The 219,787-nt window shown below is 47.6% G+C and overlaps 4 protein-coding genes across 5 annotated transcripts; 2 read left to right on the plus strand and 2 right to left on the minus strand.

Annotated features, from left to right (window-relative positions):
* Window positions 1-4,977: 4,977 nt before the first annotated feature.
* Window positions 4,978-31,907, minus strand: Srsf4 (serine and arginine rich splicing factor 4). The gene is made up of 6 exons (XM_048350694.1): window positions 31,570-31,907; window positions 12,943-13,085; window positions 11,945-12,057; window positions 10,206-10,420; window positions 6,885-6,974; window positions 4,978-6,441 (listed from the first exon to the last, which is right to left on the minus strand). The coding sequence occupies exons 1-6, from the start codon at window positions 31,674-31,676 to the stop codon at window positions 5,622-5,624; spliced, it is 1,488 nt and encodes a 495-aa protein (XP_048206651.1). The 5' UTR covers window positions 31,677-31,907; the 3' UTR covers window positions 4,978-5,621.
* Window positions 31,908-36,519: 4,612 nt separating this feature from the next.
* Mecr (mitochondrial trans-2-enoyl-CoA reductase) lies at window positions 36,520-64,485 on the minus strand. Its single transcript, XM_048350695.1, has 10 exons — window positions 64,284-64,485; window positions 52,918-53,015; window positions 52,338-52,469; window positions 46,664-46,807; window positions 45,685-45,787; window positions 42,108-42,210; window positions 40,876-40,949; window positions 38,077-38,137; window positions 37,863-37,935; window positions 36,520-36,910 (listed from the first exon to the last, which is right to left on the minus strand). The coding sequence occupies exons 1-10, from the start codon at window positions 64,457-64,459 to the stop codon at window positions 36,753-36,755; spliced, it is 1,122 nt and encodes a 373-aa protein (XP_048206652.1). The 5' UTR covers window positions 64,460-64,485; the 3' UTR covers window positions 36,520-36,752.
* Window positions 64,486-70,444: 5,959 nt separating this feature from the next.
* Ptpru (protein tyrosine phosphatase receptor type U) lies at window positions 70,445-138,110 on the plus strand. 2 transcript variants are annotated; one of them, XM_048350698.1, is made up of 30 exons: window positions 70,445-70,653; window positions 85,652-85,783; window positions 87,759-88,030; window positions 88,456-88,537; window positions 88,635-88,750; window positions 88,952-89,126; window positions 89,426-89,719; window positions 100,502-100,810; window positions 103,436-103,545; window positions 103,819-104,020; window positions 104,376-104,478; window positions 106,990-107,263; window positions 107,939-107,975; window positions 108,608-108,746; window positions 112,396-112,553; window positions 117,371-117,561; window positions 118,758-118,833; window positions 119,318-119,394; window positions 125,854-125,890; window positions 126,580-126,677; window positions 126,767-126,883; window positions 128,162-128,316; window positions 130,005-130,140; window positions 130,576-130,725; window positions 131,709-131,882; window positions 134,455-134,595; window positions 135,234-135,359; window positions 135,494-135,651; window positions 136,620-136,755; window positions 136,983-138,110. In XM_048350698.1, the coding sequence occupies exons 1-30, from the start codon at window positions 70,581-70,583 to the stop codon at window positions 137,043-137,045; spliced, it is 4,311 nt and encodes a 1,436-aa protein (XP_048206655.1). In that variant the 5' UTR covers window positions 70,445-70,580; the 3' UTR covers window positions 137,046-138,110. The 2 variants fall into 2 exon arrangements, with proteins under 2 accessions (XP_048206655.1, XP_048206656.1); XM_048350699.1 differs by having other exon boundaries at window positions 126,580-126,668.
* A 13,706-nt stretch (window positions 138,111-151,816) lies between these two features.
* On the plus strand, window positions 151,817-154,634 carry LOC125354829 (zinc finger protein 362). The gene has a single exon (XM_048350700.1). It carries the CDS (start codon window positions 151,898-151,900, stop codon window positions 153,182-153,184), a length of 1,287 nt encoding a protein of 428 aa, XP_048206657.1. The 5' UTR covers window positions 151,817-151,897; the 3' UTR covers window positions 153,185-154,634.
* Window positions 154,635-219,787: the final 65,153 nt, after the last annotated feature.

The following is a 219,787-nucleotide window of genomic DNA, read 5'->3' on the forward strand; positions in this document are numbered from 1 at the left end:
CCCGAGATAAGGCCAGAGACAGTAATCATGATATTTGGAAAGGAGTTCCGATTCTTAATTGATACGGGAGCAGATCAGACCATATTAAAGAAGGAGTTAGTGCCTCCATGGTGGGACCTAATCCCTGGCCCCCAGATCTCAGGGGTGGGAGGCACAGCTGAGAGTGAAACAACCAGAGACTGGCTCCCCTGGGATGATATGAATGGTGGCAAGGGAGTAGTGCGTCCCTTAATAATGACCAACTCACCAGATAACTTGTTGGGACGAGATATCTTGGGAAAGATTAAGGCCGCGGTCATCACAGGCCAGAACCTGCCAATCAGCCCTAGCGACTGCCAAAAGGCGCCTCCCTCTGAGGCCTCAGGGCAAGAGGCCCCTAACTCTTCTACAGGGCCTCACCCCCAATCCTAAGGGCCACTGTTCCTACTGTCCCTGCCATTCAATGGCACCCGGGCGCCCCGATTTGGGTGGAACAGTGGCCTATTCCCTCAAACAAATTAGAAAAGTTAAAGGGAATAGTTTTAGAACAACTGTCCCTTGGGCATATTAGACCCTCGCTGAGCCCTTGGAATAGCCCTGTATTTGTTGCACAAAAGGCCTCAGGTAAATGGAGGATGGTACAGGACCTAAGAAAAATCAATGAGCGGATAGTCCCCGCAGGCACCCCCTTAAGGGGGCTGCCATGGATCCCCTCTATTCCTCGGGATCTTAATCTTATTATACTTGACATCAAGGACTGTTTCTTTTCCATTCCCCTTGACCCCCAGGATTGCGAGAAGTTTGCTTTCTCTGTGCCCTCGGTTAACTACCAGGGGCCTGATCAGAGGTATGAGTGGGTAGTATTACCTCAGGGCATGGTTAATAGTCCTGCCTTCTGCCAACATTATGTGTCACAAGTTCTCCAACCCCTTCAGAACCAGTCAGATATTGTTTTGTTCGTTTACATGGACGATATTATTATTGGATCAGCAGATGTTCAAGTGCTAGACTTGGCCTATAGCAAGGTACAAACACTCCTACAAAGAGGAGGGCTGCGTATAGCCAGTGACAAGGTTCAGAAAGTATACCCCTTTAAGATCTTGGGGGCAGAGCTTAAACTAGACTCTGTGTGCCCCCTTAAGCCCCAGCTATCCTTCCAGCCATCTTATACTCTGGTGGAGATGCAAAGACTGTTAGGGGAAATTAATTGGCTAAGACCCTGGCTTCACCTGCCTACAGAGGAGCTGCTTCCGCTCCATGACTCTTTGAAGGGCAAAGCGCCCACTCATGTTATTACAATAACTCCATCACTTCAAACAGCCTTCCAGAAAATCCAATTGGCCCTAAACAAGGCACAGCTGGCACGCTACAATCCTGAGTGCCCACTTTGCCTTTGGATCCTCCCTGGGTCTGAACTCCTCAGCTGCAATTACCCAATCAGGCGAGCCCCTTCAATGGGTGCATGCATCAGTGGGAGGAGCTCCCAGAGTTTATTCCCAGCTAGACCAGCTAGCTGACTTGGTAATTTGCTACCCAACCTGGTATGTTCATACATTAAATTAGATGAAAACCCAATCACTCCTCTGATGATCCAAGTCAGGTCTCTGTTAAAAGAGCGGAGTGAGGGGCTGGGGATATAGCCTAGTGGCAAGAGTGCCTGCCTCGGATACACGAGGCCCTAGGTTCAATTCCCCAGCACCACATATACAGAAAACGGCCAGAAGCGGCGCTGTGGCTCAAGTGGCAGAGTGCTAGCCTTGAGCAAAAAGAAGCCAGGGACAGTGCTCAGGCCCTGAGTCCAAGGCCCAGGACTGGCCAAAAAAAAAAAAAAAAAAGAGCGGAGTGAGCCTATATTTTTACAGCACCTTTGTGGACACCAAGGACTGCCTGGGGACCTGGCACAAGGTAATCGTATGGCTGACCAGCTGGCCACTAATGGAACCATTATAGCTCTGGCCATTGTACAACCTCAAAACCTTCAAATGGCCAAAGGACTCCATGAGCGTACTCACTTAAATTGGAGAGGGTTACATCAGAGATTTCCTTCAATTCCTATAAAAGACTTAAAAAAGATTATAAGGACTTGTAAATCATGTATGCCTTTTGTGCAAGTCCCTCCTCTGCAATCTCCAGGGGTGAACCCAAGAGGTCTCAAACCTAACCTAATTTGGCAGACTGATGTTACCCACTACGCTCCTTTTGGAAGGCTAAAATATATATTTATGTCTATTGACACATGCTCTGGCACGTGTTGGGCCTCTCTGCATACCGGGGAAAGAGCACGGCATGCTGAAAGCCACTTCTTACAATGTTTTGCTATCCTAGGGCTGCCTTTACAGGTGGAAACAGATAATGGACCTTGCTTCACCAGTAAGCCTTTACAGGCATTTTTCCAAATGTGGAATATTAAACATACCACTGGAATACCATATAACCCAAAGGGTCAAGCCATAATTGAGAGGCATAATAAGACCCTGAAGGATCAATTATTAAAACAAAGGGGGGGGGAAGCCCCCATGACCAGCTGAGGACAGCGATGTTTACATTGAATATTTTAAATTTCTCAAAGGACCAACCTCTGTTGGCTTTCCAGAGACACTGGTCAAGCCAAACACCCTACTTAAAGGTGGAAGTCTGTTGGAAGGATCCCCTTACAGGGGCATGGCGAGGTCCAGACCCACTTATCAGTGCCGGAAGGGGCTTCGCCTGCATTTTCCCAACTGGGGAACCAAATCCAATCTGGATACCAGCTAGAGACGTAAAATATTGTTCATCAGAATAGCCACCCAAGGGCACCTGCCCTTGAGGGATGTCCCCCCTTGTTTCCTCTCAGGAAAGCAAAGACCGTGGTGGAATTTTCTATGGAGAAACGGGAAAGCCTGCCTGTACCAGCGATGGACCCAGTGTCGGCCCTGTTTCTTCCCTGGACCTTGCCTGGCGCCCTTTGGAGTAATGTTTGCTGTGGCAGTGTGGCCCACAGCCTTGCACAAGGACCAAAGGGAAATTTTGCACACTGTTGTTCCTCCCTTTGCTGCTTATCTTAGGGGTCCCCATTGGAGGGAAATAGGAGCTAAAGGACTTGGACACCTTAATGTTTTATGATAAATGTTTACAATAAGCAAGGGATTGGCACCTTGCTGCAATGTTTACTATAAAGTGTTTACTAACCTCAGTTGTTAAGTTACCAGCACCCTGGCTGCCACATCACCAGGACCTGAACCTGCCTCTACCTCACCATCGAGGGAAGGAAGACCCATCTGCGCTACCTTGAGTGACACCAGAATGGACCAGGATTCCTCTATTTCCTGTGGACTGAACCAGATAAGAGACCCTCCATTGCTTTGTGCCTGTGTTGTAATTGCTCATGTGTTACAGTTGCTCATGTTTGCATTTGCCTTGTATTACGATTGCTTATGCTCATGTCTGCTTTATGCTCCCATTTACATTATGTTTACACTGCCCTGTGCTAGACACATGGGTCTCTTATATTGTAAGCGATAGGCCAGAGCTGTCTAGGTACCAAGTGGCCTTTGGCCTTTTAGCCATATAGGAACCCCATGAGGCTCGTCACTCGACCCCTAGGACCTACTGCTCACTGAGGTCCGCTGGTATGAGAAAATTATCAGGGCTTCCTTTCAAGTGCCAATCCCACTCTCCCCGAGTCCTCTCATGGGGCCCGCCAGCCCGGCAGGAAGGTCAGCCTGAAGAGCTAGGGCGTTAGCCCAAGACGGGTACGACTCCCCATGGGGGGGGGCAACCTAAGACACAGCGAGCTCTCAAGTAGGGCGCCTCCTGCTGATCAAAAATAAATAAATAAAAAAAAATAAAAGGCAGATGTTGGGATCCAGTCCTTAGACTTGACAGGGGGGGGGGGCAGGGGCTTGACGCCCTTCCCCCAAGCCCTAGGGGAATGAGGAAGCAGGCTACGTTCTCTGGGTCCGGAACCAGAACTGGCTTTGCACCCAGCCCCCAACTCTCTAGCCAGCCCAGGCGCCTCCCAGTCTCGCCCTGGCTCGGCGCTTTTGAGTGACGTTAGCTCAAGGGGATCATGTGACAGCTTTCAGCCTATCGGCATCCTGGCCGATCGCCCTCTCTTGCTATCATCTCCCTTTACCCCCGCCTTAATAAATCAGTTGGCTCTGGAAGCCTCCTCCGAGACTCGCGTTCGCCTGACTTTATTTACCGGTAAGGAGGTGGGCACGCTTTCTTGTTAGGCCGCGCGCACGCGTGAGGTCGGCTCTGACCTCTCTGTCCCATCCTGGCTATCTGCTGGCCGGGTGTCCAGGAGAGAGGACGAGAAAAGGGGGTGGCAAGAAACTTAGCTGAGCCTTGATCCCCACGCCGGGAGAGGCGACTGAGCCCGACAAGGCTCCTGAGCACTGCTGTATGCTGCCCAAAGCCACACTTTTGCTCACACTTCCTGCAACAGGCACTGCCTGGACAGACAACCACATCCTAAGGAAGCTTTGGTGTCTTGAGTACCAAGCAGCTCTGGCTCCCTCCCCTGGATGCCCACTTTGCTACAGGACAGCAAGAACAGTGCTTCTCTTGGCCCCAAGCACCCCACAGGCTTGCTTAGGGAAGGTGGCAGAGTGAGAGTGGAGCTTCCAAGCCTGCTGCCGCGCTTTGCCGCCACACTTCAGGTGTGATGAGGCTCCTCAGCTTTCTTCCTGCTCATTCCAAGTCAAGAATGAGGGGGACGGGTGCAGCCCTCTCCTCCGACTCTCAGGTGATGAGAGGATTGAGAAGGGGCAGATCCACAGCAACTCCACTAAGCAGCACAGAAGAACTCTGGCAGGGAGTTCCCAAATGGTCTCAAACCCCAGGGTCATCAGTTCTGGCAAACTTGCCTTTACTATGCTGGGCAAAAGTCCTTTTGGATTTCTTTGGTTCCAGGGAACCAAGCTGCATGACAAGGCGAGCTTTCCATGCTGAGGACTTAAGGCACATCAAGAAATGCAACTCAGACCAAGCACATAAAATTTTGTCAAGCAAAAATAGTCTTTATTCAAATTTAATGGAAACAGGGGCCACTATACTTTGCAAGACGGGGAAAAATAAAATTAAAAAAAATTCTTTTCTTTTCTTTTCAATATAAAACAATATAATCACAATACCAGAATATGGAACTCTACAGTTTATTTCCTATGGTTACTGCAGGTGTCAATTTTCCTCAACTGTGCTATTCACAACTTCGTTAAGTCCAAAAGTATGAAACCAAAGTGGTAGGAAACTGAAGACTTAGCACTTTCACTAATGGCATACATCACAGGGCGTCAATCCAAGGGCAAAATGGTTGAACTCACCATACCTACCTATGCCATTGCCAGACCAGCCTGAAAGCCACCCAGGTTCCAAGCGCCCGGAGGCCAGTCCAGGCTTGGGAGCCAAGGCATTCTGGATACTCTACTGTGGGCCATGAGTAAAGGGGGTTGTTCATAGATTTTTTTCAGTCAAGCAGGAAGGCCTGGTGCCAGGAGGCTTTACTGAGAGGAAGCACTTAGATTTAACAATTATAGACACACCATTGGGGGGGGTTAAAAATGTACAGCAGTGACGTTGGTTCTACTTCAATCACCTGTGCTACAGCTACCAAACATGTACAAAAGACTCCTCGGGTAGTTCCAGCTGGTTGTAGCCAGTTAGGATCTCGAGTGGGACCTAGACCTAGACCTGGATGCTGATCTCGAAGCAGACCTGGATTGGGACTTGGATCGAGACCGGGTTTTTGATGCTGACTTTGATCTGGAGCGCGATTCTGACGGGAGGTTTGGTTTTGATTTGGAATTAGACCTTGACCGGGACCGGGCCTCAGGCTTAGGCCCAGCATTCTCACTCTCCCCACGGCCTTCCCTCTGACCAGATTCGGACTTGCTGTGTTCTCGCTCTTTAGACACAGAGCGGGAAGGCGACCTGGACTGTGAGCGGTCAGTGTCTTCCTTCTTCTTCTTCTTGCTGCTGCTCCCTTTGCTGTCTCGCTTGCTGCTGCGCTTCCTGCTCCGCTCACTCTTGCTGCGGGAGCGGGAGCGGCTGCGGCTCTCCTCCCGGCTCCTCTTCCTGCCCTTCCTCTTGTCCTTGCTCTTGCTGCGGGAGCGGCTGCGGCTGCCGCCTTTGCTCCGACTGCGGCTGCGGCTCTTGAGAAGGCTCTTTTCCTGACTGCGGCTTTTCTCCTTGCTTCCGCTCCTGCTCATATGCTTCCCTTCCTCTCCTCTCCTCTCCTGACTCCGGCTCCTGCTTTTACTCTTACTTTTGTGCCGGCTGGGACTGCGGCTCTTGGGTTTGCCAGTGCTGTCGTTGTTCTGGATCTTGTCTTCAGCGTGGTCTTTACTTTTGCTGCGCCTCTTGTTCACACTGCGGCTGCGGCTACGACTCTTGTCTTTGCTGACGCTCCTGCTTTTTTCCTTCTTGCGACTACGGCTCTGGCTGCGGCTGCGGCTCTTGCTCCGGGAGTGGGAGCCCGACCTGAGGAGACACGGGGTGGGGGTGGGGGGTGCTTTGTGAGTCACAGGGGTCTTGACTTCATGCTAATCAGAAGATAAAAGACTAGAGGGGGCTGGACACCAGTGGCTCATGCCTGTAATCCTAACTACTCATGATGCTGAGATCTGAGGATTGCAGTTCTAAGCCAGCCCAGCCAGGAAAGTCCTTGAGATTCTTATCTCTAATAAACTACTCAGAAAAAGCTGGAAGTGGCTCAAGTGCTAGCCTTGGGAAAAGAAGATTAGGAACAGATCCTCAGCCTAGAGTTTGAGCCCCAGGAAGGGGGTGGGGGTGGAGGAAGAAGATGGGAGTGGAAGTGTGAAGCTCGAAAGGCTGGGACTAAGAGGGTGGGGTCACTGGGCTAAAGTAGAAGAGAACTGAGGTACAAGTGCTCCTGGTGACCTCCTGTTGCAGGACAGACCCACCTGGATCGGGACCGGCTCTTAGAATGACTGCTTTTGCTGCTGCCACTTCGGCTTCTGCTCTTCCGGGAATGTCTACTTCGAGAGCGGGACCTGGTGGAGAAAAATATTTTACTTAAATAATATTTTTGTGTGTGTGGGTCCTAGGCAGTGTTCTACTAGCTACAGCTGCACTTCTGGGTTTTTGATGGTTAACTAGAGGTAGGAGTCTCACGGACTTTCCTGCCTAAACTGCAAACCTTAGATCTGACTCCTGACTAGCTGGAAAAACAGGTGTGAACCACGGGTACCAGGTGAGGGGCTAGCTGACGAGAGCCAACCATTCCTCCAATCAAAACTAGGCCCACTGCGGGGTCCAGGCCCCCAGAAGGTCTTCTACACACATAGATGGCTCCCCAGAAACTTTTCAACTCAAATCCCAAGCTCTGACTTGCCCCCTAGACTGGACACCTTTTTTCACTGGGTTCCTAATTGTCATCTACCTATGCCACTGTGATTTACTCAGTTTCTCATACAAGAAACCACAGCTGCCCTGCACTCCATCCCTCTATACATTGGTGGTCCTGCCTCTGTTTTCTAGTCTACCCACTTCCCTTTCCTGGCACCTTAAGAGAGCCTTCCAATTCACTTTCTGCAAACACTCCTGCCCTTTACCTCTCCTTTCCTCTCTTAAAGTTTTCCCTCCCTCCCTCTGGTACTGGGGCTTCATGCTCTCGCGCTTGGCATTTTCGCTCAAGGCTGGCACTCTTCCACTTGAGTCACATCTCTAGTTTTCCTTCTTATTGGGTTAAAAAGCCAGATTCTCCAACCTTTCAAAAACCCTCGACAAGCTAAAACTACAGACTGTTTTGGCCACTTCCTACTCAGGAATGACTTATTTCAAGTGGAGAGTAGGAAGTATACATAATGGGTGAATAAGATTTCACTGTGAAGAGATGGAAATGCTCACAGCTTCTTGGCGCTGTTACCTATGAAGGACTCTTTACAGAAAGTCTAATTTGAATCTTAACCAGAGCTAAGTTCCAGCTTACAGAAAGTTAAGGGAGTAAGATCTCACACTTCAGCAATACCAAGAAGAAACAAACAAAAAGAATCAATCCAGAATGTGGGGAAGTATTAAAAAAGCTAAGAAAATAAATGCCATGGGGAAGAAAGGTGGTGGGACTGCTCCAGATTAAAGAGACTTTGTAAATATGACCAGATTACACAGAGTCAATCAAATCAGGGAAATATTAGTTCAGCTGGAACAGTAGGTGATTGATAGGATCTTGTTCTCAGGTGAGAACTTATCATTCTTTTTAAAAATTTGTACCACTATTAGGATTTGAACTTAGGGCCTCACACTCGGTTTTCTTGCTCTACCACTTGAGCCATACCTCCAGTCCAGCATTTTGCTGTTTAACTGGAGAGTGTTGAGGATTTTTCTACCTGTGCTGGCTTCTAACTATGACCCTCAGATCTCAGCCTCCTGAGCAGTTAGGATCAAGGACATGGGCCACCAGCATACAGCCTTATCATTCTTGGACACACATGCTCAAGTGGTTCAAGAGGAGAGCATATAGAGCTCAAGCCAGTAGTCCTAGCTACTCAGGAGGCTGAGATCTGAGAATCACAGTTCAAAGCCAGCCTGGGCAAGAAAGTCTGAGACACTCATTTCCAGTTAACTATAAAAAAGCCAGAAGTGGTACTGTGGCTCAAGTGACACCAGCTTTGAGGGGAGAGAGGGAGGAGAGGGAGAAAGGGAGAGAGAGCAAGAGAAGTAAGGAAGAGGAGAGAGTGAGGAGAGAGGAGAAGTGAGGCGAGGGAGACAGAAGAGGAAGAGGGAAAGGAGAGGGAGAGAGGAAGAAAGAGGGAGGGATAGACAGAGTGAGAGCGAGAGAATGAATAACTCAGGGCCCAAGCACTGTTCCTGGCTTCTTTTTGCTCAAGGCTATCTAGCACTCTGCCACTTCAGCCACAGCGCCACTTCTGGCTGTTTTCTGTATATGTGGTGATGGGGCGTTGAACCCAGGGCTTCATGTATATGAGGCAAGCACTCTTGCCACTAGGCCATATTCCCAGCCCCCAAACATTGTAATTTATAACTCTCTTTCAAATAGCAGACAGACACAGAGAAAAGAAAGGAAAAGTACTATTAAAGCCTGAAGGTGGGGCATACAGGTATTCATGAACTGGTATTTCAACTTCTATGTTTCAAAGTGACCACAAGAACAAGTATGGGGAAGTAGTAAAGTACAGTCTCACACACACACACCAAACCCAAATACAGACAAGACTGAAGACAGGAGCCGATTTGAAGGGCTTCCAAAGACCCCAGTCAACACCGTCCAAGCACTGACAGAATATATATACTAGGCAGGGTGCCTGTGGCTCATGCCTACAATACAAACTATTTAGGAGGACCCTGAGAGACTTGAACCAGTAAAATGCTGGCTGAAGGCATGACTTCAGTGGTTCATTGATAGATCAAAGGAGTCTGAGTTCAAGTTCCATGGCAAAAGAAGAAAAAGTTACAATTAATATGCATGCATATATCACCTAGTTATGAAAACAGGAGCATGTGTTACGTACTATCAATGAAGCAGCCTTTCTAAAGTATGCCCCTTTTCTAATGTCTTCAGAACATATGGGGGATAGGATAAAAGAACGAGTTAAATGTTAGGATAATGATGCGGTCAGCAGAATCTAAAATGGAAAGTCTTTACAATCAATGACCTTGCTTCTTCAACATTAATCCATAAGAGCCTCCTACTCATTCCTATCTCCAGCCTTCAGTCTCTGTTAGAAAGGCACCTACTTTCTTTAATCACAGTCTCCAGCTTAGCTTTCTGGGATCAGTGTCTATGACATGTCATTGTCTTCAGTTTAGGTGCGTGGAGTGTATTTCCTTCAAGGAACTTGTGATAGTGGAAAGCATTTGCTTATGGCCTGCCTTTCTCCAGTGAAGGAGGGGTCAGATCTGTCTTCCCTGGTGCTTTCTTTGGGTGTACTGGCAGAGCAGCTACCAAATATCTGGTAGCATCACCAATACTCTCCATGGGTCCTCACCACCTGTCAGTGGCCATGTGTGCTCATGCCAGCTTATGATCAGAGTCCCTAGAAAACGTGAAAGGTCACTGATTTGTCTCAGAGAAAGAAAGGACTTTACTTCTATCGATATTTGTGACATAGAGACCAGGAGTTTTACAAACAAAGGTTTAGTCCAAAGTTCTGAGTTATTGAACCAGATGGAATTGTCCTATTGAGAACCTGATAGGGGAACATGAGTGAGGATCTGTGCTCAGTAACAAGCAGATAGCAACAACACACAGACACCCACAGTACCTTGAATGACTCCGACTCCTGGAGTAAGACCGGCGCCGTCTAGAGCCTGGCTTGTCTTCAACTAATCTGATTTTTCTGCCATTAACTTCAGTTCCATCCAACTTTTCCAAAGCTCTTTTCATATCAGAGTAAGATACAAACTCAATCACCCCTTCATTTTTGCGTTCCTTGTGAGCATCTGCATATGTTACTTCTCCTGCCTGACGCATATAATCCTAAGGGAGAAAAAAAATCCTTAAATATATTAGGATACATTTTGTTAAAATATCTAAGGCAATTATGGGGGTGAAATTTTCTTTTCCTTTAAGAGATGTCCGTTTTCCTCCCACCAACCACCTATTCAGGTTCTTTATAGCACTGGGCATAAGGTAAGTGGCAAAGACTATAAACAAATCGATAAATATTAGACTGAGGCCAGTCCTGACCTCAAGATCTTCCTCATGGCAGGGACTGCAGATGTGCACCATCATTCTAGCAAGGTGAGTCTTTTTACATGTCACACTCTATGCCCATATTAGAAGACATGTAGATATTGACAAAATGTAAGCAAATTCATAAAGAGATTATGAAATTAGCCTCCAAATTGTCTTTAGAACGGTTATCTTTTTTTTTTTTCTTTTGTGCTGGTCCCGAGCCTAAAATCAGGGCCCGGGCTATCTTTTACTCGAGGTTAGTGCTCTAACACTTGTGCTACAGCTCCACTTCTGGCTTTTTCTGAGTAGTTTATTGGGGATAAAAGTCTCACAGACTTTCCTGCTGGGGCTGAATCTGTTTCCTGAGTAAGATTATAGTGTGAGGCACCAACACCCGGCTATATTTTATAGTCTCATCAGCAGACAATCTATAAAGGGCTGCTAGAATGTTGGCGGCTGACACAAGACTAGAAAAACTCCACAGTGGGTGTCAGAAGCCCAGTCCTTTTGCCAAGACAAGCTGCATAATTTAACCTTTTCTGGAACTTATCTTTTTACCTGCAAGTTATTGGGAACAAATTTTTAAAAAACTGTTTTTACGATGACACGAATATGAAGGATCTCTACTCTTTCCTGAATTGACTAAGGACAACTTATTTATTGGTGGACAAGGTGAGATGTGAGACAGGTTTGCCTAAGCTATCCAGTTTAGGATACTAGTCAGTAAGTATTCCTCTTCATCATGGTTAACCAACACTGTACTCAGAAAATGAGCTGCAGGGTACCAGATGGTCAAAGTAAACGCCACATCCATCAATCCACCCACCCACCCATCTACACACCCACGGGACTGAAACTAGACCCTCACGAATGCTAGGCTCTAACAATGAACTACAACCCCAACTGTGGACGTTAACTTTAACACTAAAATTCTTTCAGGATAAATATTTCCTGAATAACAAATCCTACAAAAGAATATGGGCTAGACAATCAATATTATCTATGAGGGCCTACTCTAGAAGCTGTAACATAGTGGTACCCCTACCTTTCTTGACTGGTGAAAAAACCACCCCAGCATCTTTTTATAACACTGTCTACAGAGGAAAGCTTCATGTAATGAAACTTCAAGATGGGCAGTCCTGCCAGGGTAGAGGCTGATGTCTCTGTACCAGCTGTCTTTCCCTGGACGATTTCTCCGCTGCTCTAGTGAGGCTTTCAACATACAGTACCATTACATTCTGCCAATTCCTGAGCCTGCGTGAATTTACCTGTTTCCCAATCTTACTCCTGCCCAACCTTACCCCAGAAAGTTAATGAGGCTCAAACCTTTAGGTCTTGCCAGCTGCACCGACTTGACAAATTCTCCACAATAAGTCTATACTCTGTGCGGGTAGGAGGGCCATATTTATCTCGGCCACTTCTTCTATAACCATATCCACCTTTAGAAGGTTCAAATACATACAATTACTTTAGTGGAGGCAAAGGAAAAGAGGACACAGCACATATTCCCCTTAATATATATTACTTACTCCCCCCACCCCAAATTTATTTTTAACTCTAGTCCCACCCTTGATTCTAAACTAGATTTAAAAAAATCTATGAGTTAAACATGAAAATTTAATTTACAAACATGAATTTAATTTATAAAGTTGTAATTATATATATGTACTCATTAATAGTTACATTTAAAGTTAACATGCATAAAAGTATCAGTAATTTAACAATTTAGAAGTAAACAAATTACTGAGTTACTGTTGTTACGTTACTCACAGTGATTAAAGTTTTTGTCAATATTTTAAATGAAAAAAGAGTGTCAGGCACCTATTTCAGTTTAATCTCATCTGTGTCTAACCCCTGGGATCCTCACCACCCAGGTCTAATGGGAAAAGGTTGCGGTCGTCACATGGCTTCCTGTTTTTGGTCAGCCAAGGGCCACAAAGGTTCAAAGAGCCACGCATGGAAAGGTAACCCAAGGTCAGCAAATGGAACAGGCAGTCATCTTAGCCTCAAAGGATTCTTTTAATTAAAACATTGAGGTCTTTGTTAAATCTATGTTAAACAATTGCATTACAGAGAAAAAAAACAACACAAACACATCATTAAACATATTTATAAAGTATTAAAACAAGTAATTTGTCATTTAGTAAAAATTAAACATTATCAAAGACGTTTATTTGCAATTCTACATTTAAAAGATACAAAATTTATCAAAGCAATGGTTTATAAACATTAGCATATTTAAATATAACATTAATTACTTTGAAAATTAGCATGTAATAACAAAGGCACATCATTGACACAAATATTGCCCTTTAAATGCTTACTGCGTCCAGAACCGTAACTGCCATCTCGCCTTGGGCCACGGGCATGCTCAACAATTACTCTTTCACCACAAAGGTCTTTGCCATTGAGTTCATAAACAGCATCATCTGCATCACGCAGATCATCAAACTCCACAAAACCATACCTATAAGAGAGCAAACAAAATCCCAATTGGCACCCTTTCGAGATTTAGGTTCTCTAACATTTAAGAGAAATCAATGAGGTTCATGCTTAGCACAGATTAGCTAGGGTATGCAAACTAAGGGCCAGCTTTCTGGAACTGCTTTACTTCATGCCAAGAGGCGTTATAAGACTTCTGTGAGAAGACCCTTGCTTTCTAGCAGGGTGCAGGCTATCTAAATTTTGATCCCTAAGTGGTTGGAAGCATCTGAAACCACTTCTGCAGATGCGTGGTTTAAGATACACTATTAGAAAGCCCCACAAGACCAAGTATTTGCAGTTGCTCTTTCAACATATTATATAAAAGCTATTTTTTAGCTCTGAAAGTGGTTATCTTAAGACAATAATCAGTCCTACATTCAGTCACGATTGTACTACTAAAATCATACTTGGAGTAACACCAAAGGTAAAAATCAGTCTGTTAAAGCTCTTCTGTAAGAGAAAAAAAGCTCCTGTTTTTCTACTCAAATTACTCTCTGGTGGCTCACGTCTATAATCCTAGATACTCAGGAGGCTGAGATCTGAGCATTGTGGTTTGAAGCCAGCCTGGGCAGGAAAGACTGTGAGACTCATCTCCCAACTAGTGACCAGAAAACCAGAAGTGGAGCTGTGGCTCAAAGTGGCAAGCCTTGAGCAAAAAGAGCTGAGACAGCACCCAGGCTCTGAGTTCAAGCCCCATGACAGACAAAAACCAAAAACCAAAACTAAATCTGGAGCTATGGAATTTCAAACTCAATTCCTTGAAGTTTTGAATAGGCTGAACCTACATACAACTATACAAACTTCTTTACAAAGCATTGCCAGGAATTTTCTAGCAGAGGTGATGGTTTACCACATATGGGGAAAACCCCCTCAAATCCTACTAACTCCTACTAAAGAGAGTATAAGCAAAGCACAAAGTTTACAAGATACTGGAGTCTCTTAACTCCCATTCCCTGCATGAGAAATATTTTTTTTTTTTTTTCCTGACTTCAACCCTGTTATATACCCTGGCGGGGGTGGGAGAGTTACAGGTTAAATAATCACCTTGTAAATTATGTTACCAACAAATACTTGGTTTGGTCTAACAGCTATTTTAAAAAGCCTATCATTGTGATTATATATGATTATTACTTCTGGTAGTACTGGGGTTTTAAACTCAGGTCTCCAGCTTGATTGGCTTTCTTGCTCAGGTCAGCTCTATGCCACTTGAGCCATACCTTCAGCCTAGCTTTTTGCTGGTCATTTTAGAAATGGAGTGTCACACTTTTTTTGGCCTGGGCTGACTTTGGATCACAGTCCTCTAGATCTTAGCCTCCTGAGTAAGAAGGATTACAGTTGACCAACTAGTGTCTGTAATCAAAATCATTTACTGATCCTACCTAATCGTAAAAGGAAGGTACAAGCAATTTCTTTACTCTGACAAGTGTGCAGAGGTAAGAAGTGTTCCTCTTCATGTAAACATATTGACACTAGATACAGTACTTGCCAGTGGTTCATTCTGCCTGCTACTGACAACATGACTTTAGTCTTTTTTTTCCCTTTTGAAACAAGGATTAACTGCAGACTGCAATCTCATGTCAGTAAGCTACCTGAGTGCTCAGATTACAGATGTGCACCACCATGCTTGACTAGTGAAGTTTCTTGAGCATGCAATATTTATACTCAGTACATGTTGACAGAACTCAGATCACTGTCTCCTTTACTAGAGTTCTTTTCCTATAAGAGTCTCTCAAGGTGACAAGGTTATAGTCCTAGAGGGTTCTTTGTGCTAAAATGACTGAGTGGCCTGTAGACTTTTTAGTCACTGAATCTCAAACTCTACACACACTTGATTATCTAATAGAAGTCCTTTGCAGAAACAGTTCAGAAGTCCCTTGGCCCAATTTATGAGCTGTGAAGTATCTTTAAAACAGTTTCATGATTCCATAGGCCAGAACTGTGGAAAACTTTGAGAATGATTTTGAACATGGACAAGGTATCTGGAAAAGGTAAGTAAAATGTCTCCAAACCACTCTTGCTCTGTTATTTCCAGAGATAAAAAAAAAAAAATTAAGGGGGAGGAATGTGGCTTAGTGGTAGAATGCTCGCCTAGCATGCATGAAGTCCCGGGTTCGATTCCTCAGCACCACATAAACAGAAAGAGCCAGAAGTGGCACTGTGGCTCATGTGCTTGCCTTGAGCAAAAAAGAAGCCAAGAACAGTGCTTAGGCCCTGAGTTCAAGCCCCAAGACTGGCAAAAAAAAAAAAAAAAAAATTAGCCAGGAGCTGGTGGCTCACGCCTGTAATCCTAGCTACTCAGGAGGCTGAGATCTGAGGATCACGGTTCACAGCGAGCCTACGCAGGAAAGTTCGTGAAAGTCTTATCTCCAATTAGCCATCAGAAAACTGGAAGTGGTGCTGTGGCTCAAGTAGGAGAGTGCTAGGCTTGACCTGAAGAGCTCAGGGACAGTGCTCAGGCCCAGAGTTCAAGCCCCATGACCGACAAAACAAACAAACAAAACAACCCCCCCAAACAAACAAAAAAAACCCTAAAATTTAAGAAGCAAAATCTAACTACTTTACTTTGGCTTATTTTTGGTCTGCTATGTGATCTATTTAGGTAGATCATAAATACCAAAAAGAAAAAGAAGAAAAAAATGTAAGTGGCAAGACTACAGTTGGGTAGTTCTGTCCATAGTATCACTGCGCTCAGCACCATGTGACACCAAGTTGAGTGAAACACTGAACATGGAATGGACACGATGAAATGGCCTTTCTCCCTAACGGAACCCAGAACTCATGTAGTATGGGGTCAGAACAGCACAGTTGAAGGTTGTAAGAAGCAGGGATGCCAGAATGCAAGACCACTAAGCTCTGAGGGGCAACTGCGGGGAAAGCTAGTTTTTGCAGATGCTTCTGCCAGACTCAGATCTTTCTGTTCCAGGCTGAAAGGCAGAATTCACCCTGATTTTCAGGAAAAGTACTAATACACAGACATATCAATCTCTATAAGCTGAGGCTAAAGTAGGGCATAACTTGTGGCTAACACTTTCCTGAATTGTAGGGACAAAGGTGATGCCAGAGGAAAATGGTCCCTACTACCTTTCTCTAATACTTGTTTCTGAGAAGTTCCAACAAATGGGACACAGTAGCTAAGGTAGGGATAATCCAAGTTGCTTTATTGAAATAGCTGACTTAAAGGCCAAACTTATTTCATAGAAAAAAATTTGGGTACTCCTCTGTGAAAAGCTGTAAAACCTACAGAATTTTAATGTCAAAGTCCAATTCAAGGATCAAATCAGGTATCTGATGATTATCACTTCTCTCTGTCACTGGCATGCCGAATAGGTATAGAGGAAGGAAATAGCAACTCTAGTACAAGAAACTATACCTGAGAAGAGACTCTTATTTTCAGAATAAAGCTAACAGCAGGTAAGTGTGTTGTTGCTTCTAACAAATTACTATTTACTTAGGTCTGCTTTCCTTGAATAATTCTAACGAACAGGTCATCCAAGTAAGGCAGGAAGACCAGATTGATAATAACAAATATCAGCTAGTATTACTAAGTAACTTCTTATTTCAGACAATGTTATTACCTTATTTAATATTTGTAGTACACAAGAGCCAGGAACTATTGTCCCCATCTCATAGATGAGAAACTGAGATATAAAGAACTTGCATAAGAAACCCAGCAGAGCTGGCATTCAAAGTCTGTCTGAAATCAGAATTCATAACCCTTAAGACAAGAGCCACAAGCACAGCCTGGGCTCTCATCCTGGTTCTGTGAGAAACTAATGTTAAGAACAGTGTATTTAATGTTAAGAATCATTTTACTTCTTTGGGTAGTTTACTTGCAAATGAAAGAGCTATAACACATATCTCAAAGGTTTCTTCTAACACCCAAAGCATGGCAGATAAACAATACAATTTATACTACTTTGGCTTAAGAAGAGATTTGTGTGGGGGTGGGGTGGGGTGGGTATTGGGCTTGAATTTAAGGCCTGGGTGCCGACCCTTAGTTTTTTCACTCAGGGCTGGCAGTCTGAGTGCAGTTTAGTATCTAGCATTTTGGTGGTTAGAGATCAGAGTCATATGGACTTTTCTGCCCTGGCTGGTTTCAAACTGTGATTCTTGGATCTCAGCCTTCTGACTGGGTGGCTAAGATTATAAGAATGAACCACTAGCACACATTAAGGATGGATAAACTCCAAAATTTGGCTGGCCGGGCAAAAAGGTACTGGGATGAACTTATTTTTATCATGTACTATGGCCTCAGTATTTGATTTAAGCATTTTAATAGTCCTCGAATTGAATTTTAGTTCCTTCAGGAATTAAAGCTCTTTCTGGTAACTAATACCAGAGTCCTGTAGAAAAATCAACTTAAACACCCCTTTAATGCTTTATAGCAAACTAAGATGCAACTAGCCTTTTTTCTCAAGAACTAGTCTCTTTTGAAACTTTTGTCAAAGCACGGGAGCAGTGGGACAAAATGCATACATGGATGTATATACATGATTAGATGCATGAATACAGATCTCTGGAGGGACCTGTGAGCTAGACTCCCAAAATACAACCCGAGAGCTAAACATCTCTAACGTTAAGACACCTTTCCTTTCTCTACTCTATTAAAAACAATGCCTTTTAAAAAAATAATACTAGTATTAGAAGAGAATGAAGGAATTAAAGAATGAATCTAAGAAAAATTTGTAAAGCCCCTATACAGTTGGATTGATCAAACCAAACCAAACCAAACTTCAAAACAAAAGCCCCCCAAGCATGCCTCAAGCTTATTCTCAGATGACAGTCTTCCCAGCTTTCTCCATATGACAGAAAGCAGGACACACTTTTGTTTCAACAGCAACAACAACCCCCCACCCGGTTATTGTTATTGCCTCTCCCCAAAGTGTTTTATCTGGTCCTGCTGTCCTGCTCTCAGGACAAATTTAAGAGAGAGGGGAAAAGTAAGTTGCTGCCACTTTCCTCATTAAAAAAAGAAAGAAAGCATCATGATTCTGACCAAGTCAAGACAGGTACCTGGACATTACAAAGTGAAAACCATGTTGAATTCTGTGGGTTATCCTTGCTCCTTCTTTTTTGGGGGTGTTACTGGGGTTTAACTCAGGGTGCCTTGTGTTTGCTAGATAGCTCTACTGCCGGGCCACCTCCAGCCCCCTTTTGAGCTGGTCTTTTGTGTATGCTGGTATTGGAACTTGAACTCAGGCTCTGTGCTTTTGCTTTACTTGAGCCACAACTACACTTCTGGCAAAATTTTTGCTGGTTAAGTAGAGATAAAAGAGTCTCACAATCTTTCTTGCTGAGGATGGCTTTGAACTGCAATTCTCAGATCTTAGCCTCCTGAAAGTTAGGATTATAGTTGTGAGGTACCAGTACCAGGCTTGAGCTGGTTATTTTTAAAATATGGTCCGTCTGCCCAGGGGCCTGTGCCATGATCCATCGATGTCAGGCTTCCTGTAATAGCTAGAATAACAGACACACGCTACCACGTCTAGCTTACTTGAGGATCTTTCTACTGATACCCTCCCAGTCTCAGCACTGAGAGTTTAGAGTTTATGGTACATGGCACCAGAGTTTAATTTTTTGAAACAGGGTCTCACAATATAGCCCAGGTTGGCCTCTAATTCTTGATTCTCCTGCCTCTGACTTTTGGGAACTAGGATTACAGATGTGTGCCACTAAGCCTGGCTTTAGTCAGCTCTTATACTCCATGCAATGCTCTATTTTAGTCTTCCTCATGATGCCGCACTTGATACACTGTTCAGGCTATCTTATCAGTCAGAACTCTGGCAAGGTACAAATGGAATGACATGTTTTCAAATCAAAGTACTCTAATACTTTAAGAAATGTTGTCACACTTCTTCATCCAAGAATTATCAGTCAAGCTCATATTGCTGCCAAACAGGTTCTCTGATACCCAACACAAATGGTCCCAACCACTAGGCCTGCACTCTCTTATGTTCTCCAGAAGAGGGTGCAGGGTTTACTCCACCCTCATCAGAATGGCTTTAAGGCACCAAAAGCCATTCTTTTAAACATCCTCACTGATCAAAGAAGAGGACAGGGCCACCTGAGCAGTGAGGGGAACGGCGTACTCTGGAAATGGGTTGATTGGTGGCTGACTGGGTATGGTGCGACTGAGGGGGTGTGTGTGTATAGGGAGTAGATATGAGGAGCAGGGAAAGCAAGCCTCCATGCGTGTGGCTGCGGTCACCCATCAACTGCTTACCGAGGGGCATGCCTTGGATGTTCTCTATAAGAAAAATGTGCCCCTTTCCACGGTGGATCTCTGCTCACCTTTGTCCTACAACTGTGCCACATGCTTTTCTTTGTATATGGACATGACAGTCCTCAGTCAACCATCAGCAGGATGTGAGTTTTGTTTTCCCAATGTGGTGAGCCATTCCCACATTCACTCATTTTTCTTGTAAGAACCGAACCTCTCCATGGCTGGTCAGGATTAGGGATGTTGCTGTAGCCAAGGAAAAATTTTCATCTGTTGAAGTTAACCCACGGGGTGGCTTGGACCCTCAATCTAGAGCCAGTAGCACTGTATTTTAAGGGCAGAGCCCTTAAATCTGCCCTGAAAGAAATGGCATTCAGTGAACAAGAATCAAAACAGCTTTCTTTCAAAGCACTCAAGTGTCAGTCCTATGTTTCAGCCAATTTGGTCATACAAGGTGAAAAAGGACACATTGGCAGGACAGTAATAAAAACAAACAGCAAGTGTTGCTGTATGCATAAAGTGCTCGGAAGCGTGCAGGACAAAGACAGTTCTGCATCTACTTTGCAGGTGAGGCCAACTCAGAGATATGCTTGTGAATGATAACAGCGTGTCTGCCCCAATTTCACAAGGCTATGACATCCAGGGCACTAGTGGTCAGGCCCTCACAGTAGTATTAACCAGTGTCACGTTGACTGCTTGGGTTCAGTGATCAAGGTTGCAATCTGACTTGCCCAGTAACGGAATGGTGCTTGCAACCATAGATGGAAGCTGCTAACACACGAGGAGGCTCCTGAGATCCTTTCCTATGCTGAGACAGGAAGGAGATTGCTCTGGGCTTTCTGCCCTCCCTCGCTGTAGTCTCAGAGGTGGGAGGGCCCTCAAGGCCACCCGGAGAAGGTGGATGACTTACCCGTGCTCACTGAGTGGCAGAGCTGGGGTGCGACTTCAGGGCTCACCATTACCCAGCCTGGGGCTCTTTCACGTCGGCAAACTGGCAGTTCCCGCACACCATGAGCTCTCTGATTAGAGCTAGTGTGGATTCCTGGTCTGCAAACGGTTGGCCACAGCTCAGTCTGCACTTGATCTTTCCCCACCTTCAAAGAAGAAAACCTACCTCATGATTTCTCTTTTAGATCCTCTGACGATCTAATTTACTCCCAATGATCTTGAAAACACATCTGATTACTCCTCACTAGTTACCCACTGGATCTATTGCCAAGTTCTAAACTGCTTTTTGCTGGGTCTATCTGTTTGACAATTTACATCATTCTAGACTAAAGCTATTTTTAGTCAACTGGTCTCTACACTGTGGCAGGGAAAGCCAGCTGCTAAATCATTCTTTTAAAACTTAAGGTCTATAATTCTTAAATTACTCTTCTCTATACAAGTTGAATCATTTCAATTTTTCTCCTTCCTTAGGCTTGAGAATTATCTGACAGGAAGCCTCAGAAACTTGGCCTAACTCTAATAATTTTTAGTCCATTTTGTTTTACATGGCAACAATTTTGTGGCCCTTCAAGCCTAGCTATCCCTCCCCCCGAAGTTGTGGGGCATGAACTCAGTGCCTGGGTGATGTCCCTGAGTTTTGCACTCAAGGCTAGTGCTCTACTACTTTGAGCCACAGCTCCATTTCTGTTTTTCTGGTAATTAATTAGTGGTAAGAGTCTTACTGACTTTCCTGCCTTTGCTGGCTTCAAACTGTGATCCTCAGATCTCAGCCTCCCAAGTAGCTAGGATTACAGGTGTGAGCCAGTAGTGCCTGGCTCATTTTTCTTCTATCTTCCCATTTAATTATGAGGTCTGCTGGGTATTTAAAAAGTGCCTGGCACATAGTAAATGATTTATCCAGAGTATTTCACTCACTTCTCATAACAAGTGTGATGTATTATTATTTCCACTCACAATGACTGAGGCTCTTAAAGGCTAAGCAATTTGTTCAGTCAAGAAGTTCACCAGTGGTGGAGCTGGATTTGATTCTAGCTCTAAACCGTAAGTCCCAATGCCATTTAAAGGTTCTCCTCATGCACAGTCCTGAATATATATTTTTTTCACTTAATAAACACTGCTGCTTGATTTAATGATAATCTAACCTCAGATAAGACAGGTTGTAGTACAGTTTTTGACACAGCAGGGTGAAGTCTCCAGAGAAAAAAGAAATTGATCTTGGGGCAGGTGAAGCACCTCTAAGCTGGGGGTATGTGACAACCAGGTTACTTTCACTCTTGTCTTTTGGTTCCCATTAGCCAGTGTCAGCCATCTGGTCCTTCCGAAAACATGTGTGGGTTCAGAACATAACAGACTAGAAGAATAGAGGAAAAATAAGATTATTCTATGCAATCCCCATTCTAGAGGTCCCACATAAACCCCTGAAGCCTGTCTGTGGTTCTAAGGATTGGCAAAAATCAGACCAGCACAAAATTAGATGGGCCTAGCTGACATGATGTTCATTCCTAGATATAAACGGACACTAACAATATAATGTATTGAAAGATAAATTTACTTCTGTAACTAATGGTGACTGGGACCAAAATGTAAACATGAATAGTGGGAGAAAAAAAATGTGCCAGAAGTATTGGAACATTTTACAGAATTTCAACTAGGTGATCATAGCAGCAATTGGATGATACACATCTAAGATCTCATTTAACTTTTTTTTTTTGGTGCCAGTACTGGGGCTTAAACTCAGGACCCTGTGCTCCTGCTTGGCTTTTTCACTCACAGCTGACACTCTTCTACTTGAGAAACATCTCCAATCTCATGGACTTTTCTGCCTTGGCTGGCTTTGAACCTCAGTGTTCAGATTTCAGCATTCTGAGTAGCTAGATTACAGGTGTGGGCCAATGGCACCTGGCCTAATTTAACTTTGAAAAATTCCAAACCATGAACATGATTACTCCATGCCACTTTCCTTCTTCAAGTTCCTTTGTAATAACTACCCCTATTTTTTAATGTCTTACTACATATCAAGCATTACGCTAAGAGACTTACATATTACATCATACAACTTTCACAACTCTGCGATTTCCTGATACCTCAATACATGAAGAACTAAGACTTGGAGCAGCTGGTTAACTTAGTAATACTAGGATTCTTCAAACTCACACACTAAGTCCTACACTCCATTGTCATGTTGCTATGTTCTATACACCAACTCGAAGTAGTCTGTAACACTAGTTTGAGAAACATGAACTCTAGGGGCACAGAAAATTAGTTTCATCAGGATGTTTACATTTATTCTCTACTAATCTACTAGTGGAACTAAACCTATAAATGAACTATCAAAATTTTAACAATAGTCCATGCAAAGGTAACACCATTAAGAAACTTGTATTCCAAGTGGACATAACTGCTGCAACATTCCACTTTATATGTAAAGAAATGTGGAACTGTGATTTTTAAAATGGTATAGCAAGTAGTTATTTTATTAGCATTTTCTTTGTTAAAAAGAGACCTAAGGGGCTGGGAATATGGCCTAGTGATAAGAGTGCTTGCCTCCTATACATGAAACCCTGGGTTTGATTCTTCAGCACCACATATACAGAAAAGGCCAGAAGTGGTGCTGTCGCTCAAGTTGAAGAGTGCTAGCCTTGAGCAAAAAGAAGCCAGGGACAGTGCTCAGGCCTCAGGCCCTGAGTTCAAGCACCAGGACTGGCCAAAAAAAAAAAAAAAAAAGCCTAAAATATACACTAGTTGGTGTATAATAAAGAGCAATGAAATTCTGGGGAAAAAACCATGTATCCTATATTAATAAGAACATAAACATACACAACATGTTGGCTGGAAAATTACACCCAAAACCCTTCTTTCTCAAACCAACTTATACTTTAGGCATGACGTGCCCTTCAAAGGCCATATGTTGAAGACTTGGTCCCCAGCTGGCAGGGGTCATTGAGATGTGATTGGTTCATGAGGGTCCTGATCCACTCCTGGATCCATTTACTGACAGAGCCATAATTTGACAGCATTATGTAGTAGTAGTGGAAACTTTCAGAGGTGTTGCTGAGTTGGAGGAAGTAGGTCCCTGGAGGCGTGGATCTTGTCCCTGGCCCCCTTTTCCTATCCATAGGTCCACAGCAATGGAGTAAGCAAGCCATGGACCGAAACCTTTATCTACTATGAGCCAGTATAAATCTTTTCTCCTCTTAACTGATCTGCTTAGGTCAATGAAAATCGACCAATACATGGAGTAAAACATTTGTTGAAAAAAAAATCCAAACGAGGAAGAAATAACCAAAATCAAGCCCATGGTATTGAGTCCACATTGTACTATATAGCTCATCTCGAAAGGAATATTCAAATACTGGTGGAAAAACCCCCCAGAAACAATTATCCTAAAAACTAAGTCCCCCCCCCAAAAAAAGGTAGGTAGAGGACAATCTATTATCAGATTTACACTTAGTACTACCCTGTAACTGCTCTAAAAGCCTTTGTACAACTTGCTTAAATCATCCAAAACATTTCAAAAATTAACTAAGAGGACTCTGAGTTTGGTCCCCAGATCTACTCCTCCAGGATCCCAAAAAGACTGTCTGCTAAACAATTTCACTTTTACTAGTTTGCCACCATATTTGTATCATATAAAATGGAATCACCTTGAAAGCAATATACTTGTAAATAGTTTGTGGATCCAAGAAGCATAATTGGAACTGCCATAACAAAATACAGTTACTATGTTTTAAACTCAACATGGCTACATTCTTTAAAGGGGAAAGGACACATAATCTCTCATGTACATTTCAATTTTCTGACTCTTACTAACACAAAGGGTAAGTGAAATGAAAAAGTCTCACCCTGAAAAGGAGTTAAAAGTGTACCACAGCTGATACCACACTAAATCTCATGAAGACTGAAGTACAAACCAAGAACAACCTTAAAGAACTTAAGATATGAAAGCCACACTGATTCAGAATACAATTTTGGGATAAAAAAGAACTATAGTTGCCAGGTGCCAGTGGCTCATGTATGCATGAGCCACTATAATCCTAGTGACCCAGGAGGCTGAGATCTGAGGAATGTGATTCAAATACAGCCTGGGCAGGAAAGTGTGTTAAGACTCTTATCTTCAGTTAACCACCAGAAAACTGGAAGTGGTACTGATACTCCTACTAACCGATATCAAGACTAATACTCAGCAAACAGCATAACCCAATTCCACACCAAAGCTACAAAGGCAGTTCACACTCACATCTAAAACAAGAGCAGGTTGCCAGGTGTTAAAGTCACATAAAGATTATGCCTCTGGGACCATCCTGGCTGTTCACACATCCTCTTAAACTGCTTCTGAGCAGCAGTGTTTTCTTCTTTAAGTTTGGCTAAAGACACCACTCCCCATGTTACTTATTGGCGATGAATTTTCCCTGAAATTGGCCAGTTCACCATTTTAATGACCTTTTCTAATCGCCATTTATTCCTGCAGGTTGATTTCGAAGCTCCAACCTTTGTTCTTCTTCCTTTCTAAGACTTGGAAGTCCTCTGATCATGAAGGTCCTATGTGGCATATAGACACCTAAAGACATGGTTGGGGACTGGAAGAATGATAGCAACCGTCTTAAGTGTTTCTTCAAATATCACCTGTAGTTCAGACCTCTAACATGGATGTCCTGCAGCGCCTTTCCTCAAAATATGGACATGCAAATTTGGAGCACAATCTGACCATGTACCTTAGGATGCTCTAGGACAAGAAACCCTAGGAATTCAGAGAATGTGTGCTGGGGCACATTCTAACCCCAGTTAACCCCAAGGCCACCACCACCTTACAAAGGTGGAAGAGAATCACTCCAGCAGTCACAATGCATTCCAAGGCCAACAATAAAGAAGGGACCATGTTGTGTCACTTCTAGCAGTAACTTGTCAGCTTGATGGAAGGAAGCCTTGGGAGGCACTATCTGCTGAACAGGCTAAGTGGCCCAAACTACTCTCTCACACAGGTGCTGAAAGGGTAGAACTCATCCATCTGGAAGGGATCAAAACCATCACAATCATAGCATAAGTGAAGTTCTGACTGCCAATGTCAATGCTATTGGTGGGATATGAATAAAAATATTCTACAGTTTCCATAGCTGTCAACAATGCATTTTGTAACCTTGAGCCCATTACTTAATCACTCAAGCCTGTTTCCCCATATGCACAAACTGGGGCCACTTGTCTGTAAAGTGATTTGATATAGCCAGTTGAAAAATGAAGTATACAAATGCATGTTATTAATATAGTTTCTGCATTTTAGGATTTCAGTGGTAGCTTACACTTTTTTTTTTTTTTGCCAGTCCTGGGGCTTGGACTCAGGACCTGAGTGCTGTCCCTGGCTTTTTTTTTTTCTTTGCTCAAGATTAGCATTCTGCCAGTTGAGCCACAGCACCACTTCTGGCCTTTTCTGTTTATGTGGTGCTGAGGAATTGAACCTAGGGCTTCCTGCATGCTAGGCAAGCACTCTGCCGCTAAGCCACACTCCCAGCCACACATTTATAATTACCAATGCCAATAGTATTCTCAGATGCATGCAGCACCTTTTTTCCGAGTAGCTCCAAGTACAATTTTTCTGTTCAGATTACCTAGATAAAGCCAAACCCTATCAACCAGTCTATATTTTGTTCTCTGTGTTTGTATTCTTTCCCTCTTCCACTTCTGTCTCCCTTCCTTTTTCTTTGTGCCTATACCAGGGCTTGAACTCAGGACTTTGTGCTTTTGCTTGTCTTCCTAACTCAAGGCTGATGCTGTACCACTTGAGCCATACCTCCACTACTGGCTTTTTGTTGGCTAACTGGAGATGAGAGTCTCACACACTTTCTTGCTGAACTGGTTTCAAATCTAGATTCTAAGATCTCAGCCTCCTGAGTAGTTAACACTACATGTGTGATCCATCAGTATTGGCTCACATATTCTTTTAAATAAACAAAACCAAACCAAAAATAATCTCAAAACTTATAATCCTAGTTGAAAATTCTGAAAAATAGAATTTCTAAATATGGCAAGTGAAAAAAAATTGCTAGGAAATAATGGAAACCAAGAGCTAGAAAAACACATTGAGAATGTATATAATGTGCTTCTATTCTGAAAGGCCACTTTCAGGAATCTGCCCAAAGGAAAAGTGCACAGAGTGCACAAAGATTTACATAAAAAATTCATCACTGTTCTATAGGCATAAGATAATGAAAACTCAAAAATAATCTAAATGTCTTTCAACAGGGTTTTAAAAATGTACCTTAAATAGCATTTATATGAGAACTCTTACATATCCATTAAAAAGCAGATTATAGATGCTGCAGATATAGGTCAATAGAGCACTTGCATGAGGCCTTGGGTTTGATCCTCAGCACCACAAGAAAAAAAAAAAAAGACAAAAGATAGAAATCTTGGGAGATGGAAGACATCTTTCTTTCTGCCAGTGCTGGGGCTTGGGACTCAGGCCTGAGCACTGTCCTTGGCTTCTTTTTGCTCAAGGCTAGCACTCTACCACTTGAGCCACAGTACCACTTCTGGCTTTTCCTATATACGTGGTGCTGAGGAATCGAACTCAGGGCAAGCATTCTACCACTAGGTCATATTCCCAGCCCTGGAAGATATCTTTCTGACAAATAAATAAATAAATAAATAAATAAATAAATAAATAAATAAAGCTTTAGGCAAATCAAGCAGGTTACCCCAAATCTGTTTAAAGAAAAAAAACGGGCAAGGGTTATGTACATGCCCAAGTTTATGTGTGAAGAAAAGTCAAACCAACTGATCAAAGTGGAGATAATGTCATCTTTGAAAGGCTTTTGTCCTCTATGTTAAAAAAGTTGTAATACAGTTATTCCAATTGTGAATATATGCTGTTTTGACATTAGAATAAAAATGAAGTGTTTTAAATCTTAACTATGTATAAACAGTTGTTCAAACTTGGTATAAAAAAAAGAAAACTGGTTTAATTTGCTTCTAGATAATCGTAAAATTATGCAAAGCCAAATACTTTATTCTTCTTAACATGGACTCCAGTGCTTGGTACATGCAGGTTTGAATGGGACATTATTTTTAAGGCTAGTAGAATGACATTTGAATATAAAGGTGGTTGACAGATTTTCTAATTGTAGTGTTTGCTTTTATAACATTGTCATAAAAATGATAAAACATTTATCTGCCATTTGATGGTGGCCCATAACCAGAAACCAACTAGATACCGTAACATGGGACATCAATTCAACTTCCTTTACAGGAAAAATAAAAAGAACAAGCTCTTGTTGGGCACCAGTGGTTCATGTCTGTAATCCTATGTACTCAGGAGGCTGAGATCTAAGGATTACAGTTTGAAGCCACGTCTGAGATTCATATCTCCAATCAATCACCAAAAAGCTGGAAAGTTGAGCTGTAGCTCAAGTGGTAGAGTGCTAGCCCTGAATAAAAAAAAGCTCAAGTATAATACCTAGGCCCTGAGTTCAAGCCCATGGACCGGCAGAAAAAAAAAAAAAAAAGAAAACAACAACTGTGAACAAGTGCCTATCAAATTCCCGTGTAAGTTATGGGATTGGTAGAGATTCTTCTCAGCATATAAGGGCCACCAATACCTGGCAACAATCAGGGACACACAAAACAATGACCTGATTCATTCAAACAATAAAATTATATATATATATGCCAAGGTGCATACCTTTTTTCTTTTTGAGGTCAGTACTGGAGCTTGCTCCTCAAGGTTAGTGTTCTACCACTTGAGTCACAACTCCACTTCTGGCATTTGAAGTTAGGTCTTGAGGACTTTCCTGCCCAGGCTGACGTCACACAGCAATCATCAGATCTCAGCCTCCTGAATAGCTAGGATTACTAGCTAGGCCTATGGAGCCATCAGTGTCTGGATCAAGGTATGTACTTTTTGAAAGAATTCTTCATAATACTTAGATTAAAAACCCAATTAAACCAGAGTGTCACTTGAGAATCTAGCTATCCACAATTTCACTGTAGTATGAAATTTAGGCTTTGAAATTTTACACCATTTCCCTTTAGTCTTAAAAATTTTTTTAAAAAAACTTTTTTGTTGGTCACAGAGCTTGAATTTGGGGCCTGGGCACTGTCCCTGAGTTCTTTTGCTGAAGGCTAGCACTCTACCACTTTGAGCCACAGCACTACATTTGGTTTTTTGGAGATGAGAGCCTCATGGACTTTACTACCAGGGTTTGGAACCATGATCCTCAGTTCTCAGCCTCCTCAGACATGAGTAGCAAGGATTACAGGTGTGAGCCACCAGTGCTTGGTTTTTCCCTTCAATCCATGGCATTAGCCCACTTAAAACATACCCCCTCCCCCCTTAACAATTTGGGGGTTTACTCCCTTTCTTAAGCAGGCAAAATGATCTTTGTATGCTATAAATTTTATTAATTGAAATGTGGGAAAATAAAGGTATAAAGATCTATGATTGAAACCATAAAGTATTGTAACAAAAGAGTACTCCAGTGGGGGAAAAAACTCACACAATTTAAGATGAAAATAATCTATTAATGAAAAAGAAATCCAAGTAATCAAAGCCAGTGAAAGCTACCACAAAGCTGAAAAGCTATAGAGATACAAATAGTGTTGCTTCCTTGACACACTTCTAGGATTCCCTTTGGTCTTTCCCTCTTCCCTCCATTGTGGCTTCTACTGTTGTATGTTTAAAAGAGGTAGGAATGCAGAAGACCCTAGTAGAGGACCTGAAGTGTCTATACAGCTCTGGAAGACCCATATGTTTGTGGTCCCCAAGAGAATCATCTATCTATATAGCACCTGTCTAGAAGTACTCTAAAACAAAGCAAGTAAGGTTAGTTGTCTGCTGAAAAAAATGTACCTCTTCTCCAAATCCCAAAAAAACTAGTCTATAGAATCTTTTCTGGAACACTAAATCTTCTTTGGAAAGTTTATCTACTTCTTCATGTTCGTTTTCTACACCTTTTCTAGTTAATTCTAAAATCTACCAACCATCAGTCCATCTAATATCAAACTCTTCAGCAATTCTTCAATTCATCTAGAATATGCTCTGAGTTTACTATAATCACAATCCAGGTATGTTCTAAGATGCTTCTCTGTAAGAAGATCCACTATTCTCAGATTTGGAACTATAAACTTAGGTACATAGCTGAATTGTGCCATCTTTTGCTTTTATTCTTATTTCTTCCTTTCTGACTTCCTTGCATCTAGTTCAGGCAATCTCCCCTTGAACTACATTTTTCTTTGCAATGTTCCCCGGTCACACTGTGTGCCATTTGGTGACTATAATATGTCTTGAATCTCTGAAATATTTCCCTCCCTCATTTTACCTTTTACTTACAATGATGGATTTCACACATCTCATGATTTTGCAGTGTAAATGTAAAAATGAAGAGTTTCTAAAAATGAGACTCAATATTTAGGGTTCTCACAGCTCACCATGTCCTGGGTAGCTCAGTCTTACCCTATAGAGACTCTTAATTCTTAATCATGATTTTGAATTTATAGTGTAAAGTCCTAGTTACTTCTGGTTTACTGTCAATTTTCTAGATCCTTCACAAGGCTCAATCCAAGCTAAATTATTTCTCCCAATTATCCCTTATTGGACCATGTTATCATTAATTAAAACATACAAGTATTTCCAGACACTTTACTCAAGAGCAGAACTGCTCTGCCTCCTTCAATGCATCATCTGGTTGATTAACCAGTTACCCACTGTTACACTAGTCCTTAGAAAACATCTCACCAAACCGACTTTGCCATCAAACACTAACAAGCTAAGATCCCTCCTTAATGATTACAACCAAATCTCCATCATACAAAGTTCTTTACATCTTCCTTTTTCATGTGAATGAGAAATTTGGGCTAGAGAAACTAAAAAAAAAGACACTTAAATACTGGAGCTGGGATCTGACTCGGGCCTACCTGATTTCAAAGCACATGCTTTTTCCGTGCAAGTAATTCTACCAACTTAGTTGGACTCTTGACAAAAAAAAAAAAAAAAAAAAAAAAAACAAGAACACAAAAAACCAACAAAAACCGAGGAAATATAAACTCTCAAATATATGCTATGCATCACAGTAACAAATTCCTTCACTTTCATATAGTCTTTAATAAGTGGAAATCCTATCGTAAAACACTGAGTGATTTTCTAGGCCTTTTATACGATATCAGTTTTCACAGTAAACATTTTCTTAAACTCACTTCAGTAAGGCAATTCTTCCTAATCATCCATTTCAAAAGTCTTTTAAAACAGAGCACAATTTGAGAATGTTAGCCACCAACTTTTCTCCGTTGTGCAACTTACACTAAGGTCTTTCTTCTCAAGTGACAGGTACTAATGGAGGAGTAAACTCTGGTCATATCAGACCTGTTGCAAAATATTCTCTCTACTTAGTAAACATTCCATTAACACACAAAGCTTAATATCCTGAATGTTCTTCCTAGGTTTCTAAGATTTTCTATCCATGCCTTCCAAGCCCTAACATTCCCCGATGAGTATTTTCTCCAGGCCCGAAACCAGTAGCCCCTGCTGGCCCTATTTTGCTGAGGCAGAAAATAATACTTGTTCTAGGGAGGCACAAAGTTTGCATTTCGAGATGTGATCCACCTTCACTAATGAACATATTAGCTAGGTGGCCACTATTCTCTAACAAAACTCTACAACAGCAAGTTGGAGAACAGAAATTGCAACATGGAAACTCAGCCTGGACACTACCACAATAACAAGCTAAGAGTTTAATTTACTCTAGCCCGGGGAACGGGTGACGGCTTTCAACACGGCAAGACGATACTTTGAAAACTCACTACTCTAGTCCAACAGCAATCTCCCGCCCAAAAAAGTGTGGCACATGGCAAGCCTAAAAAAGGGCCTTCCCCTTCCCTCAGAGATTCTGTACTCCGGGAAAGACTCGTGGAGACCGTCTGATCCGCCAGGCTGGGAAGAGGTGGAAGTAGCAGGAAATCCTGTCGGTTTATTTCCAGTAGCCTTCTGAGCGGGAAATGTCGGTCTCGAGCATGAGGCAAACCAGGTTTCAGCCCCAGGACCTAGGCCTTCCGGACGCCGGGAGCCCCAGTCCTAGCGGGACTTCCCAGTTCGGGTCCCATTCGGTCTCCGCCACCTTTCCTATTATTCCTCCACCCGCCCGCGCAGGCGCAGTGGGAGCGGGCCTACCCGCGCCCCAGAGGCGCGACCATGGCGGAGCTGAGCAGGCCCGCTGCGACTCCGCGTGGGGCGCCCTCTCCTCCCACGGTCTCCGTGGCCTCCCCGCCAAAGCCAAGGCTCCGTCCCCTCAGCCGGCCCCTCTCCCGCTCTCCTCACCCGTTCTTCAGATCCACCTCCAGGATCTTCCCGTAGCCCTTAAAGAAGCGCTCCACATCGCGCTCCCGGGCCTGGTAGCTCAGGCGGCCGATGTACACCCGCGGCATCCCGGCAAAGGCAGTGGTGACTGGCCCCGGCCCCGACCCCCCTTAGGTGGCGGCCGGAGAAGCGAGAACGCGGCGGCGGCGGCGGCGACGGCGGCAACGGGCGGGCGGCGGGACGGACGCAGCTGAACCCTGGCGACGTACGCGAGCACGCAGCTCGAGAGCGCGCGCCTCGGCTTTCCCCCGCCCTACCCGCAGGCGAGGGTAACGGGAGAAAGCGCGCGTTCGCTTCCCGCCCGGCCAGGTCTGGGGGCGGGCTCTTCCCGGGGGCGCGCCGGCGTGGGGCGGGGCCCAGGCAATCGACGGTGTCGCCCGCGCTCCTGCACGTCTTCTCGCGAGCTCTGGCGCCGGCAACGCCTTACGGCTTTGCCCTGCTCCCGGAAGTGTCTGCGCGCGCGCAGAGTGCGTTCCCGCTTCTGTCCTTTGAACCGGGAGTTGTTCCCGACCCGAAGCCGTGTGGGATTGAGCCTGCTTTCCAGGCGTGTGTGCAGTGCAGCCATGACCCTGAGCTGGACTCGCACGATCTCTCCAAGCTTCTTTATCTTGTCTGCCAAAGTACTTCTTACCTTTCAGTTGTCTCTGAGAATTATATGAGAATAGGTACGTAAAGCACTTCGTACTATCTGGCACACCCTAAGTGCTCATTTGTGGTCCTGGGCTTCGAGTCCAGGGACTCTCGCGTGAAGAGCTAGCGTTCTGCCACTGTGCTACACACACAGCCCCAATATTTATTTATTTGCCATTCCTGGGGCTTGAACCCCGGTCCGGGCACCGTTCCTGAGCTGCTTTTGCTCCCGGCTAGCACTCTACCCCCTGAGCCACAGGGCCATTTCCGGCTCTTTGTGTGTTTGTGGTGCTGAGGAACCGAGCCCAGGGCTTCGTGCATGCAAGGCAAGCACTCAACCGCTTAGCCACATTCCCAGCCCCAATATTTATTAAACAAACAAACAAATAAATAGGACACTGCTTAGATAAAAGCAGAGTTTGCAGTGAAGAATTCTACAATTTCGGAGCCAGAGAAGGCGTGACACTGAGTTAAATTACTTGGCCAATCGAATCTATTTTCTAACGTGGAATTGGAATTTGTATGCATTCCAGTGAACTACCAGGATCACTAAAGGAAGTGGAAGTAATTGTTTTGAGGTGTGTAGGAGCCCAGTTATTGGGCCCAATAATTTGCCTAGGGTCACCAGGGGTTTTGCTTCTTTGTATTTATTTTTTTATAGTTTGAAATGATGACTCAATTCAAAATGATATACAATGGGACAATTTCCCCCTTCTGCTGGCCACCCTTTTAGTTTACTTTCGCAGAGACAGCTTCTTAAATATCCTTCCAGAGGTTATTTTACCCAACTCCAAGGCCCAGTGTGAGGCCAAAAGATGTCTGGTCTGGTGCCTAGCAGAGTCAGAGACCTGGCTTTGGGAGGCAGCGCTCTGCCTGTTGTGTGACCTGGAAGAACTCCCTTCTATCGTCAATGGCCTCCTCTCCAGCCAACTGTTGCTGGTGATATTAAAACTAAAGTGATACTAGAAAGTTGTAAACAGGGGCTGGGGATATGGCCTAGTGGCAAGGGTGCTCACCTCGTATACATTAGGTCCTAGGTTCAATTCCCCAGCACCACATTCACAGAAAATGGCCAGAAGTGGCGCTGTGGCTCAAGTGGCAGAGTGCTAGCCTTGGGCAAAAAGAAGCCAGGGACAGTGCTCAGGCCCTGAGTCAAAGGCCCAGGACTGGCAAAAAAAAAAAAAAAAAGTTGTAAACAAAAAAATCAAAGGAAGATGCATGTGAAATTTATGCACTGCTAAAGGTTGGGATTGTAAGCAAGGCCTCTTTCTCCCCCTTTCAGAAGATGCTATTATCTGCTTTGGGTTAGCTTGAAGTCTACTCAGGAATTTTCCTGCTTACATCTGCAGGCTGTTCTGGAGGAACCATTGCTCTATCTAAGGCATGGTGCCTGTCAATAGGCATTGTGGGTGTTGGCTGTTACTAGCACTTCCAGGCATGAGAACAGTGATACCTGTAACACCTGTGCTCATGCAAGAACTTTTCTTCTGAGACTGTCTTCCCCTGAGGAAAGCAGACTTAGCTCATCTCCCAAGGCTCAGGCACTTATCAATATTGTGGCAGTGGCTGTAGGAGTTAGTTGCAGGGTGGTTGGTCCCAGAAGAGGACAGGTAGAGGCAATCAAGCTACTGCAGGGCTTCTGGTGCACTCCAGTTTTGCCTTAGGAGACAATGGCTTGTTTGTCTTCTAGTTTTGGAGCCCAGGGCCTATATACCAAAGGTGTTTAGTGGGCCTGAAGAGCTATTCTAACTACACAGATTATTCAGTCTGAAAATGAGAAAGTCTCCTGCACTTGTCAGAAGATCTGATGATCCATCTGAAGTTATATTCCTTCACACATTGCTTTGTTTCCTTTCCTCTACTACCCCTTTTAATGTTGGCAAATAGTAGTTGGTTTTCAAAATTTTGCTGTGGAGGGGCCAGGGAAAGGGAGAAGTTAGTAGCCTGAGAATTTTAAACTTTTTCTTTAGATCATCCTTCCTCCAAATTGTCTCTCAATATACTGCCAGAGATTTTTCCAAAGCAGGTTCTTCTGGCTTAGAAATCTTTTGTCCCTTATACCAATGAGTAGAATAAATTCCTTTATAGGTAATCATAACCTGCCACAGTTAACTTTTTGTGCTTCCAATGGGCTGACTTGATTTTGATACGTTAAGACAGTAATATCATTTAGGAATAGTTCAGTGAAACATCACATACTAGGGGCTTAAGTGAGGTATAAGTTTATTGCTCACATGTAACAGGGCCTGAAGTAAGCAACTGGGGTCTCTGTCCCATTCTTGCCCAGGTCAAACATGGTAGTGCACACCCCATGAATCATATTTGTACTCCTGCTGAGAGGAGTGGGAGGGGAGAGAGATACAGGGGGCACAGTACACACATTTTAAAGAGCTTCCTAAGAAACCCATACCTAACATTTCTGCTGACACCACAGGCCAACCTTATTACTTGGGAGGGAGATGGAGAAGTCCAGTAGAGTCCATCCTACCAAGTTCCCACCTAAAAGCTGTTAGTTTTAACTTTTAAGGGGATGAGTATTTGGAGAAAATGAGAAGGTTCTGACAGGAATGCCCTGCCTCTGAAATTTTGCTTACCTGGTCTCTTGAGTATGAAATTGCTCATCTTCCTTCCTTGGGTAAACTGCAGTTATCCTTTCAAGACCAGCCCAAATGTCATACCTCCAGACCCCCAAAGGTAGGGCCAAATTCCCTTCACTGTTCTCAGGAACTTTCCAACACTAAGCTTGGTGTCAGGAATCCTCCTTCTTGCTTCCAGCCTCTTCTTATTGGCCTCAGACTTGTCAATCCCCTATCCCCTAGGACCCTTACCTTACTTTCACTCCTGTAGCTTCTGAGCCTCTCCTCCCCAGCAAGCCATCTCACTTGCCCCATTTGACAATCTGTCCAAATCACTTGTTCCAGAACATATAGGACAGATTAGGGAATGGAAAAAGGGGTAGAGGAGCTGATCCTGAGCCCAGGTGTACAAAGGGTCCCTGAAGACCTTTCCCAGTAGCAGGCTCAAGCTGAGTCTTTTCTCCAGAGGTCACAAGAAGCTCCCAGCAGCAAGATAAGTACCCCTGGGGCCTGTGTACACACTCGTATGAAATTAAACCCTCCCAGCCAGTTTTTCCATCACTACCCTGCTGCTCAAAATCCCTCAGGGCTTCAGCTTCAGACCTGACTACAAGGCCCTTTGGCATCCTCCTGCCACTGCTCCCACCTCAGTTCTTACCCCATTCCAGGCAGAGCCTATACAACACGTTTTGTGATTCTCCAAGGGCCAGAATCTTTTCAGCCTCCAAAGTCTCCCACAAGATGTGGGCTTTGCTTGGTATATATTTGCCTGTGTAGACAAGATTGCCTCCAGGAATTGCCTAATTTCCTCAGGCAGAATGGGGGGGTGTGCTCAGGTCCTTCTGTGGCTTCATGTTTAATACTGTCTCTTGTACTAGGTTATACAACATGAACATCCCTAGCTTTAGGGGCACAGTAGTCACTCTGAACGTTCATGACTGAAACGTAGGGGTGTAAGGGGCCAGGTGACAAGGAAGACATCACCAGTTCTCTACTCTGCTTTGATCAAGCGGATCATGAAGCAAGTATCAATGTCATCTAAGGCAACTCTTATATGAATGATGCTTATTTCTCAGGGTCTATCTGCCTACTCCACTGGGATTGTTTACTTCAGGCCTCAGCAGCAGCAGCAGTAGCACTATGAATGCTTTGGACTCAATGACGGTTGTGAGAACTGGCCTAGGCACTGTAGGCTTGGTTTTTGGCACAGCCCAGGGCCTTACACAGGCTAGGCAAATGCTCTACACTGAGCTGCACCTGTAGTCTCCTCTGCAAGATGTTTACAAGCACCATTGGCCTCTTACAGGCCATTCCAAAGCTGGGACAGCCAAAAGTGTCCCTAGGGGAAAAACTGCCTCTGGCTGAGCACCATTGACTCTGGTTACTCTGGGTGAGTAATGCCTATTTCCTCAGTTAGAATGGAAGTGCCCCAGGGGTGGGCCAGTCACCTGTGACCATGGTCCTCAGTTCCTTGGGCCTTGCTGACTTCACTCTGGCACTTCTTCTTCCTTGCGGGTGGTCCCCCTGACCCTTGGCCTGAGCAGAGCCACATGCTACCACAAGTCCAACCTTTTTACATAACTCTCCTCTGCAGGTTTGCACAGCTGAGGAGCAGACATTGCAACTCACTGGCTTTTGCACTTGCCAGCATCTACCCAGACTCTGCTTTCAGGGAGGTGAGGAAATGTCCACTGGGGAGCAGGTGAGAGAGGAGCAGTGCAGGGGCTTCTTAGAGCTGTGAGGTGGCAGGTGCACAGTGCTACCCTTGCAGAGATGACTTACAGTCTGTTCTTTATTTAAAGTTTAGACTTTATTAACTACAGTGAGGCTGGTTACCCTATCCTCCTGGCTGGGAAGGCTGGGCCCTGAGGGAGGAACCCAAAGCTAGCCCCACTGGTCTGCTTCCACTCCCATCTCCCTCCAGCTCCTCTAAGATGATCACATGATGAGAATCTGCTTTGAAGACACGAAAGGCTCCATTGAGGCTCCCAGAGCCTGCTGGTAGTCCTGTAGAGGGACTTCAGAGCAGGCTGGAGCTGTGAGCTGACCTCTGTGGATGAGGTCACATAGAGTGAGGATCAACTTCTTGAACTCATCTGTGGGAGATGGGAGGAAGTGAGACAGGGAGGCGACAGTTAGTGCTGCAGGCAGGAGCAGGTGCTGAATGCCAGTAAAGTCTCAAGAGCTGGGCATGGTGGTACAAGTTTATAATCTCAGCTACTTAAGAGGCAAAGGCAAGAAGATTTCAAGTCCAAAGCCAGCCTGGGAAAAACTAATGAGACCCCGGCTCAAAAACAATAAAAAGAGCTTGTTGGCTAAAATAGGGGTCTTGCTAACTTTTTGCCTTGGCTGGCCTCAAACCACAATTCTCCAAATTTTTGCCTCCCAAGTAGCGGGGGTTAATGGTGTGAACCACTGTGCCCAGCCCTTTTTGGGAAGTGGCATTTCCCTGGGTAAGCCTGTAGCTGAAAGTTGGCCTGAAACTTCAATTCTCTTGACTTAGCCTCCTGAATGCTGGGATTCCAGGTTTGTGTCACTATGTCCAGCCTGCTTTCTTGGTAGTCTTTCCTACTGTCTGTTAGCTCCTTAGGATAAGGGCAGTAGTTTGTGTGTGTGCTGGTACTGGGGCCTGAATTCAGGGTCTTGGGCTCTTGATTGGCTTTTATTTTTATTTTTTTTGCTATTGATTGATACTCTATCACTTAAGGCATACCTCCACTTCTGGCTTTTTTGCTGATTAACTACAGATAAGGGTCTTGTGGATTTGTGTGGTTGGGGTGGCTTTGAACCATGATCTCAGATCTCAGCTTCCTGAGTAGTTAGAATGATAGGTATGAGCCACCCATGCCATGCTGCTTATTTGATACTTAGGACTAGTCCAGTTTAATCTAGCTGCTGACTATAGCTATGGCTGGAGGCTATTTTCCTTTATCCTATTTTAGGGCTGGCAGCAGATCACACTGTGGGGCTCAGAGCAGCCGTTCGCTTTTGAAGTAATGCTAGGCACTGCTCTCTCCTGTGATCCTTGGCATAAGACCATCATCTTACCTGGACCATGGTTCTTCTTCCATTGGGACAACCAGAACCCTCGAAGTCTGAGGTCCTTAAAAATGAGCATGCTCTGTGGACACAGGGGAGACATGCTGGGATTCTGAGGTAAGAACTCTGGAGTAAAGCCTGAGCTTAGACAACTGCAGAGGCAGGGAAGAGGCTGTGGAGGCCTCTGGACCCTGGTCTGCAGGCATATTTCCCCCCAGCTTACCACAGAGGCTGTGACAGGCTGCTTGGCCATCCCCCCATAGGTCACCATAGTTCCTCCAGGCCTGCAAAATCCAGAGGGAACAGAGTGAGTGCAGGCAGAAAGAGACACTGAAAGAGACAGCTTGTATTCCAGCCCCGATTCTTAAACTTCGCTCCTAGAATCCCTAGGAAGGGTCAAAATGCAGATTCCTAGGCCTGACCTTTGACCTAAGGAATTATGAGGCAAGAAGTTATTTTAAAGAAAACAATACAGGAATGGGAATGTAACTAAGAGTTAGAGCTCTTGCCTAGTCTGTGTAAGGTCCTGGATTTGACCTCCAGCAACATAAAAACCACACACACACACACACACACACACACACACACACACACACACACCATTTATGATGATACACACTTGTAATCCCTGCACTCAGGAGGCTGAGGTAGGAGAGTCATGAGTTTGAAGCTAGTCTGGGCTACCTATGCAGTTTCAGGCTAGCTTAGGTATATTGAGAGACCCTGTCTCAAAACAGAGCAAAGAAAAACAAAACAACTAAAAAGTACCATACTCTCCAGAAGACCTGGAAGCTTAGCCAGGGCTAAGGACTAAGTGCTGGAGATGAGGGAGCCCCACAGAGACGAAAGCTAGGTTCAGCTTGCTCCATAATGCTTACAGGAATGTGACTTTGGCCAATGTAATGAAAATGGCTCAGGCCTTGTCTCCTCATCTGTAAATGCCCATTCTTTTTTTTTTTTCTTTTTTTTTTTTGCCAGTCCTGGGCCTTGGACTCAGGGCCTGAGCACTGTCCCTGGCTTCTTCCTGCTCAAGGCTAGCACTCTGCCACTTGAGCCACAGCGCCGCTTCTGGCCGTTTTCTGTATATGTGGTGCTGGGGAATCGAACCTAGGGCCTCGTGTATCCGAGGCAGGCACTCTTGCCACTAGGCCATATCCCCAGCCCTGTAAATGCCCATTCTAAATGTCAGTACCATGAAATAGTTCTACAGCCATGATGGGACAATGTAAGGGACAATGATTGTCCTTATACTGCAGAATATGTCCCTTTAGTACTCGCTGTCTCAAATAGGAGTGAGGATAATGTAATTTTAAAAGCTAATGAAAGTAATGGTGCTGTGGCTCAGAGTGGTAGAGTGCTAGCCTTGAGCAAAAGTGGTCAGGGACAGCTCCCAGGCCCTGAGTTCAAGGTCTACAACCGACAAAAAAAAAAAAGCTAAAAAAAAAAACAAAAAAAAGCTGGTGGCTCATGCCTATATGTAATCCTAGCTACCCAGGAAATTGAGATCTGAGGATTGTGGCTCAAAGCCAGACCAGGTGGCAGGAAGGTCTGTGACACTGTTATCTCCAAGTAACCACCACAAAGCCAGAAGTGGAGGTATGGCTCAAGTTAGGTAGAGCACCAACCTTGAGTGAAAAAAGTGCATGTATGTGTGTGTGCGCGTGCACATGTGCATGTACACATGTACACACACACAGTGCTAATAAGTGAGGAGCCCAGGTACTAGACTTAACCTTTGTTCCCTCTCCGAAGTTTGTTGCTCAAGATGACTTGAGGCACATACACACACACACACGACTAGTAAGTGAGGAGTCTGGGTACTAGACTTAACCCTTGTTCCCTCCCTGGAGTTTGTTGCTCAAGATACTTGAGGCACATTTGGGACAACAGATATAAGACTATAAACTATATAATGGGAGTTCAGACGCTGCTTGAGATGAAAACTTGGGGTCAAACCTAGCTGACCTTCCTACTAAGCCTTCCACAAGATGATTACCGACTCTGAGCCTCCTATTCTTTAAGTGTAAAATGGAGATGGGGGTTGAGTATAGCACAATGGTGGAACATATGCTTAGCATGCTGGGTTCTACCCTCAACACAAAATGGGGGGAAAAAAGAAATAGAAGGAGTGTGGATTAGTAGCCCTGGCCTAGGGGCTATGGGACAGTATGGCACTGTGAGTCAACTGCAACCCAGTTCTTTGGCTGGGTGGTTTCTCTGCCTGCCCTCAAGGCAGCAATATCTGCACTTGAGGGCTAATGAGTGCTCTCAATATCCTTTGCCTGAGTCATGGGGGAGGATCTGTACTAGTTGGGCAGAGTCTTTTCAGGCACTTTGCTCTTTAGCTGGAGAAATCTACATTAGAGGGAAGAACAGAATGTGCACAGCTAACCTCAGCAGCAGTGCTTCTTCCCCTCAGGTATGGGCGAGGGGCAAGAACTTTTATGTTCACCTTTCCCCTTGTACTTATATATGCTTCCCAAATGTTTGTAATAGGCACAACATATGTTTTAAAAGCCAATTTAAAAAACAACTGGTAAGGCTACCAAGTTCAGGCTCAGTTACTTTTTTTTTTTTTTCCAGTCCTGGGGCTTGAACTCAGGGCCTGAGCACTGTCCCTGGCTTCTTTTTGCTCAAGGCTAGCACTCTACCACTTGAGCCATGGTGTCACTTCTGGCTTTTTTTATATATGCGATGCTGAGGAAATGAACCCAGGGTTTCATGTATACGAGGCAAACACTTTACCACTAGGCCATATTCCCAGCCCCCTCAATGACTTTTAAAAGGGCCCTAGGTTGTAAGTCCTTGGCCATTTCTCTATGACAGACAGCGAAGTTATCTACTTCTGGGGTTCCTGGTAAAACTGAAGCTGGTCAGACCTTTCGGTCATTTACAGAGGACTTCATTTCCTTCTCCATGATGGCTCAAATTGACAGTTGGACCTTGTTACTTGAGCGTGGTACTCCTTGGTAAGAGATCTAGAGGGAGAGTGAAAATTGGACTTGCAGCCCAAGGAACTTACGCTAGGTGGCGCAGCAGCTCTGTGGAGCTTTTTCCACCAACACAGTTGAGAGCAAGCCGTGGAGGGGACATGTCCTGGAAAATAAGGAGCCTGTGGTGAGGGAGTTGCCACACTATGTGTGTGTGTGTGGGGGGGGGGAAGGAGGGGGGAGAGGGGTTGCCAACTGCTACAAACAGTATTTCCCTGAAGGATAGAGTGAAGGAAGTGGGGTGTGTCATGCCTTTGAATTTGCTTTTTGCTCTGCTCAGGGCCTTTAGCAATTTTGTCCTGTTAACCATTTTTAGAATCGGCTCAAAACTCATTTCTTCTGGGAAAGAACAGACAAGAAGCATCTACATTCAGTTTCGAGGAACTTGAGCTTCCTGAGTGCTCCTCTGTTCGATGTCTAACCTCTATCTTTATGAATGTTCTCCAAACACTCTTCATAGGCGTGTTTGGTCTCTCCAGATGTTCTAATTCAAGGACACTTAGGGTTTGCTTACTCACTGGGCCTGCTGTGGGTGAATGTTCTGGAAGAGAGATCTGTCTGAGGCCAGTCCTAATGCACCATTTATAACTCTTTGGTCCTAAGTCTGGATTCCTTATCTATAAAACTGATGGCAAAACTGGGCACCAGTGACTCATGCCTATAATTCTAGCTACTCAGGAGACTGGGACCTGGAGGATTATGGTTTGAAACCAGCCTAAGCAGAAAAGTCTGTGAGATGCTATTTCCAGTTAACCAACAAAATGTGGGACTGAAGGCATAGATGAAGTAAGTGGTTGTGTACCAGCTATAAGGAAGAAAGTCAAGCAAGAGTGCAAGGCCCTAAGATCAAGCTCTGATTCTAGCACAAATAAAAAACAAAACTGCTCACAACTACTTTGTAGAATGTTTCTAGGGGTTGGGAGGGAATGTGCTTCTTTCTTTTCTTCCTTCTCTGTGCCTCAGTTTCCTCAGGTCCTCTCTGAGTTCTAAGACACACCCCTTGTAGGGGTTAAAACTACAGATGTTAAGCAGTTGTTAACAATGCAGATCATACAGTGTTTCCTGAGCTTTGCTTCTCCTGCCTCCCTCACAGTACCTGGGCAGTTCGTGCACACTGTCCCCTGGCTAGGGGAATGGGCTTTATTCTAAGAATAGGCAAAGGAGGTGTTCACACAGGAGCAAGGGACTAGTCCCTAGCTTTTCTAAGTCAGCTATTTTTTGGGAAAAGGGCCTGCCACAAGGGGAACGCCCTCTTCCTAGGTACCTTGAAGAAGTTTTTTGTTTCAGGCTTCCTTAGCTCCTCCTCTGTGATGATGTGCTCGGCCCCCAGGTCTTTTAGTCTGTCCATCAGCTTCTGGATGTCAGGTCTGGAAACCAAACACAGTCGAAGGTACCTGGTCATACCTACTGGCTTTCTCTCCCCAAAGGCTTCTTCCACAGCTGGCAGAACCCATACTTATGTTTTGGGAAACTAGGATTGGGGTCCAGCCAGATCTGGAGCAGGGGCCAGCTATATAAATTACTCATGTCCCAACAGCTCTTGGCTTCATTACCTCACTGGCCATTCCAATTAGACAGAGCCAGGCTGAGAGATGTGTACATGTCTGCATATGTACTGGGACTTGAAGGCATGGCTTAGGTACTGTCCCCTAGGTTTTTGCTTAAGGCTGGCATTCTACCACTTGGGCTACAGCTCCATTTCCAGCTTTTTGATGGTTAGTTGGAGACAATCTTACAGACTTTCCTTCCCTGGCTGGCTTCTTACCACGATCCTCAGGTCTCAGCCTCATGAACAGCTAGGATTATAGGCATGAGCCACTGGCACCCAGCTAGTTTAGGTGAATCTTTAGCTCCTGACAGCTCATGGATGCTAGAAACCATTTGTGCCCAGGGAAAGTTAACCCAATTCCTGGTTTCTTCTGAAATGTCAAACTCAGTTTCACTCCTCTTTTCAAGGGGCTCTTCAGTGTATTGTGCAAACATACCTTTAGCCTAGGAGTGGGTACTGCCCTGTTTCTCTATCCAAGACAAATGATCATTTTTGCTAGTGTCATTGAGAAGACAGGAGCTGAAGTATTAATTCTAACACTGGACTTCCATGACAAGGCACAGCCACATTGTTAGGACAGAGAGGCTTAAATGAATTAGGTAAACAATGGAAAAAGTCTGTTACTAACTTGCACGTCTTCCTGAGCATGCTGCTTCCTCTCTGAAACTTCAGCTTCCTCATCTGTAAGAGAGATGACAAACCTGCCCCACCTCCTTCATAGCTGAGTTTAGTGCAAAAACCTAAGGGGACAGGGAACTCTGGCTAGAAAGTTAACAGGAAGAATAGCACACAGCTCAAAACCTTTCTTTCTTTCTTTTTTTGTGTCTTAAAATTTACTTATTATACACTTATTTGGGTTTTACAACAATTCTGTGAGGTTAGAATTGTACTTTATCCAATGAGTAGATGGAACCTCACAGATATTGATAGATTATAATTAGAAAAATTAAAAAGGAACAGAGAATTATATTAAAATCTCCTAGATTCTAATTTTGCAGCACAAGTACAATGGAAGGTATTAAAGTTTCCACAACTTCTAAAGCAATAGCTAAGTTTAATTAAGCATCCCATCATAAATAAGATGTTTCATAAACAATCTGACAATAAGTTGTCTTCTAAACAATGTATAAGAAATGCAATGCCATTCCTAGTATAAGGTCATCTGGGTTGCCCATCGGGCTATGGATCCTTTATTAAAAGAAGAAAATGGCCAGGGGTAGAGGCTCACACCTGTAATCTTACTTCCTCAGGGGGCAGAGGCTGGAAGCAAACACTTTCAGAAGGGTTTGAGAGAGTCTATGCCCAACTGAACACAAGAAAGAGCTGAACTGGAGGTATGGCTCAAGTTGTAGAGCTCCAGTTATGATGGGAAAATCCCTGTCCTAGCACACAGGTATGAGGATATGGTGGGAAAAGAGGAGGAGGAGAAAGAAAGGAGGAAGAAGAAGAGAGGAGGAGGAAGAGGAGAGGAGGAGCAGGGGAGAGGAAGAGCAGGGGAGAGGAGAGGAGTGGGAGGAGGCATATGCAATAGACTGCAGGGGATTATACTCAGCTCAAGTCTGTCCTAATGAGTCTTCCACATGTATTTCACAGTAAGAAAAGCACCATAAATGCACTTAATGTTTAGACCTCAACACATGCAAAACAAAACAGCTTAATGCTTGGATATAATGAATAAGTAATCCAAATAGTAGTTATTATTATTAAACTAATTAATGAGGGAAGATCTCCTCTCTCCATTGTAGGTTAGCAACTTCAGAAGCAACAAAATCTCACACTGAAGGCATGATTCAAGTGTGAGGCAGAGCTCAGGGCCCTGGGTAGTGGTAGATATACACACACACACAATCAAGTTTTTTAAATGCTAAAAAATATTTAAGTTGTTTCTAGGTGCTGGTGGCTCACGCCTATAATTCTAGCTACTCAGGAGGTTGAGATCTGAGAGTCAGGTTCAAAGCCAGCCCCTGCAGGAAAGCCCATGAGACTCTTATCGCTACTTAACCACCACAAATCAGAAGTGATGCTATGGCTCAAAGTGGTAGAGCACTAGCCTTGAGCAGAAGAGCCTAGGGACAGCATCCAGGCCCAGGTTCAAGCCTCACAACCGATTTGAGCTGTTACTTTAGGGAGGTTAGGCTGTTTGTTCCACATCTTAGCGAGTCCAGCAGTTACTCCTGGAGCACACACCCGGAGCTCCTGCGAAGTCCTGAACCAGGGGCCAGTGCTCTGACGTCTGTGTAAACTCGATTCAGCCATGTTTGAGTAGATTGGAATCCCCGCCTTGTCTTCCCTCCACGATGCTCTGTCTGTGGGGATGTGGGGTGGTCAGTCAGTGCTGTCACAGGTCCCGGGTTAAGTGATCATTTGCTGCTGCTCTGTGCTCTGAACCCGGCCGTCTCAGCTGTGGACGCCACCTCTGCTCCTCCGCGCTGACCCTTGGAGGCATGCTTCTGGCTGCCACCATCTTACACTGAAGAGCATCGGCCCCCTTGTCCCCATCGCAGGCAGCACTGAAGAGCAGGCTCTGCCAGCCCTCGGCTGGCCACAGGCGACTTCTGAGCTCACCACTGTCGGGGTCTTTAGCCCCCTGTGCTCCCCCGACCCACGGGAGAGACAGGGAAGGCACGCCCCGGCCCGACAAGCCAAGCAAGGAAAGGGTCGGCAGACTGCCCGCACCCAGCCCTCCCTCACTGGAGGACAATCATACGGCCTGGGAGCCAAGTCGGCGCAAGATCTCCAACTTTCTTTCTTTTTCTTTCTGTGCCATCCTGGGGCTTGAACTCGAGGTCTGGGTGCTGTCTCTGAGATTTTTGTTCATGGCTAGCACTCTACTGCTTGAGCCACAACTTCATTTCCAGCTTTTTTGGGGGTGATTAATTGAAGAAAAGAGTCTCAAGGATTTTCTTGCCCAGGCTAGCTTTGAATCATGATTGTCAGATCTCAGTCTCCTGAGTATATAGGATTACTGTACCCATCAGCTCAAACCCTTCCTGAATGTGAATTGTGGTTTTGAAAATAAAGAGCTATCCTCAATCAGATCTCCACCACTCTTGGCTATTTAGTAAGGGCAGCCTCCAACTCCTTCCTGCTGTCTATCCATCTTAGAGATCCAGGCAAAGACCACTTGGGCTTCATTTCTGGGGACTCATCTGCTTCAGCATCCAACTTAACTATCTGTAAAGTAGGCCGTTAGTTTACACAAAAGCACCATCTGGTGGAGATGTGGGCACCTACAGGATCATGAGGTGGAAAGGCACAAGTCCTGGCCTTGGAATTAGACCTCCCCACACACCTGTCTCGGACCACGTTGATAGTCCTTAGGCCCAAGGCTGCGGCGATCTGGATGACTGCTTGCCCCACTCCACTGTTGGATGCATTCTGGATGACAGAGTCCCCTGTGGAGCCAGGAAGAGACCGAAGTCATGCCCTCTAGACCTGACTTCGAGACAGGATTCCTAGCTTGGGCATGATGGAGACCTCAGGAGCCTGGGACCTGGTAGTAGAGCTTTTCAGTGGAGCACCAATAACACATCTAGCTTTGTTGTTTACTTATGGCATAATTTTATACAAACAGCTCAACTTTTGGGGCCTCTTTCTCATTGATTAAAAACAATCATACAACATCAACAACTAAAAGCATAGCCTACTAAAAGCAGTTGATTGTCACTGCACTACAGCACTGTAGGCCAGGCCCTGTACTAAGTGCTACACTGCAATGATCCAACAGTCCTCTAAGCCCTTTTTCATCTTTCAGGTGAGGGAAAGTGAAGCCTGGGTCTAGCCTTAGTTTGCCTGGCTAGTGCTGGACCTCAACCTTAGTGCTTTGAAGATGTGTCACATTTCATGGGGATAATGCCTGTAAAGCACTATGTGAACAGAAACTGCTGTATAAATGCTGGGCAGAATCCCTAAAACAAAGTTCAGCATTTTAGTGACAACACAGGGATGGTGTCTATCTTGTCTGGCTTTGTATCCCCAAAGCTTAGCATAGCTCAGTGCATTTTTGCTGGGTGACAGCATTCTATCCCAAGCTCTAGGGAATGTGACCTCTTAGCACTTTCCCAGATCCTACTCCTCGGGAGACTTCAGCACATTTTCTAGGAACCCAGACATTTTTCTCAGTAAAAGCAACACACTCACCTAGGTTAGGGCCTGCTGTTCTCCTAGAGCCTTCCCCAGAAAGTTCCCATGACTGCAGAACCAGAATCTAGTCACATCTGGTGGGAAATCCCTCGCCTGCTACCCATGTCCCCCTCCCCCCAACTCCCTACCTGGCTGTAGTTGCTCGAAGTCCATCAACATCCTGTAGGCTGTACAGGGGTTGACACCTAGGGTTGCAGCACTCTGAAGAGGGATGTCATTGGGAACTTGGATCAGCGCTTCCTCGCTGAATATGGCCTCTGTCCTCCAGGTTCCTGAGTCAGAGGAAGGGCAGAGCAGTGAGGAGGGACCTGCACACCCAACCTAGGCCTCCTTCCCAGCTACATGAGCAGCTAGGGCAGCCAACTTCAAGTAATGTTCAAAGGTGGGAAAGTCCTCAAGTCTCTTTAGATGCCTTTGAGGGCTATGATAATATTATAAGGTTGTTTGTGTTATTTCCACTTTAAAAATGTTGTAAGAGGTTTGGAGAATTTGCTTCTCTAAGTTAGCATTAGAGTTAGCTCATGTCATAGTGCAGGGGGCTGAGGACCTCAAACTCTGGCCTCTGAGAAGCCCCCTCTCCTCCACCTTCCTTAGATTCCTCATGGGCTGACTCAGGAGATTACAGAAGACAGTGTCAAGGTGGAAGCCAACAGGTTTGACACTGGCAAAACTGACCTCCCCTGTAGCTGGCATACAAATCATTAGAGGAGATTAGAGGATATGAACAAATCCTGTACCAGTGGAAAGAAATGACTGTTACCCCAGTGCACATTCTAGTTTCAAACCAAAGCAATGCAGAATTTCAGTACCAAGAAAACACTTGAGTTTTAACACCCCCCAGATGTAACCCCGTTATCTGACATGGACGAGACTGATGGAGAGACGTGCCTATGCCCACCTGGCCATGTGAGTAGGGCTGGAGTGCGTGCTGCCTGCACGAGGCTCTGGACACACACCTTCACTTTTCTGTGCTTCTTTTTCTTCCTCGCTTTTATTTTTAAATAAGATAAATCTTATCTAACTTTATTTTTGCCAGTCCTAGGGCTTGAACTCTGGGTCTGGACACTGTCACTGAGGTTTTGTGTTCAAAGCTAGCCCTCTACCACTTGAACCACAGCTCTACTTTTTACTTTTTCAGGTTAACTGGAGATAAAAGTCTCAGACTTTCCTACCTGAGCTGGATTTGAACTGTGATCCTCAGGTCTCTGCCTCCTTAGTAGCTAGGATTATAGGTGTGTGCCACTGACACCCAAATTTGTTTTTACTTTTTGGCTGTGGTTTGACCCCAAGATCTGGTACATTGTGGACAAACATTCTATCACTGAGCTATACTATACCCATTTTGCTTTAACAGCTATAGTCTCACTATATTGCCTCCTTCTCCCAAGTAACAAGCTCTGTGCTGTTATATCTCTTACTTCCACATTAGTGTGATAAAACAGGTCAGAAACAAACAAGTACATCTAAGAATTATTGAGACAGTAGCAGTGGAGTTACTTTAGGTGGGAGTCAAGGGTGTCTTTTCTGAGGAGGTGACAGGTTAGGAGGTACAGGATGGAGATGCTATAACAACTTGAATATGAACATGGAACTGGAGAGTCTATACTGGAGGAGTGATGGAGGGACAAGGCTGATGGGACTGTCCATGTGGCACAGGCTGGAGGAATGTCATGTGGATGTTCCTGATCATGAGTCAGGATAATCATGAGTCCTATTCAGAATTGGGACATCCACAAATATATATATAAACAGATGTACATAAAAGAAGCCTAAGTGCTGTGGAGCCATATTTATGTGCTAAAGTTTGGATCTTAAATGTTCCCCAAGGGTGCATGTGTTGAAGGGGTATTTCTGAAGGTGGTATTGGGACCCAGGCCCTCTTCTTATTCTTCACTTCCCAGCTACCATAAGCCAGCAGGCCCCCTCTGACACGTGCTCTTACCTTGATGTCCTGGGTTGCTATAGGCCCAAAGTAATATGCCTAGGCCAACAAGTCATGGACTGAAGCCTTAAGGACTGTGAGCTACAACAAATCTCCCCTTTCTGAGTTGATTTTGTTACAGCCATAGAAAGTGATTAATATACTGCTATTTCTTTTTATTCCATCCCTCTCAATTTTAGTAAAAAAAAAAAAAGCTATTTTCTAGTTCTAGATTGATGCTGCTTATGGGTAGCAAACAGCCTACTGTCTGAGAACACAGGGCTCAGGACCCCAGGTGTGGAGAGTAGATTTATTTAGAATGAGAAATCTCTGACAAGCTTTGAGGGGGATGGAGCTCTGACATCTTTTAAGATCACTAGGTTGGGGACTGGGAATATGGCCTAGTGGCAAAAGTGCTTGACTCATATACATGAAGCCCTGGTTCAATTCCCCAGCACCACATATATAGAAAATGGCCAGAAGTGGCTCTGTGGCTCAAGTGGTAGAGTGCTAGCCTTGAGCACAAAGAAGCCAGGGACAGTGCTCAGGCCCTGAGTCCAAGCCCCAGGACTGGCAACAAAGAAAAAAAAATAAGATCACTAGGTTGCTGGGGGGGTGGGGTGGGAAAGACTAGGTGAGAAGGTAATATGGGAGACTGGGCAGTGAGGAGGCTTGTGCAGGGGATGAGTTCTAAGGCGACAGCCACTTAGAGAAGACTACTGGTGGTGGGGATGAAGCAGAATCAACAGGATCTGGTGAAGATGGGTGACAGGGGAGGCGCCTCTCACAGGCAGGAGGCTGTTTGAGGAAGATGTAGAGAGGATGGGCCTTGGAGCCAGACATCCTTGTCTCTGCTGTGTTCTCTCTACATCACCTTAGAGAAACTGCTTGGAGTCTTGTTGGCCCAGTGCGTGGTATCTGGGATGTCTCAGGGACCTGTGGACCAGGTTCCAAAGCTCTAGGTTGCCCACAAACTAGCCAGTTGCTGAGATCGTAACAGCATCTAGAATCCTGTCACCCAGCTGTGGAAAACAGAGGGTGGCCCAGGAATGAAAAACTGTGCTACATGAGGAGGGAGAGAATGGGGGCCCCAGGGACCAGGATTGGGTAGGGACACAGAAACACTATCAAAGGTCTTGCTAATCCTAGAGTAGTTTTGTGGCTGAGAAAGTCAGAGATGGTAAAGGATTCTTCTGGAATCCAGGGGGTACTTAAGCATTTTTTAGGCTTCAATTAGCCCAGCTGTCAAATCTTCATACATTTTATGCCCTTTTATCTCAGAGACATTTATTGTACTCAGTGGGAAACACCTAGTGTAGGACTCTCCACGTATGAAATAAGGGTGCTTTCTGTGTCACCTTCTGGCACAGCAGTGGAAATTCAGCCATTGACATGATTTCTAGGGCTTAGCAGTACCTCAGGAGTCCTACACCTCTCTAAGTGCTCAGATGGCTGGGCTCTCAGTGCCAGGTGGGTTTGGGAGAAGGTGAAGCTATTCTTGGCATCTTCCCTGAACTAAGAGAAGGAGCTTGTTGTAAACATCTGTCACAGCTGTTTCCCTGTTTAGTACTTTTCTCTGTCCAGAGGTGTTCTTTCCTATTCTCTGAGCTGTCCACCACAAAGCCCACCCTTACAGAAGTGAACAATGACTCAACCAGGGAAACTGGGGGGGCCCAGCCAGTGCCTCAGGCGACTACTTCATGGCTGGGCAAGGGGTGAGATGGCAGATGTGGTTGTGTAGAGTGTGCTTATTTCTTTGTTCTCAAGGTGATGCAAATCTCAAACTGCAGGTGGTACATATCAGACTGGATTTCAATCTTGGTACTGCTCTTTCATGTTGGGTGATTTCAAGCACATTATTTAATCCTTGACATTCATCTCACCTGTGAAATGTGGAGTATTTACCTCATGTTGTAGGAATAACTGAGTTCATTTGTGTAAAGTGCTTATAACAGTGCCAGTTGCTCTTTCATGTTGGGTGATTTCAAGCACATTATTTAATCCTTGACATTCATCTCACCTGTGAAATGTGGAGTATTTACCTCATGTTGTAGGAATAACTGAGTTCATATGTGTAAAGTGCTTGTAACAGTGCCAGGTCAAAGTAGTCAACAGACAGTTGTTACTGAATTGTATCCTTATGTGGGAGACCCCATGAAAATTGGTGACAGGTTTGAACTCAGGGCCTGTGTACTTCTTGGCTTTTTTTTTCTTTGTCACAGCTGGTGCTCTACCACTTGTTGAGCCACACTTCCAGTCTAGCAATTTGTTGGTTAATTGGAGATGGAGACAGAGCATGAGCTGGTTTTGAACCATGATCTTTGAATCTCAGCCATCTAAGTAGCTAGGATTATAGCCACCAGTACCTGAACCTAAACTTTACTTCTTAACCTTTAGTTCCTTAAGTGTCTGTTGTAAGGACTAATTTGTATCACAGACTTTTCCTCAGAAACTATCAGGTGTTGAAAAGAAATACATACCAATGACTGTCCCTATACTCTTCAGCTCAAGGCTGCTCTACCACTTGAGCCACATCGCCACTTCTAGTTTTCTGGTGGTTAGAGATAAGAGTCTCATGGACTTTCTTGCCCAGGCTAGCTTTGAACCATGATCCTCAGATCTTAGCCTTCTGAGTAGCTAGGATTACAGGTGTGAGCCATTGGCACTGGGCACTAAAGACTTTTTATACCTGAAAAAAAAAATCAAGCTAGGCTCTGGTGGCTCAGGCTTGTAATCCTAGCTACTCAGGAGGCTGAGATCTGAGGATTGTGATTCAAAGCCAGCCCAGGCAGAAAACTGGAAGTGGAGCTGTGGCTCAAAGTGGTACAAAGCCAGGTCTGGAGCAAAAGAGCTCAAGGACAATGTTCAAGCTCTGAGTTCAAGCCCCATGGACCGGAAACAACAACAACAACAACAATACTCCTTAGCCCTGTAAGGTCCTGCCTACTATGTGGCCTACTTTTACTTTTTGGAGCTTTTTTTATTTGTTTTGTTTTATTTGGTGTTATTAGAGTTTGAACTCAGGGCGTGTACTTGCTTGTCTTGCTTGCTCAGCTAGTGGTTTACCAATTGAACCATACCTTCAACCTGACTTTTTGCTTAGTTTTTGAGATGGAGTCTTGTGGACTTTTTTCTGTTTAGGAAAGCTAGCATCAAATAAACAAGCGTTGAATCGCAATCCTCTGGACTTTAGCTTCCTGCATAGCTAGGATTACAGGCGTGAGCCACTGGCACCCAGCCCCTCTTCATCTTTTTAACTTTCTTCTCTTTCTTGCAACCTTCTCCAAGTGCAAATCCTCTGCTGGAGCCACACTGGTTTTCCACCATTTCCCAAACTCACCTCTGTATGGGCTCATTTCACATTCTCTTTATTAGATGATTTTTGGCTCATCTCCACCTAGTAAAACCCCATCCATCAAAGTCCTGTTCTAATGAAGCCTCCTCCACGATGTTTTTTCTGACCCCTCTCTAGGTCTCTTTGCCTCTCCCTTGTTCTAGTACTCTCTTATACACACATACACATAGAGGCACACCTCTACTTCCTGTGTACTTGGAGCACTCCCTTTATGGGTTTACAGACTTCTTTATGCATTTACAGAATTCTTCAATTAGAGTGGAAGCTCCTAGGGGGTGGGGCCTATTTGATTTGTATTCTTCAGGAACTTTGGAACAAGGGCTTAGGGATGCAGAAATTCAGAGAATCACTCCCATGAGTAGGAGCCAGGCAGATGAGAACACAGGGTTGGCCCCTCCCAGCCCTATGAACTTACTAATGCATCCCACATTACTTAGTTACACTAAGCCAATGGACAGGAGTCTCCAGAATGGGCAAAATACCACCTGGATGAATGAAAAGGCTGTTCACACCTGGGAAAACTCACCCAAACCGGCATTTGCTGGGATAACCCAGTCTCCTGGCTGCAACCCAGTAACACTGCTGCCCACAGCTACCACCTGCCCGATGCCTTCGTTCCCTCCAACAGCAGGTAGCTTAGGAAGGAAGCCGTAGTTCCCTGAGGGAGAAGAGCACACATGGTCACCCATTCAGGCCTGGGTAGTGAGAGGACATGGACTTTGGAGTTAATCAGACCTGAGCCCACCTAGGTTTTGACAAGGTATCTACCTAACCAAGCCTGAGCCTCAGTTTCCTGTCTAGGAACCAGACAGTTTCCTGTCAATCCTCTTTCACACTGTTCAGACTTAGGAGGAAAAATAAATCCCAGGGAGGAGTCTGGCATATCCCAGCAGTTTCTCAGGGCTCAGTTTACTCCCCACTGCACTCTTCCTGCCTGTCACAAAGCCTAGGGTCCTAAGAAGGGAGGTCAGAAGGGGAACACTGTGTAGCCAATACCTCTGGTGAATAGCGACTGCTAGTCACAGGAATGTCACACCCACCACACCTAAGAAGGGACGGAAATGAGGTGGCAGCAAATTAATATAAGCTCCGGAAACCAAGGTTACCTTGGATCATATTTATGTCAGATGGATTGATAGGGGCTGCCAGCATCCTCACGTGGACGTCTGATCCTCTCACTGCAGCCAGCTCCAGGTTCTTCAGTCTAAGCACAAAGCCAGAGAGAGACAGACGTTAATGTCATCCAGGCGAGGCTGAGTGTCTTTCGCTCAAATCATTTCCCAAAGTAGGTCAACATGTCTGAGATGCCATGTGTGCCCAGAATTTGGTTCTGCTGGGAGAGTTCTGTGCTGTTCTGTACTGTAAGAACAGCACAGGGTAGCAGGGTATGGGCTGACATGAACTGTAAATGGGTCATCCTTATGATACTGTCCCACTTGGGGACAGAAACAGCAAAAGCCTTTGGTAGTCTCGCCTGACTATGGCTTTTTTCAAAATTTCTTGGCTCTAAGAATCATGTGAAGGAAATCACCAATACAGATTCCTAGGACCTAGCTCTGGTGCATAGAACCAGCTTCTCCAGCTGAGTGTGCTGTAAGCCGTTCTAAACAGGCACACTAGGGAAGCCATGGCCAGCACTTGTCTTCCATCTGTTTGTCTTATCAGGACTAACACACACCTATGATAGAGGATACTGTCCTTGCAGTAGAAGGTGGGGGGACGGAGGATGGTTTCTGCACCTAGGAAGAACTTCCTGGTGACTGCCACTAATACTGCAGAATGATGTCCTTTCTGGATAGGGATCCTGGTCTGTCTGAAAGTATGCTAGAGTGAGGAAACTTAGGAGAAAAGTTCCACCATGGGATGGCTGGGGCATTGGCGGCAAATTTCTTTTCTACTCTAGGCCTCTACTTCCCCACTGTTCAATGTGGTGGGAATGGGGATTTGGACTTGATAGCTTCCATCAGCCTCTCTCACTTTAAGTTGTTTGTTCATGATGGGCCCTTGACACTATGAGACAAGCATTGCTTGCTGTGCTTTATGTGTACTTGCAGCAAAAGCTTCTGAGGGAGGCCTAGTCACAAGGTCCATGTTACTTTTTTTTTTTTTTTCCAGTCCTGGGGTTTGAACTCAGGGCCTGAGCACTGTCCCTGGCTTCTTTTTGCTCAAGGCTAGTGCTTTGTCAGCTTCAGCCACAGCACCACTTCTGGCCATTTTCTATATATGTGGTGCTGAGGAATCGAACCTAGGGCTTCATGTATATGAGGCAAGCACTCTTGCCACTAGGCCATATTCCCAGCCCCCATGTTACTTTCATTATTTTTTAAAAAAGCATTTTTTCTTTTTTTCTCTCTTTTTCTGGCCAGGTATGGGGGCATACATTCCAATCCCAGTACTCAGGAGGCTGAGGCAAGAGGATGGAAAATTTGAAGCCAGCCCAGGCTACACAGTGAGACTTGTCTAAAAAAATAGAGCCAAGGGAAATTTGCTAGTCAGACTGCATAGTTACTAGATAGTGTGGCCCTGTGACTCTTTTTTTTCTCTCCTGTACTCCAGACTTTAGGCTGGTAATGCTTCTCTCTGCCCATATGTATTTACTAAGTAATGCTGCTCTCATTTTTTACTTACCAAAGCCATATAAAACTCCCAATTAGAGTTTCTGTGCATGGGAATCACAGCATCATCACACCAAATTAAGGCAATCTACTCTCTTCCTGAAGAGATCCCACCTCTTAATTAGACCTAAGGCTTGATCATGGGGTACAGTGTGATTCTCCAGAAATGTTTTGTACTGATAGTGATAATGGAGGCAGGTACTTAGGTGTTTCTTACACACTGGGTCCTGTGCTAAGGGCTTTAAGTCCATGATGTAATTTATGAGGTAACCTTTCTCCTTGTGTGAGGTTGGAAGGAGGCTGTTCAGGTGGCCCGTAAGTGGTAGGTTTATATAATTACAAAGCCAGTGCTATGATTGACACTGCTCAACATCAGAATCCTGAAATGAGTCTGGGAAACAGACTCCAACATGGAGTAGCGATGGGGAATCTCACAGAAAAGACAGGCCATGTCTCACCATGAACTGAGAAACAGCAAGAAACAAAACCAGAAAATGCTCTACTAGGAAGTAGAGTATTGCCAAGGACAGAAAGAAAGGGCTTTTGAAAACAAGGGAAGATTGGAGGCATGTTCCCGTAGCTAAGGAAGGGAGTCCTCACGTAGAACTGGAGCTTATAGAGTGCTCAGGCACCCTGCTAAGTGCTTTCCTAGCCAGCCTCCACACCAGCCAAAACAGTTTTCATTCTGTTCTGCTCTTACAGGGGAGGAACAAAGACACAAAAGAGGTAAATAACTTGCTCCTGGCCACTCACAGCAGGAGGTGCTGATCTGAAGTGATCCAAGCAGTCTGATGTTAGAAAGTCACCTGCTAAGGGGTCAACCCTAGACCAAACAGAAGGCAGTGAAAGGAGCCCCATGGGGAGGAATGGTGTTGACCCTGACTGGCAGAGGTAAGGGTGATCAGCAGGTGCCATGGCCTCCCTAACATAGGAAAGGAGGCCCTCAGTGAGGTGTCTCTGGGAAAGTGTGTATTAAGTCTGCATTCCTAACAAAAATCCTGCCCAGAGCAAATAGATTTTGGAGTGGCTGCCCCTTTGAATGAATTGTACTGCTTTTCTCCTGCATTTTGACAGATAATCAGACTTTTTCTGTAAGCTGACAAAGTCTATGAGCTCAAGTTGCTTAAAGATATTTTTTTCCCCTGCACATTTTCTACAGGCACCTGCCCCAGCCAAGATTTTCATTTGCGCAGCTTCTCCAGGAAATGAGAAATTCAATTCACCCTCAAGACTGGCTCAGACTTTTACCTCCCCTATGATATCTCTGACCCTCTTCCTGGCTCTGGTTTTGTAGTCTGAGTATGTGCACATGTGTGTGCACGTGCATGTCAACATCTGTACCCACTCTTTCCTTGTTAAGTCTCTGAGCTCATAGAGGGCAAGGAATCTTTAGTTTTACCTTAGTGTAACAAAACTTTTCTTTCTTTCTTTCTTTTTTTTTTTGCTAGTAATGGGGCTTGAACTCAGGGCCTGAGCACTGTCCCTGGCTTCTTTTTGCTCAAGGCTAGCACTCTACCACTTGAGCCACAGCACCACCTCTGCCTTTTTCTGTATATGTGGTACTGAGGAATTGAACCCAGGGCTTCATGTATATGAGACAAGCACTTTTACCACTAGGACATATTCCCAGCCAACAAAACTTTTCTCTCCACCAAAGTGCCAGTCACTTGGAAGTCAGGGGAGGGGGGCCTCTAGTCACAGGCCATCACCTATTTTCACTTGCTTTTCCTGGTTCTAGGCTGCTCAGAAAAGCACTCCCAAAGGGCAGGCTCACATAAAAATGGAGATTATCTTTTAACAGTGTTTTGTTTGGGCATACAAATAAAATGTTCAGTAAGATTACACTTCTTAAAAATCTAGACTACCGGGACTGGGAATATGGCTTAGCAGTAGAGTGCTCACCTTGCATGCATGACGCCCTGGGTTCGATTCCTCTGAACCACATAAACAGAAAAAGCTGGAAGTGGTGCTGTGGCTCAAGAGGTAGAGTACTAGCCCTGAGCAGAGAAGCCAGGGACAGAGCTCAGGCCCTGAGACCAAGCCCCAGGACTGGCAAAAAAAAAAAAAAAATCTAGACTACCCGGCTCCATGGGAATGCAGGCTGACCTCAGCACACAGGTGTGTGGTGCAGCATGGATGTAAAGGGATACCAGTGGCCAGCAGATAAGCCTCAGACCCTTGCTGGGTTAAAGGAGCCAATTTACATAAAGATTTTGCCACAGCACCCAACACACAGGAGAGGTTGAAGAAATGACAGCTCTTATCAGTGGGAGAAAGGTCCAAGGAAATGGTGGGAGCAGTTAGCTAGTTGTGAAAAGAACCCGTCACTGAAATGAAGACTGCATCTTTTCAGACAGTTTAAGAACATTGAACTCAATGAATGTTTAGTGACAGACCCAGTGCTAGGTTCTGGGCCAAGAGGTCTGCTGATGAACACTTTAAGATCATCTGCCCAGGAGCTTGTTGGTATGAGGACCCACATAGAGAAATACTAGAGTTCTGACAAGCTTTAGCTTGCAGTACTCACTGAACAGCTAAAGGAGGAAGAAACATAGAAAGGCTCTTTGTAAGAAGAGATAGCTGGGGCCTGAAGGATATAGAGAAGTTTGCTCAGTAGACTGAAAGAAAGACCTTAATGGACTGGGAATGTAGAAGGGATCAATAACCTGGAAGCTGGCTCTGAACTTGGGATCCTTCTGCTTTAGTCTCTCCAGTGCAAGGAAAAATATTTGTGCAGCAGGATGTCCAGAATCATTTGGATATGTGATATTAATGTTACAAGGTGACCAATTATGTGTGAGGATGGAGAATAGACAATGCTCTGGGCTAGATATAAATGTGTTTATATATGTGTGTAAGATAGACAGGAAGAGTCAATTTGGAGAGGGTGTTATCTTTTTTTCTGGAGGGGGAACTCCTGGAGTTTGAACTCAAGGCCTTATGTCTCATCAACAGGCACCCTATCATATGAGCCATGCCTCTAGCCCTGCCTTTTGTTGGTTGTTTCGGAGATGGAGTCTAATGGACTTTTCTGCCTGGGCTGGACTGCTATCCTCTGGAACTCAGCTTTCTGAGTAACTAAGATCACCGGAGTGAGATACTGGGACATGGCCAAAGAGGATGTTTTATCAGAAGTTTAAGGCAGGAAACATGAAGGATGGACACATAGCAGATGATGCTCTGGGCTAGACATGAAGAGCAGCAAGCTAGCTGTGTGTAGGTGGAGACTATAAAAAGTAAAAAAAATTCTGGATCATTTTGCTGGACAATAAAATGATAACTAACACTGATGGTGTTCTAAGTTTTAGCTGTGATAGTTATCATTTTACAAACAAGATGTTTCATAGTCCTCTAAATGCTTGTTATAGTCTGTGATCACACAAATTAAAAAAAAAAAAGAAGAAACTGAGGCTCAGAAAAGGAACATAAGAGAAAGTGACAATTCTTCCTGCTGAGCTACACTCTGAAGCTCAGATTGCTGAATGCTGCCAGCATCTACTAAGCTGTTTGAGAAATTCTTCAGGGAGACATGGTCAGGTATTCCCTGGGATCCAATTTGGGAAAAGTGTGCCCGCACAAGGTCCCTTCTTCAGTGCCAGATTGCACACCAGGCTGAGAAGTCTTTGCGTCAAGGAACCCACATGGCTTGACAGAAGCCAGAGCTTCCCAGGCTTAGCCTGTGAACACAATCTTCACAGATCAACTTGCCCCAAACATCAGGGAAACGGTGCACTGAGCTACAAATTGTTCCTGGTTTTGGTCTGCCTTCTGTGGAACTCAGCTCTCCCTGCCAGCTGAGATTCACAAGTGGGCGGAAGGTGTGTAGGGAGGGGCCAACTAGAACTGAGGGCATGGAAATGGCAAGAAGCTGCAAACACAGCAAGTGGTGGCAGGGGCAGGCCTGACATGCTGCATGCCTGGGGTGAGGTATGTTGGTCCAGCTGCATCTCACCAGGGAGACCAACCCCAGCCTGTCATCAATACCAGACACTGCTGTTCCTGTACACAGTTCTACAGCATCAAGGACACCGCTCTGCTGAGACAGGCAGAAATATGGGGGTTTTCCATTCCAGGAGCAGGACCTCTCATGCAATAACAGCAATTTCTTTCCTGTTATTCTTTTTTTAAGAACTTAATTTAACAAAGGAAGTAGTGGAGTGCAAATGAGGCAGCAACCACAGCATGACTGTAAGTCACCTCCCCAGTATGGCTTATGTCCTTTCCCTGTGTGTAACCAGGAGGGATGCCTTTGTCTTCAATCAATAGATCCCAGCCCAGATAAGGTCACAATGGCTCCTTTGAGGCCGAGGCTGTACACCTGTGATGCCATATGAAGTACAAGGGAGACAAAAGCAGGCAAAAGAAAGAGGCTTTTGAGAAGGGGAAAAAGAGGCCAGTGCCTTGGGGACCAGCTCCTTTCTAGCTGCCATGTAAGGTGGGCTCTGCTGCACTCTTTCTGCCTTCCACATTTAATTAGCAGTCACTTATACTTTTCCTTATCTTCCAATATCCTGTCAATATCACTGGCAAGAACAGCCAGAGCATTTCACTGACCAGAGACTTTCTCATCTTCCTAATAAGGAGAGCCAGGAATGTGTCCCATTGTAGGGTACTAAAGAAGGTAACTGACACCCAAGTGGCTCTCCCGAGTCTGTTTTCAGTCCCCACAGTCACCAAGTTGCCCCTTGTGACTCTAAAGTGCCCTGTGTGCTGAGCAGCTTGTTCTAAGCTTTTACAAATTATAAGCAGGGAAAAACTGGGTGGTGGTGAGGGAACTCACAGCTCACCACTTCTTGCTCTTGAGTGGGGAATGCTGGTGGCCCCAGCTGGTGGGGATGTGAAGAAATCCTTGACTCTGAGGAAGGGCTTCTTTCCCTGAGCACAGCTCTTTGTGTAAGGACACAGGTCTGTGTGCCAGCACAGGTACCTGGGCCTCTTCTGGCTTCTCTGCTCTCCTTCCATTCAGGGCTCATCTTTTGGCATAATTGCTTCCCTGTCCCCTTCTTTCTTTTTTAAAGACACGGTCTCAGTATGCTGCCAAGGCTGTGCTTGAATTCCTGGACTCAAGTGATCTTTCTGCCTCAGCCTCCCAAATAGTCGGAACAACCACTGGTGAGTGGGTAGTCCAGCATCTAATTCACTTTCATAGAATTGTCAGAGCTGAACCATCAGAGAGGAGGAAACATTTTTCAGTTTCTTGGATGCAGTACTATGTTGGAATGATAAAGCCTGCTATGCTATGGGTATTAAGTGTTCTCCAAAAAGTCTGACATGTGTTAAAGTAGCAACACTGGGGGGGGGGGGGTGATAGAACCTTTAAGAGGTGGAGCCTAGTGGAAGGTTTTTAGGTCAATGAGGGCTGTGGCCTGGTCTTTTCCTCTCTCTCTTTTGTAGACTCTTGATGGAGTGAGTAGTTGTGCTAAATGCCCATGCCCATGTGTTACATCATTACAGGCCAAAAATCAATGGTGCTACTTGGGTCATGAACTAGACCCTCCAAAACCCAGAGTTACAGTGACAGTAAGCTGATTAATAAATGGCACCTTGTCTTGGCAGAAGTGTTGTTTGAAGAGAATGGGGTAAAAAGGTTCCTGAGGTATAGAGAAAAGGGGCTATGAAGGTCTGTTATTGGCATAGAAGTTGCAGGGGATACTGCACATATGCCCACATTTACCACTGCTGACACAGTGACCAACCCATTTACTTCACTGAAGAGAGTGCAGACTGGAGTGATTTCCTTGTTCTAATAACTAGTGGCCAGGGTAGGATGAAATATCCAGAGCCACAGTGTGACCTCGTATCCTCTTTATGTGCCTCTAAAATGAGCATCTCTCTTACCTCACCCAGGGAGAGAAGGGCTAGGAAGCATGCCAGACAGTGCAGGAGTTGCTAGGAAAGGGCAGACAGGAATAATGACTTGGAATTGCACAGTGGCAACATTCCTTTCAGAGGCTCTGAACAGAGAGGAAAAATCCCAGCCCGTTGTGCATTTCCTTGGAGGAATGCAGGCAAAAATGAGGAAACTGGAGGAGGATGTGTCCCTGAACTCCTCAGTCTAGGGTAAAGCACAAGCTCAGATTGGAAGATAACACTGGAGTGTTCCAGCTGCTATGTAGTGGCTGGAGTGTGAATCCTGAAACCTCTGGCTAGTTACTGCCAAACAATCCTGTAGGCACATTCCACACAGGTCTATGTATTGAGTACACAGTAGGTGCTCAATAGTGTTGAATGGAAATGTCACATTTCATCTTCCCTCTGAGCATGCAGCTTCTGCTCAGAACATTTCTATATTTTCTCTCCTCAGGTACTGGCTAATCAGATCCCCTGTGGGATTCAGATTCCTTGTCATCAGCAGAAATATTCTTTCAGGTGCCTACTGTACACTGAACACATCCTACAACAGTACCTAAACACACTGGGCTGTGATGACTTTTCTATGGGATCTGACTGGGATTTCCTGAGGGTAAAGACCATGAATTATGTCTGTACTCTCAGTGCTTGGTGTAGGCCCTCAATGATCATTTATGATCATGAATAAACACTGAAGCCAAATGTTAATTTTTTCAATATACTATAATTTGTGGTTTCAAAGCCAAGTTAAGCTTGGCTCTAGTGGCTCATGCCTCTCAGGAGGCTGAGATCTGAGGACTAGATCTAGGACAGGCAGGAAAGTCCATAACACTCATCTCTAATTAACAACCAAAAACTGGAAGTAGAGCTGTGGCTCAAGTAGTAGAACACCACCCTTGAGTGATGAAGCTAAGGATAGTGCCCAGGCCTTGAGTTCAAGCCCCAGTACCAAACAAACAAGTTATATGTGCAGTTAACTGTTTTAGACACAGATATCAAATGTAGAAAGAATTCCTGAGACTAGAATGCCCTACAGTAGTAATTCACTATCTACATGTCGTGGGCCCCTCACCTGCTCCCCTCAAATTTTATTTGGCTTAAGGCAGAATGGAGATATGTCCAAGGGTTTTCCAGCTTAGTTTCACCTGTAACTGCAGCAGGCAGTGGAGACAATGATCTGGATGCTATTTTATGATGGCTTCAGGATGTGAAAAGGGCAGGGGACAGTGGCTAGTACTTCTGTCCATCCTACACTGGGGCGATCCTTCCTATAAAGTGAAGTGCTCAATCATTTGAATGATTTGTAACTTTACTTTCTCTTACCTATTCTCCTAATTTTATACTCCATCTCATTCTTTTTTTTTTGTCAGTCCCAGGGCTAGGACTCAGGGCCTGAGCACTGTCCCTGGCTTCTTTTTCTAGTACTCTACCTCTTGAGCCATAGCATCACTTCCACCTTTTTCTGTTTATGTGGTGCTGAGGAATCGAACTCAGGGCTTTGTGCATGCTAGGCAAGCACTCTACCACTAAGCCATTCCCAGCTCATCCATCTCATTCTTAAAATGATGAGATGATTATTTCTTGCTTCTTTATGATTGAGGTGTTAATTAGGTCATTGCCAAGAACTTTTAATGAAGGACCATTCCAGCTGCATGATCCTGGGCAAGTGCCTTTCAATCCTTTTGAGCCTTGGTTTCCTTACCTGTAAAATTGGGACAAAAATGTCAAAAGTGGATTCTTTTCCCCGTTTGGTTGTAGGGCTTCAACTTAGGGCCTGAGTGCTATCCCTGAGCCTCTTTGTGCTCAAGGCTACTGCTCTACCACTTGAGCCACAGTACCACTTCTAGTTTTTGAGTGGTTAATTGGAGATAAGAGTCCCATGGAGATTTTTCAGCCCTGGCTGGTTTGAACTGCGATCCTCAGATCTCAGCCTCCTGAGTAGCCAGGATTATAGGTGTGAGCCACCAGCGCCTGGCTAGATTATTTTTGCCTGTCCTGGGGGTTGAACCCAGGGCCTAAGATTCTTTTGCTTAAGGCTAGCACTCTACCACTTGAGCCACAGCGCCTCTTCTGGCTTTTCCTGTTTATTAAACCACATTCCCAGTCCTGGATTGTTCTTGTTTGGGCGGGGATGCCAAAGATTATTCAGGACCTTGTGCATACAAGGCAAGTATTCTACCTTGGGGCTATTACACTCATTAGAGTAGAGGTTATAGCTATAACACGTGGAGAACTAAGTCTAATGCTTATTATATAGTGGGTAGATAATGAACAAGTACGCTCACACTTCTCTCTGTAACACGCTGAGAAGAATAAAATTCTGAAGAGATTGTCAGAAAAATAAAAGAGAAAGGCAGTGAGAGCTCTCAGAGAATCTAGAACTCTGCACAAAGGACCATGGCTATGGGCACATCTGAAACTTCTAGGATGTTTGTAATTTCTAAAATTGGCAGTCCAACTTCCTGTAGACCAGCAGTTCAATCCTCTTTCCTTCCCCTTTTGTTCCCAGAATGCAAGCATTATCTGTTGGACTCTGGGTAGTTCCACGGCCCTCCAGATATAACCTGATCTGGATATCTAGTCACTGGGATGGATGATGAACACCTGATTCTTTCTGTGACATTGTGGTTACCCTAAACCTCATGAGATATGACCACAATGAGAATCCAACAAAGTTGTTTGAATCTGAGTTAGAAGGGAAATGTGTCCATTTGGGACACAGGAAGAATTATTGTTTGCTAAGCATCTATCCACAAGGCATGGGTTCTCCACTGTGGCTGGGCAGGATCAGCGTGCACACATACACAAACACAGCAGAGCCTGAAAATTGTTTTTAAAAATACCACAGCTAACTGACTTGGGAAGTCAAAATTGATAACTACGTTTTGTGGCAGTGTCAGGTATGGAACTTGAAGGAGAACATAAAGTCACACACAGGAGACGAGAAACTGCTTCCCCCATTCCTCCCAAGTGGTATCTGCAGACTTACCAGTCTCCTCCAGCTTCCCTAATTCTCTGTGAGGAAGAAACCAGTTGAGAGGGCAGCTGCATTCAGCTGTAACTCCACAAAAGGTGCTTACCCCCCTCCCTTTTTGAGACAGGTTGAGACTGTTTCCCAATCCTTCTGCCTCAGCCTCCAGAAGGCTGTGATTTAAAAATAGTTCTTTTTTTTTTTTTTTTGGCCAGTCCTGGGCCTTGGACTCAGGGCCTGAGCACGGTCCCTGGCTTCTTCCCGGTCAAGGCTAGCACTCTGCCGCTTGAGCCACAGCGCCGCTTCTGGCCGTTTTCTGTATATGTGGTGCTGGGGAATCGAACCTAGGGCCTCCTGTATCCGAGGCAGGCACTCTTGCCACTAGGCTATATTCCCCAGCCCCTAAAAATAGTTCTTTAAACTAGGCCAAGGTGCAGACATAGTGTCATGGGTTGGAACTCACACGAGAGGAGTAAAAAGTCATGGATTTCAGCCCCTTGTCTAATTATTTATTAGCTGTATCACTTTGAATAAGTTTGCCTTACGTAAAATGGGAACAAGCTAGTACTTATTTTACAGTAGTACTTATTTTACCCAAAATGAATGTTAAAGTATTCTGAAAACTCCTTCTTGGGGGTAAAAACAAAACAAAACAGAAAACGAGGATAAAAAGTTAGGCCAGTCTGTTAGACTATGTTCAGATTCCGACTCCACCATTTTTTGGCTGTGTGCGAATCTGAGCAAATGATTTTACCTTGGGGCCCAGTCTACTGATTTGCAGAAGGCTTATAAATCTGGCAATTAAACCGGCGCAACCATTTAGACAATAGTATATTGACACAATAGTAGATCACCAAGTACTAGACTGCTTTTCGGGTCTTCAGCTACTCGGAAACAGGGCCCTTGAGAGCTACCTCACACAGGTCCCTGGCTCCCCGTGTCTTCCTGGGCCCCGGTGCCTCCCTTCCCGCACCACAGCCCGTATTAAACCTCTCCACACACGCAGCCCCGTCCCGGTTTCGGCGCCGGCTCTTACTCGACGACCTTGGCTGGATCCCCGTGTTTCCCATAGACAAGCGCCCGGACCCGGGAAGGCTCGGTGGAAGCGGAGTAGGAGGAGGCCGCACGACCGTGGCGGAGCCAAGCCGTGAACAGCCCCCGCGGCAGCCGCGCCCGGGCTCCCGACCCTTGCCAGGCGCAGTAAACCCACATGCCGCCAGCTGTACACACACGCAGAACCTGGCGCTCCTGGAGGACGTCATCCTCCCGCGACGGAGGCGCAGCGCGGCCCCGCCCCGCTCCGCGGCCACGCCCCCAGGGCCATCCAGCGCCTTTTTCTGCCACGTGGTGGCGCTTGGGGATGCCACTTTGCTACGTGGAGAAACTTGGGGGGCCAGGAGTGATAAATGTGGGGGTCTGGAGAGCTTTCAAGGTCCCCAAGTCAGCTTTCCCAATTAAGGGAGTCTGAGACTGGCCTAATGCAGTGTCTACAGCCTGCACTTTTTTTTTTTTTTTTTTTTTTTTTTTTTTTTTTGGCCAGTCCTGGGCCTTGGACTCAGGGCCTGAGCACTGTCCCTGGCTTCTTCCCGCTCAAGGCTAGCACTCTGCCACTTGAGCCACAGCGCCGCTTCTGGCCGTTTTCTGTATATGTGGTGCTGGGGAATCGAACCTAGGGCCTCGTGTATCCGAGGCAGGCACTCTTGCCACTAGGCTATATCCCCAGCCCTACAGCCTGCACTTTATCGTTTGATTTTTTTTTTTGGGGGGGGGAGGTCATTTACCTATCCTTGACCTCAGTTTTCTCTTTCCACCATTTATTGAGTGAAATGCTGAGTTATTTTCTCATTTTTAAAACAGAGATAATAGGCCTCCTTGTTGAGAGGATTGGCTGAAACAACAAGAATGTTACAGTGGACAGGAGAACATATTGTGAAACATTAAGTGTGTTCAGATAGGAGAGGGCTTTTTTTAGTAGTCTACAGAGGGATTAAGTGGGAAACTGGAAATTCTCTCTCTCTCTCTCCTTTCTTCTGTCTCCCTTCTCTCGTCTCTCTCTTTCTCCTTTCTTCTGTTCTCTCTCTCTCTCTCTCTCTCTCTCTCTCTCTCTCTCTCTCTCTCTCTCTCTCTCTCTCTCTCTCTCTCTCTCCCTTGCCAGTCCTGGGGCTTGAACTCAGAGCCCAAGTACTGTCCCTGGCTTGTTTTTGCTCAAGGTTAGCACCCTACCACTTGAGCCACAGCCCCACTTCTGGCTTTTTCTATATATGTGGTGCATCTATGTGTCTGTACTTTAGTTGTTGGGTATCTTGATAGGTTTTACCATCTGGCTGTTGTGAACAGAGCTGTAATAAAAATGAGTGTGCAAGTACCTTTTTGTATATTAATTTACTTTCCTTGGCTATATGCTCAATAGTGGTATGGCAGGATCATAAAGTAGGTCTATTTTTAGTTTTTACTGATTTTCATAGTGGTTGTGCTAGTTTACATGCCCATCAACAGTATATGAGGATTTCTTTTGAAAATGGAGGGTTTTGTGAAAAATTTTAAAAGGTGTATCCTAATAAAGACACTAACCCCAGTTACTGTCTGTGAGTATGGTACTGTAAGCAGAACAAGAGAGGAGTCCTGGTGCATGGAGGAGGTGCTGTTGAAACCAGCCCTCTGTCTCCAAACCTTCTGTGCATATAAAAATGACATGAGGACCCACCTCAGACCAATGTTTAGAATACAGGAGTATCCATCCTTACAAGCTTCTGAGAATATGATGTTGCTGGTGGCCCGGGAAGTGGGCTTTGAGAAAGCCAGGGTGTTGAAGGGTAAGCAAGAGTTCCTTTCTCTGGATTTTACTGACTTTGGGGCCATCTAGAGCTTTTTCTCTGAGGATGAGAGCACAGCACTGTGCCATGATGAATGGCGTGGGAGCTGGGCTTGAGCAGATCTGGCTTTGAGTTCAAGCTCTGCCATTTTCTAGCTGTTTCATTTTGAAATAGGCATTTAGCTTCTTTATATCTCTATTCCCTTCAGGTTAAAACCTAAGGAATGGAGCTGAAGATGGAGCTTTGTGGTAGAGCTTGTCTCATGGGTGTGAAGTCCTGGGTTCAATCTGCAGGAGTACAAGGAAAAAGCCAAACCAAAGGTTTCAAGGTTGTCATAAGGATCAAAAGAGAGATTATTACATTCAGCACATGGAAGCATTGATAACTATTGCCAGGGGGTTATTGTGAATATGAATGATGAGATGAGGATGTGGCTCATATATGTTCAGTAAATGTTGTTCTTTTTGGGTAGTCCTGGGGTCTGAACTCAAGGCCTTGCACTTGCTTGGCTGGTGCTCTACTACTTGAGCCATGGCCCCAGCCATGCTTTTTAGTTAATTGGTGAGATACTCGCATGGACTTTTCTAAGCCTGAGCTGAGTTCAAACAGTGATCCTCCATATCTCAGCCTCCTGAGTAGCTAGGATTACAGGCATGAGCCACCAGTGTCTGGCTGTTTGGACTTAGTGAGGAAGAAAGGCCTAGTCCCCACAGTTGTCTATGAGCACCTCCCACCTCAGTCTTACTCATCTATGTTCACAGTGAAACACATTACTAATTGTGCCAGGTGATACAAAATAATCCTCTGTTGTAAGACTCCTTGGGTGACATTGAGTTGGTGACATTATCTTCTTCGCCACATAGCTCCTCTGAATCATAGGCAGCCCAGCCAAGAAGCCTGAGAATCACCCAACAAATCTTCCTTCTTGGACTGGACTTTTGTCTCATGGTTCATCCCTACAGCTCTCTCACTTTTAGTCTAGGCTGCTTAGGTTGCCCCCACGGGTACAGTTTGAAAATCACTGACTGAGAGATTCAAGTCCAATTGTCCTGGCCTTGCTCATGGAAGCCCACAGTATCTTCTAGTGTTACCTCCTACTGTTGCACTGGGCCTTGTAGGCCATGATCCATTCTGCACCTGATACCCACCTTACCCAGCCCTTCCATTCTTATTCAGGTTCCTCCTTCTTCACAAAATACTCTTCCCTGCTTTTCCTACTTAGGAAACTCAAGATCTTGTTTTATTGAGTGAGTTCCTGCTGCCTTTGAGTTTTCCCTGGACTGGTCATTTTTTATGTGCCTACTTCCCCTCCAGGCAAGAGGACGGCCTTGTTTGTCTCATCTCTATCGTGCCAGTACTCAGTGTGGGGCCTGGCATGGGAGAGGCATTGTAAATATTCCATGAGTTGCAGGTCATTGAGTTTCCTCATGACCTGGCACTGCTCATGCTGTCATCTCTTTCTTAGATTTAGGCCGGTCACTCTGGGTCAGGATGCTGCTTCTTCCTTTCTTCATCTCTCAAGGATTATAGAAGTCTGTAAACACCAGGATGTTGTCTTTTCCTCATCCATCTATTGCTTGCACTCTCCCACTTCATCCTAGTCTCTGTAGTCTTCCCCCTGCATAAGGAGCAAGGGGATATGGAATCAGTCAGATGTGGGTTCAAGTCCTGCGCTCGCCATGCATGTACTTGCTGAGTGACTGGGCAAATGCCTTATGTTTCCTGTGCTTCACCCACAGAATGAGGTCACTCACAAATTCTTGTTCCGAGGCTCCCTAAAGAGACCTCTGCAAAACGCAGAGGTTGTTTCCCCCGTGTGTCTGCTTTTCTGTGTGTTTCTGTCTCTACTCCAGTATCTATCTCTCTTTTTTTTTTTTTTTTTTTTTTTTTGGCCAGTCCTGGGCCTTGGACTCAGGGCCTGAGCACTGTCCCTGGCTTCTTCCTGCTCAAGGCTAGCACTCTGCCACTTGAGCCACAGCGCCACTTCTGGCCATTTTCTGTATATGTGGTGCTGGGGAATCGAACCTAGGGCCTCGTGTATCCGAGGCAGGCACTCTTGCCACTAGGCTATATCCCCAGCCCTATCTCTCTTTTTTGTTCATTACTTTTTCTTTGTTTCTGCTTCTGTCTCCCTGTGATTCTGCTATCATTCTTTGCCTCTGGTTCTTGCCTATTCTGTGTCTTTGGGTCCTTCCTCATCTCAGCCTGGAGCTCAGTAGTGCTCACAGGGAGGAAACCAAGAACCAGGAATGTTCAACTCTGCTCCCTCCATCCCAGGCCAGCTTCTCAGTGTCCCAATTTTAGTGTGTCAGCTGGGAGAGGAGGCAGGGAACAGAGAGGGTCTATAGACTATCAGAATTCCTAGATTTTATCTAGTATCGCTGCTTATTTGCTGCTTGGTGAACTTAAAAATATTATACGCTAACCACATGCCATGCTTCATGCCAGGCATGAAGCTCATGCCTGTAATCTTAGCTACCAGGAGGCTGAAATCTCAAAATCACAATTAGAAGCCAGCCAGGAAAATTAGTTAGCAAGAAGCCAGACTGGAGAGGTGTGGCTCAAGTTATAGAGTGCCAACTACAAGTGAAAAAGCTGAGCAAGAACACAAGGCCCAGAGTTCAAGTCCCAGTACTGGAACACACACACACACACACACACTCCACAGATCAGAACTCATTATTAGAGTTAGAGCTTCAGTGGATTCCTATTGCTCTTCTAGCTTAACCAAAAGCCCATAGTAACTTGCCCATAGTAACTTGCATGGACTGCAGGTCATGCTGCCCTCTCTTCTCTACCCACTTCTTCCCTAGCCCTGGCTGGTTTCCCACTCAAGCCTACTAGCTTGTCCCTCCGGCTGCATGCAGCTGGCTCCTTCTCCTTCAGGTCTCAGTTCACCTAGCACCATGTCACTTCCTTTGCAAAGCCCTCTTGGTCCACCTTTTATCTAGAGTGGGAACACCTTCTCCAGGTTCTTTATCACACTTCATCCATCTCCCTGAGTGTATCTATCTCAGATTGCTACTGTATGCTTTCTTTACATTTGGTCTTCTTGCTGTGCAAGCTTCATGCAGGTCAGGGACATGTTTGTATTTCTTCATCTGTCATTTATTCATTTAGTATTGATTGAGCACCAACTACATGCCAGACATCACACACTGAGGGAGCACATGTTCCAAAGCTGGGAATAAATAATGAATCTACCAAATAGTGTCTAGTCTGTTTAGATCTATAACAATCCTCTTCTCTATCAGCATTATTCTTTTTCCAGAAAATTCTCTGGTGTTTTAGACCATGATTAGGGATAGGTGCCAGAGAATTTGCTTTAATTGTTCTTGGAATTTTTGGTCTGTTTTGAATCTGTGCCGTGGTATTATGTCTGTCTTTCCTCCATTCCTTCCCTCTCCCGCTCTCCTGCCTTACTTCCTTACTCCTCCTCCCCCCAACCTCTTTCCTTCTTTCTTTCATACAGGACCTCAAAACTTGAGATCCTCTTGTTTCAGGTCCCAGTGCTGGGATAACAGGTGTGTGCCACCATGACTAGCTTATAATTATTCAACTGATGAATCGGTAGCCAGTAAGTATTTGTGAAACAAATGGATTTCAGGTGGGAGGCAGGTCTCAGGCTCTTATTCAATCCAAACTAGAACCTTGATTCACAATTTGGTGCTGCCTCATACCCATGGACAATCTTGGATGAGTTACAGTCTGTCTCTGCATCTTGGTCTCCTCACCTGTGTAGAGGGCTTATGGTGGAGAGTAATAGAACCCAAGTAGGAAAGCACACTGAAGGAGCCTGGCTTTCCCTAGCTGAGGGCAATTAGTTTTCTGATCCCTGTGTAATACCTTGGCACTGGGCAGAGACTTAACTTGGGGAGTTAGAAGGTAGAGTAGGACCAGTGAAGGAGATGGATGGATTACCACTCACAGTAAAGAATTATAAGCCAGCATTTCCAAAGGCCTCGCTTGGTGGCTGGGGCGTGGGGTGTGTGTGGGGGTTACCATGTCCGCGGAGATAACTTACAATATGTGTTCCTAGGGGCCAAGGAAGAAAATGCCAGGATTCCGTAAGACAACACAGGCCGGGTGACCCTAGGTCACTGACTCTGCCAGCGCCCACGCGGGCGTGGGCAGTGCGGAAATGTGTGTGCCCAGTGCGCGCCGAGGCCAGCGGGCGTCCAGGCCCGGCCCCTGTCTGCAGGCCGGGGCGCGGGCGCGGGGGAGGGGCGCGCCGGGGTGGCGGGCCGCGGGCCCCGGCGGCAGCACGCGCCACCGCCGGCAGGAGGCGCCTCGAGACCGCGGAACGCACGGCCGGGCCTGACGTCAGCGCCCCGCTAGCTCGGGCTCCCGCTCTGGACTCGGCGCCAGTCCGGCTCCGCGCCGCGCCGCTCCGCTCCGCTCCGGCTACAGCTCGCCTCGGGCTCGGCTGGGGCTCCGGCGGCGGCGCCCTCCCCTGCTCTCCCCCCCCCGCCCCCCCGCCCAGCGCCGGGGCCCCAAGGAAGGCCGGCGGTACCCTAGTCATGGCCCGCGCCCAGGCTCTGGTCCTGGCGCTCACCTTCCAGCTCTGCGCTCCGGAGACGGAGACTCCGGCAGGTAAGCGCGCGAGTCCCAGCCGGCTCTGCCCCGCGAGGCCGTGTCGTAGCTCGGAAGAAAGTGTGGCGCGAGCGTGCTCCCCGTGGGCGCCGGGGGCCAGCATGTGCGGCCGGGAGTGCCGGGTGCCTGCGAAGGTTGCGTGTCTGTAGTAGTTCAGGGTGCGAGATGAGGGGTGTGTGTGTGTGTGTGTGTGCGCGTGAGTGTGCGCGCGCGTGGTGCCCGTGTATTGGGGGTGTTGGTGGTGTTGCCGTCGGGTGTGCGTGCGGCCGGGTGGGCTGCGTGTCCGCCGTGTGTGTCCCCGAGTTTGGTTGTGTGGCAGGAGTTGGATCTGCTAAAAAAAAAAACAAAAAACGTCGAATGTGTTCGCGTTTTGTGTGCCGGAGCCGGGAGTGCTGTGAAGTGTGTGTGTGTGTGTGTGAATGATGTGTGTGTGTGTGCTGGGGGTGCCATGCGGACCCAGGGACGCGTGCGTAGTGTGTGTGCTTGTGGGATCCACGTACGTGTGCCGGCGTGGGAATGGGTCCGGAACGTGTGTCTGCCCAGGCGCGCGGTGTGTACGTGTGGAAGTGTCTGGGGAGTGTGGTGTGCACTGTGTGTGTGTGTCCGAGTGAATACCAAGTGTGCCAGGGGACGCGGGTAGGGAGCGGGTGTGAGTGTGCGAGGGTGGTGTGCACTCGGGCCAGGGTCGAGTGTGTCCGGGGCCTGAGGGGGGCGGCGGGCCGTGTGTACACGCGCCTGTGTCTGCGTGTGCACGCGCGCGTGTGCACGCCGGGCTGGAACAAGTGGTCGCGGCGGCGCCCCCGGGGTGGCTCGGGCCTGTGGGAGCGAGCGGCCCGCGGCCGCGGACTCCGACATGTCGGGGCTGTTTGTTGTTTCTCAAGTTCGCCGCGGCGCTGGCGGGAGGCTGATCCGAGGCGGCGCCGGGCGCGCGGGGCGGGCAGGAGGGGAGGCGGGCGGAGGGGAGGGGAGGGGAAGGGAGGGCAGCGGGCCGGGGGCGCGGGCCCGGGGGCCGGCCTGGCTCGGGGCTCTGGGACCGCAGCCCCACCCCCACCCCGCCGCGGCGCGCGGCTCCCCCGGGACGCTAGCTCCGTCAGCTCCGCAACTTTGTGCGGCCTCCGGGCCGCGGCCGTGCGCCTCGGTGTGGGGTGTGTGTGTGTGTGTGTGTGTGTGTGTGTGTGCGTGTGTGCGAACTTGTGTGCCTCCACGCTGCATCCGCGGGGTGATCGCGCACTCTGGGTGTGTGTTTCGAAGTCTGACATTTTTTGGGGTGTGTGCGATCGCGGTTATCCACAACCCGTGTCCGGGAATCCGTGCGGCCGTCGGAGTGTGTGTGCTGCGGGCCGTATGTCCCGGGTGTGTTTGTGTGTGTGGGGCTCCTAGGCCCCCACAGAGGCCTGGGCCTCAGGCCACGGCCGCCTCTGGCCGCGCTGTGCGGGCCTCGGTGCCGGCTTCGCCCGGTGCCTCCCCCCTCTCCCAGCGCCGGGAAACCGGGAGACGCCCCCACCACCCGGGGGATCGAAGCCCAGATCCGGGAGGGCCTCCGGGAGAGACAGACACCGTCAAGTCGCCGTCCACCGGCCTCCCGCCCCCCGGTGGACGTCGCAGGCCTGGTTCTCCGAGCTTCAGCTCTTCCTAGCTGCTCGGTGGGTGCTCGCCCTGTAGCTGGGGGCCATGGTGCACTGCTTCAGCTTTGCCCTCCTGGTTCCGAGAGGCCTCATCTCCCTCCCCCCTTTCCAGGACTGTGCCGCCCCTCCCCACTCTGAGATCAACCCATGGCACTCCGCTCCCTCACTCCTATCACTACCACAGTCACCTTGATTCTGGAACATGCATGGGCCCAAATTCTGGCGGCATGGGGACTGTCTAGAAACCAGGTTTCCATTTCCTCATCTGTGCCAGAGCCTTGATGATGTTAGTGTGTATAATATTAAAGTAAGGCTCCATTTGGGAGGGGTCCTGGAACAAAGATGTGTTTGTGGATTGTTATAGAATAGACTCAGAGGCTGTGGTTTGAATCCAGGAGGACCTGGATTCAAATTCTGCTGCTGTAAACTTGCTGCCAGTGTGACCTTGGGTAGTATTTGGCTTCTGATGTTTCTGGTGTTCTATTAGAGTTTCATTCCGAAGCCCTGGGTGGAAAAGAGGTGGTAAGTCCCTGCCCCCAGGCCTAGGAGGTCAGTTCAGCTCCCTGGTGGAGGGCCATGTGTGATATCTCCAAACCTGGCAGTGATTTATTTCACTGTACTGGGCTCATTATGTTCTTTTCGTCTCTGGAGTTGTGGACAACAGGAATGAGGGAGAGGTGCCCAGTGGTTTCAGGTTGGGCAATAAGGGCTTGTCAGGGCAGCCTGCCCTTCTCCTTGGGACTGGTGGAGGGGGCTTGGCAGGAAGTGGGAGAGTGGCCAAAGTGGGGTGCTGAGCTCCTGGCTCACCTTTTGTCCAGTTTTGGTGGCAAGGGCAGTCTGGGGTGGTACCTGACTTGCTGGAGGCATGTTAACATCCTCCCATGCATGCTTTCCCCAGCTAACTGTGCTTGTGGGCTGGGTGAGCAGTGTTGCAGGGTTACTCTCCTCCTCCACCGGTTCCTTAACCTCCACTAGTCACCAGTCTTATATCCTGACGTGTCCTATCTTAACGTTTACCCACAAAAAAAGGTGTTCTTTCCGTGTGTGTGTGTGTGTGTGTGTGTGTGTGTGTGCGCTGGTGTCTGTGCAGTCTGGGTATTGGACTCAGCCATGCACTCTTGCTTAACTTTGTTCACAGCTGTTCCTCTATCACTTGAGCCACACCCCCATTCTGGCTTCTTACTGGTTAATTGGAGATGGAATCTTGAAGACTCTTCTGCCTGAGTTGTCTTTGAATCATGATCCCTCTTGTCTCAATCTCGAGTAGTTAGGATTACAGGCATGAGCCACCAGGGCTGGGCTAAAATCCATGTTTGAAACCTTGGATTCAAACCCTTTGCAAATTCCTTGTTGGCTTCAGGGTTCTTTCCCTGTCACATGCTCTACCCTCTGCCTGTCTGTTCCGCCCTGTCTTGTTTTGTGATCCTGTGATCTGGCCATCCTGACTCATTCACCAGTAGCTCTCAGACATTTACAACCACCATCTTCTCTCTGTCTTTGCTCAAGCTGGCCTTCCTTCCCAGGACTCTACATCTCCAACTCTTCACAGTTGCTGCCACTTGTTTATTCCTCCCTGAAACCTTCCTTGGTTGTTCTCTGCTATAACCCACAAGAAGGGGAGCGGAGCATTGGTTGGATTTATACATCATTGTAATGACAGTTTATTAGTCTCTCTTACTGGGGTATGGGTTCTGTGAGGACAGAGACTAGCACCTCTGAATTCTTAGTGCTAGACAAACACAAGGCCTCAAATATCTAGTCTAAGCAAAGGAAAATGGCTTGAAAGAACCTAATAGGGTCACATTTAGAGCTGGAGATGCCAGGTGGGGGCGCACTGACTCCACTGAAGGTAGAGATAAAAGGAATAGCTTTTCCCTCCAAGAATCTGGAAAATTCTGCTGGGGGATGGTGTTGGGTTGAGGAAGTGTTTTGTGGACGCTAGGAGTTGAGGAGTTTCACTCTTGGGCAGACAGGAGGGGGCATGTCTTCTGCAGGCTGCCCCCCCACCCCCTTTCCTCCCAGGCTCCTGCACTGCCTTTCCCCTGTCCTGTCCCCTGCACCACCCCCCCCAGCAGCAGCTGGTTGATCCCCGCCCCTGGGCAGCCCTTTGTCATGAGGCTTGGGCCGTTATTAGTCCCAACGGTCAGTCTGAGCCTCTGGGGAGGAGGAGAAGGGAGGAGAGAGGGGTAGGGAGGAGAGAAGAGGGGGATAGCGAGGGTCTTGTGTTAGACAGACCCTCCCTCAGTTTTCAGGCCTTCATCTGGGGAAGAGCAGGGAGGCCACAGCTGGAGGGAGGAGGAGAGCTTGAGTCCTGAGGTGGCCTTTGCAGGTGGGGTTGGGGGAGGCTAGGTGAGGTGTGTGTGTTTGTGTGTGTGCACGCCTGTGCGCGCACATGTGTGCCAGTGTAACAAAGGGCTCTGGTCTGTCTCCAGTGGAATTTTCTAGGGTGATTGAAAATCTCTACCTGTACTCTTCAGGACAGGGTCCCCTCAGTCCCATACGCTGACTCTCATGAGGCGATTATGTTGCAACAAGGAGGATGGGGCCTAGGGGAGAGGGGCAGATGAATGAAGGGGTGAGGGGAGAATGCAGTCAAGGATTCATTGTATACACCTCAGAATTGAGAAAAATAAGTGGAGGGGTGGGCTGAGAGTGAAAATGTTGAAGGGATGACACAGGTCAAAATGCATTGTAGACATAAACTGATTTGATAAATGGCAAAAAAGTCAATACACATCCTAAAAATTAAGAAAAGTGAGGGCAGGGGTGGGTTGAGAAGGGTGGGTAACAATGTTGAAAGGGATGACATTGATCAAGAAGCACCGTGTTCATAAACTTCTTTTTTGAATGGTAACTGCTTTGTGTAACAGCTGAATGATAATAAAAATATTCCAAAAAAAGAGGAAAAAAGTGATCTCTCAGTTACACAAGCCAAGTGGTGTGTGTGTGTGTGTGTGTGTGTGTGTGTGTATGCGCACGCGTGCAGTACCAGAACTGGGGCTTGGAGTCAGGGCCTCCTACTCTTACTTGGGTTTTATCTCTCAAAGCTGGTGTTCTGCCAGTTGAGCCACACTCCAGGATTTTTGCTGGTTAATTGGAGATAAGAGCCACATAGATTTATTTTCTGCCCTAGCTGTCTTCCATCCTCTATCCTCAGATCTCAGCCTCCCGAGTATTTCAGGATTACAGGTGAGAGCCACTAGCACCTGGCTCACAAGCCAAGTTTGACGTCCTCAAGAGTCATGCGTTGCTCTTGGCTGTCTGTCGTCATGCTGGTCAGTGCAGGTAGAGGCCATTCCTGCCCTCACAGCAAGTCCTTAGGGACCGTATTTGTGTCAAGGGGTGGGGACCCCAGCAGCTGTAATGTGGCCTGGACTCCCCAGGAAGTAGAACTGGTGGAAGGCCATCACCCAGTGGCTCCTGGAAAAGGTTTTGTTGACCGTGTCCCCCCCCCCCCCCCCCCCCAGGCCTTCCTATTTCTTGCCTGGACTATTGCAGTAACCCATCACTCTGTAATCAGAGTGCCTGGCGTAAGGCAGACACCAGCTGCTGCTGCTCTTTGCCCTCCAGGGCTCCCCAGCAGCTAGGGTCCAGCTGAAGTCCCTTCGTGGCAGATCATCCACCCCTACATAGGGCTGTCTTCTTCAGCCTCTGCTCCTGCCTATCAGCCTTAGGAAGCGGAACTCTGGAGCCTGCCATGGTGCCCATTGACACCCCATGCTCTGCCTTTGGCTGAGACCCTTCCCCCAGATCTAGCTCTACTGTCACTTGCTCAGTTTCCCAGCCCTGCTTGGGCAGCTGTTCCTGTTGGGACAGTGAGTTGGAGCGCCCTTGTGCTCCATATATTCCTCTTCTTGAACAGCTCCTTATCCATGGGCTGGGGTCCCACTGAAGGCTGAGTGGGATCTCTTTTCTTGGTGCTGGTATTGGGGCTTGCCCTCAGAGCCTCATGCTCCCACTTGGCTTTTTCTGCTCAAGGCAGGCATTCTTCCACTTGGGCCACAACTCCACTTCCTGATGGGGTCTTTGTCATCTCTGGTCCCCTTAGTGGATGCATGGCAGGTTGCCGTTGAGGGCTGCCATGGGGAGAGCCCCCGAGTACACAGGGAAGCCTCACAGGGGGTAGGAGATGTCTGGGGACCTTGAGCAGTCCCCAGGGGCTGCCACTGCCTGCACAGTGTCAGAGGGAGAACCCCCAGGAGGTCAGCTCAGGAGATGCTGTCATTGAGTGACTCAGGGGGTCCTGAGCACATTGCCAGGGTGCAGACCCCAACACTTAGCGTGGAACAAACCCATGTGAAGAAAGGCTGCTTGGAGCCAGGTGATGGTGACTCATGCCTTAAATCCTAGCTACTCAGGAAGCTGAGATCCGAGGATCACTGTTCAAAGCCAATCTGGGCAGGGAAGTCCTTGAGATTCTTTTTTTTTTTTTTAATAATTTTATTTATTTATTGTGTTTATGTGGTACCAAGGAATTGAATCCAGGGCCTCATGCAGGCTAACTAAGCAAGTACTCTACCACTAATCCACATTCCTTGCCCAGTCCTTGAGATTCTTATCTGCAGTTACACACACACACACACACACACACACACACACACACACATACACACACACACACACATTCGATGCTTGGGAATTAGGAGTTGCTGAGGTTTGAAAGCTTGAGGAAGAAGCTGAGAGGATGGAGCTGGGGTAGTGGGACAGTGTGTCAGGGAGGGTATCAGGTAAGCTTTCAGCTGAGGCTAGGGTGACAGCTGGGGGCTGGGAGGTAGCTCTTGGCAATCTGTCTGAGGAACGGGACAGCTGGTGGTAAGGAGACAGCTGGTGGTGGGGGAACAACAGGGGTCAGGACAGCTGACAGGATAGGTGACCCTTGGCTGAGAGTTGAAAGTGTGTTGTCCAGAACATATGTGTGTGTTTATGTGTATGAATGAGGGGCTGTGTGTGTAAGTGTGTGTCTGTGCCTAGAGTGTGGTGTTTTATCAAGTATGGGCTCAGGGACACATCACTGGTCTTCAGTTCCCCATTCCATCCCTCCTGGCTATGTGACACTTGACAAGCACTAACCTCCCTAGGCCTGATATTGTTCCCATTTGGGAAAGGTGGGTGGAGGTAGAGCATCCTGCATGGAGCTGTTGTGAGGACTGATTTATGTATATTTAGTCTCCAACAGGTCCCAGCCCATTGTAAGTAACACGTAAATGATAACTCTTCTCAAGTGTGTATGTGTGTATGCGCGCGTGCGCATGTGCAGGCCTGCCTCCTGGGTACTGAAAAGGTTTGTTCACATTTTCTGATGAAGTCCAGGCCCAGGAAGAGGTGATGCTGGTGGGAGGTGGGAAAGGGAGTGACAAGCCAGGTTTGTTAGGCCTGGTTCTCTTCTCATTTCTCTATCTCCCTCCCCCTACCCCCACCCCCGGCCCATTATCTAGTCTCCTGTGCCAGGCTCTAATCCAATAGATCTCCCTCTATGTCTCCCCTCTCCTGCCTTAAACTTCTCTGCCCTGCCCTGGGCCAGGGGCCAGGAGCATGCTTCAGTTGTCCAAATTCAGATTTCCAGCAGACTCTGAATTCATTGTTTGCCTGCCAGCACGCTGGGGGCCATGGTCACATATAAATACCTGGACAGCACATTTAGTTCTTCCCTGCCTGCCCTGCCAGTGGCTGTTGCTTTGACTGGATGGGTGGAAGGGTGGAAGCCCACAGCCGAGGGGGCGTGGTCCACGTCCCACATATACCTGTGTATCATGACTCTGGCCTACTCAGGATATGTGCCCTGTGGGGCTCCTGAACCCCACTTCCCTGCCCCAGATGCCTATGGGGATTCTACCTGGATTTGGGTGTATGTCTCACCTGTGCATTCCATCTCTGCACTGTTCTATTGCTTTGGGCCCCTGTCCTGCAGTTGTCCTGCCATTACCTTTTGGAGCTCTTTTTTTTGTGTGTGTATGTGTTTGTATGTGCCTGTCATGGAGCTTGAGTTCAGTGCCAGGGCTCTGTTCCTGAGCTTTTGTGATCAGGGCTAGTGCTCTACCACTTGAGCCACAGCTCCACTTCTAGCTTTTTTGGGTAGCTAATTGGAGATGAAAGTCTCATGGACTTTCTTGCCCAGGCTGGCTTTGAATGGTGATCCTTGAATATCAGCCTCCTGAGTAGCTAGTATTACAGGTGTGGGTCAGCAGCACCTGGCTTGAGCAGTTCTCTTCTGTACCTGCATGGGTGGATTTTCCTGGGTTTCTAGACAGAACCCCCTTACACTGCACGGCACCTGAGACTGGCACATGGATTTCTCCGGCCACCTTGCTTGGGTGTAACACAGGGCATTTCTGCTCACCTTGCACCACCTTGCTGGGTGGTAGGGATTTCACTGCATCTTGTCATCGTGTGCCATCTTTGTATTGCACTCCCCTGGCATGTGGACTCTTCTGTTTCTAGGCACAGCTCCTCTGCATTTCCCCGTTGCCTTTTTATGAACCTGGGCACCTTTGCCTGAGGAGCTGCTCTGCCTGACTGTAGTACCAGCACACACTGCATCTCACTTCACTGTGTGCTGCCTGGTTCAGCCTCACTGCACCTCAGCTGATGTCCTCTATGGCAGGTGGTGACCCCTGGATCACGCCATTTCCCTGGGTTCTGTTGAGAGCAGGGGTGGGCCACAGTTTTGTATGGAACACCCTCACCGCAGAGCCTCTCTGTTTCACATAGCACCCGACTCAGGGAATCCCTACCTCCTCTGTAGCTTGGGATTACCAGCTACACTTTGGGACAGGCATGGGTTTTTCTGGGCAGCACCACAGCAAGGTACCCAGCACTGCATCTGTGCACTTCTCAGGGCCTCTGCCTTGTTTGCTGTTGGGATGTGTGTGCTCTACTGGATTTCCAGACCCAGACAGAGCTCCTGAACTAAATCTGCCGTTCCACAGCCCTTCTTCTCTGCATGGTTACACTTCCTCCTTCTCCTTCGAGTTCACACCTACTTCTCCTCATAACTGCACTCAGTGTCTGCTCAGGACTAGGTTGTTACACCCCAGCAGCCATTTGACTCTAGGCCCTTCTGTGTGCCTGAATCAGGCACACCCTTTGTGTGAGAATGCACGCTGTTCCTGCTCTGTGCTGGGCCTGGTGCCAGTGTCTAGAGAGGGAGAAAGTCTAGGGGAGCTTGGGCTTACCACCTGCCTTCCCTTCGTGGGACGTGTGCTGTGCCCCTGCCTCACTGGATGACAGCCACAGTGGATGTGGCTCTTCCACACTGTGTCAGGCCCTGATCAGCTCTATCAAGCTGTCCCAGACCTCTGGGCTGGGGGCTGTGTGCTGGGTGTGCTGTGCGTTCTATTCCCTCTCCCTTCATATAGCTGGATTTGGGGTCTGTACAGTGTATCCACCATATCCTGGCCCTCTCCAACAGCGCCTGTAAAAGTGGAGCTCTTCCCACTGTACTGGCTTGCATACGCTGCGTGCTCCTCTGCTCTGTACTGTGGCCGTCTGTGACACAGCATTGGCCCTGCAGGGCATCCACAAGCTCTGTGCCCACTGTACTTTCCCACTGCCAGACTCCAATCATCCCTGAACCTCTGGATTGCATCCAGTTTGGTTCTGTGCCTTCCCTGATATCACCAATAAAGCAGCTTTCCTGCTAAGGCCAGGCTTCGTGGTGTATACTGGTCAAGGAAATGGTTGAATGGCCAGCTACAGTTGGCTTTCTTTCATCCTCATTGGAGACGGAAGGATGTTGGCATGCCATGCTCTGGCTTGGCTCCTTGGGTGGTGCCAGCTCAATTGTCTTTGCCTGTGGCCTTGTGTTGGGAGATGAGGATCTTGCTGCCAGTCCTGCCTGGACTTAGTTGCCCATTGGCCACTCAAGGCTCTGGTGGGCAGCTCAGGGAGCTCAGGCCTTCCTCTGACTGTGCCCTTATTGGGGTTGCATATGGGTTTTCCAGGCCAGGGTTGGGACTGGTTGTGGGAGATCCCAGTTCCTGAATTTGCAATCTGTTGGGAGAAGTTTTGTTTCTCCTGGGGCCACTCTTGGGAACCAGATGTTTTATTGACAAAGCAAAGGGAGTGAAAAAAAATCTTGTTGCAAATAGGCTCTGTTTACCCAGGCTTTTTAGAAAACACAGGTGGAAGCTGCTGGAGCCCTGGAGTAGGGGGCTGGTCCCTGTTTGGAGTGAGGAAGGCTTGGTGCATGATACTTGTGGTGGACGTACATGTGGGTGAGAGGGTGCAGACACCCCCCCCCCCAATACAGATACATGTATGCATGTACAGACAGTTCCTCCCCGTTCCCTGCATACACCCACCTCCTACTTAGGCCCATGCTCTTCACAGAGTATACCTAAGTTTAATCCACTCCCCTCCTGGAGACCCACTCCATGCCCACCTCTCCCCCAGCACCTCTGCCACCTCCAGCTATTCCCCTCCTTCTCCCCAGTTATTCTTATTTTATTGCTAAGGAGATAACAGCTCTGAGATGGCAAGTCACTGGTCCCAGGTCCCATAGGGACTTAGTGGGCAGCAGGAATAAAATCTGGGTCTCCTGCCTCCAGGACAGTGTCTTATCACTCTTAGGCCGCCATGCCAATGTGTACATGTACCCCTCCCTTATGAAAATATGGAGACCCTCATCCCAGGAGATCCCCTCTGGCACTCCTCCAGAGATTGCTGTCCTCAGCATCACCCCTCACCCTGTCCTGAGCTCAGCGGATATGGAAAAGCTATCCCCCCACCCTTTACCAAATTGTGGCTGACGGTTGCTGGGGCAACCGCCTAGGCCAGATTGGGCAGATTAGCTGAGGAATGTGGCCGGGCCAGTTTGAGCTGGGGCTGGGGGAGCATTGGGGTCCTGGGTTGATTCAGCCCACCCTCCTAGAGAGGCCTCTACAGAGATGGGGGTCCAAGGAGAGACCCCATCTTTCCCTTCTTCCCAGTTTAATTTAGACTGTGTCCTCAGGACTTAGATTAGGCTGGGGACAGGGAGTACATGTGTGTGCTCGTGTGTGTGTGTGTGTGTGTGTGTGTGTGTGTGTGTGTGTGTATTGTATATTTCTCTGAGTGTGAGAGAAATACAGTCTGTTTCCAGGATGGGGACTTGAGGTCCCTTTCCTTATTTCCTTGCCAATCCTGACATTTGACTCCAGACTCCTTGGTGGCATGGTCCCCAGCTCCCTTCTGATTCTCTTGCACTTATGCTCTAACTATGGCTTATAGGATGTATCACTCATCAGAATCCTGCCACTCCCCGGCTCAGACACTTACTGTGGCCCCCAATTCAAAATGGGGCATTAAAATTCCTCCATGATTGGGCCTCAGCCTCTGCCCCTCCATTTCCCCAGTGTGTCAGCCATTCTGGGCTCTTCACTGCCTTCTTTTGCTCTGGCTGCCCTCTGCTCTTGATGCCTTCTCACTCATCTCTACTGGAGGGAGCCCTGAAGGCTTAGTTCAAATGCAGCCTCCTGCAGGAACTCTGTTCATTCCACCCCCACTCCCCTACTTTTCCCTTCTCCTTGTCTTTATTTCTTTGCCTCCTCCATCCCTACTATGTTTCATTTTCTCTCGTTCTCTCAGATTGGGAGGTCCCTGAGGGAAAGGTGGAGTCTTAATTATCTCTGTGCCTCTAACAATGTCAGTCTGGAAGGAAAGGGCATGCATAAAATGGAATTAACACACAAGGCCAATAGTATATCAAGGCCTTATTTTGTTAGTGCCTAGTTTACCAGGATAAAGACAAATGGCCTAAATCTAAGATTCAGCATGCTGAAGCTGTGTGGCCTTGGGCAAGCAGCTGCATGTATCTGAGTTGGAGTTTCCAAATGTAAAATAGAAATAATAGTCTCTAATGTGCTGAAGTTAGCTACACACAGAACATTGTGGAGGTAGTTGGCGCCCCCTTGTGGTGGTGTTGGTGCGTGCTTGTCATTGCCCATGGAGTTCAGGGGGATTCCAGGATGCTACTCTGGCTCTGAACCCTAAATCAGATTTAGTTCTTCCCAAGCTTGAAGCCAGCCCCCAGCAAAATTTGGATTGAGACCTGGCTTTGGGGCTCCTAGCCCCTGAAGCATCCAGGCTCTTTCCCAAATGTTGGGAGAGCAGACTATTCCCATCCCTGTGGGAGCTGGGGAGCAGGTGGGAGCGGAGCTCTCCTTTTGGGGGTTGAGCGGAGCCTCATACCCAGGGCTAGGATGGTCATAGGTCAGGAAGAAGGTGCTGTTTTGGCTAGTGGTCACTGTGGATGGGTCAATTAGCCTGAGTGGTCACCTGGGTTGTGGTCAGATATAGGGATCATTTAGTAGAGGTCAAAGTGTCTCTCTCTAGTTAAGGTCAGCTGGTGGCCATTTTGTGTTAAGTCATTTTAGGGACCTCTGGGTGAGACTGAGATCATGGTAGCCAGGCTAATCAACTGGGAGTCACTTTGGCTGAGGTCAGTCTGCCTGGGGGTCAATTTGGGGGTTATTCTGATTGAGATGGTCTAAAGTTGTTCCGAGCAGGGCCATCAGTCTGAGAAAGTCTGGTAGTTGTAACAGGCCAGATACCTGGCTCAGGATGGACAAGAGGAAGGTAAGGAGCTGACATCTCCTGGCCTACCAGGGCCCTGGCAAGAGTTCCTGGGGTAGTAGCTTTGTTAGTTTATTTATTTATTTATCTATTTATTTATCTATCTATCTATCTATCTATCTATCTATCTATTTATTTATTTATTTATTTATTTATTTATTTATTTTTGTGCTGGTCCTGGGGCTTGAACTCAGAGCCTGGGTGCTGTCCTTAAGCTTTTGAGTTCATGGATAGCAGTCTACCACTTGAGCCATAGTTACATTTCTGGCTTTTTGTGTTTAATTGGAGATGAGTTTTACAGAATTTTCTACTTCAAACCACAGTCCTCAGATCTCAGCCTCCTCAGTAGTTAGGATTATAAGTAAGAGCTATGGGTTTGTGGCTGGGGCTTTGTTGCCCTTGAAGGAACAGAAAAGACTTGAGCCCCATCCAGGACTCTAGATCCTAGGCTTTCCTTTCCAGTTGTCTCTCTGCCTTAGTGATTGTTGAGAAACTGAAGTGAGCTAGTCCCCTCTCTCAATACCCATTCTTGACATACCTCTTTAGGAGGTGCATTGTGGATCTTTTTTCTATCATAGAACCTACCTCCCCCAAGCCATAGGTCCAGTGCTGACTGGAACTTTTAGAATAAAGAGCCAACGAAAGAGCCCATGAGCCAAAGAACAACCCTACCCCCTTGGTGCAGCCTCGTGCTTACATCTCAGTTTTTCACACTTGGGTAGGGCTCAAGGATAGGAAAAGGAGACTCCCAACAATGTCTAGGCCAGCCCCTTTGTGTCTGGCTCTGCAGGCTGTGTTTCTAGGTGTCCCTTCATGTAGCCACAGGCCACATGAAGACAGGCCACTGAACAGACACAGAGCTTCCTCAGAGGGACATCACTCACTACATGCCTGCAGGAGACACTCACTTCCTGGTTACTGTCTCCTCCCCTTCTCTCTCTTCTAGAAGCTGAGAAGCAGCTCAGTTTGCTCCCTTTCTTCTTTCTGGCAGGAAGCGTGGACCTTTAAAAATCATCTGTCCTATATTTATTCAAATCTGGCCTCTGTTCCTTACATAGGTGCAAGTGGCACACTGTCAGAACTGTTGAGCCTAGCTGTGCTTAGCACTGTGCTAATGAACCACCACACTGAGTCCTGACACCTCTACTCCCAGATAGGAAAGCTGAGGCTTGGAAAGAGAGGTGGTTTGCCAGGTGCTGGTGGCTCATATCTGTAATACTAGCTACTTAGGAGGCTAAGATCTGAGGATTGTGGTTTGAAGCCAGCCAGGACAGGAAATTCTAAGAGATTCTCTCTCCATCTAACCAGTGAATAGTCAGACTGGAGGTATAGTTCAAGTGGTACAGCACTAGCTGTGAGCAAACGAGTTGAACAAGCATGAAGCCCTGAGTTAAAACCTCAGAACCATCAAACAACAAATGGTAGGGAGGAGACTTGTCCATGGTCATCTGAGTTGGCAAATGGCAGAGTCCAGATTAAATTTCAAGTCCATTCCATGTCACAATCAACTGCTTTCATCATACTGAGTCTTTTTCATATCATCTATCAAATGGAGGAAGCACTAGAGGCTGGCAGGCACCCAGGACAGGACTTGGCATGATTGTGCCTGTTCCCTAGCCACTTGCCCAGGCATTTGCTTGGTTCTCAGTGCCTGGTGGCACTCCTGGTGGGGCCCACCCTATGGTTGGGGAGTGAGTGCAGGGCCGGCTTGCAGCTTCCTTCTGAACCAGTGGCTCTCAGGTTTATTAAGGGACAACTAATAACATCAATGTTTAGGCATTGATGAGCTAGTGCTAATCAATAATCAACAGATGGGGGAGGATGATGGGAGGGGTGACATTGACCAAGATACATTGTATTTATAAACTGATTTGTTAGACTGAAACCTCTTTGGATAACTAGAGATCATTTTTTAAAATACTGCAATTCAAAGCCAACCTCCCTTGTCTCCTCCCCTACCCCCGCAAGACCCTCCCACAAACCTCAGCAGGACTCCCATCTATTCCAGTCCCCCCTCCTTCCCCTTCTAATTGAAGCTGTTACTAGTGGCTCCAAATCGTGTTGTTTGTGTACACAGTCCACACAACTGTACTTGGTGTACTGCATTCTTGCAAGCAGAGGGCTAACTTGGTTGGTTATGGGCTCCCCTGGACATCTGTCTATCTGGTAGGAATTATAGGAGCACCTGACTCAGGGGGTGAGGCCTAAATGGAACTGCACTGAGCACTTAGCAACACACCAGCATGAGATGGTTGGTGGCCCCTTGTCACTTTGAAAGAGATGTCAGGTTGAATTAGGATGCTCATGACCCTTGCCAGGCACAAGGCCCACTGTGCCTGGCACAGTAGAGAGGGGAACACATTGAGGAGCAGGGAGGAGATCTTGGTTCAGATCCCACATCTGCCACTCAAACTATGTGACCCTGAGAGTCATTCCTCTTTGTGCCTCAAAGTGAAATGGGGATAATTCTAAATCTGATCTCAGGTATGGTTGTGAGGGTCTGATGATTATATGATTATAGTTTTGTGGTGTGTGTGTGTGTGTGTGTGTGTGTGTGTGTGTGTGTATGTGTTTCTGTCCTACTGGGGCAGGGGGCATGTGGAAAGGTCTTATCTTGGGAGGAGACAGAAGATACCTTAGGAGAGGAGAAGGTAAAGGAGGAAGACATTTGTTCATGGAGAAAGCATAGTGGAGAGGAGAGAAAAGGCAAGGAGAGGATGGGTTGGGTAAGAGGGACAGTGGGGGAACCTAGAGGCTCCTAGTGGAATTTGCCTGGTTGTCGCCCTGCCTCAGCCTGGGCTAACCAGACCTTGTACTTACAGCTGGCTGCACCTTTGAGGAGGCGAGTGACCCAGCGGTGCCCTGTGAGTACAGCCAGGCCCAGTATGATGACTTCCAGTGGGAGCAAGTGAGGATCCATCCTGGCACCCGCGCCCCTGCGGACCTGCCCCATGGTGAGTCTACTGTCATCAGCATTCCCCTTCCCTCTCCCTCTAGGGGTTCTACTCACTTGCTGTGTGACCTTGGACATAGTACATAAACCCTCTGCGCCTCATTGGTTTCTACCTCTGTAAAGTCATGCATGGCCCTGAATGTGAGCTCTCTAGGCTCTTCATTGTACTTGTCAGGTTCATTTTACTTTGAAAGTGGTGTAGATGGAGACTAGATGATCTACTTCATTCCTGACAAAGTCTGCATCTCTGGACACAGTGTGAGAACCAAACGGGGCTTTCTGAGTGGACTCCAGGATGCACAGCCCAAAGGCCTTTCCCTTCTGCCCTATCACAGTGGTGGATTGGGACCTTCATGGCTCTGCTCACAGATGGCATCTACTGGTGAGAGTCAGAGGTTTTCAGTCACAGGCAGGACTTACAGCTAGTAGGAAACAGGTCCCTCAGGGCTGCCTGGCTAGGTGGCCTCTGCAGCAGCCCTCAACCTTCATCTGCCTCCTTCTGCCCTCATAGCTGGTATCTGATGTGAGAATGATCTGTGAAGGTACCCACCAGGCAGGGGCCCTGCAGACTCCCAGGACCAAGCTGTAGCTTCATACGTAGTTGACATTCCGATATAAGAGAGCTGACTTGGATTTATTTCCTGGAATCCTGCCCCTTGTGATTTCCCCCTCCTTTTAGTCAGGCAGAGATCTACCTACCCAGTGGGAAAGGGAGAGAGAAGCTGTTTTGAATGGTTGTGTGTGTGTGTGTGTGTGTGTGTGTGTGTGTGTGTGTGTGTGTGCTAGATCTGGGAGGCAGAGGTGAGCATAGACCCCTCACCTTGTGCTCAGTATAGGGAAGGAAGGAGGGAGATTTGTACTCACCATAGAGACAAAGGGAGTACATGAACGCAGAAGAGAGATGAAGACTGGGACTCTGGAAGAGAGAGGCAGAGGTATCAGGAGGAAGAGGCAGGAACACAGCATCAGGTTGGAGATGTTAGTTACAAGGAGAGGAGAGAGAGGCAGCAGGAATATGCCAAGTGAGTGTCCATGTCCCTCGTGGGTCTGGAGATCCTGGCTACCTGGAATTCCCTTGTCCTCCCTGCCTGGATCTACCCATGAGACAACTTCACAGGGCTCCTGGCTCAGAGATGAATGAGTGGCTGCAGCTGGGTCCCTGGGGAGCCGTCCTGGAGCAGGGATCTGGATATGCCTGGGTTGGCTGGCAGCCAAGTCTGGGAAGAGGTGCTGGGGATCTGTGAGCATCCTCTCCGCTGCTGCTGGGCCTTCTCCCCAGGCGAGGGCGTGTTGGGGAGCCACAATCCTCAGCCATATCCTGAGGAATCAGGCCCCATCCCTTCCCTTCTCCTTCCCCCTAGCACACAGTTTGGATTTCCAGGAAGGAGATTGGGCTGCCTTTTACAGGTTGGAAATCAGGCATTTTTGTGTCCCTGGAATCTATCGACTGGGGTGGAGGCTGAAAGGGAAGCTAGTCCTTTCATTCCACTTGTCCTACATTCATTGAGCTTGCATTCTGTGCCTGTGAGGGAGACGCAACCGAGCTCACACTACTCTATGAATGATCTGAGGCCAGGAGTGAAGCCCACAGGATCAGTAGAGGGAGGGCTTGCCATGTGTCAGGCTCTTGACTCCCGTGATGAATGACCTAGTTAGTCTCAGCCTCCAAGGACAGCACAGATACTGAGAAAACTGTCTTAGGCAGGGCATAGGCTCCAGCTGAGGCCTGTGGATGGTTGAGGGACCCTAGCAGGGTTTGGAAAAGCTGCGTTTAGGTGTTTTCTGCTGCTCCAGCAGACATTGGGAAGGGAAGAAGAGACTTGCTCTGTCAGTCATACATAGCTTGGATCAGAGTCGCAAATTCTGGATTCTTGGTGGGTTCAAAAGCTTGGGATGTTTTATCTCTACCTCTCCGTGTGAACCTGACCCTCCCCTAAGGTCTCCTGGGTTCCTGCCTCTTCCTTCTCTCATTCCAGGTGCCTATTTGATGGTTAATGCCTCCCAGCATGCCCCAGGCCAGCGGGCCCATGTCATCTTCCAGAGCCTGAGTGAGAATGACACCCACTGTGTACAGTTCAGCTACTTCCTCTACAGCCGGGATGGGCACAGCCCGGGCACCCTGGGTGTCTATGTGCGTGTTAACGGGGGTCCCCTGGGCAGTGCCGTCTGGAATATGACTGGATCCCATGGCCATCAGTGGCACCAGGCTGAGTTGGCTGTCAGTACCTTCTGGCCCAATGAATACCAGGTGGGCTGTAGTCGGTTTGAGGTTGGGGGTGAGGGCAGAGGGATGGTTCTTTGATGTTAAACTAGATTGGAATTAGTCTGTACTGGGCATCAGGAATCGATCTGTGGTCAAGATGTGAGTTATACTGGGGCAAGTCCAGGTTCTGCAGCAGAGGTCTTTGTTAATAGCTTATGGCTGAGATCAGGGATGAACTAGGAAGGGTTTTGCTGTTTAAAAGTAATTATCCAGGGATAGAACATTTGGCTTTGATATTGATCTTGTTGCCTGTTGACATCTCACCCATGAAGCAGCTGGTTGGTGGGAGGGTCAGTGTGAGTTGGGCTAACCTCTGTTGTCTGAGGAATTTGGGAATCTTGTGGACACATGCCCAGTGGGACTGCAGGGAGATTGGTGTGACAGGACCTTTCCCCATCTGCCTTCTTCAGGTGCTGTTTGAGGCTCTCATCTCTACAGACCACAGGGGCTACATGGGCCTAGATGACATTCTGCTTCTCAGCTATCCCTGTGGTGAGAGTCAACCCACGGGGTGGGTAGCGGGGTGAGGGGTGAGCATGGAGGGCTCACGGATCAGGCCCAGTTCATGCTACAAGGTCTCTTCCCACAGCAAAGGCCCCCCACTTCTCCCGCTTGGGTGATGTGGAGGTCAACGCAGGCCAGAATGCATCGTTTCAGTGCATGGCGGCAGGCCGAGCAGCTGAGGCAGAGCACTTCTTCCTGCAGGTGAGCAGGACTGCAGACCTTGGCCAAGGTTGGAGACGTGTCTGTAGCTTCTCTGAGGCACTGGCTTCCTTCCAGGCCTCTGAGTCTTATGAGCACCTCTAGACTGTGTTCTGACTTTGTGAGGCCCCCAATCAGACCAGGCTCTTATTTGGGGGTTCCAGCTTCTCCGGCCCTGACCCTGCCACCTCTCTTCTCCCGCAGAGGCAGAGCGGGGTGCTGGTGCCTGCAGCCAGTGTGCGGCACATCAGCCACCGGCGCTTCCTGGCCACTTTCCCGCTGGCCGACGTGGGCCGCGCCGAGCAGGACCTGTACCGTTGCGTGTCCCAGGCCCCGCGCGGGGCAGGTGTCTCCAACTTCGCTGAGCTCATCGTCAAGGGTCGGCGCTCCGGCACTGGCGGAGGGGCGTGACAGGAGGCGGGGCCTGGCAGGGACGGGGCGGAGTCTGAGCTGGATGGGGCGTGGCCGGAGGAGTGGGTGGGACCAGCTGCATGTAGCTCTGGGTATTTATCAGAATTGGTGGGTCTGCTCAGAGTTCTGGAGCAGGTCTAGTCGAGGGTGTGGGAGCAGCGTGAGGGTCTTGAGGGTGGAGATACGGTGCGATGCAGTTAGAGGCCTGGGATCTCATGGAGGCACTGGCGTCTATCGACTTCACCTCTCCCCTTCATCTCCTGGCAGAGCCCCCGACTCCCATCGCGCCCCCACAGCTGCTGCGAGCAGGCCCCACCTACCTCATCATCCAGCTTAACACTAATTCCATCATCGGCGATGGGCCCATTGTTCGCAAGGAGATCGAGTACCGCATGACGCGCGGCCCGTGGGCTGAGGTGCACGCGGTCAACCTGCAGACCTACAAGCTGTGGCACCTGGACCCCGACACCGAGTATGAGATCAGTGTGCTGCTCACACGCCCAGGGGATGGTGGCACCGGCCGCCCAGGGCCACCGCTCCTTAGCCGCACCAAGTGTGCAGGTGAGTGCAGCTGCTACCTGCTGGTGGAGTCCTGGTTTGGACACTTGGTATGGGTTCAGGGCAGTGGCGGGGAGGAAGGGTATGTTCTGAGTTGTAGTGGGGTCCATGCTTATAACATTTTCCCTCTAGGTCTATATTACAGTAAAGCTTTAGGTTGTGTCAAATGCTTAAACATGTATTTGCATATACATTTATTGATTTAAAGGTAAGGCACTGTTGTTATACTCATTCTACTGATGAGCTGTTTGAGAAGCAGAGATGTTAAGTGACTGGGCAAAGAACACACAGCTATTAAGTACAGGGATCAAATTAGAACTCTGAGCTGGAAGTCTTCAGAATTTGTGTTCTTAATACTTTATATAATAATCTTGATAAAGTAAACAACTCTAGACCCTTCTTGGCTTGACATTAAACCTGAGGTCTGCTCTTTCTTAAGAAGAGTGAAGTAGGGCTGGGGATATGGCTTAGTGGCAAGAGTGCTTGCCTCGTATACAGGAGGTCCTAGGTTCAATTCCCCAGCACCACATATACAGAAAATGGCCAGAAGTGGCGCTGTGGCTCAAGTGGCAGAATGCTAGCCTTGAGCAAAAACAAGCCAGGGACAGTGCTCAGGCCCTGAGTCCAAAGCCCAGGACTGGCCAAAAAAAAAAAAAAAAAAAAAAAAAAAAGAAAAGAAGGGTGAAGTAATAATAGCTGTTAGGATTTGTGGTTCACCTGTACCAGAGGAGACTTTTTAACAAGAAGAAAAATTGAGAGTAGAGCATTGTTCTTTGTGATCTCTGTTTGTTGTTGTTTTCATGGGAATGCTCCACAAGCGGAGATCTATATGGAGTTGTAAGAAAAGTGCAGAGATTACTTATACTCTTTTCTTTTGGTGGGCTGGGGGGCTTACACTCACGAGGCAGGTGTTTTACTGCTGAGCTACCCCTCCTACCCCATTCCTTACACTCTTTATCCTGCTTTCTGAAAAGGCATCATTTTGAAAATCCATATAATATAGTATGCAGAATATACTGACATTAACAAAACAGATTTTACTTAGACTGACCCACTTTTGCTTGTACACTTGTGCACATTTTGTATCTCTGTGTGTTATGTTTACTTCTATACAATTTATCATATTTTCTAGGCAGGCCATTTCCTCTTTCTTTCTTTCTTTTTTTTTTTTTTTTTTGGTCGGTGTGGGACTTGAACTCAGGGTCTAGGCACTAGGCACTTTCCCTGAGCTTTTTTTTTTTGCTAAGCCATATTCCTAGCCCTGTCCCTGAGCTCTTTTGCTAAAGTCTGGCACTCTACCACTTTGAGCCACAGCTTCACTTCTGGTTTTTGAGTGGTTAATTGGAGATAAGAATCTCATGGGGACTTTTTTTTTTGCCCAAGCTGGCTTCGAATGGTGATCCTCAGTTCTCACCCTCCTGAGTCACTAGAATTAAAGGTGTGAGCCACTGGAGTTGGGCCTGCTTTAATTCTTTTTAGAGTTAGTCCTGAGGTTTTCTTTTTAAACCAGAGGCTGACTTCAGGCCAGTAATATCCTTGTAACTATGCCTCCCCATAGTTAAGATCACAGACCTGCTTTATCATGTCTAAATTATTTGTTGAAATGAAGGTCTCACTAACCTTTTGCCCAAGCTGGCCTCGAGCCATGATTTTTCTGATCTCTGCCTCCTAAATAGCAAGGATTACAAGTGTGAGCTATTGAGGCAGGCCTCATTGTGTTTATGACATGCAATTCTCTGATACCTAATAATATAGAACAGTTTTTCATATGCTTACTGGTCATTTACATATTTTCTCATTCCTTTGTGATTGCTAAGTAATATTACATGGTATGCAGACACCACAGTTGATTTAACCGTTCATCTGTTGAAGGACATCTGGACAGGTTGTTTTTTGGCCAATTAGGTAAAGCCTATGTGTATTCATGTATAGTTTTTTTTTTTTTTTTTTTTTTTTTTTTTGCCAGTCCTGGGCCTTGGACTCAGGGCCTGAGCACTGTCCCTGGCTTCTTCCTGCTCAAGGCTAGCACTCTGCCACTTGAGCCACAGTGCCACTTCTGGCCGTTTTCTGTATATGTGGTGCTGGGGAATCGAACCTAGGGCCTCGTGTATCCGAGGCAGGCACTCTTGCCACTAGGCCATATCCCCAGCCCCATGTATAGTTTTTTTGTATGAATGTTAATTTTTCATTTTTCTGGGGGAAATAGCTAAGTGTGCCATTGAAGAATTGTATGATCATTTCACGTTTCATTTCTTTTTAATAAGAAACTGTAGAGTGGTTGTATAGTTTTACATGTTTACCTCAGTGTATGAATCATCTAGTTTTCTTTATCCCTGTCACCATCTAACGTTGTCATTATTTTTTATTTTGAGCATTCTGAGGGGTCTGGATTTTTGAACTGTCTAAAATCCTGTTCTATGCCAGGCTTTGGGAGACCTTTGGGAGGTGGGTCAGTCCCTATGGGGATTGCCTTCTGGCAGAAGGGTCTACATCTTATTACTGAACCTCTCTGAACTTCACTTTATAAAATGGGAGTAATGAGAATCTTATTATAACCAACAGAGTGTTAGTTGGGAGATTCCTGCAGCTCAGTGTACTGAGCATCTGTCATGTGTTGGGTACTGTTGCAGCTGCTAGGGATGTTGGGAGTGAGATGAAGACAAAGTCCACCAGTAAATGAGGGCCTCATGACACTGCCAGGAGTGCATGTGCTGTCAGAGGAGACAGATGATAGATAAGTAAACAAGTGGCATGGATTGTTTGTCAGATGGCTGTAGTGCTGGGAGGAATAACTCCAGGAAGGGTACAGTGGGGTATGGATGGGGATGAGGGTTGTTGTTTGAAAAAGGATCAAGGGATTGGCTTTCTAAGAAGTTGACATTTGAGCAGAGAAAGAGGTGAAGGACAGAGCCAGGTCATGCGTGTGCGTGTGTGTGTGTGTATACACATGCATGTATGAGTATGTAGTTAGTGCTGAGGGAGGGAATATTATAGGCAGACAGGCCAGAAGGAGTGCAAAGACTTGGGAGGCTAGAGCATCAAGTTATAGACAGAATTGTAGGTAATTGGCTTTCATGGCTGAGGGGAGATTGCAGAAAGGGAACTGGAAGTGAAACTGGGGCTGTAGCACTCAGGCAAGTGAGCTGGGAGCCGTGGTAGGGCCTGGAGAGCAGGAGTGGACATGGACTACTTGTGTTCAGAAGGTCTACCCGGGGCTGGGGATGTGGCTTAGTGGTAGAGTGCTTGCCTAGCATGCATGAAGCCCTGGGTTCGATTCTTCAGCACCACATAAACAGGAAAGGCCAGAAGTGGTGTTATGGCTCAAGTGGTAGAATGCTAGCCTTGAGCAAAAAGAAGCCAGGGACAGTGCTCAGGCCCCGAGTCCAAGCCCCAGGACTGGCAAAAACCAAACAAACAAACAGAAGGTCCATCTGGGCCTTTTTGTGGACAGAGGTACCAGAGGGAGACCAGGGAGGAGTCCCCTGCAGTGATCCATCCTGGAGATGATGGCAGTTGAGAGCAGAGTGCAACTGACAGTCAGCAGTGGTGAAAAGTTGGTTGCATTCTGGTTTGTTTTGAAGCTAGAGCCTCCAGCATTAGCTGATGAATTGACTGTGGAAAAGGAAGTGAGAAATAACGACAAGTCCAGGATGCTCCAAGGTGTTTTGCTTGAGCAGCTGGTGGGACGGAGCTGTCACTTACTGCCAAGGAGCAGACTGTGCAGGAGGTGGTGTGACGGGTGTCATAGATCAGAAGCACTGTGCTGGAGATGTTGGCTTTGAGATACCATTAGACAGTCGGGTGGCACTATCCATCAGACAGTTGGATATATGAGAGTGGGCTTCTGGGAAGAGTTCAGGCTGCAGGTATAAATCTCAGAGGCTTCATTGTGGAGATGGGTGGATGGCATTTAAAGCCGGGAGATTGGGGGAGATCTTTCACGCTAGTGATTCTTCACAGGGTGCTTTTATCTCCTAAGATACTTTTTTGCAGTGTCTGGAGACATGGTGGTTGTTACAACTGGGCCTTGGTGGAATCCAGGGGACTGATAAACATCCTCATGGCACAGTCAATCCCTCATTCACAAAGAATTATTCAGTCCAAAATGTCAATAGTCCTCAAGTTGAAGACCCCTGATTTGGTCTGTAGGATTTTTAGGGAGTGGGTTTATGTGTAGAGAGGTGTGGAGCCTCAACCTCAGGCCCTTCCCATGTCTTGGGTTAATCATGGGCAATCACATGCATTTAAAGCACATAAATACAGTGTAGAGCCCATGGCAAGCACTCTGTAAATGCCAGCAGTCATGATTACTTTCCAAGGTGCCTCTGGTCTGCCACTTAGAATAAAAGAAATCACCTGGGTTTTGGTGTCTCATACCTGTTATCCCAGCTCCACAGAGGCTGAGATCTGAGAGCCACAATTAGAAGTCAGCTCAGGCAGAAAAAAGTCTGTGAGATTCTTACCTCCAATTAACCAGCAAAAAAGCCAGAAGTAGGGAATGTGGCTCAAGTGGTAGAGCACCAGCCTTGAGAGAAAAAGTCAAGTGGGAGCACAGGCTCTGATGAGTTAAATCTCAGTATCAGCATTAAAAAAAACAACAACCAAAAAACCCCCAGAGCTTTGGGGCTTTGTAGAAAATCTCCAGGGCATTCCTATTAGTGTGCGTCTGGTGATACAGACCCAGAGAGGGGCCTTGTCTGTGATCAAGTGGTAGATCAAGAATCTAGGTTTCATGGTGACAGATTTTGATTATTCCCTCTTTACGGATGAGTAACCTGAGATTTAGAGGTTTAGTTGCTTGCCCATATCAACACAGGGAATCCACAAGCAGAGCCAGAAGTAAAGCTGGAAATTCTTGATTTACAATTGAGTGCTTTTAACAGCAGCAACAGCAGCAGCCAATGTCATGGACTGAGCCCCTACTTTATGCTAGGAACCAATAAATACTACCTCGGCTGGCCAGGGGAGGGCTGGCCCAAGGGCCAGGCAGGTAGACACACTTCATCCTGGCCGCCTTAATTATGTTCTCCTCTTTGTGGACACAGCCGCCTGCTCCTTGCTCAGTTGCCTCGGCCAGCTGTGTTGTCATCTCCTCCACAACTCCCCACAACTCCCCTCCCACTCTGTTATTTACTGTGAAAACAATAATACGACATCAGTAAAAGGCTTATAGAAACACTCTAAATCTCGCCATCCCAGTCCAACAGCTGTTTTAATTTTTCTGCCTTGTTCAACTCTGCCTATATGTGTGCAGTGCACATTTTTACACACATAGAAAGCACTCAGATTTCTGCCTCATTTCCTGGTGCTGTGGCATGTGCTGGGCTGTCTTAATTATGGCATTTATTGCCTGTGAAGTCGATTGAGTGTCCCTGGCTTGCAGGACTGATTGTTTCCAGATTTCTGTTATTATAAAGCATACCACAATGAAAAATATTAGTGCTCATAGTTCTCATTTTTCTCTCTTGAATTAATGTGTGTGTCTCCTGAGTAGCTAGGTGTGAGCTACTGGTGCCCAGCTTATTTTTTTCTCTTGAATTATGTTATTTAGCATGGATAATCAGAAGAAAGACCTTTGACTGACATACTGTTGCTTTAAAACATAGGTTTGCTAATTTATACTGCTAGTATCTTGTGTTATTGCACATGTGTTTATTAAGCACTAGAAGATGGATAGTTTGGCTCATATTGTCTCATCTGAATCTCATATTTGCTCTTTAAAAGTACATGTTACTATTTCCATCTAGCAGTCCAGGAAGCAAATGTCAAAGCATTCTTTGTTTATGTGTGTGTGTGTGTGTGTGTGTGTGTGTGTGTGTGTGTGTGTGTGTGTTTACGCACACACTGGTACTGGGTCTTAAACTCAGAGTATAATATTCTTGTTTGACTTTTTTTGTTCAAAGCTTATGCTCTGCTACTTGAGCCACAGTTCTACTTATGTCTTTTGACTGGTTATTTGGACATAAGAGTCATACAGACCTTTCTGTCTGGGCTGGTTTTGAGCCATGATCTCCATAGCCTTTTTTTTTTTTGCCAGTCCTGGGGCTTGAACTCAGGGCCTGAGCACTGTCCTTGGCTTCTTTTTGCTCAAGGCTAGCACTCTGCCACTTGAGCCACAGCGCCACTTCTGGCTGTTTTCTATATATGTGGTGCTGAGGAATTGAACCCAGGGCTTCACGTATACGAGGCAAGCACTCTTGCCACTAGGCCATATTCCCAGCCCTCCATAGCCTCTTGAGTTAGCTAGGTTTATAACCATGAGCCACCAACTCATAGCTTGATGTCAGTGTTCTAGAGACATTGTAATCTGCTTCAGGTTACAGCCCTGTGAGGGGTGGAGAGTGATGTGAACTCCAAGGCACTTCACCCCAGCCCACAGCTCCTCCCACAACCCACAGTACAATGTTCCAGAGCTTTTGCGTCCTCATTAACATTATTAAAATCAACTTGGTTTGGGCTGATATAACAGATGTTAACCATTGCCCTCCTTACTTTAATGTGTGATCTGACCTCTGATCTCTCAGTGGCCCATGACTCTGTGGAATTCAGAGGGAAGGCTCTTTGCTGTTCCCAAGCTTTGCTTTGCCAGTGTGTGTTGGCAGCTGTAGAGAGCGCCTGGGTACCAGATGGCTTTTGGAAGCAGAGAGTCTCATGGATTCACACCCTTCAATCAACATATCAGTCTGTAGTCAATACCGTGTTTGAGCCATGAATCTGTTCAGATCTAGGGATTCGCTCAGGGAGGGCGGGAGAGGGAAGTCAGCCTTCTTCTCCAAGACCCCCCGAACTAGCTGGTAGGTGCTGCATAACACAGCTATGGACAGTGAGATGCCCATACAAGGCAACTGGGCCCTTCAAGTCAGGAGTTGCTATCTTGGATCCTCCGGGGCACTTTGAAGAAAAGCCAGCAGGTTGCCAGTGTTTAGAAATCTAAAGCTTTCCCATAAAAATCTGAATTTCTGGCTCTTTTGAAAACTGAGAGGTTCTGGCACCATAAGCCTGGAGTTCTACACAGTGGTGGCTGCCAGGAGCTGAGGGATAGCTGTCTCCATGAAATGAGGCACATGCATGCTCATTTATCAGGGACTCCCCCTAACCTGCCATACCAGTGTGCCTTCAGCCTCCATTCTCTTCCCTAAATCCTACAGGAGGATGAGGAAACTGATGCTTCCACCAAGGTCAAGGGTGGGAAAGACTATGCTGACATTCCCAGGGCAGAGATACTGTAAAAGCGGTATGGGACTGAGATCCATTCTCAATAATACAAACAAAGCAGGCACCTAGCTGGGTTTGGTGGTACATGCCTTTGATCCCAACATTCAGGAGCTGAGGCAGGAGGATGGAGAGTCTGGCTGCATGGCGAAGCCCTGCCTCAGAAAACAAAGCAAAACAAGTGATGGTTAGCTTCTGTAGACACTCTAGGGTGGGGCACATGAGCTGGCCTAGACCAGAACCTGAGAGCAGTAAACTAAGCAAGACATTTGAGCAGGATGTCAAGTGAGCACACACAAAACCTGCCCCTCCACTCCAAACACATAAGAATGGTGTCTTTAACCGGCTACCAGTGGCCCACACCTATAATCCTAGCTACTCAGGAGGATGAGATCTGAGGGATAAACTTCGAAGCCAGCCAGGGCAGGAAAGTTTGTGAGACTCTTTTTTTTTTTTTTTTTTTTGGCCAGTCCTGGGCCTTGGACTCAGGGCCTGAGCACTGTCCCTGGCTTCTTCCAGCTCAAGGCTAGCACTCTGCCACTTGAGCCACAGCACCGCTTCTGGCCGTTTTCTGTATATGTGGTGCTGGGGAATCGAACCTAGGGCCTCGTGTATCCGAGGCAGGCACTCTTGCCACTAGGCTATATCCCCAGCCCAATGTGAGACTCTTATCTCCAATTAAACACCCCAAAGCCAGAAGTAGAGCTGTGGTGCAGGTGGAAGAGCACTAAACTTGAGCAAAAAATGCTCAGGGACAGTGCCAAGACCTTGAGTTCAAGTCCCAGTGCCAGCACAGAAACAAAACAAAGAACAGGGAAACTTTCAGGCCCCCTGGAGTCATGAGGGACTGTGGCATAGCTTGCTTGCCCCTTGTAGCTATCTTCCTCCTGATGCATGAGTATGATGTTTTTTGACAATAAATTTCTCATGAAGTTGGAAGAGAAGAACAGTGATTAGAGTATGAGTTCTGGAACCAGCCTGCTCAAATTGGCACTCAGTTTCACCACTTACTGTCTGTATGACTTTATTCAAGTTACTTAATCTCTGTTTTGCTAGTCTCACATCTGTACTACAGATAGGACTATTAATAATACCTGTCTCATTAGATTACAGTGAGAATTTTTTAAAGGCGACAAAGAATTTTAAAGCTTCTAGAAAAATGCTTGATCCATCCCAAGCCCTTCGAATAGTAACAGCCATTTTTATCACCTTGTTTCCCCTTTTGTTTTAGCAGCTAGGAAACTCACCACTGAATGTGAATCTTGTCTTTAGACTCCCACCTAGAACATAATAGTATACATTTCTGGTTCTGTTTCCTAATCATTCTCTGGCATAATTAACTTTGGGCATTATTTCTCCTGGTTTCTATATGTATAATTGTATGTAACTGGCTATTATTTGCTCTAGTTTCTGTATGTATAACTATAAGATTTTTTTTTTTTACAGTAAGTTTCTTTCTTTCTTTCTTTCTTTCTTTCTTTTTTTTTTTTTGTCAGTCCTAGGGCTTGAACTGTGGGCCTGGGCACTGTCTCTAAGCTCTTCAGCTCAAGGCTAGTGCTTTGCCACTTGAGCCACAGTGCCACTTTGGTTTTCTGGTGGTTAATTGGATAAGAGTCTCATGGACTTTTCCTGCCCAGGCTGGCTTTGAACTGTGATCCTCAGATCTCAGCCTCCTGAGTAGCTAGAATTACAAGTGTGAGCCACTGGTACTCAGCAGTTTAAGTCTTTAATAAGAACCAATGCTATCCATCAGCCCAAAAGATAGTTGTGTATTTGGGATTCAGGTGACAAGTTATGGAACAGATCGGGTTTCTAAATCTTTGTTGAGAAAATTTGGTATATGTAGCTTATAAAGCCTTATACTACAAGAATTTGTTCTCTCTTCTACTGTGTTGTAAAGTTTCCCTTGGGATTTGTAATTTTATGGAAATACATTAAAATAATTACATATATTAAAAAAATAAAGAACCAATGCTAAGAAAAATACAGCAACAGGTTGATTTGGACCAGCTCAATGTAGTTTAGGATGATCTTCAATTAGGAGGTAAATGGTGCTTTAAAAATAATTATTTTATTTTTGAATTAGCATATGTTTATAATACAAGACAGTTTTACTGTAGTTCCACAGACGAGAAGAGTACATTCTGAAAAAGTTTACCCCCTCCACTATATTTCTATACCTGCCTCTAGAAAAATGCTGGACAAATGCTTCTTCCCTCCTTTTCAAACAGTGTTTCCTGGGTTCATTACATTGTCTTCATGATCATATTTTATATATTATCATTGTCATCATCATCATTTCAGGTCTGTATTCCACAAATGAGTGCAAACATACAGTATTTGGCTTTCTGAACTTGGCTTCTCTAGCTCAATATGACAGTCACCAGTTACATCTATTTTCCTGAAAATGTCATAATCTTCTTTTTCTTTATGGCTGAGTAATATTTCATGATATGTATATATACCATATTCTCTTTATCCACTCATCATTTGTTGGCAACCTGGGCTGATTTCACCATTAGGCAATTGTGAATAGTTCTATAGTAAACATGAATGTCCAAGTTTCTCTTCTGTATATTGATGTAATCTCCTTCAGACATATGCCCAATGTATGTATGTTAGGGTCATAAGGGTGTTCTATTTTTAGTTAAGGTATTTTTTTTTCAGGAATCTTCATACTGATTTCTATAGTGGTTGTATAAGTTTACATTTCCACCAACAGTGTATAAGGTGTCCTTTCCCCTCAGAACCCTCATCAGTATTGTTTGTGTTCTGACTGGGGTGAGGTGGAATCTTAGTGTAGCTTTGAGTTACCTTTTCTTTATGACTGAAGGATGTTGAATATTTGTTCATGTATCTGTTAGCTAGTTGTACTTCTGAGAATTGTCTGTTCAGTTCATTTGCCCATTTATTCTTTTGAATATTCTGAATCCAGAATGTTCAAAGTGTTCAAAAAATTAAATAGCAGTATTGATTAGCTGGCAAAGATTTTTCTCCCATTCTGTACATTGTGTTGTTAAAAATGATTTACCCTGGCACATTAGTGATTAGTGTATGCCTGTAATTCTAGCACTTGGCGTATGCATGTGTGTGTATGTGTTTGTGTGTTTGGGGTGGGGCTATGGCAGGAGGATTAGGAGATGAAGTCTAGCTGAGGCTATATGGAAAGACGTTGTCTCCAAAAAGCCAATTGCATATCGTTTTGTTGCTGTTGTGTTTTACCATGAGTCTTCTGAGTGGTGAGATTGCAGCTATGTGCCATCATGTCTGGCAATAGCTAACATTTTTGAGGGCTTATTGTGCATTAGATATATTGCCTTAAACATCACAATGATTCCATGAGGTAGAGCCTATCAATTTTTCCACTTTGCCTTCAAGGAAACTAGGTTCAGAGTGGGTAAAGTAACATGGTGATTGCCAGTTACAGTTGGTAGAGCAGGATTCACATGTGGTCACTTCCAGGAGAGTCCTGTGAACTCCTGGGAGCAGCAGGAGGAGTTCTGGCAACTGATTGATTCTCTCTCCCTCTCCCTTCTCTTTTCCTTCATTCCCATTTTCTCTCTGCTTCCTCAGAGCCCATGAGGGCCCCCAAAGGCCTGGCTTTTGCTGAGATCCAGGCTCGTCAGCTGACCCTGCAGTGGGAACCACTAGGTTACAATGTGACACGGTGCCACACCTACACTGTGTCCCTTTGCTATCACTATATCCCGGGCAGCAGCCACAACCAGACCATCCGAGAGTGCGTGAAGATGGAGCGGGGTGCTAGCCGTTATACCATCAAGAACCTGCAGCCCTACCGCAGTGTTCATGTGCGCCTGGTCCTCACAAACCCTGAGGGGCGAAAGGAGGGGAAGGAGGTCACCTTTCAGACTGACGAAGATGGTAAGAGTGCTAGCCTCATTCCCAGGCACCTACTGCCAATTCTGAGACTAAAAGTTACATGGGGGATTTTCGTTTAGGATCAAACCAACTACCCAACAACAAAGCAATGATAGTTAATCTTCATTTCCTGCAAGACTAGACTAATATTTGTTGGGTTGGGCTGGTATAGTTTCTTCTGCATGTGTTTAGAAGAATTCAGCAGTGAGGCTTTTTAGGTCTGAAGTTTTCTGTGGAGCAAGGATTTTTAATAACAGTTAGACACAGGAATATTCAGATTCTCTATTCCTGTGTCAAGTTTGGTGTGTTTTGTTTTGTGTCTAAAAAGATAAAACAGGAATTTTCATTCTACTTAACTTTATCCACATAAGCCTGTTGATAATATTCTCATATTCATCTTGTGTCTGTAGGATCTAAAATGATTTCCTATTTTCATTCCTGATATTGAGAATTTGTATTTTTTCTGTTTGTTCTTGCTGAAGATATATATGTTTTATTAGTTTTTCCAATGAGCCTAACTTTTGGTTTCATTAATTTTTAAAATTGTTTATTTGTTTTCTGATAATCATTTCATTTTAAAAAATTAATTTCTTGTCAAAGTGATGTACAGAAGGGTTACTGTTTCATACGCAAGGCAATGAGTACATTTCTTATCAAACTTGCTACCACCTCTCTCATTTTTTTTTTTTTTTTTTTTGGCCAGTCCTGGGCCTTGGACTCAGGGCCTGAGCACTGTCCCTGGCTTCTTCCCGCTCAAGGCTAGCACTCTGCCACTTGAGCCACAGCGCTGCTTCTGGCCGTTTTCTGTATATGTGGTGCTGGGGAACCGAACCTAGGGCCTCGTGTATTCGAGGCAGGCACTCTTGCCACTAGGCTATATCCCCAGCCCATCACCTCTCTCATTTTTCTCCCACCTTCTCTCCTCCCCAATTCCCTCCCTTCCCCCATTTCATTTTTTATACTTTCTTTGAATTTGGTTTTGCTGTCCTTTTCAGAATGGAATCCTAGACCATTAATTTGGATCCTTTCTCCATCACTTCCTCCCTTCCCTCTCTTTCTCCTCCCTCCCTTCCTCCCCCTTTCCCCCCTCTTTCTTTCTTTCTTTCTTTCTTTCTTTCTTTCTTTCTTTCTTTCTTTCTTTCTCCCCCAGCTCTCTGTTTTTCAGGACAGGGTTTTATGCAGCCCAGGCTGGCCTGGTATTTGATCTTCTGAAGTTTCAGATGTTCTGGGACTACATGTGTACACCACCACATCCTGGCTTTTAAAACTTGTATTTAAAGTTACTAGTATACATTTAAGCCCTACTTTAGCTGTGTCCCATAAATGTTTGTGTAGTTCAGTGTTAGGGGTTAAACTTAATGTCTTGTGCATGCTCAGCAGAAGTTCTACCACTGAGCTATATCCCCAGTCTTCTTATCTTCAGTATCATTCAATTAAGAATTTTTTCTAATTTGTTATAATTTTTCTTTGACTAGAGTTATTTAGAATTGTTTTCCTCCCCCTCCCTCTCTTTCTCTTCCTCCCCCTCCTTTCTACTCCCTCTCCCACTTCCTCTCCCTTTCCCCCTCCTCCTTTCACCTCCTCCTCCTCTTCCTTCTCCTCTACTTCCTCCTCCTTTTTCTTCTTTCTTCTTCTTGCCTTGCACATGCTGTCCTTGTAGAGGACTTCCATTTCCCCAAAGTGATTTGTCAAGGTATTTTTCTATCAGAGACTGTTTTCTTCTTAAGTGAAATCCTTGCTAAGCCTGTTGTAAAGAGTATGCATTAAGTTGACACCAGTGGCTCACACCTGTAATCCTAGTTACTCAGGAAATTGAGATCTGAGGATCAAGTTTCAGAGCCCACCTAGGCAGGAATATCCATGAGACTCTTACTTCCAATTAACCATCAAAAAGCCAGAAGTGGAGCTATGGCTCAAGTGGTAGAGCACCAGTCTTGAGTGAAAAAGCCAAAAGACAGTGCTCAGGCCCTGAATTTAAGCCTCAACACTGGTGGGTAGGTGTGTGTAGGTCTGTGTGTGGCCCCACTCACACCTACACACACAAGAGTATGCATTAAAATCAAACCCAAGCCATCCTCAAAGCATTCACGCTAAAATGTTAACAGTATTTATATTTGGATTGTGCAGTTGTAGGAGCCATTAATTTTCTTTTATGCTTGTTTAGATTTTATCACTGAGCATATTGTTTATGTAATTAGACACTTTCAGACAGGAAAACATCTCTACCCACAATCCCAGTACCCTAATGTAATGGTTTTCACTTCTCTAGAAAATCTCTCTATTTTTTTTTTTTATAACAATCAACTGGATCCAAATAGGAGACTTCAAACATTGTCCTTGGATGAATGCCACCTGCACAGCAGTGCAAATTTAGTTGCCCTTTTGGAGGATTCAGGAACAAGCAGACTATGAGACATTGCAGATGGGTGCCTTGAGGCTTTATGCACACCATCATTTAGGCAGCGAGGGAGGGGCTACGTCATCCTCAATTCACAGCTGAGGGAACTGAGTCTCAGACAGGTTGAGTAGTACAAGTGATCCAGCTAGGAAGTGGCAAGGCTGGGATGAGAACCATGGTATTTGGAGCCAAAGCCCACTTTCCTCTGCCTTGGCCTCTTCCCCTCACAGTACCTGGTGGGATTGCAGCCGAGTCCTTGACTTTCACTCCCCTGGAGGACATGATCTTCCTCAAGTGGGAGGAGCCCCAGGAACCCAACGGCCTTATAACTCAGTATGAGGTGAAAAGGGGCCCCAGGTGGGAGGTGTAGGTGGGAGGATGAGGTGGGCATCTTGGTTCCTTCTACTATGACTAGGGTCTGTGACCTGTGGGTTTTGGACAGGAAGAAGTGGTAAAATGCCTAGAAGCCTGGCTGGAAGGGAGCCCACAGTCCTGCTGGGTCTCTCTACCCAGTGCATCCCTAGCTTCCCTGGAACATGGCAGATGTCAGGCTGTTGGATCAAGGCTGCCCATCTCTGTTCTTGTTCCACTTCACTGTCCATCCTACCCTCAGATCAGCTATCAGAGCATTGAGTCCTCAGACCCAGCAGTGAATGTGCCAGGCCCACGACGCACCATTTCCAAGCTTCGCAATGAGACCTACCACGTGTTCTCCAACCTACACCCTGGTACCACCTACCTGTTCTCTGTGCGAGCTCGCACTGGCAAGGGATTTGGCCAGGCAGCCCTCACTGAGATCACCACCAACATTTCAGGTGAGCTTGTCTGGCTCTGGCCCAGCCTCTGTAGAGGAGATCAATCCCAAGGTACCTGGAGCACTAGGGGAGGGGAGTGGGGGCATCCTGAGGGTTGTTACATAGGACCTTTGCTGAGGTAAAGGTCAGTTTGGGGGTTGATGTCAGGGATTAGGGAGGATTGCACCCGAGGGGTCAGGAGACTATGGTTGTTGGAATCTAGGGTTGAGGTCAGAGGTCAGTGCCCAAGGTCCAGAGTCAGGGAAGTTTGGGTCAGAGGGAACAAGGATGCTATGGCCCCAGAGAGGACTGAGGATGGAGATGGATGGGGCGGGAATGGCTAGGCTCCAAGCTGTGTTCCTGTGTCCTTCCCTAGCTCCCAGCTTTGATTATGCCGACATGCCGTCACCCCTGGGCGAGTCAGAGAACACCATCACCGTGCTTCTGAGGCCGGCCCAGGGCCGAGGTGCACCCATCAGGTGGGAAGGCCTGCATGGAGAGGCCCCTTCTCTGACCCAGAGCCCCACCCCAGACCAGCTTCCTTGCTGCCCTCAGCCTTTTCGGGGGCTGAGTAGAAGAGGTCATCCTGGGATCAGGGGCAGATAGAAGTTGATGGTCAAGCCCCCACCCCTCACCCCAAGCCATGGGTGGCTGTTATGCTTCCTGGACAGTGTCTAGCCTAGAGAAGGGACTGTACAGGACTTTCTGGGAAGACTTCCCTCAGACACCTGGGAGAAGTGAAACTCTGGGAGCCCTGTATCTTCTAGCTCCGTTCCTTGAGACACAGGGATGGGCTTTTCAGAAGGCTAGTACAGCCGTCCAGACAGTGCTGTCTTTAGAGTGGCTTTCTCTCTTCTCTCAAGAGGAAGGGGCTGCTCATGCATGCTGGCTGCCTCTGCTGGGGGTCTTTTATGATAAAGATGTGGTGTAAGCCAGGTACTGGTGGCTCCCAACTGTAATCCTACCTACTCAGGATGCTGAGATCTGAAGACTGTAGTTTGAAGCCAGCCCAGGCAGACAAATCTGAGAGATCCTTACCTTCAGTTAACTAGCAAAAAAATAGGAGTGTGACTCAAGTGGTAGAGCACCAGCTTTGGATGAAAAAAGCCAAGTAAGGCTAGGCTTTTGTGGGGTACTGAGTTCAAGCTCCAGTACAGGCACAAAAGCAAACAAACAACATCGAAACCATGTGATGTGTGGCAGGGAGGGGTGAGTGTGTGAGAGGCATGTACAGGGGAGATAGGATTGTGTACGTGTGTGAGAGCTTGAAGAGTGTGTGGGTACTCACTGTTGGCTAGATACTGTGCTAGGGACTTGGTGTGCACGGTCATTTTAGCCTCATGCAGCCCCATGCCCTCACTGTGTATGTCAGGAAACTAGTATAGACAAGCCCCTAAGGTCCCATGGCTATGAGTGGTAAGGCTGGGATTCAGACAACAGGACTGTCTGCAAAGCCCATTTCTCCTCTGGAAGCCACAGAGTCTCTCCATCCTTTGGGCCTCTCCCTTTCCTCTGCAAAGGTGCATGCATGGGGAGCGAGTCATGGCCTTTGGTGGGGGACATGAGGGTCTCAGTCAGTCTCTAAAAATGTCCTAGTAGATCTTTGCTTCCTTCTTACTCTCTTCTCCTCATCTGCTGGGTCTCCTCCATATTTATTTACCATAGCAGATCTTGTCCTGGGCTGATTCTCAGACCCACAGGGACACTCAGGAAAAAGGGAGCACAATTTGCTTTTGCTAGGACCCTAGACCCTTCTGCGGCTGAATTGAGGAGGTCTTGGAAACTGTCCTTTTTCCTTGTCCTCTTGATGGATCTGTGAACTCGACTAGTCAGAGTCCCTCAGGGGTTGTGATGACCAGCGTGGGCAGGGGCAGAGAGGAGGGACATGGACGAGGACAAGGCTGGATGGCAGCATGACCCAACATATCCCTTGCCCTCCTGGGCCTCAGTTTTCTTATTCCATAAAGACAGTCCTTGAGAAACAGTTAAGGTCAGCTGTCATCATTTCTGAGTGACTTGGGACACTGAGAAGTCTGACTCCAGCCTTGGGAAGCAGAGGCAGATAAAAGCCTAGGCTGGTATTTACAATGGACTAGAAATGGAGAACAATCCCATGTGGTGGCTTAAGCCCGGAATCACTGGATACTGCAGAGAAAAAGCTGGAAAAGTCCCCCCACTCCCTCATTGCTGTCATAGAGAATGTTACAGGCTGAGATGTGCTGGTGCTGCCATGGGAAATATTTAAATGTCTCACTGCTCACATAATCACCCTCAGCTTTGTCCCACAGTGGAGTTGGAGGAGCTCACAGCAAAAACCCATTCAGCAGAGAGCTGAGATAAACAGGCCCACAGCTTTCAGGAGAAGGGACAAGTCAGAGTGGGTAGGTGAGCAGGATGGGAGAGAAGGCCTCAGATTTGCAGAGGAGAGGCTCATAAAGACTGATAGGGCACTTGAAATGTAGCTTCAAGGATGTCCTTGTTTGCTTAGTGACCATCCCTTCTACTAGAAGTCAGTTTAGGGAAGACCAGATCCCCCGGCACCCAGCACAGGCTCACTTTCTGCATGAATGAATAAGTGAATGAGTGTCTGGTATAATCCAGTTCCTAATTTACCAAGGCCCAGAAAGGAACCATTGGTAGCTTTGGATCAGATACCAGAGGACTCACTGAGAAGAGAGGCAGGGGTAGGGCTTAAAACATGGTACCATGGGCAGGACCATGATTCCCTGGGCCGTGGAGAGTGGCAGCAGCAACTGTGGATACACACTAGCTAAACTGTCTGATCTTTGTCTCTGTACCCTGAATTACTCCTGTTTTACAGAGGAATTAACAGAGGTCCTAGGGAGGTAAGGTGACTTACTCAGCTAGGAAAAAGGGACAACCATATAGGTAGTCCTCAGGGGGCCCTGATCCTGAAGCCCTAGCCACCAGATGGTTCTGCAGTTCACCTGGCCTGCTGTGGCCACTTGCACTGTCCCTTCCCTGTCCAGTGTGTACCAGGTGATTGTGGAGGAGGAGCGGCCCAGGCGGCTGCGGCGGGAGCCAGGTGGCCAGGACTGCTTCCCGGTGCCTCTGACCTTTGAGACAGCGCTGGCTCGGGGCCTGGTGCACTACTTTGGGGCCGAACTGGCAGCCAGCAGTCTTCCTGAGGCCACACCATTCACCGTGGGTGATAATCAGACCTACCGGGGCTTCTGGAACCCACCGCTTGAGCCCAGGAAGTCCTACCTCATCTACTTTCAGGCAGCCAGCCACCTGAAGGGGGTGAGGGGCCAGCTGGGCCATGGTGAGGGAGGTTGGGGTGGTGGATGGAAGGCTGAGGATGCCTTGGAGCAGCATGCCACAGACCCTCAGATTCCATTCTTGCCCTTTCCATAGCCCTACTTTCTTCCCTTGAGCTCTACCTTCCTGATTCTAGGCTCTTCCCCACAGAGCTCTACCTCTGTTCCTGAACCTTCTTCCCCTCACTGCCTCATGTCCGGGCCCCAGCTTAGTCCTTGCCTTTCCTGAGGCCCTGCTTTCTATCCAGGCACCTCTTCCCAAGGAGATCATCTCATCATCCTGCTTTTACATCTTTAGGTAGAAGCCTGGCTTCCTTCCAAGGCCACACCCTACTCTCCAGGCTCCTCCTACCTCAGATTGCTCCTTCCTGGGCTTCTTTAGTTGCGTCAGACTCCTAGGCCTAGGCTCCACCCTCATGTATGAAGTCCCACCACCCCTTCAAGCTGTTTCTCTGCTTCTGATTTTAATCCCTCTTTCTCAAGTCACTGCTGTATTAATAGAGCAATCCTTTCTAGGATCCATCCCCTAGTCCTGCTCAGTGTAGTGTCATGATCATTTGACAAAGCCCTTGCCAGGCCCAAGAAACCCAGACTGAGGTTCCTATCTGGGAGGTTCCTGTTCTTAGTGGTACTGAGATGGCCCTGTCTGTGCTTCCAGGAAACCCGGCTGAATTGCATCCGAATTGCCAGGAAAGGTAAGTCTGTTGGGTTCCTTCAGTTTCTCATGGTGGAGCACTCTCTTTCCTGCACAGCTCTGGGGAGGTGGGTCCTCAGGACCCACCCCTTCAGCAGGAAAGAGTCACCATGCTTGGACCTTGAAGGTGGGGGTACCAGTTCTGGTTTCTGTACCTAGTCCTTTCCCTGTAGTGATAGAGACACTGGATGAGATAGCCTGGTGCTGGTGGTGTAGGGATTGTCCTCTTCTAGACGTGGAATGGGGTTGGTTATGTCTTGACATGCCCTGACCATGCCATAGATACGTATATGTTTCCTCCATCATCTCACAGGAGGTCAAGAGGGGCAGGTCTGCAGGCCCCAAGTATGCTTTCCTGCCTTCTGCTGGAAGCTCAGGGGTCTGGAGCAGTGGAGAGGCAGGGGCCCACTCCTGATGGGGGAACAGTTTTCACCTAACACAGAATACAGAAGGCATGAGGGGTGTGGGGAAGAGATGGATCTGCTTGAAAGGCAAGGCAGTGCCTAGGAGCTGAGCTGGCCTTTGTGCATGTGTTTGAGCAGCCAGGTCTGTTCTTTGGGGCTCAGACCTCTTTAGGCAGGACTTTATGATTCCTGTGTTCCCTCTGATCCTGTCTTGCTTTGCCCTCTCCAGCTGCCTGCAAGGAGAGCAAGCGACCCCTGGAGGTGTCACAGAGGTCGGAGGAAATGGGCCTCATCCTGGGCATCTGCGCAGGTGGCCTTGCTGTCCTTATCCTCCTCCTGGGGGCCATCATTGTTATCATCCGCAAGGGGTGAGTGAGGCTGGTACCCTGGTTGACCTGTGGCTCCTGCCCCTAGAAGGCCTGGTGGGCACAGAGGAGCTCGGCTGGGGTTTGGCAGTACAGCTATGTGGCATGTGTATGGATGGACCTGAGCTGGGTACTGGGAAGCCAGAATATTGAGCAAATGAGGTTTCTGCAGAGCACTATGGCTGGTGCAGGTCTGGCAGGTGTCACCATCCTGGGCAGGGTGCTCTGCCTAGTACCAAGAGCTGTGCTGGAAGCATGCACTGCCCTCCTGTGCCTGCATGGGCTGTGCTAATAGAAAGGTGTGAAGGTGACCTGACTTCGAATCCTTAGCCCGTTGCATCTCCAGCCAACTTGTTTGTCCTGACCAAAGTGCCTGTTGTGGTGGACCCCATTCAGGGAGGTGATGCTCACTTTCCTTCCAAACAATGTGCGGAGCCATGTGTGTCTCCCAAGACCTCTTCCTTACTTGTTCTCCAGCTTGACCTGGACTCTGCTACTGTGGACCCCACCACAGTCCTCCTGGGCTTGTAGCGAAGCAAGCCTCATGTTGGGGTGGGATTGTTTTCTGGTGCACTTTATACAGCTTCACTTAGGATCCACAGAACTTAGGACTAGAGATGCAGGGCGTGGGATTCTAAGACTCTCAGAACTTGGAATTGTACAGGCCTAGAGCCTCTGAGGGAGAGCTGCCAGGTAGTGTAGGGACATCTAGTCTAGTGGTTTTGAACCTTTTTAAAACAACAGAACCTGTCTGCAAAACACCAACATAAAACAAAACAAAACAAAACAAAAAACCCCCAACAAACACAACTCCATAAAACTGCCCAAACTTTCTCTAGGGGTCTGGTACACAGAGAGGAGCTAGAGGCAGGCGTGAACTCCAGAGACCTTTCTGGTCTGCCACCCCTATGCCACCTCATTCCTAATCAGGAAGCCCCAAGGCAGTGTGGCCCCAGCATCTTAGCTTCTGAGTCCCAAAGGGGATGACAGTGGTCACTCCAGGGATCAGAGGCAGAGCCAGCCTGGTCTCACCCCACCTGAGCCCTGGTTCCTATAGTTGCTGCTGCTGCCAGGCTGGGCACACACGCGTAGGTTGGCACTGCATTTTTGGGGTTCCCAGGGACAGACAAGTAAGGTCTAGAGAGATGATAGAGAACTGGCCAGGGCCAGCTTTGCCTGAGGCTGGGCATCAGCAGGGGAGTCAGGCTATGCCAACAGAGAGGGCAGGGTGGGAGTAGCCTACCCAAAGCTTCAGACTCTGAGTTCCTTCCTGAGTCCCTGCACACCCTCATGAGACACAACAATTTAAATTATCACATAATGAGTAATTACTGTGTTCCAGGAGCTCTGTACACACCGTCCATTAGTGCCTTCTTGGTTACTGCCACCCATTGTGTGCCAAGTATCATCTGGCACTCAGGATCCAACAGAGAACATTTTTTTCCTGGGTCCTGGCAGATCAAGCAAGTCTGATTCCCTTTTTACTGATGAAGAACCTGTAATTAAAGCAAGTTGCTATAGCTGGGTGCTTGTAGTTCACGCCTAGCTTCTCAGGAGGCTGAGATCTGAGGATCATGGTTCGAAGTCTGCCAAGGCAGAAAACCTGAGAGACTTATTTATAATTAATCAGAAAAACAAAAAGCCAGCCTTGATGAGAAAAGCTAAGGGAGAACATCCTGACCCTGAGCTCAATCCCCAATATTGGCGTACACACACACACACACACACACACACACACACACACGCACACTCGTCTATGTTTCTCAGTTGAGGGGATGGGTTTCATTTAAATCCAGGCCTAAATATGAATGAGGAGGGCTCTACTGTAGGTACACTGCAACAAATAGCAAGTCCCTGAACTTCTCCCCAGCAGGAGGTCTAGAGAGACAGGAAGTGGCTTGGGGTGGGGAGGAATGGATAGAGGGATATTTGAGATCCTAGAAATCTCTCTTTAAGCTGAGGCCATATGGGGGTATCACCTCTCTGCCCTGAAAATAGAACATCTGGCTAGGATCTGGCTAAGAGAAGTGGGGTCAGAGCTGTTGCCTGGGCATCAATCACCTAGAGACCCCATTCCTCTCTTGCTATCTCAAACTCCTCTCAAGGCTACTCTAGAAGTACCCAGGACTCCCTCCTCCTACCTGTACCTGTTTTTCTTCTAAAAGTACTAGAAGTCCCACTTCTAGTACCCTGTTGTATCTTCTCTGAGACACTGAGTTCCCCAGGACTCATCCAGTTTGCATTGTGGGATGTTGTGGCACAGAGATCAGTTTGGGGTGCAAATGTAATTGGCAGAGTAGGCCTGAAGGGGCCTTGGGAGAGGTTCTGGGGTCAGGGTCCTAGGCTTGGAGTCTGCTTTGGATTCTGCCATTACTCCTTGTGACTCGATGTTCCCATCTGTTCTGGCTTCTCATTGTGGGTTGGTGCAGTGATGTAGGGATTTTTTTGCTGTGTCACTGGGGTTGGAACCCAGGGCCTTGTGCAGGTATGCTAGGCAAGTGCTTGGCCTTAGAGCCACATTTCCAGCTCAATGTGAGGCTTTTGGTTCATGCTGGGTTTCAGGTGCCTTGTGAGGGGGCAGCCTGTCTCTGGTGGACTCCTCACCTAGGGGCAGTTGTGGGGAGGCAGGCTCTAGGTTCGCATGGAGAGCCTGTTGGATCCCCTTCCTCCATTCTCAGCTACTTTCCTTCCTAGGCTGAAACAAAGGGTGTCTCCTCCACTCCAGGCTCTCAGGGTCTGCAGGTGTGAGCCTGAGGGTGGGGGCTGTTTACAGGCAGGAGAATAGTCCTGGGTGAGTTTGTGTGTGTGGAGGGTACTGACACTATTTGTGAATACAAGTCAGTGTGTGACCCTTCATTTAAAAATGTATGAGTGTGTTTCTGTGTGTGAGCATGCATGCATCTGTGAGCGTGCATTTTTGTGCATGGTGTGCATGTGTGTCCTGCTTTCTGTATGTGTGTTTGTGTGACCATGAGTACTATGGATCCCCCAGGCCCTTAATTCCAGTAGTGGGTTTGGGGAAGGTTCTGGATGGGCTTCTGCTCCTGGCCTCTGATGTGTTAGCCCGGCTGGCCCTCAGGATGGGGAAGTCCTGGCCAGCCCCTTCCCTACCTCGGGAATCCCTGGCTCCCTCCTGGCTGGTGTCACTCAGCCCAGCCTTGGTGGAAGCACCCCCTCCCCCCAACTATTGTTCTCTTTGCATGCTGCCAGGAGGGACCGCTACGCCTATTCCTACTACCCGTGAGTAGCTCTGCTGGCCCAGGTGCACCGTGGCCATGCCTCCCACCCCACCCTCTCTATCTGGGCCTAGCCTAGTATCAGCCCCACTCCTCAGCCATCTCTGCCTTGGGGTGCCCATCCTTGCTCTGTCTCCGGGCTTCATCTTCAGTCTTGAGTCCCGGTCCTGAGCATTGGTTTTGTAGCCAGTCAGTTGCTTTGCTGCTTTTGCCCATTCCCCAAGGAGGGATTAGAATAAGGTCCCAGGACTGCAACTGCCTCTGTATCTGTATGGGGAAGGGCTGCTGCTGATTGCATTTGGTGAGCTGAAGGGTGGAGGCTGAGCCGCTCTCCTTCTCAGCCCAAGATCTCTGACTGCTGGGTCTTTACTCTGCCTTGGAGTGTCCAGCCCCACATATCCATCACCCTTCTGCAGGAAGCCAGTGACCATGACCAAGGCCACCGTCAACTACCGCCAGGAGAAGACACACATGATGAGCGCTGTGGACCGAAGCTTCACCGACCAGAGTACCCTGCAAGAGGATGAGCGGCTGGGCCTGTCCTTCATGGATACCCCTGGCTACAGCCCCCGAGGTGAGTGCCCCCCTTCTGCCTCCCTCTCCTCCCACCTCCCTCTTCCCTCATCCAACCAAGGCACCCTCCGAGTGCCTGCTGCATACCGGCACTGGCCAGGAAACCCAGAGAAGGAGCTGGGGTGTGTTTGCATGACTAGGGAAACCTCAAGGAACTCAGCCAGCATCACAGGGACACAGGATCCAGTGACAGTTGTCACAATGGAGCAGGTACTGCTGTGGGATTGCATGGGCCAGAGCGGCCTCACAATTCATTGAGTGCTTGCTGTGTGAAGGAAGGGGATCTAGGTATAGAGGGGGATTGGAGTCACACAGACCTGGGCTGGCCTCTAGACCTCCTGCTTAGCTGTGTGGGGGAAGTCACTTGATCTCTCTGGATATCTGTTTCTGTGTGTGGACCATCTCTGATAGTTAACAAACTTCCCTTTAAGGTTGGTGTGAGAACTAATAAGATAATGTATAAATTATGTCCAGCTGTGTCTGACGATCTTGATGGAGTGAGTCGCCATTAAGTGCTAGGAGTGTGCTAAAAAGTCACCAAAGTGTAGCATACCCTAGTGATGCCCAGTGGTGAATTAGAACATTAGCCAGGTGTTCCTCCCACTAATCCCTCTATCTCCCTCATGGACCCTGAAATTGGTATTGGAGGTAGTTTTACTATGTGTGCATATATCCTCAGAAAATGCATTGTGTAGTTTTATTCACTTTTCAATCTTTATTAAAATGAAGACATACTCTTTCAGTCCAACATCTCATTTCTGATATGTATCCATGTGTATGTTTTTGTTACAGTGCCCTTATCTTTCTCTGATGTGTAGTTTTCCATTGTATGACACAGTTTAGTTCTTCATTCTGCCACCTGTAGCTATTCATTTGGTTTCTAGCTTTTTTTTTTATTTTTTTATTTCACAAATGAAGCTGCTGTGAGCATTCTTATGTGAGTCTCTAGGTGCCCCTGGATATGGGATTCTTGAAGTTGATTCTTTGGATTACAGAGTTTGTGCTTGTTAGATGGTGCTAAGTTGTTTCCTAAAGTGGCTTTGCCTGTTTTCATTTCTAGCAGTTATGCAAGACATTTTGTTACTCTATATCAGGATCAAAATATGCCAGTCCTTTTCCTTTTGCCAAACTAGTTTGTATAAGATGATAATTCTCTATGGTCCCAATTTGCATTTCTCTGATTACTAATGAGGTTGAACATATTTTCAAGTCATTATTGGCTATTCAGGTCTCTTCTTCCGTGAAATGTCTGTTCATGCCTTTCACCTAATTTTCTATTGGATTTTTTTCTTTTATTGGTTGCTTTCTTAGTGTTTTTTAGGAGTTCTTTATATATTTAGGATAATAATCATTTGTCACATATGAATTGCAAATATCTTCTCCCAATTTGTGGTACATCTTTCTAGGTTATTTATAGTGTCTGTGGATGAGCAGAATGTTTTTATTCTAATGCAGTCAAATTCATTGGTCTTTTGTGATTTCTACCTTTTGTGTTCCCTTAAAGAATTCCCTATGAAGTGAGGCCACAAAGTATTTTGTTTTTACTTTTTTCTCAAACTCTTAAATGTTATATTTCTCATATAGATATTTATTCACCTGGAATTGATCTTTTTTTTACCCCCCACCTAAGATTAATCAGCTGTATGGTATCATTTCTTACAGCTCAACCTTCCCCTTCTGATTTATAGGCACTCCCCTGCCTATCATGTATTCTTTTTTCGTGCATTTGTGGACTGGGTTCTGCTTCCTTAATCTCTTGCTCAGTCAGTTTGGTGATTCCTGTGCCCAAAGCACACTGCTATTTATCATGGATCTGCCTACTCTCTGTTCCTGAACAGCTAAGAATACAGCTGTGAGCTACTGGCCCAGGCTCAGGCTGCTTCTTAAGGGATGTTATTTGCTCATTGTAGTCAGTGGAAGGAAAATCTTGGGGTGCTACCAGAGTGTAAAAGAGAGTATCTTTTGTACCTGAGGATGTTGGGAGATGGGGAAAATGCCCATCTCTGAAGAAGCCCTGGGAATCCTCTGATGAGGATACAGACCCAGAGAAGTTGAGGGACTTGAGTTAGAGTTGAAATTCAGGTCTTCCATTCCAAAACCCAGTTTTTTATTTTCCCCTGGCCTTGACCCTCCCTGGAAGACCTCAGCTGTATCCATTGGTTACTCACAGATGCTCCACACTTATGATGAATCAGGGAAGAGCCTGGGGGAATCCTTGGCTAGTGACTTTGAAGCTATAGGCTGGTTCTAAACCTTCTTCCTTCTCAGGGGCTGCTACCTATGGGTGAGCTGATGCTTGTATATGGGAACATGGGGTGGGGCAGGAAGTGAGTCTCAAATCCCACAGGGGGATTCATGGACCAAGGGAGCAAGAAAGTGTTTTCTGGGGGGCCCAGGAAAGGAAGAGTCCTTTTGGGAACCTCATTATATGCAATCCTCCCTTTCTTTTCCTGATAGCTTCATTATAGAACATCTGTACCGGTCTTGGTCTCCAGCTCAGACCGTGGATTCAGCTCTCAGGATCTCAACCAGTTGGGGCCTTCTGTTGTTCCTTACCATTGTGAGCTAGACGTGGGCCTGCCAGCCCTTCAGGATCTCTGAGATCAACTGTTCCAGTCCCTGCAGCCCTCATTTGGCCCTTTTTCCAACTGGAGAACACTCTGGAGCTGGTAACTCAGGTCCATTAGGAGCACCAGGTCTCTTTGGTTCACTAAGTTCTCTTATTCAGCAGAAATCCATGAAATTTTTGCACACATCTTATGTGTTTGCCATGAAAGCTCCTTTGTATCCAAGATTTGTGATGGAGAAGGACCAGAACTCTAGTCAGCCAGCCACCCTGACTTTCTGGGACTCGTGGACTTTCTCTGTTTCCTGGAAATGACTAATGACAAATAACTAATAATGCCAACTGCTGCTATGAGCAGGTGCTTTCCATGTGCTGGTTGCTTTAGGCATTATTTTAGTATTTGTATTGGATATTGGGTAGAAGCCTTTCTAAAATCTTCATTGGACATGTGAAAATAGAAGTTTAGAGAGTAAGTGAAGTCCACAAGGACATGCAGAAGTAGGGTTTGATCGGAGATCTGTCTGTCTCTAGAGCCTTCTCTCATTCTCTCTCATCCTCTTATCGCCTGAGGATGTTTCATGAGACAAACAGAAAGTGTCCTCTGCAGAAGGTGTTTGTGAATGGTCTACATTCATTCAGATGTAAAATGCATCAAACCAACCATGTCGGAATTCCTACCAGTTCTTACGTGGTGGGGGGTGGGGGAAGCCTGTTTGTTTTCATTTATATCAGAATTTCACTCTCTTTTCAATCAAAGAGCCCCCCTCCTTCTCTTCTTCCTCTTTCTCCTCTTCTTTCTCCTTTTACTTCTCTACTCCCTCTCTTCCCTTTCCCCCTCCTCCCCCCTTCTCTTTATCCTCTTCCTCTTCCTCTTCCTTCTCCTCCTCCTTTTCTATTCATGGAATACCTCAAAGTCATCTCGCAGCCTCTTTTCTTTGACAACACTTCATTTTCCCCATTTGTGAGAGTAAGGCTGCGGGGGCATCTGGCCACCACAGTTTAACTGGCATTTGAGCTGCTTCCAGCTTTAAGCAACCAAGACATTCAGATAAAACATAGGAAACAATAGTTTCCAAATGTAGAACTCAGGCAGTTCAGGACTGACTCTTGATAGGTGATAGAAAAATGGAGGGAGGTCCTATCCTAGCCTTGACTTTCTTCCTGGAGAGGGATACAAACCAGAGAGGGATACAAACAGAGAGGGCAGTCTTCCGGATTTGGCTGGGGTTTGGGGAAGCTGAGCTCTTCAGGGATGTCTGCTCTGGGGATTCTGTGTTTATTCTGTCAGTTTGTCACTGAATAGAGTTGTAAGCTGGATGCTGAGGAAGACTCCCCTGAGAGGGGGTCATTTTGGCTGAGATCTGAGGGATGAGTATGGGGCTTACAAGGCACAAAAAGTAGGGGGCAGACAGATGGGTATGGAGGCAGGGAGAACAGCCTGTGTGAGACTCAGGGAAGGGAGGGGCAGGCACCTAGGACCCCAGAGTGTCCCATGGCCCCCACCAGCTCAGGCCTCGCAGAGAATGGCTGTGAGAAGTGCTAAGGGCACTGTGAATCCTTGGCCTCACTAGGATGGGAGGAGGGAAATGAGTGGGAGGAAGTGTCCAAGGAACAATAGAGGCTTTCTCAGCCTCATACCCAATCTCTAGAACCAGGGTGCAAGGCTGAGTCAGAGAGCCAGGAAGGGGTTATACCTGGGGGCCCAGGGCTATGAGTGGCACTCTGAACCCCACTACCCTGGCCCCTTTGGCCAGGCCCAGCCCGTGCTGACAATAGAAATGCTGGCATAGGGGAAACACTGCTATTCAGGTGCCCGACATTTGTCTGTGGAACAGGCGGCGGCAGCTAATTTTGATTGGCTCCTCTTTGAATGTGGGACTTTCTGGGAGTTGCCAGTGTTGCAGATTGTTCCCTGGAAAGGGAGAAGGAGGGGAGGTGGGGGGGGGGCTCTGAGGCCTCATGGGGTGAGGCTTCATGGGGTAGAGCGGGGACGTCACAGGATGAATGGGTGGCAGGGCCACGAGACCCTCCAGAGGTCACCTGATGTGACCTGCCCATTTCACAGATGGGAAACCTGAGTTGTGGAAGGGAAGGTGCTTCTCCAGGGTCATATAGGAGCTCCAGGGACCTGTCTAGCTACTCTCTATGTTGGCTGTGTGTCCCCTGTTCCTTGTTCTGTCCTCCAAGGTCATCTGGGACTCCCAGGCTAGAACATGTGTGTCAGAAGTCCCTATCCCTTCTTCTAACTACAGGAGACCAGCGCAGCAGTGGGGTCACTGAGGCCAGCAGCCTCCTGGGGGGCTCACCACGGCGCCCATGTGGCCGGAAGAGCTCCCCATACCACACAGGGCAGCTGCACCCTGCAGTGCGTGTGGCCGATCTTCTGCAACACATCAACCAGATGAAGACAGCAGAGGGCTACGGCTTCAAGCAGGAATATGAGGTGCACGTGCAGCCTGACCTCCCTGGCCTTGCCTGGCTCTCTTTACTTTGGATCTTGACCCTGGAGATTCTCAGCCTAACTCCAGTTGAACCCCTACTCTAACAGCAGCTAAAGCAATCTTTTTTTTTTTTTTTGGTGCCAGTCTTGGGGCTTGAACTCAGGGACTGGGTGGTGTCCCTGAGCTTTTATGCTCAAGGCTGGCATTCTACTTCCAGCTTTTAATTGGAGATAAGAATTACACAGACTTTTCTGCTGGGTCTGGCTTCAAATCATGATCCTCAGATCCCAGTCTCCCGAGTAGCTAGGCTTATAAGTATAAGCCATTGGCATCGAGCAACCTTTTTTGACCTTGACCTTGTTCCTGCTCCTAATATCAACTGACCTGGTTTCTCTCTGACATTCTAATTCTGGTTTGGTTTGTGAACTTAAACCTCATTTCATTCTCCATGTTTGGCCTGGTTATGATCCTATCAAAGTTGTCTCTACTTTGAATTGGGTCAAGTTCATCCACACTGACCTTGATCTAAAGTCAGGCTGATCTTGACCCTGACTTGAATCCTAAACTGTGTGTGAATTGTGACTTGGATCCCATCTTCCTTCCCTTTGGACCATAACCCCATCCTTATCCTAATTGTGTGTGTGTGTGTGTGTGTGTGTGTGTGTGTGTGTGCGCGCGCGCGCCAATAGTGGGATTTGAACTCAGGGTCTAGGTACTATCCCTTAGCTTTTTCACTCAAGTGGTGCATTACCACTTGAGCTACCATTTCTTACCTTTTGGTAGTTAATTTGAGATAAGAATCTTACAGACTTTCCTGCCCAGGCTGGCTTTGAACTGTGATCCTCAGATCTCAGCCTCCAGAATAGCTAGAATTTGCAGATGTGTACCACCAGTATCTGGCTTCTATGTCCTAATCTTAATCTGACTCTCATTTTTACCTTCTCCTCAACTGAAAAATTGAATTTGAACTATATTGTAAACTGTATTGCTCCTTCTTCTAAATTGTCTGAGTTCTGACCTTCTATTTCCCTATCCCTGATAAGTCTTGCTCATAAAAGGCTTCAAGTTTGACCTTGAATCTGGGCCCTTATCATGGCCACACCCCCATCCCACCTGTGACATTCCACATGAGGGGAAGGGGTCCTGTGAGTGTTGGGGATCCCCATCTCCCACTGACTACCTCTTTTCCTTTTGGCAGAGCTTCTTTGAAGGCTGGGATGCCACAAAGAAGAAAGACAAGTTCAAGGGGAACCGGCAGGAGCCAATGCCTGCCTGTGAGTGCTGGGGAAGGGGCTGAGTCTGGACAGAAGCTGGGAAGGAGTGAGGAAGGGGGAACATTCCCAGAGTGAACTTTGGGGTACCCACAAAAATTACAGTGGCTGCCGAATTGAGGCTATCCTACAAGTAGTACAGAGCATTGCACTATCTCTTACTCTCCTTTGTCCTGTGATGTGGGAAATTGTATCATTCTATTTTACAGAGATGGAAATTGAGACTTGGGAGGTAAAGACTTCCCAGCTCAGGTGATTACCTGAGCAGCACATGCCTTGGTTCTTCTCATCCTTGATTCCACAGCCCAGACTCTAACCTCTGGCCTGGTCTGCCTCCCATGGTGCCCAGAGCCTGCTGGTCAGCCCTGAGCCTTTATGTTATCTGCCTGCCCTGAAAAGCCCCACACCCAGCCTCAGAAAGCCTTTCCTAACAGCCCCAGCTCTGGGTTCCCTGGTACAGCCTTGTTCACCTGCTCTTTGTCCACAGATGATCGGCACCGAGTGAAACTCCATCCAATGCTGGGAGACCCCAATGCTGACTATATTAACGCCAACTACATAGACGTGAGTGCCTTGCCCTGTCGTTTTTGCTCACCTGGCCCAGCTTGCTCCAGGCTCACTTTCCAGGGAGGACAGAAATACTTCAGGAAGGGTTCAGATGGCTGAGTTGTGATACCTCTGGCTTCGTCATTCAGTGTCAGGATGCTGAGAGGAAGGGGGGACAGAGTGGTCAGTAGCCTTCAGGAAGTCTGGGGTTGGCTGAGAGATGGGGAGGTAGACAGCAAGGCCTACAGTCCGGGGAGGAGCCCACCTCAATAAACAGCCAGGGACTTGGAGAGAGGACTCTCATGATACTTAGTGAAGCTGGAGAGGTTAGGAAGGGCTGGATGGTGAGACCTGGAGTAGCAGGTTAAGTAAGGAGCTAGAGCTTTTTCCCAGAAGCACCCGAGAGTTTTTCTGGTGTTTCAACTGTGATCAGAATATCAGTGCATGTTTATTGAGTGTGTACTATGTGCCAAGCCCTTTATATCCAACCATGCACATCCTGACCTTCCTTTATAAATGAGGAAATGAAGCCGGGCTCCCGTGGCTGATGCCTGTAATTCCTAGCTACTCAGTAGGCTGGGATCTGAGGATCATGGTTTAAAGCCAGCCCTGACAGGAAAATCGGTGAGATTCTTATCCCCAACTAACCACCAGAAAGCTACAAGTGGCACTGTGGCTCGAGTGGTAGAATGTTAGCTTTGAGCTGAAGAGCTCAGGGACAGCACCCAGGCCCAGAGTTCAAGCCCCAGAACCAACAAAAAACAAAAACAAAAACAAAAACACAAGTGAGGAAACGGGCTTAGAGAGGTGCGGCTACTGGGCCTAGGTTATACCAATAATAGTAGAAGAGCCAAAAACTGAGCATGGTGGTACATACCTGTAATCCCAGCACTTGGGAGACAGAAGCAGGAGGATTGCAAGCTTGAGGTCAGCTTGAGTCACATAGTAATCCAAAGCCAACCTGAGCTACCTATGGAGACCTTCATTTCCAAAAGAGAAAGAAAAGAAAAAATTCAAACCTCAGCCTTCTTGTGTCTGGTCTTTGCTGCTAACCACCGAGGCTATCCTGCCACCTACTGTAGCTGTTAGATCTGGCTCCACTGGAAGGAGGGAGAGACAGGGCAGGCAGCCAGGAGCTTGGGCTTGGGTGTAAAGGATCGATGGGAGAGAGGCCAGGGCTGAGAGACTGCTCAGACTCCCTTACTCCCAGTAGCAAGCTGAGTTTGGGAGAACATTGCATTGTTTATGACATATATATATATATATATATATATATATATATATATATATATAATATATGAGCACCTGGCATCAGGGATAGGAATGTGAACAAGATCGGCCAGTCCTTGTTTTTCTAGTAGGGGAGATAAATATATGGAAAGTAATTTCAGACTAGGTCGGGTGGAGAGCTAGGGTTGTAGCTAGTGGGAGAGTGCTTGTCTAGCATGTCTAGGCTCTGGGTTTTATCCCCAGCACTGCAGAAAACAAAAGAGCCATTGCTTTATACAGATTAGCTGGGAAAACACAGACCAGTGCCCAACCATCAGCTCAGAGCCAGTGCTGGCTGTGCAAAGCAGGTAGCATGGAAGAGGCAGGGATGGAACTCCTCTGGGTGGCTACAGAGGAGAGGGAGCCTGGGCAAAGGCCATGGAGGAAGGCAAGAGCACTGAGGACAAGGTCATGAGGGCCTTTGGAGACCATCTCTCTCCCTCTTCCATTTCCCTCCTGAAGCCGGATGTGCCACTCCATGCTTCCCAGAATCCCTTGCTTCCTCCCCACCTTCCATCCTGTCCCATAGTTGGGGTGAGGGCCAGGCCTAGCCTTGCAGACTTGGGCAGTTCTGGTGACAATAGGCCTCTCCTTGGTTTTGTGAAGGTCCCAGATGCTTCTCTTGGGCCCTGGTAGGGACACTCCATTCCCTCTCCCTACCCTGAGCCTGGGCTATTCATCTCTGCTCTACCTCCCAGCTCGCATCAGTCACCCTTTCTGGCTGATTCTGTGGCCCATCCACCTCCATCTGCCTCTGGCCTAACATCTGTCTCTTTTGCTTTGTTCTGTACCCTCACTGGAAATTTTAAGATTCGGATAAACCGCCAAGTAAGTATCTCTCTCCCTCCTCCACCACCTCCTATCTGTGTATACACTCAGATTCTCCCACGGTCTCTGCCTGTCTTTTTTCCCCCCTCTCTCTCTCTGTCCCTGCTGTCCTTCCCCTGTCCCGAATGCCTGACACCAAACTGTCCATTTCAGCAGCCTGGCCAGGGGCTGCCCAGGGCTGACACTGCACAGTGCCCCTACCCCAGTCAGGTCACCCTCATCCTTCACCGTGGCAGGAGCAGTTGTGCCTGGGTGCTTTCCCAGCCAGTTCTGCACCAGCCACCACTCTCTGTTACCACTGCCCTCCAGCACCCCCATTCCTGATGGAACTCACCGCCTCTACCTTCTGCAGAGTCCTTGGGGAGGGAGGCGGTGGGAAGGTGCCCTGGGTGGCTGTGTCTTTGCTGCTTAGGGTCGAGGTCTTCCCAGCTACAGGTTAGTCCTAAAACTACTTTCCCTAGTGTTCAAGTCTGTTACCCAACAGTTTGTTTAAAGCTCAGCCCCAGCTAATTTGCCAATTTGGGTCTTTATTTTTTTTAATTGTATGATCTTTAATTTTTCACCCTTTAAGAATTAAACAAAACAAAAACAAACCCCTAATTCAACTGGCAATCTGATTTTTAGTATGCATGTTACTTTCATACTGTTTAATGACTAGGATTCTCTGCTCTTTTATGGGTACCTTTTCTACTTGATCTCCTCCCTCCCCCCCTCTTTTAATTATTGCTAAAATTCTGTTCATTATCAGACTTTCAAGCAGCGTGGAGAGACTAATGCATTAAGCAAAAGGTTCCCCTGTCACATTTGGCAGAGACAGCCAATTATCTTCTGTGTGCCCTTTGTTTTGAGTGCAATGACACAGTTGGTTTGTAAAGTTCTCAAATTTAAAAGGACCATTAGGCTCTGAATGTAGCTGCTGTGCTCAGCCCTAGCACCCTCTATGGGTCATGATGAACACAGATAATCATACTTTTTTTTTTTTTTTTTAATCTCAGTTTCTGGGCAGCAATCCACTCACTTGATCTTGAATCCCACCCTTGGTTTCATGTTCAGATTCATAAGGAATGTCTTGGAAGTCTTGGCTTAACACCCCTTCAAACACTCATGAACAGTTGTGCTGCATGTCAGGAGACGTCTGTATTGACATGAGAAAAACGGAACCTTAGAAAGAAAAGTTCAGTGACTTGTGTAAGACCATAAGCCAGCTTTAGCTCTTGACCCTCTTTTCAGATTGTAGCTCTTGTCCCTTGGGAGAATATCAGAATTCTTGCCTACAATGCAGGTACCAACTACCCCAGCACTACTCATTCAGCTTCCAGGGAGGCTTCAGGTGTGTGTCAGGAACAAGCTTGTTGGACCTGTGCCCTGGAGCCTGGGGCCCAGTGCAGTATCACGCTGCTCTCTAAAGGGTGTGTGTGTGTGTGTGTGTGTGTGTGTGTGTGTGTGTGTGTGTGCAAGGCAATTTACTCATCCTCCCCCAAGGCCAAATTATTTAAAGCTTCTATTTGTGTTTTCTGTATAATGTAATAGTACAGTATTGTAGATACTTAAAAAGTGAGAAAGTGGAGGTATGGCTCAAGTGGTAGAGCATGAGCCTTGAGTAGAAAAAGCCAATTAAGAGCTCAAGGTCTGAGTTCACCTTCTAGTACTGGATATGAACACATGGGCACACACACACACACACACACACACACACACACACTATGCAGGTATTGGAGGTTACCTGCTCAAACATTTGCTTTAAATAGGATCATGTGACAAAGTAGGAAGGATGAATTCAAGCAATGAAAGAAGACGCTGGAACAAAGCAGAAACATCTGCAGTATAGACGAATTTTTAGACCAGCTGCTCATCAGGCAAATTGCTCAGTTGTTTTTTTCCTTGCAGTGCTGGGGATTGAGTCCCCAGCCTTGCATATTTTAAGTGCTCAACTTCCGAGCTATATCCCCAGCCCAAATGACCAGTTTTTATTAAGTTCTTTTGCTCCATTATTTACTGACGAATGCCGTTTGTTTACCGACTGTGCAAGGGCCTGGGCAGGGGTGGGCAAGATGGAAGTGACTGAATCTAATGAGGTACCTTCTCTTAGCTGCCATCTTACACAAACTGGTTTTAGGGCTTGTGCTGAGGCTGACAGGGTAGACTTTAGAAGCATCCATAATGGTTTCTCCCCATCCTCCACCTCCACCATTCCCTCTGACCTGCTATCCAGTAGTTCTGCTGAGAACTTGCCACACAGACAGTGTCTTGGAACAATAGCAGGAGGGAATTAGGTCAGACCTGCAGCGGTCCTTCTTAGTGAGGACTTAGGGAGGCTTTTCATGATCAGTCACTGACTGTGTTTGGTCCTGTCCATGGGAAGGATATCTTGCTGTGGTCTTCCTACTGGAGAGGAAATCTGAGGCTTAGAAAGGCTGAGAGATTGGCTGGCTCCTCAGTGTTTTTGAGACCCAGCAGTGTCAGCCCACCCAGGAGTTGGATGGAAATGCACAGTCCTAGGACACACTAGAGCTGCTAAACCTGGATCTACCTTTACCGAGACCCAGGGCTTCCCTTGCCCAGTGAGGGCTGAGAAGCACCACTGAGCACCGAGTCCCACAACTGCTACTTGGCAGAGCTGCCTAAGGGACCTGGGTCCATTAGACGCCAAGATTCAGCTTCTTCATCTCTGTAGGGAATCCCCTGTCTCACCTGAAGTTTTGACATCAGCACTCTATGGATCTCCAGATACACCACTAAAATTTCAAAACAGTTGAAATAGCTGGGTGGGGTGGTGTACATCCATAATCCCAGCACTTGGGTGGCTGTGGCAGGAGGATCATTGAGTTCCAGACCAGTCTGGCCTAGATAGTGTGATCTTGTCTCAAGAAAACCAAAAGGACTTCAGCCTCCTGCCTCTAAAGTTAGAAAAGTCCACAAGACCCTTTCTTAACACATAGCTGGGTATAGTGGCATGTACCTGTCACCCCAAGCTACATGGGAGGTTGAAACTGGGAGGATCAGGGTCCCAGACCAGTCTGGAGGGCAACTGGACCCAGTGGCACATGCTGTGATCCTAGCAACTATGGAAGGCCTGAAGTAGGCAGATTGCAGCTCAGGTGCATTCAGGTAGGAAGCAAGACCCTATCTCAAAAATAGCCCGTGAGAAACAGGGCTGGATGCATGGCTCAAGTGGTAGAGCACCTGTGAAACAGATGTAAAGTCTTAAGTTCAAACCCTAGTCCTGCCAGCTCCCCACGTCCCCCAAAGAGTGATGATAATGTTTGCTGTTAAGTACTGAGTAACTTTGTGTTTGGCATAGTGATTGAACATTCAGTACTTTATTTACTGTCACAACAACCCCACGTGGTAAATACATATGGATTCCACTTTTTAGACTGCAAAAATGTAGGCATAGAGGAATTAGGGGCTGTTTGTCAAAGGGAAAGAAGACAGCAGGAGGTAGAGCTGGGATTTGAGACCTGGCCGTTCGGCTCCAGGACTCCTTGGGCTCAGGAAGCACAAAGGGGCCAGAAGAGTTGAAAGGAGCTGACCTTGATACCAGGGCAGAGCTTGATGGTTTTTTCTCGTACTTGCCTTGCAGTACTTCCTGTTTCTGTGCTGCCTGAGTTGATGCCCTGGATATTTTTTTTAGTTTTTTTTTTTTTGGTCCCAGAAAAAATGGGTTCTTGTGAGAGTAGTGGTGGTCCTGGTATGGGGCAGATTCCTTTTTTCTGTTTGAGGGCTCTGGGGATGGAGGATGAAATAGCTCTTGGGTTTTTTTAGTGCAATATAATTCAGCTTAGCACAATATGTGACAAGGTCTCAAGAGATTTCCTCATCATCATGATGAGTGATTTATAAAGATTTAAAATTTTTATCAGAGCACTACTTGCTTCCACCCTGAAACTTTCACCTAGCCATGCCTAAACGCTAGGTAATGGAGTTTGTAGGAAAAGATAGTGTTCATTGCAATTGACCAAATTTATGGCTTGGAGAGCTCATGAGTTCTGGTTACCCCACATGTGGAGACTGGGTTAGGTTAGGGAACCTGGAATTCTGGGAGCAGGGAAGGGTCATTCTGAATGTTGGTTCTACACAATAGCCTTGTTGCAAGCAGAGCTAACTCTCCCTGCTTTGTGGATGGGAGACCCTCTCGGTCCACAAGGAAGTTGCATCCTCCTCTGGGTCACATGACAAGATCCTGGTGCCCAGCTGTACTTCCCTCTGTCTTGGGCACTTGGAGGACAGGGCCACTCTGGTCAGGAAGCCCAGGCATGGGGGTGGGCAGTTCCCTGGTGAGTTCGGAAGAGTATTGCTTCAAGGCAGGTGGGCCAGCAAGGTCTGAGGGAGTGAGGGTCTGCCTCCAGGCTCTCACCACACCCTTTTCTCCTGTTCCAGGGTTACCACAGGTCAAACCACTTCATAGCCACTCAAGGTACCTGGCCCCTCTGCCCATGGGCACCCTTCTGTGCTGGAGTGCCTGCCGCCTGCCTGACTACCTTCCCTGGTGACCTGTTTGCCCCCTGTCTGCTGCTGCATCTGTCTGTCTGTGTCTGTTTATCTGATCCTTTCTCCCTATCGGGGTCTCTTGGCATCTGACTGTCAGCTTTGTTCCCTCTATGTGCTCCCAAATGTGTCCCCCAAATGTGTCTTCCAAATGTGACCAGCTCCTCCCCAGCTCCCTGGTTCGTCTGTCTGTCTCCCCCATGGTATGTGCAGAAGGGCCAGTGAAGCCTAGTCCTCATGGGTGGGGGTGGGGTGGGTTGCGTCTTTTGGCCCAGTGACTACCTGAGTCCCCTCTGGCCATGTCCTTTTGCCCCCAACTGTCTGCCTGTCCACTCCTCCTAGAGACTTGCCCTGTGGACTGAGGATCTCACTCCTCCAGTTCTACTTCCTGGGGCCCTCAAAGCCTATTGGCTCTCCAGCCCTGATACATACCCACCCCTCCCACCACACACACTTGGGGCCCTGCAGATGAGTTGGCATTTGGGGGGGTGTATATGAGGTGAGCAAGAAGCCCCCACTGGGGCCCAGAGAGCTCCTGGCCTGGGGTACTCCTGGGCAGCAGGTGTTCCGGCCCCGGCAGAGACCTTGCTGAGCGACAGGCATCCTCTGCGCCCCCAGGGCCGAAGCCCGAGATGATCTACGACTTCTGGCGCATGGTGTGGCAGGAGCACAGTTCAAGCATCGTGATGATCACCAAGCTGGTAGAGGTGGGCAGGGTAAGCGGGCCTGGGGGCTCAGCTGGGGGCGAGGTGGGCCATGGAGGTCAGCATCAAGTCCTCTGAGCCCTGTGCTGTGCGGACTACAGGTAAAGTGCTCACGGTATTGGCCAGAGGACTCAGACATGTATGGGGACATCAAAATCACGCTGATGAAGACAGAGACGCTAGCTGACTATGTGGTGCGAACCTTTGCACTGGAGCGGGTGAGTCTCCCCTATATCTATTCCCCATAGGGCCTTTCCTGGACCCACCAGGGTCTTTGACACCAAGAGGAGTTGGAGATGATGAGGAGATCAAGATGGCTGAGCCCATTCCATGCCTGGTTGCAACCTGAGTTGGCTGTGGGATGGGTGTCTACCATAGTTTCATTTTACAGATAAGAAAAATGAGGCTCAGGATGGTTACATCATGCATGGAAAGCCACATGGCTATGGACTGGCAGGTCCTGTCCACAGTCACATCTGATCACTGTGAAATCCATAGAGGAGGCAGGGTGCCCATGCTCATGCATATAATCCTGGTTACTCAAGAATCTGGGACTTGAGGATCAAAGTTTGAAGCCAATGCAGTAGAACACAAACTGTTAGCCAAAAAGCTGAATAAGAGGGACCCCTGAATTCAAGCCCCCGTACCGGCACGTGCGTGTTCATATATACATATGCTTACCGCTTCCACAGTAGCTGACTTAATTACTTGCTTGGCCCGACTTCTGCTCACACATCCTCACCGAGAGATAGTTTCCCCCCTGGACACTAAAACCAGAGTCAAGGGGCTGGGGATATAGCCTAGTGGCAAGAGTGCCTGCCTCGGATACACGAGGCCCTAGGTTCGATTCCCCAGCACCACATATACAGAAAACGGCCAGAAGCGGCGCTGTAGCTCATGTGGCAGAGTGCTCTAGCCTTGAGCAAAAGGAAGCCAGGGACAGTGCTCAGGCCCTGAGTCCAAGCCCCAGGACTGGCCAAAAAAAAAAAAAAAAACCAGAGTCAAAATAATCTCCTGCTGGGTACTGGTGACTCATACTTATAATCCTAGCTATTCAGGAGGCTGAGATCTGAGGATTGAGGTTTGAAGCCTGCCCAAGCAGGAAAGTCTTATCTCCAGTACCACCAAAAAGCCAGAAGTGGAGCTGTGGCTCAAGCACTAGAGCACTAACCTTGAGCAGAAAAGCTCAGAGACAGCGCCCAAGTCCTGTGTTCAAGCTCCAGGACTGGCACAGGAAAAAAAAAATTTCAGTATTCAAGCAGACTTGTGCCTAAGTTTGGCATTGTGTCTGTTTGGCCAGCATAGACAAAGAATGTTTATTTTTTCCTCAGAAAAATGGGTTCTCCTTTTTGGGCCTTGGCATTTTCATCTGTACCATGGACATCTATACCTGTCTCACCAGTAAATGCACAGTGAGGTGCTCCCCATAGTTCTTGGCCCACAGCAAGTATCTGACAGATGCTTGCCAGAGACTGTTATTACTGCTTTCTCCACAGAGAGGCTATTCTGCCCGGCATGAGGTTCGCCAGTTCCACTTCACTGCATGGCCCGAGCACGGCGTCCCCTACCATGCCACCGGGCTCCTGGCCTTCATCCGGCGTGTGAAAGCCTCCACTCCGCCTGATGCTGGGCCCATTGTCATCCACTGCAGGTGGGACCCCCCAGGAGAAAAGGGAGTGGGGAAGCATCAAGGTTCCTAAGGGCAGTAACGAGGCCTAGGTTCAGCCTGCAGGGACACAGGGGACAGGAGGAAATGGCCCTCCCCAAAGCCCTTTGCCCTTTGAGTCCTCTGAGGTTGGCACCCACATGTGCCTCCTGTGCCCTGTCTGTGGAGCCCCTTTCCCAGAGGCGCTACTGGAGTCCACAGTGGACCTAGGTGTTGGTGAGGTACCAGACACAATCAAGCCCAACCTGTTTTCATTGACCAAAGGCTGGTGGCGCACCTGCCATGTGCTTCTCAGCAGGGGCTGAGAAGGACTTCCCTTTCTCCTCCCCACACTCACCAAGCCTGGCTGGTCCCTTTGCCTTCACCTCTGCCACCTCTGACTTACTTTACCCCCCCCTTCCATTCCCACTCTTGCCTGGATTAGCTTTTGTGACCCCAACTGTCTCTCTGCTGTGTGCCTGCTCTAAGTCTTCCTCCTGCCTTTTCCCCTGGAGAAGTTAACCCTCTAACCTTGGGCTTCTGCAACCTCAGAACCCACAAGACCATGGCCTCTCTGCTTGGAATGTTAAGAGGGCCCCAGATTCTGAGAGGTAGCATCATTCTTCTCAATTCCCTGCCAGCTTCTTTGTAAGATATCATCATTTTAAAAAGACAGGTTTATTGATAATACTTACTGTAATATGTACTTATATCACAACTTATAAGTGCACAGATAAATGAATTTTCACATACCTGAATTTGAACACAGCTGTAGCTCAAAGCAAAAAACATCAATAGACCCCTTTACCTAGTTCCAGAAGGTTCTCTCCTCCCAGAAATAATCACTGTCCTGGCTTCTAAAGCACAGATGGTCTTACGTGGGTTTTGAACATCGCATAAACAGAACCAACCATACAGTTGTGCTCTTTGCTATCTGACTTCTTTCCCTCCATCTTATGTTTATAAGGGTCATCCACCTTATATCCCATTCTAGTCCCTGAACGGATGGCAGTGGATCGGTCCATTCAAATGCTTGTGTGGTATCAGCCCTTGCCAGCCATGTCTAAGATACTTAGTTGCTATAAGTCCTTACCAACACTTTCAAACCTGAAATATTGGTGTCTTTGCTGTTCTACTCCCTTACTTCTGTCCAACCTGGTGTTGAGTATGTATGTCCCAGTGATGAATCTAACACAGTGTCATGCCGGACAGGCTCCCTGTGGGGAGAGACAGCCACATATACAGAACCATGTAGCAGGAAGTGTTTGAATAAAAATGCCAGATTGCTCTAGGAGCTCAAGTGGAGGACAGCCACCTGGAAGTTCCTGGGGCTCCACTGAGTGTGTGAGTAGGTGTGAGTGTGCAGGTTTGGGGACATCCAAGAGGAGAGATGGAGCTCCAGCCATCACCTTGTCATTTGCTCCCAGTCTAAGCTGCCGAGGAGGACCAGCTTCACCTCTGCGCTCTCTCCTCTTCTCCCTCTCACCTCCCTCAGGGCCTCCCTTGCTCTGTCCTCTATCATTTTTCTCCTGAATCCTTCCAGCCACCTGCTTCCTGGCTCTTCCTGGCTGCATCCTCTCTCTATCCCTGTGCCCTTTGTCATGTAAATATGGCAGGCATCCTTCCTCTCTTCTTCTCCCTGGTCCTGGCTCCCTTCCCAAGGCTCTGATGTGGCCCGGGGCCTCTCTCCCCAGCGCGGGCACTGGCCGCACAGGTTGCTACATCGTCCTGGATGTGATGCTGGACATGGCTGAGTGTGAGGGTGTGGTGGACATTTACAACTGTGTGAAGACCCTCTGCTCCCGGCGTGTCAACATGATCCAGACCGAGGTCAGTGACCCAGTGCTGTCTCACCTCTGCATCAAAGTCTTGGGTCTGCAGTGAGTTGCTCAGGGCTGCAGTGTGTCTGAAGGGTGTCCTTGTGTTCTGTCCTGTCCCAGAATCCTTTGTAACAGCCTCTTAGAGCCTTCCTAACTTAGCCCCGCTGTGTTGTCTTGGATAGGTCAAATGATAATATGCTCTGTAGTCAAGACGTTTTATCCTCACCAGATTTGGGCCCTTGGGTTATCTCCTCACCTCCCAGAGCATCTTCTGGGTGTGCATGAAGTAGGGGATGAGCTAACATGGCTGGGAAATTGCCTCAAGTGGTGTTGAAAGCCTTAGCATACCCTGGCCCAGCTTTGAGCTTGCTTATCATCCACTACCTTGGAACTCCAGCTCCTGGTCCCTCATCATCTACCCCCACTGTCTCATCTTCTGTTCTAGGAACAGTATATCTTCATTCATGATGCAATCCTGGAGGCCTGCCTGTGTGGGGAGACCACCATCCCTGTCAATGAGTTCAAGGCTACCTACAGGGAGATGATCCGCATTGATCCTCAGAGTAATTCTTCCCAGCTTCGGGAAGAGTTCCAGGTGGGGACTGAGTGTGTGAGTCTCTCTCTCTCTCTCTCTCTTTCTCTCTCTCTCTCTCTCTCTGTGTGACGTCTTCAGTTTTGTTGTTATCAAAGGTCAAACAAGAGGGAGAAGCCTGTGGCACAGCTGGAGGGACAGAGTTGGATTGCAAGGAAAGACTGAGACAGTGGAGGAGGTGGTACATCAAAGCAGTTCATTCAGACCTCTGAATGGCTTATCTAGTTATAAGATGTGGGTTCAAATTCTGGCTTTTCTCATTGTAAGTTGTGAATAGCCTTGAACAAATCATTTACAGAGATAAATGAGCCTCATTTTTGTTAACCCAGGAAAAAAAGATAGTTAATATTGCCTTACATTGTTTGTATTTATCAAGATCCTCCTGGTCATAAGTAAACAAATCTAGCTCAATGGCTGCAGTAGCTACAAAATTTGAGAGTGGTGAAGCTTCAGTTGTGGCTTGATCCAGAGCCCCAGCTTGAATCAGGACATACATTCTGTCCAGATAGAGCCATGAACAGGGCAGGCCAGCACCTCTGCCTGGTGCCTGGAGCCAGCTCTGGAAGAAGTGGGGTTCTAGAGCTTGTTCCTATCAAAGCACTGATACACTAGTAACAGTCTTCACTGGTCTTGCTGTGGATTGAGCCCCAGGTGTACTGAGCTCTGCCCAGAGTTGGCATTGTCTTGCGTTATCCTTCCAGCAGCCTCATGAAGTAGGTGTGTTGCTTTCCCTTCTTACAGTTGAAGACAACTGAGGTAGAGAGATACTGTAGCTTGTCTAAAGTTACCAGGGTGGTAGGGAGGCAGAGCCTAGGCTTCAGAGCTCGCCCAGGCCCTGCATGGGCTGGGGATAGGGAGCTTAGGTTCCTCAGTTTCTCCATCTACACATGAAGTTAATAACCCAGCCCAGTGTGCTGGTGGGGCTGGCTGTGAGTTGGTCCAGTAAGCCTTGGATGTGCCTCCCTGACCCACCCCACTCCTTGTAGACGCTGAACTCTGTCACACCACCGCTGGATGTGGAGGAATGTAGCATTGCCTTGCTGCCCCGGAACCGCGACAAGAACCGCAGCATGGATGTTCTGCCACCAGACCGCTGCCTGCCCTTCCTTATCTCCACCGATGGGGACCCCAACAATTACATCAATGCAGCTCTGACTGATGTGAGAACTGGTGTGGGGGAGTGGGGCTGTGTAACTCCCCCTCCCAGCAGCACCTAGAAGACTCTATGAGTCAAGAGAGCAGAGCCCAGAGTTCTGGTGGGGGATACTCTTCATTCATTTTGGGGACCAAGCCCATGGGGTGAGCCTTCCGTTCCCACTGATACCCTACTTGAGTGTTCCCACTCTGATGTTGTTCTCAGCTTCAATGGGGTCTCAGTTGTGGAGTTTGGACAGAGTTGTCTTCAGCATCTGGCTGAGTATGAAGAATGATTCAGGGGGCTCTGGCTGGGGAGGCTTTGAGGGTTGGGGGTAGGGTGTGAGACCTGGTGTTTAGAGCCTGTGGAGGTCAAGCTAGACCCTGGTTTGGAATGGTCACTTGTCCCTGGTCCTCCCTGACTGTGGCTAAGGGCTCAGGAGCCATTTACTACCCTTGGTCTCATCTTGGGGGCTTCAGCTCCTTTACTGGATAGTGGAAGCTTGACAGGAGATGGTGCTGGAGTTTTAGGGCCCAGGACACTGTGGTCGGAGGGTGAAGAGCCTGTGAGTTTCATCCCCATTCCTCTCCCCAGTTAGAGCCCATCAGGAGAGATAGGTAGAAGAGACAGAGAACTAGAGATCCAGCTGTGACATAACATGTAAGCTAATGTGGCTACAGATATATGACCAAGGGAGCTGGCCACTGGTGGCTCATGCTTGTATTCCTAGCTACTCAGGAAGCTGAGATCAGGAGAGTTGTGGTTCAAAGCCAGCCTGTGCAGGAAAGTCCAATAGTTATCAGCAATTAACCAACAAAAGCCAGATTGGAGATGTTGGTAGAACATTAACCATGTGCAAGCAAGCCAAGAAAATATGAGGCCCTATCCCAGGGAAATAAAAAGAGATGTGGCTAAGGGGACTGGCTCTGCCTTCTTCCCTCAGCCAGATGACTTTCCCTTCCCAGATGCGGCTGGACCCTCACACTTTTGGGCTACCCACCCCATCTGGGACGGGCATCGTGTGTGGATAGGGCAGGGATGGTGACAATGCTTCTAAGGGGAAGGAGTGGAGCCAAGCAGCTCACCCAGGGGAGGAGAGAATGAAATGGGGGCCACAGCTAGCAGCAGTACCACAGTACAACCCCCATGGAGATGAACGATGGGGAGGAGGGAGAAGGGCCTTCTGTTTCCTGGTTTTTATCCAACAGCCCCTCAGCAGGAGAGTACTGAGCAGATGTGTGCTTACTGGCTTGCCTGGGGGTATCAGGCCTATTGAGGGGCTCTGGAGTATTAGAATATGGCCTCACTTCTGCTCCCTTTGTGGCCTCGGTGTGTGCTTATGCTCCCTGGGGACTGGAGAGGTGGCTCTGTGAGCCTCCTGAGCCTCTAGCTGGGAGTTGGGAGGGTCATGTTGGGCTCCCTGGCCTGAGTAGGTATGGCCTTCGATCTGGAGAAGCTACTGGCACAGTCCTGCCCCTCCTGTGTCCTTCAGGCACCTGAGCCCAGCCATGTAAGGTCAGCCCAGGAGTCATGAGATCTGCTTCTTGGACTGCAGTGGGACCAGCCAGATTCTGCTTGGATGGCCCAGTCTCTCTCTGGCTGTCTCAGTGGAGTTCAGAAGTTGGCTGGGCCTGGCTTTGAGCACTGCTGGTCCAGGCACCTTCAGCTGGGAACAACTGGGAAGATCTCATGTCTCTGCTTATCACATGCAGGATTGTGAAGTTCAGGGCAATGTTCGCTGAGGCCCCAGGTCAGGACCAAGAGTAGAGGAAGCCAGACAAGGGCCAGGGTCCCAGAAGCTGAGGCAGCCCCCAGGTCAGGGGAATGGAGTTGTAAGAGAAGAGCTCAGAGAGGGAGAGACAAGGCATAGTGGGGACAGGCAGGACCCCAGAGGAGATTTGGGGCCAGAGCTCTGAGAGTAGTGTGGTTGGCAGGACAAAGTGAGGAATCAGGGAGCAGAGTCAATGCACATTACTGCCTAGAGTGCTGGAGTGGGTCTCACTTCCATCCATGGAGTTGCAAGTGGTTAAGACATTTGTTTATTCAGAAATACTTATTGAACTACTATAAGGTGTTGGGCAGAGGCCACATCTTGAGACGTTTACTCTCCTGAACTTTGCATTTGGGGTGGCTGGGAGGATAGAAATGTTATGCAATGCAAATTTCTATAGTAAGCAACCAATCAGGAGGTTTAATGAGTCTGGGGCTACTTTTGATGAGATGGTAAAGGAGGGCCTGTTTCAGGAGTTTAAGCAAAGACTAGAATGAAGTGAGGGACCAGAGCCATGCTGACATTTGGAAACTTGGGTCTGAGCAGCAGAGATGGTAGGTGCAAAGGTCTGGAGGCAGGGAGCAAGTTTGGCTTCATTTTTGAGGATCTTTTGCTGTTTGCAGAGGTCATGGGCTGGAGCTAGAGGCCTGGGGGCCCAGCTCATCAGCTCAGGCCTCTGTGGAATGGGCTATATTGATGGTAATCTGGTCCTGAGGACACAGCTGTCCAGCTCTGGGTGGGCTGAGTGGGAAGAAAGCCTGCAACAGAGCCTCCACCATAGAAGGGTTTGTACACAGGGCTGTGCTGAGTACCGGTTTCTCTGCAGAGCTACACGCGGAGTGCGGCCTTCATCGTGACCCTGCACCCGCTGCAGAGTACCACCCCTGACTTCTGGCGGCTGGTCTACGACTACGGGTGCACCTCCATCGTCATGCTCAACCAGCTGAACCAGTCCAACTCTGCCTGGGTAAGGCTCCACTGCCAGGGCCTCGGTGTGTTCCAGGGTCCTGGGCCCTGTCAGGTGGTGGACCCCTGCCCTGTCACCTATCCATTGTGTGCCCTTGGATGAGCCATACTCCTTTCCCAGAGACTTGGTTTCCTCATCTGTAAAACAAGGATATCGAAACAGACTCCTGCAATTCATTCAGTGGCCAAGGGCAGCTTTATACTTTGTACTTCGAGTCTTATTTACAATCTGCAATGACTTTGGGGTGGAGGCTTTGAGAAAATTATGGAAACTAGGACCCATACAGGAAAAAGAGCCTTCTCTAAGGTCCCGTGGCTAGGAAACTAGCTTGGGGTGAGCGGGATGACCTAGGCCTGTCCCTGGAAAGTGTGTGTGTGTGTGTGTGTGTGTGTGTGCACACTGCACATGTGAGCACGAATATGTTGTGATGGAAGAATCTAGCTACGAGGGCTGGGCATCACTGTGCTGTCTGTGAAGGGTGATATGAAAGCATCTGTGTTGAGCACTCCAGGCAGGTGTGCCCTGCAGACAGCTGGATGGGTGGTGGGTAGCCCTGGTGGCATCCTAGTGGAGGGGGCAGCAGTGAGGGTGAGCCCCACCCAGCTCTCCCCAGCTCTCCTCTCTGCCTGTTCCACCAGCCCTGCCTGCAGTACTGGCCAGAGCCAGGTCGGCAGCAGTACGGCCTCATGGAGGTGGAGTTTGTGTCGGGCACTGCGGATGAAGACTTGGTGGCCCGAGTTTTCCGGGTACAGAACATCTCTCGGGTAAGCGGTCTGAATTTCCCAAGGGCGAGGACCTGGCTGACAGCTGGGTTGCTATTAGTGGTCCGCTTGAGGTTATCAAGGGCCCCTGTGGCCCCAGTGCTCATGTTCCCTTGGCTGGCTGCCCATGCCCCCAGCTGCAGGAGGGCCACCTGCTGGTGCGGCACTTCCAGTTCCTGCGCTGGTCTGCCTACCGGGACACACCGGACTCCAGGAAGGCTTTTCTGCACCTGCTGGCTGAGGTGGACAAGTGGCAGGCGGAGAGCGGGGACGGGCGCACCGTGGTCCACTGTCTGTGAGTGCTTGCCTGCCTTTCCTGGAGGAACCCTTGGAATCCTGGGTACAGATCCCACCTGAGGCAACTGCACAGCTCTGCCATGTGGTGCCTGACTTCATCTGCTTGATTAGAGATTTTTACCTGATAAGATCATAGCATGCTTTTTATGCCAGTGGAATTGCAGGTTGTTCATGCAGTGCAAGTGCAAGTACCATTCATCCATCCACTCATTCATTCGTCCATCTCATTCATCCCTTACTCATTCATCCACTCATATATTCAACTCATTCATTTATTCATTCACTCACATATCCATCTATCCATTCATCCACTCACTCATCTATTCATTGATTCATTCATATGCTTGTCTCGGTGTTAAATCCATGTATCCACTCATGTCTGGATACAGTTATCCTTTGATCCCCACCTTTTCACATTTCTGGTATTCACTGAGCCTCCCAGTGCCAGGCAGGGCACATTAGGGAGCTGAGTCAGTGCTGGCCTGGCCAGTTCTAGTTTGAGGGAGAAGGGGACTGAAAGCTGGTTGGTTTCCCATCCTGTGAGGTGAGTGGAGTCCCAAGAGTAGGGAGGAGGCTTGTTGTGGAGGGAGAGCCTTGGGTGGGAAGCCCTGAATTTGCTTCTGGTGTGGTACACCTGGGTGTCTACACTGCCAGGCTGCGTGTTTGCTGCATGGCTGCCCTTCTGTCACAGCCCTTGTTTAGCTGTCTTTCTCTGGAGTGTTTAGATACGTTCTCTAGGAATTTACAGGCCTTACTTCCATAAGGTTATGTCTTCCGAGATGACTTGAGGCTTCCATGCCTGTTTCAGCCTCTGAGCTGTGTCTAACCTTCTGGTTGGTTGCTGTCCTCTGGGCCCCACCCTCCCTCACCTTTGGCCTCTAGGACTCTGCTCATGTCTTTTGGTTTGGGGCTCAGTCCTTCACCTTTTGGATTCTCCTTCCCCCAAACCTTTCCTGTGTCTCCTAGAAATGGGGGTGGCCGTAGTGGCACCTTCTGCGCTTGTGCGACAGTCCTGGAGATGATTCGCTGCCACAGCCTGGTGGATGTTTTCTTTGCTGCCAAAACGCTTCGGAACTACAAACCCAATATGGTGGAGACCATGGTAAGGGCATTTCCTGGGACCCTGTCACTTCTGTCTCCCACCCTGGCCAGGTTCCTGGGTACCTGTTCCCCCCAACCCCCCTTGATCCCACCTTAGGCCTTGGCCCTAGTCCTGTGGTATCAGACATTGCTCTCATTCCCTCAGGGCAGCTCAGGGCTCACCTGTGCCTTTTCTCTCCAGTCCCAGGAAGTAGCCAGGCTCATGATCCCTTCTTTTCCTTTTCCCAGGATCAGTACCACTTTTGCTACGATGTGGCCCTGGAGTACCTGGAAGGGCTGGAGTCAAGATAGCGGCCCCTGGTCTAAAACACCTGCTGTGCACTCAGGGCCAGGCCTGACATCCCAGACTAGCCAGGAGAACCTGTGCTCCCAACTCTGCTTAGCCATAGCACGATGGGGAAAGTGCTGGAGTTGACTGCTGGGTCATCCTGGTGTCCCTATGTTCAGGCTGTGGGCCCAGGCAAGACTGCAGCCCAGCCCCACCTGCAGGCCTGTACTGAGAGGCTTGGCACTGCCTGCCACAGTGATGGGAGGAGAATAGCCAGCTGTTCCACTTGGTTCCATCCCAGGCCTTGGCAGAGATGAGTCAGGTCCTGCAGAGAGTATCCCAGGCCGAAGTGTCTACCCTGCAGGGCCTGGGGCTTGACATCCCGAATCCCTTCTGGTTGAGCCCCTGCGGGTGCTGGGCAGGCTGGGCTCACCTTGATTTCCCAGTGGACACACTGATCATCCTCTTCAGGGGAATTGCAGTTTCTGCCTCCATCTCACTGCCCTGTAGCCCCTGGGGTATTGGCCCACCACCCTTCCCACTTCTGCTTTCCTGCCATGTGCTCTGAGCTTCCTAGGACAGGATCTGTCCATCCCTGCCATACCCTGTGTGGCTCCTTCCTGGCCTGGCCCAGAGTCTGCAGATGAAGCCACCTCAGCCCTTCCTTTCCTTAGCTGTCAGGACTCTTATCACTTGTTCTCCCAGTGTGGGCCAGCGACAGTCTGCAGGGGTGAACTACAGTTTCTGGGGTTGAAGTCCCTATGGCTCATGGTCAGGCTGCCCACTGGGGAGAAGGCAGTGCAGGAGCAGAGCTGGTCACAACCTCTGGAGTTCAGAGGAAGAAGGGGTACTGGGGGATGGAGGATCAGTGCTTTTCTTTCTTTTTTGGTTGTTAATTTTGTTATTTTTTGATGGGTGGGTGGGAAGGTCTCTTTAAAATGAGGCAGGCCACACCCCCATTCCGTGCCTCAATTTCCCCATCTGTAAACTGTAGATATGACTACTGACCTACCTCTCAGGGGGCTGTGGGGAGGCATAAGGTAATGTTTGTAAAGCGCTTTGTAAATAAACATGCTCTCTGAATGCCACCCTGTGGCCCTGTGTGTTTCTGACCAGTTTGATGGAGACCTGCTTGCCCATGCCAGCCTCCCAGTGCACTCTGGGTCAGAGGCATGGGTTCTAGACTAGCCTTGGTTTTTCTTTCTGTAGAATAGTGCAAGTGTGGACTAGGGTTTCTTCTACTTGTGAAGGTCATTCCAAGGAGTTGTGGACATTGTTGCTTCCACCCAAGCCTCTGAAATGGTTCCTTAGGCAGTGACCTTCATTTAGATATTCCCAAGGTCTGAAGTTGCCTCTCACTGCCCTGGGGTGGGTTGGGTTAGGGGCAGCATGAAAGGCTCAGGCTTTGGTGTTAGGCAGACAAATGCCAGGTTAGTCATCTGAAGACCCTAGTTGAGTCAGCTGCTATCTCTGGTCTCAGTGTCTTACCTGTAAAATGGACCATATTAGGATCAGATGAGGCAGTGATTAAGAGTCTCATACGATGCAAGGCCTGCTGGAAGGGAGCTCAGTTTACACACAAAGCAGAGATGGGGTAGAGGAGACAAACCCCTAAGGAGAGTCATCATCCAGTTGGAATAGGAGGAGTGAGCTGGTTGTAAGGGACCTGAGTCTCTCTTGCTCTGCCACAAGCTTGCTGTGTGACCGTGGGCAAGACAATTCCTGTTTATGATCCTGTTTCTTCAGGTGAAAACTAGTTCTATGGCAAATTGATTCTATTCCTATAATTGGCTTTATTTGGGACAAGGGGTATGACCCCTTCTAATGACCTCATGGTTCAACCTCCTTTAATCTGAGTTAAAATGTATGGGCCATTCTGGTTCCATTTGACTAGGGCACACACCCCCCTCCCCCTCATTCTGAGCGGACAGCTGAGCCTTACTGTAAGGGCCTAAATGCACAGCTCAGATCCTGACTGAGCAATAGAGTGTGACTTGCTTTGGCTAGCAGAATGACAGAAGTGACAGCCTGTGGATTCTGGGTCCCAGATCCCCAGCAGTCTCGCAGACTTTGCTTTTGTCCTCCTGGAACTCCGCCCTGTAAGGAAGCCCATGTTGACTTCTTGACATTTTGAGGGTACCTGGAAGATATTTGCACATCCCACCATCAGTCAGAATCAACTGTCAGACTGGTGAATGAGAGCATATTGGACCTTCCAGCTGAATGCACCTGTCAGGTGAGTAGAGCCACATGACTGACTACTAGAAACTGACTAACCTCTAGAGGTGAGAGAGATAATAACCAGTTCTTTCTTAACATATTAAGTTTTGGGATTCTTTGTTATGCACCCAAAGCTAACTGATACATACATGTTCTGGGTGGTATTGATATAGTTTCTCACTTTGTTCCATGAGGGGTTGAGCTCCTTAGGTAGAGTGTTCTGTGTTTATCTTGTTGCACTCACTGCCCAACAAAGGGCTTGTCTTGGATCTGGTGCTAGGAAACGTTGGCATTTGGAGGGAAGGAAGGAAAGTGTAGGTCTACCTTCTTGACTTCACATGCCTCTGGGAGCAGTGGGGCTGGGCTGGGTGTCAGGAGCAGTGACAGCTCCATAATCATCAGGTCAGGGCCCACCCCAGCTACATAGTGCCAGAAGATGACCTTGCACAGTCCTCCAAACACCTCACAATGAACATCAATGTGCTTAGATTCATTGTGAGATTTTTTAGATAAACCAGTCAAAAGAGTAAGTATACTTCCTAGTGAGATAATTGGCCTTCATTAAAGGATGTCAGTCAACATTTATGGTGATTTCCAATTTTTTGGAGGTACTGGGGATTGAATTCTAGGCCTTGTGCTTGCTAGGCAAGTGTTCTTCCTCCTGAGCTGCACCTCAGCCCTTTTTGCTTTTAGTTGATCAGGTAGGGTCTTGTGTTCTTGCCTAACCTTGACGTGGACCGGACTGTGATCTTCCTACTTCTGCCTCTTGAGTACCTGGGACCACAGCTTTTTGCCACTAGGTGTGACGTGTTCATTAAGATAGAATCTATCTTTCACCTAGATAAGCTTTGAGCCACAGTCCTAATCTCTACCTTCTGACTAGCTGGGATAGTAGGCATGTGCTTAACTTGATGGTACAAAAACCAACCACATTTGTTAGAAACTACTACTCAAATTTTGAATCTTAGTCTTTTTCCAGACTTGCAGTATATGGTGAAATCATCTCTCTTGATGCTGGACAGTAAGTATAGCTCCAGGTTCAGCCATGTGACTAGGAAGAGAAAGAGCCCATCCTCTTCAGGGCAATATGTTGCTTAACAACAGTATTTGGTAGGTAAAGTGGACTGGATGCACTTTGACTTAGGACATTTTCAGTATATGATAGGCTCATCAAGGCTTGACACCCTTGTACATTGAAGGAATATTAGTGAGAAGTCTCCATATAACAGACTGGTGACCATTATCTTTCATTTAATGTCCATTGCTGTTTTCCCTGCCTAAAACCTTTTATCTTTTACCTAATCTACACAGTAACTGTAAAACAAGGATTTCAGGCCATTCTTAGAGATGAGCAATTGGAGGAATACAATTTTACTCAACTAAGGTTACCTGGAAGATTCCAAATCCTGGGCATTAACTACTCATTTTGTGGCCAGCCTGGGTGGTGTCAAGGTCTTTGGTGTGAGATCACAGAGGAACTTGGAGGGTTTTCAGATTCTGGTATGGGTGGTGATTTCTAGGGCAGAAAAGCCTGGAGCACAGGAAGAGTAATGATCTGCAGCTCTGTCCAGGGCCCTGGGCTATGCAGATGTGGGCAGAAACCCCCAGTTCGCCCCTGGCACACAGGCTTTGTATAGGGACAGATGGGTGGAAGAAGAGATTGCCTGTCACTGCTGGGAACTAAATTGTTTCTTTATGCCATAATAAATCAGGCTGCAGGGTGGCCTAGGCAAGCATTGCTTCTCATCACCTCTCTGCCGGCCCCTGATGGTAACATGCTATGTATCTCAGGCACCTAAGCCACCTCTGAGCTATCTCTGCCACTGAGTTCCACTCACTTCCTCCTGCTGATGTGTGATGGGAGCTGAGGGCAGTGGTTCATGGCAGGCTTGGGTTAAGGTTAGGTTGTGTACTGAGGCTGGAGAATCAACACTGTGTGATCATAGGACAGTGCATGGGGCACGGGGCTCTTTGTGGATAGTCATCTATCAGTCTCCAATGGAGTCTAAGAGGTAGATACTATTTCACCCTCTTTTAATAGATGACGAGGCTGGGCTCAGAGAACTTGAGCCTGAGGCCAGAAACATGGATCATCACACAGGAACAGAAATAGCCAAAGTGATTGTGTATGTGTGTGTGTGTGTGTGTGGTGGTGGGGGGCAGTATCGGAGTTTGAACTGGGGACCTTACATTTGCAAGGGAGTCACTCAACCACTGAGCCCAAGTGAATCTTTCATAAAAATAGGCCGTACCTCCATTGTTTGCTGCTGGGATGCTCCAGAGGCCTTCTCTCTGACTGTGTCCCTCCCCTGTACCTTTGCTCACTCTTCTCCTTTCCTTTCTCCCCAGCTCTGCCTTTGTTAGTCTGATACCCTTTGTCAAGTTCTGACATCATGTCTTTGTGACTTATGTCATGAACACACTGAGTATCCCTTCCACACTTCCCCTCCCCCATCCCCGGCTGTTGCTTCCTCTGTTTCCTGGGGCCCTCCCTGCTTTCTCACAGGGGTGATTGGTTGATTGATTCCTCCTTTGTGAGACTGAGTAGTAGTTATGCTGGGGTTATTTGGATCTCATTCCCCAGTGTCTCCATGCACAGAGCATGGGGCTTGGCACACATCAGTGAGTGTTTGTCAAATGACTGAGAGTTGCAGAGTTGGGACTCCCATGAAGATCTGGCAGGATCCAGTTCCCATCCTCTTTAGTGCATGGCATTCAGTCATCTGGACAAACAGTGGATGAATAATGACTCGTGCCATGAGCCTGGGTTCCAGTACTAGTCATGCCATTGCTATGCTGAGCAGCCTTAAGCAACAGCCATTCTCTCTGGGCCTGTGACTTGATTTGTCTAATAAGGAGGTAGACGAAGTTCTTTCCAGGGCCCTAGTAGGGTGGCATTGGGTTCAATGTCCTCATGACAGTGGGGCTAGCTAACATTGTCCAGGATACTGTACTGGTCTATGCATCTGCTTTCTAAGCCTGGTAAAGTCTTGGGCTCCATGATCCTGTAGCTTGGTGACCTGAGTTTGGTCTGATGGGCTTGTTCTGTGGCAAGTCCTTGATTATACCTAATGCAGATGTTATTCCTAATATTCCCAGGAATCCTGAGAAATAGATGTTACCCAAACCATTCAACAGATGAGAAAGCAGGTGGTGTGAAGTCAGGGGAATCACTCTGCCCACATGGGCAGAAAAAAACCAAATGATTAGCTACTTGACTCCAAAGTTATTATTCTTATACTTATCAGAGAAATCCTGGAAGATCCAAGCCTGAACCACATTGCCTGATGGGAATATCTCTTGTCTAGGAGTCAGTAGGTCCCATAGACACTTCCTAGAGCCAGGCTCAGCCACAAATACTGTGTGCAGGCTAAGCTGAGACCCACAACCAAGCAGCCTCTTGGATTCATTGCTTGGCACCTCATTGGCCTACAGAAAACGTTGCTGGATGAATGACTAAAGGTCTTGATTTTGCAGATCGTGGGGTAGCCTGACTCAGCAGGAGCCAAGGAGCTAAGAAAGCTTTTTCAAGAAAAATGAAATGTGTCTCAACTCACTTCCCACTTATTCCCAGGGGTGGGAAGGAGGAATCTATCCAGGAATTTTATTTTCTGTTCATTTGAAAGTGGAACAATGTGACTTTTCTTGAACTGTGTTTAGAATGTAACTGCATTGTCTTTTGTAGGAAAGCTGAGGCTAGTGTACACTCTCCGGGGCTCTGTGTTTCTTCAGAAGGCATAGAAACTCTTCTTTTGGCCTTCTCGACCCCCAGACTCTTTGCTCCCTTCCATATCTGCTAAGCTAAGCTTCTTAAACACCCTTCTTTGCTCTGCTGTGTGATAATGGAACCTGAACCTTGTGAAGTTTGTCAGCTGAAGCAATGCTAGGTTTGGTTAGTTGTGGGTGCTAGAGGGACACAGAGGTGATAACAATAGGAAGACCCTTCCCTTTCGGGTTCTGGTCTTCCTTCTTTTGTTTCCTCAGTTAGTTCAGGAGCTGAGGCCCAGTGCCCAGTAGACTATGTAGACCAGCTTTAGATGTACCTCCAGTCCCAGGTGGAAGTCATTTCTCACATCAGTCTTACTCGTACTCTTGGATCATTCTACCATCCTGAGGGTTATAGGTACTCAAAGCTGTGGTTGCTGTATCCTCCTAGGAAAGATCTGTAGCAGGGAGGACTGTCTCTTGAGTCCTTGCTTCCTTTGTTATTCACTTTGCTGCAGCAAAGACATAGGTACTTTTTTGTATTTGCTACCTCTGAGACTCTTGGGTCAGTTTTCTGCTGCTTTGGTAATCAACTGCCCTTTGCTAGATGTAACTCTTTATCTTAATATTTCCATGTTCTCATTATAAGTGTAAACTCTGTGTCCTGATTGGGTCCCTATTACCCTAGACTGGAGTACAGGTAGGCCAGGCAACAGACTCTCACAGATGGGATATTGATTGGTTTTATTGTCTCCTTGGAGTTGAGTGCAGGGCCTTGCTTCTTGTCAATGGAAAATGGGATGCTCATAATTTACTGCACAGTAGCACCATAATTATGCCATTGTCTCAGATGGATTTTGATTTAATAGCAACTGAAGCCAGTGTCTTGATGGTCCAGTAACCCTGCACTTGACCACTGCCTTTGTAATGGGATTGTAGTGTGGGATGGACACTTGGGTTCACTGGAACGCTTACTAGAAAGGAAACGATTAAGTCAGGTCATTTAATTCTCAGCTCAAATCATAGTTTGAGAACTTCCATGTCACCTATAAAAGAATCTTCCTCTTATTTTATGTACCATAGGGCTGATAACGCTGAAAATGAAACATAAAATTTAATTGTGTGGGCTGCACAATTTAAATGTCAGGGAAATTTATAGCACCACTAACTTTCTCATGTGAAAGTTTGGGCATAAATTAGGGGAGAATGGGATCCTGCAACTTGGAAAAGGGACATCCTGTTGGATTCAGGTGAAAAAGAGATTCTTGAATCCCCAAGTCACCTGAGCCTCTTTTGCTAATAGAAGGAAGTTTCTTGTGTCTGAGGAGGTTGGATTTCTTTTGTTTGAAAACTCTGTGATGACTTCGTATGGGGCAGAAGTCTTGAAAGAGAATGACCTGTTTTCTTAAGATATGCCAAAAGGATATCTTATTGCTACCAGATCTGTAATTATGGTCAATCTCTGTGCTTTTATGGGACAGGTATATACTAGGGCCCATAAAGAAATAGTTTACTAATGGGAAGATTTGACATAATCCTGAAGAATGTATATGGGAGTTGGTTCCAAGAGTAGCAGACAATCTACAATCATTTTGAATTCCTGAAAGTGGACTTTTTTGTGTGTGTGCTGATCTTGGGGCTTGAACTCAGGAACTGGGTACTGTCCCTGAGCATTTTTGCTCAAGGCTATCACTCTACCATCTGTGCCACAGTTCCAATTTGGGTTTTTTGGTGTTTACTTAGAGATAAGAGTTTCACAGATTTTCCTGCCTACTCTGGCTTTGAACCATTATTCTGAGATCTCAGCATCTGGAGTAGCTAGAATGTCAGGTGTGAGCTACCAATGCCCAGCTGTCTGCGGATAAAAGTGCTAACAACTTGCTTTGTTGCCTAGGTGAAAACTTGGATTTGGAGGTGGCTTTGTTTAGTGAAGTTGAGATGCCAGGCCTTCCATGGAATATTGTAGAAGAGGGAATCTAAAGGCTGAAGGATATAGTTATTGGAGTGGTTTTTATTGTATGTCCTGCACAGCAACCCCTAAATTGTTTCATGAAATTTCCCAGAAGATCGTTGTAACTAAGGCATCAAAAAATACGTGCCCAAAGGTAGAACCTGTATCCCTAGTCCAGATACTACCCTAGAGCATGCTTCCATTTATATGGGCATCTTGATTTCAAGGAAATGATAGAATCCTGGAGAAGTGTAGTCTAAACCATGCTGCTTAATAGCCAAAGATGGACACATTAACCTTAAAGGGAAGAAGGGAGCACAGGACTTAGAGTGCCTTGGCTCACTGGCATCCTTGGTAGTGACAAACTGGTCACTATGATCCTAGAAAGTCAGTAGAACAGCATACTAGACTACTGCTTGATTTATATGCAGAAAAACCAACCAACTCACCAACCAATCTTTCAACCTCTAGTACTGGTGACCCAAACCTGGCTTGAATTGCCATTTTGGAGAAATGAAGCCGTTCACCTGGTCTCCAGACCTAGTTCCTAGAGACCCCAGGCCCTTGGGGAAAAAAATTCCTGCAGTTGTATTGTAGGTATGGTCATGCATCTCCTGCCAAACCTTTTCCACAGAGTTCTGCAGCCCCTCAATAGAATGACTGCCCTTGAAAAAAAGAAGGTACCTATATCTTTGGAGGTTACTAGACATTGTCTCTGAATTTATGGGGATGCAAAAAATGCCACTGTGGCCCATCAGTCACAGTGGTGACTTAGGTAGCTAGCTGGTCATGTCTGCAGTTTCTGAATGTGTAATTGAAACAGACAACTTGGTAACCAGAAGAATAATTCCACTTTGAGTATCTGATTTACAAAGTAAAGTCTATTATGAAAGGAAAGGCCTAAGGAGAAGTTCTTGGTCTTCCTCTCTCTGCCAGGCTAGTGAACTGGGGGCATTTCTCTATCCTTGAGAGAACCACAGAAATGAATGAAGACTTGGATGTGCAGAAGTGATGAAGCCTATTCCACTTCACTTGTCTGTTTTTCATGGGCAGAGCTTATGTAGATTTTGGAGATTGACTGGGTTATTGTACACGTCATCAAATGATGACACCATTTATCCTGCTAACTCACACTTAGTGTCTTTGCTGGAGCAACACAGTATATCAATTGGTTTGGAGCCATTGATCTAACTACTGCATTTTCCTCTGCACCACTTTGAGAAGACTGCCAAAACTAGAGGGCCAGCAATGCTTGTTCACAGTCCTGCCTCAGAGTAAGCCAGAGACTACAGCTTGGCCTTCCACAATGCATCATACCTGGGCACAAAATTGCAGACATACTTATTGACCCTGGGGAACACAAAATAGCAAGTACAACATAAGTGAACAAGAAGATGGGAAATAAACTCCATCAGATTTCAGAAATCTGCCATCTCAGTGCAGTCTGATGGCTCAGTGGTCTGGAACATGTTGTGATATCCCCTTCAAGGTGAAAGTCCAGTTGCCGCATGTTGTATTACCTACCATGAAGAGAGACAAAAGACTTGGTAAGCTTTGGAGGATTTTAGAGGCAACATGTGTCACATTTCTGTGTATTACTTATTGATAAGACCTCTATATGGCTTCCAGTTTTGAGTAGAGGCCATAGCAGAAGAAGACTCTACACCAAGTTAAGGCTTCAGTACAAGTGCTTCTACCACTTGGTCTTCATGATCCAAGAGATCCAGTGACTCTCTAAGTGCTCATAGCTAGTAATGTTGTTTCACAGATTCTCAGGCCCCAAAGGTAAATCACAGTGTAGAACTCTAGGTTTTTAAAGTAAACATTCCCTTCTATGTAGATAGTACTTTTTCTTCTGAGCAATATTTTCTAGCTTGTTACTGGGTGTGGCAGATACTTGGAATGAGCATAGGCTCTGAATACTGCCCACTAATTGGCATCTACTACATAGGAGGCTTTCAGTAATCAGGTGACCAATATGCTTTATGGGGATCAGTTAACCTCCTTCCCCAGCTACCCCTGGGATTATCCAGCAAGCCCATGACTCTGGCGGTAGGGATGTTGAATATGCATTGGCTCAAAAACATAGACTTCCCTTTATTAAGGGCTACCCTGGATACTGTCACTGCTGGATGCTCAATCTCACAACAGAAAAGACTGACACGAGCCCACAATTATTGTGCCATTTGTAAACTAGTCATCTCCTGCGTAGTAGGTGGATTTCATCATGTAGAGAGCAGAGCATCTTCTTTACTTGGATAAGCTATTCTCTGAATATTGATTTGCTGGCCCTGCCTGCATGCCTTTGTCCACACAATTTTCCATGTACTCAGAGTTGTCTCACACACTGTGTCATATTCAGCGCAGAATTGCCGCTTCTCAAGGAGCTTGTTTTCACAACAGAGGAAATGCCAAAGTGGACTTACTATCACATAAGTCATCACCTCAAAGTGGATGGCCTAATTACGGGGTGGAAAGGCTTACTGACAATTCAGGCATGATGCCAGTTGGGAGATTTGCTTTGAATCAGACACCAAGGCAGTGCCTCCTCCCTCGTTGTTAGAATACTTGGGTCCACTACTCAAGCAATGGAAGGGGGGAGGATTCCAGGCCAGTCAGGCTTCAATCAGAGACAGAGACCACATTGAATTAACTAAAAGGGAATAAAGGAGAGATGTAAAGAGGGCCATTAAGAGTAGAGGAGAAGCCAGGCACTGGTGGCTTACATCTATCATCCTAGCTACTCAGGAGGCTGAGATCTGAGGATCGAGGTTTGTAGCTAGCCTGGGAAGGAAAGTCTGTGAGACTTTTATCTCCAGTGAACCACCAGAAAACAGGAAGTGGCACTGTGGCCCAAAGTGGTAGAGTGCTAGCCTTGAGCAAAAACAAAACAAAACAAAACAAAACCCCAAACAACCTTAGAGACAGCACCCAGGCCCTGAGTTCAAGCACCATGACTGTCACAAACAAAGAAAAAGAAAGAATGGAGGAGTCTCTGCAAGGACAACAATTGGAAGGGAGGTCAGATCCTCCTCACAGTGGGGATTTAGTCAATTGGAGAACATGTAGTGGCAGCCCACTGAGTGGTAGAGAAACTCACTAGGTTGTCCAGGCAAGAGATGGCCTAGTAGTTGGCCAAGGTTAGTGGCAGAGAATTGTCTGAAGAAATGCTGATAGAAACTGCTTGTGGGTGTTGTAGTTGAACTTGCTGGGGCCTGCGTTGGGACACTAGCTGTCAAGAAGGTTTCCAGCATGCTCAGGGAAGATAGATTGGAAATCATTATTGGGAATTTGAATGGAAGAGAAAAAAAATGGTGATCCTATAGATCTTGCTTTGTGAAGTCAGATGTGGGGGTGCTACTGCTGTTGAGGGAGGGGGGCTCCATAGAGTGTCATGCTGATCACTAATATTGTAGGCGCAGGAAGAAACAAAGCACTCTAGAATCAGAGCTACTCAGTATCCTCTAGGAGTCACCTATCGACAAGGACTAACATCATGTCAGTTTTCAAGAGAAAAATGCCCTGGTATTCTAAGTATGCCTTTGAAGGGTGCCTTTAATGCCAAGAAGCAAGAAATGTCAGCTGGCACAAGCTTCCTCATTGTTTTTCATCATCGTCTTGTTCTAAGATAGCAAGTTTGAGCTGGGCTGGTTTGGATGTCTTTGTTCCCAGAGATGGAGTGCTATACTTGGTGACACAGCACAGGCTTCTCTGAATGGGAGGATGAGCATGCTATGCAGCCATTTAGAGTTCTTAGGTGCCTGAGCAAATGGACAGAAAGTGATGCTTTTGAATTGAGTGGGCAATCCTGATTACCCAGGAGTGATTGGGTTGTTTCTCCACAGTGGGAGCAAGGACTATGTCTTGGACCCAGAGGATTCTCTGCAGGTGCCTCTGAGTAATTTACACCCAATTGTAAAGGTCAACCATATCAATCCAAGAAAGACAGGCTAATTTAGGACCCTCACTGCTCAGGAATGAAGTTGAAGCCCCCTCTTAGCCAGTGAAAGAAAAATCCAAGTAAGCTGAGTTTCTGGTTGAGGGTGAGGGAAAAGTGGAATGGTAATGGAGGAAGGAAATCAGAGATAGTAATTATACCCTTATGGCCAATTATGGCAATGAGAGTTATGGTAGCTTTGCCTACTTTTTCTTTGCTTGTTATGTGTATGGATTTATATCTATATGTTAATCATTTTCTTCTCTCTCCTTCCTATTCCTATTTATATACATCACATGTTATTGGAGGTTAACTTTACAATTTAGCCTTTAGGGAACAGAATATTCAGTGGAGCTGAATTTGGGAGTAATTCATGTAGCTAGCAATGAATGTAATGCAGTTAGAACTAGATATGTCTTCATTTTAAGGCAAGCATGAGGACTTCCTTATTTGGACAAAGAACAACTGCCTCCTGTTAGGTAAGAGACATAGGGTTGCTTGGTTTAAATGGAAGTTGGAAAGTGCATTGAATGCGTACGTAGAAGATGATTAGTGAAAGGCAAGGATTATGATGGTTGTCACCACATTGTCCCTCAGGTTCAGGTCCACCCTTCTTTGCCCATTTTGTGATATACTGGTGAAGGTTTTTCTGTTGGGGGCAATGCTAACCTCTACCAATAGAGGGCATTGGAGGGATATTGCAAGGGGATGGCGGCCAGTGGCATTTCTTTTATGACTTTGATCCTCCTTTGGTTTTCTCTTAGTCAGTGTGAGGGTACTCTCCCTTCATCAGCCACCAGGAACAGGTCCACTGCAATCCTCAGATAGGTGCTCCTCATCTGGCTGCCATTTTAGCAGTCCAGTGTCAGCCACATTTTTAGTCATTGCTAGAGGTCATAATAAACTTGGTCTGTATCTGTCATTTCTCTTATTCACAGTCCTCTTTTATCTTTGTTCATAGTAAGTCTCCTTTGAATAATGGATCTCTGTGTGTGTGTGTGTGTGTGTGTGTGTGTGTGTGTGTGCATGTGTGCACCAGTACTGGGGCTTGAACTCAGGGTTGGGCACTGTCTCTTAGCTATTTTGCTCAAGGCTGGTGCTCTACCATTTGAGCCATTGTTCTACTTCTGGCTATTTGGTAGTTCATTTGAGATGAGTCTCATGGACTTTCTGGCCTGGGCTGGCTTTGAACCATGATCCTCAGATCTCAGCCTTTCAAGTAGGAAGGATTACAGGCATGAGCCACTGGCACCCAGGGATGAATAATTGTTCACATTACATTTTTCATGTTCAGGTCACTGGTATGGTCTCCAAAATTGGCTCACATGCACATCCTACCATGTGGTTTCTTTTGTTGCTCCATGTAACACTTAGACAATGTGGCCTTCATCTTGTTCTTCTCATGTTGGCCTTCTTTCTCACCTCTGCCTCTTCCAGATCCATCATTCATCTATCTATCTATCTATCTATCTATCTATCTATCTATCTATCTATCTATCTATCTATCTATCGTGCCAGTACTGGGGCTTGAACTCAAGGCCTTACTCTCTCAGCTATTTCACTAAAGGCTAGCACTCTAGCACTTGAGCCATACCTTTAGTTTCAGCTTTTGGTTGTTAATTGGAGATAAGAGTCTCTTGGCTTTGTCTGCCTAGACTGGCTTTGAACCTTAATCCTCAGATATCAGCTTCCCGAGTAGCTAGGATTACAAGCATGAGCCAGTACTTGGGCAGATTGATCTTAGCAACCCAGTTACTTTGCAAATACAAGGTTGTGGCATCTTCCCATCATGCCTTGCAAAATATGGTGAGATTTCATAAAGCTTGTAGTACAGAAAGAGCTTAGAGCTTAGAACTGAGGGTTTGTGGATTGTAGGCACAGCTCAGTGTCTAGTTTATGTATTTGATTGGTGGGAAACCTGAGGAGATTCTGTGATAGGCAGCATTCATATCTATGCTGCTGTAAATAGATACAAAGCTTTTCTCTCCCTCAGTTTCCATTATTTTATGTGCCTCATGAGAACTCTTTTTCTCGTAAGTTGGCTAGATAGACAATTATTATTATTCAAAATATATTTTTACTGACCTACTTAATAAGATAGTTCTTCACTGGGGCAAAATTTTACCTCCCAGGTGACATTTGGTTGTCCCAGGGGAGTAGCTACTGGCATCTAATAGGTTGAGACCAAGGATACTGCTAAACATCCTTGATTAACATGTTAATCCTTGTCTTCTCTCCCCTTCCTATTCCTATTTTTATATATCACATTATATTGGGGGTTAACTTTACAATTTAGCCTTTAGGAAACAGAATATTCAGTGAAACTGAATTTAGGAGTAATTCATGTATGAATGCAATGCTGCTAGAACAGTGCATCTCCTTATTTTAAGACAGGTGTGAGAACTTCCTTTTGCACACAGAACAACTAACTGCATCTTGTTAGGCGGAGACATAGAGTTTCTTGGTTGTAAGTGGAATTTAAAAAGTGCATTCAGGATGGTGACAGTTGTCACCATGCTGTCTCTCAGTTCCAGGTCATCCGGAAATGTGCAGGACAGCTTCCACAACAGGAGCCCTCTGGCTCATGGTGTCAGTAGTCTTGAGACTGAGAAGTTCTGAGTGAATATGTGGAGAAGCAGAGGTCCCAAGAGAGGAAGCACCTTGTCTAGGGCCACTTAGAAAGTAAGAGCTAGATGAGAGCCTAGTCCCCGAATTCGACTGCCCCAGGAACAGTGTGCCTGCAGATGGCTGTCATTCTCTTGCTGCCCTACATTTTTCATGAGTCCTTTTTTTTTTTAAAAGAAATATGTTTATGAGATTAGAAAAATTCCTCCTTCAAAAAGTTACAAAATACAATAAGAAACTTGAATGAGACCGAGCCGGAGCCCGGAGTCCGGAGCCCCAAGCCCGGCCCTGCTCGGGCCGCCGGGCGCGGGGCTGCGGCCACGTCCCGGAGCGCCGCCAGCACAGCCAGGTGCTGTTGGGAACACAGAGGAAGTGGCTGACTGGGGGTTCAGGGAAGGCTCCGTAGAAGAGGGAACACTTGAGCTGGGTCTTGAAGGATGAGTAGAAGTTCACCAAGTGGGAAAGGACCCTCTAGGATGGCTGAGCCTCGCTTTAACAACCCCTACTTCTGGCCCCCTCCTCCCACCATGCCCAGCCAGCTGGACAACCTGGTTCTGATTAACAAGATCAAGGAGCAGCTGATGGCAGAGAAGATCCGGCCGCCCCACCTGCCGCCCACGTCAGCCTCATCCCAGCAGCCCCTGCTAGTGCCACCGGCGCCTGCCGAGAGCAGCCAGGCTGTGATGTCGCTGCCCAAGCTGCAGCAGGTGCCCGGACTGCATCCGCAGTCAGTACCGCAGCCTGATGTGGCGCTGCATGCGCGGCCGGCCACAAGCACGGTCACAGGTCTGGGGCTCTCCTCCCGGACACCGGCTGTAAGTACATCCGAGTCAAGCACCGGCAACGGCACGGGCACAGGCACGGGCACCGGCACCGGCACGGGTACCAGCACCCCGTCCACACCCACCACCACCAGCCAGAGCCGCCTCATCGCCTCCTCCCCCACCCTCATCTCAGGGATCACCAGCCCCCCCCTCCTGGACTCCATCAAGACAATCCAGGGCCACGGCCTGCTTGGCCCCCCCAAGTCTGAACGCGGCCGCAAAAAGATCAAGGCGGAGAACCCGGGGGGTCCCCCTGTCCTTGTTGTCCCCTACCCCATCCTGGCCTCAGGAGAGACCGCCAAGGAGGGCAAGACGTACAGGTGTAAGGTGTGCCCGCTGACCTTTTTCACCAAGTCTGAGATGCAAATCCACTCCAAGTCGCACACAGAGGCCAAGCCCCACAAGTGCCCGCACTGCTCCAAGTCTTTTGCCAACGCCTCCTACCTGGCCCAGCACCTGCGCATCCACCTGGGCGTCAAACCCTACCACTGCTCCTACTGTGATAAGTCCTTCCGCCAGCTCTCCCACCTCCAGCAGCACACCAGAATCCACACAGGAGACAGACCCTACAAGTGCCCACATCCTGGCTGCGAGAAGGCTTTCACTCAGCTCTCCAACCTCCAGTCTCACCAGCGCCAGCACAACAAGGACAAGCCCTACAAGTGTCCCAACTGCTACCGGGCCTACTCAGACTCAGCCTCCCTGCAGATCCACCTCTCAGCCCATGCCATCAAGCACGCCAAGGCCTACTGCTGCAGCATGTGTGGGCGGGCCTACACCTCGGAGACCTACCTGATGAAGCACATGTCCAAACACACGGTGGTGGAGCACTTGGTGAGCCATCATTCACCCCAGAGGACGGAGTCCCCCGGCATCCCGGTGCGAATCTCCCTCATCTGAGCCCACTGGCGGCACCGCCCGGCCTACTGGCAGACACAGACCCAGGCAGCACCAGGCCCTGACTTCCGCAAGGGCCCACCAGGAACTGCCACGCGCTCTCTCGCGACCTTCCCAACCGGCCAGAACGCTTGGTCTGCAGAAGCCCTGCGTGGTCTAGCGCCTGGACAGCCAGGCCAACCGCAAGACTCTGGACTGTTTTGGTGGCATCCAAAGAGGATCTCAGAGCACTTTGAACCTGTCTGTTGGGTTTCTTTTGTTCCCCACGCTTCACTTGCTTCACTGTTTTTTTAAGGTTTTTTTTTTTAATAACAAAAAAGATATTTATTGGCCAGGACGTTGGTGCTGCTAAGACCTAGAAATGAAATGACTCGGACAGATGGGTGCAGAGAACCAGAGGGCAGTGTGGAGCCTTCTCCGGCCGTGGCCTTGGGTCTAGAGAGGAGGCTCGGGCCTGGGGTTCTGGACTATAAAGGGGACCCCCGGGTGGGAGGGGGCAGGAGGCAGCTGGAGTGAGCCCTTCAGCCCTGGGTGCCCAGTTTGAATCTTCTGACTTGTGCCTGGGCTTCACCGAGCAGAAGATATGGCTGCTGCCAGGGCTGTCCAGGCTTCAGGAGGCGGAGAGAGGAGAGGAGAGGGGCCGGGAGATCCACAGGACCAAAGGGTGCAGTGATGGGTAGGTGGAGGGCCCAGGGGAATGGGGTAGGCGGCCTGGTTAAGACCTGGCCCCACCCCTGCTGCCCTGAAGATCACCCCAGTCTACCTCGGTGCTGGCCAGGAACCAATCGGCTACCTCTCCCGCCACCCCAGACTCTGGGCAGGGGCATGGGGAAGAATTGGAGCTGGGACTTGACCCCCTTCCAGAATTTTCTCCAGATGGGGACAGTGCCCAGGGAAGGGGGCACGGGAGGGGGATCCCCAGCCCAGGCTCAGGCCCCTCAGCAGGGAAGGATCCTTGGAGAGGAGGGTGCCAGCTCCAGAGCAGACCCTGCCCTGCGCCCCCCACAGACACACCCCAATCTGAAAGCCATGCGTGTCCGTGTATATAGGAACCATGTACAGAGCCCAGAGAAGCCCCTCCATATCCCCCCGGGAAAAAAAAAAAAGAAAGCTAGACAGAAACTCATCTATATATTCTGTATCTGGAGTTCCGTTTTGAATATTAACCGTGTTATTTTTATACACTTTTTAAGCCTTAACTCGCCATTGATTTACCAGTTTAACGTTTCCTGGGGTTTCTTTTCCCAAGGGGGGGGGTCTCTCCTCCCCCATCCCCACCCCTGTCCCTTTGTTTGACTTGCGTCGTCTGATACTCAGTATTGTAGCTTTTTGTCCGCATGTTACTACCCTGTAAATATGCTGTTATAATACTGTTAACACCCCCTTTGCTTTTTTCTATGGGACCTCCAGGCCACCATATTTAGAACTAGATACCTTATTAAAAAAGAGAAAACCAAAAAAAAAAAAAAAAAAAAAAAAAAGAAACTTGAATGAGACTCTCCATATTCTAGTGTTCTTCCCAAGGCCAAAATCACCTCCCTCCCTCCCTCCCTCCCTCCCTCCCTCCCTCCCTCCCTCCCTCCCTCCCTCCCTCCCTTCCTTCCTTCCTTCCTTCTTACTTTTTATAATTTCAAACCATACAAAGTTACTACCTATACTTCTTTCTTTTTTTCTTGAATTGGGTTTAAGTTACTACATATATTTCACAGTACACATTTTAACTTTCACAATGATGAAAATTATTGCATGAATCCTTTCTGTTGCTAATCACACTAAGTTTGACAGAAAAAAGACTCACTGTGGCTGATGGTTCTAGAGGTCCAAAGTAGAGGGGCTGTACCTGGTGGTGGCTTCCTAGTTGGCAGAGTCCCCAGGCAGCACAGGTTTCCATGTGGTGAAGGGCAGGCAGTGGGTTTGTTCTGTGGCTCTGGTCTTCCTTCCCCCCCCCCTCCCCCGCCAACTTTTTTGCCAGTCTTGGGGCTTGAACTCAGGGCCTGGGCTCTAGCTAGCACTCTGTCACTTGAGCCAGAGTGCCACATCTGGCTTTTTCTGAGTAGTTTATTGGAGATAAGAGTCTCATGGACTTTCCTGTCTAGGCTGGCTTTGAACCATGATCCTCAGACCTCAGTCTCCTGAGTAGCTGGGATTATAGGTGTAAGCTGCTGGTGCTCAACTATCTTTCTCCTTTTTAGAGTCACCAGGAGTCCATCATGGAGGCTCCCTCATGATCGTATCTATTCCTAATCAACTCGCCAACCTCTCACCTTAGAACACCATATTAGACATTTCACCCTTTTACTACCTTACAATAGGGATTAAATGTCAGTGAAGGCAGCCTTGGAGATTCACTCAAATCGCATCTGAACCACAACATGTGTCAAGACATTTTCTAATGGCAGCCATCTGCTTTCACAACTTCTGTTCCGAGTTGCTGGGAAGCTGCTGAAGAAACTGGCACTCAGCAAGGACTGGTGATGTTGCCAAGGGGCAAGTGCCAACTTACACTGCCTCCAATATCATCTCCCTCTTGCAACTTTACTAAGCCCTTAAGAACTTCATTTCTGAAGCCCTCCTCCACCCCAACCTACCTATCCTATCTGCCTCCGTATCTATTCACCCCAGCACCTGTTCTCAGTTCGCTCAGGAGCATATTTAACTATCGAAGAACAAGACTCTCCTCCTTGGTTGAAGGTCAATCTGTTTCAGTCTTCTGAGTCTATTTCTCTCTGCCTTTTTGGGATTCTGTCACTATTGATTATATCTGTGTTCTCTCTCTCTCTCTCTCTCTCTCTCTCTCTCTCTCTCTCTCTCTCTCTCTGCTTCCTAGCTGTCATGAGAACAGCTGTGCAGGGTTGAACACACTGTGACAGAACAGCTGCCCAGGGTTAAAGACACTGTGATAGTGGCATCCCTGGGCTTGTGCCTGAATCTAGCCTGTTTCCCATCTCCCCATTGCTCTGAGCAGTTGGTGGACAACACGTTTGTGGAAGTGAAACATCAAGACAATCATCAAAATAACCAATAAAGCATCAAAATAACCAACATCTGGGACCAACTTCCAGGTTGTGCTGCCATGTGGTTACAGACAAAGGCTTGGGAGGTTAGAAACCCTGTGATCTATGGATGGTTCTTCATTTACTGTGTGGCTTCAGTTTCCCCATCAGAGCACAATAACTCTACTTCCTGAGATGCAACAAGGGTTAGGTGTGGTCCAGAAAAAGCACATGTGGGAAACAAGCCAGGAATGGGGTAAGCCTCACTTTTACCTCTGTGGTGAAGCCTTGCTGAGCTACCACTGACCAAGAAGCTCTTCAGCCTGGGGATGGATTATGTGTCAGCCTTTTGCTTTTTTCCTGTAATGTGTAACCTGTGATGTGGGGGTGCCTGACAGAAAGACCAGATGCCCTTTCCTGTCCAGGCCAGGTCCTAGACTTCTTCCCCAAGTGGCCTGAACAGTACTGAGCTATAGGCAAAGAGCCAGGGAAGGGAGAGAAAGAAAATGTTTACAGGGGGACAGGAAAGAGAAGGGGAGGATGAGGACAAAGGAGAAGGAAAATTGGGAGGAGGGGTAGGAGAAAGAGGACTATTTCCATTCTGAGTTGTACAAGATGCAAGCAAGAAGTGTGGGCTCTAGAATCAGAAGGACCTGAGAGCGAAGGCTGGCACCACTCAGCATGTGGGGCCATGGGAGTGATCATTCTACCACTGTAAATCTCAGTCTTCACATCTGCAAAATGGGGATAAGAATGGTGCTAATTTCTTAGGGGTAATCTTGACATAGTGCTGAGCACTATATGTCTGGCCTAGAGTAAGTCCTCAAGACCCAGTAGTTAGAGCAGCAGCAGGGTGAAGAGAGGCACATCTACAAATCAGTGTATTCTTCAGGAAGGGGCTGTAAAATGCACTGAACCAACTGGTTGTGGAAGATAGGAGAGCTTGTTCATTTGGTGAAGCAGATGGATTTGTCCAAGCAGAGAGGAGTATGAAGGAGAACAGAAACCCAGGAATAATAATAAATACTAATACGAATAATTGGCATTATTCGTATTAGTATTGGGGTTTAAGCTCAGGGCTTTGAGGTTGTTAGACAAGCACTTCATCACTTGAACCCCCAGCCCTTTTGATTTAGTTACTTTTCACACCCAACTTTTTAACTGAGTCTGACCTTGTGCTTCCATCCTCCTGATCTCCATGCCCTGATTAGCTGAGATTACACATGTGTGCCACTGCATATGGTCTAGGAATTGTCCTTATCTGTCTGACACCAATTGTATTGGTTGAGGGTGAAAGTTCATGTGCTAATGATAGCTAAATTGAGTAATATATATCATTTTTTTCTTGCTGTGACAAAATACCTGAGCAAAACAAGGGAGGAAAGATTTATTTTGGCTTACAGTTTCAGTCTGTCATGGCAGGGAGGACAGGGCAAAGCAGAACAGCTCACATAATGGTGGCTAGGAAGGAGAGAGAAAGAAAGGAGAGAGAGGGAAAGGTAGGGAGGGTGAAAGGAAGGGAGAGAGAGAAGGAAATGAAAGGAAAGAAGAGGGAGGAAGGGAAGGAGGGGGAGGGAGGGGGAGGGAGGGCGAAAGGAAGGGAGAGAGAAGGAAATGAAAGAAGAGGGAGGAAGGGAAGGAGGGGGAGGGAGGGGAGGGAGCGAGAGAGAGAGAGAGAGAGAGAGAGAGAGAGAGAGAGAGAGAGAGAGAGACTATAGGTTGATTCAGCCCATGTTCAGGGCAGGTCTCTCCCCTCCCCACCTACTTTGGGATGATCCTCAGATGTACCCAGAGGTGTACTTTATGAGCCTCCCAGGTGCTTGTCAATCCAATCAAGTTGACAAACCATTACAATGTAGGAGAACTGAAAGCAAATTCCATGTTGCTGGCTTAATCAGGAATAAAACTAGACAGAGATCCACAAATGACTTCCATGTCTCTGATTAGGGACACAGAGAAGGGATCTGAAGTGATGGGGGTACTGGCTGTGTGGCACTCACCTACTGTAGGGTGCTAACTGGGTCATCATTTGATATCTAGTGAAGTGCAGTAGCCAAAGGCACCCCCAAATCTCACAAGGGTGAGTAGTGGTGTCTGGCTTTCACTTCAGCTCTGTCTGAAGCTGAGCTCCAAGTTGGCCACTATCTTGTCAGTGACTAGGTTTTCCCAGGCCTCTAGGGCCCAGTAAGATTAGGAGACAGAGGAGACTAAGGCTGGTGAGTATAGACAACTGGGGTGCAGGGGACTTCCGTTGGTCCTTTTGGCTAGGCAGGAAGTGTAACCAAGAATCACAGCTTGATGTGCTGGCTTGGGGGCTTTCCATCTCCCTGGAGCTGTGAAATGCATGTGGGCTTTTCCCCAACCTCTGCCAAAACTACACCCTCCTCACCCACACTGACACCAGATTTCCTGATTCTCAGAAGATGCTACCTGCATGGCTGTGTCCACAGGGCTGTAGGTGGAGATGAAGTAACACCGGATGTACACATTTTTGAATTGGGATAAAATACCAGCTAAATATTTGTCTTAGATTTTCCCTCCTGAGGACCTGAGTTATGAGATGCCAGTTATTTTAATATGGAATATGTGTCATCACACACAGAGTCTATGACATGCACAGCCAACCATGCACATGCATATAGAAGCAAACACAGAGACACTTGGAACTATTTTTCTTTTTCAAGGACTTTGAATGGTTCTGAGAAGCTGGAAAAAAATCCCAACTCAAGAAAATATTTCTACTGGGACCTGTGAATATTACACAAACTAATCATCCTAACCTTGTTTTCCCACCTTGCCCAGATGATTATATCATTGAATTGAAGGACTTAGCAATACGGATAGTCACTCTCTGGCACTCAGGGGTGCTTGACTCCTTGAGGTCTCTTGGAGGCCCCCTTCATCCATCTTTGAAGAGGTGGAGGCGGACTAGAAGCTTTCCATTTAGAGCTTAATCTGTTCATTTGGTTTCAGCACCACGGTCAGCACCTCACCACCCACTACTCTAGGAGGCTGAGGCTTCATGTGGGCAGTTTAGGAAGGAACACTAGGACACAAAGACATCCAGGTCAAAGAGAGTTCTGATTCCACACAGGACTTCATCTAGACTCTAAGCACAGGCTCACAAGCTCTTTGAATATTTTTTCTGATATTTCTCTCCCTCCCTCCCTCCCTCCCTCTACCTCTCCTTCTATCCCTCCTTCCTTCCTTTCTCCTCTCTCTGTCCCTGTGTCTGTCTGCCCGTCTGTCTCTTTGATGGTACTGGGGTTTGAATTCAGGGCTTCATGCATGTTAGGCAGATACTCTACCATTTGAACCATGCCCCTAGACTTTTTTTGCTTCATTTATTTTTCATATTTTTGCTGCCTCCTCTACCAAGGCTTTCCACATAGCTGGAGCCATCATGTGGACTGGTGAGTGAATTGAGAGCCTGGCTGTTTACCTGGTCTATCCTTGAACTGCAGCCATCCTGGTCTCTACCTCTAGAGTAGCTAGGTCTAATCTAATGTTTATAAACCATGTATATTTTGCCTCCTGTGATAGATGTAATGAACTCCTGGGAATACTTCCAAAATTCCTCTGGTGTGTGTGTGTGTGTGTGTGTGTGTGTGTGTGTGTGTGTGTGTGTGTGTGTGTCAAGATCCTTGCTTTGGACTTCAGGATTTTGAGTACAGGCTCCTAGCGTCTCTTCTTCTTCTTCTTCTTCTTCCTGCTCTTCCCCCTCCTCCTCCTCCATTTCTCTCTGTCACTGTTTCTCTGTCTTGCTCTAGGTCTTTCTATGTTGCCCAAACTGGCCTTGAACCTCTAGTCTCAAGTGATCCTCCTGCCTCATGATTACAAGTGTATTCCACAGTGCCTGGGTCTTCTAGATCAATTTCTGATATTCTTATCTCTCCTTCCTCATCCATAAGCTGCCTTCATCCCCTACTGGCCACACCCTCAACTCCAAAGCACCAAAAGATGACAGTAGTTCCTTTTTAGAGCTCCTTCCAATGAGAGCTCCATTCCACTCAAGTCTCCTTGCCTTTCATTTATCTGGACAGAATCCCATGTTCTCCCCTAAACCAATCTAGAAGAATAAGAAAGGCTGCTTAAGCCAATCAGAATTCATCCCTGGAGCTGAGAGTGGGTCATCTGGACCTTGTCATGAGGGTGGAGACAGGGAAATTCTTCAAAGAAGAGCAGGCGTAAAATGGAAGTTGATAAGACAACAAAGAACTGAGTCAGATGCTGTGGCTTGTAGCCATTAATTTGATATTGATCAATGACAAAACTCCAGCTCTGCATCCTATATCCCTCTCATCCAAGCCTTCTGAGTAGCATATTTCCCATATTGCTTATGATGCCATTCATTTTCCTTGTGGTGCTCTCCCACTAGGATTCTTACTGTCTCCCCACCTCATCCATCTTCTAGAAGGCTGTGTAGAGCTCACTATCAAATGTATCCTTTCTCCCGTGGACCCCACAGTGCTGTGTACTCATGGCTGTGGTTTGTAATTCCATGGTTCTGTCTTCCTAATGCCCCATACCCCTCTCCCACTGTATGCACTGTATTCTGGCTCGTTGAAGGTTTGGCTCTGGGCAGGTCTTCACTAGTCTCTCAGGTTCTAGTCTTGGTTTAGGGAAAGAACTCTGTAAATGTTTTTAAAATTTATGAAAATCAGTTTGTGTTGAAAACCTGACTTCTGTGAAGTTGTCTGCATTTTAAATAAATGACAGAGCCCTAAGTCACAAGAAAGGAGCCTCCGTGGTAGAATTTCAGGCACCAGTGGTCTGTGGACAGAAGCTTCCTCTGTCCTTTGTGCCTGGAGGAGGAGTGCTGGCCTGGCAGGTAGACTTTTTCTATTTTTGCTTCTCCAGTACAACAACAACAACAACCCACCCATCACACTGTCTCCTGTGTCAAGGAAACAAATGTGTTTCCCTTTGGCTTTCTGGTGGGAGGAAGTTTCTTCCATCCCGACAGGCTTCCTGCCCTGGTTCTGGTGGACCGGATGTTCCTTCTGACATCCCGTGAATTGTGGTGGCAATACCCTGGTTGACTCTCTCCATTTTCTGAGCCCCACCTGGCAGCCCAGCTCTGTCTGAAAGGGACACTTCAGTGTCAGCTGGGAATTTGAAGGAGCCTTGTTCTAGAATTTGGACTTTTCTATGGGCTGGGATGGCTACTTCTGACTGACCTGTGCTTTCTCTAGTCTTCCAGCTGAGTACCTCATGCTCCACAAGCTGACCAGCCTCTCTACCCTCATCTTGTCCCCCCCAGCCCACCCCTTACCCCTGTCTAAAGTGACTTTCAGCAGCACAGAGAAGTTGAGTTCCTATTACCCCCTCAGGTTCCTGGTGCTCTCAGGTCACAGTCTGTATAGAGGTACAGTCATCACCTGGGTACACGGTACCCACATACTAGTCAGGCACACACCATGCCATACAGAGGCCCCAACATCAGCCAGGAACCCACCAGACAAGCACTTGGCCTGCTTTTGCACCCCTTTCCCTCTCTGGATTTCCTACCCTTCCTGATGGGCTGGCAAACCTGTACTCACATCCCAAGATCCAGATGCACCAGTCCCTTCTCTGAAGTCCACCCCATTAAGCCTTCCTGTCTGTGCACAGGGCCTCTTGTTATTGATCTGTGCTCTGTTTCCTCCATTAGATTGTGAGCAGTGGCCTTGGGGTAGGGGACTTCTGACAAGTCAGTGGTGTGCTCATATGCTCTGTCTCCAGGCTCCTGATGATGTCACGTGTTCTGATTTTCTTGGGAGATGTGAAAAGTGAAAGTCAAATCAAACACAGCCCTGCTCCAGGACCCTGAGGGTGTATGTAGCCTTGGTGATGGAAGGTGGTGCTTGTCTGTAGTCCTAGCTACTCAAAAGGTAGAGAAAGGAGGATCATTGTTTGAAGCCAGTCTGGGCAAAGTTAGTGAGAGGAACTGTCTGAAAAGAAACTAAAAGCAAATGGACTGAGGTAGGGATGGCTTAGTGGTAGAGTGCTGGCCTAGTAAATGCTGAGGCCCTGAGTTGACTCTAGCGCAGACAATAACAAAACAGTAATAGCAGTTTAAAGTTCTTAAATCATAGTCATATAATTTTTGAATCATAGTCTCATATACCTTGAGTCATTGAACCTTAGAATGCATTAATTCATTCAATAACGATTTTCTGCATGTCTGCTCTGTGCCAGGCTCTATCTGAATGCTGAGATGATTTTTGTGCCTGTCAGGGCTGAGAACAGATTGTTTTAAAGTCGGAAGGGAGGCTGGGAGCCCAGGAAGAGGGGCTGCAGCTGGATAGTTCCCTCCCACTCTTGCCTCACCCATCCTCCTGGTGCCAGCCAAGGGGGTCCCATGTCCTGTCACACCAAAAGCGTGGGCCTGCAGCCATGGAGGACTACAAAGTGCTCAGGGGCTTCCACTGTGATGGAATTTCCCTGCTTGCCTCTGTGTGTGTGTGTGTGTATGTGTGTGTGTGTATGCATGTGTATATATGTGTGTGTGTGTGCATGTGTATATAACCTCCCAGCAGGAACATGTTAACTCTGTCTAGCCACTCTTTGTTCATGACAGTCATCAATGGTATCTTCTGGCTGGTTTCAGCTTGGTGGATCTCCCTAGAACAAGCTGGGGAAAAAAGAGTATGGAAATGGCAATCAAAAAGCAGCAGTGGCATGAATAACTAGGCCATAGGCCATGATTTCCTGCCAAGTGCTTACTCTGTGCCACACTGGCATCCTTTTGCTCACAGACTCCAAACAAGCCCACTGAAATTTCCACGTGTGTGTGTGTGTGTGTGTGTGCATGTGTGCTGGTACTGGGGTTTGATCTCAGGGCTTGGGTGCTGTCTCTTATCTCTTGCTCAATATTAGCACTCTACTACTTGAGCCACAGCACCACTTCTGGCTTTTTTGCTAGTTAATTGGAGATAGGATTCTCATAGACTTTCCTGCTTGGGCTGGCTTTGATTCATGATCCTCAGACGAGATCGGGCGCGTTCAGGGTGGTATGGCCGTAGACTGATTCATGATCCTCAGTAGCTAGGATTACAGGCACAAGCCACCAGAGCCCATGCTTCATTTTTTTTAAAAGAGGAAATTGTAACTCAATGAGTCTCACAATGGTCAAGTGCTAGGACTGGAAATCATTCCACTGGCTTCTCTTCTCTCTGCCACTGTCTGACACGTTCAATTCTGTGGAATAAAGGTAGTAATGTTGGTGTTCAACTCATAGTCTTTCAAGATAGAAGGAGGAGGATGCATGTAAAATGCTTACTGTGGTACCTGGCACTGAGCGAGGGTCAGAACAATGGTCATGAGTACAGGATTGGGACTCATTGTACACGGGAAAGCTTGGTCTTCAACTTGACACCATTGGGAAGTGGTGTAAGCTGTGTGGCCCTTTAAGGATGGGAGATTTTAGGTCATTGAGGGTGTGCTCTCGAAAGGGATTGTGGGAAGCCAGTCATTTTCTCGCTTTCTTCCACTTCTTCTTCACCATGAGGTGAGTGGCTTTCTGTACCACATGTTCCCACCATGAAATTCCAACATGGAACAAACCTTCCAACTGTGAGCCAAAGTAACTATTCCTCTTTTTAAGTTTGTTATCTCAAGTATTTTGTTTTAATAACAGAAAGCTGACTAAGGCAACCTGGAGGGCCCGGCTTGTCACCTGTATTTATTGAAATGCCACATACAGTCAAAAGTGCAGTTCAATGAGAACCTGCATCCTCTGTCCAGGCCCCCAAAGCTGCAGGTCAGTCAGCTCTCCTTCCTTGGCCCTGGGCATAAGTGGAGGAGCAAGGAAGGAAAGCCAGGCAGATCAGTTTGTATCCAGCTCCAGGATGCTTGCTGTGTGACCCTTGGCCTAGCCTTTGACCTTTCTGAGCCTATGGAATGGATACAATGACCTCCAGCTGGCTGCTTAGCTCTCAGGAAAGACTAGAACTCATTTGTGTTTGATTAATCACTTTGAGGGCAGTCTGTTATTCATTATTTTTGGCCTGCAAACTCCTTGGTTATGAAATGAGCTCCTAAAAATAATGACTGTTCTTTTCCATGAGGCCTACTCCAACTCAGACTGTGTCCAAGGAAGCAGCCCAGTGATTGCACAGTGCTTTTGGAAAGAAGCCTGGTTGCACATCCATTCCCTCAAGTAAACAATGGAGGATACAATTTTACCTGCCCCACACCCCCCTTTAATTCTTTTTTTTTTTTTTTTTTTTGGCCAGTTGTGGGCCTTGGACTCAGGGCCTGAGCACTGTCCCTGGCTTCTTCCCGCTCAAGGCTAGCACTCTGCCACTTGAGCCACAGCGCCGCTTCTGGCCGTTTTCTGTATATGTGGTGCTGGGGAATCGAACCTAGGGCCTCGTGTATCCGAGGCAGGCACTCTTGCCACTAGGCTATATCCCCAGCCCCCCCTTTAATTCTTGCAATGCCTCATTCCTCATCCTCTTGAGGCCTCCCCAGAAAGTGAGTCTTCAGACCTATATTTTTCTGTCTCCTCTCCCCTGTGTTCCTCATCTTCATTTAATGGAAAGATCAACTTATTCTTTCTGGGTTTTCCTTTTTTTTTTTCCACTTCCAATTTTCCTGGTCCTCAGGATCATGCATATGCAGGCACATACACATCAGAAAGTCAAGATAATATTGCAAAGATAATATTCTCATTTAGAGGGCAGGGAAGGGAGAAGCAGAGTGGGGGAAGATAACTGTGTGCATTTGTGTGTGTGAGAGAGGAGAGGGGAGAAAGAGAGTACAAGAGAGATAAGGAAAGAGAACGAGAGAGAGAGAGAGAAAGAGAGAGAGAGGAGAGATGCTTGATAATAAATCCATTCTTGCAATGGCAAGATATCAGTAAGTGTCTAGGAAAAAAATCTCTGCAGTCCCCAGGTGTGTGTGATTCTATGAATTTTAAGATGTCAGATTTCAAGGGGATGGAGATGAGCTAGACGCTATTACTCCACTAGTGCCTCTCAGGTGCCTCTACCAACTCTGCAGTCCTCTGACCACTGGAGAATGGTCTCTGGTGTGCCAATGCTGTCTCTTATTAGTGGGGCCTAATTCCAACGGCCCTATTCCCAGCTCCTCAGTGACTGAGTGTTGTCTTATTTCCCAGTGTCCCCTTCAGGACCTCATAGGGAAGGTAAGTCTGCAATTAAATCTATCCCAGTGACTCCCTTGTGGAAGTTGGAGAGTCCTCTAGGTCAGGAAAGGGCTCCATATTGCCCAGATCTGAATGTCACTAGCTTCACTTGCTCTTAGTTTACTTAAAGATCACTGATTTTGGAGGCTTCATATCTGGGCAGAACATTACTTTCCCAGTAGGGGCTGTAGATAATGCCTCTGATGTGAGGTAATGATAACAGTTGCCTGGATTACTTCTCGGGGACCTGAAAATCACATTTTGCTGAAAATATTGAGCTTTGGCTTGCAGATGACTGCAGGATGAGAAGGCTTGACATTTCATACTCTGTCTATCCCCTTGCTTCTTAATCTTTAGGTCAGCTCTATATGCAAATATGCCGATGCCCATGGACAGGACATGGATTTTCTTCTATATCACCTTGGACTTTTCCATAGTCTACAACAGCCCATCCATCTAAAGGCCAGGATGTTTGTCCACAATGTTGTCTCTAACTTTAAGAATAACTCAGAAGTTGCTGGGACAGTTTGACCTCTTTCTAGCCTCAATCTACAAGGACAGGAAGTTTATGCACAAGAAGGAAAATATCTTTTGAACCTGTGCCCGTGGCCAGTGGAAAAATTACCAGGCAGTAGCCTGTCCCAGCCAATCAATAAAAGCTTGCCTTTCCCTTTGTTCAGGAAGTAGCAAGATCGCTCTCTAGATTAGTGTGTTCTCCCTTCTGCTTATGAACTGAAGTCCCATTAAAATCTTGCCTGTATGTTCATAATATTTAGCCTGGTGTGGTTCCTATCTTTTCAGTGCCAAAAGATCCCATCTCTAGTAACACAAGGATGTTGTGAAATCCAGCCTCACTCCCCTTTGCCAGACCATCTGCCTAGTTCTGAAGTGGATAGGACATAAAGAGCTGGATCAATTTCTTGGGAAGAACAAGGCTCACAGACTCAACACCAAAGCCAGGGTCAAAGGTCAAGAGATACTAGGACCAGTCAGACTACAGAGGCCGAAAGATGGAGTCTGGCAGAGAAAGGATCAAGGCTCCAGGAAAAGGGAACAGGAAGGACCCAGATCAAGGCAGAGCTAAGATATTCAGTCAGACCTCTACCGTATTCCTGAAGGTTGTGACTAGAAAACAGCAGCCGTGAACACCACTAGATAATCACACACAGGTGTACATCACGACACTTCCTCCCTTTCTGTAATGGCCCCAAGAGTTGCTTCACTCTCAGCCACTTCTGATGACACAAATGAATGCTTTTTAAAAGAGCCATATCTTTTTAGGAGTCTCATGAATTCCTCTCCCTTCACAGATTCATCTCCTTTAACAGATCTTTCGCAAGAATAAATGTCATCGTCAGCTGGAGTTGCCATAATAAAATACCATCCATGGGTGGCTTAAATAACAGAAGGTTATTTTCTCACATTTGTGGAGGATGGAGGTCCAAAGATCAGGTGCCAGTATCATCTGGCTCCCTTCCTGGCTTGCAGAGATTCAGATAACCACCTTATTGCTATGGGTTGACATGGTTGAGGAGAGAGATATAGAGGGAGAAATAAAATGAAAGAAAGATGAACAAGAGAGAGAAAAGAGAAGAGGGAAAGATGAAGAGAGAGAAAAGACATAGAGACTATGTTCCTGGTAGTTTCTTCTTACAACACCACTAACTGTCAGGAGGGTCTAACCCTCATGACCTGATCTAAACTTAATTATCTCTCACCTCCAACTATCACTACCCCCAATCACTTATGGAGGTAAGTCTGAAATATATGCTTTTTATTGTTTTTGTTTTGGGGGGGGGTGGTCAGTCATAGGGCTTGAATTCAGGGCCTGGGTGCTGTCCCTGAGCTTTTTCACTCAAGGCTAGCATTCTATCACTTTGAGCCACAGCACCACTTCCAGTTTTCTGGTGGTTAACTGGAGATAAGAGTATCATGGACTTTCCTGCTTAGGCTAGCCTCAAACCATGATTCTCAGACCTCAGCCTCCTGAGTAGCTAGGATTACAGGTGTGAGCCACCAGTGCCTGGCTCTGAAATATATGAATTTTGAGGGCACACAACTCATTCCATAGCAAGAACAACAGCTGCTCTCATTAAAAGAAAAGAAAGATAAAAAAGATAACAGGTAGTGGAGTGGAAATTTCTTTTAACACAATATAGCTTCACAGTATGGGTGCTATGTGTGTGTGTGGGGGGGGGGGAGGGCGGACACACATTTCCCAAATAGCTCTAAATGAGCCTCTCAGGTATGCAGACAGCTTGTGTGTTCATAATAGCACTCCAGAAGAATGTGGATATATTTTTGCTCTTATCGTTTATTGGATAGAAAATATAGTCATTTTCTGTGAGATTTTTATATGGACAGAAAATCCATTTCCATACAGAGCCAGCCCAGCTCTGTCAAAGCTGGATGGGGAAGGAGAGAAATGGTGTTGGGAGGGTGTTGGTGGACAGTTGCAGACCTCCCTGTGGGCTTCTGGAACAAAGTCCCAGAACAAATGACAGTTGTGAGAGCAGCAACTCCACCCATGGGCCCTGGGTCTCCATCTGAAAGGTGCTTGCAGATCCCCAGTTCTGGTGCCGCCTGCCTGAGGTGGTGGAGGACATCCTCGGAGCCTGGGTCTGTACTGGGGAGTATGTGAGGAAGATCTGAGTCCTCACTGTGACTCAGGCAGAGGACTATTACTAACTCCATTTTGCAGATGACCAAATTGAGGCTTAAGGAAGGGGGATACCAAGGGTCACATGGCCAGAGGTCAGTATAGCAAAACATAAGCCCCAGAGGTTTGACTGTGGGGCTACATCTTTTTTTTTTTTTTTTTTGGCCAGTCCTGGGCCTTGGACTCAGGGCCTGAGCACTGTCCCTGGCTTCTTCCCGCTCAAGGCTAGCACTCTGCCACTTGAGCCACAGCGCCGCTTCTGGCCGTTTTCTGTATATGTGGTGCTGGGGAATAGAACCTAGGGCCTCGTGTATCCGAGGCAGGCACTCTTGCCACTAGGCTATATCCCCAGCCCGTGGGGCTACATCTTTGATCCCCCTAGCCAGGTGGGTTTGGGGTGAGCCTGGGTATGGGTCATAGTTCATTCTGCAACTTTCCTGCCTCCGTGCTGGGAGGAGGAGTTCTAGCAGAGCAGGTTCAATTTTACCTACTCCATCTTCACTACTGGGGAGTGGGGCCCAGTATCCACTTCACACCCTTCACCTGGGGCTGCTGACCATTTCCCTCTTTTGCTCCATGTCCCTGCCTATCCTGAGATAGAGTGGCAGTGTGAAGTTTCAGCAGGCATCTTCAAAAGGAGGAACAGTGACCCAGGTACATGAGTTGACCCTCCAGCCAGGTGCTGGTGGCTTACCCCTGGGACCCTAGCTACTCAAGAGGCTGGGATTTGAGGATCACTGTTTCAAGTCAGCCTAGAGAAGGGAAGGCTGTGAGACTCTTATCGCCAAATTAACCACCCAAAAGTGATAGGTAGAACTGTGGCTCAAGCACTAGGCTTGCCCGCCCCCCAAAAAAAAACCAAAACCAAAAAACAACAACAAAAAACTGACCCAGGAACAGTGCCCAGGCCCTGAGTTTAAGCCCCAGGACTGACACACACACACACACACACACACACACACACACACACACACACACACACACACAGAAATTGAATGGACCTCCATTATTCTGGTGTCCAGTGGTGAGCTGCCTTGGTGGGGGATAGAGTTGGGATAGAGAAATAGAGAAAAGAGTCCTTTATTCTCTGTGTGCTGCATGGGATTGAGTCCAGTTTAGTTTTCATATGAATCCAATTTCTGTTATTATAACAAAATGCTGAAGACTGTTTTTTTTTAAATAGTTCTGGAGGTTTGAGGGCGTGGAATCAGCATAAGCTGGGCTCATGTTGGATGGCATAACAATGATGTGAGGGTGTGTAGGAGAAAGAGATGTGACTTAGGGGCCATGCTTCCACTTCTGCTGAGTCTAGTGGACTTTTCTATCTGAGCTGGCTTTGAACTGCAATCCTCTGGATCTCAGCCTTCTGAGTAGCTAGGATTATAGGTGTCCATCTGCTCGCTCTTTTGGTAACATCTCTCTCCTCTCTGTTTTGAGATAGGCTGGCTTTGAACTCATTATGCAGCCTAGGTTGACCTTTTACTCACAACCCTCCTGTCTCAGTTTCCTGGGCGCTGGTTATAGTTGTATACCATCATGCCTTTTAAAACTAACAAGTCCCTTTGAAGAAATAACTCAGGTTCCTACAGAACTACTGCAATTCCATCCAAGGGCAACATACCCAATGACCTAAATACCTCCCACCAGGCCTCCATCTCTTAAAGGTCCTACCACCTCTTAATTGGAGACCACATATCCTTCATATGAGCCTTCTGGAAACAAACCATAGCTACCCTTGACTTGCTCTGTGGCTGACTCTATCAGCTAGTGCCACTAAAGTGGTCTAAAATGTCACCTGAGGCTGGGAATGTGGCTTAGTGGTAGAGTGCTTGCCTAGCATGCATGAAGCCCTGGGTTTGATTCCTCAGCACCACATAAACAGAAAAGGCTGGAAGAGGCACTGTGGCTCAAGTGGCAGAGTGCTAATCTTGAGCAAAAGAAGTTCAGGGACAGTGTCCAGGCCCTGAGTTCAAGCCCCAGGACTGACAAAAAAAAAAGTCACCTGAAGTCCAGTAGCTTCTGGCAGTAGGTGTTTCTTTCTCTTGTTCATGGGTGTGTGGGTTGGCTGGAGTAGCTCTGCTTCATGTTAACCTTTGCATGGTTTAGCTCCAGGCTCAGAGCTGGGGTTCGGTTGGCTCCATGTGTGACATCCATGGTGGACCAGTGGTCCTAGAAGGCATGTTCTCGAAATGGCTGAGCAGAAGTGCAGGGTACTGCTTTTGAAGGACTTTGTTCACAGAATCACTCTCATTCTTTTTGTCCCAAACAAAGACATGGGGCCAACCTTTATGTCAAAGGATGGAGGAATTAGACTCTGCCTCAAGGGTGAGGGCAGTGAAGATTTGCTGAAAGGAATCCACATTACTCTTACCACTTTGGGCAAGTCACTCGTCATCTCTAGCACTTGGCATTCCTTAGGCATGGCTATAGATTACTTGAATCCATGATTATGGATACTTCCAAGACGTACATATTCCCCAGTTCTCTACAATTCTCCATCCCTGAAACAATGGGGTCAATGGACCCCACAGTGAGCTGGAGTTGGGGTGAAGCCAAAGGGTTAAGAGGTAAGCTGATGTTCTTTTCATCTTGGGCCCCTCATGAACCTGCCAGGAATCCCACTTGGCCTGTTCACACACAGCCTTAGTCCTGAGCCTTGTGTTCCAAAACCACCTACTCCACAGACCCACCGGCTCCTTGAACTGCTCCCCTACATAGATTTCCCTCTCACCCCAAGAAAAGTTTCAACACAGGCTCCCCTATCCTGGGCTCCAACATCTTGCATCCTCATTTTAGAGGCACCTTTGGGGTGTTTGCTTCCCCTTGGTGGTCAGCCATGGGTCCTTCATGCCTCAGGAATGGAAATCCAGGCCCTGGCAGAAGCTTTGGTCGCATTCTAATTTTTACAATTGCTCTTCCTGGGGCCTACTTAGCTCATTTTCTTTTCCAGCCTGCAGCAACCCTCTCTGCAGCTCCTGGCTGTCTCTCTAATGCATCCTTTTGTGTTGTTAGAAATTGCTTTTAGTCCCAGCAAAGCTGGTCTCTGGCTTTGCATAAAGTCCAAGTTCTCTGGCCCTGGAGGAAAGGCTTTCCACTGTCTTTCTCTCCCTCCCTGCCAGTTCCCCAGTCCCATTGTCTGAGCCACAAAGGAAGATGAAATGGCACCCTGAGTGTGACAGGAAGGTCTCTTCCTAAGGCGCCAATTGTGCTTTCTGCGAATAAGCCCAGGGAGCCCCCTCGCCATGGATAAACATGCTCTGCACGTTCACCTGGGAGGGAGAAGCCATGTGATCATCAGAATAAAAACTCTGAGTGTATGTCATGATCATCGAGCCCTTCCTGGGGGCCAGGACTGGGCTGAGCTGAGGCTCCTCATAGGAAGTCATGATGTGAGGACAGTCACGACCTGCCTGTCTGCAGACACAGCTATTGAGGCTTAGAGAAGCTTCCTACATCCACTTAGCAGCTGGGTAGGTTATATACCTCAGGCTGTCAGAATTCAGCTTCTTCTAAATGAAGAACCAGTGTCCCCAAACACTCAGTGTCCTTGCACCAGTGAGGACCCCAAGTCTTGCCTTGCAAGTAATCCTTGCTTTCCCTGTACATAGAAGAAGGAAAGTCGACTGTGCATAGGATGCTCCATGATTACTGTGCATAGGTTTCTGGGTCTGCACACAGGATTGGATCCAAAGAGGCCAGGAGACACACTCTGAGCTCAATTATAAACTCAGTTCCAGACATATCCACAAGCATCTCCCAGGACTCCAGGACTCTGAAGATGGAGGTTGCTGACTGGTGAACTTCTGCCTTAGTTGATTCTGGATGTCCCCTGGGGGCCATGGGTTAGAGGATTGTTACCTGGAGTAGCAATGATGGAAGGTCATGGAACCTTTAAGAGGTGGGGCCTAATGAGAGGTCTTTAGGCCATGGTGGGGGGGGTATGTCCTTGAAGGGGATAGAGAAATCATTAGCCCTTTCCTTTCTCTTTCCTTTGCTTTCTGGCCATGGGATGAATGGTTTCACTCTGTGTGTGTGTGTGTGTGTGTGTGTGTGTGTGTGTGTGTGTGTGTGTGTGTGTGTTGTTAATAGGGCTTGTACTCAGGGCCTGGAAGTTTTCATTCTGCTTTCTTGCTCATGGCTGGTGCTCAACTACTTGAGTCAGGCCTCTAGTCCAATATTAAGTTGGTTTGTTGGAGATGGAGTCTTACAGACTTTTCTGTCTAGGCTGATTTTGGACTGTGATCACCTGAGCAGCTAGGATTACAGACCAGACATGAGTCACTAGCACCTGGCTGTGGTTTTGCTCTCTTGTCATGATATGCCACCCTCAGTGGCAGCAACAGGGCCAATTAATCATTGACTAGACCCCCCCAAACTGGGAGCCCAAATAAACCCTTTTCAAAGCAGATTTCTCTCAGGTATGCGTTTTAATGATGGAATGCTAGCGTACCTTTTCACTAATGAACTTGTCCTCCAAGAGCCCCCTCTGCCTGCTGTGAAGGAGACCCGTGAGCCCCAGAGGGCAACCCTAAGTCCCTGTTCAGGCCTCTTTTTAATCTTATTTGCCATTTACAGATCCCCTCCCACCCACATCACCTTCTTCAGTGACAGAGGAAGATAATTAACTGCCATCAGTGTGGCTTAATCAGCTCGGGTGTGGGGAAGGCGTTGGTGATGGAGAGAGTCTGGGTCTCCGGGATGTGAATTACGTGCTCCCAGCACTTCATCACCCTCCGTTACTGTCTTATCTTTATTCATTTTGGCAAATTAAATTAGCATTGTCTTTTCAATCTTGTTCCCTGGGAAGAATTAAACAACAGTGCAAAGAGGGAGCAGGACATACGGGAAGTGTTGGATGTACTTTTTAATATTCTGTGTCTTAAAGGTCCACTGCTCTGAAATATAGCAGGCAACTAGCTCTCTTGGAGTGTAGTTCTGGACACTGAGTCCAGATACTTACTTCTTGCTTATATGAAGTCCTGTATGGGCAGACTCAGTGTCATAGTCTATGCTTCAGCTGTTCTATCAGTAAAATGGGCCTATTCCTAGTGTTGGTATGCAGAGCACAAACCCAAGTTCTGGAATTCTGAGTGACAGCCACCATCACCTCGACAGAGGACATTCTAATTGCACCTGGGGAGACACGAAGGATGTCGAGAGATGAAGGCAATCCAGAATGACCTCTGAGGCATCTTCTAGCCCTGTCATCAGAGAACTGTCCACTCCAGGGGTAATCCAATTTGCTCTGCATAGTTACCTGTGAGCAACTTTGGGCTAATTTATAGCTCAATTCCTGGACCACAGAATACAAGTCTCCAAGTGGGTGGCTTGGGAACCTGCATTTCTACAAAGGCCTCAGGATAATGTTGGTGAAGTTGGTCTACAAAACACAGCTTTTGGTTCACTACTCTAACCCTAATGCTGCTAACATTTTTGGGCATGTGTACAGACAATAACCAGTGTTTATCAGTATCTTCTGGGGTGCATGGCAGTCTGTACTTCCCAGGTTCCCTTGCAGTGAGGTGGACTATGTGACTAGTGCTGGGCAATAGATGGTGAGCTGAAGTGATGTGAGTTGTGTCTGGGCAGAAGCAGAGACAAATTCCCCTACTGGACCATGCCAGCTTCCTCTTTTTCTTCATTGGACACCATGAAGAGAGCACATTCAGATGACTGTGATCTAAGTAAGACCAGGGCGGCCTGGATCACTGGATTTCACAAGGAGGACAGCAGCCTCAAGAAGTCATCCGAGCCATAGCTCAGGTTGTGAGACATAAACTCATGTGAGTGAGATTGGAGCCTGTTTGTTATAGCAGCCGGACCCTAGACTATCCTGACTAATCCAGACTCCTTTGAGAACCTAAGAAAAACTGTGGATCTTTTTCCTAGGCCATGTATAATTGCATATAATCACACAATTCAGGCCTCTCTCCTGGGGATCCCTTTTGTGCCGCAGTCAAAGAATTTATCATCAGGGCCAGTTTCACACCCTGTGACTGCTGTCGTTCTTCTCTCACTGCTCTGTTTCCCTGCTCCTCTTCACGGGTAGCCTTTGGAAGCTCCAGGTTTCTGTTCCTGCCCTTGGATGGGTACAAATCTACTTGGGTATCTTATAAGGTAGATGGGAGTCTAACTAGAATGACACAGTTAGGTATTCTATAGCTGTGTATTTGTAACGTTAAATGTGACCAAATCCCAGGGCTTTGGTCTCTCTGAGTCTCTTCTCATTCATAAACCAGAGATTAGCGACTCCAGCTCTAACCAGAGGCCTTCCAGAGGCTCGTGGGAAATCTCCTGGGCTTCTCTGCTGTAGGATATTTCACAGTTGGAGGCACAGCTCCCCTTTGAACCCTGAGGTCTGATGAGCTTCTATTCCTCAACTCCAGTGACAGCCATAGCTAACCCTTGGCCAACCCTAACATTGACACTTGCAATCAGGACTGCTACTACTCTCCTGCCTATTACCTTCTTTTCTGGGGCATCAGTCGTCAGACGAACACACTTCTGAAGAGCCAGAGTTCTCCTCTCTCTGCTGAGGACTCTGTTTTTCTCTGCTGACCTCCAGCTTGGGAAGGAGAGAATCTCAAGTCACTTCAACCTGGATTTGAATGCTGAATTGGACACTTGCCTATGGTGTGGTTTTGGGACAAGTCATTTCACAGTTTTCCTATGTGTAAAATGTGAGCATTGTTCTAGATGCCCTGTGTCCTACCTGTTGTGTGCCACTCAGAATGGATTTCTACTCCAGAGAGTATCCATTCTTGCCCTTGGGCATGCCAGTGCCTCTATCAGGAGTGCCCTCACCCTATCTCCACCTCTCACGTGCCAATAAATATTTCCTCTGCTCCAAGGCCTTCTTTGAATCCATGACCTCCGGGCCCATCTAGAGCATGCTCTTTCCCCTAATTCTTGCTTAGTAGCTTTGTTAGCTCTATCTCACTTTCTACCTTTATCATGGTGTTTTCCAGACTCTGCCAGTTATAGCAACCCACTATTTATTGAGCATCTATTATGCCAGATGTTGCATAAAGTGCTTTGCCAACACCTGCTTTTGATTTCTTCATGCTTCTGCAGAGGTAGATGGGATTATTCCGTGTCATATAGGTGGACATTGAGGGATAGGGGTGACTTGTTACAGGCACATAGCCCAGTACTGTCTTACCCATTCCCAGCCCTCAGCAGAGGCTGCATCTGGATCCTGATGGGTACTGAAAGATGCCTGCAAACAGGATGCCTGTTGTCACTGCCCAGGGAACTGTATGGGGCGCAAGAGACAGACAGATGTATGAGGACTCTGGCTGCTGCCTGTGGCTGGAGGCAGTTGGTGATGCAGGGTGCAGGAGCTGTCCATTACATAGGCAGAGGCTATGCAGTGCCCTAGGTGGTATCTCAGTCCTGGACTTAGTCATCTAGGAGGCCACTGTCAGGAGGGACTTTGGGAACAATATGGGGACAAGTCTCACTAGAGATTGTACAGGGGTAAAGGGAACAACTAGCACCGTGGGCCTGGAAAAAGCTCTAGATTTGTCCCAAGAATGAAGATAAAATGATGTTGGGACAAGGGTAGTTGCAGCCTCTGGAACAAAGTACAGAGTGGCTTAAGTGCTTGCGTCCAGCACTGAGCTGGTGCTGGGACATGAAAGTCCTCAGTGCAAGTCCTGACAGCCCTGGCATTAATTACCTCGGTTTGTACCTTGGGCTCATCACTTCCCTCCCCTGTACCTGAGCCCCACTGTCAATCAAAGGAGAGTTGGACTTAAGGGTCCCCAGGAGTCAGGACTATCTGTGGCTGCCACGTGTGCTTGGGTAGATCACTGAACCTCTTTGAGCCTTCATGTCCTAGAAGGCTACTCTAATCCTGAAAAGTAGACAAAATAGCACCCGGCTTTCCTGGCCTATGAGGTACTGTGGAACAAAGTCCAGTCTATGGATGGGATGGATAGGATGTCCTACTTGCCTTTAACTGTGCAAGCCTTTGTTGTACATCTACTGTGTGCTTTGCAGAGTCTGAGCTGCTCTCTCCCTTCAGCTCCTGTGTTTGTATGCACTTGGGACTGCTTTTCACCTCCCTGGGCAGTGGGCCCTGCTGATGAGGTTGTCCTGGCCCCTGTGGCCTGCACTGGAAGGTGGGGAGCCCTGCTCAGAGGGCACACCTGGTCTCCTGGGAGTGGCGTCCTTGGAGCTGCTCAGAGACCTTAGGCCGAGCTCTCATGGATTCCTCGCCGCCTCTGCTGCAAGGCTCAGGAATGCAGGGCTTCATGAATGAAACATCAAACTATTTACCAAGAAAGAGAGGACTCAAAGAAGCTCTGGGTTTCTGTCTGAGGTTTCTGGTTTCCAGCTGACGTGGCTCCCCTGGATCTGTCTGGATGCCCCCTCTAATCCAGCTTCCTGGCCAGATGAACCCCTCTCCTTGAGTAGGGGGGGTAATGAGCTCCTCCACCAGTGCTTGCTGCCTTGGCATTGCTGAGTGTGGAGCGGGGGCTCTGGCCACCATGTGTGGGAGCAGCAGAGGCATGGGGACTGAGCCTTGTCCAGATCCAGGAGTGGGGTTGGGGTGGGCTGGTCAGGTAGCTCTAGGGGCATGGGGCCCTGGGGCAGGATGATTAAACCTCCCTGTGCAGATTGAGGACTCCCCAAGGCCTTCACAGACCTCCACTTTCTATGAAGGACATCAGTCTGTTCTAGAGGAAACTGAGGACATCAGGGGTACCCAAGGAAACCCAAGAGAGAATGGGAGACAGGCAGAAGGGTAGGCCAGGCCATATCAACCTTCTGTGCTGTGTGCACATGCACACACACACACACACACACATGCACACATGTGCATGTGCACACATGTTTTCCAGGCTGGCTGCTGGACTCTCCTGTCTCCTTCTTGCTGCTGGACACCAGGCTTTTCTCTGGGTAACCGCTCAAGCTGGCCAAGTTGGCCTGGCTCCAGGTGTCCATTTCAATCTGGCCGAGGCACAGAAGCAAATGGGAGCTCCCAGTGTGCGGGGAGGAGAGTGGAGAGCCCAGACTCAGCAGGAGAGGCCAGGCCTCGAGCTGAACCTGGGAGGGGTTGAGTTTCAAAGCCAAAGCATGCAGAATGTTTTACTTTGAAATATTTTCTTGTTCTTTCTCACTGGCTGGTGCCTCTATCTCTCCCCTCCTCGCTTCCTCCCTCCCTCCCTTCCTCTTTTCCTCCCTTCTTCTTGCCAGGCCTGGGGGAGGAGGGGGCGTCTACTCACTACCTTCACTGACAACCAGGAAAGCCTCCCTACAGTGAGAAGTGAATTGCCCAAGGCCATAAGTTCATCTCCCACTAAGGGACCCAGCCCTTCCCTGCTGCCCCGATTCTCTAAAGTCAGCTTTAAGATAAAGGCCAGTGAGTCCTAGGGAACTGCCTGGGATAAGGAAGGAAGCCAGTCCCTGTCCATGGTTACTTCCTGACTGAGCTGGTAGCCAGCACCAGGGTGGACCCCTTTCCTGGAGGCCAGAGAAGAGGTTGACATTTGACTTCTTCCCTGGCCTCAGTTCAGAGCAACTTCCAGTCTCCTGGAGTGGGACCAAACTCCAGAATGTTCTCTGACCCAGAAAGCCCTGGCTGCTCCCTTCATGAAGACCATTAATCTTGATGAAAGTGTTAAAGCTGCTCCAGCTGTGGCCCCATTCAGCACAGAACCTGTGTGTCCCTCTGCTGGTGCATTCAGTCTCACTATCTTCCTTCCTCAGCATGGGACTCAGGACCTGGCTCCTTGTAGGGGCAGCTTCAAGATGGCTCAGGGAAGGGCTGATGGAGGCAGGAGAGGGGAGCAGTCCTTTTCCTCCTATGGACCTGCGTCTGGTCACCCCATCTTTCTTTCAGGCTTTCTTATGACTTTATGGAACAAATCCATGATAAATACGGGGAATTGGAGTCAATAAGGCCTGTCTCATGGAACGCTAGGAGGATCCAAGAGTTAGTGTGTCTGGTCCAGTTCTGGCTCAGGTGTGACTAGTTCCCTGACCTTCCTTGTGCCTCAGTTACCTCATCTGTAAAATGGGGACAGTATAGATGGCCTTGAGGTATGATGCTTTGCCTTGTGATCTTTTCAGGTGGCTGGATTTTCCAGGTGGTGACCCCACCCCACCATGGAGAAGCATCTGCAGTGTCTTCCTTATAGCTTACTTCCTGTGAGCAGTAAATAGATAAAGCATGGGCATTATTTGAAGTAGCTGTGACACGGTAGGCATTCAGAAATCAATAGTGTAGTTGTTACTGTTATTATTTGTCTCCATCTTTGGGACCACAGGTTGAACAATGATAGCTCCAGGGAGGAAGAGTTAGAGCTGCCCAGGACTTGGAGGGGAACATCGCCATCTGGAGGCAGAGACTGGGTTCCTGGCATCTGACTGAGACACACAGATACATTTCATTGCCACTTGAGGACCAGAAAGAAGGCAGTGCCAGACAGGGTCCTTGGGGAAAGAAGCAGGAGCCAGGGAGGAGCAGCAGAGGGATAAGGACAATGAGTAGCTGATAGAGAGGACTCTCTGGGCCTCCACATCTTCCTTTTGTTCCATGGACAATCCCTCCACTGCTTGGGCAGATCCCAGGTCCTAGAACATATACTGGAAACACACATTAGTACCCAGTGTGTCCATCCCATCAAAGGACAAGCTTGAACAGGGTCATGCAGGAAATCATTGTCCAGGCTGGGCTGAGCCATTTTCCTGGATCCTTGACCAGAGCTCTTTCCTGTTAGAAAGTCAGAAGAAAGCGGGGGGTGGGGGGGTGGGCAGCAGGTCTGTTCCCTAGGGCTCCTTAGGTATCCGTCCCAGGGATCTCCTGGGAGCTTCCTGCATGAATTGGACCTCATCAGTCAGGTCATCTCCCCAATTCATTGTGAGGATGCTGGGGCCCACAGAGAGGCTGTCTGGCTGGGTGTAGGTGGTGCAACCTGTGAGCCTGCAGTACAAGGACTTAAGTCAAGAGCGCTTGTCTCTAAGCCCAGCCAGCATCCTTGAGCCGATCTCTCATTTAAAATCTCACCTAGAGCTTTGGAAGAAAAGCCGATTTTATTACAGCATTTCTGTTGTGCACCAACTATGCCCACATACCTGTCATCTTGTAATTATTCTTGTTCTTCTTTGTCTCTGTGGGACCTTGTGGCTCCTCCAGGTTCCTCCACCTTCTCCTCCCACTGTCAAATCCCCAGTGCTGGCCACACTGTGGCATAAGGTACCTGCATTATTTATTTCCTAATAAAAAGCCAGAGTGGGCAACCCACTGGGAGAGTAAATAGAGATTTACTGTGAGATGATTAAGTGTGAAAACACAGGTTAAGTCAACATTAGACACGGAGGAGGAGAAGGAGCAGGGGGACAAGGATTAGGAGCTGCTGGGGATGAGGCCATTGTGTTTGCATCTGCACATGTCACTATTGCATTCAGATTTGATCAGAGAAGGCTGTGAAGGAGTCCTGGAATCAGTGTGCCCCTCCCCTTCTGCTCTTGGGACCTGAGATGGCACCAGGTGTTTTTGCCTGGTCCAAATAGGAAGAGCATCCTGATACCAGATGACAGGATTTCCAGTGTGGCTGTTCCCCTGAGAGGGGGAGGGGGACATGGCTGTAGGCAGATCTATTCTCTAAGGCTCATATTTCTCCCCCAGAGAACTGGTAGTGATGATGGTAATGAGGAAAGATGATGAGAGAAGGCACAACAATAGTGATAGCTAACATTTATTGAGAGCTTAACTGCACTTCAATATACGTAGAAAAAACAGCATCTCTGAGCCTTCCTCAGGGGAAATTGCCATCTCATTTCCACCATGCAGAGCAAGTGGATTTCCCAGCAGGTGCTCAACTCCCCAGAGGTCGAGCAGCCTGGAAGTTTATTTAGCACCAGTGGGCTGATTCCCACGTACCAGCCCCAGGCTGTCAGATCTCAGCTTCTTCACTCAGGGGCACAGCCACGCCCCTTCCACCTCCTGCCTATAATCCCAGCACCATGAGGGAGGAAGAAGCAGGAGGATTATGAGTTTGAGGCCAGTCTGGTCTGTCTCAAACAACTACAAGGTCTGGGGATGTGGCCCACTGGTTGCGTGCTTGTCTAACATGCACAAAGCCCTGGTTCCACCCCCAGCACTTAGAGAAAAACAGGCCCCCAAAAAGCAGATCCCTTGGCTTCTCTCCCAGATTTCCTAATCCAGAATTGTGGATTGGGTTTGGGAATCTGCATTTTAAACAGATCTCTTCCTCTCCTGACTCTAGTGATTCTTCAGCGGCTTAACAACCATACCAGGACCAGGAGGAGATGAAATGGATGCTGTGCTGTGACAGAGCTTAGGCTCTGGACAAAAGCATGCAGCAAACAAGCATCAGGGACCTGAGTCCATCCATTGTGTGGCCTGGCCTGCTCTCTGCTTTCCTCTGTCCTGCAGAGATTCTGGTCCCCACACGGCACAGCTGGCAGGGTGGGTAAGAGTGTGAAGGCGACAGCAGGAACACCAGAGTCCTCTGCCCCAACTTGATGTGACTTGACTCAGTATCTGAGCCTCATTTCATGTGTCCTTATGGCAGAGTTTGTAATCCTGGTTACAGGGGATTCTAGGGGACATGAAAACCACCAACCCCCTCCTTGCATAGATGTAAGCTATGCATTTCATCTGTTCTTGATTCTGAAAGCTCCTGGGTCTTCTGATGGTTCTTGCTCCATTTGCCAGGCTCTTTGTCTCTCAATCTTTCCAGTCCTGTGGCAGCTGGATGAAGAACTGACCCCACCACTGGGCCAGGCCTGAATCCTGGGCCAAGTGCAGCTAGTGGTGTCTGATGTCATCATGGTGAGTGACATCCAAGGAGCAGCAGGTAGCCTTCTTTCCCACCTGGGTCTCCCCCCCTCCCCAAGTATCACAGGTGCAAATCTGGCCCTTCCTCCTTCTCCAGCCAACCCCTTCTCAGCCTGACCCCAGATTAGACAAGTTGAGGAAGCAGTGCGTTGTCCTCTCACAATCTTTGCTCTCTGGGCCGCCAAGCATGGAGTATCATTATTCATTAGCTGTGTCAGGACCCCAATGCTGCTATGGATTGGTTGCAGGAAAGGTGACTGAAGGGGTATCCTTACTTTCTGAAAGGTGGTGATCTTTGGAAGGACAAAGAAGAAACAGCTCAGAGTCCACAGATGGACAAGTATTCTAGGTATATTGGCAGCCAACTGTCCTGGAGCTGTTCCCATCCTGGCCTGCCTCCGTTGATCCTCAGTGTCCTCAACACAGCCTGGAACAACAGGTTCCTTGCCCCGCCATGCTCCTCCAATCTAGGACCAGGCTTAGTCAGCCAGCTGCTGGACTCTCCACCTGCGTAGGTAGAGTATCTCTGGTTTTGAGGAATCAATAGTTGATGACCAATTTTCATCTCATTTCTATGTCATCAGAGGAGAAGATGCCGGGTTCTGGAGTAGAGTGCCCTGAAATCTAACATGGGGTGCTCCAGGATCCAACTTGGGGCAATCTCTAGGGGAGATACTTCTTTTCTTCCCCTCCCTCCCTCCCTCCCTCCCCCCCTCCCTCCCTCCCTCCCCCCTCCCTCCCTCCCTCCCTTCCTTCCTCTCTCCTTCCCTCTTTCCCTCCCTCCCTCCCTCCTTCCTTCCTTCCTTTCTTCTTTGCTTCTTCCTTCATTGTTCTTTCATTTGTTCTGAGAAGGTCATGCTAGTCCAGCCCAGGCTAACTTTGAACTCTTGTTCTTCCTGCCTCTGTCTCCTGAGAGCTGGGTGACAGGCCAGCATCATTAAGCCTGGATTGAGCTGCTCTTCTCTTATGAATCACCTTAGGCAATGCTTCTGTTCAAGAAGGCTGTGGGAGAAAGTGCTGGAACTTTAAATTAGGCCATGGAGGCTACGTGTTATCATCCCCACTACCTTGTCCTCTCTGTGTGGCCTCATCCTACATGCCACCAGTCTGATCTTCAGTTTTCTTATCCTCCAGGTAGGAACAGCAAGGCCCACTTTGTGGGGCTAGGGTAGGGCATAATGAGAACATGGCCTCAGAGCTTTCAGCCCATGGTGAATTCATGGAGAATTCATGAGATAGATGTAGCTGGACAGCCTGTTTCAAATTACAGGTTGACAGTCTGAGGCTGAGGCCACCCCAGGGTCCCCCAGAGTCCTTTGGATGGGAACAGTTGGGTTTATTCACAAAAGGGCCAGCTACTAGGCTTCAAAGGTGCAGGCAATGCATGCCTTCCTGGAAAATTCCTGGTCTGGGTACCACTCTTGGAGCTGACCTAGGGTGAATCAGGCACACTAGGCCTATTTGCCATTATTTGGTAGGAGTGAGGGATAGGGGTGGGGGAGGAACATGTGGCTTGATGAAAAAAAATCCACAAACCACCCAGTGGGCTGTCTCCAGTATTGTTTCCTTGAGGGCGATTGTGTAGAAGGCAATGAAACTATAAGGAAGACAGCAGTAGAGACCACACCCTACCTTAGAGATGAACCACTGAAGCCCCTCACCTGTGACTATGAATCACACTCTGCCCATCTGGCTGGCATCTCAGTTGGGCACAGATACAGAGACTATCTGGACTGTCCCTGGCTTAGTGGCAAAGAGATCCCTTCTAAATTCCCTGGTGTGGGGCCAGAGGCATCTCAAGGAAGTGAAACGAACAAACAAAAAACCCAAAACAGAGAAGAAAGCTTTTATGACTTAAGCTTAACCCATTTTTTTTTCTTTTTTCTTTGTCGTGGGGCTCAAACTCAGGGACTGGGTACTGTCCCTGAGCTCCTTTGCTCAAGGCTAATGCTCTACCACTTTGGAGCCACAGTTCTACTTCCTGTTTTCTGGTGGATAGTTGGAAATAGGAGTCTTGGGCTTCCCTGCCCAGGCTGGTTTTGAGCCGTGATCCTCAGATCTTAGCCTCTTGAGTAGTTAGAATTACATGTGTGAGCCACCAGCACCCGGCAAGTGTTTTTATATATGACACCAAAAGTATGATCCATAAAATGAAACAAAACATTGTTAAATTATACTTCAAATAAAAAATTGCTGTACAAAAAAGCACTATGTAGAGAACAAGAAGATTTTTATCCTGTAGAGTGGGATGAAATAAATAAAAATGTCTGAAATAAAATCAAATATCTGAAATTATACAGCAGATTAAAGAGAATGGTGTCTTGAATAGATGAAGAACTCTCAAGACTCAGCAGCAAGAAGAGGTAATTAGAAGACAGAGAAAAGATGCTAAAGGTACCAACGATAGTGTATGAGTGCTAAAGCAGCCCAGGGACAGATGGTCCATACCATTAGCCTTTAGGGAAATGCAAATTAAAGCCTCAATGAGATCCCACGACACTTGTATTAGAATGGCTAAAATAAAAACCACTGACAATAACAAGTGCCATCAAGGATGGGGAGAATCTTGTGAGGATATAGGGAGAACTACATCCTCATGGGCTAGTCTCTCTGGAAAACGTTTCATAGTTCCTTAGGAAGTGCTGCAAGTACCTCTTATAGGCCCAGCAATCCCATTCTTGGATGGGAGTGCTTGTGGAAGATCCATTTCTAACCACTGAAATTAACCCAAGAGTCCTGGAACACAAATGTTTGTTTCAATGCATCAACAAAAATCTATTCATGTATTAACTTAGAGGAATCTTGAAGGCAGTATGTGGAGAAAAAGAGTCCGTTTCAAAACATTACTTGCTTAAGGTTCCCTTTACAGAATATTCCTGGAAAAATAACTACTGTGGTGACATGGTGGGGTGTGAGGGTGCATACCTGTAATCCCAGCTACTTAGGAGGTGGAGAGAGGAGGACCACCGTTGGAGGTCAGCCTGGGCAAAGGTTAGGAAGACTCCATCTGAAACAAACCAATCAACCAACAACAAACGCAGAAGGATTGGGGGCGTGGCTCAAGCGGCAGAGCACTTGCCTTTGGCAAACTTGATGTACTGAGTTCAATTGCCAGTGCTGCCCAAAACAGGACAAGAAAACTATAGAGGCAGAAGTTTGGGGTGGAGTGGGTATGAGTAGGAAGGCATAGCAGGAAGAAACTTACTTGAGTAATGATTTTTTTTTTCCTTTTTGGTCTTGCTGTATAACCCAGGCAGGCCTTGAACTCTTGGTCTTTCTGCCTGTGCCACCTGAGTTCTGGGATTACAGGTGTGTACCACCATACCCAGCTTATGGAATTATTTTGTGTTCTCACTTTGGTGGTTACACAAATGTAGACGTGTTGAAATTCATAGAACTGGGCACTCTGGAAAGTAAATTTTATTGTATAACATAAAATACATACTCTGCCTGGGAGCACTGAACTAAAGAGAGAGGCAGTGCTGTGACTCAAAGGCAGGTCCAGCTGCTACCAAAATCCCACCATTTAACCACTGCATAGCAAGGCCCCTCTAGCTCAGCCCTCCTTTTTCTTGGTTCTAGAATTTTCCAGTCATGGGGCATCAGTAATACATTGGAGCAGAGCCAAGGGGCAATGCCACAGGGCGAAGGGACAGCCCTGTTCCCGAGGTCCTGCATCTTCCTACATAACAACTGTGGTGAAATTGTGCTATCAAGGCCTTAGGACCTGTGGGGTTTGACCAGTGGATCTGGCCTCTGGGATTGTCCTTTCAAACTCTCCTGGTGGCTGGGAGGAAAAGCTGGCACAGCCCCTGCAAGATGATTTGACTTCATATACTAAGAACATGGACTTTCCCGGCAAGAGTCAGATTACCCTAAGTTCCCAGCAGCCGGCTCCTTCTGAGGAGCATCTCCCTGAAGCGGTGACCCTGGGGAGGGGGGCTTGTTCTGGTGCCTTTGGTGCTCATTAACATTGTTGTGCTGAGCAGAGGTGCACAGACTTACCTGGGAGCCTTCTGAGGGGAGGGTAATCAGTCCCAAGAACAGATGAGAAAACTGAGGCTCAAAAAAGGGAGGTGACTGGGTCAAGATGGTTCCCAAAGCAGAGGAATGGAGCCAGGATTTGACACATATTCATTGGATTGGGGAGGGGAGCTGGGCTTAAATGGACATGGGGGCTATCCAGTGGGGTACTGGACATCTGTTAGACAAATTGGGGAGGAGGGTGGAGGAAAGAAGAGAACTCACTTTGTTTAGTGTTTACCATGTCATGGTTCAGTCATCACCTCCTCAGGGAAGCCCTCCCTGAGTGCCTTGTCCAAAATGCCTTGTGCCACTATCACTTTCTGGGCCATGTGTCTTCCTGACACACATGTCACCACGCCACAGCACCTGACATCACATGGCCCTGTTTCCCTGACTCTGAAATCCACCAGGCTCCTTTTGTCCTGAGGGCTTGGCTCAGAGTTGGTGTTTGATGAATGTTAGAAAACAAAGGGCAAATGAACCAGGAACATCCCTACCTCATCTCATTGCTCTCCAGGTAACTTCTACTATCCAATTTTGCTGGTGAGGAAAGTGAGGCTAGATAAGTAATTTGATTTGCCATGTCTACCTCTGCATTCCTGGAGACAGGATTCAAACTCTCAAACCAGGCCTCTTTCCTCTCCATTTCTATATCAGACCCACCACATTAGGGGGAGACCCAGCACGAGTGCATCTTTGGGCTTGATGTCTTAATGCACCTGGCTTTGGGCCTCCCTTGCTCCTTGCCAAAGGATGCAGAAGCTCCATCTGTCTGTCTGCCCTCTGGGCTGTTCTCCTCCTAATCCTCCTCCAGCAGCCAGAGAGGATTTGAGTCTCACAGGATCGTGCCATTCTGCTGATTAAAACTACTGATAACCCGCTGTCACTCTCCATCCACGGGGCTGGCCCTGGCCCAGCTCACAGAGGTTCAGATTGCAGAGCTCAGCCTCCCCCCGGAGGAAGCCCCCCATAGCTTTGGCCTTTTGGATGGGGCCTTTGGATTCATGTCCTGTGTTTCTCTGCTCAGATTGCTTCTCTGCCCACTCCCATGAGTATGTGGACCTAGGAGGAAGGGTGTGTTGGTTCTCTCCAGCCCCAGATTCTTGGCTCCAAGCATAGGGCTGAGCACACACAGTAGGAGTGCAGTAAATCTCTTGGCTACGAAGGTGGGCCAGAGGTGAGTGAAAATGCAGTAAGCTCATTCATCATTCCTTCCCTAGGGGCCAAGGGAAGCAGGCCCTGGGGAAGAGGAGCTACACAGCATCCTGAAGCTCATTTGATTTAATTTTCATGATTGTTTAGATCTTTTTTCTTGCTCGACAACTATGGATTGGGAGATAATCTGCAGATCAATCTTTTTCTCCCCAAGTTCACCCAGGCCCCCTGCTTGGCTTCATTGACTGTGTCTGTGGGAGGGGACAGGCCATTCTCACTATGCAGTTGGTGGTGATGGATAGTTTTCAGGATGGAGATCTGGGGGTTCTCCCCTGGCCTGGTGGGAGCTCAGAGGAAGCTTGGGCATCCCAAAAGGGGAGTGGCAAATGTTTGGAAGGTCTCAGGCACCAGACAAGGAAGACAATGCACCTGTCCCCTGGGCTGCATTTATGTCCCTTCAGGATCCGAGCAGCTCCTCAGAGGCCTTCTGCCTTTTCTTTGTTATGGAGCCCCATGAGTAGAGCCTGGGCTGGTGTGAGCGCCCAGATGCAGGTGGGCAGTTTCAGATACAGATAGACATAGACTGTAGTTGGGAACTTATTGGCATTACCCCTATCCTGCCCATTTTGGGCACAGATCCCTCTGATGTTGGGATGGGAAGTGGTACTGGCAGTATAGGCATCGAATCCATCCTCTAGTAGCTGGAGTGGGTCAGAGGGTCACCTAAATGGAGAAGGGGGGTGAAGGCAGTGGAATAAAAGGTGCAGGAGGGAGCTGGTCAGTGTGAGGTCAGGCCCCACCAGAGCGAGCACAGTGATGGCACTTGCATGCATGGGCCCTGCTGGGTCTACTTTGTGTGAGTCAAATTTACTTATTGAACACTGTGGGGTAGGAATCAATGATGTACCCACCATATAGATAACAACAGAGGGGCTGGGGATGCTGCCCATGTGCTCAAGGTCATCAAGGTCATCCAGGCATCTAGTTCCAAGCCTGTGCTGCCCTTGAGGATGAGCCTGACTTTCAGAAATGCCTAGTTTTCTGGGAGAAATTAGAAGTCTGGATTTCTATGATGTTCACAGGCTTGTATGATATGATGGGTGTCAATTTCCAGCTGGGAACAGGATTGTGCTCCATGCTCCCTATCTGGAGCCTGGCGGGGGGCGGGGATGGAGAAAGTTCCAGGTTTCTGATCCAAGAACCACAAAGAACTGGGAGGCAACCAGATTCATGCTCAAATGTATAAAATTTGGATTTCCCTTCTGTGAGCCTCAGTTTCCCCACATGCAGGCCCTGTGAATAGCAGAGGAGATTACAGTGTACACCTGGCAAGTACTGGACTAACCCGGAGCCAGGTTTTGTTTCTTGTCAAGTGTGGTTTAGAGTCCAGTTCAGATGAAGTCTCCTCTATAAGGTTTACCTGGGGCCATCTCGAAGAGCTTATCAGGCTTTGAAGCCTGGTTCAGTTTTCAAAGGCTTGGCAGCACCATTGGACATGCCTCATGTGTGTGCCTTCCAGGACATACTGCAGCGTAACCCAGTTCTCAAAGTCTTCCTGCTAGTTTGTTTGTTTGCTTGCTTACATATTTATTTATTTAGTGCTGGTACTGGAGCTTGAACTCAAAGCCTGGGCACTGTCCCTTAGCTTTCTCACTGAAGGCTGGTGCTCTACCACACCTCAAATGTAGTTAATTAGGGATAAGAGTCTCACAGTCTTTCCTGTCTGGGCTGTCTTGGAACTGTGATCCTCAGTCTCAGTCTCCTGAATAAGTAGGTGTGAGATACTGGTGCCTAACTAACCCTTCATGCTGTTTTGAATCAGGCTCAAGCCTGCTTAGCCTGGGATGGGCTTGGTTTTCATCCCAGCCTTATTAGGTGAGTTCCTCAAGCAGCCTTTCCTGCTCTCTTCCCAAGGTTCCTTTGATTTCACTTTGGAACTCTTAACTATTGCTTCCACCCACATTCCATTGGTCCAAGCAAGTCATATGGCTGAGTCTAAAGAAGGACTGGGACCCATGCCCTGCCTGTGACCGTGCTCTGCAAGGTCACATAGCAGGGGCAGGAAAGGAGTGAGGAGCTGGCAACCCAAACCCAACCCACTGATATGCCATTCAGAATGAAATCACTGAAGACCCAGGCCCCCAGTTACCCAACTGGGCTATCCCAGTGCTGCAGTCACCCTGTCCTTTTAGTGTCTTATAGTCATCTACTGTTCAATGTCCAAGGGACTCTAAGAAAGTCTACAGATTTCCCCGGGCTCTGGGTCTCCCAATCACTACTTCCTATAGTTTTTATTTTCTGCTCAATTCTATCCATCTCCTTCCTGTGCTTGTCTCTCCACCTCCATCCACCCCCACGATGTGCTTAGGGCTCATGTGTGAATAATCAAAACTCCTGCCTTGCTTGGCTGAGCAAAAAGCCATCTATTTTCAGCTTCTACTCCGTAGTGTTATAAAATGCTTGTGTGTGTGGGCTTTTAGTCCCCGCCCCCTGTTAACTCAGTAACATTGTGAGGCAGGGTAAACTACCTGTGCGGTAAAGAGTTTAAAGAGTTATTTATCTTACGCCAACCACTCCTCTCTGGAGCTGTGGTGTTGGGGGAGAACTCTTACTTTATTCTTGCTGTTTCTGTTAACCTATGAAGAGTCTGTGGCAAGGAAATCAGTTTATTGTTGAGACTAGTCTTTTCCAGAACTTAACCTTGACACATCTTTGGAGCCACTATCTGCATCTGGCAGCTGTGGGAGGAGAAGCCATGTTGGATGGAGGTGGTTATGTGAAGGAAGGAGCATTCTAGTAGTTGCTGGTTTCTTCCCTCTGGAGCCCACCCTTCTTGGTGAGCCTGGAATTTTTGTGACTCTTTTGGAGTCACCAGCCACTATTAACAACTCTACCAGAGCATTGGCATGGGGGGACTGGACTGTCCCAGGCATGGTGGGAAGCATGGTTACCTGACCCACTCACTTCATAACTGCTGGTGGCTGTTCTAAAATCTAGTCTGTACATAAGTAATTTCCCTCTCTTGATTCAGTTCCCCCAACTATGAAGTAAGCACATCTCAGTTCAGTTATGCTTCATTGATTCAAACTTTTTTTGCATGTATATGTGCTGGTACTGGGACTTGAACTCAGGGGCTGAGCACTGTCCCTTAACTTTTCTACTCAAGGCTGATGATCTACCACTTGAGCCACAACTCTACTTCTGGCCTTTTGGTAGTTAATTGGTGATAAGAGTTTCATGAACTTTCCTGCCCGGGCTGGCTTCAAACCACAATCCTCAGATTTCAGCCTTTTGAGTAGGTAGGATTCCAGGAATGAGCCACTGGTACTCAGTTGGCTCAAACTTCTAAGTATGGAACAAGCCACTCCTGGCTGCTGGCCCCATATAGGTCCTGGGGAGCACAGCGAATGCATGTTCCCACCTTTGAGGGTCTCACAGTATGGAAGGGGAGACAGATGATAGGATTGTTCAGGGCTCACGGTCTCTGCTTCATCTTAGCCTTCAACGTATGAGGAAAGATGGGTCTAGAAGGGCTTTTAGGTGGTGGCTCCTGGGCTGTACCAGACAGAGGGTCCTGCAGCACCTGCAAGCTTTGCCGCTCATGCAGGTTCCAGCCATGCCCAGGGCGAGTCTTCGGGGACTGTGGAATCCTAGGCAGAGACAAGGCTGCTTCATCTCCAGTCCGGATTGCTAATCAGGACTCACCTGTGGTTGGAGGAATGATTACCTGTCAAGGTTCATTTGAGCTGCAGATCCCCTTTTTTCACTACATATCCCTGGCAGCTGCTGCAGGGCTGCTCCCCAGGAAGCAAGAAAGAGGACAGAAATTACCTTCTATACCTTGCTGCTTATTGGGACTGGCAGTCAGAGAAGAGCTTGTGTCGTGCCAAGTGTGATAACAGAACTGTCATGGTTGGTGGACACACTGACCCTGGGAGGTAGGTGGGGAGGGTTTCAGGAAACTGTGGAATTGTTGCAACTTGAGCCACCTCTAATTTGACCGTGTGTGTGTGTGTGTGTGTGTGTGTGTGTGTGTGTGTGTGTGTGTGTGTGTGTGTCTGACTCTTACATTATTCCTTAAAGATCCAGCCCCAGGGGCTGTGAATATGGCCTAGTGGTAGAGTGCTTGCCTCGTATACATGAAGCCCTGGGTTCAATTCCTCAGCACCACATATATAGGAGAAGCCAGAAGTAGCGCTGTTGCTCAAGTGGTAGAGTTGCTAGCTTTGAGCCAAGGACAGTGCTCAGGCCCTGAGTTCAAGCCCTAGGACTGGCAAAAAAAAATCCAGCCCCACTGGAGGTCTGGGCTTATATATCTATACAGGACCAGTGATGTGACCTCCAGATATGTTACTTCGCAGAGACAGCAACTCATCAGAATAATGATTGCATCCATCAGGACCCTTTTAAAGGTTGTAAGGGGAAAAATGTAAAAGAGGAAGTACAGACTTAGCAAGTGAAAAAGTCTGTGAAAATTTCAGGAATGGGTGGATCTGGGTGCTTTGGGAACCTATCATTATAACTTGGTTCTACTGTTTCTCATTTCTCTACCAGATGAACCTACTCTTCCAAGAGGCCTCTAGAAACGTCAGCAGAAGAGTTTCACTAGCTAGCTCAGTAATTTTGACGAGGTCTCCAGGTAGAACCTCATTGGTTAGTGCTGAATCCTGTGCCAATCCTAAGCCAGTTACTATGGCCCCAGGAGTGCAATATTCTATTTGAACTGGCCAAAGCTGTGCACCACCATTTGGGGGCCCAGCACACAAGAACCTGGGAAGCATGGCCACAAAAATGGAGGTGGGTCCCTAACAAAAGTGGAGGTGCCATAACTCTAAAGAAAGGGGGAGTTAGTTTCAAAATTACCTCTTCAGCAAAGATGAGACTCAAAAGGTTTATTAGTTAATAGGCCCAGGACACTGACCAATCAGAAAGGAGACTGCCAGAAAGGGCAGAGCTTCAATGAAAAATTACCCCATAGGATGAATAGCTGGAAGAGGTCAGGAAAGGACCTAGGTCTGCATGTCGACATCCTGGCACTCAGTGTGGAATCCATACAACCCCAAAGGATTTTAGGTATCATACATCTGCTCTGGTTGGCCCAGTGAGTCTGGGCATACATTTTACTGCCTTAGTGGCTCTGCACTTGCCCAGCCCTTGCTCTTTTGGATCCACACTTGTTGTTGGCTTGAGCAGCATCTTTAGGAGCTAATGTCATTCTCATCAAACCTTTGCTACCAAGTGTGAGCTACTGCCTGGCCACACAGCTCACGCCCTGTGAGGTAGGTTCTAGAAGACAGTGTGGTAACAGTTCTCAGTGATGGGCCAGCGTGGTCCTGGCCCATTTTCCCCATGCTGGTTGGCTGTTGGCTTTCACAGCCTCCAGCCTTAGACTTCCTTATCTGTACCAACATGAGCATAATACCAGGTATCTGTCACTTGCTGGTGCCATCTCAGCACCAGAGGGAGTCATTTTGTACGGGTGAGGGGGGTGGTAGGGCCTCATCTGGATTCTGGTGAGTTTTGAGACATGGGCAGTGGGTCTTGAGAGGTGGCCCTGAAATCATCCTGTCCGGAGAATCCACAATGTGATGGGCTCTCTGCTAAGAGTTTTATCTGGTCTTCCTCAGTTGGATGTCATATATTATAGGTCAACTCTCATCTCTGAAGATGAGGAAATTGAGGCACAGAGTGGAAGTCACTTTATTCAAGTCTATCTACTTGCTGATCGACAGAGCCCGATTTCCTTTTAATTCATTAAATAATCAATTAGGCAGTATTGGGGTCTGACCACAGGGCCCTGCACTTGATAGACAGGTACTCTACCACTTGAGCCAAACCTCAATGCTTTTTGCTTTAACTCATTTTTCAGATAGGTCCACATTCTGGACCCCAGTGCAGAACAGGGAACAGGCCTGACCCATGCTTTGCCCTTACAGCTGACTCTTTGGAGGAAGGGTGGTAACAGGAGAGGAATGCTCTGCACATAGGGAGAGTATCAGAGCAAAACATCCCTGAGGAGGGAAGTGGAGGGAGCTGTGGCCAGTCTTGTTCCCTGTTCCACACTGGAGTCCAGAGCACATCAAGGCACATGGTAGGGTAGGGCCCTGTAACTGCTCCTGTACCAGTAAACCTGAACACACGCGACCATATCCACCACACACATGGGCTGTGACAGTTAGACAGCATGCATGTGCCCAATAAGTGAGTATATATGATGTGTTAGACGTGAGACTGATTCTCATCACATATATGCACATGAAGTACATGCAGGTGCACAGGACCTGTGTATGAATTACCTACCGGTATGGAACCAACCCCTATGATGCCATCGTAGGCTCTGCACAAGGCTGTTTCTCAGCCAAAGGCCTTGTCTTTATCCTTCCTGTCAGTCATGCTCCTTCCTGGGCAATGACTTGCTGAAGGGTGCCATTATCCACCCAGATCGAAACCTTGGTGAACCAGGCCTGAGTGCTTCTGGCCCACAGTCCTGCTGGCGCCCTCCCCAGCAAGCTGTGGGACAGACTTCCCTCCCTTGTGCTGTGGGGGAGGTGGAATCACATGCTTCGGCCATTTGGGAGGTGCAGAGGTCCTGAGCAGGAGCGTTGATGGCTGATGTGAGACCCTCAAGTTCTCTGTCCATCTGCTGCAGTGACCAGTGAGGTGCCAGGTGGTGGTCACACTGTCACCTGGGTCCCTGAGCACAGACTGCACTGGGCAGGGCCTCAGCTGAGCTCACTGGACACAAAGTCTGAGCAGCACACTTGCGCTGAGTGGGGGCTGTCGGTCCTGCGGCAGAGCCGCCTCGCTGCAGGACACAGTGACTGGGGCTGTGAGGGGCCCCTGCCACTGCAGAATGACAGCTCCGCAGGGTGGAGTGGCCGGCTGTGGCTGGTGGCATTCAGCCCCTGTCACTCCTCTCCTTCCTGCAGGGGGATGGCAAGGACTCGGTCCCATCCTCTCCATACTAGCCATGACCTCAGGCCAGCACTGCCCCTCTGTGACTCGATTTTCTCCTGACCCATGGGGACACCAGGGACTTCCCTCCCCAGCACCCACATGGGCTCCTGAATAATTAAATGATATGAAGAGTGTGATTTGAGCGTCCAGCTGCTGTTAAAGTGAGGACACTGATTGGCTGCTGTCGGGGTCCTTTCCCAGCCCCTGCCTCTGGCCTCTAGTTTCCTGGCTCTGGAAGCCTCCTGGGAAGGTGGCCCTGGTCACCCAGAGCCATTACCACCCCTCAGGTGAGGAAATGTGAAGCTTGCCTGCTGTCACATTTAATGCAGGCTCCAAGCCAGGTCACTTAGTCACTGTCATCTGTCCCCTCCCTCGGATCTCACATCTGGCTCCTTCCCACTAATGAGGCTCCCGGGAGCCTGCAGGCTCTACCTGGATCTTGTTCCTCCTGGCCCTTCCTGTCACACCCAGAGAAAGGGGGCAATCAGGCTATCCGTCAGCCAGAGGAAGTGAGCCTTGCGGATGTGACACTGGCTAGGGGCTGCTTTTCTGGTTTGGCCAATTTTGAGCTGCAGAGTCCTGGTTATGGTCTTGTGGTACCATCTTCCCTACCCACCAGGCATGTGACTCATGACCTGCAGGAAACCCAACTCAGGGCATTGGGACATGATTGAGATAATTCTTGGGAAAGGTAGGATCAGTAATTCTCCCCACAGGCAATTTAATACTCATACATGCACCTTGGAATAACATCACCGGGAGCCTGTGGTAGATACATTATTATTATTATTATTATTATTATTATTTTTGTATTTCCCAGCCTTCTTTGCAGTGGTGGAGTTCATGTCACATGACATGACTACTTTTGACTAATGGATGGTGAGCAGAAGCAGTGAACTTTGTACCATGTGACTACTTTTGACCAATGGCTGGTGAGCAGAGGCAGTATCTGTCACTTCTAGGCTGTGGAGGCTGAAGCGTATGTGACATGTCCATTCCTCCCTTTCCATGTGGCAGTGACCTATGCTGCCTGATCTTGACAGGGTAGATACAAGATGGAGAAGAGAGATGTATGTACAGTGTGCAGACATTGAGCTGTCAGAGTTGAAGGGTGGTGGCAGCATTGAGTCTGTGGTCTGACCCACTGACCGCTTAAGTCTATGAGCTCTGCATGGCCAAGGACCTTGTCTGACTTTTGTGGTTCAGGTCCTGTTGCGCTGTCTCCATTGTCACTTCCTCATGGAACGTGTCTTTTCTAGCATTTACCCTCATCGTGAGTGGTCTTGGACCCCCTACCCCCTACCTGAGAGGTACCTGCCCCTACTCAATTGCATTAGGGCCTCTCCTATCACTTTAGTGAGGAAAGATCAACTTTGATCTAAGGTGACCACAGGAATTTGGCACATGGATGTTTGAGTCAAGAGAGGTTGCCAGGCAAATGCTCTATCAACAGCCGAGATCCAGTAGTAGATCAGCTCATCCCACGGGTCATTCTTCCCTGGATGATGGTCACTTGCTTCTAAACTTTTCACCAGGCTTCACATTTGTATTCCCAGATCAATCTTCTAGACTGGACACCAGAGGACTCTTTCTTAGAGTTGAATCTGGTTCGGTCCCTTCTCTGATGAAGAGCAGTGTGGTTAAGATCATGGCTCCAGGCCTAGAGAGCCTGGCTCAAGTCTCTTCCACCACTTAATTTCTGTGTGGCTTGTGGTAACTTACCTAACCTGCTTTGTGTCTTTATTTCCACGACTCTTCATGGAGATTATAGTGATAACTTCCTCCCAGACTTCGTGTAGGATCAAATACTTCCTGGTCTTTATGTTTTGTAGAAAATAGCTTAAGGGGCTCAGGCTAAAGCCTGAGTATTTCTCAGGCCTGGCCCTGGAGACGGGAGCCCAGAATCCTTGCTTAGCTCTCTGACCCCTTCTGCTGCTTCTCAACTTGACTTTCCAGCTACCTGCCTGTTTCCCAACACACTAAAAACAAATGCTCTTCCCTAAAGCACTGAGAACCCAAGTGTGACCCAAATCCCATCAAGAGCCTCACAGTGACTCCAGATGGCTACACTTGCTAGCCAGTGTTGCTAGACTCTTCCTACCCAGCCTCACCCGGGCCTCATCCTCCTGCTCAGCCTCACTCTGGTCCCCTGTAGCCCAGCCCTGACCCCCAGGAAGTCTTCTTTCTTTGAGTCTGCACAGCCCCCTGGGGACTCTGCCAGTTTGCCTTTGTCCTGCCCTCTGCAGCTAGTCTGTCTCCTCAGTCCTGCAAGATAACAAGCTCTGCTAAAGGGTGTAATTCATAGACAGGATGCAGAAATTCTGCTTCAGACTTTGCTGGTAATTACTGGCACTGTGGAAATTGCAGGGATTAGAAAGTCCTCTGAAAACCAGGATGATTGTGTCACCCAGAAAGCACAAAGGAACAGAGACTTCTGCACAACAAGGTGGGCAGAATTTGCATATATTAGAGGCCAGTACAGGCCCATTCATCCCAGGGGTACAATGACCTTCTGGGGTTGTGAGGAGACAGGAAAAATGGAGGGAGTAATGGGGTATCTACTGTGGTGGTTTGGTGAAAGATTGTCGTTAAAAGTTAATTCAACTGGGCATGGGTGGTTCAGGCCTCCTAATCCTAGCTATTTAGCAGGCTGAAACTCTTTTTTTTTTTTTTTTGCTTATAGCTTCTTTTTTTTTTTTTCCAAATTTTTATTATCAAACTGATGTACAGAGAGGTTACAGTTTCATACGTTAGGCAATGGATACATTTCTTGTACTGTTTGTTACCTTGTCCCTTATCTATGAAACTCTTATCTCCAATTAATCACAGAAAAAGCTGAAAGTGGTGCTATAGCTCAAGTGATAGAGTGCTAGCCTTGAGCAAAAGGAGCTCAGGGATAGCACTGAGGCCCACAGTTCAAGGTCCAGGACTGGCAAAAAAAAAGTTAATTCAATTAATATATCTCAGGGATCATGCAAGCGAATCTGGTGTTCAAGGTCAGACAATATTCCTTCTCCTTCTCTCCTTGCTCACATCCAACATTGCTAGGAAGCATGACACCTGCACAAGGTCATGCAGCTGGTCCCTGGAAACCTGGGACTAGCATAGAGGCTTGCTGATGCAACGTTCATCCACCTTCACACTGTACCACTGTTTGATGTAACTGAAAAATTCCCTCTAAAAGTGGAGTGGTGAATAGGCTGAGTTTCACTTCTGGGGTCATCTGGGAAAGTCTTCCTGTAGTGCAACCTTAGAAAGATGCAAGGGGGAAAAGGAAGAGCACTGGGATCGATTAGTGATGTCTGCCTTGGGTGGTAGTGCAGCAATAGTGGCAGTGCCTTGCATTTGCCATGTAAGTCGTGAATATAATGAAAGCCAAGGTTGGAGAGGATTTTGGCTGACATATCAGATGTGTCCTTGAGACTGGCAGGGTGTCTTTGAGTACCAGCTGCTCTTACCTACGGTGACCATGTGATTTGGTCCTATGCTCAGGTCCTGCTTTCTGTAGCTGACATCCATCACTGTCCTGCCCTTAGTGACAGTCTTGCTTACTTGCCAGGTCTGCTAAGTGAGAGGATGAAAGAGACAATGGGCCAGGAAGCATTGTATTTATAGGTTAGAAATGATGCATTAGTGCCGGGCACTGGTGGATCATACTTATAATCTTAGCTACTGAGGAATCTGAGATTGCTGCTCAAAAGCCAGCCCAGGCAGGAAGCTCCATAAGACTTTCATCTCCAATTAGCTAGAAAAAAAAGCCAGAAGTGGAGCTGTGGCTCAAGTGGTAGAGTGCTAACCTTGAGCAAAAAAGCTAAGGGACAGTGCTCAGGCGCTGAGTTCTCAATATTGGCACAAGAAGAAAGGAAGGAAGATAAAAAGAAAGAAAAAGAGATAGAAAGGGAAATGATGCTTTAGATATTTGAATCTCATGTTTCTCTCAAAGATAAAACTAATAAGAAATAGAATATCAAGGAAGTATGCTTTTCTTACTTTTTAAATTGAAACCAGGAATGACCACGGTTCCAAACCACAAACCCTGACACTCTTCTCCAAATACTGTGAATTCCAGAGCAGAACACAGAGGAAACAGAATCCGTGCACATATCCCAAGTATGTTTTGTAGACAGGAAAGCTGAGGTTTTCTGGGATACATCCCAAAATAAGTATTGCAATCTTGGTGACTTTATCCAAATGTCCTTGGCTTAGAGCACTGGAACACGCCAGCCTCCTTAGAGGCAGCGCTGGGCCACCCTGGCAGTGGGAACAGCAAATCCAGAGCTGTGTTTCCCTCACCAAGGAATAGCTGCTGCTGCTGTGGTGAGAGCTGGCCTGAAACCAACCCCAAATGCCAACCACACACTGCTCAAGGCAAGGCATTGCCCCCAACCCCCAGCCGCCCATCTGAAAGGGACTTGAAAGGGAACCCACACAGGAGCTCAGGGACTCTGCCAGGCAGGAGAGGATATGCCCAGAGGCAGAAGGAGAAAGCGCACAAGAGAAGATGCCCCAGGATGCAGTGAAACAGCATGCTCAGCCTAGGCCCAACAAATATGAGAATGGAAGTGAAAGCTAAGAGGTTGTTTTTAAGAATGAAATTAAAAAAATAAAGACAGACAGACAAGGGAAAGAGGGAGAGAGGGAGTGAAGGAGAGAGGGAGAGATAGATAGAGAGAAACATTAAAACCACATTAAAAATACCAATAAGGGCTAAGTGTGGTGGTGCATGCCTGTAATCTTAGCTGCTCAGGAGGTAGAGATAGGAGGATTGAGTTCCTGGGTCAGCCTAGATGAAAGACATCATCATTGTGATTATTATAATGTTTAAGATTACTGAGATCGTATCTGTAGTGTGGTAATCGGTGCCTGTGGTCTCAGCTACTTGGGAGGCAGAGGCAGGAGTGTCGGGGTCTGAGGTTGACTGGGGCAAAAGCAGAAGACAAATGAGAGCAAGAGGACTAAAGGCGTTGCTTAGTGGATAGAGTACCTGCCTGGAGAGCCTTGAATTTAAACTCTAAACTGCCAAAAAATCAAGAAAGGAAAACGCACAGAAAAAAAGACAATAATTAAGGAAGAGTCCACTACAGAGGAGAATGCTGAGGACAAGCTATAGAAAGACACATCATTAAATAGAAAAGAACGATATCATTTTATCTTAAATTTTGGTGTCAAAGATTAGAGAGATGAAAGGAAGAAAAGACACACAAGGCTTACCCGGTGACTACACATTCTATAGGGCAAGAGGTATAAAAATACCCAGATATACTAAAAAAAACCCAGGTGGACAATGAAAAGAGCAGGGGCTGAGCATGCAAAAGCCATGCAGACGGAAGTGCAAAACCCAGGGGCGGAGCCCTGTACTGTAATAACTGCCCTCCCAGAGGTCTCCATCAGGCTCCTCTTTGGAGACCCCGCTGCGGATGGAATGTCTCACTACTTTCAGGCTTTCTTTTCATTTTCAAATGAACTTATTCTGTTCATCAGGTTGAAGACAAGGCTGCAAGAAATAACTGAACATGAAAAAAAAAAATGAGGCAAAGCACTGGTGGCTCATGCCTGTAATCCTAGTTACTCAGAGAACTGAGGTCTGAGAATGGCAGTTTGAAGCCAGCCCAGGCAGAAAAGTTCCCATGAGATTCTTATCTTCAGTGAATCCCTGAAAAACTGGAAGTGGAGCTGTGACTCAAAGTGGTAGGGCACTAGCTTTGAGTGAAAGAGCTCAGGGACAGTACTCAGGCCCTGAGTTCAAGCCCCAGGACTGACAAAAAAAGAAAAGAAAAATATATCTGGTTTGTACAGGTGGAGAAAAGCTAGGTCCAGCCAACTTCTGTGTGACACCAAAGGACAGAGCAGGACCCCCAGGATGCCGAGGGAGAGACAACACAACATTCAACTCACACTTGACCACATGGTCTTCCAAGTAAAAAAGGCAAGCCGAATGCTGCAGGCTCACGCTTGTAATCCTAGCTACTCAAGAGGCTGAGATCTGAGGATCATTGTTCAAAACCAGTGGGGGCAAGAAAGTCTGTGAGATTCTTATCTCCAACTAACCACCAAAAAGTCAGTAGTGGAGCTGTGGGTTCGAGTGACAGAGCACAATCATCATTTTTTCCCCTTTTCTTTTTAGAAAAAACTAAGGGACAGAGCCCAGGCCCTGAGTTCAAGCCCCAGGACTGGAAAAAAAGACACCCCCCCCAAACCAAACAAAGCAATGGGGATCAGGAAATAGAACACTTATGACTCTTTCCAGAAAACAATTCTATTAACAGAAACTTGCAATTAAAATAGAATGAAGGAAAATCTATGACTAAAGGTTAAAGAGAAAGGAAAAATGAAAGAAAGGAAGGAGGTGGGGGGGTGGGGAGAGGGAGAAAGAGATGGCGGCTGAGAGCCAATGCCCAAAGCTAATTCTGTTTAACTGCAGAATCTGCCCTAAATGGTCACTGAATTCTGCTTTCATAGGATCATGAACTGCTATAAAGCCTTTTATAAGGAACAATATAAGTTGAACTATGCTAACTTCCTAACCTTCATTACCAGGGAGATAATAATTCAGTTTAAAATCAAAACATATTCTTTCTTTTATGAAGCCATGACCACAGCATCTTAATATTTTGCAAGTTTCTTCTTCATTGTGAAAGTGGTTTTAGGAAAGAAAATCTCCTGTGAAGCAAAATGCATCTGAAGTTAATATTGATTCTAGTTTCATCTTCATTTTCAGCGCTTCTGTTAAGTAACAGTATATCTAGTACTTTTCAAGTTAAAAATTGAATGCTTGGCCAAGTGTGGTGGTACATGCCTGTAATCTCAGCACTTGAGACGCTGGGGTAGGAGGATTGGGAACTCCAGTGGTAGAGTACCAGCATTGAGTGAAAAAGTTAGGGGACAGTGCCCAAGCTGGATACATTGTGGGACCCTGTCTTATCAAAAAAACAAGACAAATAAGCAAACAAGCAATAGTATGCATAACATAATTATGTGTGTTTATGGGGATTCATGAAATTAAAAATAAAAATCTTTTAGGGGAGGCAATCTTTATTTCCCATTGACTGAATGTCTTACAGTAGGCATTGATTCTCTCTTCCTACTTTGGGCAGATTGTGTGGTGCTCAATGCAATTGAAGCTGGAGTTTGACAGAAGTGGAGCATTGGGAAGTATCTTTGCATAAAATACAAAATGTTGCAGGCTACCAGGAGCAGAGGCCGAGATGGGATATCCTGGGTTTTGAGGGGAAACTTTGTGTGACACCCACCTCAGAGCTCGGAGACTTCTAGAACTAAGGAGAGACCAAAGCACAGTTGGGGTGGGGACAAGGACATCCAGAGCAGAAAGCAGGAAAACTGTGAGAAACTGTTTACCTGAGCACTGAGGTGCTGTGAGCCTGATACCACCATTGCTCTGGCGTCTGTTGTGCCTGCCAAGTCTTTCAGTATCTTCAAGTGTGTGGCTGAAGATTTCATGGTACTGTGAGCCCTGAAATAATGGCAACTACCTAGCCCTTGGCAGGCCTGGTGGCTGCCCCTGGACTCTGCATTCGAGTCAACAGACCCCACAGCTGGAGGAAGCTGGGGCTCAGGATTCAGTGGGGGTACAGTGGCCCCAGCCAAACACCTGCTCCCACCAGGCCAGGGTGCTGGGTGCTGGAGGTTAATGGAATCCAGAGGCAGTGACTTGAAGGAAAATTGCTTGATGTTTTTCTCTTTCCCTTCCCTCTCGGCAGCCACGGTCGCCTTGTCCTCATCCATGGGTCAGGCCAAGCTCAAGGCTCATCATTTCAAAGTTCTTTAATTTTTCTGTGTTAGAATGTTATTGCTTCTGGCCAAAGGCTACATGAAGATTTACAGAACCAAGAGAAGGCCTAACCTGCTCTTAGAGGCAGCTGCAGGCTCCTGACAGGATGTAGGGATGATTTAGGGGCTCTGTGTGAGGAACTCCTCATGGGCTTCTGTGAACCTTAGTTCTCTTCCCAGGTTTGCTCTGCCAAGGAGCCTGGTGGTGGCTGTGGAGTGGGAGGTGGGCAGGGAGTGGGGGTATCTCAGAACCCACCACCTGCCATGTGGATCAAGAGTCAAGCCTCCCCTGCCTCAGTTTCCTCACTGGTAAATGAGAACCCCATGTGGCTGGTATGTTGGTTAAATGAGGTGATGCAGAAGATGTGTGTATGTGTGTGTGTGGGAAGGGGGCTGCCTGGCATAGTCGGTTGTCAGTCAACAACATCTGTATTCAGAGACTTTGAGCTCAGAGGTTCTAGAACTTTCTATCAGGCTTCAGCGTCTTGGAAATCTAAGAGGCCAATATTAGCAGTAATGTTCTGCCTCTCCCTGAGGCACAAATGGGAGCTGGGACCTGGAGGTGAGACTGGGCAACCGTGGTAGGAGTTTGGTTTCAGTTCCCAAAGCTCAGCAGGGGCTGAGGGTCTTGTGGCTGGGTCATGGCCTGGTAGGGATGGAGCAGGGGCCTAGAACCCTAGGTGGGCCAGCGTGAGATGCCAGCCATCCAGCTGCGTGTGAGGAGGTGGGAGCAGCCACAGCAAAGACTGCTTGGCAATCAAAGTGCCCAGCTCCTCCGGTGTGCCAGCGTGGGTGCCCCAGTTGGGTGAGATGCTATTTTGACATCACAACCCCAGCCAAGGGTGCCAGGAGAGTGAGAACCCAGGCCATGTGTCCACCATCCACATCTCCACAAGTCTCTCTGGCCAGGCCATGTGTCTGCCATCAGCAGTTCCACCAGCCACGCTGGCCAGTTCTGCCAACGCATAGCAGTCACAGCTGTGCCGGTGGGCCAGAGCTGGACCCCGTGGTTCCAATTCCATCCTGCCATATGACCTGGGTCAAGGGCTGTGGTCCCCTGTAAGCAAGGTGGAAATGAAGAGGAGGGCCCACCTCAGGGCTTTGTGAGGGGTGGGTCGCTCCATGGGTGGTTCTTTGCATGGTGCCATCTGGGGCTGTTCTACCATTCTTACAAAACACCGGCTAGGGCTTGCACTGCTGCAGGAGGTTGGGTGGCATCAGGAGCAAAATGGACCAAGGAGCAAGGAGACCCGTGCAGGGAGCAGGGCAGAGGGAATGGATGTGTGTGTGTGTGTGTGTGTGTGTGTGTGTGTGTGTGTGTGTGACACTGAGCTGAAGTGCGGCTGCCCCCATCCATGTCGAGGCTTCACAGACCATGAGGAGGTGAAGGCAAAGGGAGCACTCCTGTCTGAACCCTGTGGAACAGATCCCATCTGACCCACCCATCCTCAGCAGGGGGCGCAAGTGGGCTCGCACACCTAGCGGATGCACTCTAGCCAGAGGCCTCAGAAACACACTGTTTTTTGAGTGGTCCAAATGACAAACAGGCTGCTTGGAAAAGTGCTGTTCAAACAGAATTACGGGAACCTTTTATCACCGGAGTAGGCGTCGGATGGCAGACATCTGTGAAGGTGGCAATTATCATAATTGGACCTTCCCCAGGCTCCTGACATACTGTCTGCCAGCAGAAGCCACCATGCCCAATCAGAGTGGTCTGCAGAGTCAGCAAGGGCAGGGGGGTGGGAGGGGCGAACCCCAACACCCAGGTAACCCCCCACCCAATAAACTCTATCTGGAAGGTAGTGCTTACCCATGTGCTCTTCCAGGAGGGTTCTGAGAACAGGACACAGGAGGCAAATGGGAAGTATTGGTTCAGGGTAGTTGGATGTGGTGATGGTGATGATGATGATATGATGTTGACGATGATGATGGTGATATTGATGACAGTGATGATGGTGGTAATGATGATGAAGCATGATGATGGAGGTGATGGTGATGAAGATGATGATGGTGATGGCTCTCAGGTGTTGGGCACCCGAATTAAAATTCTGTGCACATAGGGCCTCATAATGCTATTAACAAAGATGATCATACAACAGATCACCCCAGCCACACTGCCTGACCTCCTCTAGAGTCACAGAATTGCAAGGTTCCTCTAGTTGGTTTAGGTCTCAGTTCAGAAATCACTTCTCCTGAGTGTCCCTCCTGACCATGTTGCTACCTTCCTGTCCTTCACACCAAGCTCTGTCCCCATCCTCATCCAACCTACACATCCTATACTTGTTCAGTCATTTATGTGTCTGTCACCCCCGCCCTGCCCCATTCATGTGCAGCTCTGTGTGTGGAGGACTGGGTCTTCTCTTTCTCCTGCTGTGTCCTGGGGCCCAGTCCAGTGCATGGCCCATAGAAGCCACTCGTCAAATGGTGGGTGTATGGGTGTGTGGATACATAGGTGAGAGGATGAGTGGGTGGCTGGGTGGTAGAATGGGTGGGGGAATGGTGGTAGGTTGGATGGATGGGTAGGATAATGGGTGGGTGGACAAGTAGATGGATGGGTGGATACACAGGTGAGAGGATGAGTGGGTGGATGGTGGTAGATGGGTAGAAGAATGGGTGGGTGGACAAGTGGATGGATGGATGAGTACATGGATGAGTGGGTAGATGGGTGGGAGGATGGAGGAATGGAAGGATGAACATCTGTGTGGTAAGTGGACAGGTAGGAAGTTGGTAAATAATGAAAAGGAAGTTGCGAATGGAGGGATGGGGACATCAGAGCACATTTCCTTACTGGGCTGGGCAACAGCTCTACTAGGAAGCCTTCAGGGATCTTCAGCCACTCCCCAGGCCTGGGAAAGGGCTGCTGCTGGAGTCTGAGCTGAGCCAGTGAGTGTGAGAGGTGCCTGTTGTGTGGGTAGCACTCCCTTCAAGGGTGGTGAAGTGGCTGGGAAATGCTCAGGGACTGTGAAGAATGGAGCTGTGCTCAGCCATCTCCACCAGCACATCTGCACGACTTGGGGAGAGGGTGGGTGGCCTCCCTCTCTGGGACTCTTCTTCCTATGTAAGCCAGCAGCCTGCCCAGAGGTGCTTTGGAGAGGGAGCCAATGGAATGTGATGCTTTGAAGTTGAGCATGGGACTCTGGGAAAAGGGGCCCCTCTTTGCCCCTTCAGAGAGGGTTCCTAAATCCCCACTCCTCTATAGCAGTCTGTTCATCCCAGTGCAGGGCTTCATGGCAGAGCCCAGGCAACCAGGCAGGCTCTGCAAAAGCCACAGCTGTGGCTTTGTTAACTCCCAAGGCAGTCAAGCAGCATCTGCATGTGTGGGCATGTAGGGAGTGAGGGGGTGACAGTAGGAGCAGGAAGTGGGGCTGACCTGCCGCTAGGGCCCTTGGGAAAGCTCACTTGCTCGCAGGAGCTCCTTGATCTATTTCCCTCACCTTTTCTCCTCCATCTGACATTTACTGAGCAGCTTCTACTTTCCAGGCACTGTGTTAGGTGCTGGGTTACCACGAGCAGGGAAGGAGATATGAACACTGTCCTCTAGGTCAGAGTCTAGCAGGGGGAGGGGCACTAGTGAGATCAGAACCCCACTGGGTAATTACCCACAGGTGCATGTGTCTCAGGGAGAGCTAGAAGGGCTGTGGGAACAGGTCACAGCAGAGGGGAGGGGGTAGCTGGGAAAGATTTCCCCTGCGGAAGTGACATATGACCTGGGACAGAGCTGAAGGCATTACTTGGGATCTGACAGACAGGAGGAGGAAAGAGCACTGGAGACAGAGAAACCCACACAAGTACCGAGTTATGGAAAGGTATGGAGTGGGGTGGGGGCTGGCATTGCAGTGGGGCCTTACAGGGAGGATCCAAAGTCTCAGCCCTTGCTGTCAGGACAGAGTGGTTAACACCAGCTCTGCTCTGACAAGACTTTGGGGCCCTGTGCCCCTCCTTGCCTGTGATTAATTCAGTTTGGTAGAGCAGCATTTACGCTGTGAATTTAATCGTCATTTCTGATGGCAAAGGAATTGAAAAATAAATTGAAAGTGTCAGGCAATGCATTAGGATGGGTGATGGAGTGGAAGGACCCGCCCACCCAGCCTTCCCATTGGGTGGTTTATGGGCCAATTAGCTAAGCTGCTGTTGGATGAAGACAATGGCAAGATTAAGAAGGGGTGGGGATGGGTGAAGATGGCAGCGATGGGGTGAAGAAGGTAGGGGTGGATAGGGGGAGGAATGGAGAGAGATTCTTTTCAGGGGAGAGGATGTCGGGAGGCTGATCCACTCCTGAGCTCAGAGGGCAGCGACTCTTCTACAAAGCCATAGGAGGCTATGACCCTGATGGGTTCTGATAGTTCTGCTACAGCGTCCACCCATCTGGGATGGGGCCTCTACCTCCCTGCACTGCCCCTATGCCTCAAGAAGGGGCTGTCCAGCCGTGTGGATGGTCTGTGTATGCTCAGGCATTGTGATTTTGTAAGGATCTGGTCTCTCCAAAAGAGCCCCGGACCTAGTGGGGACTAGGAGTGCTGCTGTTCTTTGGGTCTTAAGTGTCCCCCAAAGGTCATGTGTGGTGCCACTGAGGGTGGTGGAGCTTTTAAAAGGTGGAGCCTAGTGGAAGGCAGTGAGGTCATTGGGGGTGTACCCCCAGGCCACCATGAAGTAAATGGCTTTGTTCTTCCACATCCTCCTGCCATGATGTTCTATCTCATCCCAGCTTCCAAGACACTGACTAGGGACTGAAACCCCTGACACTGTGTGTGACAGGAAACCATCCCTCCTTCTAACTTGCTATTGTCACACATTTCTCTCCCAGCCATGGGAAGCTGACTGTCCCACCAGACTGGGTGTTTCCAAAAGCAGAGCTGTCTCCCACAGGCTGGGGACTCCCTCAGGCAGGTTGGTGACCCTTCCGGGCCAGATTCTGAGGCCACTTGTGTGTCTCCTCCCATAGACAGGCCTCTTGGAGTCAGGATTTATTCTACTCTAGCTGGACATGGTGGTCAGGACATCTTTTCCATCCTGACAGGTGCAGATGTGGGGAGATGGGAGGTGTTGGTAGAAAGCTGGAAGGGTTCAATGTATTAAACCCCTTGGGTTCCTGTTAGCAGGAGCAGGGGCCTGGGAATCCTGACGACATGGGCATAGATTTGCCTGTTTCCGGCTTTCTGTCCTAGCTAGGACAGGTCTATGTCACCATATGTCCAGCTCTCCATTGAGAAGGGGGTTTCAAAATCTTTCTGGGCTGGCCCTCTCAATCTCAGCCTCCCAATTAGCTAGGATTCCAGTTGTGAGTCACTGGCATGTGGATTTTATTTTTAAAGGTCCCAGCCAACCAAATAAGAACAGATGGTATGATGGGGGAAGGTAGGAGCCTTTGTGGTTTTGTGCCACTGGGATTTGAGGCATGTTTGTTACCGTGGCATGACTTTGTCTAGCTTTATGGACACCAAGCTGAGTCTAGAACTGACATATGTGCTTGTGTACTTTTAGAAGCCGAGTGATTGATTTTTTGGTTTAGCACATGGACTCAACTGTCTTCTCCCGAAATCCCAGCTCCATCCCCACATCCATCCCCAGAGGCTCAAACTCTAAAGCCTTAGCTCTGCCATCTCTCTATCCTGTCATTTTGTCCTCTCAGACCTCTAGGGCAGTGTCCCTCTCCTTTCCTTCCTGCCACAGTCCTAAGACATGTCATTCTGGAGCAGACAGTGCTGGGTTCAAGCCTGAAGTTTGCCACTTAACTGATGTGTGACTCTCAGTGAGAGAGCCTCAGCTCTGATCATGTCACCATCTTGCTCAAGGACCACCAACCACTCCCGGCTGCTTACTTAATCAACTCTAACCTTTTCACCTTGACAAGAGTCTTCCTGCCTTCTTTTCTTCATTGAAGTGAAATGAATAGTTTTTCCTCTCTTAAACAGGTTGGTAAGTCTCTCTTTCATAGTGGATTAAAGAGCTCAACTTTGAGAGGTCTTCCCGGAATTCAAGTCTCTGCGTTGCTGCTATTTTATAGTATTATCTTCAGGATGTTTTGCCCTCTCTGGGCCTCAAATTTCCCGTCTAAAAATGAGCTGGGAGTACTGAATTCAGTCATTTAAGTGCTTCATTCTAAAGCCAACTTTTTCTGGGCCTCTGAGAGTTAAGTTGCCATCTTTTCCAGCATAGCTTGGCCTGCCTCCCCTGTTTCCCTGCTCAGTCTCTGAAGAAAGCTTGGGGAAGGTTGGCCAGCATTGCTCCATGACCAGGCTGCAGATTCAACCGAGAGTTGCTCCACACCCTGACAATTTGCAAGGTGAGACCTCAGAAGATGTTCATGGAGTTTGAGCACTGGGGCCAAAAGGACTGTGAAGGGAATGATGAACAACTCCAAGGCCCCCTGGATGTTGAGGTCAGGGAAGGAAGGGCAGGAAGGGCAGGAGTGAGGATGGGGATGCTCACACTTACCGAACTGTTCAGTGTATCAGCTATAATTGTTCTGCTGACTTTAAAACGACCCATCACTTGTAATAAACTCTCTCTTTTTTTTCTTATTTATTGTCAAAGTGATGTACAGAGAGGTTATAGTTTCATACATTAGGCATTGGATACATTTCTTGTACTGTTTGTTACCTCCTCACTCCTCCCCTCCCCCTTCCACCTTTCCATCTCCCCCCATGAGTTGTTTAGTTGGTTTACACCAAACAGTTTTGCAAGTATTGATTTTGTAGTCATTTGTCTTTTTATCCTGTGTCTTCGATTTTGGTATTCCCTTTTACTTTCCTAGTTCTAATACCAGTGTATACAGTTTCCAATGTACTCAGATAAGATACAGTGATAGTTTAGGTACAACCACAGGAAGGGGATACAAGAGGATCATCAACAATAGAAGCTACGGTTTCACATGTCATGTTGAAAATGATATATCACTGTTGTAATAAACTCTCTTTCACCAAACATGGCCAAGTACCAACCCTGGCCCTCACCTCTTTAGATCTCTGAGCTAACACACAGTGGTTTGATAGGCTTGTCCTCTCTGAAAATTGTGTTGAAATTTGGTTCTGGGTGTTTAGTCTCAAGAGGTGTTGGGAGCTTACAGGAATGATTAGATCATTGGAAGGGATTAATGCAGTTCTTGTGGAACTGATTGAGCTGCCATGAGTGAGGATTGTTACAAAGCAAGGCCTCCTCTAGTGTGTTAACCCTTCGGCACATGCTGGATCACCCTGTGTCTCTACCCACCCCACCCCCACCACATTATAACATAGCACCAGGACCTTACTACTAGTGACTGTCCAATATTGGAACTCCAGCTTCTAGGAACATGATCCAAATAAAATTTTTCTTCATAAATCACCCAGTCATAGGCAATTTTGTAACAGCAACTAAAAATGGGCAGACATTAGTGCCGGTCTTTACAACTAGCACATCCATTGTGCTGTTATGATCCTCCCACTTTATGAATAACAACACTGGTGTTTATGCAGCTTGCTCACGGTCACACAGCCCACAGTGCTAAGGGAGAGTTTAGACTTAGTCAGTTGAGCTCAGCACCCTGAGTTGGACAGCTTCACTTCACTCTCTCTGTGTGAATCCCGGGTAACCCCCAAGATGGATGGTGGGTCACCTGACCAAAAAGAGGACAGTGGCCCCTAGGGTCACACTGAAAAGTCTTGCTGTGGAATTCAGATGGGGAGACAGGGGACTCCCTGCTCTGAATCCTGCTCTTGACACTGCCTTGAGCTGTTAGAAAAACAGGGAGGCTGGAGGGGCCAATCCCAGGTCCCAGAGTGCCCATCGGATGGACTTGGGCAAGAATGCTCTGGTCTCTGGCAGACACAGGCTTAGCCACTCAATGCTCATGGCCATGGGCCTGTCTCCCCACTGCTCTGAGCCTCAGTTTCCTCCCTGCAAGATGGCCAGGATGTGTAAGCAAACAGGACCCATCCACAAGGTGGGCTTTTGGGCAGTGGCTGGTAGAGATGTTGGAAGCAGAGGCTGACCCAGGTGCTTGGCAGATGAGGGGTCAATGTAACCGTGTCTCTCCATCCTATTTGGGGCTGATGCTTCTACAGATGGGCTTCTGGCCCTGGAGCCTGGTGTTCTCTGAGATCCTAAGATTCTGATGGGGGTCACTGGGGCAAGAGAAGAGGCTGGCCAGAGCCTAGGGTGAGACCTGCAGCAATGGCTGCACCTGGCCAACTGGACCCCCCCCCCCCATACTTCACCCATCATATGTCCTACCAGGTCCTGCTGGCTCCCCCTAAAAGTGTCACCACATCCTCATTCACACCTTCCATTCCAGATTCTTCCTGCATAAAAAAGAAGGAGCCCCGTTTTACCAACTCTTCCTTCTCCCCTGACCCTTCTCTTCTTACTCCTTCCTCCTCCCTCCTCTTGTTTTTTTTTTTTTTTGTGCTGGGCATACCCTCCCCCTCCCTCAGGTTTTACGTGTGCGAGGCAAGAACTCTCCCATCAAGCTACAACCCCAACACCAACCCCATTCTTCCTGGATATATTGTAAAGTTGAAGGCAAAGAAGAGCTGAATCTCATTTTATTCAGCCGTGGCAGTAAAGCAATGTTTTAAGTGACAATTATAATAATTAAAAACTCTGTCATTGTCCCCAGGGAGGAGGGTGCTGCCAGCACTGCCAGCTGTGGGTGGAGAGTTAGGCAGGCCCTGACAGCAAGATCCAGCTTCATCCCTTGCCAGCTCACAAAGTAAGTCTACCAGGTGGAGGGTGGTTCTTCCAGAGAGATGGGCAAGTGATTCTCTTTTTCCCTCAGAGCTCATGTCCAGATCCAAGGACTCAAATAAAGAAGGGAGCTGGAGCTGGGATGGGAGCCCAGTCCTTGCAGGGGTCTGTATATCTACTGTCTCTCATCCCGGGCTGTGCCAGGTATCTGCTCTGAGGCCAGCCTGGCCTAGGTCCTGCCCTGAACCCATCTGGTGACCTTGGTGCATTACCAAGCCTCTGTGCAGTGGCTCTTAGCTTTACATATGCCTTCTCATCAGGTCATCACTGAAGCCACCTAAGGACCCACCACAGTGGAAATTTGGGGAGGGGCCTGGACCCAGGAGGCTCTGGAAATATCTGCTTGAGGTAACCAGAATGTGTAAACAAACAGGACCCATCCAACAGAGCAAGGGACTGAGACTCAGAAAAGGAAAGTCACTCAGTCAAAGCCACACAGCTGGTCAGGGGCAAGGACCAAGGCAGGGAAGTCAGCGTTAGGGCTGGAGAGCAGCAGGATCCTGGGAGAGACTGAACAGCCTGCATTTAGATGATGAACCAGTCTTTCACAAGTTCTAGCCACCACCTGGGAACTTCTGAACTGCAGAAGTGTGAGGCACCAGTGATGAAGAGATGGGGAGGGGGTAGCTTCATTTGCATAAAGAACCTCCTCCATTCGGCTGGGCTTTCAGAGGCTAAGACAGCAAGGTTTGGCCAGTCACTAGCCCTCTGAGAATAGAAGTGGAGCAGAGCCAGGCCCTGCCTCCTCTGTTCACCTGAGTTTTCCTAGCAGGCTTTTCACATTCTGGCCTGCTATGGTTATCAAAAAAGTCCTGTAAGCTTAAGAATAATAATATCCACTTTACAGACGATTCAGAGAGGGGCTGTGACATGCCTAAGGTCACACAGCAAGGCAGCAGCAGTCACAGCACTAGTTCAGGTCCTGACCCCCAACCCAGGGTGCTAAGTTCTGTCCTGCCATCCTTCTGGCTGCTCTGGTCCAGGACCCATCTGGGTATCCCCACTCTAGGCCTGTGTTCTACTTATACCAATCCCTACTGCTTCCCAAACACCCCTACCCAGGGCTAGAGTCACAGCTGCTGCAGATCCCTCCAGCCTCCTTTCCCAGACTCTAAGGAGACTAAGCCACCCTCTGTGAGCCCCAGGATCTTTTGCTGCCATAAAAGAGAGATGCTAAGCTGGGGTGGTCTAATGCTGTGTTCCTTTCCTCCCTAGAGGATGCCTGTGAATGAAGGCAACATGGACTAGATGGAAATACTATATCCTGACGATGCAGTTTAAGTTTCTGGATCCTGCTATGCCTGAATCCATCAATTCCTAGACTTTTCAGGTAAATGCACCAATTAGTTGATTGGTCTTTTAAAAACAAAATTTAAGTCAACTTGAATTGGAATTTTGCCTCTTGAAATGGCAAAGGAAACAGTACACACATAAAACATCTTTGACAAGAGAAGAGCTGCGGTTTATTCAAGAAACTCATGGCTGGGTGTGGTGGCTCAAGCTTATTAATCCTAGTTACTTTGCAAGTTTGCGAGACTCCACCTCACTCAATGGCTGTATGCAGTGACATGCACCTGCTATTCCAGCTACATAGGGGAAGAGCAATGGCTGGGGGTTGGGAGGCAGGGTGGCACATGCCTTTGATCCACAGTAATATTGGGAAACACAAGTAGGAGGATGGTAGCCTAGGTGGACCCAGGCATAAAGTGAAATAATGCCTTGAAAATAACCATAGCTAGCTGGGCATGCTACTGGTTCACATCTGTAATCCTAGCTACTCAAGATGCTGAGATCTCTGAGAATCATGGTTCAAAGCCAGCCCAGGGAAGGAAAGTTCATGAGACTCTTATCCCCAGTTAATCACCAGAAAACTGGAGGTGTCCCTGTGGCTCAAAGTGGTAGAGTGTTAGCCTTGAGCTAGAGAGCTCAGGGACAGTGACAGTGCCCAGACTAGGTCCAAGCCCCATGACTGACAAAACAGAAACAAAACAAAAGAAAAACAGTGCAAAATGGTTGTTGAAGGTATGGCTCAAATGGTAGAGTGCCTATCTTTTGAGCATGAGGCCTTGAGTTCAAAGCCCAGTACCACCGTCAGAAACAAACAAACCAAAACATTTAAAATGTACCAGTGTGCCTGAAGTGTGGGGCACGAGGGGACAGAGACCAGTGTGCCTTTCATGGCTCAGACTGCCAAGAAATCAGAGCATACATGGGGGCGGGGGAGGGGGAGTAGAGACTAAGAACATAGGCATTGACTAGAGCTTCTAATTCTTTGTGGCTGGTGCTCCACATGGCTTATTCCAAACACTCTGATTCTCATTATTTCCCATGCTTGACTCTTTATCCACTCACAAAATAGCATAAATCAAAGATACTGCATAATTACAGTACATAATGGCACAATTATGAAACATCAACACCTCTCAGCCCAATGTCCTTATTTTGTTTTACTTCAAATAATTGACCGAGTAATATGAAAATACATTATCATGGTAAAATATATCTTAACAATATGAATAAGTAATATGAATATGGCTTGATTTTAAAGACTGGAGATGGAGCCCAAGAACCCTCATTTTGTACAGAGAGATCTTGAGATAATAGCAACAGCAGTATAACTCACATTTACTTTTTTATTTTTTAGTATTAACTATCTGTCGGCCATCATGCTCTTTCATTACTTCAATTTTTGTCCTCACCACAACTGTATTTATTAGGTTTCCAAGAGATGAGACAGCCATGGCACAGAAATGGTCAGAAATATGCCCAGGATTATATAACTGGCAAGTGCCAGAGTCAGGATTTGATTTGAATTCAGGCCATCTGACCTCGGATCCCATTTTCATTCCCAATCACAATGCACAATTTGCAAGAACAAATTTCGTCCCTCAACCAGGCAACTCTATTATTTGAAAGGCAGAGGAAAATGAGTGATCCCAGGAGTCTGAAGAAGAAACCCACCCAGCAAGCATGGGAACTGTCCACAGTGCTGAAACTCATAGGGTTAGGGGTGGGACATGGGGAGAGGGGTTTCCTGGCCACAGTCCCCTGACCCCCAAAGTTCAGGATCTACTGGCTAATACCCATCAAACTCTCTCTTCCTTCTTTTCAAAAGTGGTTCCATTTCAGGCCAGAATTATTCTCCCCAGGCCTTTTCTTAGAACCAAATCAGTATTTACCCTTTGGCTTCATGGAGGAAGACAGTTCCTGTCCTTCTAGGCAACCTATGGCTATATTGTGATAGATCTATATCAGGTAAGACCATCCTAGAATGGCATCTATAGTCATTCTAGGATGGCAGATGGAGACCTTCAAGGTCTTGTGTCTCTCTGGGTACCTCCACTGGCAGCCTCTGGTTCAGGGTGCATCTCTTGGCTGATCTTCACACACACTATTCTCTTCCTGGAATGGTTTCCTCACATGCATGCTCAGCTTAGATGCCACCTCTTCCAGGAATCCCATTGTATTCCTATCACCACCACTCCTAAAGTGAGTATTTTCTCCCCAACATTTGGTGCTAATTGACACTGTGAGCTATTTTACCCTAGGAAAATCTCAGCCACTTTGGACATTATTTAATAAAATAATTAAACTTAAGCTCTTTTCAGGGAGGTAATTTTTCCTAATCTCTCATCCTGCTGCACAGATTCCCATAGTTCCATTGTTTCTCATCAGCTTAATTATGTCAGGAGTATTTTCTCTTCTCCTGGGACGTGAATGGTCTTTGCAGCAATCCCAGTACCCGAGAGCCAGCAGAGAGCCTTGCAGGTGAGAATCTGCCCTCTGAGGGGTAGAGAAATCTGCTTCTGGGGACTGGGGACCAGGGATAGGCTTCAAGGGCCTGCATTCTTGGACCTACTTCCTCCAGCAAAGCCTCACCTCCTGGAGTTTCCACCACCTCCTCAAATTGCTCCCCCAGCTGAGGACCAGGACTTCAACACAGGAGCCGGAGGGGACATTCCATATTCAAATATGATGTTCCACCAGGGCCCCCAAAGTCTCATGGCCATCGCACTGTGCAAAATGTATTTAGTCCACTTCCAAGAGTTTCCAAGAGAAGCTCCAACATTGCTCAAAATCTCCAATTTAAAGTCCTCTGGAGACAAAGGATGCATGTTTTCTCTCATATGAGGAACTTAAATCTAACTTATAAGTACATATGTAAACATGTACAGGATCATATTCATAGGTACATAAACATATTAAATGAAGGATGGTATATGCAATAGTGTAACTCCTTTGCACATGTTCCAGGAAGCTGGAACATGTGTTGTCTGGTGTGTGTGTGTGTGTGTGTGTGTGTGTGTGTGTGTGTTTAAGGTCAAAGGTAGGGGGGGCAGATGAATGGAGAGAGAAAGTATGGGCCAGTGAAGTCATAATAATATTCAACGTACGTATGTACATATGAGAAAATGGAACTAGGTAAATTGAGGGGTTGGGTAGGGTTGGGAGAGATGAGGAAGAATGATAGGAGTGGTGACATTGATCAAGATGCATTGTATGTATAAACTGACATGTTGAATTGAAGCCTCTTTGTTCAACTACTTAAAGATAATTTTAAAAAGACAGAATCTCTTCTGAGACTCAAATCCTCTTTGTCTGTGAGCCTTTGTTAAAAAAAGCACACTTTTAAGATACCTGGCTTAGAGTAAATATCCCCATTCCTAAAGGGAGAAATGGGGGAGCAGTTAGGGAAAATCATACTAAAACAAGACAAAAACCCAGCAGGGCAAACATAAATTGTGGTAGCTCCATGTTCAGCATCTAAGGTGTACGGTAGCAGGATGTGGGTTCCTACAGGCTTGGGCATCCCTGCCCCTTCCCATAGCCTTGGCATTTGCATTCAACTGATTTTTCCCTGTGTTGACTACATTTCCAGCTCGTATTAACTTTCCTGGACACATGGTCCTGGCACATCAGGGACTGTCTGAAGGGACTCCATCCTGCCTGGCCTCCAAAGCTTTCCTTGGAAGTCTTGACCTCATAAATCTTGGATTCTGCATACCTGCAAAACTGGTGCCATGTGGTGCTGCTACAGTCAGCTGCCAGCTCAAGCTGTACCTGTTCCTCGGGACCATGGCTGTGTTCACCTCTGAGTGTTTGGCAGCTGAGGATGGTGAACTGGTTCCTGGAGAACCAACTTCCTAGCTGATCTTGCACCATCACACACACACACACACACACATGCACACACACACACACAGCTTTCATGCCAAGGCACAGCTGTAAGCAAGGCCATATCAGCTCCAAGTCATGAGATTTATCACCCAGCACAGTCCCTTGCCTGGCAGTCTTTCACCTCACCTCCTCACCACCTGATACCACCAGCCCTGCCATATTTGTCTGAAGACTGAGTTGGTGAGGGGACCAGCCATGGGTTTGACCCCTGAGCAACTCCTCCTACCTCTGGTCTCAGTTTATTCAATTGCCCCCAAAGTACAGTCAACCTTGGGCTTGGAAGACTGAGTAGAGATGCAGAGGTAGTGAGGATGGAGGTGCACGTGCAGAGGCAGGAGGTGGTTGGGGTAGAGGGAAGGCCACACCTCATGTTCTCTGTGTTATCTTTGGGAGTTTGGTTTGGAATGGACAGATCCAGGTTCAATCTGGACAAGTCCCTGCACCGTTAGGATCCTCAGTGCTATGGACTGTGTGTGTGTGTGTGTGTGTGTGTGTGTGCGCGCGTGCGCGCACACGCGCGTGCCTGAAGTTCTCAGTATCAGGGGCCCCTCCCTTCCCTCAGCGCATCCAGATCACCTGACTCCCCTCTGCCCACTTGGTCACAGGAGGTCCAAGCAGGGACCAGGTTTGGTACAGAGATGTAGGGTGGGGTGAGGATACATCAACCCTGCAAGGAAAGACATTGGGGAGAATCACAGCCCCACAATCTCAGGCTGGGAGTCCCTCCAGCCCTTACCATGCAGAAACCCCTTTCCTACCCCCACAGGAACCCATAGGGAGGTTGAGGGAGTGACCTGAAGTCACCAGCCCCCAGCCCAGGCCTCCCAATCCTCTGCTCTCTAACTAACTGGAGAGGTCAGAAGGGGTGCCTTGTCTACAAATAGCAGGATTCAAAGACTCAGGGTCTCTTTTCTTTCTCGTTCTTCCTCTGCCCTTGAATCTGTGGCTTACCAGGGTGACAAGAGCCTGGAAATAGGACCCAGAGCTCCCCAGGAGTCCAGGCCAATGACCTTCAGAACTGTCTCACTCTGGTCTCAGCCCATGGTGGACAGGGGAGGGTTAAGGCCTGAGCTGCTGTGGCTGTTAGTGTTGAACTTGCAGTTTCTAAAGGCCATTGGGAGCTCCACAGAGCAAACATTTTCTTTCCTAATGACTCTTCAGCAGATTAACGTGGGCCCATCTCCTGGGAGAAGCTGAGGAATGGCTATTCATTACCCATGATGGCGGGGGCTGGCAGCTGGAATAACTCTCTGGGGATTGCCTGAATGGGGGGAGGGTCTGATCTTCCCTGCTATCTTGACACTGTGGTAGGGACAGCCTAGGCAGACACTGTGGCCAGCTGATGCTTTGATGAACACAAGAGAGCTCCTGGTTCTAGAGGGCCACAAGTCGACAGCCATCTTGTCAATGTGTAGTATTACCCTGTCTTTATTTCACCTCTTCTCCCCCACTTTTCCCCCTAGACAGTCATTGAGCTGCTTTCTGTCACTATTGATTAATTTGCATTTTAAAGAATCTTGTGTAATTAAAACCATAAAATGTGTACTCTGTTGTCTGGTTTCTTTCACTTAGGCTGATAATTTTTCTTTTGCCTGTCTTGGGGATTTGAACTGAGGGCCTGGGCCCTGTCCCTGAGCTTTCTAGCTTAAGGCTGGCACTCTAGCACTTGAACCACAGCTCCACATCTGGCTTTTTCAATGCTTAGTTGGAGATAACAGTCTCATGGACTTTACTGCCCAGGGTGGTTTTGAACTATGATTCTCAGATTTTAGGCTTCTGAGTAGCTAGGATTACAGACATAAGCCACTCACACTCAACTTTTGCCTGTAATTTGAAGTTTCATGTTTCTTGTTGTGCTCTGCAATGCTTATTTCTCTTTATTTATTGAGTAGTAATTGATTATGTAGATGAACTGTAGTTTGTTGATCTGGACATTTGGATGTTTCCAACAAAAATGAACTGGTTGTTTCTTGTACTTTGATATTACTAATAACGTTGCTGTAAACATTTGTGAGACTTTGCATGTACTTATCTATTCATTCCTGTTGGGAAAATACCTTGACGTGGAGAGGCTGATAGTGTGGTGACATTTTACTTAAGAGTCAAATTATTTCCACCATCAGTATAGGCGAGTTGTCATTGCATTATGTTCTTCCCAAGGTTTATAAGGGACAATTTGACTGGATTAAGAGATAGCTAAGCTATTATTAAAGCCCACTTCCAGATATGCCTTTGAGAGAATTTCCAGAGATGATTGGATCATATGGGCTCTGATCTAACCAATGTTTTTGTCCATTGAGAGGCTCAATTTTAATAGATTATTGGGAGGCTTGGAGCTGTGGAAGCCAGGATCTAGCTGAAAGAAGTGGGCAGTTTGAAAGATGACTCTTCCTCTCTCTCTGCTTCCTGGTGGCCAAAAGTTGGGCTATTTTGTTCCACCATATTGTTCTGCCACCATGTTCTGCCACCACCATGTTTCCATGTCTGCCTTTTCATGACCCAGATAGGCTCATCATGGACTGAAACCTCTGAAACCGTGAGCCAGGATAATTCCCCCTTATACTGTTTTGCTCAGATATTTGTCACTATGAAAACCTACCACAGTCAGCCTCTGTAATTTGGATAATTCTAATAGGAGTATAGAAAGATCTCATGTGGTTCCATTTACATTCTTCTAGTAACCAAAGAGGTTCATTGCCTTTTGTGTGTGCATAGGTGTGTGTGTGTGTGTGTGTGTGTATGTGTGTGTATGTGCATGTGTGTATTTATTTGCTACCCATGTAACTCTTTCTTCAATCTAAAAATAGATTTTTATGGAGTAAAGAGAGTTCTTTGTGCTCTATGGGAGCAAGGCCATGGTCAGATTTGCTGATACTTTCTTTTCATCTGTAGCTTGTCTTCTCAATCCCTTACAATGCTTTTAAGCTTAAAAGTTGTTAGATTTAATGAGGCTGCCATTCTGACCTTGCCACCCATTACAATAATAATGATGCTCATTTCTGATGGCGAAGTGCCATCTGCCATCACCCTACAGTTGCCAGGGAATCCTGTTCTGGAATAGTTTTCTAACACCAGCCCTCCTCATAGAGCTGAGCCACTATGAGCTGCTTCTCGGTGCTGCTAGTGCCCCAGTCATTAGAACTTTCCAGCCCCTCCCTTCACTGAGCCACACAACCAACTGTTGGTTTTCTGGTCTTCTAGTGTCAGGACCCCTTTCACCCTTGTGCGTTTCCTGCCCTGTCCCGCCGGACAGGAAGGGGCGGGACCTGGAGTCGCTAGCTCAGATTAGCGACAGGCTAATCTGAGCTGTCCATCACAGTGATGTCATGGAGCCCTCTGCCACCATGAGATCTGCACTTGGTCTCCTGCTGTGGGAGGTAGATGTGGAGGTAGTGCTCCACTTGGAGCACTCCAAGTGGACTTCAGGAATTGAGAGAAACATGGTAGTGAGTTTCCTGGGTCTCTTCCCTGTCTCCTGCATGCACTGGACAGAGTACTGCAGAAGCTCCAGTCCCAAACCAATCAACAGACTAACAAAGCCCCAAGCAGAATCTATGGCTTCAGCCAAAGGACAGGATGCAACTTACCCAACTCCAGCCAATAGAAAACTTCCATCTCCCCAGCTCTGCTCTGCACTTTTGGTAGGAAGTGTCAGGGAGCTGATGTGTTTTCCTTCCCCATCCCTACCCTGGGTAAGCAGGTAAGGGTGCTCTGACACCCCTACCAGGTGGCATCAGAACCCCTCCTCAGTCTGGTAGCAATGAGACAACATAGAGAAACACAGCAAGACTGTTTACTTCAATCTCAATTCAATTACTTCCAATCTCCAAACAACTGATGATTATCATTGATACCCAGTCTTGAACCAATGAAGCCAGCTGATCTGGAGGGGGCACCCATTGGGCTGGTGGGTGCTCTGTTGTCCTACTCTCTTTGCTTGGGGCAGCAGGTCTGAGGGGAGCTAAGGGTCCACCCATAGCCCGCAGAAATCAAGTAAGACTGGAGAAGTCAGTCCTTAGCTGAGCTAAGGAGCTGAGTTCAACACTTCTGTCCAGAGGCCAAAGCAGGTAGAGTTGGAGTCTCATCTTTGTGAACAGGCCAGAAAGAGCCAAGTTCATACATGTATATATTCATCCAGCCCTTTTGCTTCAACTACTAGCAACATTTTAAAAAATCCTCATAGAACCCAAGGGCTTAAAATATCCAAATATGTTCAGAAGACAATAAAACAGAACCACTTATCATATCATACCAAGAATGGGATGTGGGGGATGAGAAACCCCACAGCTTGAATGAAAACAGAAAAATCACCTGATGCCAACATGGAATTGGTGGTAAAATAAACCCTACAAGACTTAAAGCATCTATCATAGAAATAATACAGTAATCACTCATGAATTCTCCCCTAAACAAATGAAAAAGTAAAACAGCTCAGCAAACAAATAGAAGTTATAAAGAAAGAACAGGATTGGAAGCTATAGTACTGCTGAAATATACACCATGACCAAAATAAAAGTGGATGTCTCTACAGGGGCTCAAGGAAACTCGAGCATAGAATAGAATTTACTTGTTCTGAAAATCAGAGAAAAAATAGATTGAAGACCAGACAAACTAATAAATAGCAGTGTCTCAGAGAGCTATGAAACAATAGAAAAAAGAGCTAATACTCATAATACTGGAGTCTCAAAAGGATAGGAGAGAGATAGGAGGAGTATCTGAAGAAGTACAGACTAAAAACTCCCCAAATTTAGTGAAAGACACACACTATTGCAGCAAATAGTATAATCCCAGAGAACTTGTTTCAAGCTACATGACAATTAAACTTGAAAAACAAGTCCTTGAAACTAAACTGAGAACTAACATGAAGGAAGACATTCTGAGAGCAGTCAGAAAGAAACCATATGAAGGCACAACAATTGGAATGACAGCAAGATGTCCCTTTTTGAAATTAAGGAGGTTCAAATTAAGTGGTCAACAGTTTTCAATGACAGAGACAAAAGAGTTGTCAGCTGCAAAGTCAATAGTGGGTGAAAGTAACCACCAAAAATGAAGGGAAGCAAAGCATTATGGTACCTGTCTGTAATCCCAGCATTTGGGATGCCGAAGCAGGCAGGTCTCAAATTCAAACTGAACACATTTGATCTAAGCAAAGAAAAATAGCAACAACAAAAGACAAATA

Source organism: Perognathus longimembris, chromosome 7 (genome assembly GCF_023159225.1).
Source record: "Perognathus longimembris pacificus isolate PPM17 chromosome 7, ASM2315922v1, whole genome shotgun sequence".
Classification (NCBI taxonomy): Eukaryota; Metazoa; Chordata; class Mammalia; order Rodentia; family Heteromyidae; genus Perognathus; species Perognathus longimembris.

Excerpts from the sequence above, each read along its gene's own strand:
- Srsf4 (XM_048350694.1), bottom strand. The coding sequence starts at position 31,676 with ATGCCGCGGGTGTACATCGGCCGCCTGAGCTACCAGGCCCGGGAGCGC. Across the intron at positions 12,058-12,942 it reads CAGTTACGGTTCTGGACGCA|GTGGATATGGTTATAGAAGA; the intron begins GTAAGCATTTAA and ends AACCTTCTAAAG. Across the intron at positions 6,975-10,205 it reads AGGAGTCGGAGTCATTCAAG|GTCCCGCTCTCGAAGTAGAC; the intron begins GTACTGTGGGTG and ends TTTCTCCACCAG.
- LOC125354829 (XM_048350700.1), top strand. The coding sequence starts at position 151,898 with ATGAGTAGAAGTTCACCAAGTGGGAAAGGACCCTCTAGGATGGCTGAG.
- Mecr (XM_048350695.1), bottom strand. The coding sequence starts at position 64,459 with ATGTGGGTTTACTGCGCCTGGCAAGGGTCGGGAGCCCGGGCGCGGCTG. Across the intron at positions 52,470-52,917 it reads TGACATAAATATGATCCAAG|GGAACTACGGCTTCCTTCCT; the intron begins GTAACCTTGGTT and ends CTTCTCCCTCAG. Across the intron at positions 45,788-46,663 it reads CTTCGAGCAACTACAGCCAG|GGGACTCTGTCATCCAGAAT; the intron begins GTAGGGAGTTGG and ends CTGGCTCCACAG.
- Ptpru (XM_048350698.1), top strand. The coding sequence starts at position 70,581 with ATGGCCCGCGCCCAGGCTCTGGTCCTGGCGCTCACCTTCCAGCTCTGC. Across the intron at positions 89,127-89,425 it reads CGCTGAGCTCATCGTCAAGG|AGCCCCCGACTCCCATCGCG; the intron begins GTCGGCGCTCCG and ends ATCTCCTGGCAG. Across the intron at positions 128,317-130,004 it reads CCCATTGTCATCCACTGCAG|CGCGGGCACTGGCCGCACAG; the intron begins GTGGGACCCCCC and ends CTCTCTCCCCAG.